The sequence below is a fragment of the Macaca fascicularis genome, chromosome 14 (genome assembly GCF_037993035.2).
Source record: "Macaca fascicularis isolate 582-1 chromosome 14, T2T-MFA8v1.1".
Taxonomy (NCBI): domain Eukaryota; kingdom Metazoa; phylum Chordata; class Mammalia; order Primates; family Cercopithecidae; genus Macaca; species Macaca fascicularis.
The window spans coordinates 23,884,002-24,136,569 of NC_088388.1; the positions used below are offsets into that span (position 1 = coordinate 23,884,002).

Genomic DNA, 252,568 nt, shown 5'->3' on the forward strand with positions numbered 1-252,568 from the left:
AAATATGATGTGTACGTGTGCATATACATAAATATGTATGTATTCATACACACCATACACACACACACACACACACACACACACAAACAGAGAGAGAGCAAGAGACACAGAGACAGATATATTCATCTATATAAACATACAATTATATATAAAATCCTCCTAGGTGATGCCTGCATACATAGTAGATACTACTCAAATATGAGCTTTCACAGTTTTCTAAAAGTTGAAAATCAAATTCAAAAGCATAATAATTTTTACTACATCCAATAATATTCAGAATATTTGTTTCTTTAGCAACTCACACAGGACTAAATCCAATAGTTTTTCCAAGTTTAGTGTAGTGCCATATTGACTACCACACATTCCATGCTTGGAGCTTACCCTTTCTATGTGGCACTATTTTACACTGTTATTACACCACTAGATAAGAAGAGCAATATGATGCCATAAATTCACAATGGAATCATCGTAAGGCCAGTATTTTGAGTAGACTCTCTAATACAAGAAAAGAAGTCACACGGTATTCCCTTGTAACATGATGTTTGTAGCATAATACCTGACGTGTGAGGCAGTCTACCCTGGAGCTACATATGGCTATGTTACAATGAAAAGTAGATTTAAAAAGTCCATTAATCATTTGCTGCAGAAACTAAGGGGCTTTTGAAAATCACTAAATGTGCTTCTTACACTGTGAGAGAAGACATTGCATTTCTAATTTGTGTGGTATTTGATTTACTTTTCCATAAGAACCATTAGGATTTTAGGGGTTACGGGATCTGATAGGTTTTTCCCTGATGAAATATGCTATTGTCTAGGACTCTCTACAACTCTAAGTAACAGAAATACAATCTAAACCACAGCAGCAGTGAGTGGAATTTATTGGCTCACAAAACTGAAACAGTTTAGAGATAGAACTGGTCCCTACTGAAGCTGGAGGCAGCAGCTCAGTGACAACTCTACCATGTGTTAGCAGAGTCAGTTTTCATATTCCAGGCTCCAGAATTTATCCTACACTCACCAGTATGACTCCAAGGGATGAGAGAGGAGGAAAAACCAAGCAGGCTTCTGCTTACGTTTTTGGATTCAGTCTCTTTCATTAGCCCCAATTGGATCATGTACCAATTCCTGAGCCAATTATTGTGGCTAGAAGGAATCAATGCTAGAAGGGGTGGGGCATAGATTAGGGTAAGCCAATCAGCCACACCCCTGATGCTAAGAGTGGGGTCATTTCCACCAAATAGCAAGGCTGTAACACAATGGTAGAAAAGTAATTTACCGAAAGGAAATTAAAAGTGTTGATGGCAGAAAAAAAGGGGGGAGGGGAATGGAAGCTGGAGAAACAGCCAACAAATGCAATCCCAAATGTTTTGCTTGAAATGGAAGTGGCTTACTCAGAAAAACCATATAGATAACATTCCTTTGGAACTATTATCCTGAAAGTCTTGAGACTGCAGACTCTCAAAAACAATGTCAAGGAATCCTAGGATTTAGATTCTAGAAAAAAAAAGGAGGGGGACATCAATGTTTTCTGCCAAGTAGAACACCTTAGCAATATCAAAGGTCTTTGAAGATGAGAATTATTGTATTATTTTTATCATGAGCCCATGATAGATTTCCTAGTGTCAATCTGAATAACAGAGAGAGACTCTCTGGAGGAAAAGATGTTTATTTGGGAATAGAATATTGCAATGGGAATATGTTGCCATTATCAACTATGTGCATAGTCAGGGAGGTAAAGGAAGGCAAAGGTTTTTAAAGGAAAAAAAAAAATGAGGAGAATTACATAATTGTAGTAATTATCCTTAGCTACATAGATCAATTACAGCTTGAGGCTGGAGAGGCAATTGTTGGGAAGATATCCTTGCCTAAGTATTGTTTTAAGAAAGTTTGGGCTGACCTTTGTGCAAGGTTGTGACTTTTGCAGGATTTGTTTTATTATCAAGTACACAAGTGTGAGAACCCTCTCTTCATGGCATTCCCTGGCTCTATTTGTCAAAGTTTTCTTAATATTAGTGACTCCACCTTGATTCTTTCATTTTCACATTAGAAAACGTTCTTTTGTGCAAAGAAGGTTAATGAAGTTCTGTTCACTTCATTTTGTATTATCTTCTCATCATCTACTTTGACTTTCTCAGAGATTAAGACTTGCAGGAAAAATCAAGGCAATGGGAATGTTCATTTTCTATGGCTATCCCAGGGACAAACTGAACATTATTAGAGCAAATATGAAGATACTGGAAGCAGTATTCTATAATCACAAGACTCAGGCTTTGAGGTTAGGCAGATTTGAATTCTAATGTTATTTCATCCATAATTAAGGCATATCTTCCCTCAGGCTCAATTTCCTCACGGGAAATCACACTACATGCATGATAGAGATGAAGAATTAAATATGGTAAAATATATATATATAAGTCAGAATAATGTTTATTATATAAGAAATGAGCTTGCCTTTACCCTCTCCTTACTAGTTCCTGGAACATGTTTTGAGATCAGCCTAATGAGTCACCTTTAACTTAGCTAATAACAATAAAAACCCACTATGTATTGAATGAACTCCATAGAGTGGTTAGGAATGCAAACTGCAAAGCCTGAATGTCTGGGTTTGAATGTAAGCTCTTTTAACTTGTTAGTGACTAGTTAGACAAACTACTTAACTCCTCGGTGCCTCAGTTTTCTTATCCATAAAATAGTGACAAAAAGATTTCTGACATTTATTGAGCGCGCACAAACGCCAGGCATTCTTCTAAGCCTTACTATGTATAAACTCATTTATCTTCAAAATAACTCTCTATAGTTGTACCACTACTATTGCTATATGACAGACGGGGAAGCTGAAGCACAGAAAAGATTCAATTACTTACCAAAGTGATGGAACTGAGATAAAAATCCACAAAATGGCGGCGCGACGCGGCGCTCACTGGGGGCCCGGCTTTCGCCCGCTGCTGCCGCCGCCGCCGCCGCCGGCGGCCGCGGCTGCACTCCCAAGATGGCGGCTCCTCCCGGCGAGTATATAGCGTTGGGAGCCAGGTGTCGAGCGGGGCGTGCCAGGAGCAGCGGCTGCAGGGCGAGGTGGTAGCCTTTGATCACCAATCCAAAATGCTGGCTTTAAAATGTCCCTCTTCCAGTGGAAAGCCCAACCATGCAGACATCTTGCTCATAAACTTACAGTATGTTTCCGAAGTGGAAATAATTAATGACCAAACAGAAACCCCTCCTCCCCTAGCTTCACTCAATGTTAGTAAGCTTGCCAGCAAAGCACGGACAGAGAAGGAGGAAAAGCTGAGTCAGGCCTATGCAATCAGTGCTGGTGTCTCTCTAGAGGGCCAGCAGCTCTTCTAGACCAATCACAAGACCATTAAAGACTGTAAATGGCAAGAAAAAAACATCGTAGTCATGGAAGAAGTTGTTATTACACCCCCATATTAAGTGGAAAACTGTAAATGCAAAGAGGGGCATGCACTGAGCCATGTACGCAAAATAGTTGAAAAACATTTTAGAGACGTGGAAAGCCAAAAGATACTGCAACGTTCACAAGCCCAGCAACCACAGAAGGAGGCTGCCCTGTCATCCTGAGTTCGTACACCTGGAGGACTCTTCCAGCAACCAGCCAAGGAGGCGCTGGTGGTGGCTTCAGCGGAGGCAGGCACGGGGAGGGAAGGGATCCTATATGTCCTGTTGGCTGTTAACAAAGGGTCAGCATTTCCAAATCTTAGACTTGAACAAACAAAGCACCCAACAAAAAAGAACAGGAGAATAATTTAAAAGTTGAATCATTACTTGACTAACAGACTTCGGTCCACCATGTCCTTTTCACAGCCCTCTTCTGGAACAGTCACCTTGTTAATTTTATTTTTGAAAATTCTTTTCCCACTCTGCCCTTTTACTTCTGATTTTCCTTTCCTACTCTGTTCCTGCCATTCTGTTTTTATAAGTACCTACACTTGCCTTCTGAATAATTGAAAGAAACTTTTACATCTTTTCTTCTAAAATAAAAGTAACAAGCTGACTGTGATTCTTAAGTTGAGACCAGAGCAGCAAAGGTCTCACTTTAAATTTTTCTTTGTTTTCTTTTCCTTTTTTTTCTTTTTTTTTGGGGGGGCGGTGGGGTGGGGGGCAGGACATGGCTTGAATTAGTTTTATTTTTCTTCACTTTAAATATATATATGAAAATATATATTAAAATGTTCTCTAAATATTTTCTGCTTCTTGAAGGTCTCTTTTACTAGATCATGGCTGTTCTTCCCACCTCATCCCTCTGAAAATAAAAATGTATTGCCCTCCCCACCATCCATGGCCAGGCCACTAACTTGACTTGGTGCAAGAGATTCTTGCTGTGAACTTTGTAGAGCCAGTGTGCAGATAGAATTTGGCTTTGAGGGTTCCTGATGGCTTTTTAGTCTTTAATTGTGTGTGTACCAGTCTCACATTTGGCCCCAACCTCAGGATTCTCCCTCTGCCTGTCTTACTTCATGGTACTAGAAGAACTTCCTTGCCACTCTCTCCACATGAGAGAGTCAGCTGCCCTTTCTCCTGTGCCTCTGCAGGAAGAACTCTTTTGCATGGCACATCTCAGCTCCTCTTTGAGGGATAGTTTTCTTTGATAAGAAACCTGGAGTCCATTTACTCTGACCTCTCTTTAAATCTATATCCAGAGCCACAATCCAGGAAAAAGCTTGGGTGACCCATAATTTCTCTTCTCCTGCTGTCCTCTTGCTCTTATGCCCCACCCCAACTCCCCTTAAATTTTACAAGCTTATGACAGTTTGTATGTGCTCAGCCAATGAGCAGAAAACCTGGAAAGAATTTCTGGACTTTGGCCCACCAGTTTGTCTGGTTGACTAACCTGCTGAGAGCTAAAATTGGCACCCATTGCCCCATGCCTTCAGGTAGTCTCATGGGGCAGAGTATTCCACCATCCGAATATCAGGCACTGAGTGGAATGTGGGTGAAGCTCACATGACTGGCTAGAGCTTTGGGGGTGGGATGGGGGTTAACTACTATTTTTTTGGCCATGATCTCTTTCCCCTTCCTTTTTTTTTAAATTACATAAATAGATCAACATTAAATAATTCAAGCCCTGCCTTCAAAATGAAATTTTTTTTTATTATTTAGCAAAAACAATAAACCCAAATTTTTTTAACCATCAAAAAAAAAAAAAAATCCACAAAATGTGACTCTGAAGTCATTCTGCTAACCACTAACTCTATTCATTATGTATCTTTACCTCTAAACCTTTCTGTGTATTATCTCATTTAATCCACTCAGAATTACTACAACCTAAGTCACTCCTTCCAGAGTACAGATTTTTAATTTTCAAAGAAGGACTAAGCAACAACAAGGCAAATTAAATAGCTCAAGTTTACATAGCTAGTATGTATTGCTGCCTGGTTTTGAAATCTGTATTATTAAACCTAAACCTTACAGCCTCTGTTTCAATATCACCTGAAGATTGAGAATTCCACCAAAATACATGAAATCCCCTTGTCTAATTGGAGCATTTGGAGTTCAGCAGAATTATCTCACCTACACAGTTCTTATAACACTCCTTCTTGCATACTATGCATTTGGGGTTTTAGTTAGTCATCCCTGCTGTCGGTGGCCTGTGACCTTGGAAGGACTATTTGATCAGCTTGAATGGAGTGATCAACAGAAGGTTAGTTACACTGGCAGCCTCTAAAGTTATCCTGTACCAACACTTGCCTGGAAGCAAGAAGTTTAAAGTGGTTTCAATAAGAAAACTATATATAGTTTTTATTTTCTTTTTAACTTATCTATGAATTATACCTATTGTAATCACCCACTCACATTTTTGTAACTTTTTTTCCACTGCCTTTAAAATTAATACATACACATTACAGAATGTTAGAAAATACAGGAAAACATTTATTTTTCAAGATTGACTTCATAGGTTGATTGTTTTCCTTGTTTTTTTAGTTTTATGTGCTGTTTGAACACTTTACTGGTAATTATATTTACTTTTAAAATCTCATCTAATCATAATTTAGCCTTTTTGTAAAACTAGGGAATAATCCACTGACTGTGGTGCTTCCTTATTATATATGAATATTTTAATTATTGATATACTATTATCCCCTCTTACCATCATATCCTGAAATCTCATATATTTTGGAGTTAAACCCCTAGAAAATGTCAAAGTTATGTTTTGCTTTATTTTATTTTCATTTGCCATGCTTTCCTGCAAAAAATTTTTGGGTTTTGTATGTCCCTAAATTGTATATATTTACCTGCTGTAGTAGCCATTGTACTCCTCTGGTGTTTTACTACTCAGTTCAGTGTTTTACTTTATCTTCTTTTCGTTGGCTTAAGTAGCTCTTTGAATCAATGTTTCCTGAGGTGCGTATGGGCAGCAAAGTTACTAGGCTCTTGAGTAAGTCAGAATGTCTTAACAAATGAACTTCTGCTCAATGTAGATTCTGAGTTGAACCCTATGTCTTTTGAAAGCATGTGCACATCCTGCATTCACTTTGTGGACTGGAGAAACATGTGATCAGCTTGATTTTGTTTTGTTAGTAAACTCATCTCCCTCCTTTAATACTTATAGAATGTTTTGTCTAACACTAAGTCTGCGTTATTTGCTATCAGACAGGAGATTATACATCAGACAGGATGGTTCAATTCAATATGGGGGAATTAGAGGTGTTTTTGACAGACTGGGAACTTATTAGTTTCATAACACTTATTGTGAAATCTTACTAGATCTTACTGAAAAATAAGTCTAAAGAAAAACAAAATTAGTGGCAGAGGGCAAAGGAAACGTAGTTAAAAAAAAAATACATCTATCAAACAGCTCTAGCCAGATATAAAATAAAGATAAAAAGAAACCAAATAAACCGGGTCAACTCTAAGAAAGTCAAGTGGGTGAACTTTCTGAAAGTGCAGAGTGATAGAGGAAGAAAGCAGAATCCTAGAGGCATTTGCCACTACTTAAGAAAAAGTTGGCCGGGCACGGTGGCTCAAGCCTGTAATCCCAGCACTTTGGGAGGCCGAGACGGGTGGATCACGAGGTCAGGAGATCGAGACCATCCTGGCTAACACGGTGAAACCCCGTCTCTACTAAGAAATACAAAAAAAAACTAGCTGGGCGAGGTGGCGGGCGCCTGTAGTCCCAGCTACTCGGGAGGCTGAGGCCGGAGAATGGCGTGAACCCGGGAGGTGGAGCTTGCAGTGAGCTGAGATCCAGCCACTGCACTCCAGCCTGGGCTACAGAGCAAGACTCCGTCTCAAAAAAAAAAAAAAAAAAAAAAAAAAAAAAAAAAAAAAAGAAAAAGTTGTAGCAAAAGCAAATGCTGCTCACTGTTTGAAACATTCAAAAGCTGGAGAGAGACAATGTCTGAGGAGCATAAGCACAAATGTCGGTCCTCCAGAGGACTCTAGCTTCCAAGGCAACAACAGCAGTTTGGAAACTCCCTAGGAAACAGCTTTCTTAGGCTTAAGTGATTATAGCAAGAGGCACAAACTGCTGGCACAGGTGTAAAATGTCCGCTCGCAAAAGAATCTGCAGGTGCTTCTGCCAGGCAGAGGCTCCCTCAATTTACCATGAAAGTGCCAGAAATATGGGGACCAAAGAGAAAATGGAAATCAAGAGATTTTTAATATTCTGAATGAGAATAAATAGTAGCTCAAAAAGTAGCTGCCATTTTTGCAAATGTTAAGGGCTAATAAAGTATAATTCTCTTGAAGGTCACTCTGCATGAAGAGATACTATATATGTAATTGCAGTTTTCCCCTAGATAAATGGCAAACAAATGGAAATAAGCTACTTATAGGAGATTTCTCCCAGTTGAAAATAACCTCAAGGCCATAGTCTCCAGGGAGACTTAAGTTGACTGGCATTCTTAAAAATCTAATACAAGGAAGGGTTTCTCTGCCTGCCTCTTTCTCTCAGCCACCACTGAGTCCCTTCAACAGACCTCAGCAATAGTAAATCCTTAATTTCAAGAATAAAAAAAACCATCCTGAATCAACTGCTATAGGTGTTGGGGATTTCCTTGCTTTTTGTTTTGTTTTGTTTTAATTTTCTGGGAGCTGGGGCATCAATTTTGTCTGTCTTCAGATCACTTTGGATCCATTAGAGTTGACATGGAATTATTTAAATTTCCAGAATCTTGACAGATGGCACTGCTGCGGGCATAAAATGTGTTCCCCCAAAATTGATATGTTGCAGTTACAACACCCAGTACCTGAGCATGTTTGAACTTGTAGATAAGGTTTTAAGAGGTTATTAAGTTAAAATGAGGTCTTTAGAGTGGGCCCTAATCCAATATGGCTGGTCCTTTACAAAAAGAAGAAATTTGAACACACAAAGGACAATTGCAGAGACAGAGGGATGACCACGTGAGGACACAGTGAGAAAGAGAAAAGCCTCAGAAGAAACCAAACCTGCCAAAAATTTGACGATGGAATTCTAGCCTCTAAAATTATGAGAAAAAAATAATAATTCTTTTGTTTAAGCCACCAGTGTGTTGTATTTTTTAATGACATCCCTGGCCAACTAATACATATGTCTATTCCAGTGGAAGAGAGTGATGGGACAGATGACAGCCAAACTTCAACTCGTTTTAGGCATGAGGAAGCCATCTAGCTAGAATACAATCAAACAAGAATTTTTAAAATGGCAAGGACTTTCATTCATTTGGATGCCTTAAGAATCCTTAAGAATGTTGAATTACTTTTGTACTTTAACTCACAAAAACGTGATAGATAATTTTCCTTTGGACATGAATTTACAACAGCAAAGGGATTTAAAGCCTTGAATGTGCTTATCCCTAGTAATTTTATTTGATGAAAAGATTTAATTAGTATTTTGGGGCATCTCTATGTTGTGTGAAATTTTATAATAAGTATCTTATTTTATCAATTAATCTTATACAGAAACTCTAAGAGCATTTAAGATGAATGTGGCTAGACCTAATTTGGGATAAGAAGTAAATAGTGTATAACCGTTCATCTTCGAGTTTAGTGTAGGATTTTGAGTAATTTTGTTAATACATACTGAATAACCCATTCTATAGTTTCCTGGAGGCAAAATGCATTCTGCCTACCAGTAGTCCCAGGAGGACACCCAAGAGTGTCCATGGTCAGGTTTGGGGTAGCCATCTCATGAAAATGGTGGCAGAACATTCTGATAGTCCATTGACCTCTGTTTTAGCCCATTTGAGTTGCTATAAAGAAATAGCTACGGCTGTGTCATTTAAAAAGAAAGGAGGCTTACTTGTTCTCAGGGCTCTGAAGACTGTAAAAGAAGCATGGTGCCGACGTCTGCTTCTTGTGAGAGCCTCAGGAGTCTTCCACTCACGGTGGAAGCTGAAGGACAGTCAGGATGTGAAGATCACAAGGCAAGAGAGGAAGCAAGAGAGAGAAGAAGTCCTAGGCTCTTTTTAACAACCAGCTCTTGAGGGAACTCTCACGGGATCTAATAAAGCAAGAATTCACTCATTCCTGCAAGAATGACACAAAGATGCTCATGAGGGATTTGCCTGCTGACCGAAACACCTCTCATTAGGCTCCACCTCCCACGCTGTGGGTCAAGTTTGAACATAAGGTTTGGAGGGTCAAATATCCAAACTTCTTCCCCAAATTGGTTAAAAAAGACAATTATAAAGGAATGTTTATTACTCTCCTCTCCTTGATGCTATTTCACTCTTTTCCCCACCTTGTCTCCATTCTTTTTTTCTTCCCATGGAGGAGGAATGAATCACTTGCATTGGTGGGGGACATCTGTGAGTTTTCATTTCTCTGTTGTATTGGCCAAACCTGTTAAAATTGTGTCAGCATCAGAGATTTATTGATTTTGTTTATTTCTACTCTACAACAGGAAAGGCATGATTCTTGATAAGTATATTTTCTCTTTGAAAGCCCTCAGATGGGCTTCCCAAGATCTGAGCTTAAATAAATGGTTGACAGGAAAGATTAGGAAATACCATGTGCTAAGCCCTTTCTTCCAATTTAGCTTATTGATAAAGTTTGACTTCTGTGTCTGCTTCTCAACTGTTTCTAGATGAAGAAAGAAAAGAAGAGTGCAATTTAATTAGACTCACTTAAAACCAAACTGAGACTGTTTGTTGTTCTATTAATAACACATGTAGATGCATATTTAAAATAATTTTCTATTTTATATAGTACGTTGTTTTAATACATCTCTGCTCTGCAAATGTTCTTTTATTTTTAGAATATTTTCATAACATTATGCCTCTTTCTAATTTTCTCATCTTTGAGTGGACTACCCTAGAACCAGTGCTTGGAAGCCAATACAGTGTTTATACTGCTTTTGACCTAGCTCATAGCTTCTGAACACTTCCTAAGACTTCCTCAAGGCTTACAAAAGGAAGGCAGATTTAATAGAGCCAGCTGCCGATTTCCTGTGCTTTTTTCTCTATGGGGTTAGGCTATCATCTAGTATTTCTGTTGACAGATCCTGTGTTGAATTTAGGAATGATTTTGAAGTTAGTCTTTTGTTCTTGTTCCAAGCATTGTGCATGAAAACCCCAAGTCTCCTAACTGGCCATGTTTCAAATGTGATTCTTAATTCTGACTTTCTATCCTTCAGATTTTAACACAGGAGTAAAATGGGACACTGCATGCCTCCCCTTAGCTGTGTTGTATCTTAAAGGTTTGTAATATTGGAAGGTGCAAAATGGGAGATTCTAACAGGAGTAAAAGAATGGAGAATTGTTCTCAAAATGTTCTGAGTTGGTCAACAGGGTGACTATATCAGGTTTTCGGATTGAATGTAAAGGCCTTGAATTACTGGGAAAAAAAAAAAAAACCAAGGACTAATTAAAAGACTTCTCCTAAGTCATTTCTGACTGGGCGTGAGGATCCAAGGGCTTACTTACTGAGCAAGGAAATGTTGGCAGTTCTTAATTTTGTTGTAAAAAGCAACTAATGGTTTAATAATATTACAAACACAGCTAGTAAGAGTGGTCAACTAGTCAAATGCATTCGATGGCAATATACTTTACTTTAAAACATGGCCCGTCTCTTATAGAGAGACACAAATAAATACTGGAAATGTAACAAAATTTACCTCTCAAGAATACTCTTAAATGTTTAGAAGGACTATTTTGATAAGCTTCTTATTTTGGGAGGATGTTGGTGACAACCCGAATTACATATGGAAAACAAGGACTGTTAAAGCTTTCGTCTGAGGAGACTAGGTATGGCCAGCTCCACGTTTATGATTTGTAGTGAGTTTGCACCTTTGAGACCTGAGCTGAGTTTCTCAGTATAACAAAAGAAAACCTGAAAGCCATAAATAATGGTCTTTCTTTGCCAACCTCTCCTCATACTCCACACACCATGTATCTTTTCCTATAAATAAATGTTAAAGTATTAATGGAATATAAGTTTAAAGGGTACCAGACTACTAGCCTGCCTGCGGTACTAACGTGGACTGAATCTTCACTGACACTAGGACTCCATCCAGAGAACAGTCCTATTGAAAGACAGTTTTTCACTAAATACATTGTATGTCATAAAGCCCAAACACAACTTATACAGACTATTCAATTCTACAGAGTACAGATGGGTGGTAGGTAGCTAATGTTTGTTGAGTTAAGGAAGACAGATCAAGGAGTTCGAAGGCTGAGTTTAATAATTTGTTCTTTTTTATTAATTTCCAGGCAAAGAAGTCAACATAGCACAGAGTCTGAGACTCTGAGGAATGTGATATGGAGATGGAAAAATGGGGTAGGTCACTTAAAGTCAAGAAATAAAACCTTCTCTCCTTCTCTGACATATTAGAAAAGCTCGAAGTACTAATGTTTGCCTAACAGTTCCTTGTTTTATCAAATAGGTAAGCCCTGGACTGCATGGCGCCAATTTCTCCAGCAGACCCTAGCAGAAGAATCCATCTCCCTTCTGAGATTTATGATATCCAGCTCCCATCAGGCTATGTCTGAGGATCTCCATTTGATATTATTGCACTAGAATCGAATGTGTGCAACAAGTTAGCTGGTGAGAGAGCCTGGTTATGGCTTTAATGACTGCTATGCTGAGATCCTGCTTTGTTAGTCTTCTTATCAACACCATGAAGTGAGCTGATTTAACACTACATATTATAGATGAGAAAAAAATGTACCTAACGAAGTTAAATAACATACCTAAATTCAAATAATTAATAAAAGGCATGGCTTGCAACTGAAACTTGTCTCTCCCTAAAGTGTGTCACTTGCAAAGACATTCCTGAATCTTCAATAAAAGAATTTAGAAAAAGCATGTTTGCATTGACAATTAGCTAATCTAAAATCCAGACTCAGAAATGATTTTTAAAATTTATCAAATTGATGAATTAAAAACTCTATTCTGTTTTATAAAAGAGAACGAACTCATGAAGGTAAAGAAAATATCTATAATATTAAAATATAGACATAGGCTTATTCTCCACTTGAGAAAGAACTGCATTGATTAGCGATTTATCTGAAGAAAGTCTTATTCAGTTGAAGTTTGGGGGCACAACCTTAAGCTGCTCACTCCAGCAGTGCTTATTTAGCATATCCATTGAGTTCTCTCTTATTTTTCCTATGAAAAGCTCAAGGTGAAGTTCAAAGACACTTTTCCCTTTTTTTAAACAAAAAAGATGCCTCAAACATTATAATGAAGTGGAAAAACCAAGAGAATAGCAAACTATGAAATGTAGAAAATGTCAAAGGGGTAAGAAGAGGTACTTCTGATTGAGGGTGTTAAATTTCAGTGAGAGTGTATATAATCCAATTTATCTCTTTCACACATACTCTAACATCATGGCCACGCATTAACTGGGAATTTTAATTTTAATTTGTACTGTGCTCCGATGCTATCTTTTCTAATATTCCTTCTTTTTGCTTTTTCATTTTCTCTTCCCTGCCTTCTCTCTTTCTCCAGGACCAACTAAATTTACCTGTTGGAAGAGTATGAGATTGCCTTTATGATATATTTGATTTTAATAACTCCAAGATGACTGACCTCTTAACTTGGTGCTTAGGTCTATAAATTAAGGGTCATAACTTCCAAGCCTTATAATTTCTTTTCTAGTGCTATAGGCAAAGAAACACTCATATGCTGAGCATCATCTCAAATTATTGGGCTGCTTATCTACCCTAGGAAGAAGTAATCAATTATGACTGGGGATGGTGCTCATTTGCAAAGTCAGAACCCAATTATTTTCCCGAGAAGCTGGATATTGAAGTGTTTGGGATGAACTGATTCCACCTTGTTACCTCTGAGGATCTTGCTGTTAGCTATCAACTGCATTTCACAGATTTATATAATGCTCAGCTTCTGTACGAAGTACAGAATGACACAATTAAAGCTTAGAATCTCCTATTATAAGGAGAATAAGAATGAGAGTAAGAAATTGAGAAGGGAGGAACGGAAGGAAGGAAGGAAGGAAGGAAGGAAGGAAGGAAGGAAGGAAGGAAGGAAAAAAAGAGAGTTGGGGTGGTAGTGTGTATTAGCAGAGGAGTGGATAGTTAAACCAAAATAATCTGGTTTTATTTTTTCAGGAAGCTTTTGAATTCATGTCTCACAATTTGTTTTCTCTGTTTTATAAAAATATTCTGAAATACCTCACTTATGTATCATTAATGAAAGTCTGACCCCAATTGCATATATATTTGTATGAAGTTTCTGTCTTGCTTTATTTCATGTCTATTTCTGCTTTAAAGGGAGATACAAAGAACTCAGTGAATGCCCCCTTTTTTTCTTTTCTGTATTTTAAAATTCAGCTTATATTATTGACACAATAATGGGTTGCAAGCTGTTAACGTTTGAAAAAAATGTCAAAATGCAATCTTAAATAATAGCCATAAATGATAGAAAATCTCTTTCAGTAACATTTGTTACTACCCTAGGTGACACAAACTGCAGTGTTTTGCATTTATATATTTTGTTGTCCTGATACCATTTTCATACTGTTCTACTCAAATATAAACCAAAAAGTTATTTTTGAAACAAGGTACAAGCTATGATGGAAAGAAAAAAGAGAAGAGGGATACAAGGAGAGAGAGATGGAGATAGAGGAAAAGAAAAGAAAGAGAAAGAAGGAAAGTACGAAAAGCAAGAACTCAATTTTTATCTATGGTGTGTGCTTGCTAATCCAACCACGTTCTTAGGAAAACGCACACCTTCTATTTTTTGCAAAGGCTAAAGTCTACAAATAACTTTTCTGGGTCTCCACTGTGTAATTAAAAAAAAAAATGTATGGGTCAGACTAGATGATTTCAGGCTCTGCAATCTTATTCAAATGAGCAAATTGGTTCTGGTAGCCAGGTTTCTGCCATGATGAATATTGTGTGGAACTATCCTTACAGAGAATTGTTAGTACATCAAATAGCATGGTCAGGCTTGTCCACAAGATAAATTAGCCCTTTGGATTAATGTTTCTTTGGCTGTTAGGATATTTTCAACTTGTATTAGATGTGCTAAAAGGCTCGAATGAGACCAGTTTAAACAAATAGGTTGCTTTTGAAATGTCAACACGTAAAAAAGTAGAGTTACTATTTATCATTTAGATTTCACTGTTGTTTGTACACAACTTCATTTTAAGAAATATATGCAATACTTTTCATCACACTTCTGTCAATGTTTCCACTAAGTTGATAAGAGATCTCTAGATATGATAATCTATAAGTCCCCTGAGACATTACCCAGAAACCATGATGCATCACTGATGTCCTTGTCATGTGCCAGTCATCTTGCAGATATTCAGCTGGCTTCAGCAACAATACTTAATGATAGTTTATAATTGTATGTCATTTTCCTCTTAAGAAATGTGAATCTAATAGGAAATATTTCCCAGAACTCAGGGGAGCATACACTAGAATTTAGCTATAGTGCTCTGTGGCCCACATATTAACAATGTTAGAGCCCAGCAGTGTACCTAGCACATAATAGGCAGTAAATATTTGTTGACAAATGAATCAATGATCTTTTCACATTCTCCCAGATATTGCTTGAGATGTAGACAACTTTTAAAAGTACTAATCATACATAACTAATCTCTATTCTAAAGACTGAAAAACTGAAATTGGAATTTAACTAAGATCAATTTAATGAGGAGTTTGTCCCAGGTCTGATTCAGTGTCATTTTGACCTATCTAAAAGTCACTGCTGGAGGAAACAATTGTCTTACTTTACCACTTGATAAAATTTCACTTTTTCAGAAGAAACTGCAGATTCATGAGAAAAGTCAAGCACTTTTGTGGATTTTTCTCTATCAATGCCATCCATCACTGTGGCTGCAATGGAGCTCTCTGTATCTTCCACCTCCACAGTGCTCAGCTGTTGTTCCCACCTGGCACCAGAAATGCAACTCAAAGAAAGAAACAGCAGAAGGGAAATAAAACAAGAACAAGAAGCTGGGATTGAAGCCAGATGAGCTGGAATGAGCAGAGGGGCTGAGAGAAATAGAATCTAAATTCTACTTTACGTTTTGCCACAACCCACCTCTGAGAGTGTTGGCCCCATCTCTTTCATCATTCTTCTGCTTCTCGAAAAGGTTTTTATGATGAGGAAAATAGGAATGAGGAGAGAGGATCTAAAGTCTCGTTGCTTCAAAGCTTCAGCCTTCCAATATCTTCTAAGGTTTCTGTGATTCTGAAACTTACACATTTAAAAATTTAGAGCCCAATGGACCAGCCCTGAAACAAGCAAAGCAGAAGGTAGAGCCAGTGAGCATAGGGTTTGCTGTCCATGTGTAAGAGGAAAGAAGAAAAAGTAGTTTCAGATATCCTTGAGGTAAACCAGTGCAGGTCAAAAAAGAAACAAAGACAGACTTTTGGGACAGACTAATGATGTTACTACAATGGTGAAGTGGAAAGAGTTATTACTTATATTTGTAGCCATAGTTTTATGTGTACATATATATATGTGTGTGTGGGTATTCATATATATACATACACAAACATCAAATTGTACATATTAAAATAAGTGCATATTATTATTAATTTCATTCTATTGCACAGATATACTTTTTCTAGTACTTTTCTACATATATGTATATGTAGAAAATACATATATACTACATATACATATGTATGTATATGTGGAAAAAGTTATATAACTATATATCACTAATTTTTAAAAATCAGGTAGGTGTAGGGGTGTGTCCATAAGCTCAGCACTTTGGGAAGCTGAGAAGGGAAGGTCACTTGAGCTCAGGAATTTGAGACAGGCCAGGGCAACATAGTGAGACCCTATCCCTACAAAAAATTTAAAAAATTAGCTGGGTGTGGTTGCACATGTCTGTAGTCCTAGCTACTCAGGAGGGTGAGTGGGAGGATGGCTTGGGCCTGGGAGGTTGAGGCTCCAGTGAGACATGATTGTGCCCTGCACTCCAGCCTAAGCAACACAGAGGGATCCCATCTCAATATAAAACAAGAACAAAACAACTTAAAATATCAAGATCTACAAATTTGTAAAGGAGAGAGAAACTTTATTTCTTCTGAAGGATTATACTCTACAACGTGGCCATCCTGCAGGCTGGGAAACAGCCTCTAGCCAACATCACAAACAGGTACTTTGAAGAAGAAAGGGTTGGAATAGGAATTTTATGCAGAACGGGTTGACTAAACATACATACTCAACAGGTTACATGAAGAGCTATGAATATTCATGAAGGTGGTTCTGACACATGCATATTGAACAAACATGCATGTAACATACAACCCATGTTTACTTTCGGGTGTAGACTTAACATTTTTATGTATTACAATTAGGCCCTATGTATTAGTCTGTTTTCACACCACTACAAAGATATTACCTGAGACTGGGTAATTTCTAAACAAAAGGGGTTTAATTGACTCACAGTTTCACATGGCTGGGGAGACTTTAAGAAACTTACAATCATGGCAGAAGGCAAAGGAGAAGCGAGGCACATTCTACATGGAGGCAGGAGAGAGAGATCACAGGGAAAACTGCCACTTTTAGAAGCATCAGATCTCATGAGAACTCCCTCACTATCACCAGAACAGCATGGGGGAAACTGATCCCATGATCCAATCACCTCCAACCAGGTCCCTCCCTCAACATGTGGGACTACAATTTGAGAGGAGATTTGGGTGGGGACAGAGAGCCAAAACGTATCACCCTATATGTCACAGCACCGTTTTAGGCCACAAAGGCATGCAAGTGCACAGTCTCTGTAAAATGGCCAGAACCAGTCCTTGGTTGGCGTTCTATTTATCTGAAGGAAGTTACTGTGATCGGTCTTTTGTCCAATAAAAGCTGTAGTAATGGGTGGTGGAGCAGGGACTGGGGGTCAGTTAGTGAACATCTGATGGAGCTGCAAATTGTTTTAATGTTGCTTATCTCAAGGCCAGTGTTTGTTTGGCTGCTAGAGAACAAGAAAGACCTTGAGGCAATTAGAATATAGTTTACGCTGTAAGTGTAGAGGATGTGTGACTTAATGCTTGCCTGTTATAATTTGGTATCTTATTGCCAAAATGTCCAGTTTATAATTTTGTATCTTATAGAAAAAAGGAGCTGGTTCTGTTGGTTGTATGATCTTTATTTTAACATTAATTTTGGTCAGTTGTCCCTAAGCCATAAAAGGGAGGGCTTATAATGAGGCCCGACTAACCTCTCATCCCATGAGACTGGGAACTAGGTTTTTAAGGTTTTTTGGGGGTCCCCTTGGCCATAAAGGGTCCACTGAGTTAGCAGTTACTTAGGATTTTATTTTTAGTTTACAATATATATGTGTGTGTATATATGTGTGTGTGTGTGTGTGTGTGTGTAGATGTGCGTGTGTGTGTATGTACATATGTATGTAGGACAGAACCAGAAAAGTGTGTATCTGTATACCAGAATGAAACATTTAGAAACAATTTTTAATCAACTACATTGAGATATAATCTGCATATAATGAAATTAAAACAGATTGAACATGTAGGTCAATGCCTTTTAAAAATGCAGACAATTGTATAACCAGCACCCTAGTCAAGATGTAGAGTTCTCTTTCATCCCTGTGCAGCTGATCATTTCCATGCCACCTCTGACACAGAGAAAAACTGATAACATTTCTGATCAGGAGAAATTAGGTTTTCCTGCTTTTGAACTTGATAGAGATAGAATTTTTTGTTGTCACATTTTTTCACAACAATATCTAAGATTCATTCATGTTATTCAGTTTCAATCATTTTAGTTTCTGCATAGTTGATGTCATATGAATATACCATATAATATGTCATATGAATATACGACAATTTGCTTGATGGACAATTAGAGATCTTTAAACTTGCAAGAAAAAAACCCATATAATGCATATATGGATATATGTGTGTGTGTGTGTGTGTATATGTGTGTGTGTGTATATATATATGTATATATATAAAACACTCCTTCTACAAAATACATACTTCGCGAAAAGTAGGGAGGAATTAATAGTAAATGATAAAATCAGGAATTCTCACTTATTTCCAGTCTTAAAGGCAAACAGCTCAGTCCTTTATCATTAAGCATAGTGTTGTGACTATAGTTTTTTTCCAGGTGCTTTTTGTCAGTGTGAGGAATTCCTGGTTGGCTGCATTTGTTAGTGATAATTGTTGAACTTTTGCAAATAATTTTTATGCACTTATTGAAATGAAAATTCTTTTTTCTTTTTTTCATTGATAGGCTACATTACAGAACTTATTTTTGAATGTTGAACTAGCCTTTCATAAACCTTAATTCCTTATTATATATTGTCCTATATATTATTGGATTAAATGTTAACATTTAAAAATTTTTTTTGATCTAAATTTGTGAAGAATATGTTTTGGTAATTTTTATGTGTCTTTGTCATGCTTTGAAAAAATGTAATATCTTCTCTGAGTGCTTGATAGAGCTCACTAGTTAAAATTATATGAGGCTAGTGTTTTAGGGGAAAAGGGTTTGAGAATAACTTCATTTTTAAAATAAATAAATGACTAGATAGTTTTTCATTCATTTAAAAATGAGGTTTTATTTTATGTCAGGAAGCATAGTTATAATAGTTGTTTAAAGTCATAGTCTGATAGTTTCTCTATCTAACTTTTTGGGGAGTTGGTATTTGTTGATGGTCTTAGCCTTAGAAAATCAGATCCTAGTTCTCTGAATGATTAATAATTTTGGATCATGCCCTGGATATTGTGAAGGTTATGCTGTGTAGATCTGGGGTCTTGTCATATGCCTGTGTACAATGTAGAAGTTTTTGTTTCTCAGTCTGGTTAGGTTTAGACAGCAAATCATTTCTTGCACTCTGGGTGATAGTTCAAATCTCAGTTCAGTTATCTAAGCCATTGTTCCACTGGTTGGGTTCTGTCCCATGTGCAGCTCAGCAGTTAAATCAAGTGTTCTGCCTGCAGAGGTCGCATTTTTCTCATTCTTCATTTCAGAAACTTGAGTCTTTTATCAGAACATTAGAATGACAGGACACTGTGTTACTCTGGACTGGGATTCACTTTCAGGGCAAAGCCAGGAGAGAAAAAATGAGTAGGAAATTTTAATTTGTGTGGATTACTTCTTTGAGTTCTAAAGTTCCCTCACAGTCTATCTGCTTGTACTTATTTTCCTAGTCCTAGGTAGTTGTTGGTGTTATTGTTTTATTTTATTTTAAATTTAGTCCAGAATTTTTAGCTGCAGTTAGTGAGAGGGTTGGGTAGTGGTGGGCTCATGGTGCCATAACAGAACTGCAACTCCACACCTTAGCCATCATTGTTTTTGAATATTATTTTCATATTAAGCAATTGTAGTGCAAAGCTTAATCACACATATGATTATATTTATGAATATTTTCTTGTAAGTAGGTTATCATATAGTCTGAGTGGAATGACAATTTATTCCTTCAATTTTCAATTCTTAGAACTTTTATGTTTACAACCCTGGATAGAACTCTTAGCACAATGTTGACTGGAGATAGTGATAACAATATCCTTGTCTGATTCAAGGATCTAAAGGAAATGCTTTAAAATTTTTATCTATCAATATTATATTTATGGAGATATTGGGTCATTTCCATTTATGAAGTTAAAAATGTTCTCTTGCATTATTTATTAAGAATTATTTTAATTTAAATTATAAATGAGTATTAATCATTTTTCTGAATCTATTGACATGACCAAATATTTTTGTCTTTCTTAAACTGATACTTTGGTGAATGACATTAATACAATTTCTAATTAAAAGCCAAAATTTGTATACACACACACACACACACACACACACACACGTAGATATTGATATAATTTTATTCCATAGCTGAATTTTGCTGGGCAATATTTTATCTAAGATTTCATGTCGGCTGGGTGCAGTGGCTCACACCTGTAATCATAGCACTTTAGGAGGTCAGGTGGGCAGATCACAAGGTCAAGAGATCAAGACTATCCTGGCAAACATGGTGAAACCTCGTCTCTAAAAGTACAAAAATTAGCTGGGCGTGGTGGCGCATGCTTATAGTCCCAGCTACTCGGGAGGCTGAGGCAGGAGAATTGCTTGAACCTGGGAGGCAGAGGTTGCAGTGAGAAGAGATGATGCCACTGCAGTCCAGCCTGGTGACAGAGCGAGATTCCATCTCAAAAAAAAAAAAAAAAAAAGATTTCATGTCAATTTTTAGTGGGTGTTGTTGGTCTACAATTTTTTTTATCATGTTATTATTGTCTTACATTACAATTAAGATTATTGTAGTATTATGAAGTAATTTTGAGAATATTCTTTATTTTTTATTCTCTGGAAATCTCTATAAAATTGAAAATATCTTTTAATCAAATGTTTGCTAAAACCCAACAGTGAAATAATATGAAATCGTTGTTGGAATAGTTTATTTTTTCTCCCACGGATTAAATGTATTTTAAATTTATAATCTTTACATATTTTTTAATTAAAATTTTCTTTTAGATTTAGGAGTACATGTACAGATTTGTTAAGTAAGTATACTGCATGATGCTGAAGTTTGGTGTACGAATGATTCCATCACCCAGGTATTGAGCATAGTACTTAATACCTTGGAAAACCTTGTTTCCCTCCCTCCCTACCCCCTCTAATAGTCCCCAGATTCTATCATTGCCATCTTTATGTCCATGAGTACCCAATGTTAGGTCCCACTTATGAGTGAGAATATGCAATATTTGGTTTTCTGTTCCTGCATTCATTTGCCTAGGATAATGGCCTCCAGTTGTATGTGTGTTGCTGCAAAATAAATGACTTTGTTCTTTTTAATGACTGCATAGAATTCCATGGTATACATGTACCACATGTTCTTTATTTAATCCACTCTCAAAGGTCAACTAGGTTGATTCCGTGTCTTTGCTGTGGAGAATAGGGCTGCAGTGAACATGGGAGTGCATGTATCTTTTTGTTAAAATGATTTATTTATTTTTGAATATATGCCTAATAATTGGATTGCTGGATCAAACAGTAGTGAAGCATGATATTTTCTTGACTGCTTTGCAGGATTCGCAATAGGGGTGCCTTGTTTACTCAGCCTGCCACTGTCTAACCCTCGCGGGAGGGAGCATGTTGAGTGAAAGACTGCGGAACTGGAGCGAGCACTTTTGGGCTCTGGGAGGAACAAACTCCATTTACTCGATTTGCCACACTCAACCCCTTGAGGGAGGGATCAAGTAGATGAGCCAGCACAGGTTCCAGCTGGCTACTTTGAGGCAGCGGCAGGAGCAAACTCCATGCCGGCCCTATGGCGGCATCCAGCTTGGGGTACCTGATACTCCCAAACCTCAGAGGGCATGTTACAGTGTTCTTTTAGCTCAGCCATCCGTGGATAGCTTAAGTGTTAACAGCTCAGTGGGCCCTTTGCCTTGTCATGTGGCACAGCTGCCCTCTGCCGTCGAGGGCAAAGGGCCAGTGTGATAGCCTTTTTGGGGTATCCACACTCATGGCTACCAAGCTCTTGTCTAGTGTCCAGGAAAAATTAGGTTGCCTGAACGCATTGAAGGATGGTCAATGTGGAGGATTTTATTGAACAATGAAAGTGGCTCTTAGCGAGAAGAGGAAGTGGAAAGGGCATGGAAGGGCAGGTTATCTTCCACACAAGTCTGGCGCTCTCCAGCGGGACTCTTCTCTGAAGTCAAGCCATCAAGCCATCCTTCTGAAGTCAAGTCGCTTCTCTCCAATGTCCAGGCACTTCTCCGTTCCTCTCCAATTGAGTCCAGGGTCTTTGTAGGCACAGGATGGGTGTTCGGGTGGTACATGGGTAGTTTAAAAAAGGCAACCGTCAAGTGGTCTCACTTTGGGTCACAGGTATCAGGTTTTTGACTTGAAGGTGGGACTTTGTCAGGGACCTGCCACTGTCTGCCTAGAGTTTCTCTGCCTCCTGCCTCTGTTGTATCAGTAGTTCTAAATTCTTTGAAAAATCTCCGAACTACTTTTCACAAGGGCTGAATGAGTTTGTATTCCCACCAATAGTGTATAAGCATTCCCTTCTCTCCACAGCCTCACCAGCATCTGCTGTTTGTTGACATTTTAATAATAGCCATTTTGCCCATTGTAAGAGGGTGTCTGGTGGTGGTTTTGATTTGCATTTTCCTCATGATTAGTAATGTAAAACATTTTTTCATATATTTGTTGGTTGCTTGTAAGTCTTCTTTTGATAAGTGTCTGTTCATGTTTTTTGCCCATTTTTTAGTGGAGTTATTTGTTTTTTGCTTGTTATGTTGTTTGAGTTCCTTATAGATTCTGGATATTAGACCTTTGTCAGATTTGTAGCTAGTGAATATTTTCTCTCACTTCCTAATTTAAATAATCCTTTATCTTTATAAAGGCTGTTTGTTTATTCTGCTCATAGTTTATTTTGCTTTGCCAAAGCTCTTTAGTTTAATTAGGCCCCCAATGTCAATTTTTGTTTTTGTTGCAATTGCTTTTGAGAACTTAGTCATAAATTCTTTCCCAAGGTTGATGTCTATAATAGTATTTCTTAGGTTTTCTTCTAGAATTCTTATAGTTTGAGGTCTCACATTTAAGAGCTTCATAGGCTCACATAAGCCTTTTTAAAAATAAGTTTGACGTTTCTTTTTTCTTAGCTATTGTAGATGTCATCCAAGTTTCCAAATTTACTGGCATAAAATGTTAGCATAGTCCTTTGTGAGTTTTAAAAAAATCACAGCAGTTTCTGCAATTTTGTCCCTTTTTCATGTATGATTATTTATATGTGTTATCTGTTTTTCTCTTGATCATGGTTAACAAAGATTCGTCTATTTTTATCAGCTTCAAATAGTCATCAATAACTTTATTATTACCTTCTTTTGTATCTTTATTTTTGTATCTACCATTTTTTTTTCCTATTTTATTTTGGTTGCTTGTTTTTCTTTTCTAGCTTCTGCTTTTGCATTCATACCTCAATAATTTTGGCTTTTTCAAATACAAGCATTTTACTGTGAAAGGACTATAAATTCAGTTTTAGCAGCTCCTCACAAATTTGCAATGAGGAAATTATTTTATTGTTTATTTAATTTCCATTACAATCTCATTCACTTTATATTATTAACAGTATCTGACTTAATTTCTAGGTTATGTCTTATCTTTAGTTATGTTTCTGATAATGATATTCAATCGTAATTACATTATGTTCAGAGGACATTGAGTGTAGAATAAAAAATGCTTGGAAGCAATTTGAATTTTTGCTTAAGAAGAAAAAATATTCTTAAACTGTTGTGTATAGGACTCAGTATATGTCTCTGAGATTAGCTACTACATTCTTACAATGTTTATCAATTATTCAAAGAAAAATGTTAAATTTTCTGAATTGATGAAAGATTTATATATTGTCTTGCAATTTGGGTAGGTTTTTTGCCTTATATTCTTGGTTCCTAAATCAGTAGCTGCTTATGATAGTCAAATTTTAAATTTCAATTTGAACCTCTTTAGTTCAAACAATAGTATTTTTTACCTTAAAGTTTATTTTTTCTCATATCAGTATAGACACTCCATATTAATTTCCTGTGTCCTTTTCCCCATTTTTGTTTAATTTTAAATACTCCTTTCTCTTTATGCTATAGTGTGGCTATAATATCCATGTAACTAGACTTTAAAAATCTAATCTGATGAACTCTTTTAAATAATCTTATTGATACATTTTATATATATATATAAAAAATACCATATCTGATTGGTACTTATTGTAATTACTGATATATTTTGATTCATTTATAGTCATTTTGTTTTATTTGTTCTGCTTTTTATTTTTCTTTTTTCCTGCCTTCTGCCTTATATTGAGTTAAGATTTATAATTAATTTTTCTTCTCATTCTATAAATTTAAAAGCTACACACACTTGTTTGTGTTTATTATTTTAAAAATTTCTTTGATCATATGAATGTCAGCATGGTCAGTTAACAAAGTCTAAATTTGTTACATTTTGTTACTCTACTTCAAAATAATATAATGAACATCTAAACTTCAATCTTCTTATGATCTTTATTTTTACTATATTTGGTCAAGATTTCAGGCATTTTATAATAATTTTTACTCCTAAATTAGACTGTATTGCTATAGCCTTATACAGTCATACACGTAATATCTGGGGTCATTTTTTTTGCTCCATTCTCCAATCATATTTTAGTTAGGAAATACAATTCTAGATCAAGAATTACTTTCTGTCAGCAACTGGAAAATGTTATTTTACATTAAATTTTTTAGTTCTTGACTTGAAGAATCTGCACCAGTATAATTGTTTTGATTTATTTATAATAAGATTTTTCTCATTGTATCTGAAAGCTTCTCTTTGTTTTTGGGTGTAGAAATTGTACTGCAATAAATATTTTGTGTATTGTTTTCATTTTAATTACTTTAGGTTTTTTATGTTTTGTCAATTAGAAGAAATGTGACTTTTATAAATTCTGGAAATTTTTCTTCTATATTTTTCCTTCCTTTTTAAAGGCTTTTATTTGTTTATCTTAATTGACACATAAAGTTGTACAACTTTTTTGTGCACAGCATGATAATTTGAAATATGTATATGTATTGAAATGACTAAATCAAACTAATTATCATATTTATTACTTCATATAGTTGCTTTTTTGGGGTGAGAACACTTAAAATCTGTCAGCAATTTTCAAGAATACATACAATATATTGTTATTTAGTATAGTCACCATGTTGTGCAATGGAGCTCTTGAACTTACTCCTCTTATGTACCTGAAATTTTGTACACTTTGACCAGTATCGTTCCAATACTTTTTCCCGGCCCCTAAAACCTGGTAACTTCTATTCTACTGTCTACTTCTATGAGTTCAACAGTTACAAGTGGAGTCATGCAGAATTTGTCTCTCTGTGCCTGTCTTTATTCACTTAACATAATGTCCTCCAGGTTTATCCATGTCATAACCAATGACAGGATTTCTTTCTTTTTGAGGCTGAATAGTATTCCATATTATCTTTTTTCATTCATCCACTGAAGGACGCTTAGGTTGATTCCATATTTTGGCTGTTATAAATATCAACGGGTGTGCAGATATCTCTTTGATGTACTGATTTCATTTCTAGAAAAAAAAATAAATGAATAAAACCATCCTATTTACAATAGCTGCAAAAACTACAATACTTAGGATAAATTTAACCAAAGACATACCAGACTTGTACATTAACAACCATAATAAAGTAGATAAAATAAATTGAAGACATAGTCATTCATTCCATGTTTAGAGATTATAAGAATTAATTTGTTAAAATGTTTATACTAATCAAAGTAATCTATAGGTTCAATGTAACCCCTATCAGAATAGCAATGCCCTCTTTCATAGAAAGAGAAAAAAATAATTTTAAAATTTATGTGGAACTACAAAAAAGAAAAAAAAACAAATAACCAAACAATCTTGAACAGAAAGAACAAAACTGGAAGTATCACACTACCTGACTTCCAAATTTAATACAAAGCTATAGTAATCAAAACAGCATGGTATTGGCATAAAAACAGACACATAAACCAATGGCACAGAAAGCACAGAAATAAACCCACATATTTACACTCCATTGATTTTTGACAAAGGTACCAAGAACACACAGTGGAGAAAGGACAGTATCTTCCATGAATGATGTTGGACAACTGGATATCCATATGAAAAAGAATAAAATTAAAATCTTATATTATACTATATAGGAAAATATACTTAAAATGAATTAAAGACTCATAGGTAAGACTTGAAACTGTAAACCAACTAGAAGAAAACATAGGGGGAAGCTCCATGACATTGTTCTGGGCAATGATTTTTTTGGATATAAATCCAAAGGCACAGACAGCAAAAGTAAAAATAGACAAATGGGATTGCATCAGATTAAAAAGCAACGTAATCACAGAAAGCATGCATTGTATTTTCAGCAAGTACACAGAGGAAGAAGTATTTACAGGTCGTGTCATTTTGGATGTACTATTTAACCGTTTTACACAATAGTTTTCTTTTTTTTTTTTTTTTTAAAGTTTTGTGGACCTTTTTTTTTTTTTTTTTTTAAGATGGAGTCTTGCTATGTCACCCAGGCTAGAGTGCAGTGGTGCGATCTCGGCTCACTGCAAGCTCTGCCTCCTGGGTTCATGCCATTCTCCTGCCTCAGCCTCCCAAGTAGCTGGGACTGCAGGCGCCCACCACCATGCCCCGCTAATTTTTTGTATTTTTAGTAGAGACAGGTTTTCACCGTGTTATCCAGTATGGTCTCAATCTCCTGACCTCGTGATCCACCCGCCTCAGCCTCCCAAAGTGCTGGGATTATAGGCGTGAGCCGCCTTGCCCAGCTTACACAGTAGTTTTCTTATCAGTGAGAATGGACATCATCATAACAAGCACAGGGGGATTTCAAAAAGTGCATGAAGATGTTTTTAAAGCAATGAGTTTTGTACCTAGTACATTGAAAACAGCAAAAAATGATATTTAGTTTTGGGTTACAACAACAATTATCATGGAAAATCTGCCTGGAAATGAAGATAAATGGATTCACATGAGAAAGGTAAGCAGGCGTTTCCCAGAGAATGAGGAAACATGGAAGGGAAAATCTCACTCCAAAAGGAGGAAAGCGTTAGTTCATAAAGAGTTCATTCATATTCATTGAGCACTTACAATATGTCAGGCACTATAGCAGGGTTCAGTAAACTACCATCTGGTGCCAGATCCAGCCTGTTTGCTGCCTGCTTTTGTAAACAAGGCTTTATTGCAGCACAGCTGTAATCGATTGTATTTGTATTGTCTATGACTGTTTTCACACTACAACAGCAGGTAGAGTTGTAACAGAGACCATATGTCCTTTATTGCAGACAAAAATATTTATTATCTAGCCCTTTACAGTAAAAGTTTGCTGACCCTTGCACTGTATTAAGGAATAAAAGTAAAATTTCTCATTTAATTAGCTTTTGGCATCAAGGGAAATGAAAGGGTGCGGTCAGTTGCAGAAAAGTAATTATTTGAAATTGGCATAGTACCAGGGCACAGAGATGAAGAGTATGTATTGAAGAATAAAAATTGAGATAAGAAAGGTAAATTACAGATAGTGCTTAAATGTTTCATTCACCAACATTTGAAAATAATGACAAGGAATGTGTAAGACCAGGTGGGTCAGATAAAGTATAATTTTCTAAAAATATGTGCCCAGCTACCTGCTTCAGTGGCAAAGAAAAGACCTTATACGATTATTCCCCCCATTATAAGTTATTTTCTCTTCACACATTTGCTGTTTGTGTATCACCCCCTTTTTACTGCTTGCTTAGTCAGTATATGTCTCTCATTCCTAAGAATCTGTTTACAAAAATAACCTTCTTCATTCTTGCCAATACTTTCTTCAACACCCCATCCTACTCCCTCATCCATCTTCAGGATTTATATGTGTGGGTTATTTTTTTTTCTCCTTTTTTGCCCTATGTTTAGGTCTTACATGAGCTTCTCGATTTTCAAACAGCCACATCCTACACAAACTCTGACTCTCATTCCAATCTATCTTGCCAAGATTTTTCTGAGCTTGTGAGTCAGTGTTTAAAATAACCTACAGGAACTGGGCTGTAATGATCTTAGGATATTTTACTCTCAGGGGAGTGTTACTGTTTCCTAAGACGGCAGACATACCTAAGTTGAGAATATCAACTCCAAGTCCCCAAAGCAAATCTGTTTGCATTGCAGCTCATTTTCAAGAAGGTTGCAATGAACCTACCTCTAGGAGCTCCCATAACACAATCTTTAGCATAACTGTTGAATTCTCATGAGTGAGATGAAGTCAGTGTTTCAGATGTATATGAACTATATAGATCTAGAGGAGGAGAAAAAGGCAACATTGACTTAGTCAAGAAAGGCTTCCCAAAGGGGAGAAGCTGACATTAAAACTGGAACTGTGAAAAATGCATTATGGTCAAGTACAACTATAAGGATAATAACATATGGGAGGATATATAACCTTTGGGACTAATGAAGAATAGTGACAGCATTGTATTCTATCAATTTAGTTCGATTAATGTTTATCTATTTTTTTCATTCATTCATTATTTTGTTCATCCTATTTCCATTCAGCAATCATTTTAAGCACTATGCAAGTCAATGGAAATTTAGAGATAAAGAATTCATGGAGTCCAAAGCTCAGCGTGGTCAACAAAGCATACACACACACGTAAACACATATACGCATATATAATTTATATGCACGCAATTACACAGCATATTTATACACATATACAGTAATTGCATAATGGTGACAACTACCATTTACCAAACATCTTATGTTGTTTGTTGCCATTCTCGTAACCTAGCAAATTTGATATTCATTTAGCCACAGAGGTTCATAAAAGTTAGCCAAATTGCTCAAGGATACACAGCTTATAAGTGGCAAAGCTGAAATTTTAACCTAAGTTTGTCTGTATCTAGAGCTGGCCATATATTTTTCCTCTATGTTGTGTTGCCTCTTTGAGAGATGTGTAAATTGCAACAACTTGAAACATATCCGAAGAATAGAGTTAGCAAAGAAGAGATGACCAGCAATAGATGTTGCCAGACAAGACAGTGAAGTGGTTGATAGGAAAATATTTAGCAAGATTTCTTAAGAACTGATAATACTTTTGGAGAGAAAATACCTCCTGCATGAATCAATTAAAGAACAGGCCTTTCTTTCATTTAGAATATTTTGCAACTTACATTTGAAGCTATGGGCTCCTCAAGCAAATGCTTTTTCCACTGGTTTTAAATCCCTGTCTAGGTTCTCTTCACTATATAATAGGAAGGTTGACCAGAGAGATCTTCTGGCCAGGTTCTCCATGTACCTTAGATTGGGGTTAATACGGGATAACTGAATTTGGCTATATTAAATTAAAAGAGCCCAGGGTGATTTACATTTCAACCTTTTCTAGTCTGAATTCCAGGCAGGCACTATGGTCTCTTATTCTGTTTAAGGAGTTCCACCATATAAGTAGCAAAAGCATGCTGAGAATAAGTTTAAAATCAAAATGAATTGAACTCGGGGATTTAGGTGTACATTGGCATTTTTTTTTTTTTAGCAGCTGAAGCCCTGACTAATGAAATATGCTTCATGTTGCACTAAAGTTTTTAATGTTAGTAACATTCTTAGAAGCTTTGAAGTTTTTGACATTTTAGGAGCTTCCATATTAGTCTGAGCCAATGTACCTCGAACTTCAATGTGCTTGCAAATCACCTGGGTTTGTTGTTAAAATTCTGCTTCTGATTCTGCAGGCCTGAGATTCTGCATTTCTAACCAGATGGTGCCCACATTGCTGATTAGCAGAGCTCATTTAACTAGCAGAGGTGAAGATATTGAAATAACAAGACACAAATATGGGTGGAACATGGTTTTCTAGTCATCTTGCTTGTTTTTTGTCTTGGAATATATAGTATTAACATATATATAGTGAAATTTATATAACACATAGAATATATCAACTATGAAAGGAACGTAATAGGTTGCCCAAAGCAGATTCTATTTTACTTCCAGATGCAATGAGAAAATACAGAGCTGGTCGAGAAATATTCCATACTCATGGCAGGGCCTCTGCACTATCTGTGGTGAGAACCAGTTTTCTTCCCATGCTCTCTTAGACGAATAGTTAATAAAATACATAAATTACTAGAAAAAGATACAAAAATAAGTATAAAATATAGTTTTAAAGTTATTTTTGAAATGCTACCTTCAGGATTTGAAAAGAAAAACATAATGTTTTTTAGGTCTGAAAAGAAAAAAATAACATTTTTTAATTTCAATGGTCATAAAATTTTCCTAATTTCATATAAAAGTTTTACAATGTTAACTCTTAATTTCTATAACAATTTCCTCGTAGACTGGCCCAATATGCAGACCACACTATGAGCAGCATGGTTCTTGTCATGACTAGTTCAGTAGGATACATAAATAAGTACATTCACCACAGGAGTATGTATGACATGGTACAATGCTCTGCACACCACAAATACTTAGTAACAACCTGCTAACTGCTCACTGATGATTTTGGGTCTTTTTCATCTGAGTGATATTAAAATATTTTTATATTCTATATGTCATTTCTGTTTAGATTCCTTCAATTTGCTCCCTTTGGCCTTTTATTTTAAAAATACATCTAAACACCTTCACCGTTAGTGAATACAGAAAGAAATATAAGGTGAAGGATTACCCGTCTTGTGTGAGGTGATTACAGCAGAAAAGAACGATTATTTTAATAGGGTTTGACAGCTTCAGCAGAGAGTTGTCTGACGGCGACAAAGTTAAGGGGATATTTTTTTCCAGTCACGAATAGAGATAAATATACTTAAGTGATATGGGAGCAGGAATATAATGATTTCAATGACTCTAACAGGGTCATTATGACTAATAAAAAATTAGTAATAAAAGAACATGTGTCATATTTTCCAGTACTGGAGGAGTAAACACTGAAAATATAGGTAGTGTGATATGAGTGAAAGATGAGAACCCATTTTAATATAGACTGGCCAGAAGAGATTAAAATGCCATATTTGATGGTATTATCTTTTTCATTTTAAGAGACCTGGAGGGTGGGTAAAGAGATTGAATGTGTCTCATAATACAATGCAGATGTTGTCTCTCAAATTCACGATCAGAATCAAAAGGAGGTAGCAAATAAGAGCATTAGACTGGAGATAATTCTGGAGAGATTATCTTTATAAACTGTGAATTAGAAAAGGTGAGACATACCTGCTGATTTGAACATTTGCCTCAAAAACACCTTTCCTGCTCCATGTACCACTGTACATTCTCTTCAGTGGAAATAAAGTCTGACATATTTGGCTTGAGTATTCAATTATTGTGATACTGGGTGTTCTTAACTGTGTCTCCCCAGTGCAGCATTAATACAAGATTGGAATAAAAAAACTATTCTTTTCCTTCTTTCACAGAGACCTCTCACCCAAACGGGTCATTGGAACCTGCTGGAGATGTTTTTTCACAACCCTCTTCATTTCATTTTCTGTTAGTCTTTGAGAAACATGAATGTATCACAATTTAGAAAATTGAGTAATACATTCAGAAATGACAACTCTGTACTTGGTTATGCCAAGAGGATTCCCAGATAATCTCCAAGATGTAAAGACTTAAGACATCATCAATAAACAAGGACTGGACGAGGAACGGTGGCTCACGCCTGTGGCTCCCAGCACTTTGGCAGGCCGTGGTAGGCAGATCATGAGGTCAAGAGATCGAGACAATCCTGGACAACATGGTGAAACCCCGTCTCTACTAAAAATACAAAAATTAGGCCGGGCACGGTGGCTCAAGCCTGTAATCCCAGCACTTTGGGAGGCCGAGACGGGCGGATCACAAGGTCAGGAGATCGAGACCATCCTGGCTAACACGGTGAAACCCCGTCTCTACTAAAAAAATACAAAAAACTAGCCGGGTGTGGTGGTAGGCGCCTGTAGTCCCATCTACTTGGGAGTCTGAGGCAGGAGAATGGCGTAAACACGAGAGGCGGAGCTTGCAGTGAGCTGAGATCTGGCCACTGCACTCCAGCCTGGGCGACAGAGCCAGACTCCGTCTCAGAAAAAAAAAAAAAATACAAAAATTAGCTGGGCATGGTGGCACGTGCCTGTAGTCCCAGCTACTCGGGAGGCTGAGGCAAGATAATTGCTTGAACCCAGGAGGTGGAGGTTGCAGTGAGTGGAGATCACACCACTACACTCCGGCCTGGGTGATACAGTGAGGCTCTGTCTCAAAAAAAAAAACAAAAACAAAAACAAAAACCAAGAACTAGCTTTGAATATCTTGTTTTTTGTTTTTGTTTTTTTTCAAAATATGACATTTTCACTCATAGTTCTTGACTTTCTCGGGATCTCACATGATTTTCACAGGAATGCTCACTGTAAGAATTCCTTTTCAGACAACTAAATCTCTTTGTTATTGTTTGTTGTTTACATGTTAAATAATATCAGTTTATTGTAGCTTATTTCCTGGATACACTTTCATTAGACAAATAATGAATGGGTTTTCAATTTCTCTTTGTCATTGTTTCCTGTGGCCAGGTAAAGGATGCTGGACCACCAAGACATGGATGGCCAGTTTGGGAGAATCTAATTTCTTCATTATTTTTTCTTAATACTATTTATTTTGTAGAATCTGATAATGGAATATACTTCTTGGCATCACCTATATGCCATTTATAGATTTGTACAAAAGAGCAGTTTTTGCCATTGAAAGTAACGGCATATTACTTTTTCCATTGAAAGTAATAGCAAAAACTGTAATTACTTTATTGTAGTGTATCTTTATGCTGAATAAGTTTCATGGTTAAAAGTATTGAAGTCAATCAAATTCTGGTTCTACCCTTTACCAGCCACGAGAATTTAGGAATTCCTTTTTAGCTTTTCTGAACTTTAGTTTTCTCATCTTTGAGATGATTGTAATGACCAAATTTACATCACAGAGTTTTCCTGAGTGTGAAATGAAATATAACCTTTTAAATCCTTACCAGAGAATCTGGAATATAATAAACACTCAACAAATAGTAGCAACTATTTGTGAGTCTTTATTTACATATTTACAAAATGTATATGAGGTAAGTGACATTAACTCTTTTTTATCTATAAGGGAATAGACTAAGAAAGGTTAAGTGATTTTAACATCACACAGCCTGTTAATCCAAAATATTAAACCAATCTGAGGTATTGTTTTCCCTCTATATTATTCAGAAAATACCCTTTTCTATGCAATGCTATAGTTGGGTACCTCTGGCATCCAGCAATATCTTTGGGCTTGAATGCCACCTATTCCTCTCGCACCTATTCTATTGTTTATTTCCCAGATGTAGGAGCTAATGTTTATTAATCCACTAGTAACAGACCTGTAGATTTATATACATAATTCTGATTTCAGCTATTTCATATCTAAAGTGTATTGAATAAAAATGTGAATTTCACTTCTACCGAGTGTATGCAATAATATTATCTTTTAAATTTTCAGCAAATTTTGAAGCCTGTGAACCATAGGGATATCTGACATGATGGAACTCTGAAAATACATATACATGCTTTTCTTTTGCCCTGCACAGCTTCCACCACAGTTGGGGATTGCCATGATCCTCAAATGGTGGCCAGATATTGATACAATGTGACTTTCTTGAAGTAATTATATCCCTAAAACCAGATCAAATAAGAGACTAAGGGGACCCAGTAGTTCAGATCCAGACTCTTCCCATAATGATCTCCTAGAATTAGGTTATTGGTAGTAATTAGAAATGATTGACCATATAGCACCTGTAAAGCCAAATAGGACAAGCTGACAAAAGCTAAAATGTCAAGAGAAGCTTCCAGTTTGGAAATCAAGGATTAGAACAAAGCCCAAAGGGGTTGGAATTTTCAATAAACAGAAATAAGTCCTTAATCTACATGCAAGGGCATTTGGTCTATCAGGACCAGGGTAAGGCAATCCAGATAGTTCAAGACCAAAACACTGGAAAACAAATAATGTCTACTTCCTTCTAGGGGAGGATTTGTTTGGCAACTGCTCACCCTTCCGTAATTCCTCTTGGGTTTATATAGCTGTGGGTTGCCTCTTAAAAGTATAAATGATGTCTTTTGGTAGCTGTCAATCCAGAGTAATATAAAGTTCTATTTATGATAGCACTAAAAGAGGAGCCAGTGACTATATATTTAACAAACTGTTAGATGTTGGAACCTAATAAATTATTTCCCCCCAAATCTATCTCAACACCAATTCACCAAGAACCTGGATTGCTATTATGAGTTCAGAGGTCCCTGTTGCTCTTCTCCATAGCAAGAGTATATGACTTTCTCAAACCTCACTTAATGATACCAATTTCAGGTAACTACTGGAAGTCAACATTGTTCCAAGCACTAAATCTTAAAAATCAACTGTACAGACTCTAGTCTATATTTTCTGAGTTCACTCCAGGCTCTGCAATTTACTAACTCTGACCCTTGTTAATCTGTATATATTCAAAATAGGAATTGTAAGACTACATGCCTCAGATGATTGTTGTAAGAAGATAAAATGAGATAAAGCATATGAAATGTTCCAAATGATGATTGTCATCATTAATAGTGTGAGAGAAAAATAAAGTATTCAAAACAGATGGATGTATCAGGAACTGGCATGAAACTAAGAGGCCAGGCAGTCCTCCGAAAATTATACGAGAGCAAAATTTTCTGATGCAATCTCACATGAAATGGGTAAATAATGCAATGATAATTTCTTTAAACAATTTATCCTGAGAAAGACATTAAATTATAAAAAAGAATTCATTTAAAAAATGTGTCCAAAATGAGAAATTGACAAGAATCAAAAGTGGAATATCAAAAGAAAGAGAGCTACTGTCTGTTGCCCAACAATGAGCAAAGAACCAGTTTAAAACTTTTGCTTAACCACTGTAATGAATCCATCCCATCATCTCTGAAAACTCCATTTTCTGAATCAACATGGAAATAAAATTATTTGGAGTTTAAGAAGTAGTGTTTTGATGAGAAGAAGTTTCACAACTTTAGTAAGACTGGGTACCGAAGCTATAAACGGTCTTTTTGAGATAATGTTGCCTTGCTCAAACAATATTTCCAAATTTGGGAATATTTACGGAAATTTGGGAAATTTAATCTACAGAAATAAGTACACCAGGTTTTATATATACAGAAATCCATTTCAGTATTTTATGGCAACAAAAATAGAGATTATGCAGAAAGACAGAGTGGCAAAATGACGTATAATAATTTATCATATAAAATATTATGCAACTATTAAAAGCAATACATTAGATAAATATGCATTAATAAGGGAAGGAAATAGAAAGGAAAGAAGGAAGAGTGGGAAAAAGAAAAGAAGTGGTATCCCTGAATTTCTAAACTTAACAAATTAAGAAGCCCATTTCCACAAATCAGGAAAACCATGATACTTTCCCCCAGAGTTTATAAAAAACGTTCTACGTTGTTCGTTTTCTAGAGTTAATAACATGATTTAAAGCTGCAGCATTCACTGACTGTTGAATGAGAAGCAGTATACTCATCTAGATATCTGTGAAACTTCTTAATTTATTCGATATTAGCCTATCTATTTACATTTGTGCATAGTTCCCAGCTGTAAACCTGTAGTCCTCGCACTCTAACAGAATTAAGTTCTCATTTAAGAATATGATTTAAAGAAAAGAATGTAGCACATATACACAAATATAACTGAGGGAATATGTGTGAGAATGAGGCCAATAAAGCAGAACCAAGATAGGAGACAGAGCTCCGATGATATTGTTGGATAGACCTGTGCTGAAATTCAGCTCAATTTTCAGATGTTCGGATAAAATAAGCCAATACATTCTACTTTGAGCATGCTTGGGTTGGGTTTCTGAGACTGCAGGTAAATTCATTCTTTATCTAGTAGGAAGAAGAGATGGGTAAAGGTATGGTTAGGTGTTGATTTGGTGGCAGAAAGTCAGGATAATACCAATCTGTTGGCATCAGTTTTCTATATTAAAAGAAGTTAAGGTTATTCCTGAGAGAATAAAAAGATGACGGAGTTGGGTGTAACAAACAAACAAATTTGAAAGGTAGTGGGAGAGTGCTGTAGAAAGCAACACAATGTAATGTCCTGGTTCAACTAATTTCTCAAGATCTAATTTCAAACATGCATTTCTTATTTTATTCAAAAACATATAAAAACCCAGCAATCTAGCAACTATTTAGAAGAAAATTAGAAAATATCCAAAATCCTACTACCTTAGGACGATATTTTTTTTACTATCTAAATCTCTTCTTGTGAGCAATGTTATTCTGTGTGGCAAAGATTTTACCATTTTCTGATCTTCCCTTTGTTGTTGAACAAGAACTCATATTGTACATGCAATTATTGTCTTAATAAGTAGATTGATTAAAAGATAAAATGAAAACCCATTACTTTCTGGTTTTAATTACTACCAAAATACAAATAGTATTTCCTTAGTATATTATTATAATTTTAAGGACTCACATATTTTAGTTTTTAATCTATATAATCATGAACATCTTCATATACAATGGTAAATATGGAATTTCACTGTTTTCTTTTCTTTCCCTTATAGTTACTCTGAAAATATGTCCAATATATTTAATCACTTATTTCCCTAGGCTACTTCTTCAAAAGATGACACTAACAACTTGAATTCTATTTCCTAGTTCCTGTGAATTCTATTTAGTCATAGCATATATTTAGTCCCTTTCCTCCTAGGCTACTTCTTCAAAAGATGCCACCAACAACTTCAATTCTGTTTCCTAGTTCTTATTTTCCGTTTGAATCATTCTCATTTGTGTCACTGTACTGTGATGACAAAAAGACATTTGACAAGAAAAAAAATCAAGTACATTTTTCAGCCAGGTTCCAAAAACTGTACTTACAAAACTACAGTAACCTTAACATATATTTATATTCTTAAAAAATTTACATAGATTCGTCTTTCTAAAACTGTGCAAAAAGAAGGGCTAGCCGTAACCAATACAATACAAATGGGGAAGCAATTCCGTATTACATGGGCCCATTTATAAATACTGCTACCAATACTACTACATGCTAAACCATTTTATCTCTAAATATAATGCCCTTATTGATATCAAATTTTATGGGAAGAATGAGAATATGCATTTTTACAGGCCATTGAAATTTCTAATGCACTTTTGTTTTAAAGAGGAAGGCTTGCTATGTTGCCTAGCCTGAACTTGAATTCCTTGGCTCAAGGGATCCTACCACCTCAGCGTCCTGAGTAGCTGGGACTACAGACATGTACCACTGTGCCTGACTCCAATGCACTTTTAATTTCAGTTTTCTGTGTTTTTCCTTACAATCATCCTGGGGAGCAGATATGACCATTAATCTGCTTCTTCAGATGTAAAAACTGAGGTTCAAAGAAATTCGTTGATATATCCAATATCATACAGCCTGCTTTTTCTGTTATATAACACTGCTACGAGTTAGGGAGACAGATGTGAATTCAAATGCTTGCTTCAACATTTATTGCTTGTAATTCTAACCAAATTCACATATTTATGTTGGTCTCTGAAATTTTAGAGAACATTGTCTACACTGTTGGTCTGGTAAGGATTTTATATTACTCCACTGCAATCTTTTAATGTAAAGTCATCAACTACCATTTTATTGACAATTTCAGTGGATGCTTTTTAACCTTCTGCTGTATTTGTCATTGCTGTCTTTTTCTTACTGAAGTACTCCATTCTTTTGATTTTTGAGACATCATAATATCATAATCACTTTTCCTCAGTCTTCTTAAATGTTTTGTTTCCCTTCAAAGTTCCATTCTTCACTCTGTCCCTGAGTAATCTACATCTTCTCCCTATGTAATCTCACCCTCTGCATGCCTTGTCATCCATGTGTTGTTATTTCACTGTATTTGGCTAAATTGTTTCTCCCAAAAAGATATGTCTAAGTACTAACCTGAGCACCTCAGAATGTAACTTTATTTGTAATAGGGACAGGGGGCAGAGAAATTCAAGGCAGAAAGGGGCAGATTCCTGGCAAAACCCCACCCTCAAGCCAAAAAGCCAGAAACTATGGCCCAAAGTGAGAACTTCTATCCCTGTTTTCTGGCTCGAATGTTGCCTTTTCCTAAGCCACCCATGGCCCCACCCTGCGCCATCCTGTGCCTATAAAAACCCCAGACTCAGCTGCTAGATGGGACTACAGCTGGACATCAGAGAGAAGTGGCTTGACATCAGAAGGACAGCTTGACAGCATAACTGTGGAGAAGAATCTGGCTGGAGATGACCAGACTTTGGGGAAAGATCATCTACCCACCCAGTCCCCTTTCCAGTTTCCCTTCCCACTGAGAGCCACTTTCATCAGCAATAAAATTCCCCACATTTACCATCCTTCAATTTATTCATGTGGTCTTTTTTTTCCCGGATGCCACACAAGAGCTTGGGAGCCACAAATATGGATATGAAAGGCTGTCACACTGACTCTTTGCTCTTGCTGATTCAGGGCAACCACCTTACACAGAAAGGCAAAGGGTTCACTGAGCTGTTAACACTTAAGCTAAAAAGCACTGTGACACACCCTCTGTGACTTCAGAAGTCACAGGCACCCCCACCTGGATACTGCAGTGGGACCTGCTTGGAGTTCACTCCTGCTGGTGCTAAATTGTCCGGCTGGTTCCTACACCTGCTCACCTGTGTGATCCCTCCTGCAAGGGGTGGAACACAATGGGTCCAAGTGGGTGGAGTTTGGTCCTGCTGGCACCGAAGGGGCTGGCTGGTTCCAGTGGTCATTCACTCCAGTTCCCACACTTGTTCACTCGTACACTCTTTTCTGTGGAGTTGAGTGGGCTGAGTAAATGAAGCACCCCTGTTGTGAGTCCTGCAAAGGGGTCAGGAAAATCCTACTTCATCTGGAAATAAAGTATTTGCAGATGTAATTAAGAACCTCAGAACAAAATCATCCTGGACTTAGTGTGGCCTCTAAATCTAATGACTTGTGTCTTTAAAAAGGAAAAGACACACAGATGTAGAGAAGAAGGCAATGGGGCAATGTGAAGATGGAGGTTAAGATTGGAGTGATGTGTCTACAAACAAAGGGATGTCAACGATTGGCAGTAGCCACTAGAAGCTAGAAGATTGATATACAACAGCCTCTCCTCAAGAACCTCCTGAAAGAGCCAACCCGGTGACACCTTTATTTCAGACTCCTAGCTTTCAAAACTGTGAAAGAATACATTTCTGTTCTGTTAAGCCACCTAATATATGCTAATTTGTTACAGCAGCCCTAGAAATGAATATATTCCCTAACCTACCTTTTTAGCCCAATTTATTGGCTACATCAATGTTGTGTCCCCAGACAGGTAAACATTTTGTCCAAAACTGAGATTTTCTAATGCTATCCCCAAACTTGCTGTGTTTACTGTGTTAGGCAAGAGTAAGATCATGTGTAGTCATAGCAATATCATCACTTAAGTAATGACTTCTGTTCCTAGGGCTTCAGTTCAATGAGAAGTCTATGCAAATAACTATCAAATATATGTCTATAATCCTGATCTGTATTTCTAGCTCTGAATCAGTAAACTCTGCTACCTACTCAACATTTCCTTCTCCTTGGTATTTGAAAAACTACTTGTACCTATACAACAAAAGAACAAATTGTGATGGCTCCTCCACTCCCAGCATCATCCTCTTGGTTCTCTAAATCAACTTTCTCAGTGTTTCCACCTTATATAAGCTTGAAAAAAAAAACAAACACCTAAGAGCCATCCTTTACACTTAATTCTCCCTAAGCCACTCCCAAAATATAGTCCACTTATGTTCAGTAACTCTTTAATGTACATCACCAGTCCCTCTTATATTCAATAACTCTTTAATGTGTTAAATTCCATCTCTGCTACCATCTCTTTGTGACCCACTCCTTTCATATCTTCCCCAGATTCTTGCAATAGTCTCCGGCCCAGTGAACTACAAATATTTTTGCTTTTCCCAGCAGCAAATCCAAAGAAAAACTAGATTGGTCCTTTTGATCACAATAGTGATCACATTTTACCTCAACACATCTACTACTCTTTGAAATACCCGAATGGATTCCTGTCACTTTTATCTAAAACCTGAACAAGTCCTCAAGACCCTATTGAGTCTGGCCTAATTCCTCAACCTCTAGTCAAAAAGTTCTTTCCTGTTTTCCACCCACAATCAGATACCGCTGGCTTTAAAAATGCATCATGCTGAATTCTGAATCTCATTTGCCTGGGATGCTCTTTCTCTTGCTTCTTGATTGATAATGTCTATTATTTTTTATCTTAGCTTAAAAGTTACTTTCTTGGAAGAGACTTTCTCTCTTTTTTTATTTTTACTTTTTTATTTTTTGAGACGGAGTCTCGCTCTGTCGCCCAGGCTGGAGTGCATTGGTGTGATCTCTGCTCACTGCAAGTTCCGCCTCCTGGGTTCATGCCATTCTCCTGCTTTAGCCTCCCGAGTAGCTGGGACTACAGGCGCCTGCCACCATGCCCAGATAATTTTTTTTTTATTTTTAGTTGAGACGGGGTTTCACTGTGTTAGCCAGGATGGTCTCTATCTCCTGACCTTGTGATCTGCCCACCTCAGCCTCCCAAAGTACTGGGATTACAGGCATGAGAGAATTTCTCATTCCCCCAGACTAGGTCAGGCTCATCTATTCTATGTTCTCCTAGCATTATTTTTCTTTATTCTATAGATGTCTTCATAGAATTCTACATTTATGTGCATGATTATTAGATTAATATTGGTCTGATCTTATATTCAGAATATGAGAATATGCCTGTCTTCTTTATTGTATTTCTATTGTCTTTGCCAAGCATAAAGTCTGGCAAGAGGAGAAGTTAAATAATTGTTGAACAAATGCTATTGAATGAATGTGCAAAACATGCTTGGTGTGGGTATGAAACCAAGAACACATCAATCGCCATCTCTGAAATTATAGAGCTTTGATCTACAGAGATTACAGGAAATACCAATTTCCATTTCAGAGCTGGAAGTTAGAACTTTGATTCAAAATATGGCAGCATAGTACAAGGTAGTTGAATGACGCATAAACTGGAGCTCTAGTTAACTGTCTATTATCCAGCCCCAAACTGTGTCATTACAATGGAGGGGTGCAGAAAAACTGAGCCCCTCCATGGGGACACTGCTAATTTATGGAAACGTTCAACATCCAGGACTGCTTGTATGTTTCTTCCAGAGAGATATTTATTACTATCAGTGAAGGGAAATACAATAAAAACAATTATTCAAAAACCAATTTCCCTGGTCAGTTCCGTCATACACTGCTACTACTATCATGAATATTTGTGTTTTAAATAAGTGCTTTTTCATTCTTAACACCTGCTCCTGCTACTATGTGATTTCAAACCTGAGAAAACAGTTTACCTGGCTGTATTGACGAAGAGGTGCAATATATCTTCTTAGGGGATTTTATTTCCAGTGTGTTAGAGTGTTACTTGTTTATGAAGAAAAATTTCCCACTTTTATTGAGAGTACAATGTCTTTCAGAAGAAAAAAGAGGGCCTACTTTAATTTTAGGTAGCAAATGAAGTTGGACATTTGGGAGGAACAGGCCAAGGAAATGTACCTTTAGACAAATCTAGAGAAAGAATTTTATGATTAAATCAGGGCTAAAAATGAGAAAGCTAATTTCTCCATCTGATTTGTATTTTATTTGCCATGAACTCCGTCAGGTCTTCTACTCTCCCCAGTTTACGTTCATGAAGAAAAGCACTCCTTTACACACAATTTTAACTCCCATACTTTACCTCTTTCATCTTCCTTCTCCTTCTCCACTTTGAATGTATTCATCTGTCAAAATCTAACTCTTCAACTGTGCTTTTCCTATTACTAAACATAATTGGAGAAAACACATAGGCATGCTTTTTAATTTTTGAATTTTTGACCACAAGCTGCAGATGAGAATGTATCTACCAGCCAATTCACCCTCTCACTTTCTACTCACTGTTGACTGCTAGTCTTACGTCTTATTTTACTGGGAAAATAGAAGCAATTATAAGTGAACTTACCTCATTTGCCCACCACTAAATCTAACAATAAACCCACATCTGTACCGAAGCATTTATCTTCCTTCTTGTTACAATGAATGAACCCTAGGTTCCTGTCTAAGAATAATTCTTCCATTTGTACACTGATTCTTACATTGCCATCAATGTAATAACATAGTTCTGAAATTAAGTATCTTTGTTTGTCATCAGTTTATCTTCTTCTACTGAATTATGTCCATCAGAATGAAAATCTACTGTAATATGTTCCATCAAAAAATAAAACAAAACAAAATGCCTACACCCATTGTTTCATGAAGCATCTGCAAATATCTGACCATTTCTCGGCTCCATTGCACAGCAAAACTTCTCAAAAGTATAGACTGTACTAATTTTCTTCTTTTCGTTTTCTTTTTCTTTTCTTTTTTTTAGACAGTCTTGCTCTGTCGCCCAGGGTGGAGTGCAGTGGCCGGATCTCAGCTCACTGCAAGCTCCGCCTCCCGGGTTTACGCCATTTTCCTGCCTCAGCCTCCCGAGTAGCTGGGACTACAGACGCCCGCCAAATTTTCTTCTTTTCATCTCACCTTTTCTCTTGAACCCACTCTCTTCAGGCAGTACTACATACAACTTGACTGCAATTACCCTTGTCACAAAAGACCACCATCTTGTCTAACTCAAATGTCATATCTTAGTCCTTGTTGACTTCTCAATAGCATTTTACAAAATAAATGTCCTTCTTGAAACATTTCCTTCGCTTGACTTCTGGAACACAGAATTCTGGTTTTATCTCTGCATGGTTCACACCTGTTTCTCAGTATTTTTAGCTACCCTCACTTCATTTTCCTTATTAATAAATATTGGCTGTTCCAGGATCCAGTCTTGGAATTCATCTCTCCTTTATCTTCACTAGTCCCGGAGATGAACTTATCTAATTGTATGCTTTTAAATATCATCTACCTGCTGAACATATAGTTCTAGCTGTATACATCTCCCAGGTTTCAAGCTTATATATGCAACTTTCCACTCACCAGCCCCTTGCAATTTTAATCTACCTCTCAACTATATCATTTCCAAGGCAGAGCTCTTCATTGTTCACCACAATTTTTTTTTTCTTTCTCTGTCTTCCGTATTTTAGTGATGGGCAACACCATGTACTCAACTACTTGGCCCAAGAAATTTATTGCCATTTTTAACTTTTCTCATTTTCTTATTATCCTGCCAGATTTATCTTCAAAATATATCCTGAAGCATTTTTCCACCGTAATAAAAGCCACTTGTATCTATCACTAATACCAATATGAAGGCTTCTGAAGTGGCCTCCCTTGCCTTCATGTTTGCCCACTTCAGTCAATCATCCTCAAAGCGGCCAGTGTGGATTTTGTAAAATTTATAATAGTTTATGCCACACTTCTCCTCAAAATCCTGCAATGGCTTTTCATACTGTTTATAAGGTGCTATATCATCTGGCTCCTATGCAAGTCTCCAATGCCCTCTCTTACCCATTTAGATTTTTGACCTTCTTCTTATTAAAATACACCACATTTATTATTGCCTCAAAGGTTTTGCATTGTTGTTCCTCTTGCCTCAACATTCTTTACTAGACTAATGTTCATATATCCCTTTTCCTTATCCCTGACTCTTCTGTGACTACCCTATCTAAAATCAAATGTCTCTATTAGTCATTGTATTAGCCTGTTCTCATGCTGCTAATAAAGACATACCTGACACTGGGCAATTTATAAAGGAAAGGGGTTTAATTGACTCACAGTTCCACATGGCTGGGGAGGCCTCACAATCATGGTGGAAAGTGAAGGAGAAGCAAAGTCATGTCTTACATGGTGGCAGGCAAGAGGGTATGTCCAGAGGAGCTCCCCTTTATGAAACCAACAGATCTCATGAGACTTATTCATGATCACAAGAACAACATAGGAAAGACCCACCTCCATGATTCCATTACCTCCCACTGAGTCCCTCACATGACACACGGGAATTATGGGAGCTACAATTCAAGATGAGATTTGGGTGGGGACACAGACAAACCATATCAGTCTTTTTCCATTGTCTCATGTGGCTGGATTTTTATTCATATTATTTATATGACTTTTCATTATATTATAGGCTTGTCTGTTATTATTTGTTTCTTTATGACAAATAAGTTCCATAACATAAAGATTTATTCATATGTAATTTATTGTGCATTTCTGACACTGTTCTAGATTGTTGTACATTAATGTACATAAAGTACATTACGTCTTTGTACATTACTTCTACATATATAATAAACAACAATCTAGAACAATGTCAGGAATGTGGTATGCTCTCAACAAATATTCATTGAATAATCAATGAATCTTAACATTTAGTTCATCAATTATGTTAACTATTAACTATTAACATTAGTTCAACATATAATCAATGAATCTTAACATTTAGTTCATCTGTTATACTGATCTGAGAGTATCTTCTATGGGTGTGCACAGATTAAACTGAATTATCAAACTATTTACCTACTATTTCAATAAATGTACACTAGGCCTTATGATCCAAAGCTGTCCACCTTTAAAATCTTCATTTCAAACATCAAAATATATGATAAAGATTACAACTAACTCACTCTAAAACCGAATTATCGGACTATTGACTGTTCTTAGGTCCTTTCAATACCCAAAATTTTAAAAGCAGTTTTTCAATGTCTTACATTTTTAAATTGTGGGTTACAACCCATACAAAGTATACTAAAATCAATTTGGTGACTATGACCAGTAGTTTTGAAAACTGAAAAAGAATGGAAAATACTATGGGATATTACATATATTGTAATGTTTCATAAAATGTTTCATAAAACATTGGTTTTAGTAGCATACTTGTTGTGAAAAATGGTCAGAATCAAAATTGAGTCACTAATCTTAAGAAAGCCCTAAAAACTAGAGTCAAGAAAGTCCCTAAGGAGAGAGTTTACATTCTTGAATGTCTGATAACAAAAAAGACTGCAAAGACCATAACCTTGCATAAAGGCCATCACAACCTTACACAAAAACACTTCTATAAGAACATCTGCCAAGAAATGGCCTATCCAACTTCAGACTAGCACCATCCTTGTTATTAATTATCCTTGTAGCCAAGAATAATTATTTCAAAACAACTATGTTATTCTCCTTATTTTTTTCCTTTAAAAACATTTGCCTTTTCTGCCTCCCCAAATATACATAGTTTACCATGGCATATGTAGTCCCTTTGCAATGCCGTATTTCCAAATAAACATTACTTTCTGTTAGACAGTGTTTCTGTTTGTTATTCAGGTTGATATATATGATGTCAGAAATAGGATCTTAAGAAGTTCACTATATGAAGGAATTAGCAATTCTCAGAACCGGTGTGTAGTACACATTTGAGTTCTCCACTTTCACAGCTTGCTTTTTTTTGCCCTGGTGAGTCTTTACTCAGATTAATTCTCCATCCTTTTGGTAGAGATTTTTTGACTTTACTTGGTTTCTGGTTTGGCTAAGGTCATCTTAGTAAAGGACCATGTATACCTCCTGGGATGATAAAAGTCTTTTCATCTTTTCTGGTAGTGAGTCCTTTTTGGTATAAAGATAAGAAGTATCTTTCTAGATTAAATATTCTTTATTTCTACAGAATTTACATTCTGTCTGTGAGACATGTCTCCTCTGCTTTGCATGCCTAGTTCAAAATTTTGTTTCATCTGCATGCCTGGGTTAAAATGTTTTGAACACATTCATCTTAGTCTATTTTTATTTGGGTTGACTGCATTCCCTTGCTGTTTTCTAAAAATATTTTAAGAGTAAAAATAAACACTACGGAAGGGAATTCAGAATGGCTGATATAAAAGCAACTAGGGTAGTTGCCATCATCTAAAACACTGGTCTGAAATTCTGACATTTTCTGACAGGATTTATAAGATTTTCATTGTTCCCAAGGGATTAATGAGGAATGAAATGAAATTCTTAAACTTAAGGCATGCCAAATTTTCTTGAACTCCAGTCAGCTACATATTACGGCCTACACTTGTGCATATTTTAAAACTGATAGACCAATTACATCAAGGATAATTCAGAACTGTTCATATTATCAATGACCATTCAGAGATGGTCATTATTTAAAAAACCTGCAGCTGTAGGGGGAACATACGGTGTCTTCTAATTTTTCTGTTTCTCTCTTTCTCTCTCTCTCTCTCTCTCTCTTTTTCTGTCTACTTTGAATCTACTGACTTTTCTACTAGTGTTGAGAAAAAACTCACTGCTTATGGAATTCCAACCAAGATTAAAAAGGAAAAAAAAGTCTTAAAAGTCCTCCAAATTAATGGCCTTACAAATTACAACCTCTCCGTAGTAACCAACAGCCTAGACAACCTTTTAGAAATATAAATTCATAGTTGTCTAACATTGTATACAATGATGGAATGCTTAATTTAAAAATTAATAATCTAAAAAAACTAGATAATTGTTTATAAATGTTAGGCTCTCTGGTCAAAATCTTGAACTTAGCACAATAATACATCTCTGTCTAGCAAAAAACTTTTACTTTTTCTGCCCTAAAGAAGCTAAAAGGAAAAGGTGAAAAAAAAAAAAAAAAAACCTGCTAAAATTCTCACCTAGCTGCATTTGTTAATCAAGCAAACTAGACCATCTAACAAAAGATAGATTTGTTATAAATGTAACACTGCTTAGAGATTGTGTTTTTCTTATACAATTCAGCCAGTCCTAGCTAAATATAAATTTTAACAATTTAACCCTAAAGTTATTTTAAATTGATTTACAAAAAAGGGTAAAAGAATTTTTTTTAACTTAAATATTTTTACTTAAATAAATGAAAGTACCATGGAAATACCTTTACCCAAAATTTTAGTCTACAGGCTTTATTAGATTATCTGTCAAGACACATAAAGTTTAGCTGTGCAAACAGGTTTCAATTTTTTCAGAAATATAATTTGAATCTAAGGGTCTAGTGAGTTTTTGTTTTGTTTTGTTTTACTATCTTATGACTAAAATTCAGAAGAGAAAGCTATAATGTCTTTATTTGTGTGTGTATGTGTGTTTAGATGGGTTTACATACGTGTATGTTCATGTATTATGTTATATGGTATGTCTACATGGTCAAAGCTGGTGTAGTTGTTCAAAAATTTCTTAAGGATAAAAGAATGTTCATATACAAGAAAAAATATATAGCAATTAACCTAAATGCCTTTAGTTTGCTTGACTCCAGTAAATTTTTAATAAATAAGCTGGTTTTAAAATTATCAGTAAAATTTTAAAAAAGGTTTTCAGAATTATCAGCCTGTATTTTTACCTGGATTTACTGTTCAGACAGCTTTATATGTGTCTCTGCTATATATTTAAGGTGTCGGTTTGAGATAAAGATTATCAAACTACACATGCAGCCTAAAATGGAATGATATTTATGTAATTTTTTGATAAATAAGACCTATTTAACATTATTAGTTTAGTGAAAATAGCTGTATCTTCTGAGTTACCAAGTAAAAATGTTTACTTAGGTGAACAACTAATATTCACAGGCTATAAAAATAGTTAACCAGGAAAGTATCTTAAAATAATTAACAGCTTTGTCTAATGTTGTTAAAAGGTAAATGTAAACGAGATAAACATTTATAAATAAATGTTTCATGTCATTTGAAATCTTAAAGTTACATTAAATAATAGATATTCATTAAATGCTGGATTATTTCCAAATAAGATTAAAACAAATTATGTTATAGGGAAGTATGTTTCTAAATTTATAAAATGCTTCTTGTCTATAACATATTGACATGTTACAGACAATTCAAGATTTCTTGCCTCCTAGGTCTTCACTAAATTTTAAAGTTACTAAGATTAAAAATTCTAATTTATATATATAATTTTTATGTAACTATATATAAATACATATAATTATATAAAATGTGCCAAAAAATATGTTTTTAATTTTTAAAAATTATGAATAAGATATAAAAACATGATATTTATTGAAAAAGCATAATTTTTTCTAATTCAGAAGTCATTTGAAGGTTGCTTTAAAATATACATTTAGGAAGGAAATAGAAGCAACAGAGAAAGAAACCAAAAGTAGGAAAGAGATGTGGGGAAAGTTACAGATATGAAAATGTATTTTTGGTAAGAAAGGTTAAAATGAAGAGAAAAATTTTGTATAAAAAAGAATCTTGTATGGTAACTGTTTCTCCTAAAGTAAAATAACTGATTATTTAAGAAAGAGGAAGTATAGGACAGAAGAGAAATCCAAGGATGCCATATATGATCTGTGTAAGTCATAATAAGGTTCATGAAAAAGAAACTTATGAAAGGAGTTATGTGTGTGATCAAGTCGGCTAGAATTAAAAGGTGATTATTTATAGTAGTATTTATAAAGATAGACTTTTGATATTAAAAACACATTAATACAAAACTAAAAACAAATGGGTGCCTAATGTTAGAACAAGGGTTCCTTAAAGTATTCATTTACTTTTAATTACATTGCATGAGGTATTAATTTTTAATTTGGAAATGTCTCTTTTTGAAATTTCTCACACGTGTATCTCAGAAGTTCAACTTTTGTTCTACCTTACTGCATGTAATTTGCAAATTATGCATTATTGTATTTTTTTTCTTCTCTTGAAATCATGTATCTTTTTGCTTGGTTGGGGTGCTAACTCTCTTTTTCAACCTTTCATCAGCTCCTGTAACTATTTTTCTCTGGTTCCAACTTTTGTTGTGGCCAGATAATGAAATGTTTATCTTAAAGGCCTAGAAATGAAATGTTTTTACCCAGTATAACTTGATTCTATATTCTTGGCTTTTCTTGATATGTCTGAATAGTTTCATGTAACCAGGAAATTTCCTATGCTCTTACTAAGAGTCATGTACTCGGTGCTCAAGGTACTATTTTCTTTGTCTGTATTTCTCTATAATATGGTATACAGTCACGATTCTGTACACATTTTTCTTGTATCTGATTAAATGCAAGTACCATTTTCATTAGGTTTGACTTCCAGGTAATTTAAGAAGGCATCTCATAAGAATAAGAAATCATACTGCAGAAGGTTTTTCTTTACGTCTTTACCTTTTTGGTAGCTGACCTAAAAAACAAAGATATTTCACGTTTTATCAAAATAATTTTCTATGTTGTCTTTATTAGGTTTTTTATTACTTAGGAAAACTGAGCTTTTAAAGGCTTAATGTTTTTATATCCATATAACTTTCTGTTTTGCTTTTGAAGTATTTTGACTATAACTCTGGATAAATAAATAATATTTTACACAACCTATAATTTTGGGTTTTTAATTTTTCTTTTCCTTTTTGTCGTCGTTGTTGTTGTTTTAATTTTGTTTTAATAGTTTTGGGGGCACGAGTATTATTTTGTTACATGGATGAATAATATAGTGGTGAGTTCTGAGATTCTCGTGTACCCATCACCAAACTAGTGTACATTGCACCTGATGGGTAGTTTTTTATATCTAACCACCCTCCTACCCTTCCTCTTCTGAGTGGCTACTGTCCATTATATCACTCTGTATGCCTTTACATACTCTTAGCTTAGCCCCTACTTATAAGTGTGAACATACAATTTTTGGTTTTCCACTCTAGTGTTACTTCACTTAGAATAATGACCTCCAGCTGTATCAAAAGCTGATTTTGTTTTGATCAAATGTTTTGAATCTTTTGAAATCTTTGGCAGGTTTCTCCAGAATCAAAATCCTAAATTAAATCTTTTGGGGCTAAAATTAAATTTGGAACTTTCTAGTTAAGTGCCTCTAATGCCTCAAAGAGTGTATCTCTTCTCTTGTAGTGATGCTAAATGATTCGACTTATTTGCCAAAGTATGCGGGAGATATTGTCAAATGATAGTGATACTATACACTCTTTCAGTTACATTTATGCGTATAAAGCTGTTAAATATGTTTGAAAAATTATACAAATTCGTAAGTCTACTATATTATCAATCATAATTTTAAGTATGCTAAATCTTTTCTACAGTTCTATTTGTATGGATCTGTAATTAATGCTAATGTTCTAAAGATTTTATAGAATTTATTAAATCGGATGGTCCCAATGTTACACTATCTTGAATCTGGTTACCTTAAAATGCTACATGTAGTAAATTTAGTAAATTTCTTTGTCAATTGAAAATTTTCATCAGATTTTAACCATAAGCTATTTCAAGCTTTCACTATGCATAGTTATTGTTTCGAGTTCTCTAAAAGCATTTCCAATCAGCTCTATTCCAAAATTGCTTTTTTCTAACTAGTACTCTTAAACACAGATTTCTGATAACTTTAAAATAAACGGACTAAATAAAAATTTTCAGAACTCTAATTGTAAAAAATGGCTACATTCATATAACTGCTAACCAAGTTAAAGCAAAAATAAATTAATTACATGAAGTAATTGATAAAGACAATGTTTTATCACTTTAAATTAAAACATTGCTGGTTATTTACTTAAATGTTTTGTTTTCCCGATTCAAGAAAATTTTCCTTTATGAGCTATCTATAGTTTTAAACAATCTGGTAAAGTATACTTTTGTGAACAATAGTGGAGAAATTTGCTTTTCCTCCCTACTTGATTTATCTAAAATTTGGAAGCTGTTTGTATATATTCTTACTTTTTATTTACATAAGTGTAATAAAAATCTGCTCTGTCTTTGTAAACAGAATACAATTAGAAACATTGGTTATGTTAAATATTTCCAAGGCTTTGACTAAACTGTCATCACATAAAATGTGCATAGAATGTCCAGCTTTAGGAGTTTGCAGCCTTACAGTAAGTAAAAATTGTCACTTCCTGGCAGTCTCAAGAACCTTTAGACACTATGAAAAATCTAAGGTATGCCTTAGTTTGGGTTCCTACCCTTAAAAGGTTTTTTTTTGTTTGTTTATTTGTCTTTTTGAGACAGAGTCTTGCTCTGTCACCAGGCTGGAGTTCAGTGGCGCAATCTCAGCTCACTGCAAACTCCGCCTTCTAGGTTCAAGGGATTCTCCTGCCTCAGACTCCTGAGTAGCTGGGACTACAGGCGCGCAACCACACCCAGCTAATTTTTGTATTTTTAGTAGAGACGGGTTTTCACCATTTTGGCCAGGATGGTCTCAATCTCTTGACCTTGTGATCTGCCCACCTTGGCCTCCCAAAGTGCTGGGATTACAGGCATGAGCCACTGTGCCCAGCTTCAAGAGGTTTTAAATCTGAGATTCCTATATGATCAGTGTGGAAATAAAATGTTATATTTCCAGAGAAATCTATTAATACACCTGTGCTTTGTTTTATGTTCTTATTATCTCTGACTGAATCAGTTCCTGAAATTTCCTAATTTTCTCCAGTATTTGGCTACAAATCTGTAACTAAAACAAAAGCTACTCCGTTCCTATAAAAAGCAATATAGAAGTTGAAACTAGATGAATTTTAAGAAACAAACCCTGTATCTGATGTATGGACCACATAAAATGTTCACTAAACTGCCAGATGTTGTGACCAGAAACACTCAAACTACAAACTAGGAGAAGTTAATGTTTTCATAGTATAAAAAGCTTTTCTCAAGACGCAGAGACAAGACTCCCAATCATAGTAAGAATCTTACCCCACTTGCTACCTTTTATACTTGACAAGGTAATGATTAATTGAAATTTCACAGTCAATAGTTTCTGCTGGTAACTTAACATAAGCTAGCCTAAGAAATCCTTCAGTACCCATTGGTTGAATTTTAAAAAATATATATGTACTATTGCTAGTACTACATGCCAATCTAGATAAATTTCTCTGGGAAAAGTTGACACTCATATATACAAAATAAGCAAACAAGCCATGTGCTTACAAAATACTTCATCTAATTCCCTATGCTTATTTGATTCATGCAATTGGTGACCTTTAAGTCTAGGTTTATGGCTCAAAACCATTACATAAACTGGAATTGTCACATTAATATTAATATTACTTCATATTTTCCTTGTTTGAACTTTATATCTTTTACTAATTAAAGTTTTGCAGAAGTGCAACTTCTAACAAAATGATACTGACCCTACACTTTGAGCTGGCACCAGAAGACTATGGAACAGACAAGATTGAACTTAATAGTGAACTCTGAGTAGACTTAGCATGAGAGCCACTCCTTTTAAACCTCCATTGTTGCTCAAATATGGCTAAAAGAATGTTGACACTGAATCCTACTTGCTCATCATTCTCCCCAGTGTGGAATGAGACCAGCAACTGGGACAGGTACATTCTGGAGTCAAGGGACAACAAGTCTTAACTGTAGTGTAATTTATCAGTGATACTTTCAGAGAAAGATCTTGATCAAAAGGAGGAAATATGAAAGTCATCGGAATCCAAATGGAGCTACTAATGTTAAGAAAAGTATGACACAAAGAGGTGGGGAAGGCTATAAAGAGAGAAGGTTCTCATGCTCGTATACTTTATAATGAAAACACAACCTTGCCCAAAGTCCGTCACAACCTTATACAAAAAATATTTCTGCAAGGACATCCACTCAGCAGCTGTGTGGCCAAAATTGGACCAGTGTCACCTTTGTTTTAATCTCTGAAGCAATGGAGAATTATTTCAAAATGATTCAGTAATTTTTCTCATTTTTTTTCTGTAAAATTTTTGTCTTTCTTTACTTCCCTGAATAGGCATGTAGTTTACTATGGATGTATACTCCTTTTGCAATGCTCTATTCCCAAACAGACATCTTATTTTTGGACAGCCTCTCTGTGTCTGTTATTTTGATTGACAATGTATATGTGTGTGTCGAATAGTAAAGTAAAAATAAACATACATATTTTAATTTGGAATTGCAATTAAAAACTTTTAGAGTCACACTATAAAAATATTCCACTGCAACAGGAAATACAACTTTTTCCCTTGTCCATGGCAATGGTGAACCCAAGCTAGGAGGGAAACTCAGCTTTAATGAATACAGCATGATGGTAATAGAGAGTCTGATGTTGAATTACTCTTTTAATTGCTACCCTCTTTTGTTTTGTTTTGTTTTGTTTTCCAAAGGCAAAAAGACCTTCAACTAAGCTTGTCCTGAGATTCCTATGTGTCATCTTTTGTGCTTTTCCTACATCACCCTCTAAATTCACTCTTCACTTTTAGAAGAAAATGAGACTCTCTCAGTGACTCTTCCCATAATTTGAGTTTTGGCAAACTAACAACTAGGAATCTGCCTTTGTAACTTTCTGTCTTTCTGTGTGTTCACTGAGATCTCCAATAAAAGACACAACAACCCAGTGTTGCCATGGTCTCCATGCTAGTGCTCGTCAATAGGAAACAAGATTGCTGTACCTCTTAGAAATGAAATTTCTTGTTGATATGTCTTTTTGTCATTTCTCAGAAATTTGCCCAAATTAACTTTCTTCTCACATTTTTCCAGACTCAGTCCTCTCGAGGGTTCTTTTTTATGTCAGCTCTAAATGGAAAGGACAGAAATGGAAGATAGCAGTCAATCTAAATGGTATATATTCCTAAGATTCCAGAGAAGTTTTCCATGATAAGTGACTGTATTTTCAACACTGCCACAAAATTTTACTATTGCCTGAGAAGTCAAGAAATACTAACATTTGTTAAATAATCATTATGTGCTAGGACCCCCATATGCACAACATAAATTAACCCTGTTCTATTTTATCTAGAGAGTTTTATCTTGCAATGTTTTAAATAAATTTGATTTAGCTTCTGAGATTTAAAAATCAGAGCTTTTAACCTAAAATCCAGTCTTCTGGGTTCTCTGGAACTATCTGAAGATATAGTAAAGTAATATACAATAGCTCCTGTATTAGTTTGCTATGATTGCCACAACAAAATACCACAGCCTGGGTGGGTTAAATGACAGAAATTTATTTTTTCACACTTCTGGAGACTAGAGTTCAAAATCAAAGTGTCAGCAGGTTTTAATTTCTTCTGAGGCCTTTCTCCTGGGCCTGCAGATGGCTGCCATCTCCCTGTGTCTTCACAGCATCCCCTCTCAGTCTTTGTGTGTGTCATAATCTTTCTTCTTATAAGTATCAATCATATTGAGTCAAGGCAGGTGGCTCACCTGAGGTCAGGAGCTGGAGACCAGCCTGGCCGACATGATGAAACCCCATCTCCACTAAAAAAAAAAAAAAAAAAAAAGCCAGGCATGGTGGTGAGCACCTGCAATCCCATCTACTTTGGAGGCTGAGACAGGAGAATTGCTTGAACCCAGGAGGTGGAGGTTGAAGTGAACTAAGATTGTGCCACTGCACTCCAGCCTGGGCAACACTGCAAGACTCTGTCTCAAAAAAAAAAAAAAAAAAAAAAAAAACCGGCAAGAAAAAAAGAGGTTATAGGTGACCCTTTCTAGATGACGCTTTTGGCAGCAAATGTTAAAAAAAAATATTATTTACATTACATAATTATATTTTATTATGTTGAATATTATTTATATTAAAAGCATCACAAATAACTTACTGATTTTTTTTTTCTGGTTAAGCAATTTGGTTGTAGTTATTACTTCCTAACTGTACATACAAGCAATTTTTCAGATCTTTTCAGATTTTTCAGGGTCTTTTCTAACTTAAGGAGACAAATGATGAAAACAATGACTTCATATGCAACCTGACTTAAAATCATTACCACAAAACATTCATTGATTTTTTTTAGGAGAAGAATTTTAGAAGAAAAAATAAAAAGATGAACCAGTTAAGCAAGTAATGACATTTAGGCAATAGGTTTGACAGAACCTTCCTTTTTTTTTTTTTTTTTTTTCTTGAGATGGAGTCTCACTCTGTCGCCCAGGCTGGAGTGCAGTGGCCTGATCTTCACTTCCTGCAACGTCCGCCTCCCAGGTGGTTCAAGCAGTTCTCCTGCCTCAGCCTTCTGAGTAACTGGGAATACAGGCGCCCACCACAGCGCCCAGCTAATTTTTGTATTTTTAGTAGAGACAGAGTTTCACCATCTTGGAGACTGGTCTCGAACTCCTGACCTCGTGATCCACCCGCCTCAACCTCCCAAAGTGCTGGGATTACAGGGGTGAGCCACGGCGCCCAGCCAACAGAACCTTTCTATGCAAAATATAAAAAACATGAAGACTGGAAAATATTCTAAATGGAATAGTGACTTTGTTGTTGTTGTTGCTGCTGTTTTTTGTTTGTTTGTTTGTGTCTTTTTTTTGAGATAAGGTCTTGCTCTGTCACCGAGGCTGGAGGTCAGTGGTGCGATCTCAGCTTACTCTAACCCTCACCCCTTGGGCTCAAGCGATTTTCCCACCTCAAGCGATTTTCCCACCTCAGCCTCCTAAGTCTCTGGAACCACAGGCACGCACCACCACTTTTTCTTTCAGGCTTTTTTTTGTGTGTATTTTTAGTAAAGACGAGTCTCACCATGTTGCCAGGCTGGTCTTGAACTCCTGAGTTCAAGCAATCCGCCAGGCTCAGCCTCTCAAAGTGCTCAGATTACAGGTGTGAGCCCCGCACCCAGCCAAACTAGTCTTTTTTTTTTTTTTTTGAGACAGAGTCTCGCTCTGTCGCCCAGGCTGGAGTGCAGTGGTGCGTTCTCGGCTCACTGCAAGCTCCGCCTCCCGGGTTCACGCCGTTCTCCTGCCTCAGCCTCCCAAGTAGCTGGGACTACAGGCACCCGCCACCGTGCCCAGCTAATTTTTTCTATTTTTAGTAGAGACGGGGTTTCACCGTGTTAGTCAGAATGGTCTAGATCTCCTGACTTTGTGATCTGCCCGCCTCGGCCTCCCCAAGTGCTGGGATTACAGGCCTGAGCCACTGCGCCCGGCCCAAACTAGTCATTTTTAAAATGGCAGTTGAATAGTCTTCAGTGAGTCCCGAGTTCCTTTTTCCTAATGGACTCTAAGTCTCAGAATTCTGACAATCCAGATGTTTAACCTGATGATGTCTCTACGTATTAATGGCTTCTGTGGTTTTAGAAGAACCTTAGTCATAATTCCATATTTGTTGGCTTCTTAATGGTACAAAGTATTGGGGAGATGATGACTGCTCATTCTCTTTTCTTAAATTTTTGAGATTTGACATGAAGAATAAGGTATGAACTGAGAAAAGCAATCTGATTAGAAAAAAACTGGAAATAAAAATCATAAGCTTCAGCTACTCCCTGAATAAATTAGTTGCCTTGGTAGATCCGCAATCCTCCCAAAAAGTACGAAGGGACTGCTTGGCTCTCTGAATGCTTTCATAGGTAATTACCTCAATTCATTTTTGCCCAGTATCACACAGTTTTAATCACATTGCTAACTTGAATTAAGCAGACAAGTTACCCCAGTATAACATTAATTCTATCAGGGAATCAGTTGTTTGTCCTTGTTTAAAGAGGTGATCATTTGTTTCGGCATTCTAGGCAGACAAGCATGCTTGAGAATAAATATGAGAAAACTACAAAAAACAACTAAAACCTTTTTCTGATTCCCTTAAAAGAACGTCTCCACCACGGAGGTTACAGTGAGCCGACACGGTGCCACTGCACTCCAGCCTGGGCGACAGAGTGAGACTCTGCCTCAAAAAAATAAAAAAAAGAAAAAAGAACGTCTCCAATTTCAATACATTTCATTGTTCATGGAAATATACAAAGTGTATTAAGGAAGTAAAAACACTTTAAATAATGTCACTTTTCAATCTAAGTGCGGAAGCAGTTTTCCTTTTTATAGGTTTTCTATTATTCTTACATGAATCAAGACAGTCGAGTGTTTTTATTTATCTTGAAACCTGTTCCTAATTCCTACTCTGCCAAGACCATAGATGTGTTTTCAAATAGTAAGCCCCTTTGCATATGTTGTTTATAGATAAACAACAATAATCAAACTTAATTTATAGCGAATTAACGTTGATCATAGTAATCGCAGATGTGCAATTAGCAGTTGGTTTCTACCTTTACTCAAAACCACAAAAACATTTTAAATCACAAAGATATTCACACTTTTTTAAATGTTGATTTGTTTGGTGGAGTAAGTTGCTGATATAAATTTGAGGTCAAATTCTGACCTCTACATAAATGTGAATGTTTTGGTTTGTTAGTTGTCCCTTTTTAAATCTGTACCTAATACAAAATGTTAGTTATTTGAGGAGGAGATCTTCTGCTAAGAAATGCCAGGAAAAGCTTTCTGAGCCTCTACTGATTTTTTGTGGTGGCAAATGTGAGCCATAAGCCAAGACTCTAGTGGCAAATAGTTATTTCATTGTTTTGTCTAACCGTACACAATTTCATGAGGCTTATTATTTTATTTATAAATGAGGAAATCAGAATTCAGAAAGATTAAATAAGTTAACTGAGGCTACTAGTGAATGGAAGTCAAGATTTAAACTAACTATGTTTAACTTTAAAGACCATAATTATCTCATTAAGTCAAATTGTATCTAGGAATGCTGCCTTTCCAAACTTCTATTGAAAAATGGTGGCATTGGCTGGGATTTGGATCCTGACTGCCAGTAGTCTCCTTCTCTCTAAATGTGACTAGACTCACTGGTGGGTTTGGGCCCCACCTGCAGTGGACTCATATGAGATAAAGTGGCTTATATTTTCCTGCCGAACCCTCACTGTACACACTCCATATTGTCTATTTTCCACAAGTCATGAAATGAACCTTTACCAATTGAATCCTATCCCACCTTGATGGAAAAGCACCTAACCATTTCAAGTGACAAACTGATTGACATCTCAACATCTTCTTTAGACCGGAAAAGACTATATAGTGAGAGACATATTTGCCTCTTCCATCTTTTTCCCTATTCCTCCCTCTCTTTCAGTAGGAGGTCTCTGGCCACACTTCTTTCCTTTCTCTTCTACAAACTTGCCTATCTCATTTATGGCCCAGAGCCTCCGCACTTGACTTCCCCTTCTCTTGGAACCATCTATTTCCAGATATGTGCAGGGCTTCTTTCATCTCATTAGGCATTTGTCAGCTTGTATATCACCACCTCTGAGAAGCCTTCCCTGACTCCCTTCGCCAAAATGACCTTAATGCTGTCAGGTTCTTAATCATCTAACATTACGTGTTTTGTTGTTTTCTTCTTGCACTAGAACAAATTAGGGAAAATGTCTTGTTCATTACTCTATCTGCAGTTCTTGAAGAGTGATGTGTGAGTATAGTAAGCAATCAGTAAATATTTGTGGAAGGAATGTATACATGAATTAATAAATTATGTAGCTGATTCTTGGTAAGTGATCAAAACACAATTTTTATTGAAATAAAAGCAATATACCTCCCTAGAAAACAGTTTGTTAATCTCTTGTAAAACTCAACATACAATTACCATTTGACATGGCATTTGCAATTTGGACATTTATCTTAGAGAAATGAAAATTTATATTCACGCAAACACCTGTACACAAATGTTGGTAACAGCTTTATTTATCACAGCTACAAACTGGAAATAAGCCAGGTGCCCTTCAGCTGGGTTCAACAATTAAACAAACTAGTATATCTATACCATGAAACACTACTCAATAATAAAAATAAACAAACTATTGACTATACTCATCCACTTGAAAGAATCTCTAGAAAGTTAGTTTGAGTGAAAAATCCAGTCACAGGGGTTACATGCCAAAAAACTCCATCTGATAACATTCTTGAAAAGATGAAATTATAGAGATTGAGATCAGATTAGTGGTTGTCAGGGTTAAGGACAGGGAAGGAAAAAATAGATGTGGGTAGGTTTATAAAAGGGAAAGATGAAGGATCTTTGTAGTGATGGAACTGTTTTGCATCTTGACTGTGGTGGTGGATAGAACAAGTCAGGTGATATACTTGCATAGAATTAAATGTACACACATTACGCACAAATTAGTGTAAGTAAAATTGGAGAACTCTGATTAAGATGGGTGAATTTTATCAATGTCAATATCCTGGTTGTTATATTTTGATACAATTTTGCAAGAAGTTACTTTTAGAAGAAATTGGAAAAAGGGTTCACAGGATCTTTTTTAAATTCTATTTTAAAACTATATATAAATGTACAATTATCTCAACATGCGAAGTTTAATGTTAAAAAAAAATATATCCTTGAAATATAAGTAATTTTTAAACATTAACTGTTTGAAAAATGAACAAACTGCTGTCCACAAACAATTTTGAAAGTTGTGTTAAACAATCTAATTTTATACTTAAATTGTTATTTGTGACCCTATTGAAAGAAAAATGCTTATGTATCTTTCTTTCTAGAATATCCTCCTTTTGTATTCCTCCTCTTTCCTTTCAAATCCAGAGTCAGATTTTTATCCACTTGGAATATACTTTTTTTTTTTTTTTTTGCCTAGACCCTAAGAAAGGCTACTTGTATGGTCAAGCTGGGAGGTAAATGCAAATTTCCAAAAGTGCACCATACGGACATGTAGTGAATATGCAATGCAATTCTTATTAGCTAAATAAATCCACAATTTGCTAAGGGATACTGTGGCAGTCATAGGTGTCAAGGTGCATGCATAGTGTTAGTATGGCTGGCTCACACCTGAGCACAGAATATCAGTTTGTTAGCTGAGTTCTCTGGAGAAAAACAACACTGAAAGTTTTGATTCTAACATATTCCTTTAATTCAGATGTAAAACTTCTACTTTGGGCCCATGAAATTGTCAGGTTTAATTATTGTGCCATATTTTACAATTTCATAAGAATTTTTCCTTTGAAAGTAGTATGACTTCAAAGTAAGCAAAAATGGGGTTTGAAGTCTAGGTCTGTCAATTATTAATTCATATTATTCATTATATTGACATAGTTATTAATTGTCAATTATTAATTTCCTTATGAAATCATAAGGAAGCCATATAACTCTGCACCTCTCATGTCCTTTCACACTTCTCCATTAATCCCCTATCCTATCTCAACCATTTCCTTCTGTGGTCATAACCTAGAGCTTGTCATTGTATAGCCCCCTCATAACCTCAGTTGTATGCATCCCATTCTCTGACTACACCTCCTCTCCTTCCACTGATACTTAGTTTCTATCACTTCAACTCAAACAATTCTATGATGTCAGCAAGACCTCTTTTCCTACTCTCAAACCATATAGTCTGTATTATTTTCTAAAAGTTTAGAGCATTACATTTTAGTGAAGATGTTTTTAGTCTTTTATTTTTGTCCAAACTTCATTTTGAATAGTTTCTGTTGCTGTATCTTCAAATTCATTCATTTTTTAATTCTGCAGTGGCCAATTGACCATTAATCTCAATCAATATTTTTTTCATTTTATGTATTTATTTTTCAATTTCATGTAAGTCCTGTCTTATATCTTCCATTTCTTTCCAAATCAATTTCATGATGTACGCTTTCTTCCTTAATATATACAGCACATTTTAATAGCCACTTTAACATACTTTTCTGCAAAGTTCATCATCTTTATTACTTCCAGGTCTGTTTCTATTGATTAATTTTTTTCATGATTACAGATCAAACTTTTCTGCTTATTTGGATACCTGGTCATTTTTGCTTAGATGACAGATGTGATGTGTACATATATATCTACAATCCAACTAACTTATATATTGAGGTATTGTTGGGAGGTGGGGGAATCAAGTTTCATTTGTTCTTTTCCATGTAGATAGCTGAAGGTCAACGCACCACTTATTGAGATGAGACATTCATCTCTTCCATGGTTCTACAGTCCCCTTTTGTCAAAATTTAAATATCCACATGTGCTTATTGTTTCTGGTTTCTCCTATTCGGCTGGCCTACTTATCTTTTATTTGCCCAATATCACATTATCTTAATTACTCTACCTTTAGACAAAGTTTTATAACGAATAGCTTTATAATAACCCAGTAGACTTCATGTCTAAAACACCAAAAGTAACAGCAACAAAAGCCAAAATTGGCAAATGGGATCTAATTAAACTAAAGAGCTTCTGCGCAGCAAAAGAAACTACCATCAGAGTGAACAGGCAACCTACAGAATGGGAGAAAATTTTTTCTATCTACTCATCTGACAAAGGACTAATATCCAGAACCTACAAAGAACTCAAATTTATGAGAAAAAAAAAAACACAAACAACCCCATCAAAAAGTGGGCAAAGGATATGAACAGACATTTCTCAAAAGAAGACATTCATACAGCCAACAGACACATGAAAAAATGCTCGTCATCACTGGCCATCAGAGAAATGCAAATCAAAACCACAATGAGATACCATCTCACACCAGTTAGAATGGCAATCATTAAAAAGTCAGGAAACAACAGGTGCTGAAGAGGATGTGGAGGAATAGGAACACTTTTACACTGTTGGTGGGATTGTAAACTGGTTCAACCATTGTGGAAAACAGTATGGCGATTCCTCAAGGATCTAGAACTAGAAATACCATATGACCCAGCCATCTCATTACTGGGTATATACCCAAAGATTATAAATCATGCTGCTATAAAGACACATGCACACGTATGTTTATTGTGGCACTGTTCACAATAGCAAAGACTTGGAAGCAACCCAAATGTCCACTAGTGACAGACTGGATTAAGAAAATGTGGCACATATACACCATGGAATGCTATGCAGCCATAAAAAAGGATGAGTTCATGTCCTTTGTAGGGACATGGATGCAGCTGGAAACCATCATTCTCAGTAAGCTATCGCAAGAACAGAAAACCAAACACCGCATGTTGTCATTCATAGGTGGGAACTGATCAATGAGATCACTTGGACTCTGGAAGGGGAACATCACACACCAGGGCCTATCATGGGAAGGGGGCTGGGGGGAGGATGGCATTGGGAGTTATACCTGATGTAAATGACGAGTTGATGGGTGCAGCACACCAACATGGCACAAGTATACATATGTAACAAACCTGCACATTGTGCACATGTACCCTAGAACTTAAAGTATAATAAAAAAATAAAAATAAAAAAAATCCAGTAGAGCTTTTTTGTTTTGTTTTGTTGAGACGGAGTCTCACCCTATCGCCCAGGCTGGAGTGTAGTGGTATGATTTCAGCTCACTGCAACCTCTGCCTCCTGGGTTCAAGCAATTCTCTTGCCCCAGCCTCTTAAGTAACTGGGACTACAGGCACGCACCACCACGCCTGGCTAATTTCGGTATTTTTAATAGAGACAGGGTTTCACCATATTGGCCAGGCTGGTTTTGAACTCCTGGCCTCAGGTGATCCGCCTGCCTCGGCCTCCCAAAGTGCTGGGATTATAGGCGTGAGCCACCATGCCTGGCCCAGTAGAGCTTATTTTTTATTCAGGAATATTACTTTTAAAAATACATCTGCCTAACAATCCAAGAGAATGCTCACTCAGGACGCAGTTTCAGCACCACCAAAACACAGTGTAGGTGCTACAAATCATGCAAAATAAAAATACAATATTTTCTAATACCTAGGACTATCTTCATTACATGCTTTCAAATATTTTGGCAGACAAACATTTCATCCTCAAAAACCTTTCTTTTAGATAGGCACATAGTTACTACTGGTTACACAAAAACATGTTTTACATCGTTAGACATATATATGATATTCCTCTTAGAAGACATTAAAATGTTATTTAAAACTTTACAGAACTGTATAAAACTTTTAAAGGCTTTTCTGCACTTTTTAAAAAAGTTTTACACATGCTACTTTGGACAAATCAGTTACAGACTACTTTCTAATTGCATCACTCAAACCTAACAAAACTTTTTTTCAAGGATTCTAACCCTGTACCTCAACACACTTGCTTAAAAATGTAACAGCACAGGGCTATAGTTCTCCACTTACTTGTTCTTTGAAATTGCAAAAGCTATTGTTTAGCCAGAAGCTTCAAACTCAATGCCCTTAACTGTCTAGCAAAAGAAGTTATGTTTCAATCCTACAATTGGCATCTGCATTATCTCAAGAGTGTAGCGTAAGAACAGAGAGTCAGGAAGATTGCTGCTCTGCAGATAGTCTTTGAATATATAAATTGTTGGACTGCTTAAACTTCTTGCAACTTCTTAAGTAGGTGAAGAGATTTTTACCTGTGTCAACAGTATATGTGTTTCTTGCAAGCTATCAAGGTCTTGAAGCAGATTTTATGGGCACTTTTGTGAGCTCCCTCTATAATCAAGACATGGTGTTCCAGTAAGGCCTTTTTGTGCTTGGACAGTGCAACAACAGATGCCCTCACTACAGGTGTTTAAGTCCAAGCCGACAAGGATGGCCATGTTCTTCTGAGGATGTCACCCCATTCATCACTGTCAGGAAGTGGTGGAATTTAGGGGCAATCTATAAGATTTCGAAGAATGTTAAAACTAGCATTGTGTTGGTAATATAAAAAATTACTGGCTCCTTCTTTTGGGAAGTCTATCATTGTTGTGGAGGTAGAAGAGTAGAGCTCTAGATCAAATCTGGAAAAATAGATTCCAAAGTATTTCCTTTGGTAGCCTAAAGTCTGCACACCTGGCATGTCCACATAGGCCTTTCCTACATGCATTTCCTACACAGGCCTAACAAAATGAAATCTGTGGGCTCACTGAGCAAGTTCCCCATGTTAGATCCAGAGACAGATAAGGGCCTCTGGACTCAACTAGTGCAGTTACTAGTGATGTTTGGGATATTATCATAGCTATTTTGGTATGTGCTAAAGTTAATCCCTTTGCTTTTTTAAAGCAAATTTAAAATTATAAAATTTGGCATGTGTCCTAGGTTATTTGTGTACTCCTGAATATGAGTATGACCTAACCTTCCAGTGCTAGTCTGGAGACCTAAAGTTCTCTGAGGTCTACTTTCTCAGCACCGATCACAGTTCCTCCCACATCCCAGATTCACTGTCTTCTGCTTATGAAGTTTCTTCGCTCACATTATCCCGAAGCTTACGGAACTCAGGAATTCTGATTTGGCCACCATTCTCACGTGTACCTTCTCATGGAGACCAACTACAGAATTTTAACATTAAAAGCTTCTTTTCACAGCTACAGCTTTCACATCAAAACTTTTTTCAATGTCAAATGTCATGGGAAATTATACCTTATTGACAACCCTGGTGTCACAGTGGCTGATCATGAAGATGTCTGGAGCACCAAAAAATTGGTCAAACATGATGGTACTGGTTTTCCGGTTGTTAGTTACACCATCTGACTCAAGGTTGTTCACAATATTTAGGAAATCTGGGAAAAGGAACTCATTCCTAGAGTGAACTATTATAGCTCATTCTCTGGTTTAGTGTCTGAAATGGCAGATGCATTAGAATGAATTGGAGGCACTGTCTAGCCCCCTTCTCTATAGACTAATTGTTCTTATTATCTGAAGACATCTCGTGAGGAAGGGTGCTTGCTGGTCCAAGTTACTGCACACTGATGAGCTTATGGGAGTTGGCTGCTGCTTGCCACTCTGGATGGAACTGATGGCTAAGCTTATGATGCTTTGTCTCAGTGACTACACCCAAAAGGAGTTCTGCATGTTGGCACTTTGCTCTTGGACCTCCTCGCTTGGGAAGGCATGGACAGAATCCTTGATTTCAGGTCATGTTTACATGCCTTAACAAGAGGGTTCAAGTGCAGGTGAAGGGCTGCTAGAAGACACTCACAGCATCTTCCTCCCTCAGCCTAAGGGTGGAATTTACATCATGTAATTCAGTGTGGCAAAGGCCTCCATTGCCGATACCTTATCACCAACTGGATCATACTTGTGGTCTAATCTCCCTCTGACACAGAGCAGGGTTCAGAATTGTGTTCCACATGCTGTCAGCACAGAGAAGTGGGCTTAACCAAGTGTTTTCCCTATTACAGTGAGTCACAGAGCTGACCATAGAATATTCGGTAGTTCAGTTGCTAAATGATCTGTTCAAAGCATCCAAGAGAATTACACTCCTGAGTCAGGCCCTGTCCTCTTCCCTCTTCTCGGCTGGAGTGAGGCATTGACTTCTCTGTAACTGGACCTAACAGAGTAGGAGGAATTGAAAATATCCATGAAATTATTTCTCCTCTTTCTTCAACCTACCCTGTCATGATCCTTATTCTTCATTCCCCCAGTCTGTTCATAGAATAACTCTCATCTTCATTTCTAAAAGACAATTTTAATAAATATAGAATTCTATGTATTTAATAATATATCTCCCCTTTTGTCTTTTGGCATTAATAGTTTCTGATATAACGTCTGTTGTCCTTCCTAACCTTTCTCTTCTGTACATTATGTGTGCCTCCCTTCACTTACGGCTGATTTTATTTCTGAATTTATTTGTTTATGTTTATCACTGATATCTAGCAATTTGATTATTCTGTGTTTTGGCATATTGTCTTTACATTCACTCAGCTTGTGGTTTATTGGCCTTCTTGTTTTTGTGGTTACATAATTTTCTTAAAATTTGGAAACTGACCATTATTTCTTCAAATTTTTTTTTCTGTCCCTACTTCCCTCTTCTAGGAATCCAAATATGCATATATTTAACTACTTGATTCTATACTATGGGTGATTATTTTAGTCTTCTAATTATGATTCTGTGTTTTCATACATTTATTTGAAATATTTGAAATATTTATTTTTCAATTTCAGAAATTTTATGTTGGTATTTTAAAAATATTCTGTTTCTCTCCTTTTCAACTTACCTTCTTGAACATATGTTGATATTCATAATAACTCTTTTAAACTGCTTGCCTGCCAGATTCCATCATCTGTATACTTTCTATGTCTGTTTCTATTGATTCCCTCCTGGTTAAAGGTGAGATTTTCTTATTTGGATGACTGATTGCTTTTACCTGAATATCAAATACTATGAATTTTTTGTAGTTAGGAGCTGGATTTTGTTGTTTTTCTTTAAATAGTGTTAGTGGTTCTTAAAGAAACACAATTAAGTTACTTGGAATTGGTTGCACGTTTTTTAGTCCTACTTTTAAATTTTCTTTGCGCAGATGCAGGGAAAGCCTTACTCTAGGACTAAATCAGCCTCATTAGGAAGGTGACAACTTTCTGAGGTTTCTATTCCCAGCCCATTAACTACAAAATCTTTCTACTCAGCTGAAGGAAACATGAGCATTCATAGCTATATTAGCTTTTGAAATTGTTTTGTTTACTGCTTTCTGGTTACTCTTTTACTGAGTGGTTTTCATCACATTTACACAGATAATTCTTTCAGCTTAAAACCTGAGAGTACCTAATGCAACTCTCCAACCTTTCGTTTCTGTGTCTTCCACTTGTGTCAGTGAAGAAGAGGCAAAAGCCTAGATTGCAAAGCAATAAGACAAGGCATTCATTGGGTCTTAGGAATCTCAATTCAGAATACACTGACTCAGTTACAAGCCAAATTGTGTTCCAAAAAGAGGGATAGTCGTGGAAGTCTTTTTTAAAAAGATGAGGGTGATAACAGAAGTTATTTTGAAGGAATTACCACTGGTTTAGGTGTCTGGCTTAGTACATGAATCCATAGTTCATTGGATGTTGCTGTTCAAGAGTCGCAGAGCTGGTGATGCTCAACTGCTTCCTGGGATGTTGTAGCTGGAGCAGTTTAGTCCAGTTTGAAAGTTTAAAACAGTCTCCTGGGTTTTTGCATTATTGCGGGATGGCCAGGTAGTCCTCCTTAGAACGGTTTCCTAACTCCACTTTAGAGCTCTGAACCAGAGTGAAACCATGTTGTATATCACATTCCACATTTCCCTTTCGATCAAGGTCTGACATGAGGAAGTATCACTAATCAATTGCCATTTGATTGGCACAGATTTGTAATTGATCGCCCTTGGAAATGCCTGTTTATCTAGAGTGTTGTGTACCATGAGAGAGACTGTTGGAAGTTAATGTACTTCCAAGACTTCAGAGATTGGCCAAACATGAATGACAAGGGAGCCACTCTAACTAGGAGGCCTGTATTATTCTATGATGATAAGCTCTACACCAGGAGAAGCATGCATTTAATTAACCATGTCTAAACATTGTGACATTATTATTTTAATATCCTGGATAGGCTAGCAGCAACAGAAAGTTCAGATGGTGCAATAAAAATTTCTCTGCTAGCTTGTCAGATCCTGGATTCCCTTGATTGTAGCTTCCAGATAAGCAGATCAACTTTGATATCCTGATGCACCAAAACTGTAGGAGCAGAAAGAAAACTTCACTTTGCTCTCTGAAGGTTGCTAAAAATTAACTGCCAAAAGCCAAATTAATAAGAGAAAAGGCTTACAAATTTTATTAATGTGCATGGGGACAGAACATAGAGTAATTATTCCCAATCCCTAATGGGGCACAGAAGCTTATATAAGTCATTTTTTATAAGAGATAGAGGAGATGGGACATATAGACGATTAGGGAGAATGAAGGGACCAGGGAGACATAAATTAATTTGTAAATAAATTACTTTGGAATTTTAATGAGCCCCAGAGGCAGATATTATCTTGTTAAAAATTTCATCTGGCTATGGTTCCACTCTTTACTCCTCTTTTCTGAAATAATGAGATTTCTGGAAGGGGATAGAAGGCAATAGTGTTTCTTTTGGTAAGAAGCTTTCTTGGTCAGATTAGGAAATTCCAGAGAGAGTCTCTCCCTGCCATGAAGAGGAAGGAACAAAACAAGATTAGATGGACCTTGATTCTGAGACTTATTTCTGAGGCCTTTTAATTTTCAAAAGTGCTCGCCAAGCCCAAGAGCCATATTTTGGGGAATCATTTTGTGTTCCCCAATATTCCCCTATCTGAAACTTCCCTGGAAATTTGACACACTAAAGACTTAGTTGGTGGCTATGGAGAGAAAAATGGGGTTAATAGCTGAGTGATGAAGGATCTCATTAAACCATTTCTTATTTAACAATGATTCTTTAAGATATTAACATCTAATATAAGCCTAATATGCCTCTCTTAGAGCTCCATGGGCTCTTTTTGAAATGTCCAACAGTAATTTGAGGTCAGAAAGACTTAATTTAGAATTTGAAATTTGAGGCTGGATGTGGCTCACACATGTAATCTCAGCACTTTGGGATACCGAGGTAGGAGGATCACGGGAAAGAAGGAATTCAAGACCAGCCTGGGCCACAAAGTGAGAGTCAAGACTTGCTCTCTATAAAAAATTGTTTTTTAAAACATTGGCCGGGTATGGTGGTGTGTGCCTGTAGTCCCAGCTACTTGGGAGGCTGAGGTGGGAGGATCACTTGAGCCCAGCAGTTTAAGGCTACAGTGAGCTAAGGTTGTGCCATTGTACTCCAGCCTGGGGGAAAGAGCAAGATCCTGTCTCAAACAAACAAACAAACAAACAAACAAACAAAGGCCCAGGCATGGTGGCTCATGCCTGTAATCCCAGCACTTTGGGAGGCTGAGGCGGGCGGGTCATGAGGTCAGGAGATCAAGACCATCCTGCCTAACACACGGTGAAACCCCATCACTGCTAAAAAATACAAAAAATTAGCCAGGTGTGGTGGCGGGCAACTGTAGTCCCAGCTGCTCAGGAGGCAGAGGCAGGAGGATGGCATGAACCCGGGAAGCAGAGCTTGCAGTGAGCCGAGATCGTGCCACTGCACTCCAGCCTGGGCGACAGAGCAAGACTCCGTCTCACAGAAAGAAAAAAAAAAAAAAGGAATTTGATTTCGGGAAAGTTTATCAAATATCGATATTTTAAAACATTTGATAGTAAAATAGGGTCACAGATCACTGTAAAATAATAGTGATTCATTCAGCCAAATTGATAAAAGATTTTCGAAAGCAAAACAAACAAAACTAACAATTTTACTCTTTGATAGAGAATAACTTTGGTTTTCTCAAAAATCAAATGACCTAATTAAGGTAGTATGAAAGGCCAGGTATGGTGGCTCATGCCGGTAACCCCAACAATGTGGGAGGCCAAGGCAGGAGGATTACCTGAGTCCAGTAGTTTGAGACTAACCTGGGTAACATGGCAAAACCCCATCTCTACAAAAAAAAAATTGCCAGGTGTGGTGGCACATACCTATAGACCCAAATACCAAGAAGGCTGAGGCAGGAGGATTGCTTGAGCCCAAAGGTTTGGGTTGAGGTTGCAATGACATTATCATACCACTGAACTTTAACTTTAACCTGGGCAATAAAGTGAGACTTTGTTTTTTTTAAAAAAAAAAAAAAAAAAAAGGCAAACTCTCCTGTTTTATTTTTGCAGTTTACTCCAAAGATGAACAAGTATTTTACTATTTCATATTAATACTGCACAAAATTTTTATTTAAAAAAATCACATTCTACCTTTGCATCAGTGTGTTATTAATACTAAATGTAATTCTAACAAAATCTTATAAACAAATTCATGCGCCGGGCGTGGTGGCTCAAGCCTGTAATCCCAGCACTTTGGGAGGCCGAGACAGGCAGATCACAAGGTCAGGAGATCGAGACCATCCTGGCTAACACGGTGAAACCCCGTCTCTACTAAAAAATACAAAAAACTAGCCGGGCGAGGTGGCGGGCGTCTGTGTTCCCAGCTACTCGGGAGGCTGAGGCAGGATAATGGCGTAAACCCGGAAGGCAGAGCTTGCAGTGAGCTGAGATCTGGCCACTGCACTCCAGCCCGGGCGACAGAGCCAGACTCCTTCTCAAAAAAAAAAAAAAAAAAAAAAAAAAAAAAATTCATGCAATCTCAGTCACTTTTTTACCACATATGATAAAATTTTTATAACCCTTTCCTATCTTCTTATAATTTTTTATTCCCTTTCTATATCCATTCAGTTTTATCTATCATTCATTTTCTCTTCCTTCAATTTAAAACAATCTTTAAATAATCTCTAAACTAGACAAAATAATTTTTCCTTTAACAAAAATAACATTATTTGTTTTATAACCATCCTAATGAAAAACACGTCTTACTTTTCTTTCATACTTTGTGGGCAAAATTTTTTCTCTTATATCCAGTAGTTTTCATTACATATATTCACTGCAGTCTTAAACATCACTGTAATTTCCAGTGAAAAACCTAGGAGGCAAGCAATTTTAATTGTTATGTATCAAGAGTCCTGGAGAAAGGCACAGCTATTAAGACAATCCTCAGAGAATCTAATCCTTTTCAGCATGGCCAGGAGGCACTCCTGGGTCAGAGGGGAGGTATTGGGCTTGGAGTCATTTCCCTTAAGCCCTGCTCCTCCAGGACCACCCCAATCTTCCTATCCAGCTTCAGCCTTTCACTTGCCCATTCCTAGAAATACTTGCCTTAAACATGCCCCAGTCTCATTCTTACCCCTCCAACAAATGCCCAATGAATTTGGGCCCAGTAAGGTCTAGGTCTCCTTCTCCCATATCATTTCCCCCCTCTGAAAAGGTACATCTAACAGCTGTTAGAATATGGAAGATGACCAATTTTAGCTGATTCCTGCTGACAGGGGACATTGTTTTGGGGGATAACAACAGTCAGATTCCTACAGCAGGGGTCTATCTAAGGATTCCCAGCAAAGGGGAGCCATCAACCAAGGCTCCGGTTGCCTGACCATTTAGAGTTTGATGACTTCTAGGCATGAGAGAAAAAAAAAATGTAATAAGGTTAAGCATGCATGGGTTAAACATGTGTATTATACAAGGAAAAAAGTTAATGTCATAGATTCAGAGACAAGAAGAAAAATACACTAACAACCACATTGTATCCTGAGCTTTCCACCTTGTTGAAAAAAATTAAATCTTGTATGGGAGCAGTTAAACTTTAGAAGAGAGATAAGTGTTCTTGCCATATCTTTAGCAGTTAACAGTGCACCCTGGGAATTCTGGGGTTTGTGGGCTTGCCTGGTGCCCATTAAAGCTTCTTTTTTTTTTTGTTTTGTTTTTCCTGTATTTCCTCTCTTTTTCCTGGGCCTCCCTGTCTCTATGACAAAAGACAGAGGTGGCCAGTTTCAGGAGGTGTTCTCCAGTGTACTGTCTGGGCCCATTTCTGCAACTCCCTCCTGATGTCAGGAGCTGCCTGATTAATAAATTTATCCTGTAGGATTTGTTGTCCCTCGACTGAATCAGGAGATAGAGAGGTATGCTTTACCAAGACCTCTCTTAGCCTCTCCAGGAAGGCAGTGGAATTTTCATCAAATCCCTGGTCGATCATGGACAATTTAGTATAACTGAGAGGCTTGGTCTTAGTCCTATGTAAGCCCTCCATTATGCATACCTGAAAATGTCTCCTCTTCCAATCTTCCATCTCATCACTGGGATCCCATTTAGGGTCATGCACTGGTACTGCTTCTTTTCCAGTTGGATAATGTTTACCCCCTTCCCCGACACTATATGTGACACAAAGCTCATCCCCAAATCTCTCTGCTGCTTTCAGGGCAGCCTGTTTCTCAGTGACCAGCAGGGTCTGATTCAAAAGTAACATAAAATCTCTCAAGGAGAGTTCAAATATTTGAGTGAAATTCTGGAAAGCATCTATATCTCTATCAGGGTCATCTGATAATTTGCCATGATCCTCCTTAATTTGCTTTAAGTCCTGTATGGAGAAGGGGACCTGGACCTTACTGGGCCCAAATTCGTTGGGCACTCACTGGAGGGGAAATAATGAGACTGGGCTTAAGGTGAGTATTTCTAGGAGGGGGAAAGTGACAGGCTGAAGCTGGATAGGAAGGTCAAGGTGGACCTCGAGGAGCAGGGCTTGAGGGAGCTGGCTCCTCTGCTGGGGGTACCCCTGGGACATGAGTCTTTAATCCTCTGGGCTTGCCCCTTGCAGCCTTCCCTGAGATGGCAAACAGGACGGCTGGATCAATCCTATGTTGTCGGCAAAGGTCTCAATTACCTTGCAAGGTAAGGCACATATGGGGCCTCAGACCATCTGTCCTCACAGCTACAGAAAAGTTCCAACTGCTGGACGGTATCAAAATGAATGCTTCCTTCCTGAGGTCAAGCCAGTCCTCCCTGTAAATCACAATTTGGCCAAACTCTTGTGCAGAAGCCAATGAGGCGCTTTTCCTCCAGATTCTGAGAGTCAAAGCAGTCCCCATGGTTCAGGATCTACTCTATTTAAGTTAAAGCCGGGGGTGCTAAAGAGAACTGGTTGCCCATTCTGAAAGACAGGGAATAGGGGTGTCCCTCATTCCCTTCCTTCTTTCAGCTAACACTCAGCGTGTGATGGAGAGAGAAAGCAAGCATCCTCTCTTCACTTTCTATCCCTTATCCCTGAGCCCTAGTGACCTTGGCAGGTGCCAGCCATAGGTACTAATGCAATATGTACCCATGAAGCAGGGAAAACTTGGATAATAGGAATTAACCATCCTCACCTATGCCTCCATTTCTCCCTGCTGTCGGCAAATCTTGAGTTCCCTGGGCCTGTTTATTCCATGAAGTACGGGCTCCTTCCATGGGATGGGGTTGAGTCAGCAGGAATTGGCCTTGCCCACTTACATTGTGCCTGTTTCCTGGCTTTGGATACCTCAGATCTGGTTTTTTCTTTCTAGGACTTCAGCCTGAAGCTTGGAATCAAATTTGGGACTGAAAAGATATTTTAGAGGCTGTTTTTATCTCTTTAGAGTGTCTCAAATGTCCCCTACTATATTTGCATTTCTCAGCCAGCAGGGGTTGTGCCTCTTCCTCTGCTAACTTACCAATCAGAAACACAGCTGGCAGTGGGGAGCCCTCTCACTTAGAAAAGAAAAAAAATAAAAAAGAAAAACAGTTTAAGGGGCAAAATGGGAAGATCTTGGGGAAGAATCCTTCACTTAACGCAGGTGGAGTGTGGATTCCTCTAATCCTTCCCCACAGTTCAAACTGGATTAAATTCCTCGGCCAGGGCAGAAATCTTCTGTTGGAGTGGCAGGTGAGAAGTGCCCGTCCACTGGCCACTCATGGCCGTTGGACTAGGCCTTTGCCTGCTATGGGCATGCCCAGGTGCCAGAGCTGGGAAGGTAAAGGGCAGGAGGAGATACCCTGAGCTATGTGTGCCTGTGACTGTCCAGGTGAAGGCATACATGGCATCTATAGGAAAAATTAGTCTGATTTGCACCTTTGGCAGCTGAACCAAATGCTCATTTTATTGCCACAGCCTGTAGCAAACCTTTTAACATAAAGAGATAATAGCTGTTTTAAATCGTGTGAGGGAGAAAAAGAGGCAAAATCTGGGGGTTTTGACTGGCCTGGTTTTAGGGCAGGGTTTTTAAAAACTCTTTGAAGGGAAACAGAGCCTCTTACTCAGAGGAAAGAGAGAAAGGTGGCAGGGTCTTGGAAAAGAGGCAGACCTGACAGTTTCACATTCACTCACACTCACTTTCCACAATCCTGGACGAGCCACCAGTTGAAATGGGAAAAGTTCCCTTTTCACCATTGCAGGGCATGCAATGGGGATGTGGCTCACTTCTTCAGCACCCTGCTGCTCAGACCTCTAGGGGAGTATACAGATGGGCAGGCTATAGGACTCCAACCCCACAGCAGTGTCTAGGGTGAACATTTACAGCTGAAGCCTCAGTGGGCATGTGTTACAGAGCACACTTTTAGTTTAGCTGTCCACAGGCAGCTTGTGTTAGTCAGTCAACTGGACCCCTGTCTTATATCAAGGACAGTGGACTTTCTGTACCCCAAGATTTTTGCCTTGGTGTACCAGAAGAATCAGATCACACATGGGTTTGGAGAATAAGTGCAAGGTTTTATCGAGTGGAAGTAGCTCTCAGCAGATGGGGGAGCCAGAAGGGAGATAGTTTTTCCGTGGAGTCAGGCTGCTCAGGCTCCTCTGACTGCCCTGGCCAAACTCCACTTCCTTCCCCTGGTCGATGGCCTGCTGGCATGTCAGCATCTGTCATGTGCTTTTCTGCCTGTGTGCTCCCCTTGATGTCTTCTCACCGTCCAGCTGCTTGTGTCTTCTTCCGCCGATGTGTTCCTCTCGACGTCCAGCCACTTGTGCATCTGCCCATTAGGGTCTTGGGGTTTCCATGGGCACAAGATGGGGGCATGATAGGCCAGGGTGGTCTTGGGAAATGCAACATTTGGGTGCAAAGGCAGGCGTGCCTGTCCTCAGCTAGGTCCATGGGCATAACCCTGGGTGTGGAGCCCTAGACAGAGACCCACCCTTCTCCTCCCAGTACTTCCCTGCCCCCATTCTGCATCAATACCAGGTACCCCCCAAAACAAAAAGATTAGGTCATTCAATGCAAACAAGAGCAGAGGTTTAGAACTGAGGAAAACCTTGACATTGTTTTGGGAGCTCCATGAGGAAAACAAAACCCTAAAAAGGAGATTTGTGGTACCTTTTTTCACTTTCCTCAAAAAGTCTCAGAGTCCCTAGACATTTCTTCCAGATCTATTTATGTTGAATTGAAGGTGGAAAAGAGAAAAGAGGAGTGGAAGGAAATGAAAGAACAAGTCTTAGAAGAGCTAATTTAGAGATTTTAAATTTCCCAGAAAGGCCAATGACTTTTACACTTTTCTCAGCAAAAATTATGCCAACAAAAAAAGAAGCAAACAGAAGGAACAAATATATAATTAAAAAGTGGCTGTAGTTGACTTAAAAAAAAATCCCAGAAACAGGACCCGGAAGAAAAAAAACAGAAAGGTTCATATACATATATGTATATATGGACCTTTCTGTTTATATATATACACACACACACATATATATAACACACACACATATATATGTAGCCTGAATATCATCTTTTCATTAAGCTGACTTCTAACCATAGCTGACTTCTTATAATTTTTTTTCCAAATCTAGATTTTATCCAGGAAAAAAATCCAATATGCTTGGCTTTTGAACTTTTTACCAAATGTATCGTCCAAAGGACTCATCAAAACAAAAAAGCCTTAACTAAGGTTATACCTTAACCAAGAATGCACAAGCCTCTTCAAAGAGGTGCCAAGGAGTCCTCTCAACATCCAGAACCACTCAAAGACACGCCAAAGAAACGAAAGTTTTGCTAGCCACAACTGGGATACAATACACACTTTTGTCTTGTCTGGACATGTTCTCTAGAATCTTAGCTTCTCAGCTGATCTTCTCCACACAGACACTGACCATGTGCCCTGTAGATGAAAGACTAAAAGAGATAGTTGATAACACAGGAAATGAAAAGAAAGGGAAAGGATCGATAACAAATAGATATCCCAAAAAGTCAAGAGTCACACAAATATATCTGACCAATGTTTTACTCAGTCTTTCTTTTGCTGAGTTAAAGGACTTACATCTGCAGAGACTGTTTCCCTGAACAGGAATCAAACCTGAGCCTTGGCAGTGAAAGTGCAAATCCCAGCCACTAGACCACAGGGTGGAGTGTCTTATTTTTCAAATTCCACAGGGAATCAAGGGAGGTAGTTTGAGCATAGAAGGGATTTTAACTTGTTTTTAGGTCAGAGTCTGCTCTTTGATTATATTGAGATAATTTCTAAGTCTAGTCATGACACTATTAAGCATCTTTTTAAAAGTTATTTGATCTTTCCATAAATACAAATAAGGCAATTGTTTAAAATGAGAGATCAAGAAAATATTTTTTAAATATAGAAGTCATTCAAATTTAAAACATCGCTCTTTTGGCCACTGACAACCAGAATTTCCAATGGCGTACATATTCTAATAGTAACTTAATTCAATAAGCCTCTTCATTGAACCTGGGAAATAATTTTAAGGTTTACAATAAGTTTTCACCATATGAGCAAGAGGGTGCAGAGGGTGTCAGTGGCATGGGATGGGTAGAGCTAGGAGGGGTAGGTGACACAGGATAATGAAAAATAGATAAAGGCATATTTGATTCAGGATTTCTTTTCTTTTTAGAAGCTTGTGATCCCCCCCCCCAAGTTTTTAATTTGGCATCTATATCTCTTACAGTTTCTCGTTCAGATTCTTAGAGTCTTTTAGATACCTCAAGATAACAAATTAAAGTAGAAGTTCCTTTCAGGCTGTTTAATCTTTCCATTTAGCTACTCAAATTGTCCAGGAAGGAAAACAAGTTTTGGGAAATCAAAAGATCCCAGTTCATCACTGTCATTACAGAACACTTCTACTGATGTTGGTCCATTGAGAAAGAAATTTACAAGATGAAGTACTATAATTTTTGTGCATGAAACCAGCAGAGGTTCCAGAAGAGGGTGACTCAGCACCTATACCCTTAGAAATAAAGTCCCCATGAGTACTCCCCAAAAGGGGAAAAATCCCTTTTTTCGTTACCTGGCAACAAAGGACCCTCAATAAAGGCCCGACTCTAACAAAAGTGGGAGGTGAGGGAAATAAGAGGACTCACCAACGAGGTGTAGGGCATCTGGGAGGCGACGAAACACAAGAGGTTCTTGCAGGTTCTGTGCTCAAGTCTGCAGTCGCACTGGAACACAGAAAAGGAGAATCACTTTTTATCCCACTCTATTTGAACACCATATAGTGTCGACCAAGAAAAGGCAAAAGACCAAACTGTAAAGCAGTAAGTCAAGGTGTTTATTGGGGTCTTAAGAATTACAATTTGTGAGACACAGATTTGACTAGATGCTAAATTGTGTTCCAAAGAGATGGACAGCAGTAGGGGGTTTTAAAAAGGTAGCTAAAAGTGATGACACAAGTTGCTTTGAAAGAATTATCATTGTTGAAGGCAGCTAGCTTTGTACATGTGTCCATATTTCATGGGTTGTTTCTGTTCAGGAGTTGCAGTGCTGGTGAAATTCAGCTATTTTCTGGGATGTTGTGGTTGTAGTGGCTTGGCCGAGCTCAAAAGTTCAAGGCAATTTCCTGTGTTTTTGTGTTTGTTTGTTTTGTTTTGTTTTGTTTTTGCAACGTTGCAGGCCTTGCAGGTAGTCCTTTTTAGAATGGCTTTCCTATTCCATTTTAGAGCTCTCAACCAGAGTGATGCCATTTTGTATGTCACATTTTTACATTTGACTCCACTGCTCTCATCCATAAATTCTAGCAATTTTGTCCTCTGTATATTCTCTACTCTGATTTCTCACCGCAACAAAACGTGTGGGCTTTATTTGAATTCTTCCCCTCTGCCTTGTGGCCTGGAAACTGCTTCTATACAGTAAGTTTGTGTAATCACAGGGTTTGTTAATGTTCTCTCAGGTATCGAGTTTTGTGCTGCCTGCTTTCCATTGTCTGAAAACCCTTGTTTTGTATATTTGATCTGATTTTCTAATTGTTTTTCACAGGAACATAAATCCAGTCCTTGTTAACTCCATTATGTCCTGAAGTGAATGTCTTTAATTTACTCATTTACTTTATGTACTTCGTGAAAGTCTTACCTACACTAAAATGTAAGCTTAATAAGGGCTCAAATACCTATGATGGATTTATTTGGTGAGGTATGCCAATCATCTAGAATAGTTTCTGGTATGTAGTAAATGTTAAAAGTAGTCGTTGGATGAATAAGCAAATGAATAAATTAGTATCATTTGACAGTATGTGTTCTCATTCTTTATAGTATATTATTTTCATTTTTCAGAGAAAACACTGGTCCAAATGAAAATTTTTATCTACTTGACTAGTTTCCATATAGCCAACATTTTGCCACTGTTTAGCAAACTTACATAAGTTAATACTTGGAAAGTTTTAAAAATTATTTAACCTTGATGATGATATTTATGATGATAAAGAGGTATAATGAAAAACCAACTCTTTTCTCTTTGCCATGCTTACATCTGATACTTCCAGAATACTTTCTTTCTGATACCAGATGTAAGGGATTTTTTCCCACAGCAAGCAATTCTCCAATTCTCTGGGAACACAAGCTATATGTCCTATAATTCAATTCAATTCCAACACTATCTACGTGGAGTTAGTGCAGATCTCACAGATTAAGGACTTCACAATACTGTCCTCCACTCTCACTTCAGATGTGAGTCATAAGTCCAGGTCACTACTTGTGCTTCTGACAAACCAGGTATAAATCAGAGTTTTATACCCTCCTCAGTATCAGTTGTTTGTTAAAATGGTTCACAGAACTCAGAATTACAGTTTACTTACTAGATTCCTGGTTTATTACAAAGGATACAACTCAGAAATAGCCATATAGAAGAGATGCATAGGGCAAAGTATGGGGGAAGGGTGCAGAGATTCCATGCCCTCCCCAGACATGCCACCCTCCCAGTACTATGTGTTTGCCAAGCTGGATGCTCTCTGAAACCCATTTTTTGTGTTTGTTTGGAGGTTTCATTACTAGATATGATTAAATATCTCTGATCACTGGTGATCAACTCAACCTTCAGGTCCTCTCGGTCCCAGGAGGTCAGTGGTGGGACAAGAGTTGTAATCCTCTAATCACCTGAGTTGTAATCCTCTAATCACCTGATTGGTTCCCTGGCTGCCAGCCCCCATTCTCCAGGAGCACCCAGCCACCAGTCATCTCATTAGCATACAAAAAGACTCATCACTGGAGATTTCAAATATTTTAGAAGTAGTGTGCCAGGAAACAAAATAAAGATACCTATTCTTTATTATATCACAATATCTCAAGAGGAAAAGGTAACAGAGTATTCCAAAACTTCAAGGGTTTCATAAAGATCTACAATTAGGTAATAGAACATTTAAGGTCAGCTTTCTTGTAGGAAGAGATAGACTTGAATATATATGCTTAAATAATTTTGAAATCTCTCCTCCCTTTATTTCCTACTCCCCTTCCACTTACAGCAGGCATTCTGCAGCCAGGAATCTCTATTAATATGAAAACTCAGCTGGAGAAAACTTAATCAAACAGTCAATTTTTAAATTAAAAAAATAATAAAACACCTCTAGCCTTAAAAATTACTGTCATTAATCAGTACTGGGAACAGCGGCAAATAATAAATGAACCTAGAACACCAATGGCAAAGAAAAAAGTTTATGACTCTGTTCAGAAAGACTTGTCCTGGAAAGGCCTCAACTGACAGGAAAAAAAAAAAAAAAAAAGTGCTGTTTGCCTCAAGACTCGAAGAGGATTAAAAAAAAAAAAAAAAGTAGCAACAGAGACCATTAGGGGGAAAAATTGCCATCTTAAATACATTCCCACACATGTCAGAAACGAACTGACTTTTGAAAGCTATTACCTATTAATTGGAAAATCACAGAGCAGATGGAACCAATTAATCTACAATTCCAGAATCACCACAATCCAAACAAAAATAATTAACTCATTTACAAGGTATAATTTTTTAGAAAACTCTTCCTAACATCTCTAAAATTGGGCAACAAATGCAACATTTCATAGGCATAGGAGACTTTAAGCCAACCCTGGGGGCTAAATTTCAGGACAAAAAGAGAGTTGAAGTGTGCAGTGTTTACTACTAAAGAAAAAATACAGAGATAATGTATGTGAAGACCATTTATTTTAGAATGCTTGCTTTATATTGACTGCACATGAGAGATTGTTTGAGGTGCTCATTATGCAACAGTGATCATCATCAAATATGGATCCTGCTATCATGAAGCCTGCAGTCTAGTGAGAGTCAAACAGCAAATCACTACCAACAATGTCAAATTGCCACTGACACTGTGAAGAAGAACTATATGCTATATTATGAAACTGAAGGGTGAAGGTTTGCAAAAGTTAGCGAGGCTGATGAAAGCTTTCCCAAAGGTATCGTTTCAGGTTAAACACTTGGAATTATCAACAAGAAAGAAGGGCTAGGACAGGAAGGGCATTTTGACATATGGAACAGCCTATGCAAAGGCCTTATAGTAAAGGTAAATATTGCTACATGGGGGCCTTTAAAAGCCAGTGTGACCGAAATGCCGAAAGAAAGAGGAATTTTGCTTATAACTATAGTGTAAAGCTTTCTAAGACTTGCATAAAAAGTTTGATTTTGTTCTTCTATAAGCATTAGAAAATCATTGAGAGATTTCGGGGGCCATGGTATGCAGAGATTGAAGTGGTTGATTTATGCCTCACAAGAGAGCCCTAGCTGGAGTAAGGAAAATGGATTAAAGGGACTTCAGTAGTTGTGAATCGTATATTTTCTAGACCAGGATTTTCCACTTGACCATACTCCATTTTGAATTATGCCTTACCTTGTTTTCATAAGTCTTGCCTTCTCAAATAGATTTTCATCTATCTCAGGGCAGGTCATTTAACTTTTATTTCTTTCTTCTCCATATAGCTACCCATGAAGCTTTCAAGAAGCTGAGATTTACTCATGCTTAAAATAAAGTTCACAACATTTAGAATGATGCCCCAGGCTTTTTGTGATCCAACCAGATGTTATCTTTCTAGCTTTACCTTTACCTCTCTCTCTGTATCCATTGTGTTTCAATCTCATTAAACTACTTATTATTCCTGAGGTATAGCATGCTCTTCTTTCATATTTTTGTAAAATGTATTATTTAATCTCTCTTTCCAGACTATCCTTGCTTTCTTCCCCACTACATAACATTTTACTTATTCTTTATTTTTCTGTGTGAACACGTATTTGGTACTTCTCCATTCCTGCCCATTTGTCTTATATTTTTGCATAGCGCTTTGTATATACCACTGTATGCAGTTCTAACCCTACGATTTGATGTGAGTACCCTGGATCCTGAGATTTTGTGCTATTTATTTTTGTTATCTGAGAGCTCACCATTATGCCTAGCACATACTAGTGTTTCAACAAATATTGTTTGTATTATTTTGTTTATTTCCTTACCAAGTTCAATACTGGGCAGAGTGTTTAATGATGTCAACAAGCAGAAAGTTAGGGATCACAAAGGAATAAAGAAAACTTTTGAAAGCCTCTAAAAGCTGTGACAAGTTCAGGTAATAGCAAAGGCCCACAGGGTAAAAAGTACCGTATTTTCTAAATGACTGGCAAAATAGATAAAATATTGTAGCAGATGCTGCAAGAGTTATGAACTTTGTGGTCTAGGACAAAACACTCAAAAAGATATCCAGGAAAATAAATATTTGCTAGACTGATATAGAGTCTAACAAACTCATCTGTATAGACAGATGAACTCATCTATATAGAAAAATAATAAGAGGGGTTGTCAATATTAGCATTCATATACATCCCCGATTCAGAAATTTCCCAATTCCCCTGGAGCCCTTCTTAGACTGCTTACTCCAATAACTGCAACCTGAACAATGTGGATTTCACTCTCTTTGGGGAGCTGACTATAGATGTCTCAATAACTATGTTTTTATAGGTATTTACTGCTTTATACTATGTGGAAAATCTGCCAGCTGGTACCCAGAGCCATCATCTCCTTCTTTATTTCTTGGCTATTAAAAAGAAAGAAAGATAATTTGTCAAACATTTAAATAAATTTATGGATAGAAAGGTAATAGAAAAATTTACCCTTTGGGTGTTTCCATCAGATTAAATATTAATGAATATTAGCTGTATGAACAATATATTCTCAGATATGATATTTTTATAGTATGATAGACAGAGCATTGATGATCTATTCCCTAAACAGACTACATGCATTTACTAAATGTAATGTCTTGGGACAAATGGAGATAAAGAAAATGTTTCCAGGTATAATGGCATGAGATCTAAGTGTCTCATTTTTGTATTTTCAGAACACAGTAACCCCCAAACACAGAATCTCAAAAAAAATAAGTTTCAAAGTTGAGTCATATTAATACTATATATGCCTTTGATAGATGTCATGAAAATGGCACTTTAGATTTGTGGATTTCCTCCCCAAAACACGTCACCTTCGTGTAATCATGATAAAAGCATCAGAAAAATACCAGTAAAGAAATAACCTACAAAATATCTGACCAGTACTTCTTAAAATTCTGAGGGTAACCAAAAACCAGTAAAGTCTGAAAAACTGTGACAGACAAAAGGAGCCTAAGGAGACTTGAGAGACAAATATAATGTAGTATCCTAGATGGTAGGCTGCAAGAGAAAGAAGACATTAGTCAAAAACTGAATGGGTGGCTGGGTGTGGTGGCTCATGCCTGTAATCCCAGCACTTTGGGAGGCTGAAGAGGGCAAATAATGAGGTGAGGAGTTTGAGTCCAGCCTGACCAACATGGTGAAACCCCATCTCTACTAAAAATACAAAAATTAGCCAGGCGTGGTGGTACACACCTGTAATCCAAGCTACTCAGGAGGCTGAGGCAGGAGAATTGCTTGAACCCAGGAGGTGGAGGTTGCAGTGAGCCGAGATGGCACCACTGCACTCCAGCCTGACCATCAGAGCAAAACTCCATCTCAAAAAGTAAATAAATAGGGAGGCTGAGGCAGGAGAATGGCATGAACCCCAGAGGTGGAGCTTGCAGTGAGCAGAGATTGTGCCACTGCACTCCAGGCTGAGTGACAGAGCAAGACTCTGTCTCAAAAATAATAATAATAATAATAAAATAAACAAATAAATAAAAACTGAATGAATGAATGAAATCTGAAGTATGGACTTCAGTTAACAATGTACCAATATTGGTTTATTAATCATAACCAATATGTCATACTAACATTTGATGATGATGATGAGGGAAACTGTGTATAGAGTATATGGACAATCTCCATACTATCTTTGCAATTTGTCTGTAAATATAAATTCTGTAAATATAGAACTGTTCTAAAATAAAAAGGTTATTGAGATTTTTTTTAAATGTTCAGATAAATTGAAATTCAGACAATAAAGATATACTTTTTTTATATGAGTATTCCCCATGCATCTGGGGTGTATTTATAGTAAAATAAAAAATGGGGGGTTGTTTACCTAAATTTCAAATGTAACTGGGGACAGTGTATTTTATGTGGCAATTGAACATCTGGAGTTGATGTCTTCCAAAATAATGGTTTTCCACAAGTTTCATTCCAATATTATTGTATCCAGAAAAAAAATAAAAACAAAATTAGTTTCAATGCAACCTAAGCAGAGAAATGTGAACTTTCCTCCAGGAAGTGATAGCCTCCTACTAAAGGAGCTGTGGGAACTATCACCATTGTAAACCAAGGTAAGGTGTTGACGATGTTATACTGTTGAGGCTGGGGCGTGAAAACGAGAGTGCTTTTTGATATGAGCACACTCAGTTATGATTTAGGATTCAGTGTTGCATTGAGGACAGATGGAACTGCTTCTAATATTTGCTGGTGTAAACAAAAAAGTATCTGAGGTAGGTCTCAATAAATTTGGAAATTTATTTTGCCAAGGTTAAGGACATGCCCAGAAGAAAAGAACACAGATTTACAGAAACAGTCTAAAGTCTGTGGCTTTTCTCCAAAAATGATTTTGAGAACTTCAATATTTAAAGAAAGAAAGTGGGCTGATGGGAAAAGAGGGAGAATATGGTAATCTACGAGTTGCAAGAGAAAAGGAGTAGAGGAATTGTCACTTATGCTCAGTAAATCAGCATTTTACATAAGATAAGGTGAACTTAAAGTAGCTACCTGTGGAGATATTTAATCTTTATTTGGACTCTCTGCTTAGGAATAAAAGAAAAGGCAATTTCTTGCCTGACAGATTTCAGCGTATTTTTTCCTTTCGGCATAGTGAATTGGGGTCCTGAGGTTTTATTTTCCTTTAACATTGAGATAGTCTTTTAAAACTGGAATAAGAAAATGGTTTCCAGTCAAAGAAGTGGAGGCACCAAACTTCTTTTGAAGAGGAGAGATGAAGGGACCAGAAGGTCAAGGAGGTGGGCTGTTAGAAAAGATTTATTAAACAAGACTTAAGAACCTACCACTTGCAGCACTTTGGGAGTCCGAGGTGTGTGGATCACGAGGTCAGGAGATGGAGATCATCCTTGCTAACATGGTGAAATCCCCATCTCTACTAAAAATACAAAAAAATTAGATGGGCGTGGTGGTGGACGCCTGTAGTCCCAGCTGCTGGGGAGGCTGAGGCAGGAGAATAGTGTGAACCTGGGAGGCGGAGCTTGCAGCAAGCAGAGATCACGCCGCTGCATTCCAGCCTGGGTGACAGAGTGAGACTCCATTTCAAAAAAAAAAAAAAAAAGAAAAAAGAAAAAGAACCTACTTCCACTTGAACATGTTTCTCAAGGAATGCTTAAAATAATGGCTCCACAACTTTAATGTTGTCAATGAAAAGAGTTAAACTCTGTAAAATATTTGAAGAGATTTTTCTGAGTCATATATGAGTGACTCTGGCCCATGACACAGCCCTCAGGAGGTCCTGAGAACACGTGCCCAAGGTGGTCAGGGTGCAGCATCAGACATCAATCAAATATGTTTAAGAAATACATTGGTTTGGTCCAGAAAGGTGGGACAACTTAAAGGTTGGGGAAGTAGGGGTGTGGGGCTTCCAGTATCTAGGTAAATTTAAATATTTTCTGGTTGACAATTGTTTGAGTTTGTCTAAAGACCTGGGATCAATAGAAAGGAAATGTTCTGGTTAAGACAAAAGATTGTGGAGACCAAGGTTCTTTTTAATTAATTAATTAATTTATTTATTTATTTAGGTGTTTTTTTAAATTGTACTTTAAGTTCCAGGGTACAGATGCACAACGTGCAGGCTTCTTACATATGTATACATGTGCCTTGTTGGTTTGCTGCACCCATTAACTCGTCATTTACATTAGGTATTTCTCCTAATGCTATCCCTCCCCCCTCCCCCACCCCATGACAGGCCCTGGTGTGTGATGTTCCCTGCCCTCTGTCCAGGTGTTCTCATTGTTCAGTTCCCACCTATGAGTGAGAACATGCGGTGTTTGGTTTTCTGTCTTTGTGATAGTTTGCTCAGAATGGTTCTTTTGAAGTCTTATAGTGGCTTCCGTTAGAAAGACAATAGATGACAAATGTTTCCTATTCAGACCTTTAAAAAGTGCTAGACTCTTAGTTACTCTCCTCAGGATTAGGAGAGCCTGTAAGAAAAAGATCTAGTGAGCTTAATAGAGATTCATTACAGCTGCAAATTTTCCCCCACAAAGGATGACTTTGCAGGACCATTTCAAAATAAGGAAAAGAAACATGCTTTGGGGTAAAATATTTTGACTTTCTTCTTGGTCACATAATGTTATGCCAGAGTCAGATTGGAAGGTAAGTCATGATATATAGGCTTAAATAAAACCCATCTGATGAGAATATATGGTTTGTAGGGCATGACTCCCCAGACCACTTAGATAGGAATTTGGGCAAGATAAGAAAAAAACAAAATCAGATCTTAGTCCTAAATGTGCACCAAAAGTACCCAGAGATTTTGTTAAAATGCAAATTCTTATTCAGTATATCTAGAGTAGGACTTGAGATTGTGCTCCTGATATGAGAACCACACTTTTAGTGTAGACTGAACAGATAGTACCTTTAGTAAGATTTTAAGAAATACAGTTGTGCACCAGCATGCTGGAAAAGCTTGGAGTTGCCTATTTTCTGAAGGCTGGGGCTCATAGTGAGAGATGCCACATGAAATTGGTGTTTCTAATGTTGGAACCGAACTGTCGATTCCTTCCTGGGCAGGGGTCGCCGCGAAGGATCACCGACACGAGATTCACAGCAGAGAGTTATTTATTACTAGCGCGCTAGGGTCCCAAGCTCTAAGTTGGCCCTGGGACCCCGACTGCTTGTTACAGGCTGTTTATATAGGCAAACACAAGTTCAAACACAGCTTAGGGCGCGAAATTCAAACAAAGCTTTAGGCGCGTGGTAATTGGGTCTGTCTATGGCCTGAGCAAGGTGTCTTGTTCTAATTGGTTAGAGCAGGACCTTATGAGGTTTTTTCCTGGAGTTGTTGATTCCGGGAACTTCGAGGCAGGGTGGGACCCCCGGAATTGGCAGGGTGGGACCCCATGAGGTTGTTTCCCGGAATTGGCAGGGTGGGACCCTATCAGGCTGGGACCCTATTGAGGCAGGGTGGGACCCTATCCAGAGCCACCTGGTGTTAATTTTTTAAGTTCTTTTTTTATGAGGCCTAGTTTCTAAGTTTTATGCGGCCTAGTTTCACTAACATTACAGAGATGAAAAAATCTCATAATGGCAGACTACAATTGACAACACTGAATTGACATGGAAGCTAGAGTGAACATAGGGTTGGCTTTACCTGTAGGAATCTAGGATGATGGCTGATAGATAATAATGTTCCTATGAACAAAATGTATTGTTAACCCAACCATGGCATTGATTTGTGTAATAGAAAGAGAGCAGAGAGAGGGAGGAATGGAGAGAGAGAGAGAAAGAGAGAGAGAGAAGGAAGGAAGGAAGGAAAGAAAGGAAGGAAGGAAGGAAAGAGAGAGAAGAAAGAGAAAGAAGAAAAAGAAAGAAAGAGAAAGAAAAGAAAGAAGGAAGGAAAGAGAAGAAAGAGAAAGGGAGGGAAGGAAGGAAGGAAGGAAGGAAGGAAAAGAGAGAAGGAAGGAAGGAGGGAAGGAAGGAAGGAGAAAGAGGGAAGGAAGGAAGGAAGGATGAAAGAAAGAAGAAAGAAAGAGAAAGAAAGAAAGAAAAAGAAAGAAAGAAAGAAAGAAAGAAAGAAAGAGAAACAGAAAGAAAAAATTGAGAACTCTAGTCAGCCACTGAATGAAAAATAACTCGCCCTAGCCCAGTTTCTAGATCTAAATCAGTTGAGCTCTAGAGCCTATTGATTCAAAGAGAAGCTGAGTGTAATTATGAAAAAGAATCCTGAAAATCTACTGCAAATGTATAAAAAATAGTTCCCTAATTCTTCTCTGAAGAGATCTAGGTCATTTATTGTGATTGGTGTATGTCCTAGAGAATAAATGATTATTGGGTTTTTTTCTTTCTTTGAACTTGCAGGTCAATAATATCAGCTATTGCTTTCAACCAGGGCTTGTTTCCAAATAGTCTTAAAATGTTCAAATTACTAATGAGGGCATCAAAGTTGGAGCGGAACTACGTTGTTTAGAAAATTTAAACCACTGTAGAAATGACTCGATACTCATACACCGACATTTCAGGACTCTACATTCATTTTAGGCAGGATGAGGGGCATAAGTTTGTGTGTGCAGCATGTTTAACATCACACATTTATATATATTCATGAACAAAAAAATAAAAATTAACACTTATTTGTCAAACCCAATTTATATTTTTCCAAGATAGAAACTTACGTTATTATCACTGTCTGTTGTGACAATTTATTTCTAAACAATTTTTGAAGACCTTGGAGGCTGAAATATTTCCTCATTATATGTAGTATGTACTTCTATTCATTCTTCCTTTGATTTTCCTCACTTTTCCCAGTGTCTGGACTTGATTATGCTAAATATTCAAATATAAAATAGTTTGAGGTTTTTTTCCTCTGAGTTCTACTAAATTACACAGATAATTTCTAGCAGTGAATAAATTTCTAGCAATGAATAAAACATTTGTGAAACTAAATGTAATTTTTTAAATAAATGGGGTTCTTTGGCTATGTGTGTTATTTTCATCTTTTTTCCTTTTTATTGAAGTATAGCATGCATAAATAAAAGGATACATATCCTGGTGTGCAGTACAATGGATTTCCAAAAAGGGATCACTCTCATGTAACAAGAAATATTAATATTGTCTGAATTAAGCAATATTAATATTTTGATACTATTTTAATATATTTTAAATTTTTCATTTTGAGATGCTTATTGTTGGTATATAAATTTAACATTGATTATTAATTTTGAAAAAAAATAGAGCATCATCTGCATCCCAGCAGTCACCCTCACTCCCCATCCGTGTCACCAGACACACAAGGGCAACTATTACTCTCATTTCAGCACATTTAAATAATGTTTCCTGATCTTCAATTGTATGTGAATGGAATTATGTATTATGTACTATGTTTGTATCCTGACTTCTTTTGCTCAACATATTGTTTTTGAAATCCACCCATGTTGCTGCATGTAATTGTAGTTTATTTACTTTCATTACTGGATTCCATTTCATTATAATCCTTTCCATTATTTATGGTTGTTTCCCTTTTTAGTCTATTACAAATAATGCTATGAACATAGTTGTGTAATATTTTGGTGAGTGTAAGTATGGAGTTCTTTTGGATATACACCAGGGAATGGAATTACTGTGCCCTAAATTGTGAGCTAATTCAGTTTTAGTATATACTGCCAAAGAGTTTTCTAAAGTGGCTCTTTCAATTTATACTCTCACCAGAAAAGTATGAAGATGCATACTAACATTTAGAATTGTCAAACTTATTTATTCATTTTAGTCTTTCTGGGAGTTTTAATTTGCATTTCCTTGATGGCATATAATGTTAAATATATTTTCCTAAGTTTACTGTACATTTGGATATTTTAAAAAATTAAATATCTGTGCAAGAATGTTGTCCTTTTTTTTTTGCTATTGATTTTTCATTTTCACATTTAGGTATAAAATTCTTTATACATCCTTAATATTGTTCTTTTAACAGATATATACATTAGAAATATTTTCTGTCATATTAGCTTACTTGTGACATGTTGCGGGAAGTCAGGGACTCCGAATGGAGAGACCAGCTGGAGTCAAGCTGGAGCTGCGGCAGAGGAACATAAATTGTGAAGATTTCATGGACATTTATCAGTTCCCAAATAATACTTCTATAATTTCTTATGCCTGTCTTTACTTTAATCTCTTAATCCTGTTATCTTCGTAAGCTGAGGATGTATGTCACCTCAGGACCACTGTGATAATTGTGTTAACTGTACACACTGATTATAAAATGTGTGTTTGAACAAGATGAAATCAGTGCACCTTGAGAAAGAACAGAATAACAGCAATTTGGGGGGGGAACATTGAAGACAACCATAAGGTCTGACTGCCTACAGAGTTGGGCAAAAAGAGACATATTTTTCTTCTTGCAGAGAGCCTATAAATGGACATACAAATAGTGAAGATATTGCTAAACTCTTTTCCTAGAAAGGAATATTAATATTAATACCCTGGGGAAGGAATGCATTCCTCGGGGGAGGTCTATAAACAGCTGCTCTGGGAATGTTTGTCCTATGCGGTTGAGATAAGGACTGAGATACGCCCTGGTCTCCTGCAGTACCCTCAGGCTTACTAGGGTGGGGAAAAACTCCATCCTCATAAATTTGTGGTCAGACTGTTTCTCTGCTCTCAAGCCCTGTTTTCTGTTGTTTAAGATGTTTTTCAAGACAATACATGCACTGCTGAACATAGACTTTTATCAGTAGTTCTGCTTTTGCCCTTTGTCCTGCTCCCTCAGAAGCATGTGATCTTTGTTAGACCCTTATTAGTATTTTTGCTTTTTGCCCTTTGAAGCATGTGATCTTTGTACATACTCCCTGTTCTTACACCCCCTCCCCTTTAGAAACCCTTAATAAAAACTTGCTGGTCTGAGACTCAGGTGGGCATCATGGTCCTACCAAAATGTGATGTCACTCTGGCAGCCCAGCTGTAAAATTCTTCTCTTTGTACTGTCTCTCTTTATTTATCACCCAGCTGACACTTACGGAAAATAGAAAGAACCTATGTTGAAATATTGGGGGCAGGTTCCCCCAATAGTGACACTCTTAATTATGTCTTTAAATTCATTTTAACTTTAGTATACACCTCTTTATCAAGTTTTCTCTTTAAATGAATATTTTCTGTTCTTATTAAAAAAAAATCTGACTATCTTAAAATAGTAAGGGTATTTTTATATTTTTCTAAAAGCTTTATTATTTTTTCCACATTTAGATCTACAAATCACCTATAGTTGATTTTTTTTTTTTTTTTTTTTTTTTGAGATGCAGTCTCGTTCTTGTCACCCAGGCTAGAGGGCAATCACACAATATCGGCTCACTGCAACCTCTGTCTCCCAGGTTCAAGTGATTCTCCTGCCTCAGCCTCCCAAGTAGCTGGGATTACAGGCGTTCACCACTACACTCAGCTAATTTTTGTATTTTTAGTAGAGACAGGGTTTCACCATGTTTGCCAGGCTGGTCTCGAACTCCTGACCTCAGATGACCTGCTTACCTTGGCCTCCCAAAGTGCTGGGATTACAGACATGAGTCACTGCACCCAGTCAGTTGATTCTAATATATAGTGTAAGGAATGAGATAAGATTAATTATTTTTCCATGTGAATATTTATTAAAACTTACACCATTTATTGAAGATACAATTTTTTCCCCACTGAATTGCAGAGTTTCCTGCAATAAATAAAGAGATCACTGACATCTAAGTAAGTCCAGTTCTAGATTTTCTCCAGTTACTTTGGTCAATGTGCTTCTCTGTATGTCAACACCACACTATTTTAATTCTTACTATAGCATTATGTAAAGTGGACATTGATATGATAGTCCTCTGACTTCATTATTCAATATGGCCTTAGTTATTCTGTGTCCTTTGCATAAATTTCTGTACAACTTTTAGATTCAGAGTCTTAATTTTCACACACACACACGTATTGCACACATGCACACATATACAGACACACAAATCTGGTTATTTTATTTGAAAGGCATTTTAATCTACAGATAAATTTGGAGAGAATTTATGTCTTTAAAATATTGAGTCCTTCTATCCATGCACATTAAATGTTTCTTCATCTTTAAAATTAACTTTATTGTGATATAATTTACACAATAAACTCCTTCCATTTAAAGTGTTCAGTTTGCTAAAGTTGACAGATGTATATACTCATAAAACCATCACCACACTCAAGACACATAAAATTTCCTTCAGCTTCTAAAGATCCCCATATTTCTTTGTGGTTCATTCCTCCCTCAGCTTTTAGCTGCAGGCAAAACTGATCTGTTTCTTATCACAAGACATTATTGTGTATTTGCTACATATCTGGCTTCTTTCACTCAGTATAATGATTTTGAGATTCATCTATGTTACTGTGTTTATCAATAGTTAATTCCTTTATATTTCCTCTATTGTATAGATATAATATCGTTTATCAATTCAATTGTGGTTGTTTCCAATTTGGGGCTCCTGTAAATAAAGCATTTCTTTTAGGTAAATACATAGTAGACTCTGTAGGTCATGTGATAGGTATATATTTGTGTTTTTATAATATCAGTAAATAGTTTTCCAAAGTGGTTATACCATTTTACATTCCAGAGGAATGTGAGAACTTCTTTACTATTTCAGAAACTTGCTAATAACTTTAAACAAGCAAGTTTTATGCTTTACCTGTAAAATTATATTTGTAAAATTCATGTTGTTTCCTTACTACTCTATAATCTCCCCACTATCTAAGCAATTCCTATTTCACTTAATCCTCACAAAATATTCTGATGTAGATGTTATTCCATTTTTATGTTTTATGAAACTCATGTATGCAGTTGAGCTGAGTACCTAAATTTTTGCAGCTAGAGAGTGGTGGAATTGGAGTTTGAATTCATGTATGACTGCTAGTCTTTGGGATCTTTTATTAAACCATGCCATTTTAGAAGGTACAATCTTCAGTAAGAATAAAGATATATGTATATGATTTTGAATAAGCATTGTAACGTTACCTAATGTCTCCCTGCTGTACTAACAGAAAGATAGCATAGTGCCTGAGAGAAGCTCAGATTCTGGGTTCACATCATAGCTGATGTGGAGGCTAAAGCAACTCCATCTTGGATGCTAATTTGCCATGTTGGTTTCTGACTAGCCCCAGCTCCAGGAAGTCCTCTAAGATTTCCTGTTAACCTATTGTTTTTTTATCTAACAGCAGGTATTTACCATCAATCCTGCTCTCAGGTCAAGCAACCTTGATGTTATCCTACTTCAGTAGCATACACTCCCTCTGAGAGTAAGAGCTATAACTACTGCATAAAGCTAGAGTTTCAAGTGGTCACATTTCCCATCAAAAGTGCTGTACAGAGAGTGCTTTATGTAGAAGAAAGCCAGAGAGAATATATCCAGTTGAGGACCTGGAGAACAATATGTAACTGACATTGCAAGATCACCTGAGGACAGGCTTACCTCACATGTTTTTTGTTTGTTTCTGAGATAGATCAAATTGGATTTCTGACGATTATACTCAAAAGAGATTCACCTAATACACAGGTTCATTGTTTTTGCTGTGCAATCAACACCCCTTTCCTGAGCTTCTTCTCCTCATTGTAGTTTGTTTATCCATTTCTTCAAGGGATGCCACATTTTACTACAGATGTAGGAATTATCATTCAAAAGTTATTATTGAGAAAAAAATAAAAATTACTAATTTACTTAGTGGAAGAATATCAGGAGTTTATTTCCCAGGAATGACGAAGAGTGTAAGTGTATACCAGGTCAGACAGGTGATCACCATGCTGGCAGATCAGGCAATCCTGTGTCTATAGGCCATTTCACTACCCCAGTAGACTTTCTTAAAATATTACTAATAATTGTTAATTCAGAGTGTTTTTGCTTGTGTAACATATTGTTGTGGCTTTTTTACTCCCATCATTTGGCAAGCAGGAGCATTACAGCTCTTTTGCTTTGGCAGTTTGGCAAGTTCCAGGTTCTTGTCCCGCAACTGAGAGGAACAAGGTATGCAGAGGGGGTAAGGCGGAATAGAATTTGAGTGAAAGAAAAGCTCTCAACAGTGAGAAGGGACCTGAACATGTGTAGCCATCTGTGAGGCTGAGTCTGGAGTTTTCATGGGCTTAGAATTGGGGAATACATGCTGATTGGTTTATGGGTAGGCTTGGAAAACACACCATTTGATTGGTTAAAAGACATCATTCAGAAAGAACCAACCAAGAGACAGTAAGACAGGATGGAAGACCTCATTCCAGTCTGTGGGTTCTTTTTTTTTTTTTTTTTTTTTTTGAGATAGAGTCTTGCTCTGATTCCTAGGCTGGAGTACAATGGTGTGATCTCAGCTCACTGCAACCTCTGCCTCCCAGGTTCAAGAGATTATCCTGCCTCAGCCTCCCAAGTAGCTGGGATTACAAGCACCCACTACCATGCCCGGTTTGTATTTTTTAGTAAAGACAGGGTTTTGCCAAGTTGGCCAGGCTGGTCTTGAACTCCTGACCTCAAGTGACCCACCTCCCTTGGCCTCCCAAAGTGCTGGGATTACAGGCATGAGCCACCGCGCCTGGCCCAGTCTGTGGATTCTATCCAGGACTGGTAGCTCAGTTTTCAGACTTTAGACAGCCCTTGACTTGAAGGTGGAGTTTCACTGGGTACCTGTCCCTGTCTGCCTAGGAATTTGCCTGTCTCCTGTCGCTATCAATATCAGGTACAAGCCTACTTTTCCCCAATACAGCTTTATTGAGGTGTAATTAACTAATAAAATTATAACTGCATGAGGTGATAGATGGGCTAACTTGATTGTTGTGTTCATTTCACAATTTATACCAATATCAAATAATCACATTGTACTCCTTAATGGGGGAAGAGTACTTAAATATACAATACAGTATTATTAATTATAGTCACTATGCATTAGATCCATGGAACATATTCTACACGTAAGTGAAAGTGTATACCCTTTTACCAACATCTCACAGTTTCCCCTACTCCCTATCCCTTGGCAACCACAGTTCTGCTTTCTGAGTTTGACATTTTAAGATTTTATGTGTAAGTGCGATAATACAATATTAGCTTTTCTCTAACTGGCTTAGTTCACTTAGCATAAATGCCTGCCATATTTATCCATATTCTTGCAAATGGAAAGATTTCCTTCTTGTTTAAGGCTGAATAATATTTCATTGTATACACACACCACATTCTGTTTACTCACTCATTCAGCAGCAGACACATAGACTGTTTCCATTTTTTGGCCATTGTGAATAATGCTGCAATGAACATGGGAGTGCAGATATTTCTTTGAGATACTGATTACATTGCCTTTGAAGATATACCCAGAACTAGGATTGCTGGGCACTATTGTAGATCTTTATAATTTTTTCAGGAGCCTTTATACTGTTTTCCACAACTCTAAACTGTTTTTCAAATGTACCAATTTACATTCCCACCAACAGCCAACAGTGTACAAGAGTTTTCTTTCCTCCACATCCTCTCCAGCACTTGTTATCTCTTATCATTTTGATAATGTCCATCCTTGCAAGTGTGAAGTGACATCTCATTGTGATTTTAATTTGCACTTCCCTGATAATTAGTGATATTAGAAACATCTCCACATACCTGTTGGCCATTTGTACATTTTCTTCACCTATATGAGTCCTTTGATAATTTTGTAATCTGAATATTCGTTGGTTTTTGTGTGCGTTTGTTTGCTACAATATTGTATAATTTTCTTATGTATTTCAGATATTAACACATTATCAAATATATGGCTTCCAAATATTTTCTCTCATGTTACAGGTTGCCTTTTCATTTTGCTAATTGTTTCCTTTGCAGAGCAGAAGCTTTCTAGTTTGATATAATCCCATTTATTTCTTTTTACATTGTCCATGCTTTTGATGTTATATCCGAAAGTCATTGTCAGGATCAATGTCAAAGAGTTTTTCTCATTTTTAGGAGCTTTAAAAATTTCAGGTCATGTAATTAAGTCTGGAATCCATTTTGAAGAATTTTGCGGGGAGTGATGTAAAACAGGAATCCAATCATCTTTTTTTTTTTTAATACATGGACATCCAGTTTTTCCAATATCATTTATTGAAAAATTTTACTTTCCTTAGTTTGTATTCTTGGTACCCTTCTCAAATATTAGTGGCTACATACACATGAGTGTATTTCTGAATGCTCTATTCTGTTCCATTTGTTTATGTGTCTGTTTATATGACAGTACTATACTGATTTGATTACTATGGCTTTACAATATAGTTTGAAATTGAAAAGTATGATGCCTCCATCTTTATTCTTCCTCAAGAATGCCTTGGCTATTTGGGGTCTTTTTGGTTGCATACAAATTTTAAGAATAAATTTAACCAACGAGGTAAAAGATTTATACTCTGAGAACTATGACATTGATAAAATAAATTGGAGAATATACAAATTAATGGAAATATATCCTGGGTTCATGAATTGTAAGACTTATTATTATTAAAAATGCCCATACTCCCTGCTACAGTTTGGAGATATGTTCTCCCAAACCTCACATTGAAATTTGATCCCCAGTGTGGGAGATAGGGCCTAATGGGAGGTGTTTGAGTCTTGGAGGTGGAATCCTAGTAAATGGCTTGGTGCCATCCTTGTGGTAATGAGTAAGATTTTGCTCTGTTAGTTCCTGTGAAATCTGGTTGTTAAAATAAAATATTTTTAGAAAGGCTGATATCTCCCTGTCCACTGCTTCTTTTTTTGCCATGTGATCTCTGCATATATTGGCTGTCCTCCATCTGCCATGACTGGAAGGAGTCTGAGGCATTCACCAGAAGCAGATGGTAGTACCATGCTTCTACCTGAAAATCTGTGAACCAAATAAGCCTCTTTTCTTTATAAATTACTCAGCCTCACATATTTCTTTATAGCAACACGAAGTGAGTAAGAACTACCCAAAATGATCTATAGCTTCATTGTAATCCTATCAAAATTCTAGCAGCATTTTCACAGAAATATCAAATACATTATCGAACATCATGTTCAAGGAAATAAATTGAAAACTTCACCTTTCTTTGATGGAGAAACTATATGAGACAATAATAGTATCATGTGATTCCCCATTAGACAGATCTACATTTCAAAGGGCAGGATTTATTTTCCTCTTTTTTCATTTTATTTATTGATGCAGCCTGAAAACCAAGAACAGTGATGGGAATGTACTAGTCATTCAATAAAGTTTTGTTGAGTAAATAAATAAGTTTTCATCTCAACTCCGTCAAATACTGACTGTGTTACATTGGAGAAATTATTTAATCTTTCTAAATGTGTTTTCTCCAAATGTCAGACTTGTAGTATTCCATTATAAACTGTAGGAAGATGCAAGAAGATTCTTTTAAAAACATGTAGAGTGATACCAAAATGTAACCCATAGAGAGAAACAAAAAAGAAGGTAAATATTCATAGTTTAAGCAATTTTTTTTAAGAAAAGATGGGGTGTAAACCAGAATTCCTATGGCCATAATAGTAAGATTTTGCAAGAACTGTATCTCTTGACCTAATTCTCAAATAAGTGTTTCAATGAATAAAAAGATTTAGCTTATAAAACCAAAGCAGAAATGATATGCCAATGTGGAGATCTTGCATACGTGAGAGTGTCAAAGTATAAGGATATTATTGGGTAAACCTTCAGAAATAATCTTCAGAAATAATTTGGTTACACTTTTAGACAATGTCTTGGCATAAATATTGCTAAGTGTTCCATCTATGTCTAATATCTTATGGATCCCATTGGAATTCAGTTCTTGTACTACAAAGAGAAAGATAATCTTTTGATTTATTGACAATCCCATAAGCTTGTATGTTTAAGTTCATGGGACCTAATGTACTGAAGAAAGAAAATATGAATTATTTTTATGTGAATCTTTTTTATCCTTCTGTATTATTATCTATATACTACAAGCAAATATTTATCAGGGAATTAACTTGGTGTCTTCCATTGTAATTATACTGTTATTCTTGCCATATGCATCCTATGCGTTGTCTTTTTCTTTTTTTTTTGCAACTTATGTCAATTGGATGATACTTATAACTTTATTTTCAGAGGTAAGTTATTCAACTATTTGCTGAAATACATAAAGCTTACATGTAGTCTTCAGGTTTTTATTTAAAAGGGTGATACTTTATTATATTTTTCTTTGAAATCCACTTTTTCTAGTGTGGATATAGCTAATCTTTCCTTAACTGGTGTTAACATGGTTCATGTTTTCCAACACAAATAAAGTACTTTAATATATATATATTTTTTTAATTTAAAGAATGTTGCTTATAACCACCAAATACTTAAGTTTTGCTTTTATATCCTATCTGATAATCTTTGTCTTTTTTGTTGGAGTGCTGAGATTATGTACATGTAATGCAATTGATATGATTAGTTGTGTATATCATCTTTCTATTTGTTTTCTTTTTGCCTCAACTTATCTTTATTACTCTTTCTCACTGTTCTATGATTTCATTTCACCTTGTTTTTTGACCTATTGTAATAACTCTTGTTGTTACTGTTGTTTTTTTTAAAGTTAGTGGTTAAGATTTATGGTACACATCTTTATTCTAGTCAACATTCAAGTGATATTATGCCACTTCATGCAAAAAAAATTCTTTGGAAATGAGGCTGCTGCCCTCCAGACACCAGAATTGTAGAAAAAAGAGCAGCATGCAATCTGAAAAGCTGTAGGCATTAAATTCTAACCCATGGAAATAGCCATGTGGTCTACACCCAAGAAAGCTATGGGACAGGGCAGCCCAAGGTTTTGGAGGTGCATTCTTTGCACCAGTATGGGATATGGAGTCAAAAGCAATTATTTTACAGCTTAAGGATTTAATGTCTGTTCCACTGTGTTTTAGACATGTATGGGCCTGTTACCCTTTCTTTTGTCATGTCTCCATTTTGGAATGGGAACGTTTACCCAATGTCTCTTCCACCATTGTATCTTTGAAGTTAATAACTTGTTTTTCATTTTACAGGCTTATAGCCAGAAGAAACTTGTCTTGAGTTTCAGATGAGACTTTGGACTTAGGACTTTGGAGTTGGTGCTAGAACAAGTTAAGAATTTTGGGGGATTGTTGGGAAGAAATTGTTGTATTTTGTAGTGTAACAAAGACATGAGGTTTAGGGTACAAGGGTGGGATGCTATAGTTTGGATATTTGGCCCTCCAAACCTCCCTATTGCTGAAGATGTGGCCTAATGGAAGGTGTTTGGATCATGGAGATGGATCCCTTCTAAATGACTTGGTGCCATTCCTGCAGTAGCAATTGAGTTCTCAATTTGTTGGTTTCCAGATATATTACTTCCACTGAGAGTTCCCTGAGAGCTGGCTATTAAAAAGAGCCTGGCGTCTTCCCCCTCTTCTGTGCTTTCTCTCTCACCATGTCATCACATACCAGATTCCCTTTGCTTTCCACTGTGAATGAAAGCAGCCTAAAGCCCTCACCAGAAGCAGATGATGATGCCATGCTTCTTGTTCAGCTGCAGAACTGTGAGCTAAGTGAATGTATTTTCTTTATAAATGACCCAGCCTCAAGTAATCTTTTACAGCAACACAAAATGGGCTAAAACAAGATTGCTCCACTGTCTTCTCACTTGCAAGGTTCTTGGTGGCAAGTCTGTTCTCACCATTATCTTTGCTCCTCTGTCTTTTGTGCTCTGGCTTATTAAGATATTCCTTTTGTCACTGGTTATAAGTAATCTGATTATGATGTGTTTCTGAGTACTTTTAATCATGTCTTCTGTGCTTATGTGAATTTTGTTGAATTTTTTGGTTAGAGTTTTCATCAAAATTTAAAACTTTGGACATTATTTCTTCAAATGATTGTTATGTCCCTATTGCTCTTCTTTACTGGGGGAGGTCTCCAATTACACATTGCTTAAAGTTTTCCCACAGCTTACTGATGGTCTTCTCAATTTTTAAGGTTATTTTTTTCTCTTTAATTTTGAATGGGTTTCTTTGCCATGTCTTCAAGGTTACTAATCTTTTGCAAAGTTTAATTTGCCATTAATCCTATTCAGTGTTATTTCACTTCAGGTATCACCAGTTTTATCTCTAGAATTTCTACTTGATTCCTTAAAAAATCATCCATGGTTCTATTTAACTTTTTGGAAAACTGAAACTCAGATGTATTAACTATTTACTATCCATGTCTGCTAACTCTAATATCTGCATCATTACTGGGTCCCTTTTGATTTGTTGGTTCTTATCCTTATTATGGTTTGTATTTTCCTGCTCTTAACTAGCAATTTTTAACACACTTCTCGTCATTTTTTAATTCTAGCTTGTTGAGTGCTGAAATTTTTTGTATTCCTATAAATATTTTTGAATTTTGTTCTGGGACATGGTTAAATGGCTTGGAAACCATTTGATCTTTTTATATTTGATAGGTTGAACTACAGCAATATTGTTCTAGGGCTCATTATCTCCCATTATGGGGGCAGGAACCTTCTTAGTGCTCTGCTGAATACTCCACTAATCATGAGGCATTTTTTTTTTCTTCTTCTAGTGGGAAGAGGCACAACCGCCAGCCATTTATGTGCACTTTAAACTATTACAACTAACCCTCAAAGAGGTTCTTTCTCCACTGTCTGGCAGTTTCTTAAATTCATGTGCCAATTAGCACTCTGCTAAATATTTAAGAAATGCCTCTCAATATCTAGAATTATCTCTTCGCAGAGCTCTCTCTTCCCTGGGATTGTTCTGTGAACTATAGCCTCCGCATGCCTCCTTTTGTCTCTCTGGACTCTTGAATTTATCTCCTCAAATCTTACAATCCATCTGCTTTTTCCTGGATTTCCCTTCCCTGCAATTTGAAAAAAAACAAAAACAAAAACAAAAAACCCATATCAAGATAGTACTATAGTAAGCTGAGACAAGAGCAAGGTTTACCTCATTTGTTTTCCATCTCTGAGGAAACAATATCAATCAATATCAACATTAATATTTGTCTCCTATACCATGTAAAAAAGTATATTTTCTCAATTAAAAAATAACTATCTCTTTACCCCAATTTATGTTACAATTACATGTCCTTTTTCTACTTTCCTCTACAGAAAAGTCTGAAGAAGAGTTTTTTACTCATTGTCTCTATTTCCTGATTCTTTATTAAAGCTACTCCAGTCAAGCAATAGCTCGGAAAACTCTGCCTTAATGTAAGATTTTCTGGGGACTCAGTCTTTAATCTTTTCTTAAGTTCCGTTTATACTCCTTCCCATTGTGATCTCATTTAATCCCATGCCTTTAAATAATATTTATATCCTTATCATCCCAGGTTTTAAACTGTCTGCCCAGAACTGACCCTGAACTTTGGGTCAGTAACAAAAAATATCTTACTTAAAATTCAATATTTTTAATTGTGTTTCTAACAGCAATCTCAAACTTAAAAATGTACATCTGATCTTTCCATTCCAAACCTCTTCGTCTTTCAGTCTTTTCTATTTCAATTACAAAATAATTATTTTACCTACATAGTCCTTAAACTCTGGGGTCATAGTTGACTCTCCTCTAAAATATCTTCATGCAATTAGCAAATTCTGTTGACCCTATTCTTAAATTATTTCTCGAATCTGACCAATTTAGCCATTTCTTGCTCTCAGTTTGGACAAACACATCATCATGTCCTGTCTAAATTACTATAATTACTTTCTGACTGGTCTCTGTGTCTCTATTCTTCACTCAATTTATTCTGTTCTAAACTGAGCATCTAGAATCATCATATTAAATATATGAATAAGTCACATTTGTGGGGAAAGTCCTCCAGTGATGTTTCATTGCTCTAAGAGTAAAGTCAAAGTTCTTGTTACGACCTATGAGTCATTATGCAATTTGGACCTAAACTGATTCTTTGACTTAATCTCTTGATTTTCTCATTCTTTGATTCTGCTTTAGTCACACTGGTCATCTTGTGATTTATTTTTCTTTTATTAAAGTAGGCACTCTATCAGCGTGGGAGTTCTTAACACAAACAAAATAAGTTGCCAACATTCAGTTAATTAATTGAAAGAAGGGCTTCTATTCTGGTTGGCATGAGAACTGTTAAAAGGTCTGGGAAGTGGTGAAAGAAATAAACCTGTGCCTTGTTGCAAAAAGTAGACCATTTAAGAAGACGGCAGTTTAGTGGACACAAAAACTCCCGTGACTTACTTTACTTTCCTCCTGCTGCACCCACAGAAACAGGAACAGATCCTCTTAAGGTGACAGATCTTAAATTGATGATTTGCTAATATCTCTACTCAAAATTGAGTCAAGAACTGGAAAGTGCTAACCTGGTAGGTCAAAGTTTTTATATGATTTTTCTTGGAGAATACTGATTCTCCATTTTACTATAATCTTACTAAGAACATTTGAACATCACATGTACCCCATAAATATATACAATGTGTCCATAATAATTAAAAAATTTTTAATTAAAAAGAATGTCTAAGTAATGGCTAGTAAATCAATGTTTTAAAGAAGCTTATTGTATAATTTTTATGCTTATCAAGGTGCAATCCTAGCTGCACAAAAATTTTCTGGTGATTTTTTTTAATGCCAGTAGTCAAGAATAACCTCAGAAATTTGATTTTAAAAGGAGCAGGATTGAGAACCCATGGTCAAACATAGGTAGAGATTAATATTTCTTGAATGAATAACTTATTAAAATATGAATAATTATATACCTACAATTATTGACAATTTTGTTGTCTCATTCTTTCTTCTACTATCTTTGTTTTATCACCATAAGGAAAAGATTAAGCAGCAAGTAACTCACTTTCACATTGTATTTCGGAAAGTCCTCATTAGTTATTTGCTGCAATTTTTACCCTTGTTCTGCCTTTGCCTTCTTAGGAAAACCAGAGTTATCTTTCTAGAGCACAACCAATTATATTATTTCTATATCTAATAATGTTCCCCTTTATTAATCAACAGCCTTTTGGTTGTAAGTGACAGAAACCCAACTCAAGCCAGCTAAATTTTTTTTAAAGTTAATTATTGGCCAACATAACTAAACAGATTAGAGCTGAATGTAAGATTCCATAGAATTATATTTCTTTCTATTTTTCAGCCCTAATGTTTTCTGTTGGCTCATTTCTTAGTCATGCGCTTTCCTGTAATTCCAAAATCACTTGTTTCCCAGTTTAGCATCCTTAGTAATCTAAGCAAAATTTCTAGGATTAGCCCAGATTTATCCAATCTGAGTAACGTATAGATTTATTTTATGGCCAAACTATGGCCAGGGGTAAACTGATCTGATTAATCAAGTATGGACCTCTCACAAGTGTACATTTTTTTGTTTTTGAATAAAACTGTTCATATAGGTTTGCTCCACTCAAGATATGTAGATTGAAAGCGACAAAAGAGTAGCTTCCCAGAAGAAAAATAGAAGATTTTTACTAGGAAAAGAAAGGGAAATCTATGGAAGACAAAATGACACAACAGAATATATTTAGAATAGTTTAATTAAAGCTTTATGCTAGTCCAAAACCTATTACTATTTGTACCCTATTTATCTCTAAAGCCCTAAAGGCAGTACTCCCCTCCCTTCACCTAATATTTCAGTCACATTGAGCCATTTGTTTCTGGAACACGCCATAGTCATTAATACACCTTCCTTTGTGTATGGTGTTTTTTATATTAAGAATACTAGCCAAATTTCTATTTCTCTTTCAAGTCATATATTTCAATTATCTATTGATACGTAACACACTATTCCAAAATTTAGTGACTTTCAAGAACCATATTACTTTCTCATTAATTTGCAATTTGCTCAATACTTGGTAGAAGCATCTCCCACTTCTGCTTAACACAGTGTCAGTCAGAGTAGCATGAAAGCTGGGGACTACCAGGAAGAAGTTGACTTGGGTCATACATCCATGACTTAAGTTATCACTGTCAAATGGGTGTTCAGCTGGAGCCCACTCACAAGGACATCTTTGTTCTATTCCATGTGGCTTGGTTTTCTCATAGAATGACAGCTAGACTTCAGCGGGAAGAAGTGCAAGATGCTTGACTTTTTAAGACTTGGAAGCCCCCAGACTTTACTTCTGCTGTATATGCTTGGTCAAGAAGGGTTACAAGTCCAACTTAGATTTACAGGGAGAGAAAATAAGCTCTCTTCTTCATATGAGGAACATCTGAGGAACAGCCTACATATTTAAGTGGTGGTGGTGGTGTGATAGGGGGTTTGTATGGCTCTTCTTTGAAGATCACCTGCTGTGGCATAAGTGAAGCTTCAATATCTCAATTTTCAGTCAGGCTGTCTTTTATTTATTTATTTTTAATTAATTAATTTTTTTAAATTGAGATGGAATCTCGCTCTGTCACCCAGGCTGGAGTGTAGTGGTACAATCTCAGCCCACTGCAACCTCCGCCTCCTGAGTTCAAGCAATTCTCCCACCTCAGCCTCCTGAGTAGCTGGGATTACAAGTGCGTGCCACCATGTCTAGGTAATATTTTTTCTTTTCAGTAGAGACAGGGTTTCGCCATGTTGGCCAGGCTAGTCTCAAACTCCTGACCTCAAGTGATTTGCCCGCCTTGGCCTCCCAAAGTGCTGGAATTACAGGTGTGAGCTAACATGCCCAGCCGAGACTGTCTTAACCTCTCAAAATCACCAAGTAAAGTAAATTATGTTCTCGTCTTCATTCTTTTAGAAGAGTGTTTTCATAGTATGTTTACAGATTTGTTGAGGAAGTGAATAGGCCCATTACAGAAAATGAAACAAAATATATAAATTTGGAAAGGACTTACCTAATAAATAGATTTCCCTATTGCAGTAATCATGAGAATTTCTAACATACTAATGTGCCTTATGAACCTCCCAGGGATAGAACATAAGTTGAATAAGACACAGGGAGAATTATAAAGTAGAACATTTCTTAATATACTTGACTTAGAACTCCTTATATAAAACAATTTCTGGGACAAGTATTTCATAACACATGTTTAATAAACCTGCCTTACCATTTTTACATTATAATTATTTGATTAATTATCTTAATTCCATTTGCAATCTTAACTCCATTTGCCAGACAAACTAATTGTAACAGGTTCTAGGATGTGGAGATCTTTTGGAGGAGGACATTATTCTTCCTAATACAAAAAAAAATATGCAGGAACAACAGTTTTCATATACATATATGTGTGTGTGTGTGTGTGTGTGTGTGTGTGTGTATATACCCAAAGACAATCAAATTACATATGTAAGTGTGTGTGCATGTGTGTGTATTATATATACATATATATAAAAAACACTAACACTGTGACTCCCCAGTCATGGGAATTTTGTTGTCTTTGTCACTTTATTTTTAACACCCATTCCAGGGCCTAACACATAGTATACATTTAGTAAACATTTTAAAAATAAGAAATGAAGAAAAAGAGGGAGGTTGGAAGAGAGGAAAGTGAGTTTTAAAACCCTTCATTTTGTAAACACAGCCTTGATATATGCAATCTGACCATTTATGCAATGCCTAATTCATTTGTTAGAACTCAATCCTTCTGTGAAGATTCTTTAGGGAAACTTGTCATGATTTCAGGCTGGCTAAAACTAGGCTGCTCCTGTGTATTTCCATTACAGTATGAAGAATAACATCATCCTAAAAGGTTTCAACAACCTAGAATCAATTATAGTTAATCTGGCAAAGAGAATTAAGTTTGCAGATGGAATTAAGGTTGCTAATCAGTTGTCCTTAGAGAGGGAGGCAGATGACAAACCAGAGCATCATAATGTGAGAAGGACTTGGCCAGATGTTGCTGACTTTGAAAATAAAAGAAAAGAACAATGAGCCAGGAAATGTGGGTGACCTTTAGAGTCTGGAAAAGGCAAATAAGTGGATTTTCTCTTACAGCCTCCAGAAAGAAAACATTCCTACCAATACATTGATGTAAGTCTGGTGGAACCCATTATGGATTTATTACTTCTAGAACTGTAATATAATCAATTTGTGTTGTTTTTAAGCCACTATGTTCATAGCAATGTGTTACAGCAGTCATGGAAAACAAATATATTCATGTATAATTGCCATATTTTTAATTGACCAGCAAATGAAAATAAATTATATAGAAGCAACAATGGTACAACCTTGACTAAACAAATAATTATTTATGTATTTTAATAAATAATTTTAATAAAGTATTAAATATTTTAAATAAATTATTAAATTTTAAATAAATTATTAATATTTATTAAATAATAAATATTATTAAATTTAATAAATTTAATAAATAAATTTAATGAATTCTATGTAGTATGTTAGTAAATACACAATATACAACAGTAAACTTTTTTAAAATTACTAACCTACATTAATAGAGAATCTCGGTATGGTTTTGGTCCTTTGGTAATTCATAAGAAAAGTACTACAGCAAAACATGAATGAGTATTTGAGGACTATGAAAATTATTTAGGCTATATAATTCCAAGAAGAATTATTTCTAAGGATGCTATTCAGCATACAGAAGCACAGTAGAAAATGTTTTATAAGAAAAAAATGCACATTTCAGAATGTGAAAATTTTAATAAGATATAAATAATGTACTCAAAGGATATTCAATTATTTAAACTTCCTTTCTTCAAGTAGCCATTGAGTATCTACTCTGTTATGGTGTAAGATAGGGTAATATACTCATAATTAATACATGGTCTCTTAAGGTTCAGATCTTTTATTGGAGGAAATAGACAAATATTTAATAGGAGTAAATGAGGCTCTAATAATAAGTAAAAAGTAATACAAAATTTCAAATGAGAGTTTATTCAGAATTTTTAAAAAGACTTTAACAATTGGATAATATTGCACTGAGTCTTCAAAGTTTTCAGATGAACATAGAAAAATAGATCCAATGAAGGGGAGAAGACACTCACAAAAGCATTTATACCTCAGAAATGGTTGAGATATGGAAGGTAACTGGTGGCAACTGGATAGAGACTGTGTATGACTGATGGAGGCAAGATGGAAAGGATGGAGCACATTGGAAAATTATCCTGGAAAATCATGTAGGGACTAAGAACATGAAAGTCTTCAGAAACAATATTAAGAAAGTTGTACTTGTTCTGGAAGGAAATGGAAAACAGTTAAAGAACTTTTAAGCTGACATACAACATGACAAATTTGCTTCAGAGTAATTTAAGGGTGAAGACGATTGAGAGATGTTACTATTTAATAAAATGAATGAGGGAGGATAGAAGGTAGGACTAGCTTGCAGATCCCACTTGGACAGATGAGCAGCATGTGGAAACTCGCATGATAAACTCTTGCTCCAAGAACTACCACAGCAACATAATAGGAAAGCTGAGAGATTCCACAGGCCCTTTGAAGAAACTGGTCACTGCTACAGGCTTTCTGAGATGCCAAAAAACTGTGAGTTGGCTTGTTTTCTCAGAGGGGAGGCTGGTGGTTTGGGGCAAGCTCTCAGCCCTGGTCACCAGCTGCCTGGAAATAGACTCAGTGCTGTTTGTGGGGCACAGCAGGAATGAGATTGGCCTTTAGGACTGTGGGCTGCATGGAGGTGGGGTGGGGCCCGTGACAGAGGGCTTTCCCCCATTTCCCTGGTGACTTGTATGACACAGCAGAGGCAGCCATAATCCCCCTTGGAACATAACTCCATTGGTCTGAGAATCACATTCTCATCCTCCACAGCAGCTTCAGCAAGCCCCACCCAAGGAGAGTCTGAGCTCAGACACTCCTAACCCTGGCCCCACCTGGTGACCTTTCTCTACTGGCCCTGGTAGCAAAAGACAAAGGACACAATCCCTTGAGAGTTCCATGGCCTTGTCCACCTCCTGAGAAACCTGAATACTTAACCAGCCCGCCACAGGGCAAGTTTGCTTTCTCCCTATAGTACCACAGTTGATGCACTCTTGAAAACATACGTCCTGGCTGCATGACAATCAACACAAAACTAGCACACTAAACAAAAATACAGTAAAGGACTCTAACAGAGTCCACTTCACGTCCCTGGTGCCTTCACCAGAGCAGGTGCTGATATCCATGGCTGAAAGACCTGAGGAGAGATCACATCACAGGACTCTTTGCAGATACTCCACAGTACCAGCCCAGAGCCTGGTAGCTCTGCTGGGTGGCTAGACCCAGAAGGGAAAAACAATCACTGCAATTTGACTCTCAGGAAGCTCCATTCCTACGGGAAGCGGGAGAGCACCCACATCAAGGGAGCATGCCATGGGACAAAACAATCTGAACAGTAGCCCTTGAGTCCCAGATCTTCCCTCTGACATAGTCTACCCACATGAGAAGGAACCAAAAAACAATTCTGGTAATATGACAAAACAAGGTTCTTTTAACATCCCCAAAAGATCACACCAGATTACCAGCAATGAATGCAAACCAAGATGAAATCTCTGAATTGCCAGAAAAAAAATTCAGAAGGTTAATAATTAAGCTAATCAAGGAGGCATCAGAGAAAAATGAAGTTCAACTTAAAGAAATCAAAAACAAGACGGGCGCGGTGGCCCACACCTGTAATCCTAGCACTTTGGGAGGCTGAGGGGGGCAGATTACGAGGTCAAGAGATTGAGACCATCCTGACCAACATGGTGAAACCCCATCTCTGCCAAAAATAGAAAAATTAGCTGGGTGTGGGGGTGCACGCCTGTAGTACCAGCTATTCAGGAGGCTGAGGCAGAAGAATCACTTGAACCTGGGAGGCAGAGGCTGCAGTGAGCCAAGATTGCGCCATTGCACTCCAGCCTGGGTGATAGAGAGAGACTCCAAAAAAAAAAGAAAAAAAAAGAAAAAGAAAAGAAAAGAAAGAAAGAAAATCAAAAACATGTTACAGGATGTGAGGATACGAGAGAAAAAATCTTCAGTGAAATAGCATAAACAAAAAACAATCACAACTTCTAGAAATGGTGATTTCCAGAAAGGGCACACTTAGAGAAATGAAAAATGCCCTGAAAGTCTCAGCAATAGAATCGAACAAACAGAAGAAAAATTTCAGAGCTCGAGGACAAAGCTTTCAAATTAACCCAGTCCATCAAAGACAAAGAAAAGCCTGGAAAATTTATTTGAAAGAATAATTGAGAAAAACTTCCCTGGCCTTGCTAGAGATCTACAAATTCAAATATAAGAAGCTCAAAGAACATCTGGGAACCTCATCACAAAAAGACAATCACCTAGGCACACATAGTCATCAGGTTATCTAAATGCAAGATGAAGGAAAGATTCTTTATAAAAACTTTTTTTATTTTTTTGAGATGGAGTTTCACTCATGTTGCCCAGGCTGGAATGCAATGCTGTGATCTCGGCTCACTGCAACCTCCACCTCCCAGGTTCAAGTGATTCTCCTGCCTCAGCCTCTTGAGTAGCTGGGATTACAGGCATGCACCACCACTTCTGACTTACTTTGTATTTTTAGTAGAGAGAGGGTTTCTCCATGTTGATCAGGCTGGTCTCAAACTCCTGACCTCATGATCTGCTCACTTCAGCCTCCCAAAGTGCTGGGATTACAGGTGTGAGCCACTGCGCCCAGTTTGAAAGATTCTTAACAGCTATGAAGCAAAAGCATCAGGTAACAGGAAAACCTATTAGAGTAACAGCAGATTTCTCAGCAGAAACCCTACAAGCTGGAAGGAATTGGGGTCCTATTTTTAGCCTCCTTAAACAAAACAATTATCAGCCAAGAATCTGTATCCAGTAAAACTAAGTTTTATAAATGAAGGAAAGATTCTGTTTTCTACAGACAAATACTGAGATAATTTACCATTACCAAGCCAGTACTACAGGAACTGCTAAAAGAAGCTTTATGTCTTGAAACAAATCCTCAGAATACACCATAATAAAACCTCCTTAAACCATAAATCTCACAGGACCAATATAACAATAACACAGTGAAAAAAAAAGATTTTCAGGCAACAAATAGCACAATGAGTAGAGTAGTACCTTACATCTCAGTACTAAGGTTGAATGCAAATGGCCTTAATGATCCACTTAAAAAAATACAGAATGGCAGAATGTATAAGAATTCACCAGCCAAGTTTCTGCTGTCTTCAGGAGACTAACATAAGGACTCACATAAACTTAAGGTAAAGGAGTTGAAAAAGATATTCCATGCAAATGGACACCAAAGGAAAGCAGGAGTAGCTATTCTTATAACAGACAAAGCAAACTTTAAAGCAATGAAAGTTAAAAAAGACAAAGAGGGATATTATATAATAATAAAAGGTCTAGCCTAATAGGAAAATAACAGAATCCTTAAAATCCTAAAAAATCTTAAATATATATATGGATCTAACACTGAGCTCCCATATTTGTAAAACAATTACTACTAGATCTAAGAAATGAGACAGCATTGTAATAATTGTGGAGGAGTTCAATACTCCACTGGCAGTACTAGACAGATCATCAAGACAGAAAGTCAATGAAGAAGCAATGGATTTAAACTACATCCTAAAACAAATGGACTTAACAGATATTTACAGAACATTCTACCCAACAACTGCAGAATATACATTTTATTTATCAGCACATGGTACATTTTCCAAGATTGGGCAGAAAATAAGTTTCAGCAAATTTAAGAAAATCGGGGTTATATCAAGTAATTTCTTAGACCACAGTAAAATAAAATTGAAAATCAACTCCAAAAGGAACCCTCAAAAGTATGCAAATACATGGAAATTAAATAACCTGCTTCTGAGTAATGGTTGGGTCAACAATGAAATCAAGACAATTATTTGAACTTTATGATAATAGTGACACAACTTATCAAAATCTCTGAGATACAGCAAAAGCAGTACTAGGAGGAAAAGTTCATAGCCTGAAATGCCTAAATCAAAAGTCTGAAAGAGTGCAAATAGACAATCTAGGGTCACACCTCATGGAACTGGAGAAACAAGAACAATCCAAAGCCAAACCCAGAAGAAGAAAAGAAATAAAGATCAGAGCAGAACTAAATGAAATTGAAACAAAAAAATACTGATGATAAATGAAACAAAAAGATGTTTTTTGAAAAGACAAATAAAATTGATTGTCATTAGTGAGAGTAATCAAGAAAAGAGAGAAGATCCAAATAAGCTCAATTAAAAATGAAACAGGAGATATTACTACTGGTATACAGAAATACAAAAGATTATTCAAGGCTTCCATGAACACCTTTACATGCATAAACTAGAAAACTTAGAGGAGATGGATAAATTCTTGGAAATATACAGCTCTTCTAGATTAAACCAGGAAGATATGGAAATTCTGAACAGACCAATACTAAGCAGTGAGATTTAAACAGTAAATAAAAACTTGCCAACAGAGAGTCCAGGACCAGAAAGATACACAGCTGAATTTTATCAGACATTCAAAGAATTGATACCAATCCTGTTGACACTATTCCACAGGATAAGAAAGAGGGAATCCTCCCTAAATCATTCTATGAAGCCAGTATCTCCCTAATACCAAAACCAAGGAAGGATATAACAAAAAACTACAGACCAATATCCTTGATAAACATAGATGCAGGAATCCTCAACAAAATACTAGCTAAACAAATCCAATAGCATATCAAAAAGATCATCCACCATGATCAAGTGGGTTTTATTCTAGGGATGCAGGGAGGGTTTAACATTTGCAAGTCAATAAATGTGATACAGATAACATAAAGAGAACAAATACCACATAAATAGAACAAACATCACATGGTCCTTTCAATAGATGCAGAAAGAAACATTTGACACAATCCAGCATACCTTTATGATTAAAACCCTCAATAAAATTGGCAAGGAGGAGACATATAAGATAATAAAAGCCATCTATGACAAGCTCACAGCCAACATTATACTGGACAGGGAAAAGTTGAAAGCATTCCCTCTGAGAACTAGAACAAGACAAGAAGGCCCGCTTTCATCACTTCTATTCAACATAGTATTGGAAGTCCTACCAAGAGCAATCAGACAAGGGAAAGAAATAAAGCGCATCCAAATCAGTAAAGAGGAAGTAATACTCTTGCTATTCGCAGATGATACAGTCATATACCTAGAAAACTCTAAAGATACATTCAAAAATCTCCTAGAATTGGTAAATGATTCAGCAAAGTTTTAGGATAAAAAAATTAATGTACACAAATCAGTAGCTCTGCCATGCACCAACAGTGATCAAGCTGAGAATCAAATTAAAAATTCAACCACATTTACAATAGCTGCAAAAACAAAACTTAGGAATATACCTAAACAAAGAGGTGAAAGACCTCTACAAGGAAAACTACAAAACACTGCTGAAAGAAATCACAGATGACACAAACAAATAGAAACACACCCCATGCTCATGGATGGGTAGAATCAATGTTGTGAAAATAACCATACTGCCAAAAGCAATCTACAAATTCCATGCAATTCCCATCAAAATTTCACCATCATTCTTTGCAGAACTAGAAGAAAACAATTCTAAAATTCATATGGAACCAAAAAAGAGCCTGCATAGCCAAAAAATAAAAATTAAAATTAAATTAAATTTAAAAAGACTAAGCAGAAAGAACAAATCTGGATCATCACATTATCTGACTTCAAACTATACTATAAGGCCCATAATCACCAAACCAGCATGGTACTTGTATAAAAATAGGCACAAAGACCAATGGAACAAAATAGAGAACCCAGAAATAAAGCCAGATAGTTACAGCCAACTGATCTTCAACAAAGCAAACAAAAACATACAGTGGGGGAAACAACACCTTATTCAACAAATGGTGCTAGGATAATTGTCAAGCCACATGTAGAAGAATGAAACTGGATTCTCATCTCTCACCTTATATAAAAATCAACTCAAGATGGATCAGAGACATAAATATAAGACCTGAAACTGTAAAAATTCTAGAAGATAACATTGGAAAAACCCTTCTAGACATTGTTTCAGGTAAATATATCATAACCAAGAAGCCAAAAGTAAAGGCAACAAAAACAAAGATAACTATATGGGACTTAATTAAACAAAAAATCTTCTGCAGAGCAAAAGAAGTAATCAGCAGAGTTAACAGACAACCCACAGAGTGGGAGAAAATCTTCACAATCTGTATTGACAAAGGACTAATATTACTGAGCAATATAAAGAAATGAAATAATGGCATTTGCAGCAACCTGGATAGAATTGGAGACTATTATTCTAAGTGAAGTAACTCAGAAATGGAAAACCAAACATTGTATGTTCTCAGTCATAATTGAGAGCTATGCTATGAGGATGCAAAGGCATAAGAATGATACAATAGACATTGGGGACTCTGAGGGAGGTGAGGGATAAAAGACTACACATTGGGTGCAGTGTACACTGCTTGGGTGATGATGGGTTCACCAAAATCTCAGATATCACCACTAAAGAACTTATTCATGTAACCAAGCACCACCTGCTCCTCAAAAATCCAACGAAATAAAAAAATTTAAAAAATGGAATATATGTGATAAGTAATATATTAAAAATAAAATGTATCAGGATCACATGATGAAAACAGAAATAAGGAAGGTGGTGGTTGGTTGAGACTTCTCTGGAGATTAAGAAAATAGATATTTAAGAGTCAGATTCTGTAGGATTTGGTGACTAGGAAAAGCTGGAATGAAAAAACAACTCTAATGGTTATAGTTTAGGCAACTGGTGAAACTATTTTTTTTTTTTTTTTTGAGACAGAGTTTCACTCTTGTTGCACAGGCTGGAGTGCAATGGCACAATCTCAGCTCATTGCAACCTCTGCCTCCCAGGTTCAAGAAATTCTCTTGTCTCAGCCTCCCTAGTAGCTGGGATTACAAGCATGTGCCACCGCACCTGGCTACTTTTGTATTTTTAGTAGAGATGGGGTTTCTCCATGTTGGTCAAGCTAGTCTCGAACTCCTGACCTCAGGTAATCCACCTGCTTCGGCCTCCCAAACTGCTGGGATTACAGGCATAAGCCATGGAGCCCAGTCTCTCTTTCTTATTCAGATATCAGAATAAGGTAAAATACACACACACACACACACACACACACACACACACACACATATATATATATAGTTTATCATAGTTAGGATTCTTTTTCATGTCAATAATAGAAAATGCAAATCAAATTTGTTGTATAAAATAAGGAAATGCAGAGTTTTATCAATCTGATTGCAATAAGAACTGTAAAGAGGCTTGAGGCAGTGAGTCAAATAATGTGATTCAAAAATAGTTTATATCTTCTTTCAACTCTGCTTCCATGGCTATTCTCTTTACATTCAGAGAACTGCCTCCAACAAATATTTTTACATGTTAAATCTTGCTAAATAATGTCTTAATGATTGTTTTCTATATTCCATAATATTTATATAGCAAAAATCATAGGTCTCAATTCCATTCATTTCTAGAACTGAAAATAAATGAATACAATTTAAAGTAAGAGCCCCCTGAATGTATGCTTTCCAAAATTTAGAATTATACTAAAAAATAATTTTTAAAAAATGTATTACTTTTATACTGATAAAATACACACAACATAAAATTTGCCATCTTCACTATTTTCAAGTACACAGTTCAGTGGTTTTAAATATACATGACGTTGTTCAGCAATCACTAATATCAGTCTCCATAACCCTTTCTTCTTGCAAAACTAAAACTCTGTACCCATTAAACTGTAACTTCCCATTTCCCTGTGCCATCAGCTCCTGGCAACCAATATTCTACTGTATCTCTATGATGTTACTATTCTACTTCATATAAATGCAATCATGCAGTATTGGTCTTTTGGTTCCTGATTTATTTCACTTACCACTAATGTCTCCAAGATTCATCATGGTTATAGAATGTGTCGGAATTTCTTTCCTTCTTAAGGCTGAATAATTTCTTGTTGTACGTATATACCATATTTTCCTTATCCATTCTATGAATGGATACTTAGGTTGCTTTACATTTTAGCTGTAATGAATATTGCTGCTATGAATCTTGGTGTGCAAATATCTCTTTAAGAGCCTGTAATACTTTTGGGTATATACACAAAAGTGGAATTGCTGGATTGTGTGGCAATTTTATTTTTATTTTTTTTAGGTAGCATAATGTTTTCCATAGCAGCTATATTATTTTTATTCCCAGTGTGCAAGTTTTCAAAGTTTTTTACAACATCCTTGCCAACACTCATTTTCTGTTTTTTTTTTTATTTTTTATAATAACCATTGTAATGGGTGTGTGTTGATATTTTATTGTAGTTTTGATTTGTATTTCTATAATGATCATGGGGTTGACCATCTTTCAATTTTCATATGGATCATCTACATATCTTTAGAGAAATGTCCATTCAAGTATTTTGCTCATATTTGAATTGGATTTTGTTACTGGGTTTTAGAAGTTCTCTATATATTCTTGATTTCAATAACTTACCAGATATATGATTTGCAATATTTTGTCCAATTTAGGGTTACCTTTTCACTCCATCAATAGTGTTGTTTGGTTTTTTGATTTTTATGAAATCCACATTTGTCTACATTTTTTTTTTGTTGCCTGTGCCTTTGACGTCATATACAAGACATTACTGCCAAATCCAGTGTTGGAAAGACTTTGACCTAGATTTTCTAAGAGTTTTATAGCGTTATGTCTTCTAAGAGTTATATAGCGTTATGTCTTGAACTTTGATTCATTTTAAGTTTTGCATATGGTGTTAAGGATTCAGCTTCATTTTTTTGTTTTGTTTTGCATGTGAACATCCAGTTTTCCCAGCATCACTTGTTGAAAAACTGTTATTTTCTCATTGAATGGTCTTGGCATTCTTGTTAAAAATCATTTGTTCATATGAGTGGGGGTTTATTTCTGGGTTTTTATTCTATTCCATTGTTCTGTATGTCTGTCTTTATGCCAGTAGCACAGTATTTTAATTACTGTATCTTTGTAGTGAGTTTTGAAATAAGGAATTTTGAGTCCTCCAGCTTTGTTTTCATTCAATATTGCTGTTGCTATTCAGGGTTCCTTGAGATTCCATATAAATTTTGGATGGCCTTTTCTATTTTTGTAAAAAGAAAAAGGTCATTGGAATTGACAGAGCTTACAGTAAATCTGTAAATTACTGTGAGACGTATTGACATCTTTATAATATTGTCTTCCAATTCATAAATGCAAGATACATTTCCATTTACTTATGGCTTTTTAAATTTTTTTTCAGCATTTTTTATAGTTTGAAGTTACAAGTTTTTATCACCTTAATTCCTAAACATCTCATTCTTTTTTAAAAAACAGCTATACTGAGATATAATAAACAGGCAGTACAATTCACATACTTGATATATATAATTCAAGTTTTTAGTATATTTTCAGGGTTTTACATTTGGCCACCATGATTCACTTTTATAATATTTTTGTCTCTCAAAAAACAACAACAACAACAACAACAACAACAAAAACTCTTTCAGGAGTCATTCCCATTTCAATTCAACCCATCTCCCAGCCTTAGGCACCCCTTAATCTACTTTCTAACTCTATTGATTTGTCTCTCTTGGACATTTAATATAAAAGGATCTAAGTATTTTATACTTACTATGATATGGTAAATGAGATTATTTTCACAATTTCTTTTCAGATTTTTCATTCTATATAGTGTATTGTAATACTTTGCCGAATTATTTTCTTCATTAGTTCTAAAATTTTTGTAGAATTTTTAGGATTCTCTACATATAAAATTATATAATCTCCAAACAGACATCATTTTCTGCCTTCCTTTTCAATTTGAATGCTGCTTAGTTTCTTATATTTCAATTTTTTTTCCTAATTGCTTTGGTTAAAACTTCCAGAACAATATGGATTATAAATGGCAAAACCGGGAATCCTGGCCTTGTTTCTGATCTTAGAGAAAAGGTCTTTATCCATCAAGCAGGATGTTTGCTGTGGGTTTTTTATATATGGCTTTTATTAAGATAAAGTAGTTTTCTTGTATTTCTAGTTTGTTGAGTGTTTTTCAATAATAAAACAGTGTTGCATTTTAACAAATGCTTTTTCTGCACCAACTGAAGTCATGTTTTCTCCCCTTTGTTCTGTTAATATGGTGATTACATAGATAGATTAATTTTTATATGTTGAACCATCCTTGCATTCTAGAATGTATACTTCTAATATCATGTATAATCCTGACAATATGTTGTTGAATTTAGTTTGATAGTATTTGTTAAAGATTTTTGCATTAATGTTCATAAAATGGATAGTCTGTAGTTTTATTTTCTTGTACTGCCTTTGACTGACTTTGGTTATCAGAGTAATTTTGGTCTCATAAAATGGCTTTGAAATTTACCTTCTAATATTCTGAAAAAGATTGAGGATTAGCATTAGTCCTAATTTAAATGTTTGGTAGAATTCACTAGTGAAGTCATTAGGTTCAGGGTTTTTGTGTGTGTGTGGAGATTTTTGATTACTGATTTAATCTCCTTACTGGTTATAGATTTATTTAGACTTTCTATCTCTTCATAATTTACTGATGGTAGGTTTTATAAATCTAGAATATTTTAAATTTCACCTAGGTTATCCATTTTGGGGACATACAATTGTTTATAGTACCCTAATAATCAATTTTTTCTTAGAATTAGTAATGTTCCCACTTTCATTTTTGATTTTAGTAATTTGAATCTTTTCTTAGTTCATCTAGCTAAATATTTGTAAATTTTGACTTTTTAAAAAAGCTTTTGATTTTACTGATTTTCTTTATTGTTTTCTAGCATCTATTTCATTTATGTCTGCTTTAATACTTATTATATCCTTTCCAATGCAAGCATGGATTTAGTATGTTCTTCTTTTTCTGGTTTCTTAAATTGTAAAAATTAGGTTAAGTAAAATAAAGATCTTTCTTTTTTATAATATAAGTATTTATAGCTATAAATTCACCACTAGCACTGCTTTTGTATGTGTCATATGCTTTTATGTTATGTTTTCATTTTCTTCCATCTCAAGTATATTCCACTTTCTCTTTTGCTTTCTTATTGATCCATTGGATATCTAAGAGTGTGTTGCTTAATCTCCATAAATTTGTACATTTTACACTTTACTTATTGATTTTTTAACTTTATCCTGTTGTGGTTGAAAACAATATTTTGTATAATTTCTGTCTTATTAAATCTATTGTGACTTGACTTTTGGATTAATATATGGTCTATCCTGGGAAGTCTCCCAAATGCACTTGAGAAAAATATGTGCAGAAGCCCACTCCTTTGTGAGAAAATACTTCCCAAGACCTCCAGTGGATATTTGAAACTGTACACAGATAGTACCAAACCCTTTATACTTGATATGGTTTGGCTCTGTGTCCCCATTCAAATCTCATGTTGAATTGTAACCTCAGTGTTGGAGAAAGGACCTGGTGGGAGGTGATTGGATCATGGGGTCAGTTTCTAATAGTTTAGCATGAGCCCCCTAGTGCTGTCTTGTGATAGAGTTCTGACAAGATCTGATTGCTGTAAAGTATGTGGCACCTTTTCCCTCCCTCTCTCTCTCTCGTCAGTCATGTGGAAAGCATGGCTGCTTCTCCTTCCCCTTCCGCCATCATTGTAAGTTTCCTGAGACCTCCTCAAAAGTGGATGCCTGTACAGCCCTCAAAACTGTGAGCCAATTACACCCCTTTCCTCTGTAAATTACCCAGTCTCAGGTATGTATTTTTAACATTGTGAGAATGTAACTAATACAAAAAATTTGTACTAGAGAAATGGAGCATTGCTATAAAGATACCTGAAAATGTGTAAGCAACTTTGGAACTGGGTAATGAGCAGAGGTTGGAACAGTTTGGAGGAATCAGAAGACAGGAAAATGAGGGAAAGTTTGGAATTTCCTGGAAACTTGAATGGTTGTGACCAAAATGCTAATAGCGATATGAACAGTAATGTCCAAGCTGAGAAGGTCTCAAATGGAGATGAGAAACTTATTGGGAACTATAGTAAAGGTCACTCTTTCTGTGCTTTAGTAAAGAGACTGGCAGCATTGTGCTCCTGATCTAGAAATCTGTGAAACTTTGAACTTGAGAGAGACAATTTAGGGTATCTGGCAGAAGAAATGCATAAGGAGCAAAGTGTTAAAGATGTGGCCTGACTGCTTCTGAGAGTGAATGTTGATATTTATGAGTAAAAAGATTATCTGAAACTGGAAGTTATATTTAAAAGGGACACAGAGGATAAGAGTTTAGAAAATTTGTAGCCTGGCCATGTGGGAGAAAAGAGAAACCCATTTTCTTTTAGAGAATTAGAGCTGCCTGCAGAAATTTGTAAAAGTAAAAAGGAGCCAAATGTTAATAGACAAGACAATGGAAAATAATGCCTCCAGAGCATTTCAGAGACATGCATGACAGCCTCTCCAATCAAAGGCCTGAAGGCATAGGAGGGAAAAATGATTTCATGGACCAGGCCCAGGACACCGCTGCTATGTGCAGTCTGCGGACATGATGCCCTGCATCCCAGCTGTTCCAGCTTCAGCTGTGGCTAAAAGGGCCCCAGACATGTCTCAGGCTTCTGCTCCAGAGGGTGCAAGCCATTAGAAGCCTTGATGGTTTCCACATGTTGTTAAGCCTGCAAGTGCACAGAGGGCAAGAGTTGAGGCTTGGGAGCCTCCATCAGGATTTCAGAAGATGTATGGAAATGCCTGGATGATCCCAGAGATGTCTGCTGCAGGGGCAGACCCCTCACGGAGAACCTCTACTAGGATAGCATAGAGGGAAAATGTGGGGTTGGAGCTCCCACACAAAGTCCCTCTTGGGGCACTGCCTAGTGAAACTGTGAGAAGAGGGCCAACATCCTCCAGATCCCAGAATGGAAGGTCCACTGACAGCTTGCATCATGCACCTTGAAAAGCTGCAAGTACTCAATGCTAGCCAGTGAAATCAGCTACGGCGGCTGTACACTGCAGAGCCAAAGGAGAGGAGCTCCTCAATGCCTTGGAAGCCCATGTTTTGCATCAGTGCAGCCTGGATGTGAGACATGTAGTCAAAGGAGAATATTTTGGAGCTTTAAAATATAAAAACTGCCCTGCTGGAATTTGGACTTCTATGGGGCTTGTAGCCACTTTGTTTTGGCCAATTTCTCCCATTTGGAATTGGAACATTTAGCCAATGCCTGTACCCTCATGATATCTTGGAAGCAACTAACTTATTTTTATTTTACAGGCTCCTAGGCAGAAGGGATTTATCTTGTATCAGATGAGACTTTGGATGTGGACTTTTATGTTAATGCAGGAATGAGTTAAGACTTTAGGGAACTGTTGGGAAGGCATGATTGATTTTGAAATGTGAGAAGGACATGAGATTTGGGAGGGGCCAGGGGTGGAATAATATACTTTGGGTCTATGTCCTCACCCAAGTCTCATGTTGAGTTGTAATCCCTAGTGTTGGAGGTGGAGCCTGGTGGGAGGTAAGCAGATCATGGGGTTTGTTTCTAATGGCTTAGCACCATCCCCCTAGTCCTGTCTTGTTACAGAGTTCTCATGAGATCTGGTTATTTAAAAGTGTTAAAAGTATGTGGTACCTTTCCCTTGTCTCTCTCTCTCTCTCCCTCCCTCCTGCCATCATGAGAAGATTCTTGCTTCCCCTTCACCTTCTGTCATGATTGCAAGTTTCCTGAGGCTTCCTGTTAAGCCTGCAGAACTGGGAGTCAATAAACCCTCTTTTTCCATAAATTACCCAATCTCAGGTAGTTTTTAGCAATGTGAAAATGAACTAACAGAGAACAAAACAGTAGCTCTTTCTATAGTAATTCAACAGGGATTAACTTTTTGAATTTGAATACCTGTAACAAATGAAACAAGTAAATAGTCATATATATCCATAATTATTAAAATCACTTGAATAAAAAAAGCAAGGATTATGAAAAGACTATTCATAGAGGAGAATGCTGAAATGTCATTTTAGTTTGATTGTACTGCTACAACAAAATACCTGAGGCTGGGTAATGTATAAAGAACAGAAATTTATTTTCTCAAATTCCTGGAGTGTTGGAAGGCCAATATTACAGTGCCAGGAGACTTGGTGTCTGGTAAGGAAAACTTCTTGCTGCTTCCACATATGGTGAGAGGGATGGAGGGACAAAAAAGGACAAGTTAGTTCCCTGGAACCCTATTAGAAGGAGCACTCATCTATTTATGAAGGTGGAAGCTCTCATGATCTTATCACCTCCTAGAGTACCCAATTCTTAATACTATTACATTGGGGATTAAATTTTAACATGAAATTTCAGGGACACTGATATAGTTTGAATGTGTGTCTCCACCAAAATCTCATATTGAAATGTAATCTCCAATGTTGGAAGTGGGTCCTGGTGGGAAATGATTGGATTATGGGTACAAATTTCTCATGAATGGTTTAGCAGCATCCCTCTTGGTACTCTCCTAATGATAATGTGTTATTGTGAGATCTGCTCATTTTAAAATGTGTAGCAACCCCTACCTTTCTCTCTCTTGCTCCTGCTCTGGCCATATGATGTGCCTGCTGCACCTTCACCCTCCATCATGACTGTAAGTTTCCTGAGGCCTCCCCAGAAGCCAAGCGAATGCCAGCATCATGCTTCCTGTATAGACTGCATAACTATGAGCCAATTAAACCTCTTTTCTTTATAAATTACCCAGTCTCAGGTATTTCTTTACAGCAATGTGAGGACAAACTAACATAGAAAAACACTCAAAATATAGCATTCATTAAACATATAAAATATTGTTCAACTTCACTAGTCTAGGAATTATAAACATGAGATAAACACAAATGAAATATATAAAATGACCCATTTTATATCCATTAGCTAAGCAAAAATAAAATTTGACAGTAGAATGTATTTTTTGTTTTCATTTTTGTTTTGAGATAGAGTCTCACTCTTTCGCCCAGGCTGGATTGGCATAATCTCAACTCACTGCAACCTCTTCCTCCTGGGTTCAAGCCATTCTCCTGCCTGAGCCTCCCACATAATCACAAAACTTAATTAAACTGGTAATTTGTAAACTCTATGAATGGCAATTGTACTTGATAACATAGTGTAGAAATTTTCTAACACATACAATATTTCTGTCTCAGGATATTTGGGGCAGCATTGTGTTAATAGTGATACAGTAAAAATGGCCAAATTGCTAAATACTGGGAGAATGGAAAAATAAAATGTGATATATTTGTATAATTCAATACTTCATATCAATTAAAAGGAATGAACTAGATTTCTAGAGTCATAGGTAGACTTGAAAACAAATGTCGAGAAAAATACGCAATTTAAAGAATGAGACATAATGTATATGTGAATTTAAGGATAATACTAGACACAAATCCATATAAATAAGTGTGTCTATTTACCTATCATGTATATGTGAATTTAAAGATAATACTATTTGCAAATCTATATAAATGGGTTTGTCTATCTATTTACCTACTAGGAATCTTTACACATTCATGAATCTATTCATCTTTCAATCAACCCATTGCTATATTCATCCATCTAAAATATTTTTAAATGGGCTAGAATAATACACATTGAATTTATGAACATAGTTGCTTGGGGATGGGAATGCAGTTTGCTGAGATGGAACTGGAAAGCAAATTCAACTTCATTTGTAACGTATATGCTTTTATGATTAAAAAATAGACAAAGTAAATTTCACGAAATACTATTATTTGTTTTAGGTGGTACATACAGTTACACATTATACCATCCATGCTATTCTTTTATTTTAATCTTCTAACTTTTATGAAAATACTCCAAATGAAAGAATTTAACATATGTAATGATGAATTTTCAGCCCTTTAAACCTGAATATATCTTTATTGACTAGAGCAGTCAAATATGGTCATCCGTGTGCAACATCTGTAATGTGCTGAGAAACAATTCATAAGGGAATGAAACTGGCATTTTTCCAGAGTACCCAGATCTATGCAAACCTCACCCTGTTAATTACTTCTGCTGTGAGAGAGTTGGTTCCCAGAGATGAAGTAATTACGGAAAATCAGAAATAAAGGAGAACCCAAGAGACTGTCCTAAAAGAGCTTATCATTGGAGGGATGAAGAAACTGAGGTTCATGCAGAAGAAGCAACTTGGCAAAAATTACACATTCTCATTATTGGCAGTAAGTTTCCTTTACTTCTAATTGGACACACTACGTAGAATTACAGGTGCTCTTTATGGGAACCTAAATTACTTTTTCCTGTTTCAATGACTTTTGCTTCTGGGTAAAAGCAATGAAGTCAGAAACACTACCAATTAGTCATTCCATAATCTGCCCTGAGCCAAGTACAGGGTAGAGCACATTTGACAGTGATTTACCCCAAGGTCTAGGTTGCCATCTCTCAGCTGTCAGGTCAACTCATGGGAGCCCCCTCCTTCCTATGTCCCCATTCTGGCTGTGCTTCCTGTGGCTTTGGCTTCCTTCTGATTTCAGGAAGACAAAAAGAGGGTAAACTTCCTTCTTGAAAGTTGCAATTTTGCAGGTTGGAGGCTAGAAAGGTTCTTCTTAATAAAGGCCAGGATTAATTAAGAGAAGGTCAAGAGGGTTTAACTACCTAGTGCTCTGGAAGGACAAGAGGTCACACATGAGTGACTGTTATTGATTAAGCATTTTGATTGCCTGCTTAGATAGTCAATCAATACCAAAGAGTTAGACTCTTCAAAATATTAAACAAAATGAAGACAAGGATTTTAGCTAAGAGACTGAATTTTTAATGCTTCAATAAATTTGGGAGGAAATTTCTGTGCATCCAGGTGAATTTCAGTGGAACAAGCAAAGGTGGAATGATGGATTATTGAGCTGCTTGGAAAGCAATAGTTGCTGCCTGTGGCTCTTGTAATTCACTCTGGAAAGATGCGTCTTGAGGCTTATGGTAAGAGTAGATCAGATGTAATGAGTATATTTTTCAGTATCAGAAAGTAAGGGACATTTTTCTTTCAATTAAGGATAGAAAAAGAAACTCCTTATTGGAGAATCTATTTCAAATGTTAAAGGAAAGTGATGACAATTTGTTGTTTTCATTGTATAACTGAAAATAGCCAAACAGTACAAAAGCAAGATTTTCAAGATGTCTAAAAGAGAGGCCGTGGCAGAACTAAAGGATCATGCCATTTCTTCCCCTAGAGGCAAGAACTAGTGTTTATATGATACTTAGTAGGGGCCAGGAAATGCTGATTCACTTGATTCTCATAATAAGCCTCTAAAGCAGATATTAATGTTATCCTCATTATATAGATTATATCATTATATCGATGCCTAATGTCACTCAGGTGTTAATAGCATAGCTATTATTTGAATTGAGGAAGTCTGTATTCCCTACCACTAGAATAAAATTTTTCAAACATAAACGTACATTGAAATTATGTGGAGAACTTGTCAAAACAGACTGCTGGGTCCCACTTCTAGAACTTTTGATTTAGTAGGGCTTGAGTCGGATCCAATAATTTGAAATCTAACAAGATCCCAATTAATGCAGATACAGATGACCTACGATTCTACTGCCTTTGGTTATCACACTAATAGAACTTGGTATGTCACTATTTTCCTACCTAGGATTCTGCAGCACTCATGCTGCAAATGGCACCACAGAAGTGAGATTATTATACTGTCAGTTCCTTAGGGTCATAATTAATCACCCAACCACACAACCACAGATATGTCAAACTTTTTCATCAATAGACTAGGTAAAAAAAAAAAAAAAAAAAAAAAAAGAAACAAGTGTACTAATGAAAGGGTAAGTGTACCATGTATTTTATTATGTTTTAAGTTTAAATATGACAAACACTATAACTAACGCAAATCATTCATGAATTGAGTTATGAATATAGCTGTGTACCATTTTATATCATTTGATGCTAGTGGCCCTATTCCCAATTATTTGGTGACGGTTCATCATGTATATTTTTATACCCCTAAGCTGTTTCTTTTGACTAGAAAACTCCCTCATTTCTTACTGACAAATAGACATAATATTCACCCTTCAAGGTCCCACTCAATCTCCACTGTAAAGTGTGAAGTTTCCTAGTTTAAAATGAATGTGAAATGATAGATCACTGTTCCCTGTACTAGATTATAGCAAAAACAGGCTGAACTCCAAGTCAGTAGCTTGAAATCATCAAAACACGAGCTTTGTTAATTCCTCTTGTCATATCAAGATGTCTTCATCTCTATCACTGTCCTTTTCCTATGTTTACTAACTTTTTCATTGACCTTAGGTAATGAGTAGCTTGAGTTTAGGAAACAGAATAAAGGAAATAAATGTATAACTGAGGTCTTGACTTTTGTGACATTCTAGGAAACAGTCAATATCACCTTATCAAGGTACTCTAAATTTTCATGAAGTAATTTCCCAGAATTTCAACTAACAGAACGGCCTCACAGCCTTTGAAGTACAAAAACTTGAAAATGATATTCAGTCTAGCAAATTAAAGCCCTTGAAATGTGTAAAACCCAGCCATTCTTTAGTAGAGTTTGCTTTATCCTGGAATTCTCCATGACCCCATTCTTTTAGCCTTACAGAAACACCACCTAGCTTTGGAAGTTAAAATCAAATAAACATGAGGGCAACTTCTCAATCTTATGCAAAAACAATGAATGCTGACAATCTTGCTGTTTTACTCTTATTCAGACAATGAAGGGAAAAGTGAATTCCTCAAGATCGTTCTTCCTTTTTTCTAAGGCACCTGTGATGCTTTGGTGTTGATAGAACTTAGGGTCAAAATCAGAAAGAAATTAGCTACCTCTATACTGTCTGGAATGCAAGTTAGTCTTTCTTGTGTTTTGCAGTTAAAAAGGGAATTAGTAATGAAATACTTGAAATTCAGAGAGCATGAGGCGCCATAGAATCAGTACCTGTCATGATAAGTACTAACCATGTGAACAAAAAACGTGAGTTTTACAGGGGACACTTGAAGCTTCAAGTTCTTGAGAAATCAGAGAAGTGGCAGATCCAAGATGCCAAGTTAGGTTTCATATTCCAGATTCTATGCATATAGATCTCCTTATTGGATGCTTCACATTGCCTGACTTCAAAATACGCTACAAATCTAGACAAAAAACACCATGGCATTGCTATAAACACAGACACATAGACAAATGGAACAGAACAGAATATCCAGAAATAAATCTACATATTTATAGCCAACTGATTTTCAGCAAAAGAAAGGACACCCTCTTCAATAAATGGTGCTGTGAAAACTGGATATTCATATGCACAAGAATACAACCAGACCCCTATCATTTGCTATATAGAAAAAATCAAATCAAAGGGGATTAATGACTTAAATGTGAGACCCCAGACTATAAAACTACCAGAATAAAACATAGGGGAAACACTTCAGGTCATTGGTCTAGGCAAAAATTATATAGGTAAGACTTCAAAAGCTTAGACAACAAAAACAAAAATAGACAAGTGGGATTAATAGTAAATGAAAAAGCTTCCGCACAGCAAATGAAACAATCAACAGAGTGAAGACGCAGCTTGAAAATGGGAGAAAATATTTGCATACTATTTATTCAATAAGTGAGTAATGTCCAGAATATATGAGGAACTCAAATAACTCAACAGCAAAAAAACAAATAATTTGACTGAAAATGGACATAGGATTTCTCAAAGGGAGACATAAATGGCCAACATGTCTATCAAAAAATGTTCAACATCATCAGGAAAATGCAAATCAAAACCATAGTGACACGTCATCTTACTCCAGTTAGAAGGGCTGTCATCAAAAATAAAAAAAAGCAAGCACTGGTGAGGATGTGAAGGAAAGGAAACATTTATACACTGTAGTTGGGAATGTAAATTAGTGCAGCTACTTTGGAAAACAGAATGGAGGTCTCACAGAACACTAAAAATAAAACTGCCATGATATCCAACAATCCTGCCACTGGGTATTTATTCAAAGGAAAGGACATCTCTATATCAAAGGGATACCCACACCACCATGTTTATCACAGCACTATTCACAATAGCCAAGGTTAAGAATCAATCTAAATATTCATCAACAGATGAACAGATGAAGAAAATATGTTATGTATTGTGAAAGGAAAATAAATCTTGGGGCCCCCAAATCACTAAGCTAAAGAAAGTAGTCAAGCTGGGAACTGCTTAAGGCAAACATGCCTTCTATTCAAAGTTACCCCTCTTCTCACTGAGATAAATGCATATCTGCCTCATTTGGAGAGGCTAATCAGAAACTCAAAGAAGGAAACGATATGTGTCCCTACGACCTGGAAACCCCTTCCCAACTTCAAGGTGTCTCGCCTTCACCTTGAGTTGTCTCACTTTTCCAATTGAACCAATGTACATTTTACACATATTGATTGATGTCTCATGTCTTCCTAAAATGTTTAAAACCAAGCTGTACCCCTACCACATTGGGCACATGTCATCAGGACCTCCAGAGGCACTGTCACAGGTGCAGGTCCTGAATCTTGGCAAAATAAAACTTTCTAAATTAACTGAGACCTGACTCAGATTTCCAGGGTTCACAATATGGACAATGGAATAGTATTCAGCCATTTAAAAAAACAATGAAAGTATGTCATTTACAGCAACATAATGAGCCTGGAGGACATTATGTTAAGTGAAGTACATCTGGCTCAGTAAGATAAGTACCACATGTTCTCACTCATATGTGAGAGCTGAGGAAAAAAAAAGTTGTACTTACAGAAGTAGAATGAAGAATTGTGGTTATTTGAGGCTGGGAAATTCAGGGGGAAAGAAAAGATAGAAATATGCTTTTTAATAGACACAAAGTTACAGCTTGTGGGAGGAATAAATCCTAGTGTCTTGTACTGCTGTACGACGATTATATTCAATAATAATTTAGTGTATATTTCCTTTTTTTGAGACAGTTTCACTCTTGTTGCCCAGGCTGCAGTGCAGTGGCACAATCTCAGCTCACTGCAACCTCCACCTTCTGATTTCAAGTGGTTCTCCTGCCTCAGCCTCCCGAGTAGCTGGGATTATAGGTGCCCACCACCACGCCCAGCTAATTTTTGTATTTTTAGTAGTTATGGGGTTTCTCACGTTGGCCAGGCTGATCTTGAACTCCTAACCTGATAATCTGCCCTCCTCGGCCTTCCAAAGTGCTGGGATTACAGGCATGAGCCACCACACCTGGTCTAGTGTATATTTTCAAAAAGTTAAAAGAGGATTTTGAGTGTTCACAACACAAAGAAGTGATATTTAAATGATAGATATGCTAATTACCCTAATTTGAACATTAGTGTATACATGTATAGAAATATCACTCTATTCCATATATATGTGCAATTATTACAAGTCATTTGAAATAGAAAAAAATTATGTAAAAAAAAGTAATGAAAAAGCAACACCAGCAACAACAAAATGAAACTCTACAGCAACAATCATACACATTGTGCTGTGCACACTATATTAACCTCAAAATATTACTAATGTTTTTAAAGATGGTCTTTATTAGTCCATTTTTATGTTGCTGAGAGACATACCCAAAAATGGGAAAAAAATAGATTTAATGAACTCACAGTTTCATGTGACTGGGGAGGCCTCACAGTCATGGTGGAAGAGAAAGGATCTTTTTACATGGTGGCAGCAAGAGGGAATGAAGCAGCAGTGAAAGTGGAAATCCCCTTAATAAAACCATCAGGAGGTATGTTCCAAGATGGCCGAATAAGAACAGCTGTGGTCTGCAGCTCCCAGCGTGATCAACTCAGAAGACAGGTGATTTCTGCATTTCCAACTGAGGTACGTGGTTCACCTCATTGGGACTGGTTGGACAGTGGGTGCAGCCCATGGAGGGTGAGCAGAAGCAGAGCGGGGTGTTGCCTAGCCCAGGAAGTGCAAGGGGTTGGGGGATTTTTCTTTCCTAGCCAAAGGAAGCCATGACAGACTGTACCTGGAAAAACAGGACACTTCCGCCCAATTTCTGTGCTTTTCCCAAGGTCTTAGAAACTGGCAGACAAGGAGATTCTCTCCTGTGCCTGGCTTGGCAGGTCCCATGCCCATGGAGCCTTGCTTACTGCTAGCACAGCAGTCTGAGATGGAATTGCAAAGTAGCAGCCTGGCTGGGGGAGGGGCGTCCACCATTGTTGAGGTGTGAGTACATAAACAAAGCTGCCGGGAAGCTTGAACTGGGCAGAGCCCACCACAGCTCAGCAAGGCCTACTGTCTCTGTAGATTCCACCTCTGTGGGCAGGGCATAGCTGAACAAAAGGCAGCAGGAAACTTCTGCAGACTTAAACAGCCCTGTCTGACAGCTCTAGAGAGAGCAGCAGTCCTCTCAGCATGGCATTTGAGCTCTGAGAACAGACAGACTGCCTCCTCAAGTAGGTCCCTGACCCCGATATAAGCTAACTGGGAGGTATCTCCCAGTAGTGGCCAACAGACACCTCATATACGCAGGTGCCCCTCAGGGAGGGAGCTTCCAGAGGAAGGATCAGGCAGCAATATTTGGTGTTCTGCAGCCTCCACTGGTGATATCCAGGCAAACAGGGTCTGCAGTGGACCTCTGGAAAACTCCAAAAGACCTGCAACTGAGGGACCTGACTGTTAGAAGGAAAACTAACCAACAGAAAGGAGTAGCATCAACATCAACAAAAAGGACATCTATACCAAAACCCCATCTGTAGGTCATCAACATCAAAGACCAAAGGTAGATAAAACCACAAAGATAGGGAGAAACCAGAGCAGAAACGCTGAAAATTCTAAAAACCAGAGCACCTCTTCTCCTCCAAAGGATCGCAGCTCCTCGCCAGCAATGGAACAAAGCTGGATGGAGAATGACTTTGACGAGTTGACAGAAGTAGGCTTCAGAAAGTCAGTAATAACAAACTTTTCTGAGCTAAAGGAACATGTTCTAACCCATCACAAGGAAGCTAAAAACATTGAAAAAATGTTAGATGAATGGCTAACTAGAATAAACAGTGCAGAGATGACCTTTAATGACCGGAAGGAGCTGAAAACCATGGCACGAGAACTTCATGACACACACACAAATTTCAATAGCCAATTCGATCAAGTGTAAGAAAGGGTATCAGTGATTGAAGATCAAATGAACAAAAAAAAGTGAGAACACAAGGTTAGAGAAAAAAACAGTAAAAAGAAACAAAGCCTCCAAGAAATATGGGACTATGTGAAAAGACCAAATCTACATTTGATAGGTGTACCTGAAAGTGACAGGGAAAATGGAACCCAGTTGGAAAACACTCTTCAGGATATTATCTAGAACATCCCCAACCTAGCAAGGCAGGCCAACTTTCAAATTCAGGAAATACAGAGAACACCACAAAGATACTCCTCAAATAGAGCAACTCCAAGACACATAACTGTTAGATTCGCCAAGGTTGAAATTAAGGAAAAAATGTCAAGGGCAGCCAGAGAGAAAGGTCGGGTTACCCACAAAGGGAAGCCCATCAGAATAACAGAGAATAAATCTCTCGGCAGAAACCCTATAAGCCAGAAGAGAGTGGGGGCCAACATTCACCATTCTTAAAAAAAGAATTTTCAACCCAGAATTTCATATCCAGCCAAACTAAGCTTCATAAGTGAAGGAGAAATAAAATTCGTTACAGACAAGCAAATGCTGAAAGATTTTGTCACCACCAGGCCTGCCTTGTAAGAGCTCCTGAAGGAAGCACTAAACATGGAAAGGAACAACCAGTACCAGCCACTGAAAAAACATGTAAAGAACATTGATGCTATGAAGAAACTGCATCAATTAATGGGCAAAATAACCAGCTAATGTCATAATGACAGGATGAAATTCACACATAATATTAAGCTTAAATGTAAATGGGCTAAATGCCCCAATTAAAAGACACAGATTAGCAAATTGGATAAAAAGTCAAGATCCATCAGTGTGCTGTATTCAGGAGACCCATCTCATGGGCAGAGACACACATAGGCTCAAAATAAAGGGATGGAGGAAGATCTAACAAGCAAATGGAAAGCAGAAAAAAAAAAGCAGGGGTTGCAATCCTAGTCTCTGATAAAACAGACTTTAAACCAACAAATATCAAAAGAGACAAAGAAGGCCATTACATAATGGTAAAAGGATCAATTCAACAGGAAGAGCTAACTATCCTAAATATATATGCACCCAATACAGGAGCACCCATATTTATAAAGCAAGTCCTGAGAGACCTACAAAGAGACTTAGACTCCCACACAATAATAATGGGAGATTTTATCACCCCACTGTCGATATTAGACAGATCAATGAGACAGAAGGTTAACAAGGATATCCAGGACTTGAACTCAGCTCTGCATCAAGCAGACATAATAGACATCTACAGAACTCTCCACCCCAAATCAACAGAATATACATTCTTCTCAGCACCACATCACACTCATTCTAAAATTGACCACATAATTGGAAGTAAAGCACTCCTCAGCAAATGTAAAAGAACAGAAATCACAACAAACTGTCTCTCAGACGACAGTGCAATCAAATTAGTACACAGGATTGAGAAACTCACTCAAAACCACTCAACTACATGGAAACTGAACAACCTGCTCCTGAATGACTACTGGGTAAATAACAAAACGAAGGCAGAAATAAAGATGTTCTTTGAAACCATTGAGAACAAAGACACAATGTACCAGCATCTCTGGGACACATTTAAAGCAGTGTGTAGAGAGAAATTTATAGCACTAAATGCCCACAGGAGAAAGCAGGAATGACCTAAAATGGACACCCTAACATCACAATTAAAAGAACTAGATGAATTAATTAAAAGCAAACAAATTCAAAAGCTAGAAGAAAGCAAGAAATAACGAAGATCAGAGCAGAACTGAAATAGATAGAGAGAGAAAAAACCCTTCAAAAAATTAATGAATCCAGCAGCTGGTTTTTTGAAAAGTTCAACAAAATTTATTAGTCTTGCTATCAGTCTATCAAGAAGAAAAGAGAGAAGAATCACATAGATGCAATAAAAACTGATAAAGGGGATATCACCACTGATCCCACTGAAATACAAACTACCATCAGAGAATACTAAAAACACCTCTATGCAAATAAACTAGAAAATCTGGAAGAAATGGATAAATTTCTAGGTACATACACCCTCCCAAGACTAAAACAGGAAGAAGTTGAATCTCTGAAAAGAACAATAACAGGCTCTGAAATTGAGGCAATAATTAATAGCCTACCAACCAAATAAAAAGTCCAGGACCAAAAGGATTCACAGCTGAATTCTACCAGATGTACAAAGAGGAGCTGGTACCATTCCTTCTGAAACTATTCCAATCAATAGAAAAAGACGGCATCCTCCTTAACTCATTTTATGAGACCAGGATTATTCTGATATCAAAGCCTGGCAGAGACACAAGAAAAAAAGAGAATTTTAAAACAATATTCCTGATGAACATCAATGCAAAAATCCTCAACAAAATACTGGAAAACTGAATCCAGCGGCACATCAAAAAGCTTATACACCATGATCATTGGTTATCCCTGGGATGCAAGGATGGTTCAACATATGCAAATCAATAAACGTAATACATCACATACACAGAACCAATGACAAAAACCACATGATTATCTCAATAGATGCAGAAAAGGCTGTCACCAAAATTTAACAGCCTCTCATTGTAAAAACTCTCAAAAAACTAGGTATTGATGGAACGTATCTCAAAATAATAAGTTATTTTTGACAAACCCACAGCCAATATCACACTGAATGGGCAAAAACTAGAAGCATTCCCTTTGAAAACCAGTGCAAGACAAGCATGCCCTCTCTCACCATGACTCCTATTCAACATAGTGTTGGAAGTTCTGGCCAGAGCAATCAGGCAAGGGAAAGAAATAAAGGGTATTCAATTAGGAAAAGAGGAGGTCGAATTGTCCCTGTTTGCAGAAGACATGATTGTATAGTTAGAAAACCTCATTGTTTCAGCTCAAAATATTTTTAAGCTAATAAGCAACTTCAGCAAAGTCTCAGGATACAAAATCAATGTGCAAAAATCACATGCATTCCTATACACCAATAACAGACAAACAGAGAGCCAAATTATAAGTGAACTCCCATTCGCGATTGCTACAAAGTGAATGAAATACCTAGGAATCCAACTTACAAGGGATGTGAAGGAACTCTTCAAGGAGACCTACAAACCACTGCTCAATAAATTAAAAGAGGACACAAAAAAATGGAAGAACATTCCATGCTCATGGATAGGAAGAATCAATATCGTGAAAATGGCCATACTGCCCAAGGTAATTGATAGATTCAATGCCATCCCCATCAAGCTACCAATGACTTTCTTCACTGAATTGGAAAAAACTGCTTTAAAGTTCATATGGAACCAAAAAAGACTCACATTGCCAAGACAATCCTAAGCCAAAAGAACAAAGCTGGAGGCAGCGTGCTACCTGACTTCAAACTATACTACAAGGCTACAGTACCCAAAACAGCAGGGTACTGGCACCAAAACAGATATATATATATACACACACACACACACACACACACACACCCCCCAATGGAACAGAACAGAAGCATCAGAAATACCACCACACATCTACAACCATCTGATCTTTGACAAACCTGACAACAACAAGAAATGGGGAAAGGATTCCCTATTTAATAAATGGTGCTGGGAAAATTGGCTAGCCATATGTAGAAAGCTGAAACTGGATCCCTTCCTTACATCTTATATAAAAATTAACTTGGGATGGATTAAAGACTTAAATGTTAGCCCTAAAAGCAGAAAAAACCCTGGAAGAAAACCCAGGCAATACCATTCAGGACATAGGCATGGACAAGGACTTCATGACTAAAATACCAAAAACAATGGCAACAAAAGCCAAAATAGATAAATGGGATCTAATTAAACTAAAGAGCTTCTGCACAGCAAAAGAACCCACCATCAGTGTTAACAGACATCCTACAGAATGGGAGAAAATTTTTGCAATCTACCCATCTGACAAAGATCTAATTTCCAGAATCTACAAAGAACTCAAACAAATTTACAAGAATAAAACAACCCCATCAAAACGTGGGCAAAGGATATGAACAGACACTTCTCAAAAGGAGATATTTATACAGCCAAGAGACACATGAAAAAATGGTAATCATCACTGGTCATCAGAGGCAAAGCAAAACCACAATGAGATACCATCTCATGCCAGTTAGAATGGCAATCATTAAAGTCAGGAAACAACCAGTGCTAGAGAAGATGTGGAGACAAAGGAATGCTTTTACCCTGTTAGTGGGAGTGTAAATTAGTTCAACCATTGTGGAAGATAGTGTGGTGATTCTTCAAGGATCTAGAACTAGAAATACCATTTGACCCAGCAATCCCATTACTGGGTATATACCCAAAGGATTACAAATCATGTTACTATAAAGATGCATACACACTTATATTTTTTGTGGCACTATTCACAATAGCAAAGACTTGGAACCAACCCAAATGTCCATCAATGATTGACTGGATTAAGAAAATGTGGCACATATACACCATGGAATACTATGCAGCCACAAAAAAGGATGAGTTCATGTCCTTTGTAGGGACATGGATGAAGCTGGAAACCATCATTCTCAGCAAACAATCACAAAGACATAAAACCAAACACTGTATGTTCTCACTCATAAGTGAGAATTGAACAATGAGAACATTTGGACACCTGGTGGGGAACATCACACGCCAGGGTCTGTCAGGGAGTGGGGGCCTGGGGGAAGGATAGCATTAGGAGAAATACCTAATGTAAGTGATGAATCAATGGGTGCAGCAAACCAACCTGCACATTGTGCACATGTACCTTAGAACTTAGAGTATAATAAAAATAAATCCATAAAATTAAAAAAAACCCATCAGATCTCATGAGACTTATTCACTACCATGAGAATGGAATGAGGGAAACCGGCCCCATGATTCAATTATCTCCTACAGAGTCCTTCCCATAACACATGGGAATTATGGGAGTGCCATTCAAGATGAGATTTGGGTGGGGACACAGAGCCAAACCATATCATGGTCCCTGTACTTAGATAACTTTATAAAAAAGTTATATCCAGTAATCTCCAGGGACTTCTCTCTCCAACCTTTACTCATCCATTCAAGAAATGCCCTATCTCTGAATCCCTCTTTTGCTCTGTGCTTCTAGAGATATTACTCCATCACTTCCACGTGCTCTGCACTGTGGCAAGTTTAGAAAGAGGTGCAGTAATGAAAATGACAGGAACTACAGGGCCATACACTCTTGTGTTTCAATTCTCAATCTGCCACTTTGATTAGATTGGGCTAATTACTTCTTCCAGTCAAGCATTCTTTTTCTCAACTGATGTGGTGAGGTGGAAAGGTGAAAATGTATATCAAACTGTTTCATAAATATACTAAAAAAAAAATTATAGATCCTACTTTAGAGGGGCAACACTAGTTATCACTATCAACCAGAAGAGTGAAATCTCTGTTACACTAAGCATTGTATAAGGATGTAAATAGAGTATTAACAGAGGAGGAAATGAACAACTTCTTTAGGCCAGCTCCCTAGAGGTGGCAATTACCAAGAACAATTAAGCAGAGCTTTCATCTTGCTGGCCAGCGAGTTCAGGCCCACAGCTGTTCACTGTCTCTGACACGGATTCTGCTGAGAGGCTTTGGAGAGAAGAGGATTACCTGGCAGATTCCCCACTGGGGACTGGAATATCGAAAACTGCAGCTTTTGCAAATAGTGCTATTAAAACCTTAAGCCACAACTCTCTCTGGTCCTTGCTGAGTGCAGGCAGTAGGCTTTCTTTCCTTCTTATGAATCATGAGACACTGCATGCTTTGGATCTTTTTAGCATCCTTGGTGAACTCAGGTACTTTAACATCCCAGTTCTGGGATAACCAGCCCATGGAGCTCAATTCCTAAATATAGAAGCCAGAAACTGTGTACCTACTACGTGTCTGGCATGACATACCTCAGATAACTTCTGGAATTGTGTAACCTTTTAGCAGTATATTGCAAAGTTTACATATTTTTCGGGCTCCCCATATGAGAGACTTTATGACAACATAGCCTACCACTAAAAAGTACACAAGTTCAAATATTTTCTTTCCTCATCCTCTGTAGTAACACCGTAGGTGCATGAGCTAGGCTTGGCCAATTGGCTATTTCTTACTGCCACTTTGAAGTGGAGCCAGTAGTATAAGGAAACATGAGTAGCATTCAGTAATAGCAGCGAAGATGCGTCAGCATCCATGGTGGCTGTGGCATCTGGGCTGGTGGTAGCTCCCAGGACTGACAACCTTCTTCCCATGGTGGTGTGAACATCATTGCAGTACCCTGACAATTGGGGAGGTTTCCTTAATTATTGACAATTCTTCACTTGATAAACTGTCTATGATGCTTCCAATAAATTACCTTTCTCCCTATGTTAAGCAGGTTTCTGTTATTATTGGCAACTAAGATTTATGTAAATATTATAAGATTGATATTAGAAACCCTAAATTAAAAGAAATAAAAATTACATTCAAAGACATTTAAAAAATGTTTCTATAGACACAGCCTGACAACTAAAATATGTAGATGCTTTCTCTTCTTCCAATTATATTGCATATTTTCACTAAAAATACCTCATTGATTCATAGAATTACAGAGCAGAAAGAACCATAAGAACCATCTTGTCCAAACAGTCCATTGTAAGGTAAGCGTGTGCTGAACTAGGCAGGTTGAGTATAGCAAATGCATGGCGAAGCAAACTCTAAAAAATATCAACCTCTTTTTCCCTAACTATGTACTCTTTCTAATGCAAAATTGTTTCTTGAATATGAGGGTGAGGAAACACATCTTAGATAGAGGTGAAGGGTGACGTTGAGCTTGATAGATTGAAAGGTTGACACGGTACTTTTTTCTGACTCTATGAAACTCAGTTCTGCTTCAGGCATAATGAGAGATGAACAGGTAAAGAGGTAAAGTAAAGGCAATCTGGAAAGTTTAGACTTTAACACCATAAGCCTCAAAGAAAATTCTAAGCCCCCCAACTGACTGAAAAGTCAATCTCTTGGCCAAGGGGACCACAGAGTAACCTTGAAAACTGAGTTTTCAGCCATGACTAAATAGGAGTTCCTTATACCCTTCTCACTCACTACCACTAGGCTTTCTTCCCTACGGACTTACCAGAAACCAACTCTTTCAAAAGACTCCATCTGATATCAACTAACAGCCTGATGCTTCCCCTATTTTATGGTTGATAATAGGCCAGGGACTACCGAGTGCTCCTGGCCAGTCTTTGGATAATGCACAGTAAGGGTTTTCCTGTCCTCTGCTTCACCTTTTGATGTCAGAAGGCCAAAACCTTTATCCTCAGATCACGCTGGTGCCACCACCAATTTTGTACACAAGTCCAGTGAGGGGGCTGTATTTGTCAGGGTTCTCTAGAGGAACAGGACTAATAGGATAGATGTGTATATGAAAGGGAGTTTATTACAGGGAATTGACTCACACCATCACAAGATGTAGTCCCACGATAGACCTTCTGCAAGCTTAGGAGCAAGGAGGCCAGAGTCCCCAAACCTCAAAAGTAGGGACGCTGACAGTGCAGTCTTCCATCTGTGGCTGAAGGCCCAAGAGCCCCTGGCAAACCACTGGTGTAAGTCCAAGATTCCAAAGACTGAAGAATTTGGAGTCCTTTGAAGGCAGGAAGCATCCAGCACAAGAGAAAGACGGAGGCCAGAAGACTTAGCCAGTCTACTTCTACCTTCTTCTGCCTCCTTTTATTCTGGCCGTGCTGGCAGCTGATTAGATGGTGCTCATCCAGATTGAGGGTGGGTCTGCCTCTCTTACACCTGACTCAAATGTTAATCTTTTTTGGTAACACCCTTACAGACACACACAGGAATAATACTTTGCATCCTTCAATCCAATCAAGTTGACACTCAATATTGATTATCACAGGGGGATAAGGCTTGCCAGAATGGCCGCTATGCAGGCTGAAATCCTTTATGAAAAATAAAGCTCTCTGCCAGAGCCAGTCGGTGGCTCACACCTGTAATCCCTGCGCTCTGGGAGGCCGAGGCAGGAGGATCACAAGGTCAGGAATTCAAGATCAACCTGACCAACATGGTGAAACCCCGTCTCTGCTAAAAATACAAAAATTAACTGGTGGGGGTGGGGGGTGGTGGTGTGCACCTGTAATCCCAGCTACTCAGGAGGCTGAGGCAGGAAAATCGCTTGAACCCAGGAGGTGGAGGTTGCAGTGAGCCGAGATTGTGCCACTGCACTCCAGTCTGGGTGACAGAGTGAGACTTTGTCTCAAAAAAAGAAAAAAAAAGGAAAGAAAAGAAAAGAGCTCTTTTTTCCAAATTTATGAACCTCATCATTCTTCAGTTGACAGTGCGTAGGTAGTGGTGATTCATGAAGGAATAGGAGAATGATCCCTTAATAATGCTATTTCACTTTACATTTATGTAGTGCTTTCTAGTTTATTAATGGTAGTATTGGGAAGAAAAAAAAACTGCTTTAATGCCTATGTTTCCCTTTTCTTACTCTCCAATACTGGCTTCAGGGCCTCTCTCTGGTTCCATCACTATGCTACTGTAAATAAAAAATAACATTTCTAAGTTCTCCCCCCAACAGTCATCTGAATACACCCCTCCTTTCAACCAACAGCATTCCAAAGTTAACCATGTGAACCCAAAAGTATCTGAAACTCAATCAATTTATAAGGTTTATCTTGCCAAGGTTAAGCATGCACCAGAGACACAGTCTCAGGAGGTCCTGATGCCAAAGGTGGTTGGGGTGCAGCTTGATTTTATACATTTTAGGGAGACATGAGACATCAATCAATACGTGAATGACATACCTTGGTTTGGTTCGAGAAGGTAGGACAAGTTCAAGTTAGGGAGAGGGCTTCCAAGCCATAGGTAGATAAGAAACAAACTTGCATTTTTTATTTTTGGGTCTCTGGTTAGCCTTTAACTAAATACACAATTTACATTTGAGTGAAAGGTAAAGGAATAGTCATTTATGCCTTAGTCTGGTTTAATGTAACAGTAGGGCAAAGGAAGCAATCAGATATGTGTTTGTCTCAGGTGGGAAGAGGGATGACTTTGAGGTCTGTCCTTTGTCCATAAGGAACTTCCTTGCGGGCAAATTTTGAGGGAGGTATGTGGCTTTAAAAAAAAGTCTTTGTAGCTCTTTTATTTAGGAATAAAATGAAAGGCAGGTTTGCCTGTTGCAGTTCCCAGATTGACTTTACCCTTTGGCTTAGTGATTTGGGGGTCCCAAGATGTATTTTCCTTTCACAACCTGAAAACTATTTCAGGCTGTTACAGGTAGTTAGATAGGGATGGGCGGGGCAGGAGAGGGCTCTTCCCCACCTGCTAGAAATGTCAGGTGATGGTTTGACAATTATCAGACTGCCTCTCTAAAAATGAAAATTTGGCAGCCCTCCCAGGGCCAGGCGGAGACCATTTCCTGATGATCCACAGCTATTAACATTAAAGTGTTAATTGAAAGCAGATGCCAGGGAGAAAAAACTTCCTGGGCATGCGCCCTAAGAGACAAAATGGTGAAATATGACCTTCCGGGTACAGTCCGCTGGAAAAAGGGAAGAAAGCCTCGGATGGGCGTGAGTGCAACTTTCTAAATGCAATGCGCAGCGCTCAGTTCCCAAGGGTAAGAAGGGCACTGGGCATTCAGGAAACCCACCCTAGGGGTCTATAGAATCACGGGAAAGAGGCAAACCTATTAAGCTCTAGGATCAAGGTTAAACATTCTCTTTGTCCTTCAGGAGCCCTCTTGAATCTCTTCCAAGTGAGCTTTCCTTTCTTTCCTGTTCTAAAGCCTTTTTTTTTTTTTTTTGGCTCTTGTTGTCCAGGCTAGAGTGCAATGGTGCAATCTTGGCTCACCGCAACCTCTGCCTTCCGTATTCAAGCAGTTTTCCTGCCTCAGTCTCCTGAGTAGCTGGTATCACAAGTATGCGCCACCACGCCGGGCTAATTTTGTATTTTCAGTAGAGATGTGGTTTCTCCATGTTGGTCAGGCTGATCTCAAACTCCAGACCTCAGGTGATCCATCCGCCTCGGCCTCCCAAAGTGCAGGAATTACAGGCGTGAGCCACTGTGCCCGGCCTTAAAACCTTTTTAAATAAACTTCTACTCTTGCTCTGAAACTTCCCTCAGTATCACTTTCTGCTTTATGCCCCTCAGTCAAAGTCTTTCTTCTGAGGAGGCAAGAAGTTGCCGTGTACCCATGCAGATTCACCGCTGGTAACTCGGGGTAACTCAGATACCTACCACCAGTAACAAGGCCATGATGGGAAAGGGGAGTTGGACATGCCTCGTTATAGTCTCCTGTTTTTTGTAATTCAGGCACAGATGACCAGTATTAACATTAAAATAGATGTAAAGACTGATAAAGTAGACTCTTTGAAGCAATAAGACACCAAATTTTAGCCTGACTCTAGTGTAGCATCACATGGCAGATAGCAGGCCCTGACAGAAATTGAAGTATTTTACCCCAAATTATATTTTTTTCTGACATATATTGAAATGGCCTGGCAAAGCTGTCTCTTGTGAGAAAAATCTACATTCTACAGAGAATCCCCATTAGCTCATTAGTTTCTTTTCCCTGATCCGGGAGAGAATCAACTCTGATAAGAAACATTGACAATCTATTTTTTCTGAAGCTAGCTGCCTGGAGGCTTCCTCTGCATAATAGGAATCTTGGTTTCTGCAACCCCTTATCTTAACCCAAACATTCCCCTCTATTAGTTCTCTGTCTTTGGACAATACCTCACCTCTTTCAACCAATTGCCAATCAAAAAATCTTTGAATCTCTCTGTGAGCTGGAAACACCCCTCACATCGAGTTGTCCTTCCTTTCCAGACTGAACCAATGTACATTTTACACGTATTGATTGATTGATGTCTTTTTTTTTTTTTTTGAGACGGAGTCTTGCTCTGTCACCCAGGCTGGAGTGCAGTGGCACGATCTCGGCTCACTGCAAGCTCCCACTCCCGGGTTCACGCCATTCTCCTGCCTCAGCCTCCCGAGTAGCTGGGACTACAGGTGCCCGACACCACGCCTGGCTAATTTTTTGTATTTTTAGTAGAGATGGGGTTTCGCTGTGTTAGCCTGGATGGTCTTGGTCTCCTGACCTCGCAATCCACCCGCCTCGGCCTCCCGAGGTGCTGGGATTACAGGCATGAGCCACTGTGCCCAGCCTGATTGATATCTTATGTCTCCCTAAAATTTATAAAACCAAGCTGTAGTCTAACCACCTTGGGTACATGTTCTCAGAATCTCTTAAAGGCTGGTCACTCATATTTGGCTCATAAGAAATCTTTTTTTTTTTTTTTTTTGAGACCGAGTCTTGTTCTGTTGCCCAGGCTGGAGTGCAAGTAGGGTGATCTCAGCTCATTTCAACCTCTGCCACCCAGGTTCAGGCGATTCTCCTGCCTCAGCCTCCGGAGTAGCTGGGACTACAGGTCTGTGCCACCACGCCCAGCTAATTTTTGTATTTTTGGTAGAGACAGGGTTTCACTATGTTGGCCAGGATGGTCTCAATCTCTTGACCTCGTGATCCTTCTGCCTTGGCCTCCCAAAGTCCTGAGATTACAGGCATCAGCCACAGTGCCCGGTCTAAATCTCTTCAAATACTTTACAGAGTTTGACTCTTTTCATTGATACCATATACCTGAAAGAACTTACGACAAGACATTACTCTTCCAATTTCTTTTGGGCAGTGTCAACTGTGAACTCCTAAGGCTTTCCTTCCTCTGGTTCCTTTGTCCCAGGCCCCACTGACAATCTCCCGGCTACTATGTTGCAGCCACAAGATAAGCATGTTTTAACTCTTTGTTAAATAAATGAATAAATTAAAGGATGAGGTGAATATTAGGAGATAGATGAGACTGAGGGAGTACGTGCAGCAAGTATATTTTCATCAGCATAAATCAGATGTTCAATAAAAGTAAATCTTATTTTCTCTTGCTGCTCTCTTCTAATTAGAATTCTCTCCTCAGATAATGTCAAGAGTTTAAAGTTGTCAATTAAAAGATAATGCCATCTCTTGACTTAAAAGAGTCTCCTTTGTTTATTTGCTTAGTTTTAAGGGTTTTTTCCTCCCATTTCCTCCCTATTTTCTTCCATTTGAGTAGATGATTCTTACAAGGAGAATATCCAGAAACTATCAATTGGCTACCTTGATCTGATCCTCTTCATGAAGAAGCTTGAACTTCTCCCTGCTTCACAGATGGGTTATGAGATAGTCCTGAGAAGCTGCGTTCTAAGAAGCATTATGACCTGTCTTATTAGAAACAACATGACATCACTTTTAACACATTCTTTTGGTCACAAGGAGAGGGAATTACACACCACCTGGTTTTGGATGCATGCTTGAGGTAAGGCTTAACATTAAGGCCCAAACTTATGTGGAACTGTAGCATAATAAATATATTTGGTCTTTGTTGCTGGTTCCTCGTACAGAGTTTTGAAAACTCTACTACGAATGTCCTGAATGATAGGAATGTCCGTTGTTATTCATGTGGTGGCGTACTTAATGACGCTTTATTTTATGCTAATGAATTGCCTTAAGATGGGGTCCCTAGATAGCATCAGGATAGGGGTGGTCACCAGAAACAGGAAGAAATCAAAGCATTGGAACATTAAGTTCCACCCATATACTTTAGAGAAGAATGTAGGGGGAGGAGTTGAAGATTAAGCTCTATAAAAAAAAAATGTGTAAACAATGAGCACTGATGAGCTTCCAGGTTGGTGAACACATTCATGTAAACGGGAGGGAGGAGAGTCATTCATACCCTAACTCAACAAAGAGGCTCCTGGGCTCAGGACACCTCCAGACCTTGCCCTATGTATCTCTTAATCTGGCTATTTATGGGTATTTTTTATTGTATTCTTTCTAATAAACTGGTAGACATGAGTAGTGTTTCCCTGAGTTCTATGAGCAATTGTAGTAAATTATCGAGCCTGAGGGAGGGTTGTTGGAACCCCCAATTTATTGCCAGTTGGTCAGAAATAAGGAAGATGTGAACTTGTAATTGGAATCTGAAATTACAGGAGTCTTGTGAGACTGAGCCCTTAATTTGTGGGATCTAATGATAACTCTAGGTAGAGAGTATCGAAATTAAATTGAATTATAGGACACTCCGCTGGTATCAGAAAATTGGTCAGTGTTGGGAAAAAAGCAATGTACATCTGATGTCAGAAGTAGAGAGTGTAGAAAAAAATAACCTTTGTTTTTTGAGCTGTCTTGGTATCTGGTGAACTTCAGAAGTCCTTGATTAGACTAATTACAAATTTCTCTCACTACTCTGCTTCCACACATAAGGTCTTCAAACCAAATAACCCTCCTTATCAAGAAGACTAGGCAGTTTCTACCGAGCAATGTGTTTCAGTTCCCCACTAGCCTGCAGAATTATTTAAACAAGCCAATCACATCCTCCTGAAGGAACTGAAATCACATCATCTTCTTGATACTACAAAGACTGCCCTTCAAAGCCCCCCAGTTTTCACTCTGTTCCCAAGGGCAACCCCCATGTGGCAGCACATGGCATGTGGTATCCTCCTTCCCCAGGCTGTGAGTTCACATGTCTAATAAATTGCTATTGATTTCATGTGTCTAGTGTTATGTGTTGTATGTTCAGCCATCTCCATAACCAGTAGGTAGAAATCCCAGACTAACCCATAGGGGCTGATTGAGATAGCATTGCAAAATCACACTGCACAGAGCATGTTAGATATAGGAGGAAATATATTGTTACAGTTATCTTTGGAAAATAAAATCCCCATTGATATTATTTTCTCTTCATAATGGGATAGGAGAACCTCTCTAATACACCCTCAATGAATTTAGAGAACATCATGAAAATTATGTTACTTAGCATTAATTCTTATCACTGTCTTTTTCACCAAACTGCTTTGGATGGATAATCTCTATTCCAAAGCACCATTTTTGGCACTGTAGTACCCATCTTGAAAGATGAAGTGTGTGGGATATTTATTTATAATTTATGTATTTATTTTTATTTTTTATTTTGAGACAGAGTCTCACTCTGTTGCCCAGGCTAGAGTACAGTGGCACGATATCGGCTCACTGCAACCTCTGCCTACTGTTCAAGCAATTCTCTTCCTCAGCCTCCCGAGTGGCTGGGATTACAGGCACCCACCACCACACCCGGTTATTTTTTGTATTTTTAGTAGGGATGGGGTTTCACCATCTAGGCCGGGATGGTCTTGAACTCCTGACCTTGTGATCTACCCGCCTCAGCCTCCCAAAGTGCTGGAATTACAGGTTTGAGCCACCACACCGGACCTGTTTATTCTTTATTCTAGGTGTGCTACTCTACTCACCAGACATCTGAAACTACACCCAGATCATCTGGAAGTTAACATGTTCCAGGTGATGTCCCTATGGAAACCAAGGGTTGGTTTTCAGTGGTAAGTTCTCACTTAGCCTTAGTCTGTTTTAATTACAGGTTTTAAAGTCTTCTCTTCTGTGGCATCTTGACCGTTTCAGGGTTTTTTTTTTTAATTTTAATTTTTTAATGATGGAGTCTCTCTCTGTCACTCAGACTGGAGTGTACTGGCACAATCATGGCTCACTGTAGCCTCAAACTCCTGGGATCAAGTCATCTTCCCACCTCAGCCTTCTGAGCATCTAGGACTACAGGTGTGTGTCACTATACCTTGCTAATTAATTAATTTTTTTTTTTTTAAGAGATGGGGCCTTGCTATGTTACCCAGGCTGGTCTTAAACTCCTGTACTCAAGTAGTCCTCATGCCTCAGCCTCCCAAAGTGCTGGAATTATAGGATGAACCACTGCACCCAGCCTATTTGGAGGTGTTAATAAGTGTTCTGTGCTGTTAAATGGGGCATGTTACTGTGGATCAGTTTGGAAGGGAATCATCAGAGACTTAGAGCAAGCATGGGTGTCACTTGTACTGAAAAACTCATGGGTGTCTCGCAGGCAGCTATACGATGAAGGCAACTGCATGCTAAAAAGCTAGTACGGCAACATGTGTGGCTAAAATTATAACCATTGATTAACAACCATGCAACTTTCTGACCATGGCGATGTTAATGGAAAAACAAAACACAATTAGATATTTTAAAGGGATTTATTCTGAGCCAATATGAGTCACCACAGCCAGAAAAAACGAAGTCTCCAAGAGTCCTAAGAAAACGCACCCGAGGTGGTTAGATTACAGTTTGGTTTTATACCTTTCAGGGAAGCAGGAGTAACAGGCAAAGACATAAATCAATACCTGGAAAATATATGCCCATTTGCTCCAGAAAGCTGGGATATCTTGAAGCAAGGGCTTATAGGTTATTGCTTTTAATGGCAAAAACCACAATTACTTTTGTACTAACCAGATATATGTGTGTTATATGTATTATATATGTGTGTATATACTATGTATATATGTATACATGTGTATGTATATATGTGTATATGTGCATGTGTGTATATATGTGTATATCTGTATGTGTATATGTGTGTATATGCATGCATGTGTATATATGTGTGTATATGTATGTATGTGTGTATATATGTATGTGTGTGTATATGTGTGTGTATATATGTATGTATGTGTGTATATATATTTGTGCAGTCCCCTTAAACCCCAAGATCTACTCTCATGTCCTAGATATCCAAGATCATGCCCATTTATATTTCAGCCTCCTACCTCTTTCCAGACTAATTGATTCTCATTTCAATTACTTTGGATATAATTGTTTCTTTATTTTTTTTCACCTATTTTGAAGGCATATACTCTATATCTTATATCTTATTTCTTATAGGTTTTCTTTTCTGCTTTTCAATAGACTTCTCTTTTCTCAGAACTACCTGCCTCATGAAAATCGATTCCATTGACTTTCAAAGCTGTTTCTTGAGAGTCCACATTAGAAATCAAAAACTTAATATATTTCTCATTGCATTAGTGAATTATTCATTTAATTCTTCTTGAGTTTTATCACTGTATCTAGTACATAAATGCTCAATACATATTGCTTATTATAAGTTTATATTTTTATAACTGATAAAGCATCAAACAAGTATTTAAGAATAGAGGCGAAGTATAAACTCAGGCTTATTGGTTGTAAATCCAGCAATCATCTAAACAAACAACCAAAAAACTCTTTAAAAAAAAGGATCAATTTGTCAAAAGTATGCTACATGAGCTAGAGGAAATAGAGAATGGAAGAAAACTCTTCATATGTTTCCTAATGAGATGTTTTGTAAGCATGGAATGAATAAATAAATGTTTCTTAATGTAGAAAAAATACTAAGGATAATGTTCAATGAATAGACATAGACAAGGTAATAGTATAAACATTTTAGATTCACATGACAGAAAGCAAGTCTCAATTACAGATGATCACAGCTAAATAATAGATGCTGGATTTTAAAGTTTTGGTTTAAAAAAAAGTGGCATAAAGATAAATATCAGACTGGGAAATACTACAAGAAAAACTATATAATGGACTTATTAATTAAATGTCTTTACATAATTTTAATATAATTGTATAAATCATTATTGATCTAGCCCAGGATGTTTGATATTGGTCTTGTTGGAAACTGAAAATAAGTCTCCTGGCCGGGCGCGGTGGCTCAAGCCTGTAATCCCAGCACTTTGGGAGGCCGAGGCGGGTGGATCACGAGGTCAGGAGATCGAGACTATCCTGGCTAACATGGTGAAACCCCGTCTCTACTAAAAATACAAAAAACTAGCCGGGCGTGGTGGCGGGCGCCTGTAGTCTCAGCTACTTGGGAGGCTGAGGTGGGAGAATGGCGTGAACCCGGGAGGCGGAGCTTGCAGTGAGCCGAGATCACGCCACTGCACTCCAGCCTGGGAGACACAGCGAGACTCCGTCTCAAAAAAAAAAAAAAAAAAAAAAAAAAGAAAATAAGTCTCCTTCTGGACCATTTTTTTCAGAAGTCTTTGGCTGGACCTGATACCATAGCTATTTCATTTCCAAAAAAAAAAAAAAAAAAAAAAAATAGGAGAGAATACAGTAGTTGTTAGAGAAAAATCACTGTTCTGTAATTGCCCCCAAAATATTTCCAACTGAGGAACACACATATTTACACACACGTGTATTTATACACACACATAAAAGTCGGTGGTTCACACCTATAATCCCAGCACTTTGGGAGGCCAAGGTGGGCGGATCACGAGGTCAGGAGATGGAGACCATCCTGGCTAACATGGCGAAACCCCGTCTCTACTAAAAGTACAAAAAAGAATTAGCCGAGTGTGGTGGCCTACACCTGTAGTCCCAGCTACTGGGGAGGTTGAGGCAATATAATCGCTTGAACCAGGAAGCGGAGGTTGCAGTGAGCTGAGATTGTGCCACTGCACTCCAGCCTGGGCAACAGACCGAGACGCCATCTCAAAAAAAAAAAAAAAAAAAAAAAAAAAAAGGCTTTATTACAGGCACATCAGCTCTTACTCTCGTAAACATGTAATAAATGAAGAACTGGAGAGAGGAACTATAAAAAGAGAAGCAAAGGGGAAAAAGATGAGAGACAGGGCAGAGGAAAAGAGGAAAAGGAGTGGAAAAAAAGTAAAGAGAGATAGAAAAGGATTGAGATTAAATGATGATTTAGGAAAATCTCCTCAAAAAACAAAATCTCAATTTTGGGTATCAGAACTTCCTAAATTACACAATTCATCTATTTACATGAATGTCTCCTCTTCCGTACTAGAATACAAGCTCCTTGGAACCAAGCAGTAGCTTTGCTAGGTTGACTTTTATAACTTCCTTAATGTGTTGTATAGAATGTGTACTCAATAAATTTAATGAGATTGAATAAATAACTGATTATTAATGAATACATTAAAAAAGCAACAGATTAGACACCCGAAATAATGAACTTTCTTAACAGAAATTATTATATATCAGGGATAGTCACACGAGTAAGACCGAGGCTTCTTAGGTGTGTCCTGAATACCTTCTGCAAAATTCTCCAGCTCAAAAAATTACTCCACTGCCTATCAAAAACCCTGTAGTTTTCTATTAGAATTTATTGCCTTGGCCTCAAGGGCTTTTTTGCCTTTAAGTGTTGTCTGTTAAATTACAGATATCTCTGGGATATATAAAATGTGAAGCTGTTATCAGATGAACCTCAGGAGGGATTAGTTGATGGCTGGTTTGGGTGAAGGTATGTGCCCAGGAAGAAAAGGGAGAAAAGGAAAAGACCTAGATTAACGGAAACCTTAATATGTCAGGTGTTTTACATATGCTGTCTCCTTTATCCTAAAACAAATCCACACTGTGCCATAGCTATTATTATGTCAGTTTGTACTGAGAGGAGTCAAGGTTATAGAGGGTAAATCGCTAGCCTGAGATAATTCAGCCAAAAAGGAGCAGAGCTGGAATTTGAACAGAGATTAGACAGATTCCTTCTTTTCTTCAGGTAGTGCCTACTGACAAAGGCCAGGAGAAAATTTTAGGTCCTGCAAAGCAATAATTTTTATTCAGTGTGGGAAATACTGTGGTATTTTCTGGCTTCTTTTTAGTTGCAAATGGCAACTAACCATTTGTATTAGTTCACTAAAACTGCCATAACAAAGTACCCCAAACGGTTACCATCTCACGGTTCGAAAGGCTAGATTTCCAAAATCTAGGTGTGTCAAAGCCATGCTCCCTCTGAAGCCTCTAGGGAAGGATTTTTTCCTGCCTCTTCCAGCTTCCAATGCCCCAGGAGTTCCTTGATTTGTGGCAGCATGACTTCAGTCTCTTCAGGTCTTCTCTCTGTCTGTGTCCGTTTGGTTCTTCACATGGAGTTTCTTTCCCTGTATATCTGTTTTCTCTCCTTATAGGGACACCAGTCACATTAGATTAGGATCAACCCTAATTACATATGACCTAATTTTAGCCAGATAACATCAGCAAAGAACCTGTGTCCAAATAAGGTCACATTCACAGGTACGGAGCTTAGGATTTCAACGCAGCTTCTTAGGGGACGCAGTTCAACCCATACATAATTTATATCACTTGATTTATTCTGGAAATATAATATATAAAAACATACTTTCACCAAATGGATCATTTCAAAGAAAGGAAGAGAAAGGATGAAATCAAATAGAAAGAAGGGTTGGCGTTTGTTTCTCTTAAAAATGTTATTAGATGTTTTTGTTGGAAGCACGGGCCTCATGCATTTGCATTCACTCTAAACAAAAAGTTCCAGAGGGATTAGTGACTCTGAAAAGCTTGGCTCTGTGTACTATATGAATAAAATGTTGAGCAAGTGCTTCTTGGCTGTATTTCCAAGCAAAGCTACTCAATATATTATCATTTTGGAGATGAGACTGCTTCAAATGAGATTACCTCTGCATTGAATCTCGGTTGCTCTTGGAGGTGATTTATGCTTTCAAATGACCAACATATTTGAAAGACCCTCTAGAGTGATTGACTTTCTATTGCACACGTGCTGTTTTCTTATTTGTAGTAAGCAAAGACTTTAATGATCACAGCTGGAGCAAAAGCACTTTCAGTCTTAGGAGGACCTCAGACTCTTTGAAATTTATTTTTCGGAGTTTAGTTCATTTTTTTGTTTGTTCCTGCATTTGTGGCGTAGAGGTTTCAAAGGCTCTGCCAATCCTGGCTTTATTCTTTTAGGGGCAAATAATTTACACTTGATATCTTTGGGGTATAAATTTGAGGGAATAAGCAATACAGGAGCTATTTGCCAAGTGTTCCTTTTCATAAGTAATCGGTCACAGCAATGGAGCAGTTTCAAAGAGATCTCTCTGTAGGTTCAGCAAGCTGTCCCCATTCTGCCACACCTTTCTCTGCGTCAGTGTTTATTTCTACAGCTGACGCTGGAGAAGACTCTGGAAGGTCTGTCTCCTAACTGAAATATACTCTTGGTATTTCCTTGCAGAATGCCTTGCGTTACTACCTCTTTTAACAGAGCCTTTCTGTGAGCAAATGGCATCTACTTCCATAGAAGTGTCTGTAAAGTGGGGAATTAATGTGGCTTGTCAGCACGTCTTGGGGTCAGAAGATTAAAGTGAGTTCTTCCAAAGATTATTAGAATTCCATCTCTAATACTGCCTGTTATGAAGGGCAAATGAGCGCCTTGAAAGGGATAGTAAATGAATTCACACAGAAACCTAAACACACACACACACACACGTACACACACACTCTTAGCACTGTCTAGTACTTAACTTTGATTTAATTCATGTTCTTTTTCTCCTTTTAATTGCATCACTCCATTCAAGAGGTACAAACAGAGGCAAGGCACATTCCAGGCACTCATGAAGCTCACAATGCAAAACAAGAAATATGGCAGACAGGTACATGTCTTTAAAGGAGATAGGGCACTGACCAAGAAGTCTTCGTCATTTCCCTCAGCTAGACTAAACTTTAATCAGGCTTCTTTTTCACTCTAGGCCTCTGAACTTGCCCTCATCCTGGTCCTTACAGAATCCAGATGGCCTAATCACAGAGATCTCTTCTCTCCCTTTTATTAGAGCATTTACTTTAGAAAACTTGTAACTCTAAACTCTTTTTCTGCTCTTTTATGATGTAAATCTTTAAATACTGTTTTTGCGGCCAGGTGCAGTGGCTCATGCCTGTAATCCCAGCACTTTGGGAGGCCAAGGCAGGTGGATCACAAGGTCAAGAGATGGAGACCATCCTGGCCAACGTGGTGAAAACCCGTCTCTAAAAATACAAAAATTAGCTGGGCTTGGTGGCGCATGCTTGTAGTCCCAGCTACTCGGGAGGCTGAGGCAGGACAATTGCTTGAGCCCAGGAGACAGAGGTTGCAGTGAGCCAAGACTATACCACAGTACTCCAGGCTGGTGACAGAGTGAGACTCTGTGTCAAATTAAAAAAAAAAAAAAAAAGTGTTTTTCCTAGTTTTACAACCCAAAATTATCTTTCTCAAGGACCTGGGAGCCACCCTTTGAAATGTAATCATTAAGGAAGATGCAACCCCTTTCTCCCCTGTCTGTGGGAAGGTAGGAGCTTAACTTAGGTGGGTACTTTGCTCCAAGTTGTAAAATTACCTCCTGTCATGAGGATAGAAGAAAGTTCACTTTTTCTCTGGGTAAGGCCAATTAACAAACACAGGTTACCTGGGATTTAAGGACCCCCTCACCAAACAACATCTCAGATCTTAAAAACTCACCTGCCCTTTCTTTGAGCAGAGTAGAGTTCAGACTACATTCAGGTTTCTCCCCTCTATTGCACTAGTTTTCAATTATATTCTTTCTTCCTGTTTAATTTTTTCCAGTGCAATTTTTGCTTTCACAGAACTAAGATACATATTCTGGAAAGTTCCACATCAGAATAATATACCTCTTCTTGGGAAAGTCATGGAAGGTTTCAAAACACTGGGAAAACATAAGCCAAATCTTTGGATTTTAATGAGTAGTATTTTCGAAAGGAAAACTAAGACAAAAAATAAGCAAATATGAGAAGTAAAATTTACCAGCTGGTCAAAAATCAACTTGACACGTGATTTTCACCCAATTATTAAAACTGAATTTTGAGTTGCTAGTCATTCACAATGGTTGGATGCATGATGACTGTGACTACTAGAATTCCACAAGTGCAAGGCTCTCAGGCTGTCCTGCTTTTCTCATGATTCTCTGTACCTCTCAGTCTGACCATCTCTTTATTTATTTGCCCTTTAGTCTTTCTTCTGTCTCTCCCCTATCTTTATCTCTCTACATCTAGTCTCTTCCTTTGTACCCCTCAGCCTTTCTTTCCACCCCATTTTCTCTTCTTGCAAAAAATGGAAACTGAAACAGAGAGAGGAAGCTAAACTCACAGGCAACTCTCAGTCGCTGCTCTTTAAAAAGGGTGAAAAGTACAGAGCAGAGAAACCAGAGGCCTTGGGACACTGAGGGTCAGAATAAAGTAGAGATAAAAAAAAAAAGATAGCAATTTCAAATTAAGATAATTCAAAAGGTGTGTAAAAGGATATTATTTTAATGTTGTCAATAGAATATAGGAAAACCACACAGAATAGTGCAATACCACTGAACTGCTATTCCAAGAGCAGAAGGCTAACCCTGTTTTTGAAGAATAAGGAGAGGAAGAAGTTTTTGGAGCATGTAGATGAAAAGCTGTATGGAAAATCACCCAAGAAGAGCCATGGCTTTTGGTTTGTGGATGGGGTCAGTCATAGCTACTACATTGGAAAAAATATTTCAGCCTGTTGATCCTCCTTTCTTTCATTTTCTTGCTCGTATTTCCCATTGGCCTAACTCTTCTGAAAGACAGAAGTCAAGAGAGTCCATCAGTGCCATCCCTTCAGGTCAGTCTTGAGGCAGAGAGGGGAATGGAGAAGGGAAACTTCTTGGTTTAGAGGAAGATCAAGGAGTTGAAAACCCAGAGAGGGTGGGGGACACTAAGGAGCTGAGAAAAAGAAGATAAAGGACAGAAAGAAAGAAAACTGGAGTATGGAGGTAAGAGAAGCAGAAGGGCAGAGGTTTCTGAATGCGGAATTCTGACTCTCTGCAGTCCTCCTAGAATCTGTTAAAGCATTAAATAAAAATTCCCATAAACATTATAAATAGAAGCAATGAAGAAATAAGCCTTTAGGGAAATCAGTTTCTTTGGTGAATTTGGCAAATTGTCATTGACAAATGATCTTTTGGCAAGTGGAATAGGCTTTCAATAAATTGATTTTCCTCAATTGGACTGCTTCCAAGAAAAGTTGTTTAATTAGAGAAGTTTGAAGAACATTAGGTTTGGTTTGGCTGAATATGTAGTATCTGATAGGAAATGTTGGTGTATTGTAGAGATTGGAGCTCATATCAGTCAAGAGGCTATCAACCTCTAAGTGTCTAACCCACTCACAGCCTCACCATCATGATAAGAGCTGATTGACCCAAAGATAACTGTAGACTTAATGTAATTTAATTAATAATAATAGTTAACATATATTGAGTATGTACTATATGCCAGGTACTAAACTAAATGCCGTACACAGATTTCCTTTTCACTTAACTATCATAATAACCTGTGTTGGTTATTGTCAATTGGCCTCCTTCTATCCCAGATTCATCCTCTACCTTGTTCTGTTGCCCACATGATTGACTTCTTCAGATTTCATCCCTTGCCCTGACATTTGATTGGGTTTGATTGATGAGAAACACTCACAAGACAGGGGAGAATGAGAGAAGGGTTCAGATAGGCAAGCTTACCTGTGTGTATCCTGCTCCCTCCTGACCTCACTACCAAAATTTCTGGCAGTGGCTGAGTCAATTCTTGTGATGTGACCCTTTTTCCAAACGTTCAAACTTTCAACCCAACTCTGGTAACAACATCCCTTTTAAGCCAAAATGGGCAATGCGGTGGTAAATGAAGACTTGTCACTATCTTTAGTCTCTGGGTACTTGATTATTCTTTATTGCTGCCATTAACCTTGAATACATCTTCTGTAAATAGGCACTTTATTAACTTTTTTTAGTGTGAAATTTACTTCCTGCCAAGAGCATAAGAGATACCATAACTCAATAAGAAAGACATCATACAGGTCTTATTTTACTTTTATTATTATTATTATTATTATTATTATTATTTTGAGATGGAGTCTCATTCTTGTCACCCGGGCTGGAGTGCAATGGTGTGATCTCAGCTCACTGCAACCTCTGTCCCCCAGGTTCAAGCAATTCTCTTTCCTCAGCCTCCTGAGTAGCTGGGATTACAGGTGCCCACCACCACACCTGGCTAATTTTTGTATTTTTAAGTAGAGATGGGGTTTTACCATGTTGGCCAGGCTAGTCTTGAACTCCTGGCCTCAGGTGATCAGCCCACGTTGGCCTCCCAAAGTGCTGGGATTACAGTCGTGAGCCACTGCATCCAGCCCCAAGCCTTATTTTATATATGAGAAAACTAACCGAGGTATAAGGTAGTTTTTTACAAGACTACACTGCTAGTAAGTGATATGGCTAAAATTCAATGATAAGTAAGCATAAGTGGTCTCCAGAATCTTCTATAATAATTATTACCCCATATTTTTTCTCAATAACTGGGTTTTGAAGTATGAGGTTCACCACTATTCTACATAGATCTCAACTGTCAAAATCTGAACTCTCTGATATGGTAGCCACCAGCCACATGTGTCTACTCAGTAATGGAAAAGTAACTAGAGCCACATGTTGAAATGATAATGTTTTAGATGTAATTTAGATATAATATTATATCTATTTTTTCTTCCTTTTAAGAGAATGTGGCTATTAAGTTTTCAAAATTACACATGTGGCTTGCATTGTATTTCCATTAGGTAATTGTAAAGGTCACCCACTGGTCTTTGGGATGGGTTGGCATAAGGAGCTCTCTCAGGATGAATAGTCCAAAGTGGCAGAAATTTGCTCAGCTAGATCGTATCTCAGAGGGTTTTATGTGCCCGACATACAAAACAGCAGAATTCAGAGGCATTAGGTAAAAGTCAAAAGACACACAGAGGGAAGATAGAAAGCAGGTATGAGAGGAGCAGTTGTGATTTACCAGACCCATGAACAAGCATAAACCCATGCAGTAGAGAGAATACAGGCAACTTAGCTGATGGAGTAGAAACAGACGTGGAGAGGAGTTAGTTCCAAAATGGTTAAATAGTGTTGTAATGAAGCACTGAAGAACTTCTTGTTATCCATAAGAGAAAACAAATGTCTTATTAAAATAATCAATTGCATTGTTCACAAAAGCATATTCTGGTTGTCTATAAAGGATGCCCTTTCATGAAGTCAACACTTTGTCATATATTACTTCCAATATATCCTCATGTTGGAACCGAACTGTCGATTCCTTCCTGGGCAGGGGTCGCCGCGAAGGATCACCGACACGAGATTCACAGCAGAGTTATTTATTACTAGCGCGCTAGGGTCCCAAGTTCTAAGTTGGCCCTGGGACCCCGACTGCTTGTTACAGGCTGTTTATATAGGCAAATACAAGTTCAAACACAGCTTAGGGCGCGAAATTCAAACAAAGCTTTAGGCGCGTGGTAATTGGGTCTGTTTATGGCCTGAGCAAGGTGTCTTATGCTAATTGGTTAGAGCAGGACCTTATGAGGTTTTTTTCTTGGAGTTGCTGATTCCGGGAACTTCGAGGCAGGGTGGGACCCCCGGAATTGGCAGGGTGGGACCCCATGAGGTTGTTTCCCGGAATTGGCAGGGTGGGACCCTATCAGGGTGGGACCTTATTGAGGCAGGGTGGGACCCTATCCAGAGCCACCTGGTGTTAATTTTTTCTATATGAGGCCTAGTTTCTAAATTTTATGAGGCCTAGTTTCATTCCCTCCTCTTTTTGTGTCAGAGGCTCAATCTTGAGCCTCTTTTTTTAGTCCTGAGGGTCTGGTATAGTTGGGTCAGAACCATAGCATGTAATCTATTTTTAATAAGGGTGAGTAAGTGGTTGAGTATGCATGGCCTGAAAGTCAGGATGAGCGTGAGCAGGATGAGGGGTCTTAAGATGGTGGAGATTAGGGTGCTAAGCCAAGGGGATTGGTTGTACTAATTTTTAAACTAACTTTGTTGAGATTTTTTCTCTTTTAGTTTTGCCATAGAATCTTTAACTATTTTTGAATGATCTGCATAAAAACAACATTGCTCTTTTAGGGCTGCACAGAGCCCGCCCTTTTTAGAAAGACAATTTCTAGTCCTTGTCGGTTTTGTAATATAATTTCAGACAGAGAAGTCAAGGACTTTTCAAGTTTTGTGATAGATTGTTCTATGGCTTTAAGGTTTTTATTTATGGCTACTTTAAGTTGTTGCAGATGATGGTTACTATGCACTAGGGCTGCTGTCCTGGTCTTAACTCCAGCCGCTACCTTAATTTTTAACATGTCGGCGAGGGTGAGGGAGATTAAGGGCGGGGAAGTGCTTTGAGGAGTTTTTAGTTGGGGCTTCTCCGATATGGAAACCGGGGGCTTCTTAGCTTCTAATAAAACCTGGTCTGGCCTTACTGCAACAGGGGCAGTGTCTGGATTGACTAATAGTCTGATTTGGAGGGGAATTTTAGGCGGGTTGTGCTGGTATAAATAGAGACTTTATATTAATTTTGTTGTTATCTATCTGTTATCAGATTTTGCCGCATCTTTAAACTTGATGTGAACCAGGTTGCAATTTTCTGAATATCGGGTTGTGGTACAGGGCTGGACAAAGGGCATAGTTATATACTAAGGTTTTGTGGCTTATTTTTACTTTTTATTATTAGTAGTTACACAGGACCAGTTTTTGCAATACAAGTGAGTCAGATTTCTACAAGTTTTTTATTGGTTCTGTCTTGCATCCGGGACAGGCATAAAACCTGTTCCGGCTGATGGACATTTTTCTAGCCTGTCTTTTCTATTTTTGTCTATCTTGAGGAGTTCTTAATAGGACTCCTGTGGGACTAGTAAACCGGGGGCCTGTGTCTTTTATTTTTTTTTTGCTATATATTTTTTTTTTTTTTAGGTTGAAATAGAGGTCTGGAAACCAAGTCTTTATAGGAGCATTTTCGGAGGTCTTATTTAAGACCTCTTGATTATTAAAATTAATTGTCAGGTCAGGCTAAATGGCCGGTGGGGGTTAGCGTCAAAAACTACACTAGAGACGGCGCAGGGAAGAAGGGTAAACAATAAGTAAGGAGTTAGATACGAGAGAGTCTTATCTTGAGCGGGTCCGCGGAGCGTTGGAGTTTTCACGTCTTAAGTGGTGTTGATCCGGACGTCTCTGGAGCAGCCTTGGCGTGGGATGCGTGGATCTAAGTGGAGATTCCGTCAACCTTTATGGCTGGAAGGGGTGACTGGTCAGGAGAACAATGTAGGGTTCTTTCCACCGAGGCTCTAGTCCTTGAGTGCGATGCCGTCTAATGTAGACAGAGTTTCTCACCTGGAAGGGGTGACTGGTCTGTGGATGTCTGGGTTGGTACAGTTCTGCCAAGGGGGCCCAGATTTGGGCCTGTACTGCTTGGAGTCCTTGTAGCCGGGCCTGTAGGTTAGTCTTAGGATCGGAGGGGAGAAGGAATTAAGCAAGGTTGACAAAGGGGGAGGTCCTCCGTAGAGGATTTCATATGGAGTGAGCCTAAAACGGTTAGGTGTATTCCGGGCCCTTAACAGAGCTAAGGATAGGAGGCGTCTCCAATCTTTTAAACCAGTCTCTAAGGTCAATTTAATAAGGGTCTCTTTTATTGTTTTATTTATTCTTTTTACCTGTCCTGAGCTCTGGGGTCTATAGGCACAATGTAATTTCCAATTAATCCCCAATATCCTGGCGAGCCCCTGACTTACCTGAGAAACGAAGGCCGGCCCGTTATCTGACCCAATTACCTTGGGAAGTCCGAATCTAGGAAAGATTTCTTTCAAAATTTTCTTGGCTACTATGTGTGCCGTTTCTTGCCGGGTGGGGTAGGCTTCTACCCATCCTGAAAAGGTATCTACAAACACCAGTAGGTACTTATATCCAGCATAGTGAGGTTTTACTTCAGTGAAGTCTATTTCCCAATAGACTCCTGGGCGGTTATCACGAGTTTGTTTCCTTTCTGGCACTCGGGTAGCCCCAGCGTTTACCTGCTGACAGACCTTACAGGCAGATGTCACTTGTTCTACGAGGGTACTTGTCTTTGGGATTAGAAAGTCAGTTTTTTTAATCAGTAATTTTAGCTTTCAATTATTTAAGTGTGTCCAGGCATGCATCTGCTGGATCATTGCCAGGGCCTCCTTGGTCAGCATTGGGGGTTCGTCAGTGCTGCCAGCAGTTATGCCCCCGGGATTTTTTTCTTGGCCCAGCCGTGGGGGCTGAGCCTCTTTAGGGACCCCTTCTGGGGGTCCGGCAGGTGACACAGGGCGGCTGGGCTGGGGGCTGCCCTCAGGACTGGGCTCTGTGCCTTTTTGCAGGGAACTTTCCGAATGGAAACTCTGGTTGCTGTTCTCATCATTGAGATCCAGCAGGATGAGAGGGCCACCCCCTCGGGGACTGGCGCCCCTGCCCCGACGTTCCCGGCCACGGGATCTCTTTGCCCCGCCACCTGCCCGCCTTCGTTCCTCCTCCTGGGGGTCCACCACTGGCACTTACTTGAAGATACGAAGGGAAGTGTCGCCTACAGTCACTCACTGCTTCTTCCATTTTTGGACCTTCTTGATGGTCGCCATTACCTTCTTGATGTTATCTTCGGCCCGGCTCCGGGTCTCGGCCCGTACGGTCCGGCCGGCCATGCTGGCGTGGCTGGGGCCGGAGCCGAGCCCGCGGCGGGGCCGCCTCCCGTCTGGCGGGCTCAGGCTTGGCGCCAGGCCCGGGCGCCGCGCTCTCGGCCTGCCGTTCCTCCGGGAGTTGGCTGCGCCCTCTTTTGTCCTTAACGCCTCCGCGAGTCCCCTGTTCTTTGCAGTAGGCACACTGGTCTTTTTCCACTTTTGGCCGTCTCAGCTTCTTTCCCTCTCTCCCTGGTCCTTTCTTTCTCACAACTGCTGCCAGGATTTTTGTTAAATGCTTATCCTTTAACTCGGTTTTTACGATCCTCTCGCTCTATCTGTTCCTTCGCTAACCTGGCTTCCCTTTCCTTAGGGGTTTCTTTCTTATCTTGGCCAAATTTGTGGGGCGTTTTTCTGCCCCTTTGAGACCCGCCAACAGAGCCTGGCGATAGATTTGGAGACTCTCCCTACCTGGTGCCGTTTCATAGTCCCAGTCTGGGCGGGTGAGGGGAAATCCCTCGTCTATTTTATTGGGAAGTTGGGTTGGGAGGCCTCCTGGTCCTGGCACATTTTTCTGGGCCTCCAAGAGGACTTGCTGCCTTTTTCAGTGGTTAAGAGGACCTGCAGGAGTTGCTGGCAATTATCCTAGGTGGGCTGGTGGGTGAGGAGAATGGATTCTATTAACGAGGTTAGGGCCTGAGAGTCTTGGGAAAAGGAAGGGTTATGGGTCTTCCAGTTATAGAGGTCAGAGGCAGAGAAGGGCCAGTACTGGACTGTGTGACTGACAGTACGGAGGGGAAAAAGGGAGGATTGCTAAGTGGAAGGGCCTTCTGGGTCCTCAGTCCGCCGCAAGCGGAGACGAGGAGGTGTCGGCGGCGGTGTCCGAGGGGTGAGTTTGGGCGGGGCTGGAGGAGGAGACGGGGTGGAGGGAGGGGCCGAGGGAGAAGTTGGAGAAAGGGTAGGGGCCGAGGCGGTAGAGGAAAGAGCTGGGGACAAGACAGGGGGCAAGGGTGAAGCGTAAGGTGGAGGTCCCCGAAGGGGGTTTTGAGGTGGAGGAGGCAGGGGTTCGAGAAGGAGGAGGTCCCTCTGGGGTTTATCTGGGAGGACTGGCTTATGCGGGTCCAGATTCCGATTCTTTGGGGCTTCTAAGGCAAGGAGGGTAGATTGGGATGGGGAAGGGGGATGGAGGAAGGGTTTCACCCAAGAGGGAGGGTTTCGGACCAGATCCTCCCAAGTAATTATGTAAGCCACCTGGTCTGGGTGTCCGTGTGGCCCAGGATCCATCACTGTTGCTTTAACCTGTAAGATAATTGGGAGGTTAAATGTTTCGTCCCGGGGCCACCCAACATGGAGGGTAGGCCACTTGGACGAGCAGAATTTTCGCCATCGTCCCTTACGGAATTCTATGGAGAGGTTGTGGGCTCGAGCCCGAACGTCAGGGAAGTGAGTCAGGGTCAGAGACAAAGGAGTCGTCAACGTCTGTCTTATTTCGTCCACGTATAACAAACAAGGACAAAACAAAAGTAACAAAAACAAAGACCAGACAAGTAAGGAGAAGCCGCGTGGCCAGAGAGTAGCGCCACAAGATTACAAAATATTCAGACGGCAGGGGCGGCCTGCCTACAGATTTGAGGAGGCTGACCGAGTCATTAGCCTTCTCCCAGACTACCGCCAGGGCGTCCCCCAGGGCGAAAAGTGGGAAGGTGCGGGACACGTCTGTCCCCCTTCCCCACTTAATTCAGAAGGAGTACTCTCCAGAGTTCAGAGTTAGCCGGCAAGACAGACAGAACAAAACGAAGGTACCTGGTAGGTCCGTTCAGTCAGCAGTCCGTGGCCCGGGCCAGATAGGTCTCCGCCGGATGGGTCGGGGGTCCTCGGACGACCCCACTTCCCGGCCAACGCACCAAATGTTGGAACCGAACTGTCGATTCCTTCCTGGGCAGGGGTCGCCGCGAAGGATCACCGACACGAGATTCACAGCAGAGAGTTATTTATTACTAGCGCGCTAGGGTCCCAAGTTCTAAGTTGGCCCTGGGACCCCGACTGCTTGTTACAGGCTGTTTATATAGGCAAATACAAGTTCAAACACAGCTTAGGGCGCGAAATTCAAACAAAGCTTTAGGCGCGTGGTAATTGGGTCTGTTTATGGCCTGAGCAAGGTGTCTTATGCTAATTGGTTAGAGCAGGACCTTATGAGGTTTTTTTCTTGGAGTTGCTGATTCCGGGAACTTCGAGGCAGGGTGGGACCCCCGGAATTGGCAGGGTGGGACCCCATGAGGTTGTTTCCCGGAATTGGCAGGGTGGGACCCTATCAGGGTGGGACCTTATTGAGGCAGGGTGGGACCCTATCCAGAGCCACCTGGTGTTAATTTTTTCTATATGAGGCCTAGTTTCTAAATTTTATGAGGCCTAGTTTCACTCACTGTCAAGCCTCAGTGATTAAATGGCCCTCATTTCTTGTTCTTCTGTCTTAAAGAGCCTAAATAATCCAGAACCATACAATGGAAGGACTTCATTAGAATGGCCTATGATTGGATGTGGTGATACAAGTTTAAGGGTCCTCACAACCATCACTTCTGACACCAGTGAAAAGTTTCATGGTTCCCAAGAACCTCTTTACTTCTGACACTAATGACAAGTTTAGGGTTCCTAAAAATCACCTTCAAATTTGATAATTTGTTAAATGAACTCTTAAAACTCATTGAAAGCTATTATACTCAGTTATAGCTTAGTACAGCAAAAGGATACGGATTAAAATCAGATAAAGGTAGAAGAACATAGGGCAGGGTCCTGAAGGGTTCTGAGAATGGAGCTTCCAATTGTCCTCTCCCAGTGGAATTGTGCAGATAGTGCTTACTTTGCCCAGCAATAATGTGTGACAATACATATGGAGTACTGAGTACAACCAACTCAAGTGTTGATATCTAGAATTTTTAATGGGGGCTTGGTCACATTGACAAAATTGACTTCTGATATGACTACCCTTAGCCTCCAGCCTCTGCAGATGTTGAGCTGACAAGCATGGCCCGAGGCCCCCCCACGTAAATCACATTGTAGCATTAGACTATCTAGTATGACCCAAGGCCTTTAGGTAAACAAAGACACTTTTATCAGGCAGGACATACCTAGGGTTTAGAGATGATCTTTTAGGAGCCCTAAGGAAGGGCCAAACAATTCTCCGGGCAAAGTCAATCTTTACTACACAGAGGATCTTGATTTCAGTAATCTATGATGAAGAGCCTTGAATGCAATGAAGTCTCTCTGCGCAAACATTGGTAGGCACAGGGGGATCTTTTGGATACATGCCTTTTATTCAGTGTCAATATTAGATATGAGAAGACAGAAATGCATTTAACCTGCTGTATTTTCTTCTATGTATTTTCTTTTCCCTTCTATTTTTATCCTATTTTTATTGCCCCTCCTCTTTTTCTGCTTTCTGATTGTCGATGCCACATTTCCTTAGTCACCTAAACTGTTGGTGATCACCCAGTAGTTTATGCAGAACAAAGACTATTCTTCCTCTTTCTTGCAGAATATCAGAAAATGCTTTAATCTTGTACTTTTGACTGATATTATACAGAGAGGCAATATTCTAGAGAGAGGCCATATGTGCTTTCAAATACATACATTTTCCAATTTATATTGGTGGATTTCTTTTCTAATAAAAGCAATTTCTTTCCTTCAAAGATTTATGTCATCTCAAGAGATGGTAAAATCTATCTCTCCATTATTATAATATGTTATCAAGAAAAGTATCCAATTATTATTATACCACTTTTGCAAAAATTGTAACAGTGAAAGAAATCTAGCATGGCTGACTCCATCTTGCTTCCATACCTGCATGCTTGGCTATCCTTGCTCATTTCTTGGTGTTGGCCAAGCTAACCATGGGAGTAGTTTAGTTTATTGTTTAACTCAGAAGCAAGGATGATAATAGTCTCTCCCTAAAATTGACTTGATTTCCTTTTAGTTTGGTGACTGAAATCACCTTTGTAAAACTAATTTAAAAACATAACATTAGGATTATGACAGGGGCCTTGATATGGTTTGGCGGTGTCCCCACCCAAATCTCATCTCAAATTATAGTTCCCATAATTTCCACATGTCATGGGAGGGACCTGGTGGTAGGTAATTGAATCATGGGGGGAGGTCTTTCCCATGCCCTTCTCATAATAGAGAATAAGTCTCATGAGATCTGATGTTCTTATGAAGAGGAGTTCCCCTACCTAAGCTCTCTCTTGGCTGCCAACATGTAAGACGTCTCTTTGCTCTTTCTTAATTGTCCAACATGATTGTGAGGCCTCCCCAGCCATGTGGAATTGTAAGTCCATCAAACCTCTTTTTCTTTATAAATTACCCAGCCTTGGGTATGTATTTATTAGCAGTGTGAAAACAGACTAATATGGGCCTGAATTCTAAGATGTAGGCATAGTTAAACAATAGCTCCCATTGATTTTCTGTAATCCCTTACAACTCAAGAGTCATGTGGCAATAGGTCAAAATGTTTGTGACTTCCTCAATTGCTCCTATAGATAACATCACTATTGTAGAATCTATGATTGGTCTTTTGGAATGTTTTTCAGCCTTTTGCATTCTGGTGACTGACTGTCTCCACCCAGGCCTGTGAGTCATTACTCAACTAGTCCTGTGGCTACCACCCATAGGCTATTTAGCGCACAAGGACCATTCTTGACACCTCTATGATTTTATCTCCAATCAGAAGCACCCATTCCCTAGCCCCTTCCTGCCAAATTATTCATAGAAACTCTAGTTTGTGGTGAATTCTTGATGAGGCTGATTTGAGTAGTAAACTCCTGCTCCACTACCTTTCTGTTAATTTAACCTTTCTTTACCACAATGCCACCATCTCCATGAGTTAGTTTTGTCTGTGCAGCAGGCAATAAGGACCTGTCAGGCAATCACAGTCACATGGAAGACTATTCGGCAGGAGATAATCTTTTAAATTCATGTTCTTTTTAATTTTTAGGCACAAGATATTTTGCTCTGAGTCAAAGGTGTCTCCCAAACCCCAAATTTTAGAGACAATAGAAAAGATGACAACCAAAGAAGTTTTCTACATCCTACATAGCAAATAAAAGGAAGAAAAAAACATCAACTCTACCCTACTACAAATGGAGCCTATCACACATTCTAAGATAAAATGTAGTAGACTATCGCCAGGAATTATAGATAATAAGAGGGAGAAACAAATAAAAACAAAGGAGTGTGTAATGATAAAAACCTAACAATAAGGTTGACTGAAATAAGCTCTGCATTGCCAAACTGTATTCCACTGGAGGAGCCCCCATTTGAGGTTTTCTCATCTCTTTATACTTCCTTCCTCTTGAAGTTATAAAGCCTCATGCAATATGGTAGTAATCATTGCTGTGCATTAATCTTTTATACCCCATTACTTCCCAGACACAGATAGGATTATATTTCTTAGACTCCTTTGTTTGGCTGGGGCAAGTGACAGTCCTGGCCAAAGAGTAATGAGCACAAGAAATGTGTGTCACTTCCATTAGAATAATTTAATTGTTCATGCAAAGACTCTCCAGAGCTTTCTCTTCTTTTTTTAATGACAACTTTTGATTTCCAGATAGTGGTTTTTCCATGAGAATGAAATGTAATGACAATGAGCAACATGAGTGCCCAACCAATCAGAGATGGACACGCAATATAAGTGAGGTATAAACCACCGATGTTTTAAGTCAAAGATATTTGGTGATATTCACACAGCATAACCTGGCCCGTTCTCACCTATGCCCGCAGCTATAAGAAATGATAAGCAAAGTCAACCTAGCAGTGATTATAAATAAAATTATCTTCTTTCCCTAAGCTTTGACCCTGAAGAATGGTAATCTAAAACTGGACCCTATCTTCATGACAGATTTAAACCTCTGAAAATGGTTAATTAAATTGTGTTGGCTGGGTGTGGTTGTTCATGCCTGTAATCCTAGCATTTTGGGAGGCCAAGTAGGTGGATCATTCGAGGCCTGGAGTTTGAGACCAGCCTGGCCAACATTTTTACCATCTCTACTGAAAATACAGAAGTTAGCTGGGTGTGTTGGCACATGCCTGTAATCCTAGCTCTTGGGAGGCTGAGGCATGAGAATCACTTGAACTTGAGAGGCAGAGGCTGCAGTGAGCTGAGATTGTACCACTTCACTCCAGCCTGGGCAACAGAGTGAAATTCTGTCCTAAATACTACTACTGCTACTACTAATAATAATACTAAATAAATGGTGTTTACTGTGGTTCATAGTGAAAAATGTAAATTGCATCTCATTCAAATGGACCCAAAATAAAGATAGCTCTCAAATTACATCACTCTGTACATTGCCAATGACTATTGGAAGATGTAGAAATATGGTCAATACATCCATTTGAAACATTTCAAGCATTCAGGAAAGAGTGTCATTTAAGGTGAATATCAGTGTTACTGGACTTCTACATTTACCATAGAATGGGTGTGGATGGGATTGCAGCATTGCCCATCTTTCTTCCAGCAGCTCTGCTCTGCCACTACCTCTATTACATACCAGATGTGGACTTTATTTTACATACACTAATTTCTTTGAAATATAATTTCAAAATATATTTTAAACTAATCTAGTGCTTGACTTATTTGTTTATGCCTTTGACCTGCTGCAAGTAAACAGTTAAGGTGGCAGAAAGTAAACTTGGCAAATAACCATTCTTTTACTCATTTAGTCATTGGTCTTTGATGGCAGGATCCTTACACTTAGAAGCTGGTGTATAAACCTGGAAAGACAACTAGGAGAAGAATGATAATGTGACCACAAATAATACACAGAACTTAATTCCAGATATATTTAGAGTGCCATCAAAACTTTATGCAGGAATAATTATGTGTGTGTGCAAACTGAGATGTGGTTAGATCCGAGGGCCTTTAATATGAATTGATCAACAAGAAAGAATTTATGAAGCTCCTGTGCTGTTTGATCTCAGTAAATGGGAGTGTCCTTTTAACCACTGTAGTCATCTGATGAAATATTTAAATAGCTATATATATATATATATATATATAATACTGTCAAATTTAGAAGGCATCTGTTACCACAGTTACTCCATTTGTAGATGCCAGGGGAAAAATATGCATACGCATTATTGCTAAAATAGGTCTCTTTTAAGGTTTCCAAGGTTTCAATATTGTGACCCCAAATCAGGCAAATGAGTAATAATGAAAAACTGTAGATAAAGCAGGTGAGCTTTGGAATATGCTACATGATTAATGGTAAAATTAATGGGACTGGTAGAAAGTATCATCATTAAATGACTGTCCAGTGGCCCAGAGATCAGACCATACACATATTATCATGTCCTTTGACAGCACTATCCCAAACTCCTGGCGTCAAATGATCCTGTCACCTCTGCCTCCCAAAGCACTGGGATTGTAGGCTGAGCCACAGTTCCCAGCCTTTGACAACACTAGAAACTCACCTTGCATAAATAAAGCAACTATTAGAAGCCTATGAGCAAGAAAAACCACAAAATAATTATTATCGCAAGCTTTCTCATCAGTGACAGAGGCCCCAGCCTCATCACTGTCATTTGCTAATACTACTATGAAGCACCTATAATGTATTGGAGTTTTTGTACTGGGCACTGGGCACACTTGGCAGGACCAAGCAGGCAAACAAGCAAGAGGCATATGCAACTCCTGCCCTCACTAAGCTTATAGACTAAGATAGGGGAGGCAGAAATCAAAGAATCATCAAATAAGTGAAGAGTCTCAATTGTGAAAAACATTACCAAGGACAGCATATTAAAGGAGGAATAGACCTAGTCAGACTCTCTTCTGCACATTGATATTTATACATGTATCTCAGGATTACTGTGAAGATTAACAAAAATAATATATATTAACAGTTCACATAAAATAAGAACTGTACAAATTTTCCCTTTGTTTTCTCTATTCTTCTAAATGCAAGTAAATGCAGTGCATTAATTTCCCTTTCTGTTTTCTCTACTCTTCTAAATGCAGGTAAATGCAGTGCATTAATTTCCAGATAATTTTTCTTGCTTATTGCAGGATTCTGAAGTGTTATGAATGGTCTTTATTAGGAGGAAATGCTAATAGGCATATTTGATCTACACTATACTCTTCACTGTTACCAGTATGGGCACTTTCATTCTTTCCTCTTGACCTATCTCCGAAGCTGTGGGTTTTTTTGCTTGTTTGTTTGTTTTCTGTTTTGTTTTCTTTTTTTTTTGAGACAGAGTTTCACTCTTGTTGCCCAGGCTCTGTTTTGTTTTCCTTTCTTTTTTTTTTGAGACAGAGTTTCACTCTTGTTGCCCAGGCTGGTGTGCAATGGCGTGATCTCGGTGCAACCTGTCTTCTGGGTTCAAGCCATTCTCCTGCTTCAGGCTCCCAAGTAGCTGGGATTACAGGTATGTGCTATTACACCCAGCTAATTTTGTGTTTTTAGAAGAGATGGAATTTCTCCATGTTGGTCAGTCTAGTCTCGAACTCTCGACCTCAGGTGATCCTCCCGCATTGGCGTCTCAAAGTGCTGGGATTACAGGCATGAACCACTGCGTCTGGCCCAAAAACTGTGTTTTAAAAAATTTTAATCAGAAGGCTACCATTTAGCAAACTAATTTTTCTATTCTCTTATGAAGTACAATGAGATCTTGCCTGAAAACATACTTAAGATAAAAAGAATCTTGAAAGTTGTCACGAATACATTTTGCAAATACCAAGGCAAGAGAGAAACTTTATAATAAATTTCAGTGTAGAGACAGGGAAATTGCAACTGTGTCAAAAATATAAGAAATAAAACTGTGAAAGATGAACTGAACCTCAGTGGTGGAAACAGAATTCTCATTTATGCCTTATCTAGTTCTCTTTGAGGTGAATGAATAATGAAACACGGGGAAATTAGAAAATTTAATAACTCACTTTTTAAGAATTCACAGATGTTTCTTGAGAAATCTATCCAAATTTTTTAAAAACCTGCCTTTTTAAAGAGATCTTTTAATTTTGGAATAGGGTAGGGCACACATCATATTGATCTAACAGTGACATTATGAAAACACAGCTAGAATGCTGATGGGTGAGACTAGTACTTGGGAGACACAATGGAATTTAATGTTCTGGGTTTGGGGAGGAGGCAACACCGAGTACCTGTATATCATAACACCTTGCCTCTTACACGGTAATAAAAATAGATATGAAAAGCTGACTGAAACCTAGACATTATCCATAGTTTGCTCAGGCTAACTGAACTAAGGAGATTCTGAAACTTAATAACAACAACAACAAATCCTTAAGCCTTTTGTCAAATGATGCACTTGGGAAATAAGTGAGCCGGAAGGGAATGTCTCTGTTTTTGCTAGGAGAGAAATATAGTAATTAACCCAAAAGAGCCCTAGATAAAGATTTTTAGTTTCTATAGCAGTATTCTATAGCAGTATAGTGATATGCATTAGGGAAGAGATGTGTAATATAAAGCAGGAGAAAAAAGCGTCTTTTCTTAGACCATATGGCTTGAAACATTTAGGCTCCTAAGGGAATCTAACTGTTGGCATGTAGGAAAAACTTGGGGAGAAAACAGTATGAAGTTGTGTGTCATGTACTCCTACCCACTCATTACTCTTTGTCTTTCATATTAGAAAGGACTCTCTAGAATGGTGGAGAAAAATTAGGTTCAGAGAAAGCACGAGAGCAGAGATGTGGGTAGGCCTTAGAGGAAGGGGCCCTGTGCCCACTCCCTAGGCCAAGTCCCAGAAAATGGTGAACTGTCAAATACATTCATAGAATTGAAAAGCAGAGTCCTGTGCCAGCAGTGAGATAGCAAAGGCAATTGAAGGAAAAGAGGGACTGGATTTGCCCTGGACATAGGCGACAAAGGAGTATAATGTCTGACATGAATTGAACAACAGCGATAAAACCAACTAGAAGTCTGCTGCTTTTTTTAAATCATCATTTGCAGGTTATTCTAAATAATGTTGAAAATAAAATGATTCTCCCAGATAAGAATATTTTCTCAGTGTTAAGTTTTAAATAACTGTTGCAGTTAATGTTGAATTTTTAAAATATATACATAAACTAACAATTAGCACGTACGTTTGAAAATTTATCTTTTAATATATATTGTATTCAACATAGAAGTTTTTCAGTGAACTCCTAGTTATTCCATTGGTCTCTGTAGTCAGTTAATGGTAGTTTCCAAAAAGATATATCCATGTCCTAATCCCCCAAACCTGTAAATGTTACCATTATTTCTAAAAGGATCTCTGTAGAAATAATTAAGGATCTTGAGATGAGACTATCCTGGATTACTGGGGGTGGAGGACCCTGAGTTCAATGACAAGTATTCTTAGAAGAGACACACTGGAGAGAGACACGCAGCTAAGTGGAGATTATATAAAGACAGAGGCAGAGATTGCAGTGAGGCAGCTGAATAAGCCTGGTAATGCTGACTAGCACCAGAAGCTGGAAGAGTCAAGAAAAGGATCTTCGCTAGAGTGAGTGGAGGAAATGTAGAGCTCCCAGCACTTTGATTCAAACTTCTGGCCTTCAGAACTGTAAAAGAATTAGTTTCTACTGTCCTAAGCCATCAATTAATTTCATCCAGCCACCCTAGAAAATTAACACAATCCCTAACCCACAAACTCAGCTACAAGAAAAGTCATTCCTACGGTAACGTTAAATGTTGAGAGCTATCCTTGTTCTTCTTTGGATCAGTTGTTGATCTCACATGCTACCTTTAAAAAGAATGTTCAAAATCAGCAGTGATAGCACAATGATTGTAAAATTCTGAAAACAGGACTTGAATTACTTTACTTCTGCCGTAACGAATGATTAATGACATTTTTTATTTGTTCTTTAATATTTAAAACAGTAAAATAGAGCCTGAAGAATAACAATATTTTTGTTTGGTAAGTATATGTTTTCATTTGTAACATAAATATTTTATTGAATTTAGGTAATAGTCTTTATATTTAAATTTTCCATCTTTTTATTTTAATTTTTATTAAATTATAATAGTGTTATAGCAGTAGGGTACAAATTGTTTAAATATTTTTTCCCTTTTCCCCCATAAATTAATGTAATCAAAGAGCATAAATCTACTTTTTTTTGTATTACCATTTTTATTAGTTATTTTTTACTGGCATAATTATATACACAAAGTTCAATAAGGGACAATTTTCACTGCTTTTCTTTTTTAAGCATTATTATTTATGATAATTACTGAATATAATTTTGAAATATAGAGGACAGTTTTTAAAAATGAGCTCTTTGGGATGTAAATATGCTGAGAATGCCCATAGCTAGGCTGTGTTCTGGTTAGAGCCCAGTGTAGGGCAAATTCTTACAGGAGAATTGGCAATTGCTTTACTAAGTAGATGAGACCATAGTGTCACCAGGGTTCTCTTGGCCTGGAACTCTTCGGAATCTGGAGAAGTCTCGTGTGCCCCATGGTGGTAATAATGAAAAAAGAGTCATCAGACCCACAGACTGTGCTACAATAAATTTTGTGTACCAAAGTCTAAAGATAACGCTAAAAAATGCTGGGCTTACCTGATCCAGACAGATATTTAGAATTACTCCTTTTTATTGTTTACCACTAATGTCTTTGTAAGCTTTCTCAAACACCATAACAAAAGGGGTGGGTGGTGGGGCAGCCAATTCAATAAAAATGTATCTCTACCTCCTTTCCATAGTGAGAGGTAAAAATAGAAATTTAGCTAAATTGAAAAAAAATAAAGTTGCCTTTCTTCCTCACCCACATTGTGGAATGGAATGCAAACTGTAACATACATTTCCTAAAAAAGTAAACCGAGATTTAGGTAATGTTACTGACATGATCTAAGGTCTCACAAGTAATTTTAAAAAGTCCTAAAATTCTGACCTACGTCCATCTCATTTAAAGAACACCAGCATTTCTACCATGTCAGACAATCACCCCAGAAACTACTAAAACTTCTGGTCCATAGAAAAATGATAATCTGGGACTATTACAGGGGTAGGACAAATTGTGGGCCTCTAGGTTTTAAGAGGATTAGTTCCTACTAAATTTCTGGTGATATTTATCCTTAGCTTACCTTGGAGAAGCAGGATTTCCCAGTATCAAGCTGGAGTCATATTTCCAAATCTCAGCTCTAACTGTCATCAGCTGTGTGATTTGGGGGAAGTATCTCTAACTATCAGTCTCTCCTATTTTCATCTCTTAGATGAGGAGATAATGAATTCACAAATATTAGGAATTGTAAGTATAAAACACTTGGAATGTAGTAGTGTGTTATAAACTGAAGCTATTTTATACCTTTCTGAAGACATAGCATTCTAGAGTGGTGGTAAACACTACTATGATTCCACACATAACCTCTGGTAACTAGTATTTGAAAAGATGTCTTAACTGAGAATGAATGTTTTTATTTATTCATTGATTATTTTTTGTTTTTGCTGACAACATTGAGTATCCAGGCCTGCCTGATGGATACAGAGAAAGGTTCAACCTAGATAGGGTATTCATTTCCTTAAAATTGTCTTTCTGTTGTAACTTGCTGATCTTCTCAGCATGAAATTGATTAAGAAATTCACATCACTTAATTTTCTTCATAATCACCTAGTGTGAAACTTGCAAGGAAGAACTTTTTTAAAGAAAGGGCAATGAGCCAAGGGAGGCATGCAGAGGGGTTAGAGTTGGGTATTCACATGCAAGATTCTCCCTTCTTATGAAATGTCCAGATAAGCAGTATTCCCTGCTGGGCTTCACAGATGGATCAGAAATCTGGAAGTCTAGTATTTGGTAAAGACAGTGGGTTTAGAGGATAACAAGTAGAGAACAGGCACCAACAAATTGTGACAAACATGAAAATGGACAAAATTAAATAAGTCATCCTGGCTATTTGTGAAAGGAAGTTGTATAATAGGGAGTGAAGAGTACATCTGAGACCAGACTGTGTTAAAAAGAGGTCCTACAAAATAGTTTTATGGGAAAATAAAGGAGAAAAGGATGCAAGCAAGTATCTGTGACAGAAACTTCATTTCTCAGAAGATGGTTACCAGGAAATAGAAAGAACATGGGGTTTTGAAGACGGAAAGTTGTGGGACTGAATCTCTTTGAGGTTAATAATTGTGTGAGGTTTGTCAAGTTACTTAACTTCCCTGCATCAATGTATCTTTTTCTGTTAGGTATTATTTGTTATTTCTTCACTTTTTGATAATTTAGGAGTTAACTTCCCTCCACACACTGTTCTATGCCTTTGATTAAAGCTATTAAATTTGATAGGAATTCCATGTCCCTTCATGTATCAGTTCTGGCTGACTGAGCTCATTTAAGGCCATGGTGACATCTTCCGTCTCTGTGTTACATGAAGACATGTCAAGGTGAGAAGCTAATAATTTTTTCTTGTGCGTTTGCTTGGAGGGTGCATAGAAGGGGAACAGTACCTCTCTTAGACCTTTGCAAAAGGAGGTAGCCTTGTATCTTGTTTTTTAAAATTTTATTTTATTTTTGAGATGAAGTCTCTCTCTGTCTCCCAGGCTGGAGTGCAGTGGCGTGATCTCAGCTCACTGCAACTTCTGCCTCCCAGGTTCACACCATTCTCCTGCCTCAGCTTCCTCAGTAGCTAGAATACAGGTGCCCACCACCACACCTCGCTATTTGTGTGTGTGTGTGTGTGTGTGTGTGTGTGTGTGTTTTAGTAGACACGGGGTTTCACAGTGTTAGGATAGTTTCGATCTCCTGACCTCATGATCCGCCCGCCTCAGCCTCCCAAAGTGCTGGTATTACGGGCGTGAGCTACCGTGCCTGGCCTGTATCTTGTTCTTTAGAGGATTTGCTATGACCCTTCTTTAGGCATATTCTTTCCCATTAGGCAAGAATTCTCTGAGGCTCCAGAAATGTGCCCACACTTAACACATGTCCTCTTCTGGATCATTCTGTGGAGACTCGGAATGCAAGAATTCCCTCCCTTCGTTGACTCTGACGGGGCTTTCAAGGAGGGACCTGTCTGATGGGCTTCTCTGTTGACCTTTAGACCTCAAGTAAGGGTGTTTAGGTGAGGAAACATAAATGGGGTTGGGGACTCTGGGTTGAGGTAGCCCCCATAGCAAGTGAGGCTCCTAAATGCCATAGAGTAAAATATAGCAAAAAAAAAAAAAAAAAAAAGGTTGCTGGACTCAGGCCAACCCTCCTCATGCAGGCAAGTCTGGCTGGGACTCTGAGGTGTCTTAGCATTCTAAAGTCAAACCTGAGCTTCCATGTCATTACATAGGTCAGGAATAGATTTTTTTTCAACAGCTTGATTTATATCTTTTAAATATTTAGATAAATGGCAAACTATTCTCCATTTGTACTCTTGCTGATATTAGGGGAGTACCTGGGGAAATTCATCCTCACCATCCTCCTTTTAATGGCGAAAGAAGGAAGCTGCATTATACAGCATGGATGCTAATTTCTGAATCACTTGGATATCCTTTTTATAGGGCGTTGTCTCGTTCCAGAGTTCCAAGAGCTCCAAAACACAGAACTTCCTCTGTGTTTTGATCCCATGTATCTACCCTGGGCTTCTTTCCTTAGATAGACTTTTATGTTTGCCAATAAATAGATTGCAAAATGGTTGGTGAAACACCATGGTCTATTCCTGTTAAAGTTTTATAGGTAGTAGAGTGGCACTAAAATAAAGAAGTATCAAGGAGTGAAAGAAGTCATGCAAAATTCAAAGTTCTCCCCATCTCCACATATTCCTCAAACAATGCCCAAGAAAAGGAGAAATTAAGCCTCAGCATTCCAAGGCACCTCATGCAAGTCAGCGGGTTAGAAAAACCATTACTATAGAGAAAAGAATGATTCATTAACGATGCTAGAAACTTAGAATATAATTGAATGTGCAGTGGCTTAGACGTGTAATCTCTACAGTTTGGGAGGCCAAGGTAGGAAGCTCACTTAAGCCTAGGAGTTTGAGACCATCCTGGGCTACATAGCAAGCCGATCTCTACAAAACTTTTTTTGAGACAGAGTTTTGCTCTATCATCCATGCTGGATTGTAGTGGTGCTTTCTCGGCTCACTGCAACCTCTCCCTCCCAGGTTCAAGCGATTCTCCTGCCTCAGTCTCCCAAGTAGCGGGGACTGTAGAGGTGTGCCACCATGCCTGGCTAATATTTTTATTTTTAGTAGAGATGGAGTTTCACTGGGTTGCCCAGGCTGGTTGCGAACTCCTGACCACAGGTAATTTACCCGCCTCCGCCTCCAAAGTGCTGGGATTACAGGTGTGAGCCACCGCACCCAGTCACAAAATTAAAAAAAAAAAAAAACCTAGTTGGACATGGTGGCACATGCCTGTAGTCCCAGCTACTTGGGAGGATGAAGTGGGGGAGCACTTGAGCCCAGGAAGCAGAGGTTGCAGTGAGCTGTGAATGTGTCGCTGCATTTCAGCCTGGGTGGCAGCGTAAGACCCTGTAGCAAACAATAAGAAGAAGAAGAAATAAAAATGAATGTAATTGGTACACTTGGGAAGCTGATGTTAAGGTGGGGGCTTGAGTAGGGAAGAATAATTTGTCTTCATTTAACTTAAATTATACTTAATATGGCTCATTAGAAAATACTTTCCTGGGTTTCTAAGCTTGTGGTAGGTCAGGGCCCAATGTCAAACACTTACATTGGGAGTAGAACTTTGTCTAAACCTTCTTCAATGAAGAGGACTTCCTTTATAAAGCCAGAACTAGGAATGGTGCATTCTGGGTTTTGGCCCTTTCAAATGCCCTTGTCATTTGCAGTCAGAAGACCAGGACTCCAATGCCTTGGACAAATCTTTGTACCTCTCTTAGCCTCAGCTTTCTACTTCACAGAATTGCTCTCAAATGGTACACGAATATGGCCTTAATAACCTTCAAAATGTTTTACTTGGTGGCTGTATGCATAACATAATTGGTTCTTACTTAAAAGTTATTATTAAGAATAGTTAGTTTAGGAATTTCTGCTTCAAGACAACTGGTCTACTCTCTTTTCCCTTGGCTCAGTTTGATTTCCCTTAGAACTTTAGAGCACAGCAATGATCATTTTACATATTTCTCAAAGTTATCTGGAAATTAATCTAGTGGGATTGTTATCTCTATTTTTAAAGTAAGAAAACTCACAGAACATCAGTGCTTTCTCATAAGACATACATTTACCAAACATGACAGGGTTGTCTGTAGTCTACAAACATGCCTTCTGCATATTATCTACTTGCTAATTCCTATTAACAAAAGGCTTAAATTGTCTTGTGTTTAGGTTTATTGCTCATGTGCTTTTCTTGTCAAATTCATTCTAGGATAATTCTATACTAAATATTTTTAAAAACAAAATTCATTTCCTAAGCCATTTCTAATTCTATAATTAGATTTCTAAAACATTTTAAAACAAATCTGAAGATCAGTATAACCATGTTGTATCCTAACCCCTCCCAAACTGCTTAGATTTTACATACTTCTGGGTAGAGGAAGGGGTTGTCAATTTCATGACTAAACATTAACAGCAGATCATGGCCAACAGCTGAGGAGGTAGCTGTGTTACATGATGGAAAAAGTTCTGACCCTAAAGACATGAGACCAGTTATCCAGTCATGTTTCTGACATTTGGTAGCTGTGTGCCTTATGAGAAAACACTGATGTTTATTTAATTAATTAATTAATCTTGAGACAGAGTTTTGCTCTTGTCACCCAGGCTGGAGTGCAATGGTGTGTTCTCGGCTTACTGCAACCTCTGCCTCCCAGGTTCAAGTGATTCTCCTGCCCCAGCCTCCCGAGCAGCTGGGATTACAGGCGCCCACCACCACACCTGGCTATTTTTTGTATTTTTAGTAGAAACGGGGTTTCACCACGTTGGCCAGGCTGGTGCACTGATGTTTCTGATTGTGAGTGTTCTTAAAAATAAAGATAATAGCTCACTATATTAATTTTCAGATAGCTTTGAGAAATATATCAGTGATCATTACTGTGCTCTAAAGTGAAGTCTGAAGAAAATCAAATTGAACCAAGGTAAAAGAGTAGCTCAGTTGTAAGCAAATGGTACTTAGTAAATATTTACTGGTTTGCCTAAAACATTACAAAGGAAGAAATTTCTGTGGAATGTAATCCATAGAGCAGTGTAAAGATGTTTTGGTTAGATAGAATTAGAGCATAGTTAGAGAACATGGGAATGAAAGTAAAAATAGATTCCTCTTATTCAAATGCTTTTTTTCCCATACTACACACAGTTACTAGAATAGTTTTCCACAAACACACAGGTGATCATGTTACCCTAGTACTAAAACACACTGACACTTTTGCGTGATAACCTATTGAATAAAGATCTAAGGTCCTTCACAGAATAGATCAAACTCCTTTTTCTGCACTGTCAATAAATGGGTAGTAATAGCTAATCAGTGCAAGATTTCTTTAATTTAGAGTCATGAAAGTGTTCTAAAATTGACTGTGGTAATGATTGTACAACTTTGTGAATATAGTTAAAAACATTGAATTGTACGTTTCGGATGTGAATATTGTGTGGTATTGAATTATAGATCAGTAAAGTTTTTTTGGTTTATTTGGGTTTTTTTTTTGAGATGGAGTCTCTGTTGCCCAGGCTGGAGTGCAATGGTGGTGAGATCTCAGCTCACTGCAACCTCCACCTCCCGGTTCAAGCGATTCTCCTGCCTCAGCCTCCTAAGTAGCTGGGATTAGAGGTGCCCACCATGATTCCTGGCTAATTTTTGTACTTTTAGTAGAGACAGGGTTTTACTGTGTTGGCCAGGCTGGTCTCGAACTCTTAACCTCAGGTAATCCGCCCACCTCGGCTTTCCAAAGTGCTGGGATTATAGGCATGAGCCACTGCGCCTGGCCTAAAGTTCTTATTTTTAAAACCCTCCCTTTTCAGGTATTGTTTTCATAAAAAATATTTCTTATTTTTTATTCTAGTACATAATACTCTACTATAAGCACAGAGGATCACTTATTTTTACCTGAAGATCCACTTTCTTTATGCCTTTATTTGTGGTGTTCCTTCTCTGCTAGTTGTACAAACTCTACCACTTGAATTCCTATATGTTTCTCAAGGCTGGGATTAAGAATTCTCTTTGCCAAAGAACCCTGCTTCAGTGCCACTTACCATGAAATTAAAATCTTCTTTAATGTAGTCAAACATATTTTCTCCCAAAATTCTTATTTTAAAACAAATGTCATTGTGTAAAAATATTGTCTGATTTCAGTTTTTGTTTTGTTTTAAAATAAAAGTGACACCAACATTATAAGAATGTCTTAACATATGTCAGTGGTCCACCTCCCTTGATCTGTAAGGCATGGTAATTTATTTGCTTATGTATCCCTTCAGTTTCCTCTAGCCTTGTGCTTTTTTTTCTTTTTCTTTTTTTTTTTTTTTTTTGAGACGGAGTCTCACTCTGTCACCCAGGCTGGAGTGCCACGATCTTGGCTCACTGCAACCTCCTCCTGGGTCCAAGTGATTTTCCTGCCTTAGCCTCCCAAGTAGCTGGGATTATAGGCATCCACCACCACACCCAGCTAATTTTTGTATTTTTAGTAGAGATGGGGTTACAACAGGTTGGCCAGGCTGGCCTTGAACTCATGACCTCAGGTGAACCACCTGCCTCGGCCTCCCAAAGTGCTGGGATTACAGGCATGAGCCACCACACCCGGCCTTAGCCTTATGCTTTTCATAAAACACTCACATGATAAATGTTTATGAAATTTGATGTAATTGCTGTAACATAGAGAAATTACCTAAGCAAAATATTTACCATGTTCACTACTACATTGGCCTAGAAAAAAATGGGGCAGATGTTAAAAAAGGTGAATATTCATCTCATAAAGCTTCATGTACTGTAATTTAGCACCAAAGTGTGATAAACTTACTAAATACTGAAGAATGTATTTTTTTAACAACACAAGCTAACATTTGGATTCATCACACTTTACTGCTAAATTTCACATTCCTTTTCTTTCCTGCTGTCTCCAATTAGAGCATTCTGTTTATCCTCTAGGATTACGGACATATTATCTAGGACAGATTTTGAATACTATTCTGTATTTGTTTAAAAGTTAATTATTTCTTCTCCTACCTTCATATCTAAAAAAGTGAATTCATTCTAAAAGGAGAAGTAAAAGGCATACTTATTCTTTTAGCTTATTATTCTAAAGAATTTATGTAAATGAGCTTCAAGATGTTACTGACTTTGTATCATACTGTATTTCCTAAAATGGAAAATTATTGGTTTTCAATTTTTGGGGGCACATCATCTTATTTTAGATGATCACTTTCTCATAAATAATATTCACTAGATTTTGTATTTCTTTGCAGTATTCTCTTCTTATATTGACATATTTTCTCAATGCAAAGATGAAATCCCCAACCTTTGGCTACTGATACATTGTGATATACTTTGCAGAGTTTCTCTTGCGTTGCAGGGGCTTCGCAGTCAAAAAAATGTCAGAAGGAAAAGTTGCTCTGAGGGAGATAGACTTTCACAAGGAAGCACATGTTGTGACTTGATACTTGATTACTCCTTTTATGTGTACATAAATTGACATAGTTATAATATTTCCACTTAATGTAAGGTAGATACTATAAATTTGAAGGAAAAAATGGGTTCATAGAAGTTAAATGACCTTCTCAGATTGACACAGCTAGTAACTGGCAGAGTGGGAGTTAAGAAACTCAGATGTATTTGCTTCTAGAACTTGTGCCTCTGTAACTTACACAAAGCTTCAGTGCTCTGCTTAGATGCCTTTTTTTTTTTTTTTTTTTTTTTTTGAGACAGGGTCTCACTCTGTCACCCAGACTGGAGTGCAGTGGTGTGATCTCAGTTCACCGCAACCTCTGCCTCCTGAATTCAAGCGATCCTACTGCCTTAGCCTCCCGAATAGCTGGGATTACAGGTGCGTGCCACTACCACCTGGCTAATTTTTGCATTTTTAGTAGAGATGGGGTTTCACCATGTTGACCAGGCTGGTCTTGAACTCCTCACCTCAAATGATCCACCTGCCTTGACCTCCCAAAGTGCTGGGATTACAGGCATAAGCCACCGCGCCTGGCAGTTAGATGCCTTTCTTAACTTCCAAATCTCAATTAAGTCTGTTCTCTTTCCAAATACTTATCACTTCTACAACTACAAGCTTATTTCGTTTTTTTTTTTTTTCAGCTACTTGTTATAAAATTATTATTGCATTTCAATAGTTGTCATTGAGTCATTTTGACAGCTTCATACTTAAGTTTGCTGATGCTCACAAGTGTTAGTGACAGGTTAAAAATTCATTTTGTGTAAAATTTCAGGATAACTGAAGTATATTAACTGATACATAATAACTCAAACCAAATTGGGATATTACTTGCTGAAATAAAGTCATCTTTCTGGGAAGTCACTTCTTAGAGAATGGTTGTATATTTTATATATAATATCAGTTACTATATTTCCAAATGTTAGAACTAGAGTCCAGAACTTTTAAAAAATATAAGTGGATTTTACAATATGGCCACCACTTCTGACATATCAATATTAGTTAATGTTTCTTACTAAGTAGATAAAAAGTATGAAAAATGTGCGCAATAAAGAAACACTTCCTTTTTTCACTTGTTTTGCAAGCACATCCTACCCAGATGTGCTCTCCTGTGCCATGTTAAGAAACATGGATGAATCGGGTTTCCAACTATTGTAACAAAACCATAATTCATCTATATCTATTTCACTCTTCTTATTGGGTATGTGGCTGCCAATCTAGATTGTATTTCCCACTATCTTTGCAATTAGGTAAAAGTCACATGGCCTAGTTCTTTCCCAGGGGAAAGTGTGCAGAAGCAACGTGTGTTGCTTCTAGACCTGGGTCTAAATATATTGAGTATGTTTTTTCACCTTTTGCTCATGTCTTACACTACTTGGAACCCAAATACTATGTGACCAGCTTTGGCAATAACATCAGACAACACTTACGCATTAGAAAGATGAGCAGTAGACTTGAAAGGAGGTCAGGGCCATAATTGTCAATGAAATGTTGCTGACCTCGGCATTCATATTCAGTTAAAAGTGAGAAATAATCACGGTTTTTAAAGTTATTGTTTTGTTGAGCCTCTGTGTTTTATCATCTCAGCTTTTGCTTAATGAGAAACAAACTCCTTTTTCTTTGTGTTTCACTTGGGTAATTCATACCTATCCTTTACATATAAGATACCAGCAGAAGACAGAGAGCCGAATAAGTTAGAGGTTTGTGGTGGTATTCATTTAGCTGCCTCTCCATCAGGCTGTAATTTATTTCTGGGTTCTAATTACAAGTTCCCCCTACCATTGTCCTCAGGCCTACTAATGGTAGTCTTGTCTTGTCTTTTTTTTTTTTTTTTAAACTCAGTCTCGCTTTTTCACCCAGGCTGGAGTGCAGTGGCGCTATCTTGGCTCACTGCAAGCTCCGCCTCCTGGGTTCACGCCATTCTTCTGCCTCAGCCTCCCAAGTAGCTGGCTAATTTTTTGTATTTGTAGTAGAAATGGGGTTTCACCGTGTTAGCCAGGATGGTCTCCATCTCCTGACCTCATGATCCATCCACCTCTGCCTCCCAAAGTGCTGGGATTACAGGCGTGAGCCACTGCGCCCAGCCAGATTTTTCGTAACCTTTTTAACACCTTCGTAAATATTCCTGCATTAAACTCTGTTTACTTATTCCTTTTGAGTGTGCCTTCTGCAGATCTTCCCTAACATAGGTGTGACAGGACAGGGGAAAATGGAGACACATATAGAATATGCCTAGATACCTTGAGACTGAAATAATTCTATTAAATAAATTATTTTAAATTTTTTCCATTATCCTACACTGGCAAATGCATCATTACAAATGACCTAGCAAACTGGATATGAATATACGATTATTGCATCTCTTGGAGTTGCATGCTAGAACATGGAGCCACCTTGGCTTGCCTCTCTTTCCTCCTTTATGTGCACCCATCCTGCACCCTGAGGGGCCTCATGCACATGTGTGTAGATACTCCAGCCTGTATATTTAAGCTCTGCAGACACACAGTTATCTCTTGACCACCCATTGAGCTTACAGGTTTACATACTTGTGATGTGTTCTACCTTTTTATGAGTTAAATCTTTTGAAAAGGCCAATGAAGAACCTCCAAGTCAGTGTAGGCTGTCAGGGCAGAAAATGTCATATGTAGCAAGTACCTGAAGCATGCTCAAGAAGGGACATGTGTTCCTGGAAGACATAACCCATTGGACTATAGACTCTTTGTCTCATGGGGTGGGATGTGAGTAGAAGAGGACCAGAAAAGAGTCCTCTAGAGCATGGAGTTCCTCTTTGGTAGTCTATGACAGAATAGGTCATCTCTGTCCTTTCTATCCCGGATTACTCTATCACCTCTCATCCAGTAGACTTCGTCACTCAAGAATCACGGAATATTTATTGGCAAAGTCAGTGACTGATGTGATATCTGCATCTTCTGAGCAGACATCTTGATTTACTTCAAGATTTAAAAATCACTATAGACACAGAATTTTTCCTTTTATTTTCTTTGAATTTGGAAGTTTAGCTAATAGCTATCACCATAAATGTCTTGGATTATGCATCACTTGCCACTTGCTGCAAAAGTAATTTTGTGCCAGACAGTTTATTCCTTGCATTTCCAAATAAAGAGCCTCCCTAAGGAGGAAAAAAATTCTACCAGAAACTTCACCAGGACTTTAGATGACAAAGTACCTATCCAACTTCTGGTGATCTATCTTTGGTTGAAGAAAAATGCTAATAAAAGCAAAGCCAGATTTAAATATATATGTAAGTATATAATATTAACATATAATATGTACATTTATATATTATATATTTAAATATAATACATATTTTAAAAATATGTTATATATATTTAAACCTGCGTTTGCTTTCTAAGAAAGCCAGGTTTAAGTATATATTATATATAATATTAATAATTATACATTATATATGATATATAATACATATACATAAATAATATATTTATATGTTAATATATAATATATAACACATATGTTAATATATGTAATATATAACACATATATCTATATAGGTCTATATATATAACATATATATTTATTTTTATATGTATTTATATATAACATATAAATGTAAATATATAATATATAATAGATTATATATGTTTATATATTATATATAATATATAATCTATTATATATGTTAATATATTTTATATAATATGTAATCTGTTATATATGTTAATACATAATTATATATTATATATTATATATTTTATATAATAAATATACAATATATAGTATTAAATAAATTAAATATATAAATATATGTTTATATTTATATATTTAATATATAAATATGATATATATAATATTAAACATATAAATATGTGTTATATATTATATATAATATTAAATATGTAAATATATGTGTTATATATTATATATAATATTAACATATGTAATATATGTGTTATATATTATACATTTATATATTATATATGTAAATATATATTTAAATAAATATATATATTTAAACCTGGTTTTGCTTTCATTAGAATAGCCACATATATATGTCTGTTTCTAAATCTTAGGAATAGATATAGGACTATTTTTAAGATCTAGAATTCTAAGATTCAAACTACTGTGTTTTATAGTTATTATTAGTAATTTGGAGTATTGACTGATAATGTTTTCCCCATCTAAAGAAGTTAATCTATGTGTTCAGTTAGATTTTTTCACCTTTCCTGGAAGAAATAAGACTCCTGCAGTTACTTGTAAGTTAGCAGTCTGGTAGACAAATAATTCATCACTACCACTTTCAGATGGGAGGTGCCCACCTGCATAATCCCTGTAACTCATGGTACCTGATCCAGAAAAATATTAACAGGCTGAGTTGATCCAAGTGGCAGATAACTACTCTGGGCTTACTTTATGGTTCAGGTACTCCCCCTTGAGAAGACCATGAAGTGAGTGGAAAATGAAAAGAGGATGAAAATCTAGCAGTGAACTCCGGTTGAAAAATGTCCAGTGTTCAGGTTGCAGTCTTCTGAGCAAATGAGTAAGTTAAATGGCAATGCTTTACTATGCATGTATTTTTATTTTTTTAAAATAGAGTATAAAAATTCCTTGTCCTGCAAAGAGATCAATTTAGTTTCGTATTTCTTAGGATAACAGAATCACTAAATTAGGGAAAACATAAAGATCGGTGCTATTTAAAGCATGGTCCGTGGGCTGGCATCAGTCAGCAAACTGTTGACTATTGGTTCATGATGACATAAGCATAGAAAGTAAAGGCATTTAAGACTTTTATAGCAATTTGGGTTTAATTTTTCTTTTAATTTCACAAATGATTGAGAAAACAACTAGCCTTTTAACATTGAGAGTTTTAAAAAACTGCTCTAAATTACATACAGCTGATTCATTTATGCAATCATTTATTCTTCAAGTCAAAAACTATTTTGAACACCCACGATGTGGCAGTCATTGTACTAGAGACTGGAGATAGAATGGTGAAAAGGGCCAACTATGTTTTCTTGCACTCGGTAAAGCTCAGAGTCTACTTGAAGGGACAGATATTAATTACATTTTTACATAGATACAGAATTACAGTTCTGAAATGAAGACATACAGAGTAATACAGGGCTGGGGAAGGATTTTCTTAAAAAAAATTATCTGAAGATTATACACACACACACACACACACACATACACACTAGATAAAAGGAGGATGAGAAAACATTCTAAATAGGAGAAATGGTAAAAGAGCCCTGGGCAAGAGGAAGCATGACAAGCAAAAAAACCCCATTTTGTGTATATATGTATTATATATATTTTATATATAATATATATAATATATATTGGGTTTTTATGTATTATATATATATAGTAAATAATATATTTATTATTAATTATTTTATACAATAAATTTTATATATTATCAGTTATATATTATAAAATATATAATATATAATATATAAAATACATAGTATATAATATATAACATATATAATATATAAAATATATAATATATAATATGCATTATATATACTATATGATATATAGTATATATAAAATAGATATGGCATATATTATATAATATATTATATATTATATTATATAATGTTCCGGTCTGAACACAAAGCTGTGAAGGAGTAGGGTGTGGTAGGGCAGGTATGCTAAACCAGACTAAGACCCTTCTGGGTCATATTAAAGGAATGTTGCTTTTATTCTAAGACTAGTAGAACAGCATGAAAGAATTTTAAGGAGAAGAAATAACTGCTAAAGTTATATTTTGAAAAGTCTACTCTTATTTATGAAAAGAAATAGATTACTGGGCATGTAGAGAAAATTTAGAGGGGTTTAGATTATTGATTGATTGATTGATTGATTGATTGAGAGAGGGTCTCATTCTGCTGCCCAGGCTGAACTGCACTGGTTCAATCACAGCTCACTGCTGCTTCGATTGGTTCAAATTATTCTCCCATCTCAGCCTCTGATGTAGCTGGGACCACAGCTATACACCACCATGCCTGGCTAATTTTTTGTATTTTTAGTAAAGACAGGGTTTTGCCATGTTGCCCAGCCTGGTCTCAAACTCCTGGGATCAAGCAATCTGCCTATCGCAGCCTCACAAAATACCAGAATTATAGGTGTGGGCTATCACACCCAGCCTAGACTCTATTAAAGGTTGAATTGTATCCTGCCAAAAACACATGTTGAAATCTTAACCTCCGGAATTTGCACTTTAGAATGTGACCTTACATGGAGAGTAAGAGGTAATCAAGGTAAAATGACGTCAGTCTTTAGGGTGGGCTCTAAATCAATTTCATGAGTTTCCATATAAAAGAGGGAAATTTGAACACAGAGATACACATGTGCAGAGGGCAGATAACTTGAAGACAAAGGGAGAAGACAGCCTTGTGACTGAAGAGATGCATATACCAGCTGAGGAATGCCAAAGATTGCCACCAAACATGAGGAACTAGGAGACAGGCAAGGAAGAGTTCTCCCCTACAGTCATCAGAGAGAGCATTACCCTGTCAACACACAGATTTCCCACTTCTAGCCTCCACACCTGAGACCAATTTCTGTGGTTTTAAGCTACCCAGTTTTTGACAGTTTATTACCATAGCCTTAAGAAATTAAACAGATGCTATTTCAGAGATGACAGACTTGGATGGAAATGGCAATGAAACAGAAAACTGAGTCTTTACTCTCAGAATTCTGATAGATAATTTAGAAGATAAAATGTACAGGGCTAGATAAATGGATGTGGATGTGATATGGCAGATAAGGAAAGGGGAAGGTGTCAGTGATGACACCTAGGGATCTAGCTTTCTCAGCTAGGTGAATCATGGTGCCATTCACCAACTTTGGAAACACTGAAAGGGTATCGGGTTTGTAGGGGAGGATCCCTAACCCATATTGAGTTGTGGTGCCTTTATGCAACTCAAGAGGTAGTAGGATATAAGGTCTGAAGCTCTGCTGAAAGATCTGGGCAAAAAATATAAATTCAAGAGTCATCTTCAGAGAAGTAGAGTGATGAAGGAAAAAAAATATAGAGAAAGAAATAGAAGAGAGCTTTGGACTGAGCCCTTGAGGAATACAAACCATTCACTATATGCAAAAAATATGTATTTATCATCCAAACACGATGAGATCTTAATGAAAAAGCCTGAATATATAATGTGCACATAAGCATGCATGCACACACAAACACACATACCATTATATAATGTGTGTACACATATGCACACACATATATATATATGTATATATATGTATATATATATGTATATATATGTATATATATATGTGTGTGTATATATATGTGTGTGTGTATATATATATATATATATATATATATGAGTGATCTTAAGGGTACTCTATTACCATGGAAGTCGAAAGTTGAAGGTATGGTTCCTCCTGCAGAAAAATATGTGGAAATTCAACAAGATCAGTCAAATCAGAAAAGCAAAGGCTATTTCTTTGGACCTTGCGAGAGCAAGAGAGGAAGCCACTGTCACTTGGATTTTATCAACAACTCCAAGGCAGGCGGAAGAATGAGAAAGCTTTACAGTGGAACACAAAGAGAAGACTTTAGGTGTTCTCTGATTGGTGGCTGCTGGCATGGGGAAGCCGGAAGTAGGCTAACCGGAAGTGGGACATCCTATGTGAGGGTGCATATTTGGCTTTCTTTGGTTGGCCTTAAGTTAGAAGTAGAAACAAAAAATTTGGAAATCTGTAAATTATTCTTCCAGTCCTCGACATTTGGGGCTGATGGTTACAGAAGTTATTATTTAGCTTCCTGAATTGCTACTAGAGATACCAATTCTCTGTTTCTGATCCCTGGTACTGTGATTGTACAAAGTGCCAAAATTAGAGGAAGCTGTCTGAGGGACATATAAAAACTCTCTGAAGTAACAAGTTTTCTGTAGTCTAAAATTTGTTTAAAATAAGAGAAGTGTAAAACAGAGTACACAGTGAATATTTCTAGATAGAAGATTTCAGATGATTTTATTTATGTATGTTTATTTACTTCTATATATTGCTCAAATCAGTAAGCATTTTATTTCTTTGAAATAAAAACAACTTAGAAATTAAGATTTAAGAAACCTAAATGCTGCCCAGACATATGTTTCTTGTGAACTGAACCTCTGGTTTACAAAATAATAGCATAGTCACCTAACTAATCCTGTTAATTTGAGGCTTACGGGTCAAGAAATACAGATTTAAAACCTTGATTATTTTTAAAATGTGATAAGTCTTGAAAAAAATTTGCAGAATATTTCTTGAATAATACTCATAACATTGCCAAATGAGAAAAGAAGGAAACTTTATGGAATGACTGTTTTGTGATAAACTAAAACCCAGATATCAAAATGGACCATAAACTGAATACTCATGAATATTAAAAAGTAATGATAGCTTAACCATTTTTTAAACTTAAAAAGAAAACATTTGATGGCTCTGGAATTTAGAAACAAGCATATAATAAGCATTACTCTGACGTAGCATTGATTAGGACATTATTAGAGAACTGTATACTATTATAGAAACTGTAGTTTTAAAGAACAGAGTTGAAATGCAACGGGGAACAGTACCCAAATAAGTAATATGGAAGAAGTATAAAAGAATTCAGATTTAATGTAACTTAGAATGTTTCCAGAATATGCTAGTTATGGGGCATGAAAGATCTATGGAAAACATAAGGCATTATCCCTGACTTCCGGAAAATTACCAGAAATTTCCGGAAAGTTACCAGATGTGTTAATAAGGCATTATGCTCATGAGACTGGAGGAGAAACTGTGGCGAAGAGATAAATACATTGTGCTAACATATTCTGTACAATTAGTACTATGGGCAGTCAACAAAGTGAGAAATCAGAGTTGAATAGAGTTATCAGGGAAAGTTTCATAAAGAACTAGACAACAATGCATCCACATGTGTCCATGTGTTTCCTCTGGAAAAAATAGACAATGGATGTCCAAAAGTTGGTCTTATACTTTTGGCTTACACATTTCACATCATCATTTATAGGAAACAAATATTATGCTAAAAGTATTCTGCCCCAAATTTCAAAGCATTAGAATCAGTGTGATTATGTACCACAGATATTTTCATTTTAGAATAATAATAATAATAATAATAGTAATTAGCATTGTGGAATATCATTTTGTATTAAATACTATGCAAAAAATGTTACATATATTTTCTTCATCCTGAGAAGAGCCATTCGAAATAGGTATTATTATAATCCCCATTTTAGAGTTAATTTTATTGGCATTTCAAACACATAAAATAACTTATTCAAGTCAATCAACTGATAAGTAGTCAGCATCCATATTTGTTTGTCACTAGCATTTAAACTCTTCTCTAATATTCCATACTGCCTTTCCACTCTTTTGGAACTGCTACAAGAGTGAAGGCATGAACTCAATCCTACATTTGATCAACTAGCAATTAGATGAAGAGCTACCTAATAGAAGTATTTTATTTGTCTCTGCACTGAACTAAATTCTTTAAGCCAAATTGATTTAATCATAGTCAATTCCACCTGTAAAGGTCAGTGTTGTGATTTTCTCTGACTTGATCTTAAGGTCTCTCTTGGGAGAGTGGCTATAAATTTTAGCCCTCTCCTGATGGAGCTCCAGGGGATGGGCCATGGATGTTTACAATGTGCCTTTCATACTGTATTTCTTTATACTGGCAGGGAGCCTAACGCCTAAGTATCCAACTTGTAACCAGGTGTTGCTCTCACAGGAAATTTGTTTATCCTAGAAGACACTCTTGTGGCTCTTGTCTGACCTGTGTCCAGTTTATTATTACCAAAATATCTACTCTCTAGGAGAGACCTGACTGGGAGGAGAGTCAGGTTTGGGTGCGTCTGTGTCATTCATGAGAGACACAGAGAAGGCAGAACAATGAAACACATAAAATAACAAAATCAATTTATTACTCATTGATCCTGATCCGTGAGAGAAGAAGGGTGCCCACAGGGGCCCACAGAGAGTCCTGAGGGAGAACAAAGCTCAACCAGTAGGTAGGTGAGGAGGGAGGGAGGGAGGGAGACAGAGAGAAAGAAAGAGAGAAACCTAGAGGTCTATGGCTTTATTAAGGTCCATGGAAGTGATCTCTTTGCCTTCCCCACGGGACTGTAGATTGGATAGTTTATAGAAAACGTAAGTCTGGTATTAACCATTAAGTTTTATTCTCATTCAGCAGCTCTAAAATGTGTTGAATTTTGGATCAGTAAAATGAAGAATAAACAGGCTATATTGCAAACAACCACAATTAGGGGAAATTTTAACTAGGCCAAAGGTGATGGATATTGCTGGGTTTCAGATAACTTATGCTATACGTAAAAATGGATGCCGAGATAGCATCTGTATTAAATCAATTTGTGACAGTCAGATTTCTGCGCCAGATCTTGTTTCATGTTGTAACCTAAGGCCAATCCCTTGTTTTCACCTTGTCTCTGAGCTCCTGAGAGGTTGTACTCATGTGAGCTCTCAGTGGTCAGGAGAACTTATCTACATCATATGGATTTTTATTTTGACTCACCATAATGGTTGGCTTCTGAAATTCTATATAGGAAGAACTGAGTGATTTTATTTTCAGAGAGTGTGTTTGAGAGAACAAGGGCCAGAGTATCTTGAATCTGCATTTGCATATCATGTGCACTATTTCAGAATTAAAGTAATTTTAGACTAAATGCACAATTTACAGAAGATTACATAAATATTAATGGACTACATTAAAAATTATTATTATTAACCTTTTATATTAGCTCACAATGGAGAAGACTGGTAAATTTACAATGATAAATTGTCACTGCCATTGATTCTATTTTTTGACTCCTTAAGTCTCCCATTTCCATCACGTCCTGCCTGTAATTCTTCAGAACTTAATACAATCCTGGGCCAGGTCTCTAACCAACAAGCCAATTAATTAATCAACATAAAGTACTTTAAGCCTCTCCAACTGAAAAAGCACTATGTAAGCAGCACTTGTGCACTGACAACAATTATTAAGACTGTATTTTGCTTGTTAGGGAAAATTATTAATGCATTTATGAATTCCACACTACTATTTAAGTATCTATATCTGAGAATATTAGTTATGAAAAGTGCTTTCTCATGTCTGCAGTAAAGAAGAATATAAATAAGTAAATAAAGAAGAATTTACATTTCTTTGAGAATTTTTTCCATTTTTGAGATGGACTGTAACATCTACAGAAATGCGAATACACTTTTATTAACCAGTGACTTAACCAATGACCCTTGGGTGATATAAGTGCCAGTGCAGTACTAATTCCTGGACTCATTGTATGCTCAGCTGTAGATAGAATACCTTCTTTGGCCACATTCAAACCATATTTTATAACATTTTTTTTTCTGTTATCTAAGTGTCAAATGTATTTTGAAATTATATCAAATATATACTGGTAAAATGTGTCTTATTTTCTATGTATAGATGTGAATTGAGATGTTTAAGCTCTGTCAATGTATCTTCCCATTAAGGACTGGACAAAGTAAATGAGTATATATATGGAGAGAGAGGTTAGAAAGGTTTATGGAACAAGCTCTTGAGATCCTTTCTTTTGAAAGATTTATGGAAAGAACAATCCTTCCTTTGTCCTTGACTTTTGAGAGTTTGATAATCATATACATTGAAATAGTCTTGTTTGAATTGAATCTGCTTTGTGTTTGTTGACTTTCTTGTACCTCTATATTCATATCCTTTCTCAAGGTTTGAATATTCAAACCTCTCATTCAAACCTTTCTCAAGGTTTGAACGTTCTCTGATATTACTTCTTAGAAAAAACTTTCTATCCCCATCTCTTTCTCTACATCCTATTAAAGGTCAATAATGTTTTGATTTTTCCTTTTGAGGCTATCTTCTAAATCTTTTTTTTTTTTTTAATTTATTTATTATTATTATACTTTAAGTTGTAGGGTACATGTGCATAACGTGCAGGTTTGTTACATATGTATACTTGTGCCATGTTGCTGTGCTGCACCCATCAACTCGTCATTTACATCAGGTATAACTCCCAATGCAATCCCTCCCCCCTCCCCCCTCCCCATGATAGGCCCCGGTGTGTGATGTTCCCCTTCCTGAGTCCGAGTGATCCCATTGTTCAGTTCCCACCTATGAGTGAGAACATGCGGCGTTTGGTTTTCTGTTCTTGTGATAGTTTGCTAAGAATGATGGATTCCAGCTGCATCCAAGTCCCTACAAAGGACTCAAACTCATCCTTTTTTATGGCTGCATAGTATTCCATGGTGTATATGTGCCACATTTTCTTAATCCAATCTGTCACTGACGGACATTTGGGTTGATTCCAAGTCTTTGCTATTGTGAATAGTGCCGCAATAAACATACGTGTGCATGTGTCTTTATAGCAGCATAATTTATAATCCTTTGGGTATATACCCAGTAATGGGATGGCTGGGTCATATGGTACATCTAGTTCTAGATCCTTGAGGAATCGCCATACTGTTTTCCATACTGGTTGAACTAGTTTACAATTCCACCAACAGTGTAAAAGTGTTCCTATTTCTCCACATCCTCTCCAGCACCTGTTGTTTCCTGACTTTTGAATGATCGCCATTCTAACTGGTATGAGATGGTATCTCATTGTGGTTTTGATTTGCATTTCTCTGATGGCCAGTGATGATGAGCATTTTTTCATGTGTCTGTTGGCTGTATGAATGTCTTCTTTTGAGAAATGTCTGTTCATATTCTTTGCCCACTTTTTGATGGGGTTGTTTGTTTTTTTCTTGTAAATTTGTTTGAGTTCTTTGTAGGTTCTGGATATTAGCCCTTTGTCAGGTGAGTAGATTGCAAAAATTTTCTCCCATTCTGTAGGTTGCCTGTTCACTCTGATGGTAGTTTCTTTTGCTGTGCAGAAGCTCTTTAGTTTAATGAGATCCCATTTGTCAATTTTGGCTTTTGCTGCCGTTGCTTTTGGTGTTTTAGACATGAAGTCTTTGCCCATGCCTATGTCCTGAATGGTACTACCTAGGTTTTCCTCTAGGATTTTTATGGTATTAGGTCTAACATTTAAGTCTCTAATCCATCTTGAATTAATTTTCGTATAAGGAGTAAGGAAAGGATCCAGTTTCAGCTTTCTACTTATGGCTAGCCAATTTTCCCAGCACCATTTATTAAATAGGGAATCCTTTCCCCATTTCTTGTTTCTCTCAGGTTTGTCAAAGATCAAATGGCTGTAGATGTGTGGTATTATTTCTGAGGACTCTGTTCTGTTCCATTGGTCTATATCTCTGTTTTGGTACCAGTACCATGCTGTTTTGGTTACTGTAGCCTTGTAGTATAGTTTGAAGTTAGGTAGCGTGATGCCTCCAGCTTTGTTCTTTTGACTTAGGATTGTCTTGGAGATGCGGGCTCTTTTTTGGTTCCATATGAACTTTAAAGCAGTTTTTTCCAATTCTGTGAAGAAACTCATTGGTAGCTTGATGGGGATGGCATTGAATCTATAAATTACCTTGGGCAGTATGGCCATTTTCACGATATTGATTCTTCCTATCCATGAGCATGGTATGTTCTTCCATTTGTTTGTGTCCTCTTTTATTTCACTGAGCAGTGGTTTGTAGTTCTCCTTGAAGAGGTCCTTTACATCCCTTGTAAGTTGGATTCCTAGGTATTTTATTCTCTTTGAAGCAATTGTGAATGGAAGTTCATTCCTGATTTGGCTCTCTGTTTGTCTGTTACTGGTGTATAAGAATGCTTGTGATTTTTGCACATTAATTTTGTATCCTGAGACTTTGCTGAAGTTGCTTATCAGCTTAAGGAGAATTTGGGCTGAGACAATGGGGTTTTCTAAATATACAATCATGTCATCTGCAAAGAGGGACAATTTGACTTCTTCTTTTCCTAACTGAATACCCTTGATTTCCTTCTCTTGCCTGATTGCCCTAGCCAGAACTTCCAACACTATGTTGAATAGGAGTGGTGAGAGAGGGCATCCCTGTCTTGTGCCAGTTTTCAAAGGGAATTTTTCCAGTTTTTGCCCATTCAGTATGATATTGGCTGTGGGTTTGTCATAAATAGCTCTTATTATTTTGAGGTACGTTCCATCAATACCGAATTTATTGAGCGTTTTTAGCATGAAGGGCTGTTGAATTTTGTCAAAAGCCTTTTCTGCATCAATTGAGATAATCATGTGGTTCTTGTCTTTGGTTCTGTTTATATGCTGGATGATGTTTATTGATTTGCGAATGTTGAACCAGCCTTGCATCCCAGGGATGAAGCCCACTTGATCATGGTGGATAAGCTTTTTGATGTGTTGCTGAATCCGGTTTGCCAGTATTTTATTGAGGATTTTTGCATCGATGTTCATCAGGGATATTGGTCTAAAATTCTCTTTTTTTGTTGTGTCTCTGCCAGGCTTTGGTATCAGGATGATGTTGGCCTCATAAAATGAGTTAGGGAGGATTCCCTCTTTTTCTATTGATTGGAATAGTTTCAGAAGGAATGGTACCAACTCCTCCTTGTACCTCTGGTAGAATTCAGCTGTGAATCCATCTGGTCCTGGACTTTTTTTGGTTGGTAGGCTATTAATTATTAGGCCGGGTGCGGTGGCTCAAGCCTGTAATCCCAGCACTTTGGGAGGCCGAGACGGGCGGATCACGAGGTCAGGAGATGGAGACCATCCTGGCTAACACGGTGAAACCCCGTCTCTACTAAAAAAATACAAAAAAACTAGCCGGGCGAGGTGGCGGGCACCTGTAGTTCCAGCTACTCGGGAGGCTGAGGCAGGAGAATGGCGTGAACCTGGGGGGCGGAGCTTGCAGTGAGCTGAGATCCGGCCACTGCACTCCAGCCTGGGTGACAGAGCAAGACTCTGTCTCAAAAAAAAAAAATAAATAAATAAATAAATAAAAAAAATTATTGCCTCAATTTCAGAGCCTGCTATTGGTCTATTCAGGGATTCAACTTCTTCCTGGTTTAGTCTTGGAAGAGTGTAAGTGTCCAGGAAATTATCCATTTCTTCTACATTTTCCAGTTTATTTGCATAGAGGTGTTTATAGTATTCTCTGATGGTAGTTTGTATTTCTGTGGGGTCGGTAGTGATATCCCCTTTATCATTTTTTATTGCGTCAATTTGATTCTTCTCTCTTCTCTTCTTTATTAGTCTTGCTAGCGGTCTGTCAATTTTGTTGATCTTTTCAAAAAACCAACTCCTGGATTCATTGATTTTTTGGAGGGTTTTTTGTGTCTCTATCTCCTTCAGTTCTGCTCTGATCTTAGTTATTTCTTGCCTTCTGCTAGCTTTCGAATGTGTTTGCTCTTGCTTCTCTAGTTCTTTTAATTGTGATGTTAGAGTGTCAATTTTAGATCTTTCCTGCTTTCTCTTGTGGGCATTTAGTGCTATAAATTTCCCTCTACACACTGCTTTAAATGTGTCCCAGAGATTCTGGTATGTTGTATCTTTGTTCTCATTGGTTTCAAAGAACATCTTTATTTCTGCCTTCATTTCGTTATGTACCCAGTAGTCATTCAGGAGCAGGTTGTTCAGTTTCCATGTAGTTGAGCGGTTTTGATTGAGTTACTTAGTCCTGAGTTCTAGTTTGATTGCACTGTGGTCTGAGAGACAGTTTGTTATAATTTCTGTTCTTGTACATTTGCTGAGGAGTGCTTTACTTCTAATTATGTGGTCAATTTTGGAGTAAGTGCGATGTGGTGCTGAGAAGAATGTATATTCTGTTGATTTGGGGTGGAGAGTTCTATAGATGTCTATTAGGTCTGCTTGCTGCAGAGATGAGTTCAATTCCTGGATATCCTTGTTAACTTTCTGTCTCGTTGATCTGTCTAATGTTGACAGTGGAGTGTTGAAGTCTCCCATTATTATTGTATGGGAGTCTAAGTCTCTTTGTAAGTCTCTAAGGACTTGCTTTATGAATCTGGGTGCTCCTGTATTGGGTGCATATATATTTAGGATAGTTAGCTCTTCCTGTTGAATTGATCCCTTTACCATTATGTAATGGCCTTCTTTGTCTCTTTTGATCTTTGATGGCTTAAAGTCTGTTTTATCAGAGACTAGGATTGCAACCCCTGCTTTTTTTTGTTCTCCATTTGCTTGGTAAATCTTCCTCCATCCCTTTATTTTGAGCCTATGTATGTCTCTGCGTGTGAGATGGGTCTCCTGAATAAAGCAGACTGATGGGTCTTGACTCTTTATCCAGTTTGCCAGTCTGTGTCTTTTAATTGGAGCATTTAGTCCATTTACATTTAAGGTTAATATTGTTATGTGTGAACTTGATCCTGCCATTATGATATTAACTGGTTATTTTGCTCGTTAGTTGATGCAGTTTCTTCCTAGCCTCAATGGTCTTTACATTTTGGCATGTGTTTGCAATGGCTGGTACCGGTTGTTCCTTTCCATGTTTAGTGCTTCCTTCAGGGTCTCTTGTAAGGCAGGCCTAGTGGTGACAAAATCTCTAAGCATTTGCTTATCTGTAAAGGATTTTATTTCTCCTTCACTTATGAAACTTAGTTTGGCTGGATATGAAATTCTGGGTTTAAAATTCTTTTCTTTAAGAACGTTGAATATTGGCCCCCACTCTCTTCTGGCTTGTAGAGTTTCTGCCGAGAGATCTGCTGTTAGTCTGATGGGCTTCCCTTTGTGGGTAACCTGACCTTTCTCTCTGGCTGCCCTTAAGATTTTTTCCTTCATTTCAACTTTGGTGAATCTGGCAATTATGTGTCTTGGAGTTGCTCTTCTCGAGGAGTATCTTTGTGGCGTTCTCTGTATTTCCTGGATTTGAATGTTGGCCTGCCCTACTAGGTTGGGGAAGTTCTCCTGGATGATATCCTGAAGAGTGTTTTCCAACTTGGTTCCATTTTCCCCCTCACTTTCAGGCACCCCAATCAGACGTAGATTTGGTCTTTTTACATAATCCCATACTTCTTGCAGGCTTTGTTCATTTCTTTTTCTTCTTTTTTCTTTTGGTTTCTCTTCTCGCTTCATTTCATTCATTTGATCCTCAATCGCAGATACTCTTTCTTCCAGTTGATCGAGTCGGTTACTGAAGCTTGTGCATTTGTCACGTATTTCTCGTGTCATGGTTTTCATCTCTTTCATTTCGTTTAGGACCTTCTCTGCATTAATTACTCTAGCCATCAATTCTTCCACTTTTTTTTCAAGATTTTTAGTTTCTTTGCGCTGGGTACGTAATTCCTCCTTTAGCTCTGAGAAATTTGATGGACTGAAGCTTTCTTCTCTCATCTCGTCAAAGTCATTCTCCGTCCAGCTTTGATCCGTTGCTGGCGATGAGCTGCGCTCCTTTGCCGGGGGAGATGCGCTCTTATTTTTTGAATTTCCAGCTTTTCTGCCCTGCTTTTTCCCCATCTTTGTGGTTTTATCTGCCTCTGGTCTTTGATGATGGTGACGTACTGATGGGGTTTTGGTGTAGGTGTCCTTCCTGTTTGATAGTTTTCCTTCTAACAGTCAGGACCCTCAGCTGTAGGTCTGTTGGAGATTGCTTGAGGTCCACTCCAGACCCTGTTTGCCTGGGTATCAGCAGCAGAGGCTGCAGAAGATAGAATATTTCTGAACAGCGAGTGTACCTGTCTGATTCTTGCTTTGGAAGCTTCCTCTCAGGGGTGTACTCCTCCCTGTGAGGTGTGGGGTGTCAGACTGCCCCTAGTGGGGGATGTCTCCCAGTTAGGCTACTCAGGGGTCAGGGACCCACTTGAGCAGGGAGTCTGTCCCTTCTCAGATCTCAACCTCCGTGTTGGGAGATCCACTGCTCTCTTCAAAGCTGTCAGACAGAGTCCTTTGCGTCTGCAGAGGTTTCTGCTGCTTTTGTTGTTGTTTAGTTATGCCCTGTCCCCAGAGGTGGAGTCTACAGAGACAGGCAGGTTTCCTTGAGCTGCTGTGAGCTCCACCCAGTTCGAGCTTCCCAGCAGCTTTGTTTACCTACTTAAGCCTCAGCAATGGCGGGCGCCCCTCCCCCAGCCTCGCTGCTGCCTTGCCAGTAGATCACAGACTGCTGCGCTAGCAATGAGGGAGGCTCCGTGGGTGTGGGACCCTCCCGGCCAGGTGTGGGATATGATCTCCTGGTGTGCCTGTTTGCTTAAAGCGCAGTATTGGGGTGGGAGTTACCCAATTTTCCAGGTGTTGTGTGTCTCAGTTCCCCTGGCTAGGAAAAGGGATTCCCTTCCCCCTTGCGCTTCCCAGGTGAGGCAACGCCTCGCCCTGCTTCAGCTCTCGTTGGTCGGGCTGCAGCAGCTCACCAGCACCGATCGTCCGGCACTCCCCAGTGAGATGAACCCAGTACCTCAGTTGAAAATGCAGAAATCACCGGTCTTCTGTGTCGCTCGCGCTGGGAGTTGGAGACTGGAGCTGCTCCTATTCGGCCATCTTGCTCCGCCCCTCTTCTAAATCTTTTAGGCATTTTTTTTCTTTTTTTCTCTTTTCTCCTTTGATTGTGTATTTTCATGCAGGTTGATTTTCAGCTTGTTGAATTTTTTCTTTTGCTTGATCAGTTCTGCTGTTGAGAGACTCTGATGCATATTTTAGTTTGTCAGTTTCTCAGTTCCATAATTTGTGCTTGATTTTAAAAATTATTTTAATCTTGTTTGTTCAATTTCTCTGCTATAATTCTGAATTTGTTTTCTGTGTTATCTTGTAGTTCATTGAGCTTCCTCAAGACAGCTGTTTCTAATTCCCTGAGAGGTCACATGTATCCACCACTCCAGGATTCATCACAGCATCTTATTTAGTCTGTTGGTGAAGTCATATTTTCCTGGAAGTTCTTGATGCTTGTGGACATTGCTGTTCATTGATGTCTGGGCATTGAAGAGTGAGGCGTTTATGCTCATCTCACTAAGTCTGTACTTGTTTGTAACCATCTTTCCAGAGAGGGCTTTTGAAAAATTCAAAGGGGATTCGGGATTGTGACCTAAGCCTGTGGTCACTGTAGCATTTCAGTACTGGTGGGTTCCCTAAGCTCAGTAATGCCGAGACTCTTGCAGACTCCTAGATACACAGTCTTGGTGGATTTCGGGAAGATAAGGGAGATTTCCCTGCGTTCCCAAATGAAGTCTCTCATTCTCTTCCCTCACTTTCTCTGAAGTAGCAGTCTTTCTTCTGGAGTAGAGGTACTAAGGGGACTCCTGTGACCATCACAGCTGGCACTGCAGTAGGTCATACCTGGAGCTCACAACCTCTCAAACCAGCACAGTAGCGGGGTTTGCCAAATGCTTGCAGCCAGTATTGCCAGGTTGCTGCTGATATTTATTCAAGGCCCTAGGCTACTTTAGTCAGAAGATGGTGAATTCTGCTGGGACTGGGTCTGTCCCACCAGGGAAGTGAATTATCTCCTGGCCCTGGGATGGGTCTAGAAATGCTATCCAGGAGCAAAGGCCTGGAACTGGGGCTTTAGGAATCTGCCCAGTGCTTTATTTTACTGTGGCTGAGCTTATCCTCAAGGTGCAAGACAACATTTTCTGTACTCTTCTCTCTCCTTCTCCTGAGCCGAAGGGGTCTCTCCGGGAGCTTCACTGCCTGGAGTTTGAGGAGGGATGATACAGGCACCAATGGGGCTGCGGCAGCTGGTATCTCTCTGGGTTGTGCCCTGAGTCCACTGCCTCTAAGACCAGTGAAGCACTGGGGTTTACCCAAGGACTGTAGTCACTGTAACTTGACTGATAGTCAAATTTATTTGTGGCCTCAGGCCACTTTAGTCAGCCAGTGGTGAAGCTGGTGGAGACTTGGACTTCTCCCACTGGGATGAGAAATTTTCCTCTGATCCGGGGGTGGTCTAAATGCCTCCTCCATGGGCACTAGTGTTCTGCCTGTGTTTTGCTTCGCTGTGACAAGGCAGCACTGAGTTCCAACGCAAAGTTCCACACTCATCTTGCTCTCAGTCCCCAAAGCACACAGATTCTCTCCCCATGCTGTGTTGTCTGGGATTGAAAGAGATGTAGTGCAGGCAGTGCCAGACTTTTCTCCCCTCTTCAGTGCTTCATTTCTTGTTATTACGCTAAAGCCAGGAACTGTGATTGCTCATTTCATTTTTTGGTTCTTACATGGATAGTTGTTGAGTTTAGTGTTCCTGTGAGGGAACGATCACTGGAGGTTTCTATTTGGCCATCTTGCTCTACCTTCCTCCTCTATCTCATTTTAATACTAGATATTATGTCAGGATAAGAGGAGACAAACTGGATGATAAGGCAAGTAACAGCAAGTGTCAATGCACAAGGTTCCATAAGAAAAGGTGAAAGACATAGGGTCAAGATTTCACAATTTTGAGAGGAGACAGGTTGAAAAGTGTTACTTAAAAAAGTATTTCTAAATAATATCAACATTATCTAGCAAAGTCTAGTGTGAAAGCTAATCTGTAATAACAAAAATATGAAGCATATATTACATAATATCAAAATATAAGACATTCCATTATGTGGTATTATATTACATTATGTCCCACTATTATATTGTAGTATTATAATCTAGTTTTGCAGAACTATTGCCTATAAAATGTTTGTCCACTTCCTCCCACTGTTCACTTCACTCCCACCCCCAAAACTGCCTTATCTGAGAACTAGTTTCCCTTTAGTGAGGATTTATGATCATTGCTCTAATGCCGTCCAGAGGGGAGCCCTGGAAGCTCATTTTCCTCAACACATCGCATATGTACATGCCACAAAATCAGCTACCTAGTGAGTTAAAACCCCGTAATTGCAATAGCAAAAGGAAAATTACGCAAACAGATTTGGTTAGTCACAGTAACAAGACTTATAACCTTTATGAAGGCCTTTGGGCCCTAATTATTCAGCAGCTGCTGCCGGGGCTAAAACGTACCCATGTCTGTAGCAGTTAATTTGCATTTCCCCTCCCCGTAAGCAGGCTGTCTTTTTCTGTTATGGTGCCTGACCTATTTTTGAGGCTTTCTGCCCCTACCGATAACAAAGTCTCTCTCTTGTTCTCCAACTTAAAAAAAAACAAAAAAGATTAATAACATTTAACAAATCCAAGGGCCTGAAAAAATAAGATTTATAAGTGATGTAGAAGGACAAGCTCTAGCCAGTTTCTAGCTGAGTAGCAGATATATTATGTCACCAGCCAATTCCCTAAAGGGCCAAGTTTTTAGAGGCTCTCAAGAAGTCACTGCCATAAGAGAAGCTGCCATGATAAATGATTCATCAAAGATGATTATCCATACATTTTGGTTACAATCATTGCCATCTGTTTGTTACTGCTTGTTGTGGGACTGTCAGAGCTGGGGATAGGTCTCTGTCTGTTGTCATCTTGATTAGACCTCAAATAATGAGGTTTTGAGTTGAGCAATTCTGAAACCATTTCTTTTTTTTTTTTTTTTTTTTTACCTTGGGGGTGTGGGGGGGATCAGTGGTGACTGAAGGCTAGATCATCATGGAAATTATTGCAGAGATGTTTCCTTGAGTGATATAAACTATTGCCCAAGGTTAACAGCATTGTCGATTCCCATTGGTACTAAAACAATGATTGGTGTATTATGGACCGTAGAGAAGTATCCATAGTCAGGAGATGGCTGGAGTACAAGTATAACGTATCTCTTTCTTCTCAGACATTTCCTCAAAACACAGATATTCCATTTCCACTCAATAACATCGTTGTTGTTGTTGCTGTTGTTGTTGTTGTTGTTGTTTTCGACCAGAGGAAATGAGAAGAAAAAAAAAAGCTTGTTTGCTGTGTTTGTTGTTTGTTTCCTCTTGTGGAGAAGCAGCAATGAGTATGTGTGGATGTATACACTGACATATATCTCACTTAACCCTCTCATCTATATATCTTCATAGATATAGAAACATACAGAGATAGAAATATAGAGATCTACAGGTATAAATATAGATATCTATGGAGAGAGACAGAGAGTGTGAGACAGATTGAGGAAGAAATTATATTACTACTTTTTACATTTATTGGTAAGACTGGATACATAATTTATGAGGTCCAAAGCAAAATGAAAATGTGAGGCCCCTTGCTTTAAAAAAGGAAAGCTAGTAAGAATTTCGAGATAATGACAACAGTGCATTAAACCAAGCACCGAGCCCTGTGTGACTGCACTGGTCACAAGACCATGGAGCCAGCTCTACTGGGTTCTCAGTAGATACCAGTTAAAGAGACTGGATCAGATCCAACCTATTTCTCTTCTTTAGCTTACTGAGATAAATAGGAGGAGTTAAAGAAAAGATCTATAGCAATGCAGCTTATACTAACATTAAACTAGGGTATTTGAAGATGGGGGGAAAGGGCCGTTTTCTAAGTTGCAATGAGAATCTTTTTTTTTTTTTTTTTTTTTTTTTGATGATTGCAAATTGAACGCAAGAAGAGGGAAAATAAGTCTGGTGCTGCCTTGTGAGTGACTTAATTATTTTCCCATCTACACTTGTTTTTGAAGCTTATCAGAGCAAAGTACGGTGTGGGCAGCCCAGCTGTCACTGTTATCATTGTGGCTTGGAGTGTTGTAGTCCCAATTCCCATTGTAATGCAATTAATCTTTTGCTATGCACTAATGGATGAACAAGCATATTTACTGCAGCATAAAATCCTAATTATTTTTTGAACAGATGCATAAAGGGAATGTAAATTAATGGTAAGTGACAATTGTGATAAATGCGTACTATATCTTTAAATGTCAGGGTTCTTGTGGTGTAGATTAAACCCACGCTTGGATATAAAAGCTGCACCAGGCCGGGAGCAATGGCTCACGGCGGGTGCCTATAATTCCAGCTACTTGGGAGGCTGAGGCAGGAGAATCGCTTGAACCCAGGAGGAGGAGGTTGCAGAGAGCTGAGATCATGCCACGGCACTCCAGCCTGGGTGACAGAACAAGACTCCATCTCAAAAAAAAAACAAAAAAAAAAGAAAAGCTGCACCACTTCCATTTACCTGTGTGAGGACACCTAGTCATCATGCTCCAAATCACTTCATAAAGGGTGACTAGCACTTTTAGAACACATTGATTAGAAATTATAATTTGTTGACAGGGCTGTCCTCAATACAATGGCATTCTTCATGGGTTACTCTTGAGCTATTGGTACTACTACTTAAACAAAAGTTAATTCTTATTACTTGTTAGTATTTAATACCTAAAGCAACAGCAATACATATTAAATTATTTCTTTATTTTAGCACTGTCTGGGCCACTTTCACAAAAATTTGTTTACTAAATCCTTCACAATTGCAATATGAAAAAATTTGACAAACTTTGAACAGCAGAAGCCAAATAAAAAGTAGTACATATTGTAGAATTCCATTTATATAATGTTTGATTATAGTAAAAACTGTTTTTTTTTCTTTTGAGATACCTGTTTCCTTTAGAGTAGGGAGTGATTGAAAGGGATGCTTCTGGAGTGACGGTAATGATCTGCTGTTTGATATGGGTGCCAGTTACATAGATGTTTTCAGTCTGTAAATATTTACTGAATTATGCAATTGAATATGTTCACGTTTACTTATGAATATTGTACTTCAATAACAACTTTAAAGACAAACTTTCACTCTTTCTATGTTTTATCAATAATACTGATTTTAAAACAGATGTAGGATAGTTAAGCAACAGAGCATGCATAGAAGTTGCAAAGGGGCAGAACAATGATCTGGATCAATGTCTGCTTTAATTTTAAGTATCATCTTCTGCCACCATAAAATTGACCTCCAGTCTTTTCTGGCCTTTCATATACAATGATGAGCAGTACCAGAAGAAAGGCATCATGTGGCCTGGCACGGTGGCTCACGCCTGTAATCCCAGCACTTCGGAAGGCTGAGGCGGGTGGATCACGAGGTCAGGAAATCGAGACCATCCTGGCTAATACGGTGAAACTCCGTCTGTACTAAAAAATACAAACAATTAGCCGCGCGTGGTGGGGGTTGCCTGTAGTCCCAGCTACTCGGGAGGCTGAGGCAGGAGAATGGCGGAAACCCGGGAGGCGGAGCTTGCAGTGAGCGGAGATCAGGCCACTGCACTCCAGCCTGGGTGACAGAGCAAGACTCCGTCTCAAACAAACAAACAAACAAACAAAAAAAGGCATCATGTGTTTTGCTATGGAGAAAAGTGATGACGCAGTTGTGGGGGAGTTGAGACTACAATACCCCCACTTGGCCTTTTAAATTGTATTTACAATATTATTTCCAACAAGGGGAAGATAAATGGATCTATGAAAGGGAACACTGCTCCCATTTGCAAGATCACTTCACTGGTTCATTGTGACTGGAGTGAAATGCTTCCCATTCATTATTGCTCTGTCTTCTATAGATGGTAGTTTGTGTGCTAAATAGTCGTGATGCACTTGTGTGATGCACCAGTAGAGTTGTAAAATATTTTGTTGGAAGCAACCCAATTAAAGTTATTCTCTTACGTGTACTACATCGAATTTCTTTAACATGCCCCAACATGCCACACTGAGGGATCACGTCTCGTCCTTATCCTTTCACTGTTGTTTCATCTAATATCATTATATGTCTTCCTTTCTAGATGCCTCTACTGACTTTTGATGACCTTAGTCCAGATTTAGTCTAGGAGTAAAGATAGGGATGATGTGAGGATTGTTTGTGGTCTGTTCTTGTTAACCCCTTTAATAGTTCCTTGTATTTCACACCAAAAACTTGAGAAACTCAACAAACCTACCATTGATTAACTTACCCTGAATTTCCAGAAATTCCTCTGGACTGTCTTTCTATCTACCTAAATCCTCTTCAGATACTTTCTACTCCGAGTCCCTGACACCTAAGCCTGCTGTTTTCCCCTTCTTCCTGTTTATTTTGTTTCATTTGAAGGTAGTCATTCAGTTTGCACATATATGTGAACACATGTCACCTACATGGGAACATTGCTGTCTCTAGCATGCTTCATTGCAAACTCAAAAAAGGACACTTCCTATCTTCTCTGCAACAGACACATGAACAAATGAAATACCACAAATGAGGGTTTCTAGAATGGTAATAACAGATTCTTAATAGTATGTATTTTTTTATTCCTTGTTTCAATTTCAGAGAATCCTAGCACCATTACAGTAGAATAGCAGGTCCTGTTCATGAAAAACCACAGAACTTCTAGAGAAGCTGGATCCTATTCATGCCTTAGTACTAAGTAGAAATCATTGAGGACTAACTGTTTCTTCTATATGGATAGACTATTCCATTTGGAGAAATGAACCAAGCAGAGTCAAATAAATTGCAGAAGGTCTAATAATTCTCTGATAAAAAGAGCAAAATAAAGTACTACACTGGAATGAAAGCCATTTCACAAATAAAATGGCTTTATTACTTTTCAGAGAGTCCTTGACTTTTCAGCCTTTCTACTGAGAACTCACAAGAGTAAAAATAAATTATTTTATCTGATATATTTTAACAGTGTTTCAAATGAATTTAGGACTGCTGAAGAGAAATAAAAATCTTCTTAGTTTGAAAATCTCTGAATTGTAACCCTTTTTACCTTTGCTGTCTCATATCAATTAAAAAACATCACAACTAATGTATATTCCATAAATTTTATATTATTTGATATATTTGTGTTTTGGTTATATAATTTAAATATAAAACTTGCTGGTATTTTAGTTAAAATAATTCATGTGAAACTGTTTATTCAGAAAATTAGAACACTAATACACATTGGTGTTAGAAAAATTAGGTGCATAAAATAATGTTTATAAAGAGTTTTAATAATGTGGGAAATCCTAAAATATAATACTAAGTTTAAAAATAACAGTAGAAAACTTTTGCATGTAATTTGAACTCAATTTGTAGAACATAGGCACAGTGAAGTAGACTAAAAGGAAATACACTAAATAGTAGATTACCTTGTGTAGTGTGATAATGCAGTGAGATTTTTCCCTCCAATATTCTTTTGGTTTTTCTATACTTTCTAAACTTCTACAATAAAAATATATTACATTGTTAATAAACAACCAAAGCAACAACAGCAAGGAAAAAAACAAGCAAAAATCATTGCTTCTAATGTGCAGAAATAAAAATGATATTTGCTGATTGTTATCCTGTCACCACACAAAAAGAATGGACTGTGTTTTGATAGTAAATTATGTAAAATATTTCAGATTTTGCAAATAATTTATAGGTACACATGTCAGAGTGACTCCCCCCTATTTTTCCTGTCCTCTTTTAAAATACAAGTCAAAGTAATGAATTGCTATCCCCACTTAAACAGGGGACTCTCTCAGTACCCAATCACAGGGCCAGGACTTAGTGGAGAATCCAGTGCTTCTCTCAAATAAATTCACGTAACGAAATACTCTCTCTCTCTCTCTCTCTCTCTCTCTCTCTCTCTCTCTATATATATATATATATATATATATATTTTTTTTTTTTTTTTTTTTTTTGAGACGGAGTCTGGCTCTGTCGCCCGGGCTGGAGTGCAGTAGCCGGATCTCAGCTCACTGCAAGCTCCGCCCCCCGGGTTTACGCCATTCTCCTGCCTCAGCCTCCCGAGTAGCTGGGACTACAGGCGCCCGCCGCCTCGCCCGGCTAGTTTTTTGTATTTTTTAGTAGAGACGGGGTTTCACCGTGTTAGCCAGGATGGTCTCGATCTCCTGACCTAGTGATCCGCCCGTCTCGGCCTCCCAAAGTGCTGGGATTACAGGCTTGAGCCACCGCGCCCGGCCAATACTCTCTATATTTTTAGAAACATAAATCAAACACTGTTTCTAAGACTTAAGCTCTTGTCTGCCACATTTAGCTGGAGTCTAACCTGGATCAGTTTAGAGAGGAGGAGCTGAGAAGTTAATGCTACACAACTGTGGACAAAAATCTCAGCTGGATTTCCTGTAATTTCCTAAGAACTTAGGCAAAATATATGGTTATACTTCGCTGGAGTAATTACACTTGGTGGTTATATTTTGATGGAGTCTTCCCAAGAGTTTAATGGGAAGGACACCTGTGTTCCTTTATTAGTTATTTTCCAGAAATAGATGTCTTGCCTAAATTAGACATAAGTGCAATTTGGAGGATGAAATTTAGTTCTACATTTGAATGCGAAACCACCTGCATTTCCAAATAGGGGTCTTCTACCGGTGGTTAAACTCAGATTGTCAAAATGAACTGGTCCTTCTGTGTGAAAGAGAAGCTCATGTTCTTTTTATTTGTGTTGAGTTGAGGTGCTCAGTTTCTGAACAAAGAGGATGAATATTAGAAGGTTTGGTAAGAAATAATTTTATTGTTAGATCAGTCTGTTCTCAGTTTTCTTTTGCAGAGTAGAGTCCTTTGCAATGGTAAGAACTAGTTACTACATAGATTTTATGGTGAAGCCTGACAGATTCTATTATGGCCAGACTTTAATATAAAGCCCTCAGTGATTCCTTTTGGGTCACCAATAAACTATGCCTTAGGAAATTAAGGGTATCTTTTATTTACAACACTAAATCTAAAATAACGACTGTGAAGAAACAGTGTGGATGGTGGTCTTTCTGTGACATTTTCTTGCAGGTCAAAGTATGTTGAAGTAATTTGACTACAAGAGTGGTTTGTACATTAGAGATTTATGTGTCATGCTTGGCTGTGATTGTCTAATCATTTAGGAGTCAAAAGGAAGCTGACTTAGACACTAGACCCTAGATAATTAAAAAAATGGAAAATAAGGTTTTTCATATAATTTTAAAAAGCATGTGATTCAGCTTAGAAGAGTAAATAGTAACTGAGAAAAGAAATTTATTTTTGAATGTTTTATGATGAATGAGGAACATGTGAAAAAGCCCTAAGCTGAAGGAACCACGAGCCGCCTGCTGTCCTGACCTTGCAGCCCTTCTCCTGCAGGGGGTGCCCTCCCTCCCACTCCTCTCTAGATGGGAGCGGAAGGGAAGAGGTGAATCTGAGCTCAGAACAACAACAAAAGAATCTGGCCCGGGTGTGGTGGCTCACGCCTGTAATCCCAACACTTTGGGAAGTTGAGGCGGATGGATCACGTGAGTTCAGGAGTTCAAGACCAGCCTGGCCAACACGGTGAAACTCCATCTCTACAAATGGTGGTGTTGTGGTGTGGGCCTGTAATCCCAGCTACACAGGAGGCTGAGGCAGGAGAACTGCTTGAATCCAGGAGTGGGAGGTTGCAGTGAGCCAAGATCGTGCCACCACACCGCAGCCTAGGTGACAGAGTGAGACTCGGTCTCAAAAAAAAAACAAAGCAAACAAAAAAAAAATTCTGGAAACTCAGACGCTGATGGGGACAGCCAGAGCCAGAAAGGTTCCCAGACATCAGCTTGGCAGGCGCTATCAGGGGTAAAGGTTTGACATAGTGGCTTCCACGCTGAGGGAAAACCCCAGCAGCAGTCAGATAGGCAGCATCTGCAGGAGGGATGAAGTCTGGGATATCACACCTGCGCTGACAGTATGCCTGTGCGGCAGCGACTAGAGCAAGCTGGCTTTCCCTCTAACCTGGCGCAGGTCCCAGATTTTCACTGTTTGATCTAAGGAGGCTGTGGCCAGGAACCAATCACAGCATGGGTTCGGGGCGACTTGCGTCACTTTCCTTTTGTGCATTCTGAGATTCCAAAGCTGCAGAGAAGAGCTTGGTTCCCGTGAGGACATAGAACCGAGGTGGAGTGAGGGAGGGGAAGGCAGGACCTGGGAGAACGTACCCCTTTGCTGTCCGTGTTCAGCAGGATCACGTTCCCCAAGTTGTCTCCTGTGACCACCATTTGGCTACTGGCAGACGCATCCAGTCTACGAAACCAGATGCTGGAGGGAGAGACTGTGTTGTAAGATTCTTGAGGACAGAGATAGGCCTATTTACTCACCGTTGCAGCTCCAGTGACTAATGCTCAGTGGGCGTTCAATAAGTATTTGTTGAATTAAAAAAACAAAAAAAACAAAAAAAAACCATGCCAGGCACTGTGGCTCGTGCCTGTAATCCCAGCACTTTAAGAGGCTGAGGTGGGTGAATCACCTGAGGTCAGGAGTTTGAGACCAACCTGGCTAATATGATGAAACCCCTTCTCTACTAAAAACAAATACAAAAAAAAAAAAAAAAAAAAAAAAAGCGTAAGCGTATTTTTCTAGTTAAATGCATGTAAGCATATTTTTCTAGTTAAATGCCAATTGTTTGACATGAAATTAGTACAGTGTGCTTAGTGTGATGATTAAATAGAGTGGTACCTGAATGAATCAGTTGTGAAGTAGCTACACATTTTATCATATAGGCTGAGTTATTGTACTGGTTTTCAAACAAATCAGCCTTTATTACACAAATACCTAGCTTTTCATGTCTCAAAGAAAATTCTCAAAAGTATGAAAGAGTAATAGGTTTGTTGACCACTGTGATGATTTATCAAATAAAGTAGATCATTTTCTTAGAAACAAGCAAGAAAAAGTAGAAACTGGGCATTCTCTATAGATTGAATGAAAATGTATTCATTGTATCACATACATTTATTTATTCTACAGATGGCCATGGGGGCCCATGCCAAGTTAAAACAGCCATATTTGGCAATTTGGTTAAATTAAACAAATCACTTTCATTGAGCACCAACTTTTTGTCTGCAACTGAGTGAAATGCCAGGGATTCCATTAATGATTAAAATAGGTCTCTTGACTTAGATAAGAGCTTATACCCTGTAGTGCCAAAACCTGCAGCAAAGGCTTAAGAATAACGTGTTTACCTAATTGTTTCTGACTTTATATAGACTACATTTTCAAGTAGTAAATATACAAATATGTTGTAAAGCAACCCTCAGTATTCATTATGCTACTTGCAGAAACATATAGGTAATCTTCAAATGTATACCTATCAATAGATAAGGCAATGTTATAATATGAATCATATAAAGAATATTTGTTACAATCTTTAGGGTCTGCTAGTAACTAATCAATACTTATAAGTAGATGTGGTTGTGATATGTTGAAAACAAAGACACCTTGGGCTGAGCAAAGATTACTACTATTTAATTGCATTTTCCTGATTATTTAACACAAACTATGCCCATAGTTTCCAGTAGTTAAATGCTGAATAATAATCTTCATTCTTTCACAGATCAGCTCTAATAAGATACAAATTTCAGATGAATTCTTTCTTCTTTTCTAAACTGTATTTTTTTAAATTGTGTAGAATGTTACATCTGTATAAATGATTGTTCGGAAAATGCCTTCTTTATTTTTTCACATACAATTCATATGTTCCAACTTCATGGAACCTAGTAGGATATGTATGTTATAAAGACTATGGCAATATCAAAACACCTGTATTTCACCCATCCCGTACATTTAAGATAGAGGTTCTAAAATATAACCTCCAGAGCAGATGTCAAATACCAAGGCCTAACCTCAATTTCATATAATAGAATGACTGTCAATGGACTATGTTAGGGGAACAGAATCTGTTTCTATTTTTGTGACACTATGATTTCAGAAGAATTCTTTTGCTCTCCTTCTATAATATTTTGTCATTTACTATCTCTCCTTGGGGCTTTGTGTAAAGAAGAAATATTTTTGCCTTATAGATATTTTTACCTGTCTCACTCTCAGCCATGCTTAGAAAACTAACATGCAAAAAAGAGGTTAAAGAATTTAACTATGAATTTAGTAGATGTGTGTTCATATAGGAATCTTATAACACTCTTCTAGATTATTTTATTATTGTGGGGTTTGGAGCTTTTGATATGCATTTCAGACATAGAGATAAAATATTAAGAAATCATTTATGAAGCATTATTGAGTTATTAAGGGAATAACAGTAGGTTGGCCATTTGGAAGACTAGTAAGTAAAGTGAAATATACAGATTAGCCTTCAATAGAGGCCTTCAGATTTGGTTTACTGACACTTGTCTCATGAAAAAGCTCTCTCTTTTTATTTCTATCTCATAAACAATTACAGATACACAATAAAATTATTTAAGGCATTTGGAAAAAATCTATATAGGTAACTCACAAACAAGTTCACTATTCAGCTGCTGAAATGGTTCATGAAAAAAGTTATGCAGCAAAAGTTATGTTAATGTAATTAGAAAAGATGTGTAATTCAAAAATGTTGAAATCAGAGAGAAAAATTTGACATTAGTGGGAAGGAAAATTGGATAAATTTTGTTCATGTAGCATATGCAACAGATATGTGCTATCATTCACAATATGTTGACTATTATCTTTTTATTAGTTTTTTAATATTCATTCATTTAGTCAACAAATTTTATTGATATCTACTGTGTACTTGAGGACTGTGCTAAGTGCTGGAAATACCTGTGAACCATAAGTCAAACCCAACATGGTTATTTCACACAACTTTTAATCTATGACCAATGGTTTCACATAAGAAATGGAAGAGTCAAAAATATTGTTCTTACTGTGTTATAGAGGGGGAAAACTCAATAATGCTAAAGTGAAACAATGATAGAGAGACATAACAGATAGCGTGAGAGTCTTTTGTAGGGGATTATCTCAGTTTAGAGATTTCATAGAAACCTCTCTGGAGAAGATGAGACCTGTGTCTTAAAATAATCTTGAAAGCCTATACCATACATTCATTAATTTAAACATTAAACATTCATTGATTTAAACAAAACAACCATTGCCTATCAAGTTCAAACTATTTGGCCAGGCACAAAAGAACATAGAAAGGAATAAGGCAAAGCATGTGCCCTGAGGAGTTTCATAATTTAATATGTCTAGTTTGTGGAGGCAGTAATAAAAAGAAAGAAAAAAGTTACAGTAAAAGTGCCTGGGAAACTAAAAAGAAAGGAGGATCATCGTCAAGGGAAGTAAAGTAGTTGGGAAGATTCACTGGTAAAGTATTTATATTTTGATCTTAAAAGAAAATAGATACTTTTAGTCTGGGAAGATGAAGAGATGGAGTAAATGTCTTCTTCTATGTTTCTTACACTATTGGGATCATACATAAAACAACAATAATAATAATCTAAACTAATCTAAAAAGTTTAAATAAGAAGGCAAGCTAGAGCCTTCAGGCCTCAAGAAATGGCACAATGGTGAGTTTACTGGGTATTCTTTTTTTTTCTCATATAATCCAAGCTTGAAGGTGAAGAAGCTGGCACCCAGAAACACTAACAGGTTCCTACGAAAGCAAAACCCTAAAAATCCATGCTAATAAGACCAAAATCTTTAAGACAATAAGTGGTCTATTCCAATGAAATGCCACATAAAACAATATGTCTCCTCTCCAGTCACATAAGCAAGGCTTGAGAGTGGAGCCAAAGCTTGAGAGTGGAGCCAAGAGTTCCACACTTACCATGTTGTAACATGTGTACCAACCCATCCACCACGGTAGTATCAGAGAAGGTTGAGTAGAAAGCCATAACATTCTATCCCTCCTCACCCTGCTAGGAGTAGTAGTGTCAAAGGAAGCCTAGCAGACAGCCAGGGCCTTTACCACTGCCCAGCAGTAATAAAGCCACTTCTATGAGGTCAGTGAATGCTACAAGGGTAACAATAATACTGCATTCATGCTTTTTCCAAGCCCCTTCCTCTAAGCAAAGATCTACTGGTTAGCCAGAACTCTGAACCACATAAGAAGAAGGAAATAATCCTCAGATGTCAATGAAATCTGAGTGGGGAAAGTTAGTTTGTATCTCCACCTGAATATGACCCACTCTTCCTCTGTCAGAGCAATGTCAGAAAAAAAAACAGTGCAATTTCAAGGAGATATGCAAAGCTGGAAGGCTATAACTGACTAAAAATATTTTTGGGGGGCCATTTAAAACAATTGAATGTGTAAAAATTTAAGTTAGGACCTGATAGGGTTTTGAACAAACAGGTCCAAGCCTGTTGTAAAAAAAAAAAAAAAAATAGGGCCAATTTACAAGGGGGTATTTTTAACCTGTTAATATGACAAAATGCACAATGAGCAGCCAAAAAAAAAAAAAAAAAAAAAAAAGCTTGCAGCCATGGGAAAATAGAAAGTGTCTACAAAGAAAACAAGATATAAGGAAGAATCAATAGAAATTGTAAAGTAGAAAATAATTATAACCACAATAAATAACTGTATGGATGAGGATAAAGGCAGAATAGAAGGACAAAGGAAATAAACAATGAACTTGAAGGTAGAACAATATAAATTAATCACCTTTTAAAAAAGACAAAAAATAAACAGAAAAAAAAAGAGAAATAGAGCCTCAGGGACCTATAGCACAATAACAAATAATCTAAGTTTCATGTCACTGAAGTTTTGAAAGGAGATGAGAAAGAGGGTTGACTGAAAAAATACTTGAAGATATAATGACTAGAAACTTTCAAATATTAGGCCAAAAATAGAAACCTGGAGTTAAGAACCCAAGTATACTTTGTAGTAGATAAACCCAAATAATTCAATGCCAAAACAACATAGACAAAATGTGGAACACTGAAACAAAGAAAAAATTTGAACCAGGAAAAAAGGAATACCTTACACAGAAAGCAAAAAAAGACAGAAGGGAAAGAGAGAGAGAGAGAGAGAGAGAGAGAATAGAGAAAAAGAGAGAAAAAAGAAAGAAGAAAGAAAGAAAGAGAAAGAAGAAAGAAAGAAAGAATTTGGATGGCAGTGGATTTCTCACCATAAATCATGGAGGCCAAAAAGAAGTGGCATAGTATATTTTAAGTGCCTAAAGAAAAGAACTACTGCTGAACGTGGTGGCTCATGCCTGTAATCCCAGCACTTTGGGGGGCCAAGGCGGGCAGATCACTAGGTCAGGAGATCGAAACCATCCTGGCTAACACGATGAAACCCCGACTCTACTAAAAAATATAAAAAATTAGCAGGGTGTGGTGGCAGGTGCCTGTAGTCCCAGGAGGCTGAGGCAGGAGAATGGCATGAACCCAGGAGGTGGAGCTTGCAGTGAGCCGAGATGGTGCCACTGCACTCCAGCCTGGGCAACAGAGCAAGACTCTGTCTCCAAAAAAAAAAAAAAAAAAAAAAAAAGAACTACTAACCCGAATTCCACATGCAGTAAAAATATTCTTCAGGAATAGAAAGGAAATCAAGTTATTCTCAGATGAAGAAAAAACTAAGGGAATTTATCATCAAATGCCTATGTTTAAGAAAGACTAAAAACATTTTTGAAACATAAAGGAAAAGATAGAGAAAGGAAGCTTAAAGCATCAAATAGGAAGAGAACAACAGAAAGAATAAAAATATGAGTAAGCACAGTTTTCTTCTCTTGAGTTTTTAAAATTATTTTTAGCACTTGAAACAAAAACACCTTTTATTGTGGTTCTCAATGTCTGTACAAAAAATATTTAAGACAATTATATTATAAATGTTAAAGGTAAAGCTATATAAAATGAGTTAAGATTTTCATACATCACTTGAATTGTAAAACAGCAATACCGGAAGTTCATAATTTATGTATGTGTGGTGTAATATAGAAAACAACCACTAACAAAGCTTAACAAAGAGATATACTATAATATACTATATAAAACCATGATGTAACTCTTAAGAAATATTTAAGTAATTCACAGGAAGATAAGATAAATGCAACAGAGAAACCAGCCAAAAAATCAAATGGCTGACTTAAGCTCTTATAGTTCAATAATTACATTAAATATCAACAGTCTAAATACAGTACTTAAGAAAAAAATGGGTAGATTGTATTTTTAAAAAATTAAGCCCAAAGATATGTTGTCTACAAAAACTTCATATCAAATATAGAAAATTCAAAATGTAATTATTGAAAAAGATATGTCATACAAACATTAAAGAAAAAAGTAGATATATTAATGTTGAATAAAAAAGATGTTCAAGCACAGAAAATTACCAGAGACAGGTAAGAATATTACATAATTATAAAGGAATCAACCTACCAAAAAAGACATATTTTAAATATATATGGTCCAAACAACATAGCTACAAAATATATGAAGCAAAATTGATAGAACTTGGAAGACAAATAGGCAAATCCATAATTATGTTTGAAGGCTTCATTATTACTCCCTTAATAGTTGGTAGAAAAACTAGACAATAAAAACATTAAAGATACAAAAAATTCATCAACTCACTGGATCTAATCAACACTTATAGAAAACTCACTCAGCATAGTGGAATACAGAATCTCTTCAAGCACCTATAAAAAATGTACCAAGATAGACAGTTTCCTTGGCCATAAAATATCCCTTGACAAATTAAAATAAAATTGAAATCACACTGAGTATTCTGCAATTGCATTAGAATTAAACTTCAAATAAATAACAGGAAAATAGCAGAATAATTTTCCAGCACTCAGAAGCTAAATAACACACTTATAAATAATATATAAATCAAGCAGAAAGTCTCCAAGGAAATTTTTAAAATAATTAAAATGAGTAACAGTGAAAACACACCATATCAAAATTTGGGGGCACAGCTTCTGAATGCTAAGAGCTCTAAATGCTTATATTGTACAGCACTAAATGCTTACATTAGAAAATGAGGAAACATGGCTCAAATCAATAAGCTCCCACTGGCAGAATTTAGATGAAAAAGAAGAAGGATGAAAAAAACACAGGACAAGCAGAAAGAAAGAAGAAAATAATAAAGAGCATAAATTAAGAAGTTGAAAAATCAAGCATATGTTACAACGTGGATGAATCTTGATGACATTATGTTAAGTGAAAAAAGCCAGTCAGAGAAGGACAAACATTGTATGATTCCCTTTATATTAATTGCTTTGAGTTATCAAATTTATAGAGACAGAAAGTAATATGGTAATTTCCATATTACTAGGGGAGAAAGAATGAGATGATATTCTTTATTAGGTATGAAGATTCACTTTGGAAAAACGAAAAAGTTCTGAAGATGGATGTGGTAATGGTTGCACAATAATGTTGATGCACTTAGTGCCATGAACTGTATACTTACAAATGATTAAAATGATAAATTTTAGGTTATTTATGATTTACCACAATAAAAACAAAACAGCCACAAAAACAAGGAAGTTGAAAAAAACAGAAAATAAATAATACAAAGAGCTAGGTTTTTTTTTAATTTAGTACAATTGAAAAACCTCTAAGTTAGGTGTATAGATTCTGATTTTCTCCCATTCTGTGGGTTGTCTATTAACTATACTTATTATTTATTTATTTTTCTGTGCAGAAGCTTTTTAATTTAATTGAGTCCCATCTAATTTATCTTTGTTTTTGTTACATTTACTTTAGGATTCTTGGTCATGAAGTCTTTCCTAAGACAATGTCTGGAAGGGTTTTTCCAATGTCATCTTCTAGAATCTTTATGGTTTCAGGTCTTAGATTTAAGTCTTTGATCCATCTTGAGTTGATTTTTGTATAAGGTGAGAGATGAGAATTCAGTTTCATTCCTCTCCATGTGGCTTGTCAGTTATCCTAGCACCATTTGTTGAATAGGGTGTCCTTTCCCCACTTTGTGTTTTTGTTTGCTTTGTCACAGATCATTGGCTGTAAGGATTTGACTTTATTTCTGGGTTTGCTGTTCTGTTCCATTGGTCTATGTGCCTATTTTTATATTAGTACCATGCCGTTTTGGTGACTATGGCCTTATAGTATAGTTTGAAGTTGAGTTGATGCCTCCAGATTTGTTCTTTTTTGATTTGTCTTGCTTTGACTATTCAGGCACTTTTTAGGCTCCATATGGATTTTAGGATTATTTTTCCTAGTTCTGTGAAGAATGATGGTGGTAGTTTGATGAGAATTGCATTGAATTTGAAGAGTGCTTTTGGCAGTATGGTTATTTTCACAATATTAATTCTACTCATAACTGTACAAGCGATATGTTACCATTTGTTTGTATCATCCATGATTTCTTTTCAGCAGTGTTTTGTAGTTTTCGTTGTAGAGGTCTTTTACATTCCTGGTTAGGTATATTTCTAATTATTTTACTTTATTTTTTTCTTGCAGCTATTGTGAAAGGGATTGAGTTCTTGATTTGATACTCAGCTTGGTTGCTGTTGGTGTTAAGCAGAGCTATTTGTTTGCATGCAGTAATTTTGTATCTTGAAACTGTGCTGAATTAATTTACCAGTTCTAGGAGCTTTTTAGATGAGTCTTTATGGTTTTCTAGGTATATGATCATATCATCAACAAATATTGATAGTTTGACTTCATCTTTACTGATTTGGATACCATCCACAAAAAAAACTCAAACAAATAAACAAGCAAAAAAAATAATTCCATCAAAAAGTGTGCTCAGGACAGACAGTTATCAAAAGGAGATGTACAAATGGCCAGCAAGCATATGGAAAAATGCTCAACATCACTAATTATCAGGGAAATGCAAATCAAAACTGAAATGTGATACCCCCTCACTTCTGCAAGAATGGCCATAATCAAAAAATGAAAAGTTCGGGCAAGATGGCCAAATAGGAACAGCTCTGGTCTGCAGCTCCCAGCAAGACCAATGCAGAAGGCAGGTGATTTCTGCATTTCCAACTGAGGTATCCAGTTTATCTCATTGGGACTAGCTAGACGATGGGTGCAGCCCATGGAGGGTGAGCAGAAGCAGGGTGGGGCATTGCCTCACCCAGGAAGTGCAAGAGGTCAGGAAACTCTCTCCTTTAGCCAAGGGAAGCTGTGAGGGACCAGCCAGGAGGGACTGTGCTATCTGGCCAAGATACTACTCCTTTCCCACAGTGTTTGCAACCCAAAGACCAGAAGATTCCCCTGCATACTTATACCACAAAGACCCTGGGTTTCAAGCACAAAACTGGGCAGCCATTTGGGCAGACACAAAGCTAGCTACAGGAGTTTTGTTTTTTTTTTTGTTTTTTGTTTTTTGTTTTTGTTTTTTTTTTTTTTTTTTCATACCCCAGAAGTGCCTGGAACACCAGTGAGACAGAACCATTCACTCCCCTGGAAAGGGGGCTGAAGCCAGGGAGCCAAGTGGTCTTGCTCAGTGGATCCCACCCACATGGAGCCCAGCAAGCTAAGATCACTGGCTTGAAATTCTTGCTGCCAGGCACAGCAGCTCTGAAGTCGACCTGGGATGCTCAAGCTTGGTGAGGGGAAGGATGCCCACCATTACTGAGGCTTGAGTAGGTGGTTTTCCCCTCACAGTGTAAACAAGGCTACTGGGAGGTTGGGACTGGGTGGAGCCCACCGCAGTGCAGCAAAGTCACTGTAGCCAGACTTCCTCTTTAGATTTCTCCTCACTGGACAGGGAGTCTCTGAAAAAAAGGCATCATCCCGAGGGGATTATAAATAAAACTCCCATCTTCCTGAGACTGAGCACTTGCGGGGAGGAGTGGCTGTGGGCGCAGCTTCAGCAGACTTAAACATTCCTGCCTGCCTACTCTGAAGAGAGCAGCAGATCTCCCAGCACAGTGCTTGAGCTCTGCTAAGGGACAGACTTTCTCCTCAAGTGGGTCCCTGACCCCTGTGCCTCCTGATGGGGAGATACCTCCCAGCAGGGGTCAACAGATACCTCATACCAAAGAGTTCTATCTGGCATATGGCAGGTGCCCCTCTGGGACAAAGCCTCCAGAGAAAGGAGCAGGCAGCAATCTTTGCTGTTCTGCATCCTTTGCTGTTCTGCATCCTTTGCTGGTGATACCCAGGCAAACAGGGTCTGGAGTGCACCCCCAGCAAACTCTAGCAGACCTGCAGAAGAGGAGCCTGACTGTTAGAAGGGAAACTAAGAAACAGAAAAGCATCAACATCAACATCATCAAAAAGGATGACCACAGAAAAACTCCATCCGAAGGTCACCAACAGCAAAAATCAAAGGTAGATAATGCACGAAGATGAGGAAAAACCAATACAGAAAAGGTAAAAATTCAAAAAACCAGAATGTCTTTTTTCCTCAAAAGGATCACAACTCCTCATGAGCAAGAGAACAAAACTGGACAGAGAATAAGTTTGACAAATTGACAGAAGTAGGCTTCAGCAGGTGGGTAATAACAGACTCCTCTGAGCTAAAGGAGCATGTTCTATCCCAATGCAAGAAAACTAAGAACCTTGAAAAAAGGTTAGAGGAATTGCTAACTAGACTAACCAGTTTATAGAAGAACATAAATGACCTGATGGAACTGAAAAACATAGTACGAGAACTTCATGAAGCATACACAAGTAGCAACAGCTGAATCAATCAAGCAGAAGAAAGGGTATCAGAGACTGAAGATCAACTTAATGAAATAAAGCATGAAGAAAATATTAGAGAAAAAAGAGTTAAAAGGAACAAATAAAGCCTCCAAGAGATATGGGACTATGTGAAAAGACCAAACCTATGTTTCATTGGTGTACCTAAAAGTGACAAGGAGAATGGAACCAATTTGGAAAACATACTTTAGAATATTATCCAGGAGAACCTCCCCAAACTAGCAAGACAGGCCAACATTCAAATTCAGGGAATACAGAGAACATCACAAAGATATTCCTCAAGAAGAGCAACACCAAGAAACATAATCATCAGATTCACCAAGGTAGAAATGAAGGAAAAAATGTTAAGGGCAGCCAAAGAGAAAGACTGGGTTACCCACAAAGATTGGGCTACTCACAAAGGGAAGCCCATCAGACTAACAGTGGATCTGTCTGCAGAAACCCTACAAGCTAGAGGAGAATGGGGGCCAATATTCAACATTCTTAAAGATAAGAATTTTCAAACCAGAATTTCATATCCATCCAAACTAAACTTTGTAAGTGAAGGATAAATAAAATCCTTTATAGTCAAACAAATGTTGATGAATTTTGTCACCACCAGGCCTGCCTTACAAGAACTCCTGAAAGAAGCACTAAATATGGAAAGAAAAAACTGGTACCAGCCACTGCAAAAACAAACCAAGATGTAAAGGCCATTGACACAGTGAAGAAACCACATCAACTAATGGGCAAAATAACCAGCTAGCATCATAATGACAGGATCAAATTCACACATAACAATGTTAACCTTAAATGTAAACAGGCTAAATGCCCTAATTAAAAGGCACAGACTGGCAAATTGGATAAAGAGTCAAGACCCATCGGTGTGCTGTATTCAGGAGACCCATCTCTGGTGCAAAGATACATAAAGGCTCAAAATAAAAGGATGGAGGAATATTTGCCAAGCAAATGGATAGCAAAAAGAAGGAGGAGTTGCAATCTTAGTCTCTGATAAAACAGACTTTAAACAAACAAATATCAAAAAAGACAAAGAAGGGCATTACATAATGGTAAAGGGATCAATTTAACATGAAGAGCTAACTGTCCTAAATATATATGCACCCAATACAGGAGCACCCAGATTCATACAGCAAATTCTTAGGGACCCACAAAAAGACTTAATTACCACACAATAATAGTGGAGGCTTTAACAACCCACTGTCAATATTAGACATATCAACAAGACAGAAAATTAACAAGGATATTCAGGACTTGAACTCAACTCTGGACCAAGGGGACCTAATAGATGTTTACAGAACTCTCCACCCCAAATCAACAGAATATACATTCTTCTCAGCACTACATAGCACTTATTTTAAAATTGACCACATCATTGGAAGTAAAACACACCTCAGCAAATGCTAAAGAATATAAATCATAACAAACAGACCACAGTGCAATAAAATTAGGACATAGGATGAAGAAACTCACTAAAAGCTGCACAACTACATGGAAATTAAACAACCTACTCCTGAATGATTACTGGATAAACAACAAAATTAAGGCAGAAATAAATAAGTTCTTTGAAATCAGTGACAACAAAGACACAACATACAAGAATCACTGGCACACAGCTAAAGCAGTGTTTGGAGAAAAATTTATAGCATTAAATGCCCACAGAAGAAAGTGGGAAAGATGTAAAATTGACACCCTAACATCACAATTAAAAGAACTAGAGAAGCAAGAGCAAACAAATTCAAAAGCTAGCAGAAGACAAGAAATAACTAAGATCAGAGAAGAACTGAAGGAGATACAGACATGAAAAAACCTTCAGAAAATCAATTAATAGTGGTTTTTAAAAAAGATTAACAAAATAAATTGACCACTAGCCAGACTAATAGAGAAGAGAGAAGAATCAAATAGACACAATAAAAAATGATAAAGGGAAGATCACCACTGATCCCACAGAAATACAAACTACCATCAGAGAATGCTATAAACACCTGTATGCAAATAAACTAAAAAATCTGGAAGAAATGGATAATTCCTGGACACATACACCCTCTCAAGACTAAATCAGGAAGAAGTCAAATTGCTGAATACACTAATAACAAGTTCTGAAATTGAGATAGTAATTAATAGCCTATTAACCAAAACAAACAAACAAACAAAAAACCCAGGACCAGACACATTCACAGCCAAATTTTACCGGAGGTACAAAGAGGAGCTGGTACCATTTCTTCTGAAACTATTCCAAACAATAGAAAACAAGGGACTCCTCCCTAACTCTTTTTATGGGGGCAGCATCATTCTGATACCAAAACCTGGCAGAGACACAAAAGAAAAAGAAAATTTCAGGCCAATATTCCTGATGAACATTGATGCAAAAATACGCAATAAAATACTGGCAAACTGAGTCCAGCAGCATATTAAAAAGCTTATCCACCATGGTCAAGTTGGCTTCATCCTGGGGATGCAAGGCTGGTTTAACATATGCAAATCAATAAACGTAATCCATCACATAAACCGAACCAATGGCCAAAACCACATAATTATCTCAATAGATGGAGAAAAGACCTTCAATAAAATTCAACACCCCTTCAAGCTAAAAACACTCAATAAGCTAGGTATTGATGGAACATATCTCAAAATAATAAGAGCTATTTATGACAAACCCACTGCCAATATCATACCAAATGGACAGCAGCTGGAAGCATTCCCTTTGAACACTGGCATAAGACAAGGATGCCCTCTCTCACCACTCCTATTCAACATAGTGTTGAAAGTTCTGGCCAGGGCAATCTGGCAAGAAAAAGAAATAAAGATACTCAAATAGGAAGAGAAGAAGTCAAATGATCTCTGTTTGCAGATGACATGATTGTGTATTTAGAAAACGCTGTTGTCTTAGCCCAAAATCTCCTTCAGCTGATAAGCAATTTCAGGAAAGTCTCGGGACACAAAATCAATGTGCAAAATCACAAGCATTCATATACACCAATAATGGACAAACAGAGAGCCAAATAATGAGCAAATTCTGATTCAGAATTGCTACAAAGAGAATAAGATACCTAGGAATACAACTTACAAGGGATGCGAAGGACCTCTTCAAAAAGTACAAATCACTGCTCAAGGAAATATGAGAAGACACAAACATGGAAAAACATTCTGTGCTCATGGATAGGAAGAATCATTATCATGGAAATGACCATACTGCCCAAAGTAATTTATAGATTCAATGCTATTCCCATCAAGCTGCAATTGACATTCTTCACAGAATTGGAAAAAACTACTTTAAATTTCATGTGGAACCAAAAAAGAGCCCACATAGCCAAGACAATCCTAAGTAAAAAGAACAAAGCTGGAGACATCATACTATCTGACTTCAAACTATACTACAAGGCTACATTAACCAAAACAGCATGGTATTGTTACCAAAACAGATATATAGACCAATGAAGCAAAACAGAGGACTCAGAAATAACACCACACATCAACAACCATCTGATCTTTGACAAACCTGACAAAAACAAGTAATGGTGAAAGGATCCCCTATTTAATAAATGGTGTTGGAAAAATTGGACAGTCATATGCAGAAAACTGAAACTGGACCCCTTCCTTATATCTTATACAAAAATTAACTCAAGATGGATTAAAGATTTAAACATTAGACCTAAACCCATTAAAACCCTAGAAGCAAACCTAGGCAATACCATTCAGGACATACGCAAAGACTTCATGACTAAAAAGCAATCAACAAAGCCAAAATTGACAAATGGGATCTAATTAAACTAAAGAGCTTCTGCACAGCAAAAGAAACTTTTGTCAGAGTGAAAAGACCACCTACAGAATGGGAGATGATTTTTGCAATCTATCCATCTGACAAAGGGATAATATTCAGAATCTATAAGAAACTTAAATTTATAAGAAAAACAACTCCATCAAAAAGTGAGTGAAGGATATGAACAGATACTTTTCAAAAGAAGACGTTTATGTGGCCAAGAAACATGAAAAAACACTCATCACCACTGGTCATTAGAAAAATGCAAATCAAAACCACAATGAAATGCCATCTCATGCCAGTAAGAATGGCAGTCATTAAAAAGTCAGGAAATAACAGATGCTGGAGAGGATGTGGAGAAATAGGAACACTTTTATACTGTTGGTGGGAGTATAAATTAGTTCAACCATTGTGGAAGACAGTATGGCAATTCCTCAAGGATCTAGAACTAAAAATACCATTTGACCCAGCAGCCCCATTACTGGGTATATACCCAAAGGATTATAAATCATTCTATTATAATGTTACTTGCACACATATGTTTATTGCAGCACTGTTCACAATAGCAAAGACTTGGAATCAGCCCAAATGCCCATCAATGTTAGACTGTATAAATAAAATTTGGCAAATATATGTCATGGAATACTATGCAACCATGAAAAAGAATGAGTTCATATTCTTTGCAGGGTCATGGATGAAGCTGGAAACCATCATTCTCAGCAAACTAACACAGGAACAGAAAACCAAACACTGCATGTTGTCACTCATAAGTGGGAGTTAAAAAAATGACATATGGGCACAGGGAGGGGAACATCACACATTGGGGCCTGTCAGGGGTTGGGGGACAAGCAGAGGGATGGTATTAGGAGGAATACCTAATGTCGATGACGAGTTGATGGGTGCAGCAAACCACCATGGCACATGTATACCTATGTAACAAACCTGCAGATTCTGCACATGTATCCCAGAACTTAAAGTGTGTGTATATATATATATATACTTATATATACTTTATGTGTGTGTGTGTGTGTGTGTATATGGAATTAAGAGATAAGTCAATTAAAAGGCAATTAAACCTTGAAAAAAATAGCAGATATTGGTATGGATGCAGTTAAAAAGGAACACTTTTACATTGTTAGTGGAAATGTAAACTAGTGCAACCAGTATGAGAAACATTGTGGAGATTCCTTAAAGAAGTAACGGTAGATCTACCATTTGATCCAGCAATCCCACTACCTGGCATCTACCCAGAGAAAGGAGAAATCTTTATATGAAAAAGACTTGAAGAGCTAAAAGTAGATCTCCCATTTGATCCAGCAATCCCATTACCTGGTATCTACCCAGAGGAAAAGAAGTCATTATATGAAAGAGATACTTGAACAACCACGTTTATAGCAGCACAATTTGTAATTGCAAAAATATGGAACCAATCCCATTGCCCATCAATTAATGAGTGAATAAAGATAATGTGGACTATTACTACTACTACTATCATGAAAATACTACTCAGCCATAAAAAGAAATAAAATAATGAAAATAATGACACTTGCAGCAACCTGGATGGAATTGGAAACTATCATTCTAAGTGAAGTAACTCAGGAATGGAAAACCAAACATTGTATATTCTCACTTATATGTGGGAGTCAAGCTATGAGGATGCAAAAGCATAAGAATGATACGTTGAACTTTGGGGACTCGGGCAAAAGGCTGGTAGTTGATGAGAGATAAAATACTGCACATTGGGTACAGTGTACACTGCTTGGGAGATAGGTTCACCAAAATCTTAGAAATCACCACTAAAGAACTTATTCATGTAACCAAACACAACCTATTCCCCCAAAACCTATTGAAATAAAGGAATAAAAAAATTAAAAATTTTTAAATAAGAACTACCAAAAAATACAGAAAAGACATAAACATATAATATCAAAAATGCAACAAAATATATAAGCACAGATCCCACAAATATATTATATTAACAGAATGAAGGACAAAGGCAATATGATCATCTCATTAGATGCAGAAAGAGCATTTGACAATATTTAACTTATTTTCATGATATAAACTCTCACCAAACTTTGTATAGAAAAAAAATCTATGTACAGAAGAAATTATATATAGAAGAAATAGAAGTTTGTATCAAATTACGTATGGAAAGACTCTACCTTAACACAGTAATGGTCACATAAGATAATCACACAGTTAACACTTACTAAACAGTGAAGAATTGAAAGCCTTTAAGATCTGGAGCAAAACAAGAATGCTCTCTCTTGTTTCTTCTATTCAACATAGTATAGAAGTTCTTGCCAGAATAATGAGGCAAGAAAATAAAATAAAAGGCATTCAAATAGAAAATGATAAGGTGAAATTGTCAGTTTTTGCTGGTGATGTAATCTTATACACAAAAAAATCCTACAACTGCCACCAAAAAACTGATAGATCTAATAAACTAACACAGTAAATGTGTAGGGTACAAAATATACACACAATAATTAACAGTGTTTTCATACATGAACAAAAAACTATTTGAAAAAGAAATCAAGAGAACAATTCTGTTTACAACACTTAAAAAATTAAATACTTAGGAATAAATTTAACCAAGGACATAAAGACCTGTACACTAAAATATACAAGATCCTGATAAAAGAAATTGAAGAAGACATAAATAAAAAGAAAGATATCCCATGTTCATGGATCAGATAAATTAATATTGTTGAAACATTTATTCTACTCAAAGCAATCTACAGATTCAATGCAATCCTTATCAAAATTCTAATATTATTTTCATAGAAATAGAAAAAGAAATCCTAAAATTTATATTGAACCACAAAAATTCCCAAATAGTTGAGACAATTATGAACAAAAATAACATAGCTGGAAGAATCACACTACCTGATTTCAAACTATGATACAAAGCTATAGTAACTAAAACAGCATGGCAAAAAAAAATGGCAAAATGGCAAAAAAATAAAAATGAAAAACCACTTCAATCTATGGAACAAAATAGCCCAGAAATAAACCTATACATATAGTCAAATTTCAACAAAAATGTCAAGAATATACAAGGGGAAAAGGAGAGTCTTTTCAATAAATGGTGATTGAAAAACTAAACTTCCAGAAGCAGAAGAATGAAATTGGCTCTTTATTTAACACCATGTGCAAATATTAACTCAAACGGGATTAAAAGCTTGAAAGTAAGACCAGACATTCTAGAACTACTAGAAGAAAATACGGGAAAAAATGCATGACATTGGTGTACTCCATTTTTTTTTTTTAAATTTGGCCCCAAAAGTACACACAACAAAAGCAAAGATAGGCAAATAGGATTACATCAAACTGAAAAGCTATGCACAGTAAAAGAAATTATTAACTGTTTGCAAAGACAACCTATGGATAGGGAAAATATATTTGCAAGTCATACATAAAATGAGTTAATATTTATAATAACAATTAAATAGCAAAGAGTTCAAATAACTCAATAGCAAGAAAACAAAAGAAAACAAGAATGAAAAGAAAAAATATTTTAAAATATGCAAGGGATCTGAATAAATAATTCTGAAAATAAAACATACAAAGGTTCAGCAAATATTTTTTAAAATGCTCAACATTTACAATCCCTAAGGAAATACAAATTAAACTGTAATGAGATATCATCTCATACTTGCCAGATATTGACAAAAAACTGAAAGATAAGTGTTGGCAAGGATATGGAGAAAAGGTAACGTTGCATGTTGTTGATTGGAATAAAATTAGTATAGCCATTATGGAAAATATTAAGGAAGTTTCTCAAAAAACTGAAAATAGACTTGCCATATGACCCAGAAATCTCACTCCTGGAATTTACCCAAAACACTTGAACTCAGTTTCTCAAAAAAATATCTACATGCTCATGTTAATTGCAGCACTATTTACAGTAGCCAAGTTTTGTCTATCAACAGATAATTGCATAAATAAAATACAGGATGGGAAATATCTGCAGATGACTGAGGTGGCTACTGGCCCACATGGTGGCTGTGGCAGAGACTGGCAGACATAGCAGCTGCAATAGGCACGGACAAATGGCTATCATGGCGACTGGCATACGATGGGTGCAGAAGTGGCAGAGGTGCCATGGCTTATGACAGTCTTTCTGCTTGTGAACAGATATACACTTAGAGCCAATGTGTATGTACCCTTCAGTGCTGTCATGGCTGTTGGCAATATGTGAGCAAGCATGTGTCTTGCTGCCACTGTCCCAATAGAGTGCTTTGGCTGGAAGCACCCATCAGAGTGTGGTGGCCAAGAGACTGGGAACAACTCAGTCCTTCCAGTACAGCAGGTTCCTAATGGGGCTAGATAACAAAGCTGGGGGTCTGGTACCAGCCTCCCAGAGTTAGTGCACACAGACCAGGTGGGCCAAGTTGAGCGTTAGCCCCTAAAATCTTCCAGAAATAAACAGTCAACTGAACCCACCTTATACCACAATGAAATCCCTCAGGGCGTCAAAGAAAACAGAAGCAAAAATAAAAACAAAACAAAACCAAACAAACAAAGGATAGCAATTTCAAAGATTGAAGGCACTTCAACCCACACAAATGACAAAGAACCAACACAAGAACACTGGCAACTCAACAAGCCAGAGTGTTTTCCTACTTTCAAACATTCACAGTAGTTTCCCAGCAATGGTTCTTAACTGGGCTGAAATGACTGAAATAATAGAAATTGAATTCATAATATTAGTAGAAACAAAGATTATCTGCATCCAGGAGAAGGTCAAAACCCAATACAAGGAATATAAAGAACATATTAAAATGATGAAGGAGATAAAGGACAAAATGGCTTTTTAAAAAAAGAACAAAACTGATATGATAAAGCTAAAAAACACACTTCAAGAATTCCATAATATAATCACACATATTGACAGTAGAATTGACCAAGCTAAAGAAAGAATCTCAGAGCTTGCACGTTGGTTCTCCAGAATAACTCAGGCAGAAAAAGTGAAGAAGCAGCAATAAAGGAAAATTAATAAAACTTGTGAGAAATATGGAATTATATAAAGAGAACAAATGTATGACTTATTGATGTCCCTGAAAGAGAGGGAGGAAAAGCAAGCAACTTGGAAAATATATTTAAAGGTATAATCCATGAAAATTCCCCCCGACCTCACTAGAGAGGCCTGAATTCTAATTCAGGAAATGTAGAGGACACTATCCAAGGTGGCCATCCCCAAGACACGTAGTCACCAGATTCTGCAAGTTTAAAAAGAAAGAAAAAATGTTAAAGGCAGTGAGAAACAGGGAGCAGATCATCTACAAAGGGAACACCATCAGACTAACAATGGAATTTTCAGCAGAAACCCCACAAGAGATTGGGGGCCTATATTCAGCATTCTCAAAGAAAAGAAATTCCAATTTAAAAATTTATATCCAGCCAAACTAATCTTCGTAAGTAAAGGAGAAATAAGATCCTTTTCAGACAAATGCTAAGGAAATATATTACTGGCCACAGAAAAAACATACTTAACTATATAGACCATTGATAATATTAAATATAAAGCAACTACACAATTAAATTTGCATAATAATCAGCTAACAACACAATGTCAGGATCAAATCCACACAAATCAATACTAACCTTGAATGTAAATTGCTTCAATGTCCCAATTAAAAGGCACAGAGTGGCAATATGGATAAAGAAACAAGAGCCAATGCTATACTGTCTTTAAGAGATCCATCTCATATACAATGGCACCCATCAACTCAAAGGAGAAAAATCTACTGAGCAAATGGAAAATAGAAAAAAGCAAGAGTTGCTCTTCTAATTTCAGACAAAACACACTTTAATTTTGATACCAAAAATTATCAAAAAAGACAAAGAAGAGCATTACATAATGGCAAGGCTTCAGTTAAAAAAGAACACCTAAATATATATGTACTCAACATAAGAGCACCTAGATTCATAAAGCAAGTTCTTAGAGACCTACAGAAAGGCTAAGATAGACACACAATAATAGTGGGAGATTTTAACAACCGAGTGGCAGATCATTGAGACATACAACTATTGAAGATATCTGGAACCTCAACTTGACACATGACCAAATGGGCTTAAGAGACATCTATATAACTCCTCACAGCAAAACAATAGAATATACATTCTTCTCATCTGCACATGATACATAATCTAAAATCATCCAGACAATCACCCATAAAATAACCCTCAGCAAATTCAGAAAAACTGAAATCATACCAAACACATTCACTGACCCCAGTGAAATACAAATAGAAATCAATACAAAAAAAGAAATCACTCAAAACCATATTTACATGGAAATTAGATAACCTGCTCCTACATGACTTTAGGGTAAACAATGAAATTAAGGCAGAAATCAGTAAATTCCTTGACATTAATGAGAACAAAGATATAACATACCAAAATATCTGGAAAACAGGAAAAGCAGTGTTAAGAGGAAAGTTTACAGCACTAAGTGCCCACATCAAAAAGTTGGAAAGATCTCAGATTAACAACCTAACGTCACAGCTAGAATGCTATGGTTTGTCTGTGTCCCCACCCAAATCTCATCTTGAATTGTCGCTCCCACAATTCCCATGTGTCACAGCAGCAACATGGTGGGAGATAGTTGAACGATGGAGGGGGTCTTTATTGTGTTGTTCTCATAATAATTAATAAGTCTCACAAGATCTGATAGGGCAGTACATGAAGGAAAATATGGGGTTGAAGTCCCAATCCAGAGTCCCCACTGGGGCACTTCCTAGTGGAACTGTGAATAGAAGGCCACCATCTTCCAGACCCAGAATTATAGGTCCAATGACAGGTTGCACCATGCACCTGGAAAAGTTGCAGACCCTCAATGCTGGCTCATGAAAGCTGCTGGGAGGGAGGTTGTACCTGGCAAAGTCGCAGGGGTGGACCCACCTCATGCATCAGCATGACCTGGATGTGAGACATGGAGTCAAAAAAGATCATTTTGGAGCTTTAAGAATTGACTGCGCCACTGGATTTTGGACTTGCATGGAGCCTGTAGCCCCTTTGCTTTGGCCACTTTCTCCCATTTGGAATGGCTGTATTTACCCAATGCCTGTAACCACATTGTATCTAGGAAGTAACTAACTTGCTTTTCATTTTACAGGCTCATAGGTAGAAGGGACTTGCCTTATCTCAGATGAGACTTTGGACTGTGGACTTTTGAGTTAATGCTAAAATGAGTTAAGACTTTGGGGGACTGTTGGGAAGGCATAATTGGTTTTTAAATGTGAGGACATGAGATTTGGGAGGGCTCAAGGGCAGAATGATATGGTTTGGCTGTGTCCCCAAATCTCATCTTGAATTGTTGCTCCCACAATTCCCATGTGTCATTGAAGGGACCTGGTGGGAGGTAATTGAATCATGGGCACAGGTCCTTCATATGCTGTTCTCAAGATAGTGAATAAGTCTCATGAGATTGATGGTTTTTATAAAGGAAAGATTCCCTGCACAAGTTCTCTCTTGTTTGCCCCCATGTAAGTCGTGCCTTTTTCCTTCTTCCATGATTGTGAGGCTTCCACAGTCACATGGAACTTTGAGTCCATGAAATCTTTTCTTCTTTATAAATTACCCAGTCTTGTGTATGTCTTTATCAGCAGCATGAAAACAGACTAATACATAGAGTAACTAGAGAAGCAAAAGAAAACCCCTCCCAAAGATAGCAAAAGAAAAGAAATAACCAAAACCAGAGCTGAACTGATGGAAATTGAGATACAAGAAGCCATAGAAAAGATCAACACATTGGTAGTTTTTGAAAGAAGAAATAAGATTGACTAAGAAGACCATTAGCTACATTAATAAAGAAAAAAAGAAAGAAGATCCAAATAAACACAATTAGAAATGACAAGGACATTCCCACCAACCACACAGAAAAAAAAAAAAAAAAAAAAAAAAAAACCTCAGTGATGACTATGAACACCTTTATGCACACAGACTAGTAAACCTAGAGGAAATTGATAAATTCCTGGAAATATACAACCTGTCAAGATTGAAACCAAAAGAAATTAAATCCCTCAACAGGCTGATAATGAGTATCAAAATTGAATCACTAATAAATAGTCTATTAACCAAAAAAAAGTCAATCAACAGATTCACAGCTGAATTATACTAGAAGTACAAAGAAGAGCTGGTATTATTCCTACTGAAACTATTCCAAAACACTGAAGTGGAGGGAGATACTCCTCCCTAACTCATTCTATGAGTCCATCATCATCCTGATACTAAAACCTGGCAGAGACATAACATAAAAAGAAAATTTCAGGCCAATATCCCTGATGCGCATAGATGCAAAAATCCTCAACAAAATACTAGCAAATGGAATCCAGAAGCACATCAAAAAGTTAATCCACCATAATCAAGTAGACCTTATCATTGGGATGCAAGTTTGGTTCAATGTATGCAAATCAGCAAATGTGATTCATCACATAAACAGAACTAAAAATGAAAAACACATGATCATCTCAATAGATACAAGAAGGACTTTCAATAAAATTCAAAACCTTTTCAGGTTAAAACCCTCAACAAACTAGGCACTGAAGGAGTATATCTCAAAGTAATAAGAATCATTTGTGACAAACTCACAGCCAATATAATACTAAATGGGAAAAAGCTGAAAGCATTTCCCTTGAGAACTGAAACCATGTAAGGATGCCCACTCTTAGCACTAATATTCCACATAGTGTTGAAAGTCCTGGCTAGAGCAATCAGTCAAGAGAAAGAAATAAAAGTCATCCAAATAGGAAGAGAGGAGGTTAAACTATCTCTATTTGCAGATGATATTATTCTATACCTAGAAAACCCCATAGTCTCTGCCCAAAAGCTCCTAGATCTGAAGAACAACTTAATAATGTTCCAAGATACAAAATCGATGTACAAAAATCAATAGCATTTCTACACACCAACAATATCCAAGCTGAAAACCAAATGAAGAATACAGTCCCATTCACAAAAGAATAAAATACCTATAAGTAGAGCTAACTAGAGAGGGGAAAGGCCTCTACAATCATAATTACAAGGCACTACTTAAGGAAATCAGAGATGATACAAACAGAAAAGCATTCCATGCTCATGGATAGGAAGAATTACGTTGTTAAAATGTCCACACTTCCCCAAGCAATCTACAGATTAAGTGCTAATCCTATCAAACTACCAATGACATTCTTTACACAATTAGAAGTAACAATTCTAAAACTCTTATGGAATCAAAAAAGAGCCTGAATAGCCAAGTCAATTCTAGGCAAACAGAACAAAGCTGAAGGTGTCACATTATTCAACCTCAAACTATGCTACAAGGCTACAATGACTCAAACAGCAATATACTGGCACAAAGACAAACACATTGACCAATGGAACAGAATAAAGACTAGAATAAGATAACATACTTACAACTATCTGATCTGCAACAAAGTCAACAAAAACAAGCAATGGGGAAAGGATTCCCTATTCACTAAATGGTGCTGGGATAAATGGCTAACCATATGCAGACTATCAACACTGGACCCCTTTCTTACACCATGTACAAAAATCTACTCAAGATGAATTAAAGACTTAAATGTAAAACTCAAAACTGTAAAAATTCCGGGAGATAACCTAGTCAATATCATTCTGGAAATGGACTCTGGCAAAAATTTCAAGATAAAGAAGTCAAAAACAATTGCAACAGAAACAAAAATTGATAAATGGGACCTAATTAAAGAGCTTCTGCACAGCAAAAGAAACTATCAACAGAGTAAACAGACAACCTATAAAATGGGATAAAATATTTGCAAACTATGCATCTGACAAAGGTCTAATGTCCAGAATCTATAAAGAGTTTAAACAAATTTACAAGAAAGAAAACAACCCCATTAGAAAGGAGGCAAAGTACATGTTCTCATTTATATGTAGAATGTAAAACAATCAGTCTCATAGTAGCAGAGGGTAGAATGGTTGTTATGGAGGCTAGAGGTGATGGGAGTGCACACTATGGTCGAAGGGTATAAAATGTCCATTAGGTTGTAGAAATATATTTTTATTTTTTGAGTCACATTGTATAGCATCTTGAATGCAATTAATAACAACATATGATAAATTTTAAAATTGCTAGGAGAGTAAATTTCAAAAATTTTCACAACAAAACCTGTTAAGTATGTGAGGTGATAGTTATGTTAATGAGTATGATTTAATTATTGCACATGGTATTCATAAATTGAACATTATTTTGTACCCCATACATTTCTACATTTATAAATTGTCAATTTACAATAAAAATAGAAATGTGCAAAATGACTCATATATACATTTCTAACAGCATTACTTTCTAAATAATTTATTGAGGAATAATTTACTTATGAGAAAATGCACATATTTTAAGGGTGCAGTTCAGTGTTTTAATAATGTACATATTTGTGCTAACAACTCCATAATAAAAATATACACATTAACAAAAACCCGAGAAATTGCCTTGTATCCCTTCGTAGATCATCTTTTCTCCCCAGCAAAACATTGATTTGATTTCTATCACCATAGTAGTTTTATCTGTTGTATAATTTATATAAATAAAATCAACCAGTAAGATAAAGATTATTTAAAAATTCCATAAACAACTCTACAGCTCTACACACACACACACACAAAGTGAATTATACAAAATGGACCAATTTCCTGAAATACATAAACTATTAAAACTATATGATATAAAATAGATCATTGGAATAGCCCTACAACTATTGAGGAAATTGTGTTGTAATTGAAAAACTGTCACAAAAGAAATATCTAGGCCCTGATTATTTCACCAAATAATTGTTCAAAATATTTAAAGAATTAAAACGAAGTATACACAATATTTTCCACAAAATATGAAAGAAGACAATACTTTCTAGTTTATTTTATAAAGGTATTATTACCCTGATGCCAGATCCAGACAAAGACATTACCAAAAAAAGATAAAACTGTAGCTCAATAGTTTTATAAATAAAAATGTGGAAATATTTAACAAAACAGTAGTAAATGAATTTATCAGTTTATCAAAGAATTATACACCATGACCAAGCAAAGTTTATTACAGCAATTCAAGACTGGTTTAATATCCAAAAATTGATTATTATAATCCATCCTAATAGCAAGCTAAAAAAGGAAAAATCTCGCAAGCACGTCATTTAGTGCAGAAGTGTATTTGAGAAAATTCAATAATTTTTAATAATGAGAAGTTTAGGAATATAGTAATAGAGGAAAACTTTTATAATGTGATAAAGAGTGCTCATAAAAAGTACATAGTTCATATTATATTTAATGGTATAATAATGAATTATTTCCCCCTGAGGTCAGTCACCAGGCAAGGTGACTCATCACTGTTATTCAATATTGGGCTGGAAATTCTTTAAGTGCAAGAAAATAACAAAAGGAAATGAAAAGCATAAAAATAACAAAGGAAAAAATAAAACTCTCTCCATTTACAGATGAAATGACTCTCTATTGGTGTAGAAAACACCAAGAAATCTACAATAAAACTTTTAGATATGAGGTAAAAGCTGAGTTCATCATTATCATAGGATGCAAGATAAATTTACAAAAAATGTATTCCCATATACTAGCAATAAACATGGGGAAACTCAAATTTTAAAAAATCATACTCTTTATAATTGGTGAAAAAATGGAATACTTAACTGTAAAGATTAAAAAAATAGAATTTTTATGCTAAAATGTTGCTGAAAGAAATCAAAATCTAAATGAAAAGAGACACATACCATGTTCATTAGTTGGTAGATACAACATAGAAAATATGTGAATTCTCCCCAAATTGATATTCAGGTTTAACACAATCCTATCAAAATTCTTGCAGTTATAGACAATATTGTTATAATAAGATATCTTGTAGTTATAGACAATATTCTTATAAAATTTACATGGAAAGATGAAAGAACTAGAATAATGAGGACAATTTTGAAAAATGAAGAAATAAGCAGAGGGAATCAATCAACCTTACTTCAATATTTATTATACAATTAGAGAAATCAAGACTATGGAGAGATAGACACATAGTTCAATAGAACTGAATAGAAAACCCAGAAATCAATCCACACAAATATGCCCAGCTGATTTTTGACAAAGGTGAAAATCCAATTCAATGGAGAAATGATAGCCTTTTCAACTAATTCTGTGAGAACAATTGGATGGCCAAGAAACAAACCACACACACACACACACACAACCTTGACTGAAAAAAAATGCCTGAGAAATACAGTAAAAAATGAAATATAAGCTTAAATGTAAAATTCTAAAACTTTTGGAAAAAAAAATTTTGGGGAAAATGTTTTGTGTTTAGGTCTAGGCAAAAAGACTTTCTACCAAAAGCATGATCCATAAAAGAAAAACATTTATGGCAGAGCGCGGTGGCTCATGACTGTAATCCCAGCACTTTGGGAGGCCTAGGCCAGTGGATCATGAGGTCAGGAGTTCAAGACCAGCCTGGGCAACATGGCCTGTGTCTATGAAAAATATAAAATTAGCCAGGCATGGTGGTGGGAACCTGTAATCCCAGCTACTCAGGAGGCTGAGGCAGGATAATCATTTGAACCCGGGAGGTGGAGGTTGCAGTGAGCTGAGATTGTGCCATTGCACTCCAGCCTGGACAACAAGAAGGAAATTCCGGCTTATAAATAAATAAGTAAATAAATAAACTTTGCTTTCTGAAAAACCCCAGTAAGAGGACGAAAAGAAAAACTATAACCTCAGAGAAAATATTGGCAAATGGCATATCTAACAAAAGGCTAGTATATAGGTTGGGCACAGTGGCTCACTCCTGTCACCCCAGCACTTTGGGAGGCCAAGGTGGGCAGATTGCTTGAGCTCAGGAGTTCGAGATCAGCCTGGGCAACATGGTGAAAACCTGTCTCTACAAACAACGGCAACAAAAACCCAGAAGACTAGTATATACAATATATAAAGAACTCTTAAAACTCGAAAATAGAAAAGTAAAATTTAAACAACTTAATCAGAAAATGGGCAAAGACACAGACATATATTTCAGTAATTCACCAAAGGACATAGAGATGGCATAAAATATATAAAAAGATGTTCAACATCATTAGCCGTTAGGGAAATTTAAACTAAAGCTGTAATAGATATTATTGCATATTTATCAGAATGGCTAAAATGAAAAAATAGTGACAGTGGTCATGCATAATGGCTCATGCCTGTATTCCCAGCTACTAGGGAGTATTGTTTGAGCTCAGTTCAAGTCCAGCTTGTACAACATAGTGAGGACCTGTCCTTAAAAAACAAAAATAAAACTAAAACACCATAGCAACAACACCAAATGCTAGTATGGATTCAGAGAAGCTGTTGGGTTGTTGATAGGAATACAGAATGGTACAGGTTCTATGTAAAGCAACTTTTCAGTTGCTTTGAAAAAACTAAGCATGCAACTGTTATATCATCCAACAATTAGACTCCTGGGCATATATTTCAGACACACAAAAACTTACATCCACACAAAAACTTACAGGCAAATGTTCACAGCAGTGTTTTGTTTGTTTTTTTTTCTTTGGAATCTTGCTCTGTTGCCCAGGCTGGAGTTCAATGGCATGATCTTGGCTCACTGCAGCCTCCACCTCCTAGGTTCAAGCGATTCTCCTGCCTCAGCCTCCTTCCCGAGTAGCTAGGATTATAGGCACCCGCCATCATGCCCGGCTAATTTGTGGATTTTTGCAGAGATGGGGTTTCACCTGTTGGCGAGGCTGGTCTGGAACCCCTGCCCTCAGGTGATCTGCTTACCTTGGCCTCCCAAATCGCTGGTATTATAGGCATGAGCCACCATGTCTGGCCTCATACCAGTTTTATTCACAATAATTCCAAGGTGAAATTAACCCATACACCTTGAAACTGGTGAAAGGATAAACATTCTGTAGTAATAAACATCAAGCGTATACTCAACAATATAAAGAACAAAGCATTGATACATACCACAACTTATATGTCTCCAGAGAGCTATTTTGAATGAAAAAAAAGCAAATTATCAAAGATTACACACTGCATGATTCAATTTATATGTTACATTCTTGAAATGACAAAATTGTCAAAATGAAGAACATACAAATAATTCCTAGGTGGAAGAGAGGAGCAAAGTGGTCATGGCTGTAAAAAGAAGCATAAAAGATCCTTTTGATGGTATTTTCCATATCTTGCCTCTATCAATGTCATGATTTTGGTTGTGGTATTGTACTAAAGCTTTGAAAGATGTTTTGCAAGATTGGGAGAACTTGGTAAAAGGTACATGAGATCTCTCTGTACTATTTCATAGAGCTACATGTGAATCTACAATTATGTCAAGATAAAAAAATTAGTAAAAAACAATAAGGAAAATGTAGCTGGCAGAAAAGGGCATTCCAGATAGAGGTGAAACAAAAGTTCATGACATTTTTGAAAGGATTTGAAAGTTGATACACCATGTGGGATATCTATGTGATATAAAATGTGGGAGTATGATTTCAGGTTAAAATTAGGAAAATGTGGTGTCACTTCATTGTAATAATGCACTCTGCAGCAATGGACAGCAAGTTGCACATATAGGCTAAATAATTTTGAGGTCTAAGTAAGTTTTTAAAATTTATAACTGAAAATTAAAATAAAGATCAGCAAAGCATTGTGGCATTGTTTTGATAGCCTTCAAATTGATCAAATTTTAGAATAATTGAATATTGGTAAAACCTGCTGTGTTAAAATCAGTATTTAGTTATTTCTATTATGTCATTCTCAAGAGAGTGTACAACACTTTGCTATCATTTTGTATCATTTTTGAACCAAGATATGGAGTATGAGCCCATTATCTAATTATTTTATCTGGCAACAGTTAAATTAATGATGCATAAAAAGGATATATGAAATTATTTACACTAAACTGTGATAATCAAAGATTGTGACTGATGACTTTTTAAAATGTGTTTTTAAATGCATTTTCTGGTTTCAAAAAGTGCAAATAAAAATGATGACATTGACTTTATGTACATTGAATCAGAAGCATCCATCTACCCTTAATGAGCTGAGTTTGCAATCCAAAAATCAGTCTTCCTAAGCTACACAGTTCTCTACTTCACAGTGAAGCAATGAGTACTTTTCGTCAAGTTGCAGAGATTCAGCCATCAGAACTGTGCTGACAATTCTAATTCACAATGGAATTTGGTGTTACCAGTCCATTGCTCATTAGAATTTGCAGTGCTAGCAGGAGAACAATGTATTTTTATAGGTAAAGTCAGCAATTGTAGCACTAAACTACAGTTTGGAACAAATAGGAGAGTGGCACTTTTGAGACTATAACTGCATTGTAATGACACAACTTTCTGCACTCTAAGCATAGGTCAAATGTGAGACTCAAAACTAGATGGAAATATGAAGAGAAGAGATAGTAGCATCCCTAAATCTCATGCCTACCTGACAATGACCTTTAAATCAAATATCATTTTGTCTATAAAAAAGGAACCTAAGAATTATATCTCACTCTCTGTATATATTACATTCATACATTATAATCACATACACCACTACTATGTAAGATAAATGTTCTATTTGTGTTTTACACCTAATAATACTTATAATAAGTACAAAATAGCGTCGCAGAAGATAGTGGTACAAAATTATTACTTCAATAAAACATTATGGTAGGTATAAGCACGTGAACTGAATAGTAATTTGCTGTGGGGAAAAATGGAATATACTATCAGAATACCTGAGAGTAATTTGTGGACCCTCTTTTTAATATTAATATTAAATCCAAAGTGTAGTCTCCAGGCCAGCAACCCTCAGTGTATCTGGGAGGATATTTGAAATGCAAATTCTCAGATCTGGCCTCAGACTTCCTGAATGTGAATTGGAATATTTATAGATGTGGTTTGTAATGTTTGTACATTGGTGAAGTATTTATCTGACTTGTGTATTCCTGATCCATATATTGGAAACGATACCTTTATGGTGGGATAATTATAAATGACCATGTGGCAAAATTTGTGAAAGTGCCTTTTTAACTGAAGGGGGATTATATGGTTTGGCTATGTCCCCACTCAAATCTCATCTTGAGTTGTAATCCCGATGTTATGGGAGAGATATGGTGGGAGGTGATAGGATCATGTGGGCAGTTCTTTCCATGCTGTTATCATAGTGAGTGAGTTCTTATGAGATCTGATGGTTTATAAGAATTTAGCATTTCCCCTGCTTGCACTTCTCTCTCCTGCAGCCATGTGAAGAAGGTCCTTGCTTCCCCTTCACCTTCTTTTATAATTATAAGTCTCCTGAGGCTTCCTTAGCCATGTAGAACTGTTAAGCCAATTAAACCTCTTTCCTTTATAAATTACTTGGTCTTGGATATTTCTTTATAGCTGTTGTGAAAATTAACTAACACAGTAAATTGGTACCAGAGTGAGTGGGATATTTCCATAAAGATACCCAAAAATGTGGAAGCAGTTTTGGAACTGGTTAACAGTCAGAATTTGGAACCATTCGGAGGGTTCAGAAGAAGATGGGAAGATGTGCATCTAGGCCTAGGAACTTCCTAGAGACTTCTTGAATGATTTTGACCAACATGCTGATAGTGATGTGGATGATAAAGTCCTAGCTGAGGTGGTCTTAGATGGAGATGAGGAATTTATTGGGAACAGCAGCAAAGGTCATTCCTGATATGCTTTATAAAAGAGACTGGTGGCATTTTGTCCCTGCCCTGGAGATCTGTGGAAGTTTGAACTTGAGAGAGATAATCTGAAATTGCAACTTACGTTTAAAAGGGAAGCAGAGCATAAGAGTTTGGAAATTTTGCAGCCCAATGATGCAACAAAAAAGAAACCCATTTTCTGGGGAGAAATTCAAGCCTGCTGTAGAAATTTGCATAAATAGTGAGGAGCCAAATGTTAAACACCAAGACAATGGGGAAAATGTCTCCAGGGCATGTCAGAGATCTTGGTGGCAGCCACTCTCATCACAGGCCTGGAGGTCTAGGAGGAAAAAATGGTTTTATAGGCCAGGTCCAGGGACCCCTTGCAGTGTGCAGCCTCAAGATTGGTGCCCTGCATCCTAGTTGCTCCAGGTGTAGCTAAAAGGGACAAAGATACAGCTTTGGCCATTGTTTCAGAAGGTGCAAACCCCAACCCTTGGCAGCTGCCATGTGGTGTTCATCCTGCAAGTGCACAGAAGAACTGAGGTTTGGGAACCTCTGCCTAGATTTCAGAGAATGTATAGAAATGTCTGGATGTCCAGGCAGAGGTGTGCTGCAGGGCCAGAGCCCTCGTGGAGAACCTCTGCTAGGGCAGTGCAGAAGGGAAATGTGGGATTGGAGCCCCTACACAGAATCCCCACTGGGGCAGTGCCTAGTGGGGCTGTGAGAAGAGGGCCACCATCATTCAGACCCCAGAATGATAGATCCATTGACAGCTTACACAGTGTGCCTGGAAAAGCCACAAACACTCAATGCCAGCCATGAAGGCAGCCAGGATGGTGGGCAGTACCCTACAAATCACAGGGCAGAGCTGCCCAAGGCTATGGGAGCCCACCCTTTGCGTCGGCATGCCCTGCATATGGGACATGGAGTCAAAGGAGATTATTTTGGAACTTCAAGATGTAATGACAACCCTGGTGGATTTTGGACCTGTATGAGGTCTGTAACCCTTTGTTTTGTCCAATTTCTCCCCCCTTGGAATGGGAGCATTTATCCAATGCCTATACCCCCATTGTATCGTGGAAGTAACTAACTTACTTTTAATTTTACAGGCTTCTAGGTGGAAAGGAGTTGTCTTGTCTAAGATGAGACTTTGAACTGTGGGCTTTTGGGTTAATGCTGGGATGAGTTAAGACTTTGGTGGACTGTTGGCCAGGTGTGACTGCATTTTGAAATGTGAGGTCATTAGATTTGGGAGGGGCCAGGGATGGAGTGATATGGTCTGGCTGTGTTCCCACTCAAACCTCATCTTGAATTGTAATCCCCATAATCCCAACCTGTTGAGGGAGGGACCCAGTTGGAGGTGATTGGATCATGGGGGCAGTTTCCCTCATGTTGTTCTCATAATAGTGAGTTCTCATGAGATCTGATGGTTTTATAAGCATCTGGCATTTCCCTGTTTGTACTTCTTCCTACCACCATGTGAAGAAGGTCCTTGCTTCCCCTTTGCCTTCCACCATGATTGTAAGTTTCCTGAGGCCTCCCCAGCCATGTGGAACTGCGAGTCTATTAAATCTCTTTCCTTTATAAACTACCCAGTCTCAGGTGTTTGTAACGGTGAGAAAATGAGGAAGTCAGGACTGAAATGAAAAATAGAGAACAAAACAAAACCAAGTTAAGTTTGTTTCTGTTTTTAAAGGAGCAGGACAGATATAATCCTGTTTTATCTATTTTGTGGATGAAGAAACTGAGGCATGTGTAGGTTAAGAAACACATGTATTAGTCATACAGGTTGTAAAAGCAGTACAGACACTGCTCTCAAACACTACTTACTTTCCAGAACAATATTATCCCTAAGTATAGGACAGGGTCACAGTAAGTACTGAACAATCTAAGAGAGGGAAGATCGTACATTTCCTGGACTGGTAGCTACATGTATTTTGGGGCAACTTTGGGGAATAAGGAAATCTTTCCTGAGATACTTGCTTCATCCGCTTTTACCCTGCCTCTACAGTCTCTATATTACTCTTGCACTACTATAAAGGCATACCTGAGACTAGGTAATTTATGACGAAAAGAGGTTTAATTGACTCACAGTTTCACAGGCTGTACAGAAAGCATGGTTGGGGACCCCTCAGGAAACTTGCAATCATGGCAGAAGGGTGAAGGGGAAGCAAGCATTTACTTCACATGGCAGAGTGAGAGAGAGAGCTACACACTTTGAAGCAACCAGATCTCAGTCACTATCATGAGAACAGCAAGGGAAAAATCTGTCCCCATGATACAATCACCTGCCATCAGTTCCCTCCCCCTACATTGGTAATTACAATTTGACATGAGATTTGGGTGGGCACACAGAGCCAAACCATATCAGCCTCTTTGCTTCCAAAGATTATGTATACTTGTCTAATTAAATTCAGAACAAAACCTAACTTTAAAAAGTATTATGAATATGTGTGTGTGAGTGTGACCCATGTATACCAGAAATACTGCACTTCAATCAACTGGTCAGGCTGAGCTGTGCTCTTTTCCCAACAAACATGACACTTCCTCTTCTCTGTTAGCCTTACTACACTGTTCTGCTACAGTATGATTCAGGTAGGCTCTTTCTCTTACGAGAAGTAGCAGCCAACTTTGGCTATCTTATGAAAAAAGAAGTTAATTATACAGATTTAGTTCAAATGTTGGTAAAATGGAAAAGCCTCTACCTCACTTCTGTTCTCTGTACCCACCACTGTGCTCTCTCATTCTCACTTGGTGCGTTCTTTCTGTATTTGAATGCACCTCCTTTCTACGGAAGACAAACACAATGATTGACAAGCATAGTACAACTTGAATTGTCCTCCCAGATGCATATAAGAAAATTTCATTTCTTCCTTATGATTCCACTCAAATACCACTTCTATGAAGATGCTTGGGGAATAGGACAGTGTGGAATCTTTTTGTTTCATAGAAAAAGCCTGAACACAATGTTTGTATTATGAGATCTTGGGAGTGACTATGATATTTTTGGTAATCCAAAACTATTTGTTAATTTTAAAAAGTGAGTGCAATTTCTTGAGTTGGCTTGGTTGATTTATGTTAATGTGCTATGTGAAGGTTTAGAGAGCGCTGTCTCATCTTAACTTCTGTGACATTATTAGAGAATCCATTTTGAGTATCCATCCATTTCAATGTTTCAACAAAAGGAAAACAACATTTGTTTGGGAGTAGGTATCCTGGCGAATGCATGCTGACCGCAAATAATCATTTCTCTATTTCCTAGTTGTATACAAACTATTGAATTAATAATTCATTTAGAAGTTTTCCATGGTCCAATATCAAACTGTCATTTATAGCAGGATTATCCGACTCTTTTCCGATTGCAGAGTATTGTGAGTGATAATATGCATAAGGCACATGGTGGTAAACAGAAGAGGCTTCAGGCAGTAACTAACCCTTGACCCTGCTTGGCTGCCCCAGGGGATGAGGTAAACAGAGTATCAACTGATACACTGTTACCTCCTCCCCCTTGCACCAGTATGCTGGACATCCAGCTGGGAAGCTTTGATTATGCTATGACAATTCAGAAACCTGCTGTATTAGTCCATTTTCATGCTGCTGATAAAGACATACCTGAGACTGGGTAATTTATAAAGAGGTTTGATGAACTCACAGTTCCACACAGCTGGGGAGGCCTCACAATCATAGCAGAAGACGAAGGAAGAGAAAAGGGACTTCTTACATAGCAGCAGGCAGAAAGAGAGAATGAGAGCCAGTTGAAAGGGGAGTGCCTTATAAAACCCGCTCCCTTATTTAACCATCAGATCTTGTGAGACCTATTCACTACTACAAGAACAGTATAGAGAAAACTACCCCCATGATTCAATTACCTCCCACCATGTCCATCCCACAACATGTGGGGATTATGGGAGCTGCAATTCAAGATGAGATTTGGGCAGGGACACAGCCAAACCATATCACCTGCCTTCTCACTTTTTAAAACAATTTTAATCAGGGACTATTTAGCCACCTTTAAATAATGTTGTCTCAAAACTCAGATACATTCTTTCCTATATATATTGAATGAGTTTTTGGAAATCAAGAGCAACAGAGGGAGCAAAATACAAGAGAAAGACAGATTTCTGAATGGTCCTCATTGACTAGCAAAAAGTTTTACAAGTAATAAGTGCTCAGTAAATGCCAGTTGATTTAAAGTGTACCTTCTGCCCTAGTGATAAATAGTTCTATTCTTTCTTTCCTTCTGTATTTATGTGGTTGAAAATGCCCTTCAAACACTGACCCTGTCACATTGCAGATGCCTTCAGGTAGGGACCACTTACCTGTTTTAATGTACGCCTTCCTTGTCATTTATACCTGCCATTTACAAGTTGATTTTTATCAGATATGTACCATCTCATTTGTTTCTATGCCTAGTTCCTTTTCCTTTTGCTAAGGATCTGTGGCCAGCACTATTTGTTTCACATCCTTAAAAAATCTCTCTTCTGTCTTATTTCCTAAAACAGCCTTTTTTTTTTTTTTTTTTTTTTTTTTTTGCAGAAGAGGTAGGCTGGGCTACTGGTTTAAAGGCAGTCAGATAGCCAAATTCTGAGCAATGAGACATAATAGCAGTCTGATGGGATATGGGGTCTGTGGGGGAGGGGTGCTGGGAGAGGCTTTTGCTCAAAGAAAGTGAGAAGAGGGGAGTGAATTTTGGTATTTTGAACCAGCTCTGGTTTCCTGTCTTGAGTGTAGTGTGAAGATGAGATGTAGAGCTGCTTCAATCATTTTCAATCATAAGGGAAAGGCCAAGAAAATTACAGATATGCCACTGGAGGCTCCAACCTTGTTGAGCCAATGAACCTTCACCTTAAACTATTGACCTCCATTTTTTTTTTTTTTTTTAGATGAAGAAAAAAGAAAGAAATCCATATTTCTAAAGCTCTGTCAGGTTTTATGTTACTTGGAGTCAAACCCTATGATGATTAATGGATGATGTGTGGTTATCTAGTCATAATGCCATTTCTCTACGGTCTCCCATGGCTTGCAATACTTTTTCATTTCAGAATTTTTCAGGTTGAGATTTCCTGAAGTGCAGTGATCATAAATTTGTCAATTCAACTCAACAAATCTTTACTATCTCATTCTTCTATTAAACTGTGGGCTGATGAAGGACAATGTTTTATTTATCTTTGCATGTCTAGTATTTTGATGAAACATATAATAGATATTCAATAAATTTGTCTGGAATAAATTAATTTACATTTTTCTTACTGTGCCAGGAATTGTGTTAGATGCCAGAGAAACATATAACATGCTAATTTCACACAGTGATATATTTCATAACTTAGATGATATTTACGTGCTTTTTTTTCTTTCCAAAACACTGTAAAACTTTGAGGGCAGGACCTATGTCTGCTTTGTTCTTTCTTATTGCTCATAAAGTTTTAGCAAGCAGTTTCAAACGTCTAAGACCTTAAAAGTCTAATGAAATTTAATAAATATGTATCAGATAAATGTGTTCATAACTTCCCACCTCAGGGTTGTATCTGAACTCTGTGAAAGTTACCTTAGGAAATTAATGTCCTCATGCTTTTTGGTTTGTATCTTAGTCCATTTGTGCTGGTATAACAAGTACTACAGACTGGGCAATTTATACATAATAGAAATTTTTTTTACAACTCTGAAGGCTGGGAAGTTTAAAGTCAAGGACCACCAGGTTTGGTGTCTGGTGAAGGCTGCTCTCTCGGCTTTTGAGATGTTGTCCTGTTTCTGTGTCCTCCTGAAGGAATGAATACTTTGTCCTCACATGGTTGGCAGAATCAGAAGGGGAAAAGGGACTTAAGCTAGCTCCCTCCAGCCCATTCATAAGGCATTTAGTCATTTCTCTAAAAGGCTAACCTCTTAATACTACCACAATCAGGACGAAGTTTCAATGTGCATCTGGGAGGGGACACACATTCAAACTATAGTCCACGGGTTACTTTAATCAAATTCCAACTTTTAAAATATTTTCTCCCCTCTTAGTTAATTTAGAATCTTGTCACCGTGTTCTGTACACAGTTTTAATTTTGTCTCTTTCTCTTTTTCTTTTGATAAGGGTAAACTCTTTTGTACATATAATGAGTCTATTCTTTAAAGTCTTGACAATTTTATGTATGTAATATTTCATAAAATTTCACAAGTACTTTATTATACCTATCTTTTGAAACCAGTACGAGAAAATCTAATAAGATGATTTTTTTATTATCCTCTTTCTTGAATTTTTACTTCAACTCCACACCTCTTTCATATGTATTTTTCTTTTTACCCAAATCTATTGCCCTTCACAGCTGTTAAGAAGTGAAACTAGAAGTTATTGGTCCTATGCTGGAGATTGACCAGAAGTGGTTTGAAATGGCATTTGATTGCACTTGTCTATGATAATAAAAATGAAAATAAGTTGTTCCAACAAAAAGATGATTGTACCTGAGAAGCAAAGCTGGTGACTTATTAATAATTTAAAAATATTTCTGTGTTCTGCCACTGATGGAATATTTAATCGCTTTTTCAGTCAATACCAATGTACCATTTATTATTCATTAAAGATAAATGTAGTGTAATGGCTATGAATTGCAATGTGTTACATTGAGATTATAAAGGGCATGAAAAGTTGATTTATTATTTAGAAATTGATTAAACTCTTCTACTGATCTCAATGACTGGGATAACCCATCAGATTTCCACAGTTAAACAGAGTTTTAACAATTTTAAAAAAAGATTGGTGGCAATATTTAACTAACTAAGGGTAGAATGCTCATGACAATAACTAAAGTGAAGGCTCTGCTTCAAGGTTTAATATGAGTTTCTTAGAGAAGAAAGAGTATGACATCCAGGAATGATTTCCATATTTTCCAAAAGCATTTTCTTCCATTTCTAGTATGAAGATGTCATAGGCTCTTGCTTTTAGCACAGCCAAATTGCATTCAAGAACTTTAGATCTGAATCACTTTTTTCCCTTCTCAGGTAGAGTTGAGTTTTTAGAGAGCTTTAAGAATGATTCATTTTCCTTTCTTTCTAGGCCTTTTGAATCTTTTACCCACATTAGGGCCAAATATTAAAAAAAGGCTTTTCTTTAATTCTTGTTTTAAGTTTTTCCTACCCTCTGCGCCACTAGAAGTGAAACTCTCAGCTGAGAAATCATTTCTCTTTTTGAGACCTCAACAGTCTTTCCATTATAGACTATGGATGTTACCTACATAAGTTAAAAGGACTTTCATTTCTTTCTATTAAAGTGATGTCAGAAAAAGTTGGGAGAGAAGGGAGGAAAAATGTTTGTTCTAAGAAAAGGAGGTTTCCAGGATTTCTCCAATGAATTCACATCTTGTGCATGGCTCAACTAAGAAGACTAAGTTTTAATTTGGGACAAGTTGGTATTTTCTTTGAGAAAGATGGACTTGAGCCATAGCATGCAGTAGAGAGAGCATCTCAGTATCCCAGGGCATTTAAAAGTCATTCATACAGCCAACAGACACATGAAAAAATGCTCATCATCACTGGCCATCAGAGAAATGCAAATCAAAACCACAATGAGATACCATCTCACACCAGTTAGAATGGCGATCATTAAAAAGTCAGGAAACAACAGGTGCTGGAGAGGATGTGGAGAAATAGGAACACTTTTATACTGTTGGTGGGATTATAAACTAGTTCAACCATTATGGAAAACAGTATGGCGATTCCTCAAGGATCTAGAACTAGATGTACCATATGACCCAGCCATCCCATTACTGGGTATATACCCAAAGGATTATAAATCATGCTGCTATAAAGACACATGCACACGTATGTTTATTGCGGCACTATTCACAATAGCAAAGACTTGGAATCAACCCAAATGTCCATTAGTGACAAACTGGATTAAGAAAATGTGGCACATATACACCATGGAATACTATGCAGCCATAAAAAAGGATGAGTTTGTGTCCTTTGTAGGGACATGGACGCAGCTGGAAACCATCATTCTTAGCAAACTATCACAAGAACAGAAAACCAAACACCGTATGTTCTCACTCACAGGTGGGAGCTGAACAATGAGATCACTTGGACTCTGGAAGGGGAACATCACACACCGGGGCCTATCATGGGGAGGGGGGAGGGGGGCGGGATTGCATTGGGAGTTATACCTGATGTAAATGACGAGTTGTTGGGTGCTGACGAGTTGATGGGTGCAGCACAGCAACATGGCACAAGTATACATATGTAACAAACCTGCACGTTATGTACATGTACCCTAGAACTTAAAGTATAATAATAATAAAAAATAAAAATATACATATAAAAAAAAAGTCACAGTTCCATCTGAATTCAAGAAGCTTATGTTTTGATGCACAAATGATTATATGCTTCTTTCTTGCTATAGGAAATTATTTATGTGTTTTTGAAAAGAAGTTCAAATAGCATCCTGATACAGAAAGATGATATTATGGGAGGGAATTAAAATGGCAATCCGCAGCCTGTCCCTTGGTAGCTACTAAGATTTTAATGTTTGTGTTCCTTCAAAATTCATATGCTGAAACCTGACACCTAAGGTGATAGTGTTAAGAGAGGGAGTCTTTGGGAGGCTATTACAGCATGAGGGGTCCACTTTAATGAGCTTGTTTGTTGTTTTGCCATATGAGGACAAAGTAAGAAGATGCCATTTGTAAGAAATAGAGCTGGCGGGGCACAGTGGCTCATGCCTGTATTCCCAGCACTTTGGGAGGCCAAGGTGGGCAGATCATGAGGTCAGATGTTCGAGACCAGTCTGACCAACATGATGAAACCCCGTCTCTACTAAAAATACAGAAATTAGCCAGGTGTGGTGGTGCTCGCCTGTAATCCCAGCTACTCAGGAGGCTCAGGCAGGAGAATTGCTTGAACCAAGGAAGCAGAGGTTGCAATAAGCCGAGATTGCACCACTGCACTCCAGCCTGGGTGACAGAGCAAGACTCCATCTCAAAAAAAAAAAAAAAAAAAAAAAAAGAAAAGAAAGAAAAGAAATAGAGCCCTTGTCAGACATTAAATCTGCCAGTGCCTTAATCTTAGACTTTCCCCCTCTAGAACTGTGAGAAATACATTTCTATGCTTTAGAAGCTACTCAGTCTATAGAACTTTGTTGTAGCAACAAACACAGCCTAAGACAGTAGCAACGGTGCACCAAATCAAAAGCTGCCTGAGGACTTCTTGATTTTAGAAGCATGGACTGAGTGACTGCTGTGTATCAGGCACAATGTTAAACTTAAAGCCAATTATGTGATAAAACAGTCTAATTTGATGAACATAAGGAAGCAAAGGATAAAGGCATGATCTCATTGATAATGGGGCAGACTCTCTGACAATTCTCCAGTGTTAGAATGTAAACTATTCTAAAATGAGGCAACATGAAAATATTTTGATTTTTGTTGGATGTTTAATTTGTTACATTAAAAAAGTTAATGGGCAATCTGTACTCTATATCATCCTCTATTGTGTAAACCTAAGATAAAGCGTGGGTCCCAGGAGCAGATTTGGAAGAAAAGTCCCTTATGCCACTTCGAGTTGCAATTAATTATCCTCATTTTCCTAGAATTTTATTTCTCAAAGGCATAGTGGATACCTGATCATAGCTCAGCTCTCATCAAAGGGAGAGGGATATGAACTTACAAAGTATAAGTTCTTAAAGTGTTTCTCTGAAAGTGATCAGATTTTTGGATTTATTTCACAACAGTTATCTAGTATGTCCAAATGCGAACTAGGATGCATTTAATTGGTTCAGAAAGCTTTTAATACTTTAAACATGAAGCTACTTCTTCTTCTCCTTGTATTCACATATTCACTCCAGTATAAATAGGTTAACACAATTGGCTAGCCTTCTTATTATGCAGATTACCAATTAGGTACTCCAATTGTTGACCCAATTTCGTTAAAAGCTTTTTAAAAAACTGTATCTCTTTTAGTTTCCAAATATTTTCTGGCCATTTTGGGAACTCAGTGTAGATCTAGCTGTACCTGTGCCCATCTCAGAAACAATCATTCTGTTTTCCAAAGATAAACTTCATTTTCTACCTGTTTTACATTCTTCCTTTGATTATGATTCACTGAAACTGATTGAGCCAACATGAAGATGTGTTATACAGCTGACTAATAGGAGTGATTTCTAGTTAACTAGGTTTTTCTAGTTAACTGAGTGCATCAGGAAGCTTGGTGGACATGGTTCCTTTCATGTGGAGCTAACAATCTACTGGGACTTCACCAAAGGCAGTGGCAAGAGAGAGAATAACAAAGCAACTAAATGCAGCAATCAGAATTTTTATAGTACTAAGAGCTATGAAAGTAAGTAAACCTGGTAATATATACAGAATAGTAGGGCATTTGTTTAGATTTCGTTTGTCTAGATTTAGTCAGGGAATGCTTTTCTGAGGTGGTGATATTTGAGCTGAGGTCTGAATGACATAAAACAGCCATCCATGCAAAGACCTGGGTGCAGATAGAACAGTAAGTACAAAGGCCCTACGATAGGAACAAGCTTCCAAGTTCCAGTGAAAACAAAAGGGTGGTGTGGCTACAAAAGCAAGAGTGAGATGTGGTACCTCAGTCTGTGCTCCCAAATGCCAGGCCCTAGGCAAACGTTTGTAAGAGTGAAAGAAAAAGGAAAGAAACATGAAACATGGCTTGACAGTCAAAGACAGGTTTATTTTAGATTAAAAACCTGAGAGGGGCTTCTGCCTGATTTTAGTCAGCAGTGCTTTCTCTTACAGACTAAGAGTATATATTGGTTTCAGGGTAAGGAGGCTTACTGTAAGCTTGGAATGTTTCTGTGTGGAGGAGAAGTTTTATGATGGGATTGGAATGTCTCTGGGCAGAGGGGAGGATATTTTGGGGCTCACAACTTTCTGGCCAAAGGACATTATCTTGAGGCTAGCATGTCTCTGGTGAGGGAGGAGTTTGGAATGCTTCTGGTTGGAGATGTTATATGTGATTTATGGTTATGCTGACCTTGGCCATTAGGCTCATGCCCTTTGGATTTAGGCAGTTTTTGATTAAGGTGAATTTTAGAATGAGGTGCTTGTCCATGATGGCGATGCTCCTGCCCTGTGAAGGCTATGTGTCACTATTGAAAACTAAAAACCCAGAGAGCAGAAGTAGGCACAAGGAGGGTGAAACCCAGCAGGGCCAATATGAGGATATGTTATCAAGCTAACTCTTATCAGGTAAGAGTGACTGTTGGCTTGCTCTTTAGGAATTCTCTGAGAAATCATATAAACTGTCTCAAGAAGAAGAAGTGAGAAAATTTACCCACCAGCTACCATTGCCCATTGATCAAGTGTTTAAACCACAATGTATTACTCATCTGCACATCTGGAATATGCATGTTTTTGCAACAAATGAGAGTCTTGTTTTCCCACACTGCAGCATCAATAAAGAAGCCCAGGACAGGGGAGGTGTGGGGCACACTAGGAAGCATGAAGGGAATTATCAAGTTGCAACTGTGTGAGTACAGTCAGAGCCTACCAAGAATGGGCATCCACAATGATGACTAGAACAAGAAACCATAAGTCATTTATTGCAGAGAGAGCGACATTCAAAATGGCTTAGAAAAATTAAACAGGTCTCAGAACTTATTCGGTTTTAGGGGTCATGATACAAGGTCTTGATTTTGTTCTAAGTATGTTGGAAAGACCCAGGAAGTTATTAAGCAGAATAAAATTTGATTTGTTTTATATTTTAAATAGATTACTGTGGATTTTAGTGGGGAACTACATGTCAAGGGGTAAGAGTGGAGTAGTTTTGTCAGAGCAATAGCTGGCAAACTATGACTTGTGGATAGCCCATCTCCTGTTTTTGAAAAAAAAAAAATAATTATTGGAACACAGTCACCCTTATTCATTCCATATTGTCTGTGGTTCTTTTAGCACTACTGAGACAGAGTTTAGTCATTGCAACAGACACCATATGTCCTACAAAGCCTAAAATATTTACTATCTGACCATTCACAGAATAAGTTTGCTGAACTTGAGTAATTTTTCTACAACATAGTCCGATTGTATTATTATCTAGCCTACTATCCTTCAGTGGTTATCTGCTCTCTCTCTTTTATTCTGGGTTATCTGCTCTCTTTATGATGTATTATTACATTAACATTAATATATAATAAAGCCTTATTTAGAATTCAAATCTTTCTTCTTTCAAAATGCATGTTACTTTTTATATGCCATGTTGTTTATCTAATTCACAGTTAAGTGATATACTAAGAACTATAACCAGTGCTTTATATATGTTAAGTGTATTAGTCAGCTTTGTTGCAGTTTTTAAAACAGGCAGAATCTCAGTTGCTTACCAGAGCAAACATTTCTTTTCTTTTGCATTACTTGCTAGCAGTTGTGAGTGAGCTGTGAAATCTCTTCCCCAAGAGTTTTCTCGTTTTGGAATCTAAGCTGAAGAAATAGTTATTATTTGGGATATACTATTTTTCTGGCAGAGGGAAACAATAATAACTTGTGGAAATTAACGAGTCTTCTTAAAGCTTTTGCTTTAAGGATGCACACATTACATCTGCTCGTATACTATTAATCAATGCAAGTCAGATGGCCAAACTCAAAATCAACGGAGTGAGGATGTTCATTATTCTGTGGTGGAGTGGATACAGCAAATCACCTGTTAAGGAGAAAGTAAATTACAGTTTTCTGACAGGAAAGGTTGGAGGAGGGGAATCATTGATGTACTGACCCAGCCCAAAATCATTTTATTGCCTTGCCGTGTGATACTGGAGCTGGACCCTGGAAACATTTCTCTTTAGTCAGCTCAATATTGGTCAGTAGAGGGTGCTGGAGGGACACTGCAAAGCCAGAGCAGGAACAAAGGGTTTTTCTTCCTGATTAAAGTTGCAGGATTTCACAAACAAAATAAAGGATTCCCAGTTAAATTTGAATTTTGGATAAATAATGATTAGTTTCTTTATACTATATACCCCAAATATTGCATGAGACATACTAAAAGTTATTCATTGGTTAATTCATGTGTAGTTGAATGTCTTGTGCTTTATCTAGTAAGCATATCATGGTTCCAGTGAGGTTTTTTTAAATTTAAATTTAAATTTTTTATTTTATTTATTTATTTATATTGTACTTTAAGTTCTAGGGTACATGTACACAATGTGCAGGTTTGTTACATATGTATACATGTGCCATGTTGGTGTGCTGCACCCATTCACTCATCATTTACATTAGGTATAGCTCCTAATGCTATCTCTCCCCCACTCCCCCCACCCCATGGTGCAGCAGTCAGAAGCTCATTGTGTAGGAGGCATGGTAGCAGTCACATCAGAGGTCCACTGGTTAGCTGCAGTCTTATCCCCCAGCAAGTTTCTCTGCATACAAGCTTGAAAGCAGACCAACAGGATGCATACTCCTGTGGTAAGGTAGATACACCTTCTCCAAGGCATTTGAATCTCACCCTTGAGGGGACAGTCTTCTAAGCAGTTTGTCACTTCCTTGTTCTCTGTCATTTTGGTGGCAGCTGCTATCTGGATTTGCTATGTGTGTGCCCATTAGAGTCCAATTTTATCTTTTTTTCAATTTAACCACCTTATGTCAGTTTATGGTTAGATATCCTAAAATTTGCATGTTCAAATTACTGATGTGCTTTTTGTCCTGACTAGACCCTGACTAATACAATTGGGCACAATAATACAACCTATCACACAAGATAGTAAGTACCTATGAGAAGCTGTGTGATCCCATTTCACAGATAAGAACCTGTCCTAAGGAATTCATACAGTGAGTGAAAAGATACATACCTAGTAAATAATAGAAGGTTGATGCAAAAGTAGGTCTAGATGTTTGTACTTTCATGTACTTAATTTGTCCCTGACTATCTTTCTAGCCACTAAATGGAAGGTAATTTCAACATTTACTCTATATAATTAATAAATACCCTTGTAATTATCAGCCGGAAGAGTGAGTGATGCCTTCTTCTGCTGTTTATGCCTGCTGAATGTAATTACTTCATTGTTTCCATAGCATATTTTTCCCCTTTTACAGGTAAGAGATTTGGGCAGAATGACACAGAATTGGGGGAAATTCTGTTATGGGTGACATTGTGTTCACCTCAAATTTCAAAAGTTAGGCTGGGCACATTGGCTCACGCCTGTAATCCCAGCACTTTGGGAGGCTGAGGCAGGTGGGATCACCTGAGGTCAGGAGTTAAAGACCAGCCTGGCCAACAAGGTGAATCCCCATCTCTACCAAAAATACAACAATTAGCTGGGCATGATGGCAGGTGCCTGTAATCCAGCTACTCAGGAGGCTGAGGCAGGAGAATCTTTGAACTCAGCAGGCGGAGGTTGCAGTGATCAGAGATGGTACCATTTTACTCCAGCTTGGGCGACAGAGTGAGACTCCATCTCAAAAAAAAAAAAAAAAAAAGAAAGAAAGAAAAGAAAAGAAAAAGAAAAATGTCATAAGTTTAAGTCCTAAACCCCAATACTTGGAAACGTGACTATATTTGGAGATACGGCCTTTACAGAAGTAATCAACATGACTGATGTCCTTATAAAAAGGTGAAATTTGGACACAGACATATACACAGAGAAGAGATGATGTGAAGAGACAATGAAAGAAAACAGCATCTATAAACCCTAAAGAGAGGCCTAGAAAATTCTTTTCTCAAAGCCCTCAGAAAAAGTGAAAGCTGCCAAGACCTTGATTTGAACTTTTAGCCTAGAACTATAGGAAAACTTCTGTTGTTTAACAACCCAGTCTATTAAAGGTAATGGCAAAAAACACAATTCCTTTTGCACCAACATAATACTTCCTTATGGTAGCCCTACCAAACTAATATAATCGCTAGCAGGTATTATCTTTTCGTAGGAAGATGCTGTGAATTTTCTCTCTGATATTTTTCTAATAATAGGGAGAGGTGGTAAAGTTGTTCTGTTTTTCTGTTCTTCTTATGAAAATAGCATGGATTATAGTTGAACTTGTAATAACCTCTTGCTCCATGAACTTCATGCATGCAACTAGAGGTTATAGCACCACAGTACCCTCCAAGTCTTATATAGGGATTAAAGTGTTACCAACTTGGATAGTATTTCTCTTCTCTATACCTTTATGTGGTTCACGAGCCAGCAGCATTGATATCACCTTGCAGTTTGCTCAAAAGGCAGAATTTCAGGCCTTACCGCAGAATTACTGAATCAGAATTTCCATTTTAACCAAGCCCTTAGGTGATTATTGTGCATATTACTGGTCAGAATTACCCTCTTCCTCTACAACAACAACAACAACAACAACAAAAAACACCAAACAACAACAACAACAAAACAACCTATCATAATTTACCTTTCTTCTTATTTTTGTACATTCCTGAAGTGGTGTTTTAGACTACTAGAGTTAGCTTCTTGGAGGCACTGGAAATGTTTAGTTGTTTACAAGCACATCTATTTGATTCACAGCTGGTTTGGAATCAATTACCTGAAACTGAAATACCTCTCCAAACTCAATAATGTAATAATTGTTCTTAATTATTTCACTGTGAATTTTTCCTGCCTGATTGTTACTTGGATCATAATAAGTAGATTCTCAAAATCAGAAAGAGTCTTTTGTTTTACTATTGCTAGATGCAAGAAGTCTTGCCACATACATTCATTTTGTAGCTCTTTAATATGTGAATATTTCAACATTTTAGATAAATAGATGAAACCAAACGTGACTCAAAGAAAACCACAAAGCATGCAAAAAACATAACATAAGTAATTTCTGGCGATATTAATCGATTTTTATCATCCTCACATTCAACTTTGGTAACATTAGTCATCAGCAGAATTTTCACAAATGAAAACACTTAACAAATATTATCTGCTGGATTTGTAACTGAAAGAAAATTCCGCTGGAATCCACTTTATTTATGTCTTTCTTTTATATCTTTTTTTCCTAACAAAAGGAAGAACAATTCTTCCTTTTGTTATTGAAGTTTTATGTTTTTGTTTTTATTGGGGACATAGAAGAGTTTTCATTTATCTTCAGGTTGAGAAACACATTCAGGAAGAGAATGAAAACCTCACCAATTTTACCTGTGGGATTTGGAGGCCCAAAGTATGGAAGACACTCTCATTCGCAGCTAGGGAGAGTGTAAATTTTTGAAATAAATAAAAAAGGGGGTACTCTGGCAATATTTACTGGATTTATAATTGTTCATGTATTTTAATTCTACAATTAGACTTCCTAATTTTATTCTAGAGCTATACTTGCATAAGCTCAAAATTACAGGTAACAAAGTTATTTATTTATTTATTTATTTATTTATTTTTTAATGAATAAATATTTATTTAGGGTTAGATTATGTCCTCTATACCAACATGGATGCCAGAAGAAATACAAAGAAATTATATGACAGTCTGTGACCTAGAAGTTGGAGAAACAAGACATGCACACATGAAATGATAGCAAGTACAAAAACTGTACCATAATTCAAACACTTATTGAGGATTTACATTCCAGATACTGTATCCACACTGAGGATAAAACAATAATGAACAAAATACTATCCCTCCTTTTAAAAACTTCAAAAACTATCAGAGGTGACTAATATAAACAACTACATAATGCAATGTCACTGGTACTATGTTGATGATTTTTATTAAATGCTATGAGAAATGCATTACTTAAGATGGTCTACTATGTGTGAAATGCTGTGCTCAGCACTGAGTGCATCAGTAAATAAGACAGACATGGCGATTGCCCTAGTAGAGTATATAGACTACTTGTCAGCCCATTTTCCATACTATTGCCATAAACTTACAAAAAAATCCAGATCAGATCTTTGCTGGTTCTTTTTTGCCTACCATGTAGGCTCTTTATAGTCAGGTTTTAGCATACCCTAACAGTTCAAATAACTTCTTCAATGAGGGCAGTTTTGGTATTTCTGTAGAAGCAGAAACAATTATTTTCTTGATCAAAGTTATTTATTGCAATATTATTTGTAAAGGCAAACATTTTGAGACATCCTAAATCACTTAAAACTGGATAAACATAAAAATTTTATATAGTGTGTTTTATATACCACTATTGTATAGAAAGAGGAAAAGATTGTGTAGTTTTAGCTGTTCATATTTCCATAAAATGTATCTGGAAATATATACAAGAAATAAAAGCATATGAGGAGGAGATGTGGATGGAGATGATAATTTTTACTGTATAATCCAATTTCCTTTCTGACTTTGGGAACATTCAAGTAAAAATTCAATTGAAAAATAATAAAAGCAAAAAAAAAAAAAAAAAAAAAGATTATGTCCCAGTGCAATAGCAACAAAATCAACTGTAAAATTCTGTGGCATTGGATCAGTATTGGAAGGGTCTAGAAAAACAATCTGGTTACTACTATAAAGTCTAGTAAAGTCAATCCAAGAAATCCTCTGACTTAAGTTTAGTATCGAGACTAAGCAAGTATTTGTTTTAATCTTGTGCCTGGAGAAGGTACATATTGTAAAATGTTCTGGGATGACTTTACACTTGTTCTGAATTGTAATGAACACAGCTGTCTTAATCTATTTTGCTTGTTTGGTTCTCCTAGTGTTCAGTGTTTGCATGACCAAGCTGTGCTAGGCAAATTCTGATGAAATAAACTGCATGAATGATGAGAGATTCCCACTGTACCAAAGAATCTAAACCTGGCTCTGTCTATTTCATGCATCAAGGTCTCTTGGCCACTCCCTACTCTCCGGTAATTAATTTCCTAACATGCTTCCTTTTCAGTATGGCAAGCTGCAGGTGCTGGTCACCCACAGGACACCCTCCTGCTGGTTATTAGCCATCACTAGTTTCCTGTAAGAATACTCTCCATAGACAATGCAGGTTACTAATCAAGACTGTAATACTAGATTTTCACCTGAAAAAATGATTTTGGAATATTAGGAGAAGTAAATCAAAGTACAGAACAGAGACAATGTAATAAATAGGCTTTTGAGA

General features: G+C 37.4%; 1 protein-coding gene, 2 long non-coding RNA genes and 2 pseudogenes across 3 annotated transcripts; 2 read left to right on the forward strand and 3 right to left on the reverse strand.

The window, feature by feature from the left end:
• The first annotated feature begins 2,989 nt into the window (after nucleotides 1-2,989).
• Nucleotides 2,990-4,089, forward strand: LOC102114886 (protein LSM12 pseudogene; annotated as a pseudogene).
• A 7,554-nt stretch (nucleotides 4,090-11,643) lies between these two features.
• Nucleotides 11,644-12,168, forward strand: LOC141408400 (uncharacterized). Its single transcript, XR_012422758.1, has 2 exons — nucleotides 11,644-11,712; nucleotides 11,819-12,168. It is a non-coding gene; the product is annotated as an uncharacterized lncRNA (long non-coding RNA).
• Nucleotides 12,169-87,443: 75,275 nt separating this feature from the next.
• Nucleotides 87,444-146,451, reverse strand: LOC135967238 (uncharacterized). Its single transcript, XR_010581238.1, has 2 exons — nucleotides 146,246-146,451; nucleotides 87,444-87,925 (listed from the first exon to the last, which is right to left on the reverse strand). It is a non-coding gene; the product is annotated as an uncharacterized lncRNA (long non-coding RNA).
• Nucleotides 146,452-152,470: 6,019 nt separating this feature from the next.
• LOC123568333 (uncharacterized) lies at nucleotides 152,471-203,799 on the reverse strand. The gene is made up of 4 exons (XM_065528284.2): nucleotides 203,647-203,799; nucleotides 157,590-157,721; nucleotides 155,674-157,085; nucleotides 152,471-155,035 (listed from the first exon to the last, which is right to left on the reverse strand). The coding sequence occupies exons 1-3, from the start codon at nucleotides 203,797-203,799 to the stop codon at nucleotides 156,600-156,602; spliced, it is 771 nt and encodes a 256-aa protein (XP_065384356.2). The 3' UTR covers nucleotides 152,471-155,035; nucleotides 155,674-156,599.
• Nucleotides 155,256-155,865, reverse strand: LOC123568332 (B-cell CLL/lymphoma 7 protein family member C pseudogene; annotated as a pseudogene).
• Nucleotides 203,800-252,568: the final 48,769 nt, after the last annotated feature.

Bases quoted from the DNA above. Each gene is read 5' to 3' on its own strand.
- LOC123568333 (XM_065528284.2), bottom strand. From the start codon at position 203,799: ATGTCCTCACGGGAACCAAGCTCTTCTCTGCAGCTTTGGAATCTCAGA. The intron at 157,722-203,646 runs GTTAGAGGGAAA...ACCCCTGCCCAG, and splicing joins AAATCTGGGACCTGCGCCAG to GAAGGAATCGACAGTTCGGT. The intron at 157,086-157,589 runs GTACCTTCGTTT...ATTATCTTACAG, and splicing joins TGACTGAACGGACCTACCAG to GTTAAAGCAACAGTGATGGA.